Source organism: Phalacrocorax aristotelis, chromosome 24 (genome assembly GCF_949628215.1).
Source record: "Phalacrocorax aristotelis chromosome 24, bGulAri2.1, whole genome shotgun sequence".
Classification (NCBI taxonomy): Eukaryota; Metazoa; Chordata; class Aves; order Suliformes; family Phalacrocoracidae; genus Phalacrocorax; species Phalacrocorax aristotelis.
Genome location: NC_134299.1, coordinates 3,770,444 through 4,046,162, shown reverse-complemented (window position 1 = coordinate 4,046,162; position 275,719 = coordinate 3,770,444). Strand labels below are relative to the sequence as shown.

At 53.0% G+C, this 275,719-nt stretch overlaps 11 protein-coding genes and 2 long non-coding RNA genes across 44 annotated transcripts; 6 read left to right on the top strand and 7 right to left on the bottom strand.

The window, feature by feature from the left end:
- The first annotated feature begins 380 nt into the window (after positions 1-380).
- Positions 381-3,128, top strand: NKX2-6 (NK2 homeobox 6). The gene is made up of 2 exons (XM_075117412.1): positions 381-504; positions 1,936-3,128. The coding sequence occupies exons 1-2, from the start codon at positions 381-383 to the stop codon at positions 2,526-2,528; spliced, it is 717 nt and encodes a 238-aa protein (XP_074973513.1). The 3' UTR covers positions 2,529-3,128.
- A 3,984-nt stretch (positions 3,129-7,112) lies between these two features.
- NKX3-1 (NK3 homeobox 1) lies at positions 7,113-13,149 on the top strand. The gene is made up of 2 exons (XM_075117410.1): positions 7,113-7,520; positions 9,451-13,149. The coding sequence occupies exons 1-2, from the start codon at positions 7,193-7,195 to the stop codon at positions 9,858-9,860; spliced, it is 738 nt and encodes a 245-aa protein (XP_074973511.1). The 5' UTR covers positions 7,113-7,192; the 3' UTR covers positions 9,861-13,149.
- Positions 13,150-22,256: 9,107 nt separating this feature from the next.
- SLC25A37 (solute carrier family 25 member 37) lies at positions 22,257-36,440 on the bottom strand. Of its 2 annotated transcripts, none has more exons than XM_075117408.1 (4): positions 36,148-36,440; positions 28,529-28,757; positions 26,919-26,975; positions 22,257-25,770 (listed from the first exon to the last, which is right to left on the bottom strand). In XM_075117408.1, the coding sequence occupies exons 1-4, from the start codon at positions 36,355-36,357 to the stop codon at positions 25,250-25,252; spliced, it is 1,017 nt and encodes a 338-aa protein (XP_074973509.1). In that variant the 5' UTR covers positions 36,358-36,440; the 3' UTR covers positions 22,257-25,249. The 2 variants fall into 2 exon arrangements, with proteins under 2 accessions (XP_074973509.1, XP_074973510.1); XM_075117409.1 differs by lacking the exon at positions 36,148-36,440 and adding an exon at positions 34,226-34,526.
- Positions 36,441-37,586: 1,146 nt separating this feature from the next.
- Positions 37,587-40,102, bottom strand: LOC142048050 (uncharacterized). The gene is made up of 3 exons (XR_012657376.1): positions 39,142-40,102; positions 38,533-38,650; positions 37,587-38,455 (listed from the first exon to the last, which is right to left on the bottom strand). It is a non-coding gene; the product is annotated as an uncharacterized LOC142048050 (long non-coding RNA).
- A 5,427-nt stretch (positions 40,103-45,529) lies between these two features.
- Positions 45,530-56,161, top strand: ENTPD4 (ectonucleoside triphosphate diphosphohydrolase 4). Of its 14 annotated transcripts, none has more exons than XR_012657375.1 (14): positions 46,766-46,848; positions 48,160-48,265; positions 48,523-48,720; positions 49,166-49,371; positions 49,928-50,078; positions 50,164-50,267; positions 50,888-50,947; positions 51,178-51,308; positions 52,879-53,045; positions 53,277-53,601; positions 54,307-54,392; positions 54,620-54,781; positions 55,068-55,576; positions 55,671-56,161. XR_012657375.1 is itself a non-coding variant. In XM_075074569.1 (14 exons), the coding sequence occupies exons 2-14, from the start codon at positions 48,258-48,260 to the stop codon at positions 55,294-55,296; spliced, it is 1,896 nt and encodes a 631-aa protein (XP_074930670.1). In that variant the 5' UTR covers positions 46,766-46,848; positions 48,160-48,257; the 3' UTR covers positions 55,297-56,161. The 14 variants fall into 14 exon arrangements, 10 of the variants coding, with proteins under 10 accessions (XP_074930669.1, XP_074930675.1, XP_074930670.1 ...); XR_012657373.1 differs by having other exon boundaries at positions 51,178-51,332; XR_012657372.1 differs by having other exon boundaries at positions 51,178-51,482.
- Positions 56,162-67,016: 10,855 nt separating this feature from the next.
- LOXL2 (lysyl oxidase like 2) lies at positions 67,017-121,194 on the top strand. Of its 4 annotated transcripts, XR_012657371.1 has the most exons (15): positions 67,017-67,166; positions 77,269-77,708; positions 80,248-80,423; positions 94,823-95,034; positions 100,991-101,213; positions 103,165-103,348; positions 109,154-109,305; positions 110,043-110,210; positions 113,107-113,272; positions 113,503-113,746; positions 116,679-116,794; positions 117,316-117,452; positions 118,256-118,367; positions 119,998-120,194; positions 120,480-121,194. XR_012657371.1 is itself a non-coding variant. In XM_075074556.1 (14 exons), exons 2-14 carry the CDS (start codon positions 77,348-77,350, stop codon positions 120,075-120,077), a joined length of 2,331 nt encoding a protein of 776 aa, XP_074930657.1. In that variant the 5' UTR covers positions 67,017-67,166; positions 77,269-77,347; the 3' UTR covers positions 120,078-120,661. The 4 variants fall into 4 exon arrangements, 3 of the variants coding, with proteins under 3 accessions (XP_074930657.1, XP_074930658.1, XP_074930659.1); XM_075074556.1 differs by having other exon boundaries at positions 119,998-120,661; XM_075074557.1 differs by lacking the exons at positions 67,017-67,166; positions 77,269-77,708; positions 80,248-80,423 and adding an exon at positions 84,163-84,241 and having other exon boundaries at positions 119,998-120,661.
- A 978-nt stretch (positions 121,195-122,172) lies between these two features.
- Positions 122,173-135,839, bottom strand: R3HCC1 (R3H domain and coiled-coil containing 1). Of its 3 annotated transcripts, XM_075074559.1 has the most exons (10): positions 134,714-135,839; positions 133,814-133,926; positions 132,176-132,260; positions 129,700-129,829; positions 128,664-128,801; positions 127,152-128,385; positions 126,714-126,886; positions 125,350-125,420; positions 124,455-124,550; positions 122,173-122,392 (listed from the first exon to the last, which is right to left on the bottom strand). In XM_075074559.1, exons 4-10 carry the CDS (start codon positions 129,792-129,794, stop codon positions 122,238-122,240), a joined length of 1,962 nt encoding a protein of 653 aa, XP_074930660.1. In that variant the 5' UTR covers positions 129,795-129,829; positions 132,176-132,260; positions 133,814-133,926; positions 134,714-135,839; the 3' UTR covers positions 122,173-122,237. The 3 variants fall into 3 exon arrangements, with proteins under 3 accessions (XP_074930660.1, XP_074930661.1, XP_074930662.1); XM_075074560.1 differs by lacking the exons at positions 133,814-133,926; positions 134,714-135,839 and having other exon boundaries at positions 132,176-132,845; XM_075074561.1 differs by lacking the exons at positions 132,176-132,260; positions 133,814-133,926; positions 134,714-135,839 and adding an exon at positions 131,757-131,854.
- A 1,384-nt stretch (positions 135,840-137,223) lies between these two features.
- Positions 137,224-138,839, bottom strand: LOC142048047 (D(1) dopamine receptor-like). Its single transcript, XM_075074562.1, has one exon. It carries the CDS (start codon positions 138,703-138,705, stop codon positions 137,341-137,343), a length of 1,365 nt encoding a protein of 454 aa, XP_074930663.1. The 5' UTR covers positions 138,706-138,839; the 3' UTR covers positions 137,224-137,340.
- Positions 138,840-143,064: 4,225 nt separating this feature from the next.
- On the bottom strand, positions 143,065-153,385 carry CHMP7 (charged multivesicular body protein 7). Of its 2 annotated transcripts, none has more exons than XM_075074564.1 (10): positions 153,005-153,385; positions 151,151-151,325; positions 149,610-149,795; positions 148,765-148,898; positions 148,311-148,359; positions 147,869-147,988; positions 147,460-147,558; positions 146,447-146,507; positions 145,669-145,833; positions 143,065-144,821 (listed from the first exon to the last, which is right to left on the bottom strand). In XM_075074564.1, the coding sequence occupies exons 1-10, from the start codon at positions 153,292-153,294 to the stop codon at positions 144,757-144,759; spliced, it is 1,344 nt and encodes a 447-aa protein (XP_074930665.1). In that variant the 5' UTR covers positions 153,295-153,385; the 3' UTR covers positions 143,065-144,756. The 2 variants fall into 2 exon arrangements, with proteins under 2 accessions (XP_074930665.1, XP_074930666.1); XM_075074565.1 differs by having other exon boundaries at positions 145,669-145,830.
- Positions 153,386-158,988: 5,603 nt separating this feature from the next.
- On the bottom strand, positions 158,989-160,752 carry LOC142048139 (uncharacterized). Its single transcript, XR_012657417.1, has 2 exons — positions 160,614-160,752; positions 158,989-159,756 (listed from the first exon to the last, which is right to left on the bottom strand). It is a non-coding gene; the product is annotated as an uncharacterized LOC142048139 (long non-coding RNA).
- On the top strand, positions 160,694-169,464 carry LOC142048137 (tumor necrosis factor receptor superfamily member 10A-like). Its single transcript, XM_075074748.1, has 10 exons — positions 160,694-160,829; positions 164,833-164,965; positions 165,270-165,398; positions 165,885-165,999; positions 166,085-166,176; positions 166,287-166,376; positions 166,504-166,544; positions 166,992-167,132; positions 167,584-167,665; positions 167,810-169,464. Exons 1-10 carry the CDS (start codon positions 160,758-160,760, stop codon positions 168,100-168,102), a joined length of 1,188 nt encoding a protein of 395 aa, XP_074930849.1. The 5' UTR covers positions 160,694-160,757; the 3' UTR covers positions 168,103-169,464.
- A 1,403-nt stretch (positions 169,465-170,867) lies between these two features.
- On the bottom strand, positions 170,868-185,533 carry RHOBTB2 (Rho related BTB domain containing 2). 3 transcript variants are annotated; one of them, XM_075074746.1, is made up of 11 exons: positions 185,472-185,533; positions 182,014-182,091; positions 175,570-175,771; positions 175,264-175,367; positions 174,964-175,149; positions 173,845-174,869; positions 172,766-172,884; positions 172,531-172,681; positions 172,320-172,408; positions 171,989-172,094; positions 170,868-171,911 (listed from the first exon to the last, which is right to left on the bottom strand). In XM_075074746.1, exons 2-11 carry the CDS (start codon positions 182,070-182,072, stop codon positions 171,673-171,675), a joined length of 2,280 nt encoding a protein of 759 aa, XP_074930847.1. In that variant the 5' UTR covers positions 182,073-182,091; positions 185,472-185,533; the 3' UTR covers positions 170,868-171,672. The 3 variants fall into 3 exon arrangements, with proteins under 3 accessions (XP_074930847.1, XP_074930846.1, XP_074930845.1); XM_075074745.1 differs by lacking the exon at positions 185,472-185,533 and adding an exon at positions 182,513-182,703; XM_075074744.1 differs by lacking the exons at positions 182,014-182,091; positions 185,472-185,533 and adding an exon at positions 179,153-179,343.
- Positions 181,771-265,716, top strand: PEBP4 (phosphatidylethanolamine binding protein 4). 10 transcript variants are annotated; one of them, XM_075074756.1, is made up of 8 exons: positions 181,889-182,005; positions 194,732-194,807; positions 195,698-195,843; positions 197,372-197,504; positions 226,067-226,165; positions 257,008-257,053; positions 258,534-258,650; positions 265,261-265,716. In XM_075074756.1, exons 3-8 carry the CDS (start codon positions 195,704-195,706, stop codon positions 265,350-265,352), a joined length of 627 nt encoding a protein of 208 aa, XP_074930857.1. In that variant the 5' UTR covers positions 181,889-182,005; positions 194,732-194,807; positions 195,698-195,703; the 3' UTR covers positions 265,353-265,716. The 10 variants fall into 10 exon arrangements, 9 of the variants coding, with proteins under 9 accessions (XP_074930857.1, XP_074930853.1, XP_074930859.1 ...); XM_075074752.1 differs by lacking the exon at positions 181,889-182,005 and adding an exon at positions 185,728-185,888; XM_075074758.1 differs by lacking the exon at positions 181,889-182,005 and adding an exon at positions 185,728-185,976.
- Positions 265,717-275,719: the final 10,003 nt, after the last annotated feature.

Below are 275,719 nucleotides of genomic sequence, written 5' to 3'. Positions count from 1 at the left end.
TCGATTTGTTTTATTGCAGCTTAGCCCAAATTCCCCCCCCCCGCCCTTCTCGCTTCCCCTTGTTTTGGAAATACGGAGGCGAAGGGGTCCCGCTCCTTCCTTCCATGGGGAGCCGTGTCCGGCCCGGAGCATCCCGGGCAGCTGGGAAAGTGTCCCCCCCTCCTCCCGGTGACCGACCCGCCTAACCCTGCTCCCCCCAGCCCCCGGGGACCCCCCCGAGCGGCGGGGGCCGGGGGTGGTGCCTGGCCCGGCGGCGGCAGGAGGGTCAGAGGAGGGGTGCGGGTCCCGGAGCTCAGAGCCCCTCTGCGGGCACGGCTGCTCCGACAGCCCCCCCGGCAAAAAAAATATAACCCACCCACCCCCCTCCCCGGCCCTGGAAGATGCTGCCCACCCCCTTCTCGGTGAAGGACATCCTCAGGCTGGGCGCTCCCGGGGAGCCCCGCGCCCCCCCCGGCCCCCGGGACGCCGGCAGCCCCCGCGGGGAGGACCAGCCGCCGCCACCGCGTAAGTGACCCGGGGGGCTGCGGGACGGGGCGCTGCGGGGCGGGGGTGGCGGGGTGGGGAAAGGGGGGTCCCACGGAGCCGCTTTCTTTCCCCCGGGGTGGAAAACCGAGGGCAGCGGAGCCGCCCGGCGCATCCTCGCACCCTCCGACCGCAGCCGAAGTTCCCCGCCATGGCGGGTTCCCTCCTTCCCCCCCTCCCCGGGTATGATTTTTGGGGTTGTTTGGGGCATTTCCCGGCATTTTCCGCATCCTGCCCTCGGGGAAATGGAACAGCCCCGGGGAGCGGAGCTGGGTGGGGGGAGTGTTGTTGGATGTAGCTGGGTTTGGGGGATTATTTTTCCTGCCGAAAGGCACAAATCGCCCCCGTTTTCGATGGCACAACCCCCCATCCCCCAACCCCTGTAAATTGTCCCCGCTTGGGCACGGGAAGCACCGCGCCAAGGCACGGCCGGCCCCGGGGGCTCGGGGGGGGTGCGGGGATGCGGCGCCCGGGAGGGGTCGGTCGGACGGGGCCCCTCTTTTTCCCCCTGCTCAAATCCGACAAAGTGCCCTCTGCTCCTGTTTTCCCAATCCCCGGCGGCTGCAGAGCCGGGCAAACCAGTAGGACCAGAGCCTGAGCACTGGGTGGCACTGGGATACAGAGCGGGAGAGCCGGAGAGGGTGAGAGGAGACCGGGGAGGACTTTCTGCCGGCTCCACACCTGCAGCGGAGCCCTCCAGCACCCCATTTCCCCGCAGACCCCCCCTCAAATGCCCTGAGCCCTTGCTGTGGCTGTCAGGGTACCCGAGCCCATCCCACCATCGCGGTGCAAGACCCCCAGCTAACCCGCTGCAACACAAAACCCCAGCAAATTAAAAAAAAAGATAAACCAAAACCCAACTGCTTTGCAACTTCTCGCAGATGCAATGATTTTTTCCTCCTTCATTCCCAGCCCTTTCATTTTTCTGGTTTTGCTTAAATTCAGAGAGCTGCGGGATTCCTCTTCCCACGGCGCTGGAAGTAAATCCTGCCAGAGGTCTGACTGCCGTCGCTCCCACCCCTCCGCAGCGGGACAGTGGGCAGGGGGATTTGTGTTTTGGGGTATTTGAACCTTTGGCGTATCCCACTTTCCCTGTGCGCCTCCAGGCTGGTCCTGCCGCAATGGCAGCACCCACAACAGCACAGGCATCGTTAGGAGGGGCTGAAAGGAGGGATTATCCAAAATTCATATAACAGTCAGGCTTCTGATTCCACCCAAAAAAAAAAAGGAATTTTCTTGAATTCCCATTAAACATCACAGGAATGTTCATATTAAATTTATCAACTATCAACCCTACCTCATCTTACACCCAAAGGCCCTATTCCCAGTTCGATCCCTCCTTCAGAAGCACCCTCTCACTGGGAACAGAACCGGGCTTGGGTCTCACTTTGCTTCGGGTTTTTCTTGCTGCAGGAAAATGTTTGCTCGCCCACCCTTTCGATGCAGACGAGAAGAAAGCCGACGCCTGCCACCACCCCAAGCAGCGACAGCGGAGAAAACCCCGAGTTTTATTCTCCCAAGCTCAGGTGTTTGAACTGGAGCGGCGATTTAAGCAACAGAAATACCTCTCAGCTCCGGAAAGGGAGCACCTCGCCAGCATGCTTAAACTCACCTCTACGCAGGTGAAAATCTGGTTCCAAAACCGGAGGTACAAGTGCAAGAGGCAAAGGCAGGATAAATCCCTGGTGCTGGCTGCCCACCCGCTGCCCCCGCGGAGGGTGGCGGTGCCCGTGCTGGTCAGGGACGGCAAACCCTGCCTTGGGGGCTCCCAGCCTTACCCAGCCCCATACAGCATCACCGCCAGCCCTTACTCCTATAGCTCTTACTACAGTGCCTACAGCAGCGGCCCATACGGTGCTAGCTACGGGGGGAGCTATGCTGGGGTGCCCCCCAGTGCCACCCCCGGCAGCCCTGCCGTGAACGTGAGCTTGGGCATGGCCGGCGCGGCTCAGCACCAGCCGGCGTGCTTGCAAGCCACCGTGCAAGCGGGCATCAGGGCTTGGTAGGTGGCCACGGAGTTCAGGACCGCCGGAAAAACACCGAGGAAAGCCCCTCTGCTCCACAGCCCAGCCTTCGTCGGGATGGGAGCCAAACCCCCAGGGTTTCTGCCAGCCCGGACAGTGGGATGGCTCCGGAGCATCCGTCCCCTCCAGACAGCTCGTGTGGCCACGTCTCTGCAAAGGCAGGTCAGGAGAGAGGGGGGAACGCTGCCGCCCCAGCACTGCGCCTTTGGGGACCCGATGACTGAGGGCATTTATTTATTTAAACACAAATGTCTCGGGGTCTGGCCCTTCGCGAGCCCAGAGGGTTTGCTCCCCCAGGATGTCAGTGCAGGCCATCAGGAGGGTATGAACACAGCTTTTCTTTCTAAGGGCAACTGGAAAACAGGGTCTGTGCACATCACTTGTGCATTCACTTTTTTATGAATGCTATTTAATGCTTTGAGTTCCTCTAACCTTTTGAGATATATTTCTGGCTTATATTCTCTACATTAACACCAGAACAGGTGCTAATTTCTGACTTTATTATTATTATTTGCAAATAAAATACAAATTGGTAAAATTGCATGTTTTCCCTCGCTCGCCACTCCTCACTTAGTATTTTAACTTCTCCCATCCACAATTTGCATTTGAGCATCAAAATCGGATCCAACGGAAAAAGGAAAAAAAAGTAATCAATCCTAATGCTAATAATTAACCCAGAAAGATAACTGCCTTGTAGTCCAAGCCTGGGGAGCTCCCCTCCCTAACTCTTAGCACATGTTTTGAGCTCTCTGCTGCTATTCCCATACTGGTAAAAATGGGTTTGCAGGTACATCGTGGGGCAGGTGCAAGGGGCAGCCCCATAGTTACAGGACCACACGGTGGGTTGGTGTGACCTGAATTACACCTGAGTTGAGCTAAGAGGTGCAGGATCCCCAAATCAGAGTCCCTCAGCATCAAGTACCTTGCTGGATGGAAGGGCTGTATGTGTATTTATATATATATATATATTTATATATATCTTTTATGAAATGCAGGAGGCTGAATGCCATTGCGGTGTCCTGGGGCAGATCAAAGGGGAGCAGAGCCACCTCCCGAACAGGCAGCACAAATCCATGGCCTCACCTTTACAGAATAAACCCAGCGAGAACCTTGTTAAACCAACCCACTCTTTGGGCTGCCCGTGGCCGCCCCAGTGCAGCCTTTACTCGTATTGGGGGGTGAGGGGGAAGAAAACCACACAAAGGTCAATGTCTGACGCAAAATGTTGGTTTAACAGAGATCTTCCCACTACAATGCCAAGATATCCCAGCGACGGAGCCAGACAGCAACCTGCACACAACGCCCACAGCGCGGGGCAGGCAAAATCTCCCCCTCGCAACCTCCGTCCCCGCTCCGGGCTGCTGCTCCCTCCTCCCCGCTCCTTTCCCAAAAGCTTCTTATCCTCCCAGTGTTCAGTGAAGAGAGACTTGCAGGAGGCGATTAAGCTTTTATCTCTAATCCCAGTCAGCCCCATCACTCCAGCATTCGCTTGTTTCCCAAATGGGACATCCCTGACATCCAAATCAAACCAGAAGACCCCTCCCGGGGAGATAGCTTGCTCGCCGTCCTGCCGCTCCGAGGCTTTGCAGCCCCACCGAGACCCTGGAAATGACTGCGTAAGGCGACAGCCGTGCTGGGTGCTGCCCCTTCTCCTCCCCTTCACCCATCCACGCTTACTTGGCAATATCCCCCCAAATCGGCTGAGTCTCCGGTCTCCGTCCTGGCTTTGGAGCAGCCAGGGGACTCGACAGGGTCCTTGCATCGAGAAATGCTGCCGGCATCGGGGAAAGCCCCGGCAAACAGCAGCATCCCCAATGCACGGCCTCACCTGCAAGTCTTCACTCTGCTGCAGGTTCTTCCTTTGAGGTTCAGCAATCAAATGCGGCAGACACATGAAACTGCCCCCAAATAAACACGGAAATCAAAGGAGGAAGCTGCTACCCTCCTCAGCTCAGAAAAAAAGCCTGAAAATGGGAATCGTGGGTGCTGAACACATCCTTTATGTCCCTCCGTATGTTTTGGAGCCTCACTGCAGCACACACCAGGGCTGTTGCTTTAAATCTCCCCTGTTTCCAGCCCAAATCAGAAATTACCCGCTACACAAACCACTGTAAAAACGAGCTTTCCCAAACACGCCCACGTGCAGAAACCAGCCCACATTTCCCCAAAGCCTCCTCCTGGACAAAAATCCCCATCCTGGGCCAAATTACTCACCGCTTATCAGCCGCAAGTTATTTTCATCCAGTGAGCCACGGATGCGGACACTGGTAATGAAGGGAAAAGACACTTGACCACGAAAGAGCCTTGCAACGAGGCTGCCCAGGACAGACCTACAGACGGAGGCGTCAAGCACACGGACAGCACCAGGAGATTTCACTAATAGTTATGGTAAAGCTGTGGCAACCCAGCTCTATTTGCAGGAAAATGGTTAATTGAAATTAAATTATTCCCCTGGAAGGAAGGAGGCTGCCCAGCTTCTGGGGAGAGAAACCCTTCTGCTGGGTCCTGTGTTCACATCTTTGTGATAGAGCCCAAAACAGTTGTGGGTGCAGGACAGGCTGAGGCCCTGGGTGTGTGGTGGGGAGACAGGCACGTGCTGAGCTCCGACAACAGCAAGGGCAGCCTAAAATCAGCAGGGTAGGGGGTCTGCCGTGGGAAAATTGGCTCCCAAATTGGGCACAGAGTGTGCCCGGGGAGCGGCACGGCCTCCTGACCCGAGCGAGCATCCCTGCGCCGTGCTGACGTGCCTTTGGGCAAGCCCGGGGTCCTGCCAGGGGGACCCACCGGTGCCCCTTGGGGGTCCCCCTCTGTCCCAAGCCCCCCTGGGGAGCACGCTGGGATCCACATTAAGCGCTGGAGCGGGTGGGGAGCCGTGGGGCAGCCCAGCCACCCACCCACCATGGCCACAGCAGCACCCTCCGCCAGCTCCTGATCTGCTCTCCAGAAACCAGGCCAGGGGGGCTGAGGGCCAGGGGCTGGGGTACGGCTGCAGTAACACTCTTGGGCTCCAATTGCTTCACAAATCTTTCCAGAATCCCTTTCTTGGACTACAGGAGGTTAATGAGGCTGAATTATTGAAGCTACTGAAGCCTTCTGAGCATACAGTGAATTTAGGGGGACATTTTCTAAGTCAGGAGCATCAGCAGGTTAAAGATGCGAGAAAAAGGCAGGTTAAAAGCAGGGTTTGGGGCACATTTGCACAACCTGCTCTGCACTTTGGGCTGCTGTAACCAAAAACCCTCCTATAAAATCAACAGAGTCCTCGGGGGATTTCAGGGAAATCTATTGTTTCCCTTTTTAAGGTTAAAAAAACATGCCTCTGCTTTTCGGCTGAGGATGAGGGGCTGGGTTTAAGTGAAGGCTTTAGGAATAGAAGAGGTGATCGGTGTTACATTATTCCAACAGCAAAAGGAGCCTGCAGACAACAGGGCTATAGGGGGTCACCGTATATATACATACATAGCTCAGAGGGTGCCTGTAGTTCCCAGGGATGCTGCTGACCTGCACCCCTGGACCTGAATGTTGCTCCCACGGGGGCTTCCCCACCAGATTGCTTTGCCTCATGATGGGGCAAGGTGATTTTTTAATCATGTGCTGCCCGCAGCTGGGGGTGTTTCACGGCTGTTTGCGTGGCGACTGAGGAGATGTTTTCCAAACAGAAACTCTAGAAGAACAACTACAAATAAAGTGGATGCTCCAAAAAAAAAAAATTCTGTTACAACAGAAAGCCTGGCTCGTGTTTTTTTCTTGGAATTGGGAAGGTTTTGCTCCTTTTGGGTGCCTTTGAACACAGGGCCTTGCAGGATGGTGTATAAAGGCACTAAGGTTTCTTAAATAAATGCTGGCCCATTCTACAGCTGGTCAAGGAATTAGTCTGAGGTTTAGCCTTAATTTTCATGTGAACCCTCTGCCTCTTTCTATACAAGCATTTGCCTCTGGAGCCTCTCTCCCTGTCTGTTATATCTTAACTATCTTAACTTTCATTTTAAAGCCCTCATTAGAGCAGCTTTGCAAAGCTGATGAAAACATCTTTGACCTTTTCCCCTATTTTTCAACAAACTGAAAGTGGAAGGTTTTGAAGAAAGCCCTCAAAATAAAATTTTTTTAAAAACCTTTTTATTTTTTCACTCTTTTGCCCCTGAAAACAACATTTCCCCAAAAATCTCTAGAGATTACCCTGGGACGTAAATCATTTCTATAACCAGGAGCAAGCAGAGCACCAGCTCGCTGGGGCAGGGGATGCAGAAGCTGTCCCCTTGCAGAGCATCCCTCCAAGGCAGCGATGCTGCTCCCCCCTCCGCTCGCCAAAACCCCCGCCCTGGGACCATTTTGATCCCAAAACGGATGAACTCGCTTCTCTCATTGTAAAAGCTCGGGGGTGATTTGCCAGCAAAGGAGAAACAGGGGGGCAAAGGAGGAGGCTGAGGTTTGGCTGTGGACCCATGGATCAGTGGGGAAGGGTGTCCTGAGCAAGAGGGAGAAACAAGCAGCCAGGAAACCCGTGGGAGCCAAGACACAAGCGAAGGGCGTAGGCTCCTGCCAGGCATCTCCAATCAGGCCCGGGAGGCTTGGCTGCCTGCCGTATAAATGCAGAGCCGGGAGGGTGGGAAGCCAGTGCGCTCCTGGGCAGGGAGAGTTAGAGGAGGATGAGTGCCAGGGTGCTCCCCGCAGGGAGGCAGAGAGCACCCAGCAGCACCCCAGCAGGGATGATCCGGACCCCGACGGCAGCCCAGCACACTATGCCCCTCTCCTCCAGGCCCAGGACATCCTTCCTCATCCAAGACATCCTCTGGGATGGGGCAGAGCGGGGAGCACAGCCGGAGAGGGGCAAGAGCGGAGGGTTTGGCAGCCTGGAGGAGGAGAGCAAGGGCAGCTTGGCCCCAGGGGCTGCCCCAGGGCACCCCCCCGGGAGCCCTCATCCCCCAGGAGCATCCCCAGCCCAGGCCCGAGGGACACCCCATGAGGCTGATACAGGTAAGGGGGTGGAAGCTCCTGGCTGAGCCCGCTGGCTGGGGAACAGATCAGCAACCTCTACGCTTGGGTCAGCCAAGGGGCAGGATCCAGACCCGGCTGCCGCGAGCTCCCCAGAGCCAAATAAGCTGTGCTTTAAATACCAGGGAGTATCTGTGCTTGAGCAGTGGGAAAGTAAGGGAAATAGCGACGGCGTGCAAACCTTTTGCCAGGCACAACTCAAAGGACTGAATCTGCCTAAAACTCTGTTTATGTAAAGCCCAGTCAATGGATTTCTGTGATATCCTGGGAAATAATGTTCCCTTTTAATGCAGAAGCTCCCCAGCAAGGGCACCTCAGGGCTGCCAGCTCAGAGGGGCAGCTCGTGCCCATCCTTCACGCAGCTGTCAGCGCGGTGATGCCGCCGCCGCCAAGCTCCTCGGTGCCTCCGGTCCAGGGGTATTTTGAAAGCCCAGATGTGGAATTTGTGCCGTTTGCAGCAGGGCTCCGCTCTCCCGCGTGCTCGGCAGCCTGCTCCCTCCTGTGCCGCTGCACATCGCGGGGTTTGTTAATAACCACCCTGCTCCTCTCGGTACAACGCTACCTGCGCCGCTTTCTAGCAGGCAACCGCTAAATGCACCGCAGGCAATAACGCTTCACTGCAGAAGCAACATACCAAAAATCACACTCAGAAGCAAATTTTTTTTTGACCAGTGCCTCTTGCATTGCAGCACCCTGAGCCTGGCCGGGGCTGCAGGAGGGTACTCAGCCTTTCGTTGCCCAAGCAGTCCTGGGCTGGGCTGCAACAGCCAAAAAAGCAATTTTGAACTCTCCAGTGACCGGCTCTTGCTTGCAAAGACAGCCCTTGCCAGGGGAATTTTGGCTTTATGTTTCAATTCTATTAAAAGAAGCTTCTACATAAAAGCAAGTTCAGAAACAGCCACCGGGCTGATTATTACGAAAATCATTAAAAGCCATACCAAATCTCCCAGAAAGTGGCTAGTGTAAATCAGCACAGCTTGAGGGATTTCACTGGGACAACCATGATTTACACAAGCTGGGAATTAAGCCTGTTGTTTTTATCTTGAGTATTATGTTCACATCTTAAGAAAATATACTAAGAAATGACTAAGGGGGGGGGGGGGGGGGAATTGGCCTGTTTCTATCCCAAGCTGGGTAATACACAAAAAGGAACTAACTGCCTAAATAAACTGACTTAAGAAGTTTTAACAGTTACAGGTGATGCTTCCTGGGGAGCTCAGCACCAGCCTGGGTCACAGCTCAGGCGACCCACCAGTGCCATGAGAAATAAGTCGGAGGCCAGCATTGAGATGCTGCTTTGGAGCTGTGATCGAGGCCGGGTCTGCAGCTACATATGTAACCCCAGGCCTGAAGGTTTAAAAATCTGCCCCACAATTTCTTGGCATTGCCTTGGAGTGGTGAAAGAGAACAGGGAGGAATTTATTCTCAAGGCTTTCTAACTTCAGGCTGCTTTAAGCTGCACTGATTTCTGAGCTATCCTCTGTAGCTTGCGGATAAAAATTTGTTTTCTCTGGGGATCAGGATTTTCCCATAGGCACAGCAGAGAGGATGTTTCAAAGAAGTGCTAATAGTATGAATTCTGCAACAAAAACCTCAAGAGGTATCGATGCCATAATGTACATAACAACAGTACCTTGAGGTTTTAGGCAGACCTCCACCAGCACGGCAAAATATCCCTTTCTGTATTATTTTAGTCCCTCAAATGTATGTGCATATTGAATGCAGGCTTATATGAACTAAGAAATTGTGATTTAGGAAGAAAGAAAACACCTCGTGTGACTTTAAGGTGGTGCTCACTCTGTTAAATGAAAATATTTCCAAGATAATATGAATATTTTGCTCTCTAGAAGGGAAAAATCAAGTGATTTGGGCAATTTCCAAGAGGGTAATTCTTAGCTCTTTTCTCCCACAGATGCCATGGCAGAGACCTACCTGTCAGACTGTGACCCCCCCCTCCGACCCCTGCCCATCGCCCAGCGCCCCCCCAAGCAGGCGAAGCGCTCGCGGGCGGCGTTCTCCCACACCCAAGTCATCGAACTGGAGAGGAAATTCAGCCACCAAAAATACCTGTCGGCTCCCGAGCGAGCCCACCTGGCCAAAAACCTGCAGCTCACCGAGACCCAGGTGAAAATCTGGTTCCAAAACAGGAGGTATAAAACCAAGAGGAAACAGGTCGCCTCCGAAATCAGCAGACTGGACACGCGTCTGGCCGGGCAGAAAGCGGCCGAGCTGCCCGGAGCATCGCTGCTCACGCTGCGGGACGGCTGGCAGTACCTGCCTTGCCTCTACTACTTGAATGGCTGGAGTCCCTTGTGGTGGTAACCCCTTTTTTAAAGCAGAAAACATCTTTTTCTCTTAAAAAGCTTTTTTTTTTTTAATACTGCGTCGCTTTTTCTAGTGTTAATTAGGAGAGGGAGACCCTGTTCGCAGTCTTGATCAGCACCTTCTAGTTGCCACGCAAGCCTCTCTCGTTGCTAACAATAAACAAAAAACCCCAAACAAAAGAAAAAACAAAAAAAGCCCAAGATATTAAAAGTGTGTAATTCAGCACACTCAGCAGCGCTGCTCTGGGGTTGATCTACAGCTGTAAAATATTGCAGGCTCTTTCGGGGGCAGAAAGCAAGGGAGGGTCCAGCCCCAGAGGCAGCGATCGCCCCTCCCTGCCCCTCCTAAATAGCCTGCGCCCCCCTGAAGCCTTGCTGAGATCAAGCGGGCAAAAAGCAAACTGCTGATCCTGGGCTGGCACTGATACGGCCCCAGCTCAGCCACTTGGGCCATGAGCTGTCGTATGGTCTGAAAATTAGGCTTAAGGAAAAGAAAAGCAAAAAAGATTCTATTTCTGCCATTGAAACAGTAATTGCTAATGGTCCTTGAGGGGGCTTAGAGCTCCCCCAATATTTCTGTGTGCTCTCGGGCAGCACCGCAGCCTCCCCTTGGGGTAACGCGCTTTTGGGGAGAATTAAACCCCTTTCTGCCGTGAGCAACAACACCCTGAAGTGCCCGACGGCCACGGAGCTGCAGCCGGGGACCGGGTGTGCCAGGGCATGAGCGGAGGCGGCCGCCCTGGCCGGGAGGGAGCCGTGCCAGCTTACCCCCACCCAAACCCGTCCCTCTGCCCTTCGACGGCCAAGGTGCCAACTGCCGCTGCCGCTGCCTTGGGAAGCCAAACCAGAAAGTGTCAGGAACACAGACAATAGCATAATGACAGATGAGTTTTGCATATCCGGGTGTTGACACTGTTTGAACATTCCCATATAAGCTATTTAAAACAGCAACAGCTCAAAGAGTTCAACGCTCCCCGGCAGCTTTCAATGCAGCAAACTCCCTGTTGGCAAGTGAAATCACCCCAACTCCCAGCGCCAGGGCAGCAGGAGGATGGTATCTTTACCGGTGACTTTGTAGTTAGACGACAACTGTTAGCACCAGCAGAGTAGCAGAGGTTTATTTTTTGTATAACTAACCATACTTAAAACTTTAGATGCCATTAACTTTATGGGAGAAAGTGTAGAAAAAATGAGATTTCCAAGAGAGGAAACACCTCAACTGCTGCTTCTCAGCTAGCGTAAATCAGCAGAGCTCTGCTGGAACAATTTTAATCTTCTAAAACAAAAGCACGCGGAGGTTTCTTCCCTGTGAACCTCCAGAAATGTTTCTCTGGTGCCTGTTCTTTCTGAAAGAGACTTAAAAAAAATCAGAGTGGTCCAATACAGATGCAGTTAGATAACGTTAAGAACTGCTTAGATCCGTCCCTTTTAACAAGCCTATTTGGAAACTGATCTTTTGCCTTGCCATAGAGCCAGAGATTGCAAGCTCCCAGGCAAAGCTGCTGGGGGGGTGTGCATGAGGAAAACCTCAGGGGAAGGGAGGGCAGGGAGAAGAGAACACGCAAGCTGAAACTCTGTGGCAGATATTCTCTTAGCTCCTGCTATCAAAGCTGTTTGCCCAATTTGGAGGACAACCAGTTGCTTTCTAATTGTCTGAAAGTAACCCCTAATACCTTGAGATAACATTTTTCTCCTAGCTCCTGCTCTCAGATGCTGCGTATCCCCCAGCCCGTTCTCCCCCAGCCGGCGCCCGGGCGAGAAGGCCATCTCCCCTGCACTGTTGCAATGTGTTTCAAACGCAGCCCTGCTGCTTATCCACTTTGCACTTTGCTTATCTGCTGCTTGGAACAACAGCAACAAAAAAAGCCCTTACAGCCTCGAAGGCAAGCCCCTGCAGGGCACGCATCCCTACGGATGGCGTTTCCAGGGGGAGAAAGTCCCGTTGAAATCCTGTGGGCTCACCCACACCCAGACCCTTGGGATGCTGCTTAAATCAATGCAGAGACGCTATACTTGCACTAAATACACTAAATACCATCCCAGAGCTGCCCTGAACAGGGATCATGGTGTGTCCTTTGCACAGACAGAGGAAGAGCAGCAGGGACGGGCACGTTATGCTGGGAAGGACTGAATTGGGCTGGGAAAATTAGATATAAACTGAATTTCTTGGACGCTTCTTTGGGAAAATGTTTGTGTCATAGCTGCTTTTTCTTCCCCGCTCGTGGTTTACAACCAGTGAAATATCCTTGTTGCTTCAACACCCAACTGCTCATACTTAACTTTGCTGGTATAAAGCAAGTCCAGCACAAATACTCGCTATTTTTGTACATATTTTTTTGATACTATTTTATCTGATGTGCATTGTCCTTTGGAATAAAGAGCGCAGAGTCTTTATTAAAAACAAGCTGCCTTGTGGGGTTTTTTTGCCCTGGTTTTGGATTTCCTTTTAATCCCCGTTTCTGCCACGAAATGACCACGGCTGTCCCACCAGCACCGGTTTCTCACACAAACACCTGTTGCAGTCACAGCACTCGGGCGAGTTTTGTGCAAGGAGTTGTCACAAGCACGAGCTCACGAGGCTTTGCCGGTGGTAAATCACTGCTCGTCACTATTTCTAGCTGCTCAGCACCAAGTGCTGCTCCATCACTCATCCAGCCAGGTACAGAGTACCACTGAGCATCCGCTAATCCCATTTACCATCCCATGAGCATGAAACAGGGCTATTTCCCAAAAATAAGACCTTATATAGTCAAGTACTTTCTTCATCACCCCCAAATCCCTGTAATCCCACCATTTAAGCACAATCCTGGTAGCCTCCAGAGTTTTGCATACGAGCACTGGTCCCAGTCTTTATTTCTGCCCCTGCTTTCCAGTCCTGCAAACACGTTGGTGCAATCAGGGGCAGCGTTGGGCTCCGTAGGACCATAAGAGGAAGAATTCATCCTGGGAATTGTCAGCGTGAACGTTTCCCCCTCGTACGGAGGCGGAGGGGAACCGACCTTGGGTCCCAGCCTGCCCGCGCGCACACTCCCTCCTCTCTGGGGTTGGCAGCAGCAACTTTTCCTGAACGGAAAGCAAGCTGCAATAACTACCATTAGTCCCCGCTTAATTCTGTATTCTAGTAGCTTTAAAAGAAAAAAACAAAACCCAAAGCCAAAGCAGGTGTCAAGATGGCCAAATGAGATCTCAGGGGAGCTCCTATTGCCTTAGGAGGCTGGTGCTGGACCCTCACCAGCCAACTCCTCAGGCAGACACAGCTCGCCAGGCTCCGCCACCTTCACCCGGCGATTTCGTGGAAGGGAACAAGAGCTCCCGTATGCGGGTGACTATTTGTCACAGTGACAAGCAGCGCTCCCCTGCAGCCGGGGCTCCTCCCTCCGCACTAATCCTGCCGGCAGCACCCGCCTCGTTCGTAACGCAGACCCAGAAGTCGTTACACACCAAAGTTTGCTGCAACACAGGCGCAGGAAAGCGCAGGTTTTCTGCAGCGTGAGCATCTGCCGAAGCAGGTTCCGGGTCCGACGTCGGTGCCGGTTGGAGCCAGGGATGCAGGCGGCAGCTCTGGCTCCTTCGCAGCCTCTGCCGTGGAGAAACATCTCGGCTGACTCACCCCTGCCGCGAGCTCTGCCCTCCCTCCTCGCCTTCCCAACCCTCTTCTCTGCAACCCCTGAGTGGTTTCTTTACGGACACAAGATAGACTTTCAGTAGTTTTTGTTCTTTCTATATTTTTTTTTTCAAGCACAAAGCACGAGGACAAAAAAAAGGGCTGTACTGTTTGGATAACCAAATCATCCGAGTGTTAAAGCATTCATCACAACAAGGGGAATGACATGACAGGCTTTCCCCGGTGATAAATATCCCCTTGATTAATACAGAAAGGAAAAATCCCACCCTAACTATAGAGACGTGGAGTTTTAATCAGCCTTAACGAAGCAGAACTCCTGTTTGTATGCAACTAAAAACAGAAAGCATCATTTAATGTCTGTCAATTAGTGTCATGCTCCGCCGCTAACATATCCATCAAGATTAAATGGTGTCTAATGCTGACATAACATTTACACTTGTTTGTGCCAAATCATTTATTTAAAGCTAAAAAAAAAGAAAAAAGGCTGTCTTTGGATAATGTAACTGTTGACTAACATTTGCATGCAATAAACCACATACTTGGCAAGGACTCGCAGGACCAGAGCCAAGAAAAATCTTCAACTTGACCTACTCAACATTTGCAAACCAGAGCAGTGGGAACAAGTTCGCTACATGGAGCTAAATAGGGGATGGAAAATGCAAGGACACCCGAAGTGCCAGGCTGTATCGGAGCGGTGTTTCCCCCCCAGGTTTTGGTACCCAGTTATTACAAAGGTGCTTTGGAGGGAAGTGCAGAAAACCTTTCAGCAACGAGCACTGGGACGCATCTTTCGGGTTGTGTGGATGCTCCCCAAGGAGAGAGGCAAGCTAAGCCCCAGTAAGCACAGGGATTTAGAGCTCTTAAAAACCCTTGAGGATTTTCAGTATTTACTATTCCTATTCTGGATGCTCTTGTCATCCACAGAAACGCTTCATCTCTTCCTAACCCAGCTAGCGCCTCGGTGGCAAGGCCGTCCTGTGGCAGGGAGTCCCACACAGCCCGTTGCGAGGTGCTGGACCACCCGGTGCTCCCCCCCCGGAGCCATCCCAGCAGCAGCGATGCCGAAGCGGGTCAGGGAAGCACGGGAGAAGCTGAGTGGCAGAGTCAGATTTTTCACCACAATGGATAGCCGGTGGGGAAAAAAAAGGAAAGGGGGGAAAAGAAGGGGGAAAGAAAAAGAAAAAGTACTTTGGAAATGTGGCAAAATGCAGCTTTCCAGCCTGGCGTTCCCATGGGAAACTCCTTCGCTCCCTCTCACAGAAATCCAAGGCACATTCCTCCTCTTTCTTCTGTTATGGTCTGGGCACCATTTATTAAGAACAGCCAAAGTCAGAGAGAAATCCGCAGCGAATAGCCCTGGAAGTGCTTCCAAAGCTGTCTGCCTGTGGTAATTTATGGCAGCCCACTTGCAGAAGGGAAAGTCGAGAGATAAGACAAGTATTTTTACAGGAAAAGGAGTAGGAGCGAGGCATATATGGATGGGTTTTGTGCTGAAATGCTCCAATATCAGAAGAAAAAAAGGAAACAAGGCAAAGAAAAAGGCTTTTGGAGTCAGGTACCGGGTGTCCGAGCAGAGAGACTTTGGGGCTCGTTGCTTTAGCCCTCAGCCCAAAATGGGAAACGGTGAGGGGAAGAGAGGGACCACACCTGTCACCCCATGGTCACCTCGCCGCAGCCTCACCAGGGACCCCCTCCCCTCCCCCCAAAGCCCGTCCTGGGGGCAGGGATGGGGGAGGCACAGAAGGGAGCTGCAGAGCCTGGGCTTTGCCTCCGGCTGTGCTGCACGGGGGAGTCGAACTTTCCCTCTGCTCAGAAAGCTGGCACGGAGAGCAAGGACATAAGGGAGGCTCCGGCGCAGCGGGACATTCCCACCGGCTGGTGCCGGAGCTGGGAGGGGGGAAATCTCTGCAGAGTCAGCGGGGGAGGATGCTCATGGCACCGTAACTGTTGGGTTTGCCCAATTCTATTCCCACTTCGGGTTTTTTCCAGCCATGTATGCTCCCCCCAGCTCTTCTTTTCATCCAGACCCTGTTGGTGCAACCAGGTTTCCAGAAAAGCAGGGGTTTTTTTTCAGATTCAAGGTGGTATAACGTCAGAGTGAGACCAGTCTCCCCTCGGCCATGCACAGCCCCGTCAAGCTCTGGGTGTCCAGCCCGAGCCTCCCAGGGAGATATTCCCAGCTTTTAAGATTGAGTTCCCAATGTAATATTACTTTACATCCTCGGTGTCTAACAGTTTGCATCGCCTGAGCCAGGCAAGGCAGGATCAGGGCTCTCAGCAGCGACAGTGCAAAGAACGAGAGAGGAACCCCGTCCTGAAGGGCCCGTGTAACCAAGAGGAGGCAAAAGCAGGGATTATTGGCTCTTCGGCAAAGTCTGCCGTGGTACTTTTCCACCGGCCGGTGAATCGCCCATCCCAGGCAGCACAACGGGGTCCTGCTCGCGCCGTACCGGAAAGCAAAGGGATTAGCACAAGTCTCTCTGCAAACAGAGCTTGGGTGGGGGCACCCGGGGCTCCTCGCCACTCCCCTAAGAATGAATGGCTGGGTTAACCGGGAAAACGCACCAGCCGAGCTCTAGCAAAGCAATTATTCATTTGGAGCGACTTTCTCATGGGGGATGGCAGTGCCGGGCTTCTGGGGTGGAGATTTGCAGGATTTACACAAGCAGAGTAACTCTGGGGTACACCCAGAATAACTTCCTCTGCAGAAGGATGTCCAAATGCTTTACAAACATCGTCCCAACGGCTGTGCCGCTCGGTCGGGGCCAGGGCAAAGCTCCCTCCCCAGCCTGGGTGCAGGGCTGGGGCTGTCGGAGGACCGAGCAGCCCAGAGGCTGCAGCAAATGCCAGATGTGTGCAGATGTTTTCCCCCACAGCCAGGTCTGAAGCAAGTAGAACATGGGCTCCCTTCGTACCAGATAGATAATATTAATCCTTTTTCTAGACTCTGAGCATTGCGGTGGCCGGGAGCTCTGCCAGCACCTATCGGATTTGTTTGCTGCTAGGTATCATCACGTACGAGGTAGGGTGATGCAGATCGCTCAGCTCCCAGGCAAGTTTCCATGACAAAACAGAGTTTTTCCCAAATACCAGTGTTTTAGTCTGCATATCCATGCTGTTCCCCAGCAAGTAGCTACCTGCATCAACTTTTCGCCCTAGAACGGTACTACAGGTTTTTTCCTTCAGCCCTTTAAAAGAGGGAATGGAGATAAGCTACAAGTGGGCACCAATCCTGCACTGCTCCTGCAGCCGGTCCCCAGCTTCCATCTAAAACCACCGCAGGGCTCGGTTCCCTGCTCCCCATAAACGTGATGGGTTTGATGACATGAGCACAAAGAGGCACTGAATTCCAGGCTGATTCGGGTCTTTTCCCATCTCAGTTCAAGAGCCAGCCACCCAGCCTAATTAGGCAAGGAGACGGCCATGGACAGCTCTAAAGCCAGCAGCAAAACTTCCCAGACCCAGGACTGCACCCCAAAGCCACAGCCCTGTCTCCATCAGCACAGGCAATGCAATAACATCGGGGGTTTTCACGTCAACTAATAGGGGGGTGGAGAATTCTAGGGCAAAAATCCTGGAGCAGGACCTGGGGAAGCTTCAAGATGCTTTTGCAAGACCCGACTCAACACAAGGCAGCCCCACGCCTGGGCACCAGTTAGCAAGCGAAGTACCAGGGCATCGTCTAACCCCACGCCTGGAGCTCTCAGGCTTAAGAGGGACCAAGGAACTGATTTGATGTGTGACACTAAGACCTACTCAATTTTCACCCAGATTTTGCCATCGGCAAGAGACGGGGACAGTCTTTGCTCTCCGCAGCTTTCCCACAGGTCTCCCCATTCCCAGCCCAAACAACTCTGGGTGATATTTAACAAATGACCAATATTTCACCCCTCCCTGCCGAGTGGCTTTTTGCTGGGTGACAATGGCACATCAACCCTCCTCATCCTCTATTTGCGCTGGTGAAAGGAGGAATTACTGCAGTATTTATCTACCATGCTCTCTTTCACCAGAAGACTGTTCATGTCCCCTGCAAAGGAGCCCTGGGGGCACTGATCACTATGTTTCTCGTAGCACTTGCTAAAACATCACGGGGCAAAGCTTTAAAGCAAATAAAATAACAGAAAATTTTAAACGAAGGTGATGAATGTACTTGGAGGATCTGATTGATCAGTGGTTGTGTCTGGGCTGTTGCAGACCTGCATTTCTGAGCAGTTTTTGGAAGGTTCGGTTTCCTCCAGGCAACGACAAGCAGACTTTTTCTGTGCAAATCATAGCAGATGAAAAATGAAAACGGGGGGAAGCCTGGCTTTCCTCCTCCCACCAGAACTGCTGATATTGGGACCTCTGTGCTGGCAGCAAAACAGGTGGTAAGAGAAGGAAAGGTGAGGATGCTGCACTGGGGATGCATATTGCGTACGGGGCGTAGGGGACCTACTTAATTCCAGGACCAAAAGGTTCATGGCCCAAATCGGCAATATTTGGGGCTGGAATTACATTCACCTCCTCCACAGCCATCCGCGGCCAGGGCTTGGCCACACTGCAACGCTCCACGACAGATTTACACCTGCAGAGCCCGGCAGAAAACACTTACCTGTTCTACAAATGGATCCCTTGTCTTTTAAAAGGAATTAAATCTTGTGGATAAATACAAATGTTTTTATTCCCTTTGTGGACAATTGTGGCAGAATAAGATAGCAGGTTAAGGTGTGGCCGGAAAACCTTTCACTGTGTCGGCTGCATCTTGTCATCCAAGGTAAACATGCAGCTTAATAAAATTTCAAGAGGGAAGAGGTGAGATATTTGCCTTTATGTTCATTACCCTTTAAGGCAGAAACAATATTTGAAGAGAAACAAAGAATCGGACAAACTAGATAATGATCATACGCGGTGAACAAACACAGCCTAGATCCTGGATTAATCAAACGACTTAAAAATCCAGATGCCAGGTTTTTGGCGGCTCAGGGAGAGCACCTGCATCCCACGGGGCACGTAGCCCTTGCACCCACCGCCATCCCTAACGTCTCCGCCAGAAGCCTCCCCCGAATGGCAGCCCCAGACACTCTCCCGGTGATGTGGCCGTTGCCATCACCGCCGGCCACGTGTCCCAGGGAGCATCCGTCCCCCGGCATCCCGCCGTACTCACCGTTGATGCTCAGGATGCCCCGTCCACCCCCCGGCAAAGCCCTCGGTTGCTATTCCTCCTTTCACCCACGCAAGCGTCAACATACTACAGTTGCTGTTGAATCTTTCCTCCCTCTTCTGCTTCTTTTATAGACCCCTAGGAAAAACACCAGCTGGGAAGTTTATAAAACACAGCCTGCACAGCAGAAGGGGATTTATTTGTTGGTACCAACCCAAGACTTCAATATACAAACAAGTGCTCAACACAGCAAAGCGAACACCCGCCGCCCTGTAGACCTTCGCTGCAGGAAACCCTGCAAGTTTAAGGAGTTGCTACGGTCTAGCCGATAATAAGGTGCATTAAAAAATACCCTCAAAAGATATTTACACAACAACCTCTAGTGATTCCAAAGAAACCATTAGCGTCCATTAGAAGATCGGATGCGTTCCCAGGGCAAAACACCACCCAGCCTGGAGGGAGACGGGGACAGGGGCATGTCACAGCTCTTGGCAAGTGCCACATGCCCATGGGCGGCACCTCCAGCAGCTCGTTCCTCCTCCTGGGACCCATCCCGAAAGTTTGGAGGAGATGGAGGAGCCAGGGCGATGATGCCCTTGGGCTTTGCTTCCTCCACAGGTTCCCGCGTGCCCTCCCGCTCGGCTGCAGGAACTCCCCATTTCCACTTAACGGCCATCAGCAAGCCAGGCAGATGCCAGAGGTTTAAAGCACAAAGGAGGGAAAAAGAGATAACCATCCATGTGATGTTTTGCAGAGGTCCGCCAGCCCCTCCATCCAGGGAAGAATGATCCCCTTCTCCCGACCGCAGCTTTCTGCTGGGAAAACTGGGGCTCAGCCCCGGCGTTCCCGGCTCAGCAGCCACCCCACGCTTTTCTGACAAACAATATCTCATTATAACCAGCCCCATTTTCCATTATCAGTGCAGCACCAGTAGGACACAGCACAAAATAAGCATTTAATGAAGTCAGAGAACTTGTAGGCAAACCAAAACTGGAGAAAACAGAAAAAGTTTAAATTACTCACCAGGCAAACGGAGGGAGAGCAGCCTGAATTCCTCAGGGATGTCGGAGCCACATCTCCCTCTCAGGCAGGCAAGGAAAGCTTCTCCCAGGGCATCTTGCAAGGGCACGGAGCCTCTTTCCATGGCTTTTTTTTGTTTTTTTCTGGGTGTTTTTCCTTTATTTCAGGAGTCTTAATTCAGACCTTTGACAGCCTTGAGTAATTCAGTGGTAAAAATCCCCCAGTCCCCCTGGGTCTAATGGAAAGGACAGGGAGGGACAGGAATAGGTATTATCAGCAATTTAGCTGACAACAAGTTTAATCAACTTGTTGATTAACAAGATTAGCAAGTTTAATCACATAATTCTTGTCCCCTGTAACCACAGATCACCCAAGCACAAAAATTCCCTCCTGTGCAGACACACATTAGGGGCATTTCTCACTTCTCAGGGAATTACTGAGAATAAGATGGAGCTGAATGGTGACTCTGACAAAGAGAAATGTAGGCGGCCTCACTAGCCTTCACATAAAACCAGTTTTTAGTGTTTACGAGGTATGCATGTTACATACCTCACCTTTCTGGACTACGCACATTTACTACAGAGGGGAAAGGGGGGTTAAATATTTACTCTATAATGCAAACAGAAATATAAACCTGCCGAAAACATTTTGCTGAGCATAAATAGCGCTTTATCTTTTGATCTCCTCTCTTAAGCTCATCAGCCAGGCAAGGCAGCCTGCTCTCCACCCCAGCACATCAACAGTCCCTTCCACCTTCTTGATTTTTCACTGATGTTAAAAAAAGAACAAGGACAAGAGAAAGGGCAGAATAGGCAAGAAAAGGAAAGTCCTTTTTCCTTTGGGGTGGACCAAGGGCAGCTGCATCTTGCTGCTGCTTCCCTTTGCAGCCAGCCTTCACTCCCCAGGTAGGCATTTGCTACTAAAGCCTGTAATTATTAGCATTATTCCCAGCTGAGCTGCCCTTTGCCAGCCTGGGAAGGGCCAGAGCAGGACTGGTGGCTGCCTGCATCCCAGCTAAGTTCATCTGCAGGATTGTAGGTGCATCACTTAATGCCTGCAGTGGGAACACACCAAAATCTATTCCTCCTGTATCATTGGAAGGTGCATGCCCTGGGGCTCAGCATCTACTCCAAACCTGTCATTCTTTTTGAACAAAACTGAGAGGAAACAAATGGTGCTCCATCCCCTTGTCAAAATTACATGAGGCTGCTCTCAAACTAATCCTTCAGATCCAGCTCCAGGTTTTTAAGGCTGGACATCTAGAGCAAGAAGTTTCAAACTCTACTTTTTAAATCAGTAGATGTGTAGTGCTTGGTAAGCTGAAATGTTATTTTAAAACAACCTGGGTTTCATGCTAGATTCAGGACAAGGACAATGTGGTTCTGCCAGGTGTATTAGAGGTGAAAAGGAGGAAAAGGAACTGCAAGAACTCCAGACCCTCCTGACAATGTTGGAAAGATTCAAATTTAGAAATAAGGTATGGTAGACTTGGCATAGACAAAACTTTGCCCTCCCCTCCCCCCAAAAAAACCCAACCACCACCAAAAAAGAAAGAGATGAGGAATTCCTTCTGCTTATACACAAGTCCAAGCACTGGCGAAGCCCGTGGCACAACACGGGCTGCTCGGGCACCCTCTGCCCCGCAGCAGTTATCCCACCCCACAGGGATGCCGCTCTGCTTGCGGAGCCCAAAATCCCACAGCATCAGCTGAAACAGCAAATAACATCTGATTTATCACCCGAGCAAAACTACCTGCATCAGGCATGAAGCTGGAAGCTAAAATCCCCACGTGGAGCCACCTCCGGGCCAGAAACATTTTCTACCCAAACAGTTGCTCCACATCAGAGGTTTCATAATGAAACATTTTGGTTAAGACTCACTTTTTTCCTTCAGAGCCCACCTTGGCCAAGCTCCAGGGGTCTCACATGCCCTGGGGACAGCTTAGTTGCAGGCTCTGGGGCAGCTCAGTAGGTCTGATTAACCTGATGCTGCTCAGCCCAGCTTTAAAGGAAGGTTTAAGGGAAGCATTAAGTGCTGTGCAGGAACCATACCAATGCACATATTTTCCTTTTTATTGAAGGAGAAGGTAAGACCTAAAGCAGCTTAATACCTTGTGGGGTTTTCCCTTCAAATTATGGAGCAAATATTACCAAAACCTCAAAACAAACAGCTCCCCCAAGGCTTTCACCCCATGCACTTCCTTCCAGGGGGAAGAAATCCCGATTTGGGAATTTGCTTTCCTGCCGAACAAGCCACAGTCTGCGGGTTTGCTTTGCAAATCTCAGAAGCCAATTCATTGCCAAGAGGACTACGTTTTAAAACCCTTCAGCGGCTCCTAGAGGTGCGCAAGCCCATGACACCACTGTCAGCCTCTGCCAGGCTGCAAAACCCCTCCCAGAAGTATTTCCACCCTCCTGTGTGATGACGAAGGGCTTTATCCGACTCAGGTGGGGAGGTGCTGAGCCTGCCAAGTGCTCATGCAACACTAGAAGGCACCATTCCTCCAGCGAACAGCCTGCCCAGCTGCCACCAACACCCTCCTGCTGCTCAGCCCCGGCTGGAGCCCAGTGCCCAACTCCACAGCTAAGGAAAGCCACGAGCCTGAGCATAAAAGGACAAAAATCAAAATATTTTATTTCCTTGAGCTCCAGTGATACAACTGTAGCAGCATTTCACCAATGAACTCCTGCATTGTTAAATATACATAAGGAAACACATTAAATTCCAAGGCAGGCAAAAAAAGTACAAATTAAGAACTGCGGACAAAGTCACTCATCCTCCCCCTTAAATAATATGTGCGTTTGTTGCAGACAAAGCAGCAGTACATGTTTCACATACCAGGTTCAAATAAAACTTCAGACTCGCAGCAAAACTTTCAAATGCAAACCTAGAAGAGATGAGGAGCAACTGCTTTGGTGAAGGGGCTTTTGCCCAGGGATCCAGCATTACATACAGCAGGAAACATTTAAAACATAGAAAAGACCTCTGCAATCATTAGACCAGCTCGGCACATTCCCAGCTGCAGAATGGGCAGCGTGGTTTTATCAGATACCTGGAGTAATCTGCAAAGAGCTCTATAAAACATCCAAGTGCTCCTCACCACTCTCAGCTTGAGGCAGAGCAAGCGCCCAAGAAAACCTGGCTGATACTTGTGCTAAACACTCAGGAGGTTCCCAGGCACGCCCTGGCTAGCAACTGAAATGGGATGCTGCCTCCCCCTCCAAGGAGGAGGCTCAGCTGGCCAAAACCACAACCACCCTCCCATATTGCTCCATAGCCACAGGCTCTGTCCCTGGGCAAGTCCAGCCTTGGTGTCCCAGTTACTTACACGTTACTTCATACGGGAGATGAAGTTCTCCCAGAATAGCCGGAGTGAAGTCAGCTATATTAAAGCTAAGTAGCCAGAGGAAGAGGATGATGCACTGGGAACCACCTGCCGAGTACGACTCCTAGCTACTGAAGTCTCACTGAAAGCTGTCGCCTTCCACATTAAGATTAAAAGAGGCAAACTGTAGCATAAAGTGACCCAAAATTTTCATCTAAGTGTTTACGCCCATCTCTGATGGAAATATTTTGTGCAGTTCTGGTTCCTGTTAGTGACTCTCCAGTTTCTAAAGTCAATAGAAAAAGACATCCAAGGCTAATAGACAGCTCAAAGACCTCCAGCCTCGAGGATCTCCACGTGCAGAGAGAGCCGAGGGCTTGCTCCAGCTGCACCGCCGAGCCCAGCGGCCTCGAGCTTACAGCTTTTACACTTTAAGACACAGGGTGCATTTGACACAGTGATTCATTCAGTTTAAGTGACAAAAAGGCATCAAGAAGCTCATTTCACCATCATCATCAGCGGCACAAGGTTAACTTACACAAGGCACACGCACCACCACCCAGAGGTGCTCTTTGATTTACATTCTCCAAATAACAGAGCAAAAGGATTTGCTCTACTTAGTGTCGTCCTACGCAATGCGTCCGGCTGACGGGACACCCCCAGTGACACAAGCCAGCCCAAAAGCTGCCCATCGCATCGCGGCTCCCGGCACAGACCTCCCCAGCGCTGGTGGCGAGCTGAAGCCGCATCTCCACGGCGGAGCACAAACTGCCCCGTGCACAGCGGTAAGGAGATGGTGCCGGCTTGAGACATCAGCTGCTGCTGGCAGGGAAAGCTCCCGGGAGGATGGAGATTTGCCAGTTGGTGTCCTGTAACTAGTATTTACACATCCAGGGCCCCCCCAAATCCCTCATTAACTACTGATCACCCAAGTAACTGGCGAAAGGATGCATTTTGGTTTGGAAGAGCCATTCCCAAGAGGAGCAGGGCATGCAGCGAGGCTGTTGCCCTTCCCAAGCGAGCACAGCTTTGCTGGCCACTGCAAAGCTCAGCATCCCACAGCAGCAAAACCAAACCCACAGCAGAAGGAACCCCTCCAGGTTGGGGTTTCCCGCCCCCCCCCCCAACAGAGATGAGCAGCAGCTTATTGTCAAACCTGGGATGGGAGGTGGCTTTGGTTCTGCAGGGAAGACTTTCCCAAGGCATTCGCCACCCGCTGCTGGTTTGGTGCTGCCAGGATGAGACCCTTGCGACTCAGTAGCCAAACTGTAAACAGAAGCTCCCGTCCCCCCCCGGGGAGCCGAGCAGCTCCGTGCACCCCACTTTGATCCCACCAGCTATCAAGATATGCACGGTCGCTCCTGTAAGGGGGAATCAGGGCCTTAGTGAAAAGAGTATGAATAAATTAAGGGAGGATGAAGGCTGTTCAGCTATCACATACCATTAAAAAAATGTACCTTTAAAAAAGTGTTTGCAGAAAAATACTATTCTTTTAAAACCTACATTTTAAGATTCTCCTTGTAAAAAGTGGAATTGCTAGTTTCCCCCTCTCCCCCCCGCAAAGTGACCAGCTGTTTTGGGGTGCCCTTCCTCAACATCCTACAGTTTCCCGAAGTGGTGTCCCCATTCCTTCTCTTCCCATCCCAGCAAGTCTCAAGGGGCTACCAAGTACCTTGACACCCACACGAGAATCCAGGCCACTGTTGGGAGGCTAAATGCTGTACAATTAAAGCCAATCTGGCTATAAAAATAAATGCTTTTGTGTCTTCCTTACACAGGATGGAAGAATTTAGCCCTTTTTAAACAGCTCAGCATCTAGCTGTAATAGTATTTAAAAACAACCCAAATGCCTACATAGAAAAATAAAGGATAAACATTATCCATCTATTTTATATTTATATAAAAGTTCTGCGACTGGATATTTTGCTTCTTCAATATAGAAAAAACCCAGCCTAGGCTGTATAACCTAAGCCTTTAGTGAGGAGTAAACATCTTCAAACTTATCCAGAAAAAATATCAGTTAGCAATTTCACTTCTCCAAAATAAAGTTAAATATATATATTATAAGTCTTTATAAACTATTTCATTAAGCAAGGAGGGGAACGTGTGACTGAGGACCACTTTAATCCCCAGGGAGGGAGAAGTGGACATCAGCTGTGAATCCACCAGAAACCTGGCACGTTCCTTAGCAGAGACCCAGAGCTGGCTGGCTTGCAGACACACACAGACACACACAGAGGGGACACGGAGCCTTGCATTCATTCTCCCCAAGTCCTTCACAAGGATGTTCTTTTTTCCAGCTTGTGCTTTGTGAGAAAGTACTTGAAGAATTCATACACTGACCAGGAGATGGCTGTTGAAGGCATCTGGTAGATGACGCGCGCCTGCACCCCTCTGAAATACCCCGAAATGCCCCCCAGCCGATAGACTGTCTTGAAGGCATTCACCATGCCCGAGAGGTGTCCGCTGATGTTCACAGAGCTCAAGGCCATGTTCTCTTGGGTGTTGAGCAGGGTCTTACAGACGTCCAGAGGAGTGGTGGCGGCGGCGGCCACAGCCCCCGCGATGGCACCGGAGACGATGTGGGACCGAGGGTTATACTCCCGGCGCGGGTTGATCTGCTCCTGCATGAATTCGTAGGTGATGAAGTGAATGGCCTGGAAAGGGACGTTCATGGTGAGCTGGGTGGTGTAGCTGCGGTAGAAGGCACCGAATCCCTCCGTCTTCTGCACTGTCCTTATGCATGCCAGGACAGACTTGTATGGGGAGTTGAACATCTGCATCCGCTGCTTCACCACTGGTCCAGGTGACAGCACCAGGCAGGAGAGACACAGGGAGATAAAGACTTATTAGCTAAGGCACATTTCTTGGTCATCACAACACCCAGACTGAACCCTGCTCCAAGTCCCAACTGTCCAGATCCAACCTCCCCTTCCAAGCCCAAACTGCTAAGACATAAAACAGGCATTTCTGTAGCCATGAGCTCCTTATGTACAGGCTTTCACCAAAAGCCTGCATAACACCTCCGCTTCCCTGAACCTGCCCAGTGCCCCCAAAAAATTCAGTGCAGCAAGCAAGGGAAGCAGGTCAGAGCTCAACCCTGGTTCAACAGCTCTCCGCTTCCATGGGCTAATGCACTCAAGCTTAACTACGCAACCTGTGGTTCTACCTAGAAAGGCATTAGGACAGACTGATAAAGACCCTCAGATGTGTCTATAAAGATGCAGAGCTGTTGTGCTGAAACCCTGACATACCAGGAGGACAAGGGCAGAAAGGTAAATAACTGTACGTCAGCTGGGAAGCGCAACAGACCCCACCTACAGTCCCAAGTCCTGAAATGGAACAGCTTCCACTGACTTAAGCAAAAGGCCACTTAAAGTAATTCATTTATTCAGGATATGATTAAAAGGATTTGAACCAATATGATTAGAAGGATTTTAAACACTACAGACATTTTTTACTTCAGAAAAAACTGACTTTGGGCCAACTCAGAAGTACAATACATTAACAGTCAGTCCAGCTAATTGCCTTTTTAGCTGCATTTCACCATTAGCTCTCTGAACTCCAGACTCTACCTACCCAGGAAGGCTACGCAATGGTCCCACCGGCTGCTGCGCTTGTCTAGTAAGGCTGAGCTCAGCTTGCTTTGGGTGGTCCAAAGCGTCAGAAAAAACACCACTTCAGTAAAGATACACTAGCAGAGCAGTAGCAGCATTGTGTTAGTAAAGGTGACACCAGTTTTCCTGGAAAGCCATGATACGCCACGCAGATGCTGTGCAACCCCTCGGCAAGCAAGGTAAAACAGCCAGGCAGAATTTATCCCTTTACACAGGCCTGTCTGAGCTCATTAAAAGCTGGGCAGAGTCCCTAAAGCAAAGGGCTTAAGCTGCTGAGACGGCGCAGGGTGGCCTCGGTGCAGCACTTCCCATTAGCCCAGGGCATTACCTTCAGCGGGATTCATCACTGCGTCGTGGAGCAGCGTGGCCACGCTCCCAGCTATACCTGCAAACACAAGAGCATCCTTCAGATAAGAAGACTCAGAAGCCAGGGGCTTGCTCGGGCACTGCCACCTGAGAGGCAGCCGGTGCTGCAGGCGACCCCCACCGCACCAAGGACCCGGGTACCACTGCTCGGGGAGCTACAGCGCGGCCCCGCAGCAAGCCCAGGGAAGCACCCAGCAACACAACTCATTCCCAGGGGAGAAAAGCCCAACGCAAGCAGCTTGAGAGAAACCAGGATCTGCTCACAGGATCACAGCCATCACCTTTGCTATTCCCTCCGACTCGCAAGGCTTTGCCTGCGCAAGACACTGCCGGCTTCGCTCAGCCCGCGCTGGACTGAGATGAGCAATGTTTACAACTGGCTCAGCGCATCCATAATTAGGCATTTTCATCTGTTTACTCAGTCTCATTTTAAACACTAATTGCACAGATTCTGCAAACATCCAGGCAGCCATTAATGATTCTGCAGTTGGCTCTAGGATGGGCCTCTCGAGCCACACCTTCACCTTTGATGTAGGTTTCCAGCTCAAATTCTCTCTTGCCCAAAAGACTTTCGGTCATTTCTCATTAACGCAGCGCTTCAGTTTTCCTACCGGTACCGAAAGCCTGTAGCTACTTGAAAGGCAAACACAGGAAGCACATTACTAGCAAAAAAGCAGCAAGCCAGAAAGGTATTATATACCCTTCACCAAGTTGGTTGGGTCAAGTCAAGTGACCGCCATGGCAGAGTCCTACCATCACATCATGTCAAGCACCAGGCACAAATGCCTTCTGCACAAACCCTGTTGTAACACCCGTGGCTGCTCTGGCAGAGGGTTTCTGCTGTTCCAGCAGTACAGCTGGACCTACAAGCCTTCCTGGTAGAAGCAAAATCTTGACTAAAGCATGCGAGCGCACAGAGGGTGCAGTGCACTTTGTCACGCTGGAGCTCCATGGGAGACATCTGGAGCGACCTGTACTTCAGTCCTCAAGATGTTTAGACGATGCCTTCAATATAAAGCCAGAAACAGGCTGCGACTGCATCTCAACACCTCTTGTCCAACATATTCATTACTTGCACTAGAATTATTTGAGTTTAAAGAGAAGTGCAGAAATAGCTAGACTACGACTTTGGAGGTGCACAACAGTGCCATCAGGGCTTCCAGGCCAGGATGGGCTTTTCTGCTCTGCTGCTGCCAGCCCAGCCACCTCTACCCTCTGGAAGAGAGACCTACCAAGCCGTCAGCCATCCTAAGACAGGGCACAGGTTTCAGAGGAGCACGGTGACCAGCTGAAGCACTCGACTAGAGAGCAGGTGCCACCCTTGCCTACCTGGCTTCCCCCCGCCTCTCCAGCACTCCCAAAGCGGGTGCCGAGACCTGCAAGCCTGGGGTTATGTTTGCAAGGTCCATCCTCCCGCACGGGTATTTACGGCGTCAGTCTGAATGCAGGCTGCCTACAACAGATCTTCCAGGAGCAGAGCACAGTGAAGGATGCCAGGCTAAGTGTGTGAAGCAAGCAAAGGACCAGCTGTTAATTGCAAGCTTTTTTTTGGTGCGAAAACCCCCAAAATACCATTGGCCAAGTGGCTGTTTCCTCCATGCTGGATAGTATCACTTAGAGACTTTTTCATTTTTTCATAGCAGGCAAAGTACATTGCGTGGGCAGGGCCAGCCCCCAGCATGGTGACATTAATCCCACGTAAAGGCCTCCAGAAACCCTCTGTAAGGACAATCTTCTTCAGGGCTTCATACACGGTCCTGTACTGGGCTTTGGGGTCCGGCTGCAAGCTCTGCATCCTTGTCTGTAACAAAGCACACGAAGGGAGAGGCCTCAGTTACCTGTTTTTAATGCAACAAGCACAAGCCATAGAGTTAAAGAGCTACAAGACTTCAAAGGTCATTAGAGGGGTCAATAATTTATTCCCCAGTTGCACCCACACCGGGGCCATGGCATTATTTATCCGTGCTTTGCCTGCCAGCCCACTGAGATTAACTCCACGCTCCCATTGCAACACCAAAACGTTATGAGGCTGCTCAGACAAGTGCTCAGCGGAGTGAAGTGTAACCTCTGCTCTTGTTTATGCATGGAAAGTACAGGGAATTAAGCTAGCACAGTTGTTCAAAAGACGCAGTGAAGAAATACAGTTAGGTCTTTAATTGCCTCCCGGTTCTCTGCCCCAGCTTGTTTCTCCTACAGTTGCTCAGCTGCTTTTGACACTTGGCATGCAGAGTTAGCCTGCTCGATTGGGAAACAGCTTTCCTAGAAGGGCAAGCTGAGAAAACAGGGTACCTGACCCAGTAGAAGGAAAGACAGGTAGAGGCCACCCTGTTCTCCTGCCCAGCAACCCAAGGAGGACCCAGCAGGTGACTGTCCCCCAGCAGCCTGGGGAGCACAAAGCACGGAGCCACCCTCTGCCCCATCTTCCCTCCCTGCTCTTGGTGCCCTGCAGCCACCAACTGCCCGAGCCAGGAGGTTTCATCTGCATCTTTGTTCAACAGTCCTCAATGGGCTTTTCTTGCAGGCTTTTGAAGCCAGCTAAGCTTCTGGCATTCAAAGCATCTTATTAAACTCACTGCCATCACTTAATTATGCACCGTGGGAAAAATTACTTTTAGCTTTTTTCAGGCTTCTGCAGACTGATGCCATCACACACCAGCAATGCTCAAAGCCCTTGCAATGATGATGCCAACCTGCGATGGGCATTTGCAGGGCACAGACCCCAGCCACCTCCCACCAGTGAGGTAAGAGACACTGGCAGGGCTGAAACCTCTACAAGCACCCAGAAAGACCAAGCAAATCTAGAGCATCAAGATGCAAAGGGTTCTGCTACTCCTGCTGAGCAGCCCACAAGCCCTGCCGGTCTACAACACGGCTGATCACACCAAAACCGGTCTGGAGGGATACAGCCTTTGGAGGCAGCCTCACACCTCAAAAACACACACAGAAGGCTCCTGGGAAAGGGCATAGCCACAGGAGACAAGAGTTTAGCAACCTGCAACAAGCTCCATCAAATTAATGCTCTTAAGGAGAAGCTTGAAAAGCGCAATTAAGAGGTCATTCAGGTTTGTCAGGAAGGATGCTTTGCACCCCCTGAGCTGGGATGCCCCATCTTCAGAATAAAGTTTTCCCCAAATGATTTGGCAGCATGCAGACACCAGCGCTGCCCTTGTGGGTAAAGCAACACGAGCGGCTCCATCCCTGGCAGAGACTCAACAGCCCTTGGAAAAGCAAGCACTGCCCATGCCACCTCCCTGCTTCCTCACCCGATACGGCCCTTCAGGCTTACTGATTCACTTAATTAGCCAGGAGGCAATACTACAGCTAAGCTTCCAGGCAAGCTTAAGCCAATAAAAATGTTTCAGGTTTGGACCTTTGATACCCCAAATCACTCTAGTTACTGGAAACTGAAGAGCACTTTCACATATACTTCCTGAGATCAAGGAAGAGACCAGAGGTCAATTCAGGACTTTAACCCAGTACAGTAAAACCAAGCTATGAAAGCAGCAAAGCAATATGTGAGTCTAAGCTACATAATTACATCTGTAGTAAATACTCTAAAAATTGCGCAGGAATTACATTTGCAAAGTGACTTAGTTCAGCAGCTAGCTGAATTTCAGACTTAAGCATCAGCCAGTGGTCACGACAAGGCATCACCCTACAACAGGGAATTTGGCAGCCTCAAGCAAAGCTTCCTGTTTCAGAGCACTAAATGCATTGTAACCTATGACCAGGGCTGGAAATAAACCCAAAGGCTCAGAAAAATCCTCCTGTAAAGGCAGCAACAGCCCTGAATTATCCTGGAATTTAAGAACAGGTTTTAAATCCAGCTTTCAGCAGGCGTAAGGGTCTTGCAACCCCTCATGGGTCTCTGCACCTTCCCATCCCACTGATGCCCATCAGGAGGGGCGCGGCAGGGGCTGGATTTCACGACGCCCTGGAGAAACTCCCCGCAGCCGCTCCACCACCAGCGTGACTCAGCACAACCCACCGCTGCCGAGCTGGTTGCATCCAGATGGGGTTTGTATTTTCCCCCCCCCCCACCGCTAGTTTTAACTTGAAGGCATTGCTTCAGACTCCAGAACTGACCCCAGGAGATCTCGCTCTCACCCCAGTCTATTGCTGGGATACCTTCGAAGCAGCTGGTATAATTTAAGCACGCAGCAGTGTCATCTCACCAGAAAGGTAACCAGGGATAAGTGTTGCTGTAAAGGAACAAACATCAGCCTGGCATGTGCAAGACCAAAGCACGTGATGCTGTATTGTTGAGAACTAACCCTGAGTATCTCCACCCTTACTGAGGATCCAGTTTTTTTCACAGAAGAATGGCTAAATATCAATTTTTTTTTAACATTGATCATCCGAGCTCCTCTAAAGGGGTTCAGAAGCTCACACCGTACCCCAGAGCGGGCGGTAAGTGTACGTTGTACCCACCCAACCACACACCCTGCAGTTTGCATCACCACCAGCACAGCCAGGTCCGCAGGCTTGCACCTTTCATTAAGGCTGCGGACACAAACAGGGCAAGCAGCCCAAGGAGTAACCAAACCCAGGATCTCCTGTGCGGCTGCTGCAATGCAAGAGGCACAGAGCTGAAAACAGGTTCAGCTCTGTTTCACCCCGGATAAGTTTATCATGGTGTGAACAGTGACGATTTGCTATGAGCTATGCAGTCCTTACCCCCCCGCTCCCACCAGCTCCTGCCACCTATCTGAAGCCAGCAAGCTCCTCCAGGAGCCTCACCCCCCTGGTTAACCAGCCAAGAAACACTTCTCCACCTATTTAGATTAATCCTCATTGCATAAGGCAAGAGCACACAGACAACCGCAAGCGTCCTGGTAGTCCTGGTTTCAGCCTGGGCACGAGAAGCAACACCAAACGCCACAGCTTCAGGTTCATCAGGTTACCTGCTGCTTGTGGACCAGCGCTGTCTTTACGGATGCTGTTTGGGGGGAAGCGCCAAGCCTTCCTGCTGCCAGAAGGAATAGTCTAGGGTCCTTTTCTACCTAGAACTGTTTTGCTACCAAGAATCAGGTCCCTAGTTCTGCATATTCTTGCAAAGGGTCACTGATTTCACATGCCGCTGTACAAACACAAGCTCAGATATAATTTGCCTTTGTTTTTTTCTCTGAACATGGCATACTTTTCTCAGAGTTCAGCCTGCACGTTCATGTGACAGGCAGCCACCCTGGTCTCCCTGCAGCTAACAAAAGACACCAAGAACACAATATGCTTTTACCAGGAAACAAGTGGCATTTCTTCAGCAACCAGATCAGACCCTGCTGGCCAGAGAAGGTTTCACTATTGCACGACCCATGCCACGCTCAAGCTCTGAACTCCCTTTTCTGTTTTTGCTAGGCTGTTTTTCAGCTACAGCACCTTCCCGGACAAGCAACACACCTGGTGTGGCACCCACCCATGTCTGCAAAGGTCCGTGGGAAGGGAGCATAGGGTCAAGTCAAACAGCTCAGCCATGACTTTCCAGCACCCCAACACCATCAGCTGAAACAAGAGCAACTGCTCCTCCTGGATCTGCATTGAGATGGATGGGTGCACATCCTCCCACCACCAAACCCAAGCAAAACATCCCTAACCCCAAAGTCTATGTAAACCACAGTAAAACAGCTCACAGGAGCTCATCTGCCTGCCACCCTAATACTCATGTGCTTTCAAGACCTTAGTTACAAGCAGGAAGCTCCAAAGACTACTTGCACCAGGCAGGTCACCCACAGTTGACTGTCCTATAGCTGGAGCCACCAAAACATTCCCTCCATCCCTCCCAACAAGCCCCATCATACTTGTCCTCCTTTCCACTCCTCTCTGGCATAGCAGGTGTAGGCAGACATTTCTCCTACTCCTCACCCCAGGAGTTCCCTTTACAGTACAGGACCTTCCATACGCATTAGGAACCACACACAGCCACAGCCAAGTCGACTCACAGACACCTTATTGCACCAAATTGGTTCAGAGGGGGTCAGGTTTTCATGGAGAAGGGCTGCAACGTGGTTAGGGCTGGAGCAAGGACTTTGCCATTGGTGTGACTGCCATCCACTGCGTGGAAGGGAGGTTCTAGCCTAGCACATCACTTTCTCATTGAGCTGTCTCACATCAGCAATTAGTTCCCAGGTGACAACTGTTCTTCACATCCTCAAGGCTGCTACTTTACCTGCCTTGGGAAACCAGCTCCAGCAGCCTCATAGAAAAGCCACCAAATGGCTTAAGCAAGAAGAGGGAGGAGGCTCCAGGGGAGTCCTCCAGAAACTCCCTTCTGCAGCCATCACAAGAAGTCCTTGACATGCTGACCTCTAAAATTGGGAGGCTGATCAGGCTTGCCAGGACAGCTGTGTTTTCAGCAGCTACAAAACAAGCCTAAGCACTATGAGAAACACCATTGGCACAAGTCTAAAAGCCTCCAGTTCAAGCTAGTGTTTTACTACAACCTCAGCCTAAGTGGGTAAGACAGAGGCCAAGGTGTAGTTAAGGCTGAAGCTGCAAGCGGGTCTTTACCATGAGAAGGAAAATAATGGGAAGGAAGAGACATCAAGAAAGTCTCAATAACCACAAGCCTCCAGCTGCAGCTTTAGTTGGTAAAGCAAACCTGTAACACATTTCCCCACTAAACAAATAGCAACTTCACTGCAGCACCCGCTTAAGACTAGCAATGCTTTAGGTTACAGCAGGGGAAATCGCAGCCAGGTGCTGTAAGAGGCCGTACATGGGTATGTGCATCATGGATTTACACCCTCCCTCATGACACCCGAGCACGTACTGCCCCATGAGCACCAACACCACCTCTAGGCATTTTCTACGCTCTCACGCTTCAGAGGTTCACAGGGCACTATTTTAACTGCTTGCCTTAACTCACCTCAGCAGGACACCACCATCACAGCCCGCCCTACCCCAACCTCGGCATGCTCAGGAATTGTGCAAGCGTCTGGAGCAAACAATTCCCCAAATTAAATCATTTTCAGTTTCTCTTTGAGAGGAAATGACTTGCTAGAACCAAAACATTTCCTCTACAGCATGATCTACAGCCAGGGTCTGAAATGCCTCTTTCTGCAGCATCCACAACCTCTGACCTCCTCAGCCATGACCGATCCCAGTAATTATTATCCAGAAAGTCAGGCTAAGGAAGGAGCTTTGCTGCTCTTCTGTAGGAGGAGAGTGGCATGTTTCCCATAGTGAAGTAAAAGACAGCTGCTCTTACAAGCTTAACTAGTATTTGGTTACTCCCATTACAAAAAAAAAAGCTCTTTTGGGGTCAGTTCTCACCTTTTCCCATAGCAGACAGAACAGACACAAGCCAGCAGCGGGTGCCCATCGCAGTAACAGCACCCAAAGCCTGCAGCTCAGGATTTCACTCTGCCCCTGACACATGGGGTGGCCTTGGCCACGCTCCACCGGAGCTTTCCCCACAGCCAGCCAACAGCCAGACTATTTTATCTGCTTCCGAGCACTTCAAGGCAGTTTGCTGAGCAGGATTATTCCCAGTGTAAAGGCATTGGCCAGGCGCTCTCCTAACACAGGCGCTGCTGGCCATGAAGCAACCAGGGAATTCACTGGCCGATGAAATCAGCACTTTTACCTTCCGACAAAGCACCTCCCGCTCCGGTAAGCCAGGCACAACTTTCATTTTCTCCCTCTCCCTTTTCCCCGCAGAGGAAATGCCCTCTTAAACAAGACCATAAAGTCCGGACTGATGACACGCTGCTCGGACCGTGACTTGGCAGAAAACACCAGGCTGGTTTCCGAAAGCAGCTGGTACGCGGAGGCACTCGGGGTGGGCACGGACCCTGCCCCTCGGGGGGACCCACAACACGGGGCAGCCCAAACCTACGGGCCAGGCCCAGAGGGAAAGTGTAGGAAAAACCCCAGAGAATATTCCCTTTGAATGCTTATCGCAGCAGACTGGCAAGACCTCCAGTGCCTCAAAGCAAAGGCATTTCCTCTCCTCTTTCTACTTTCAGGGAGCCCTGCATTGAAAAGAGGAGAAATTAGAGCATCTGCTTGCAGCCTTTCCTGACCCAACCACGGAGGATCTGTGAGCCCCAGCAATACAACATCGAGGGTGCTTGGCTTTTCCCAACCTTAATTTCTCTTTCTGAGCTGCCGGAGCAGCACGCTGGCAGTGCAGAGGGAAGAAATACCCTTTTTAATGCTTCCTACCACGTCAGTGACACCACAGTGTCCCCTCACAGGTACTCAACAGCACCGACAGCACCCCCCCAAGCCTCGAGCAGCTCATCTGCATTAAAACCCAACCACCACTGGCATATCTGCAGCCGCACACGTCCATTTACAAGCCCTGACCCTGATAAAACCACCACTGCCGTGGGGCTGGGGCTGCACGTAAGGTTGGATTCACATCCCTTGCAGCTGTCGTGGCAGGCATGCAGACAGACGGACCACCCCATCCCACCAGCTTTTCCCTCCTGGGCTGGGATCCCAACACAACAGGAGGGAAAAGCTACCTGGAAGGGGGGTGTTCCTGCTCCAGGCCCACGCTGGAGAGCACCTGCAGCATCTCCCGCCCTGGGGAGCAGCACGAGGACTTTGCTTGCTGCGGCGGGAGGCGGCAAGGCCCGGTGCACACCTTTGCACCGTGGGTTGCGCAAAGCTCTCACCGGGGCTGAGGACACCGGGGCTGCCTGGGACAGCACCTGAGGGGCTGCAGGGATGGGTCCAGGGTGGGCTCGGAGCTCCAGGTGTCATCAGGGACCTTCCACACTCAGCACCCTGCTCCTCACCCACTCCCAGCACCTCTAGCACACTCCCCAACAGCCCGGTACAACTCTGCTCCCCCCAGGCAACATTCCCTACCCTGGGCACCCCAACACTCCTTGCACACTTCCCTCCCACTTGCACCCCATGTAGCCCGACGACCCTCGCATGCTTCCCCTCTCCCTGCACCACCGCACACCCCCAGCACCCCATGTGTGCTCCCCCGCTTGCACCAGCACAAACCGCCACACCTCGTGCATGCACCCCCCCCCGCACCCCCCCGGTACCCCACTGCACGCACCCCCCCGCGCGCACTCTCCCGCACACCCCCGGTACCCCACTGTACGTAACCCCCCCGGTGCACACCTTGACCGCACACCCCCCCTCCCCGGTGCAAACCCTCCCGCACCCGCCTCCCCAGAGCGGCTCCCGGAGGCCCCGTGTGCCGCCGCCCCCCACCCTCCACCACACACCTTGACCGAGTCCACCGGGTACATGACCGTGTGCTCCATGATGCCCGCCACCGCCCCGGCCATCATATGCGTGCCCAGCGAGGCGCCGCTCGGCAGGCTCTCGTACTCCTCGCCTTCCATAGGCGGTGGGGGGGCGGCGGCGGCGGGGGGGGGCGGCCCGGGCCCCGGGGGCGCCGCGGCGGTGCCCCCCACTCCGCAGCTCAGCTCCATCCGCCCGCGGGGACGGGGAGGGGGGGGCGCGGGGGGGTCCGCACCAGCCTCACCCGCCGCCCCGGCCCCGCTTTAAAGCCGCGCCCACGCCCCGCCCCGCCCCTCCCGCTCTCCGCCAATAGCGACACGCCGCCGCCTCTTCCCGCCTCCCCGTTGGGCTACGGCGGGGAATGAGTGAGGCGGGAGGCTGGAGGCGGGGGTTGCCGCGGCGGGACGTCACAAACGGCCGGGCGGCGGGGAGGGAGATTGGCGGGGGTGGCGGCGAATAGCGTGGAGAGGCGACGGGACGGAGGGGCGCGATTGGTTCTGGCGGAGGGGCGGGCCGGCTGGCGGGCGCGCGGCGCGGTGGGGAGGGGGTCGCAGCGGGGCTTGCACCCCGTGCGAGCACCAGCACGGGCAGGCGGGGGCTGGGGCCGGGGGCGCCCCGCAGCAGCCGGCCCGGCCCTCTGCACCGTGTCGGGGTGCAGAGCGCTCCCCGCGTGCACAACGCACGCCTGGCGCCTTGCGTGCTCCCGCGTGTGGCCCTGGGGGGGTGGGGGGGTGGGGGCTTCCGCGGTGAGCACCCCAGGTCGCAGCCAGCCTTGCACCTCCCGGGGCGCTTCTCGGGCCAGGCCGGGCGGGCGGGGAGGGAGGAAGGCGGAAATCGTGGGCATTACATGAGCAAAGGTGGTGTTTTTCTTGGAGGAGTGTGGTATCGCCGGGAGTGACGCAGCCCGCAGCGCGTTCCACGAGCCCAAACAGCCCCCACTGCTCCCCACATGCTCCCCCAATGCTCCCCCAGTGGTCCCCACATGTTCCCCCAATGCTCCCCACATGCTCCCCCAGTGCTCACCCCGTGCTCCCCAGTGCTCCCCACATGCTCCCCCAATGCTCCCCCAGTGGTCCCCACATGTTCTCCCAATGCTCCCCACATGCTCCCCCAGTGGTCCCCAAGTGCTCCCCCGGTGCTCCCCCAATGCTCCCCACATGCCCCCCCAGTGCTCACCCCGTGCTCCCCAGTGCTCCCCGCATGCTCCCCCAATGCTCCCCACTTGCTCCCCCAGTCGTCCCCACATGCTCCCCCAATGCTCCCCACTTGCTCCCCCAATGCTCCCCAGTCGTCCCCACATGCTCCCCAAGTGCTCCCCCAATGCTCCCCACGTGCTCCCCCCGTGCTCCCCAAAGCACAAGCAATGCCACGGGGCCAGCTCAGGTCTTGCGCTGCTGCCGCTTCGTCTCGGAGGAGTTTTGCCTACGATAGGATTTATTTATTTGCTTTCAGGTCAGGGTTTTCTGGGTGCCCCAGCTTGCGCAGAGCCTGCTGCCCACTCCTGTCACCCTGTCCGGCAGGGCTGGGACAGAAGGATCAGCTCCTCTGCACGGGCTTGAGCCTCAGCGTGGGGAAGAAAAGCTGGTGGAAGGGCTTAGAAGAGCTTTCTGCCCTTCCCTGCAAAGGCTTTTTGGGCAGATGGGATCCACAGCATCCACCGTCCCTCGCCACAGCTCCCGCTGCGCCGCGGAGCCATTAATCCCGGCCTGTCTGCAGGAGGAGCAAGCTCACCCTGTGCCCCTGCACCCCGGAACACTCCTCTTCCCCTGTGTTTTGTATGATCTTTTTGTTCCACCATGAAATCAGCCCAAACCAATTAAATTTGACGCTCTGAAGGAGATGGGGGCAAAGTCTTTGTGGCGCAGGGCTCCGGGAACACCATTAACTTTATTTCATTGCTCCTTGGAGGATTATTTGGAGTTCAACCTTGCTGGGAGGGTGGTGTTGTGCAGCGTGTGCTGAAACCAAGGTTAACCAGTTGCATCAAGCACCATGGTAATCCAAAGCAACGTATTGCTGCTTCAGCCCTGGGAAGCAAGAGATAAAACCATCCTCTGAAGGCCCAAAAGAGCAAAAAATAGAGTGCTTGGTTTTCCCGTTAACCATGAAATGCAGACACACGAGGCGAGAAATGCCTAGTCTGCTCTCATCCTCGCCTCCCGTCCGGGTCCCTGGAGAGGGGCTGCGGCGGAGCAGGATCGGGCCCAGCGCTGGCACGTGCTGTCCTCTTCCCTCCTGCCCCAGGGTTTGTGCTGGGAAGCCTCCGTCCTCCGTGGGAACGCGGCGGCACTGGAAAAAATAACAAGAGCGTCATGCGCGTGACTCACTCCTGATTGATTTTGGGTACCTGGCAGCAATTTCTGCACCTGGAGCAGAGCTTGTACGGGGGGTGGGAGAGCCGGCGGTGAGACCTGGCCACGGTCCTGGCGTGTCCCAGCCATCACATTGTCCCATGAGACCAGGCGTCATCAACCGTCCTAAAACCTGTCGAAAGCAGAGACTATAAAAGGTCCTTCAACAGCATGCAATTTAACACAGCGATTGCTAAACTTCTTCCTTCCCCCCCCATCTTGCCCCCTGGCAGAAGCTACTGGATTATCGTAGCTTTGTTTCCTCCAAAAGAGACTAAACCAAATAAATGTTGCTGACAGGTGGTTTGACACTGTTCTCCAGCTTAAACGACATTTCGGAGCTAGAGAACCACGTGCATACGTGTACTTCCAGCAGGCAGCACTCCCCGATGATCACCCGTGTCTGCAAGACGTAAATCAAACACGGGCTCGAGAAGTTCCTTTTTGTAAGGCAGCCTTATTCAAGGAAATGCCTGAATTAAAACTCGAGGAGGAACACTTTCCAGTATTGCTCCACATAGTTTCTCTAGGTTTACCACTCCATAAGCAAGTCAACAGCAGCTAACCTCCTTCCAATGCTCCTGGCAGGGCAGGGGAGGGTGGGGAGATTACAGCGTCACTTACCTTGATGACCCCTTTCCCCTACAGTCTTAGGTCTTGCTCACCGATAAGAAATAGTATGAATTAGTCTGAAATCCTACGTGCTGTTTCCAGGTAGGAACAGGTTATATTTTAACCCTGAGGAGCACTGGCATGAGGAATCCTTTCTGCTCCTGCTCCGTACCCCGCGCCAGGGGCCACCCCGGGGCGCAGGGAGCTGCTGCAGCCAGAGGTGCCAAAGCAGAGATGAACGGACTGAGGATTTTCCCCGTGTTCGTGAAGAAGGGACAAAATTATTCATCAAATGGGGCAGGGAGTCTGGTCTGGCTTGTGGTTTTGTCATGTCACACATCCCACCGGCAGGAAAAGAAACAGCCTGTGTCTCTTGGATGGTTTCCTGCCATCCCTGCCTCGCGTGGCAAATAAGAGTCATCCCTCGCAGGTCATCAACAAAGCGAACTCAACTCGATTCACAGAACCTTCCCTTGAAACCAGTCGGTCTTGTGCAATGATCCCCTCGCTGCCTCCCAGGACACCACCACTCCCAGTGGACCCCATCCGGAGCTCCCCTGGGCTTAGCACGTCCCCCAGGTGCTCCGCGAGCCCCAGGCTCCATCAGGGCAGAGAAGCAGCAAAGGGCAGAGCTTTTTGTGCCGTTAAAAGCGCAGTTTGGCTGCAGGCTGCGCAGAGCACGCTCGTTTATACACTGACAAGTCGATGCGAAATACACTGCCGCAATCCGCACGCACATTGCATCACTGCGAGCAGCTAAATAAAGTGATGAATCAGACCCGCTGATCTGAGTCCTCACTGTATGTAACCTTCTTTAAGGGGCTTCTGCACCCTAGGGCAGCTTTTAAACAGCAGAAATATAACACGCTGCCAGAAACAGAATGAGAAATGAGGAACCACCTGCGAAATGAAGTGAAATGCTCCTGGCTTTCATGAGTCTCTGCCCAAAGAAGGTGCCTACAGCCCCCAGGCCATCTGCCTGGCACTCTGCAGCTGATTAGGAGGGCCCGGTTTTGCTTATCGCGGCCTCTTGCCGGGCAGGAGGTGCAGGACACCACGGCTGCACCCATGCCGATAAGGCAGGAGTGTCATGCTGCGAGGCAGACACCTTCTGGGAACTGCAGAAATTATGGCTTATCTACAAGATCCAGTGAGATACATATATATATTTTCTTTTTTTTTTTTGCTTTCCAAATCTACATGTTCTCTAACAGCTGAGCGACACCTTGTTTTAGGGTGAGTTTTATCCTTTTCACAACCTGCTGCCACCGTCACGCGGCTGCCAGCCGCGGGTGCTGAATTGGGAGCGAGGAGGGGGAGCGCTACTTCACCTCCAGCAGCACGATGCCGTATAGCAGCAAATCGCAGGACATTTTTTATTTTTTTAATTTAGGTGTTCAGCAGCAGGTAATTGTATTTTTAATTGCAGAAGGGAAAAGGCAGCCGTTTATGGCGTGGTGTAAAGCATTCGCTTTAGAAGAGTCACCAGAGCAAGCGCATGTCGTTAAGGACATATGTTCGCAATCTTATTTGCAGTACAACCAGCCTGAACTTTATGTCCCCACAGCCTTTTTTTTGTTTTGTTTTTCACTAGCTTGTGTTGCCAGCTGCTTGCGCTGGAGGAAGGACGGTTTTCATGCAGGAATTATAGAATCACAGAATCCCAGCCTGGTGGGGGTTGGAAGGGACCTCTGGAGATCACCCTGTCCCACCCCTGCTCGAGCAGGCACCCCCAGAGCAGGGGCACAGGGCCGCGTCCAGGCGGGGGGTGAATGTCTCCAGGGAAGGGACCCCACAGCCTCTCTGGGCAGCCTGTGCCCCTGCTCTGGCACCCGCACAGGGAAGGGGTTTGTCCTCATGTTCAGGTGGAACCTCCCGTGTTCCCGCTTGTGCCCGTGGCCCCTTGGCCTGTCGTTGGGCACCGCTGAAAAGAGCCCGGCCCCATCCCCCTGACACCCGCCCTTCAGATATTTATAGGCACTGATGAGATCCCCCCTCAGCCTTCTCTTCTCCAGGCTGAACAAGCCCAGGTCTCTCAGCCTTTCCTCCCAAGGGAGATGCTCCAGCCCCTGATCCCCTTGGCAGCTCTGCGCTGGCCTTGCTCCAGCGGTCCATGATTCTGTGATTCTGGTGTCCCTTTTCAAACAAACCGACTGCGTTGCCACAGAAAACAAGGTGATACCTTACTGTTCCGGCTGGCTGGTAGTTAGGGGTTTTGCTCGGCGCGGGGGTGCGCACGCACCGGGGGCTGCTGTCAGAATTGCCAGCGCTCGGTGAGCAGCGCGCCCGGAACAGCGATCCCCCATCCCGTGAGGCGTGGATGCAGCCCGGCACACCGGTGCTTGGCCACCGCCAGCCCTGCCAGCCCCGTCCCTCCTTAGAAATGCTCAAAGCCCTCAAAATAAATTTTAAACAGTGAGTCTGGACCTCACTCCCCAGGACTGTCCTTAGGTCTAAGGCAGCCTCAGAAGATGCCCGGGATTTTCCTGCCCACATGGGCATGTTTTTTGATGCTCCCAGGTAGAGGCGGCCGCAGGGAAGTATCAGCTGCTAGGAAACCTGATGTGTTCCAGTTATTTTTTATCTTTATACTAGTGAATGCCATAAAAATAAGCAAACAGTATTGTTTTGTCTTTGGGGTGGACTGACCCACTTATTTGAACATCAGCATAAGGCATCCCCTGGTTTTAAGCCCTTGCTGAGCACACCGAGATGCCAGTAGGTGGATTAGTACTGGAAAATCAAGAACATTAATCCCTGCTCCGTTAGTAAAACTCAGTAACTCAGTAATTTAGTAACTCAGAGCATCTCTTTTTGCCTTGATTCACGTGGGCAGCACTCCAGATTACCAAGGTATTCGTTTCATAGCCAGCGTGTGCATAACAGGTTTACATGTAACAGATCAACCGCAGTGATGTCAGCGAGGGCCATGAAAATGAATGCAAAGAAAATAAGAGAGAATTGAGCCTTAATGATGCTGCGGGGTTATTCCTGTGCCAAAACAGCCGAAATCTGAAAACTCAGCACTGCAGCTCCACCAAAGCAATGCAGACAGATCCAGCACCCATTAACATTTATGCAACCTCAGAGGTAAAGGAGGTGTGGATGCGAGGAATTTCGCCTGTGGGTTTTATTTCAGCGCTCACATAATCTGACCTAATTTACCATTACCTAGCTCTATGGATTAATGGAACAGGGAGAGGCAATACCCAATGTGTATAATTAAGCCTGCCTTTTGCATTACTTCCTGGACTGAATTTTTTTCATCAACTTGCCTTTCTGGTTTGAAGCCCTGGGGAAACAATGGGAAAGGCGCAGCACATGCTGGTGGTGCTTTTGGGACTGACTGGTGGCACTGGGCAGAGGAGGCCGAAAGGATCCCATGGGGTTTGCTGGGTTTGGGTACAGCTCTTTTATTTTTTGCTTTGTTTCTAGCACTTATCAAAATTCAATCCAGAAAGGAGGGAGAAAATCCTGGCTTGTCGTTTAGGGGATGTGTTTAAAGCTGGGGAATGATCCTGCTCTGCCACCGGCTCCTCGCATGGCCTTGGTCAAGTTGTTTAATTTTGATGGGCTTCACCACCTCTTCCATGCTTCACCACCTCTTAAAAGAGCATAAGCAAAAAAGGATGTGATGAGGGCCCTGCAAATGGGGCCGTGGCTGGCAGGCAGTCCTAGCCTTCTGCTGCAGTGCAAGCAAATAAAAAATCAGCATTATTCACCCCAGAGCAAGCCCAGCCAGTGTGTGTCTGGGGAGGTCAGGCTGCGGGGACGACTCTCCGGCTTTGAAATGGGAAGAGGGGCGTTTTAACAAATAAAAACGCAAGAAGAAAAGTCCAGCTGGGAGACACGGCTCAGCCCTGCCTCCACGTCCCCCTTCACCCCCCCACCGGCCACAAAACCAGGGTGCTCCACCTTGATCAGCAACAGCAGCCGCAGCGCGCCCCGGCTCCTCCCGTATCTGCTCGCCCCGCTACATGCCGCAGGCTGATATTTGGGAGGGTGCGGCGGGGCGGGCGACATGCGCCCCTGAGATAGGGGCCGGGCACCCTGCACACACCTTGCTCGGGCTGTCGGGGTCGACCTGCACACGTCCTACAGGCCGTTTCTCCTTTGGAAGCGGGTGATGCCCAAATGCCCCGCTCACAGCGAGCTCTGCGGTGCTGCTCTGGGTCTCCACCAAGCTGCTTTCTCCAGGCACCAATTTAGAGTGAGTCCGATGCGTTTAGCAGCGTGGCTTTATCCCAGATTTCCTCCAAATTGCACAGGGGGAACAAAGCACGAGTTGGTGCTTGGAGGAAACCTTCCACCTGTGCAAAACGCTGGGGGGTCTCCTCGGCGGGGCACCCAAGCCGGAGTCCAGGCTTGCTTCACCAGCACAAGAAACAGCCAGCGGAGAAGTTTTTACTCCCACTGGTGATATTGTTAACGGTGGAATGAAATATATTCACAAACAACTAATATTTCCTCCGTCACTGCAAAGAGCATGCATCTGGAAATAATTAGCATGCACAAAACCAACTTGCACATTCCTCCTAGGCCTCCATTTTGTGCCGCCTGCAGACTCTAGCAACGACGGTTTTCTCGGCAGCTCTCAATTTCTACAGATTTTTCAGTATTTCTAACACAGGGCCAACCCCTGGCCGAAGCTTGCTGGTGACGCAGAAACCATGCTCAGCAAACCACCCCCTGGTGCAGCTTTTTCAGCTTTTTTGTGTGCATGGTTTGATGGCAGCTCTGGCTTTTTCCCTTTTTCTTTCTTTTTTTTTTTTTCTCCACAAAGCCCTCGCCGCCGCTGACATGCTCCTACTTGTGCCTTCGTCTCTGTAGATGACGGCAGCATCGGGAACCGGCTGCCCTGCAGCCATTCCCCCCAGAGTCACGAGTTGCAGCAACTGCTTTTGGGTTGAATTCGTCTTGGAAAGGGACCGAGGGGCTGCCTGGAGCAGCTGGGTTTTTAGCTGCGTGGCCGGTGGGAGCCTGTGCAATGCCAGGATGGGTCCCACCAGCCCCGTGGTTGAATGTCCACCGTGCCAAGCGAGGACAGGGAAGCCCTGAAGGGACACGTGCTCCTCACCCCGTGGGACAAGAGGCTCAGCACCTTCGCTGGGCTGAAGCCCGCTGGCAGAGGTTTCCTCCCTCTTCCAAGCCCTGGTGCTGACACCAGCTTCAGCAGCTGCCCCAGGGCTCTGTGTTTCTCTTGCAAAGCAAGAGCAGGTCGTGTCATTAGCTCGGCATAATTTGCCGTCCCAAAGCACCTACTCTCTTGCCCGAGGCCACATCCAGCCATGCTCGGGATGGGTTGCACACCCAGCGCAGTTTTCCCTGCAAGTTCAATACTGTCTGCTCTGCTTTGGTCCAAACTAATGAGGGAATTACACCCACGGACAAGAGTTGCAATGCTTAAATCCTAAAGAAGTCCAACCTCTTGGCTGCTTTGGAGAGTTGCACAACTGGAGCACGGCTGCAGTTCTCCCTCCAGCACCCAGCAAAGCCCTCTCCCCTGCCCTCGCTCCGCCGAGAGCATTGCATCGCTTTGGCTTAGTCACTATATTTCTGCATTGCTTCTGTGAGAAGGTCATTAAAGCACTGTAAAAAACACGCTGGAGACAAGCGACTTCGTTCTCAGCGCGTGGCAAAGTAGCTGCGGTGAGCCCAGGCGGGAAGCGCAGCCCTGACCCCACCCAGGTTATCCGGCATTAAAACCCAGAGCGCAAACCGAGGCGTGCAAATCCCAGCGTGCAAATCCCAGCGTGCAAAATCCAGCATGCAAATCCCAACGTGCAAATCCCAGCGTGTAAAACCCAGCGTGCAAATTCCGGAGGACAGATCCCGGCGTGCAAAACACAGCACTCAAAAGCTGGTGCGTGAAACCCAGCGTGCAAAATCGCATGTGTAAAACCCAGTGTGTAAACCCCAGTGTGCAAAAGCCGTCATGCAAAATCCAGCATGCAAAAACCCAGATGTGAAACCCAGCGCGTGGGCTCGGCGGGTCTCCCCAGGTACAGCTGGGTGCACTGCTGGCTCTCCGCCGAGTGGGGAAGCAAAAACTGAAGTGTTTTTGAGAAGCACCAACAGCGGCTTGAGAGGCAAAGATGAAAATTTCTTGTGTGAGCAGAAAAGAGGAAGAGGAAACCTGGCAGAAAATGAATTTATGTGAAAACCCACTGCCTTCCACATTCCCCTCCAGCTGGAGAAGTCCTGCAGAGGATCCTGCTCAGAGCGATGCAGTTCCTCGGTCACATCTGCTTTTCATAAGGCAGACAGACAATCCCAGCTCTGTTTCTTCACCCCAGGCCAGATTTGGTTTCTCTGTTCCCGATGTGACCGTGGCTTTCAAAAGCCAGAAGTAGCTCTGGATCCTCCCGTGAAATGCACAGCAGAGGCTCGACGGTCCTTCGCTTCAGGGCTTCGCGCCGTCCAAAGGCAAAGCCTCAGTGGGGTGTTTCAAGCTGGGACATCCAAAATACAGCACTGCATCTGAGCAACTAGAGAGGCGCGTGACAGACAGACAGGCGGACAAACAGCAGGTACTCAGTGTGCATTAAGGAAATGACAGCAGCCATCAGGCTGGGTGTGCAGTTTTGTCCCAATTCCCTCCTGCCGGGCTCCCAGGGATGAGGGCGAAGTCTGGAACAACAATTTGTGATGGCAGAAGGAACAAGAAGTGGGGAAGCCAGGGCAGCCCGGCAGGTCCAGCTCCTGGAAGGAGAAGAAGCTCCTGCAAAGGAATAGGGATCACAGGGGACCCATTTTTGACCTTACAAAGTCACCCAGGGTATCGCTTACCCCCTTTCCTCCTGAAAAGCAGCATTTAACCCACAAGAGCTTTATGCACCACCCTCCAAACCTGTGCCCGGACAGGCATTAATCGCCAAGCGTGTGGTTCTGCTCATGTGGCCACGCTCGATTTCACCGCAGCAGCTGGGATGAGGCTGAAGCTCACCCCGGGACCCGGGAACCGCTCCCAGTGGGGAGAGCTGAGGCCCCAGCAAAGCTCCCCAGCCTCTCCTTGAGGTTATTCCTGTTATTAATACATTATAGTTGCCAGGATAAAACTTTCTCATTCCAGTTCTCCAAAGGGATCTTGGAGCCGTGCGGGCACAAGCTGTGCTGCCGCTCAGTGGCAACACACAGGAGAGTTCCTTGCTTTGGCACCCGATTTTCAACCCCTTCAAGGCAGGGAGGGGCTTTTTTTTTTTTTTTGAACCAGATTAATGCATTTATTACTTATATCTTAAATATTGATATGTTTATTACAGGTGCTACAATACCATTGTATGTGTATAATATATAAACGTTTATATTTACAGATTTCTGTTTATAAATCTGTACTTATATGGCCATATACTGTTCGTATATTTATATTTGTCCGTGTATACCAGCGATAAATGCAGTCTATACCTTGCACAGCCCTGCAACCCTTGCCCCGAGCGCTGGGCGCTATAAATTAAGGTTAAACCATTAAACCACCTCCCTGGCCACGCCCCCAGATGTGATCACGCCCCCTCCACACATGACCACGCCTCTCCCCCGCCTAGCCACGCCTCCCACCGCTTGGTCTCGCCCCCGAGGGATTCCCCTTCCCAGCCCACCACCGCATGCCCCGGCGCCACGTGTGTGCGTGTATGCGTCACGTCCGGCGGCGGGTCCCGGAAGTGGCGCGGTGGCCGGTTGCTATGCGGCGGCCGGGCGGCGGGCCGGGCGGTGAGTGCGGCCGTGAGTGCGGCCGTGGCGGCTCTGGCTGACCGGCTGGTGGGAGGGGGGAACGGGCGGCGGGGAGGGTCCTTCCGGGATGGGTCTGGCTGGGGGTAGCGCTGTTGGGCTCCCGGGGCCGGCCCCGGCTGCCGGGGGTGCCGGTTTGTTCCTTGGGTGGGGGCTTAGAGCAGGCCGGGCCCTGCGGCCTGTCTGCTGCTGGGGCAGTGAGGAAGGGGCGGGGGTCCTCCGCAGCCCGCCGCGCTGCCCTGCCGCTTCTGTTCCCCTTCGCCGCCTTCCCCCTTCCCCCTGCCCCTTCTCCCTAGCCCCCCGGCCACCCCTTCCCCCTACCCCTTCTCCCTAGCCCCCCGGCCACCCCTTCCCCCTGCTCCTTCTTCCTCCTTCCGCCCCTGCCCGGTGGGGGTTTGCGGGTGCCAGGCGGAGCGGGAGTGGGTGGCTGTGGTTTGGCACCCGCACAGGAACTCTGTGAAACCCCGGGCAGGTGCTTTCGTAAGGATGGGTCGTGTGCGGAAGGGCTGTGAGACCAGCTGGGGTGCGTGGAAAGAGAGTGACAGTCCTGACCTGTGCTGAAGTCAGCATTTGCGTGTTTGAGTTTTCTTTTTCTTTAAGTGTTGCTGATGTTTCATTATGTCTGGAGTCTTTACATTTTGGGGACTGGCTTTGCAGGTGGTAGCAGAGCTGCAGATACTCTGTTTATAAGGACCTTGTGCAGCAGGGGTGCTGTTCTCTGTGCCTAGTTTGCTTTCCTCTCCCTGAGCAGAGCAGTGCACAGCTGTGCTTCAGGCAGGGGCAGCTGCTGCGGGTTGCCCGGGTCTGCGTCCAGTCAGGCTTTGAATGTCTCTGAGCATGGAGACTGCACAGCCTCTCCGAGCACCCTCTTCGTGTCCCACCACCCTCCCAGGTTTTTTTATGTTCAGATGGAATTTCCTGTATTTTGGTTTGTGCCTGTTGCCTCTTGTCCCATCTCTTGGCACCACTGAGAAAAGAGTCTGCTTCCTTCTTCTTTACGTTCTCCAGTCAGATATTTATATGCGTTCCCGAGAGCTGTCTCCTCTCTGCATAAAACAGGCCCAGCTTTCTCAGCCTCTCATTGTGTGAGAGGCACTTCAGTACCTTCACAGTCTCTGTGGCACTACGCTGAGCTTGCTCTATATATTTCTTGCCCTGGGGAGCCCCAGACTGTACCCAGCACTCCAGATTTGGCCTTAACAGTGCTGAGTAGAGGGGAAGGATCACCTCCCTCGACCTGCAGGCAATGCTCTTCATAATGCTGTCTAGAAGATCTTCTATGTTTTCTTTTTAATTCAGGTACAGAATGGCTTTGAGAACGGTTGATGTGGCTTGTCAGTCTGAAGTGACCGGCTGACGTTTGAACTCTGGCTGGCCTTTCTTTCTGCTGGCCATATCCCAAAATGGGGAGGTAAGAATCCCAGAGGGACTGTCAGATTAAATTGTGATTTCTTTTGAGGGAAGGACAGGGAACCTAGTCATGAATTCATGGCTAATCATGAATTCCAAGGTGGGAATCACTTCTTGACTACACTCAAGCCAGAGCATGAGCAAGGTGATGAAAAGTTTTATGAAGAATCTGTTTGTCCTTGCCTTGTTTTGAATGTGTTGTGCTTCTTTCTGGTAAGAAAGCCCATTTGTAAAGCAGATTATTCCTTTGAATTTTAGGATCAGCATCTCATGTTTGCTTCCTGCTTCTTGGCACTTCAGCATCTCTCCAGTGGGATGTCCGCGTATCCTCAACACCACTTTGCGGCAGATCGTTGTGATAGGAATACTCGCCGCTGCTGTCTCTTTGCTTTACTACTCTCTGGTGCTCATCCGCAATAAGTATGGGCGTGCGTACAGGGACAAAAGATTCCACAGGTGAGAGCTGAAGAGGCTTTTGTGGAAAGGAATGAAATGTGATTTTGGTGTGAAAGAGAAAACACTGACAGGCTTGTGTCTGTGAAATACATGAATGGGGGGGGGGAAAGTATGAGTAAAGCTTCCTGCTTTTTTATGAAGCTTTCCTTGCCTAAGTGGATTTTAATTTATCAATGATTCAACTTTCAATATTTTATGTAGCAGCTCAGCAAACTATAGGCATGATAATATTGCATAAAAAATTATTTTAAAAATTACTTTTGGTATTCTGGGAATTTTGATTCTTGTAGGTGGCACTTCACTTTGTTTTTTTTTTTTGTCTTCAGCAACAGTACAATAGTGAAAGTTGTGATTCCTGCGATGGGAACCTATTTTGAGTCTGACGCTGAGAAAAAGTTCCGTATGGAGCTTAATTGCCACGTAGTAATGCCTGGCTTTCTTCTAGATATCTTGCTCGAGTAACTGACACTGAGGCTACAGATACAAACAACCCCAACCTGAACTACGGAATCGTTGTGGACTGTGGCAGCAGCGGCTCGAGGATTTTTGTGTATTGTTGGCCAAGGCACAACGGTAACCCGCATGATCTGTTGGACATCAAACAGATGAGGGACAAAAACAGAAAACCAGTGGTTATGAAAATTAAACCAGGTACTGGAAAGAAATCTAGATGTGATTTTTCTAGATAGCTGCCTATCCTAACACTTGCTTTTTCAAACCCCATACCTAACGTGTTTGGGTAAAGGACGTTTGCAGGTTACCTAACGTGTTTGGGTAAAGGACGTTTGCAGGTTGCCAGCATGGTGCTCCTCTGGGTTTCTTTGGGTTTGGTATGCAGAGAGCTTTGTTCAGCTTTTGGACTTGAAACATGACGCTGACGGGCAGGAGGGAGAGGTTTCCCTGTAGGTTAAGGGAGTTGCCGGTTCAGTTGTCAGTTAACTTGGTTCTGTTTACTTAGTGAATAAATAATTGGCTTTCCATAAAGCTTTTTGAGCCATAAACAGGTAATACACCTAATATTGGGTTTCCTTTAATGTTTGGAGGATGATTAAGTGTTAATTTCATTCTTATTTTCTTATTTCTGTAGTTGACTTCCTGGGTTTGCCTTTGGGTTGTTCGTTTCTCCCCTGTATGTTGGGTATTTCCTGGAAAATCTTGATAACCAAAGCTTGAGTTGCTTCACTTTCATATTTATCTGTTTCACTAGGCATTTCGGAGTTTGCCAGCTCTCCTGAAAAGGTCAGTGATTATATTTCTCCACTTCTGAGCTTTGCTGCCAAACATGTGCCACGTGCAAAACACAAAGAGACTCCTCTTTATATTCTGTGTACTGCAGGAATGAGGATTCTGCCAGAAAGGTTATTGGCTGTCTTATTTTTAGCATTTAGAATAGCAATCCTGTGTGTCTGACTATTTTTAACTGTTCAAAATGCAACTTTGCAGCCAGCAGAAGGCAATACTTGAAGATCTGCTCACTGATATTCCCGTGCACTTTGACTTTCTGTTTTCGGACTCACATGCAGAGGTTATTTCAGGGAAACAGGAAGGTAGGCTAAGGTTGGAAAAACTATCTTTGCAATGTTTAGTACTTTCACGGTACAACTTGGATAATGTTTCTGTTGCTTTTTAAAATTCTGGTTCGGTCGAGAGACTTTTTTCCTCTGTCGCACCATACGGAGCGTGGAGGTGATCATCTGCTGTGATCTTCTAACTTGTCTAAATGTTTTCTCGTTAGCAGTGAGAGCAACTTACCTGTGTTTAGCAGGAATTTTAGTCCATTTTCTCTGGCTTTGGGGAGGGAGGGGTAAGGCGCAACATTCTTGATGGAAGAAACTTTGCAGGGAAAAATGATTTCTAAAGGAGCGATGTTTTGGTGCGATTAGCTCACTAGGGGCTTAAAATCATTTTAAAAGGTGACGTGCTTGCTGTTTTTCTGAAATGTACACATCAGACTGTCTTTAATACATTGAATTAGGATTTTTATCATAGCCTTGTCTCGGGAGAGGAAAGAATAGAATAACTTGCCAGGAATGTTACACTTTGAAGTATTTTATGTGATAAAATACAAGCAGTGATATATTTTAATAACTCACATGCAAAAAATCCCTCTTTGTTTTTAAGATGATATATACCAGATATTCCTGAATATGTTTTCTTATGCATGTAGGAGTATACGCATGGATTGGCATCAACTTTGTTCTTGGAAGATTTGAGCATACAGATGATGGTAAGTATCTGGAGCTCAGCACAGACTGCGAGTACATTCCTGTGACGGTGTGTTTTTTGCTAGAGATGTTAGTGAATAGCGCGTGTGCGGATGCTGGTGTTGGTTTCATTTGTATGTGAAACTTCAATGATCTGCATTGCTACAAAAGAGAAGTTAACAGGAAGTAGTGAGGCACCGCTTCAGGCCCATCCTAGTTGTACTTCTGACTGCCTTTTCATTGTTTTATCCAGAGGATGAAGCCATTGTGGAGGTGCATGTTCCAGGTGGTGAAAACAAAGAGGCCATCTTTCGTAAGAGGACAGTGGGTATTCTTGACATGGGCGGAGTGTCGACTCAGATAGCGTACGAAGTCCCTAAAACTGTAAGCTTTGCCTCTTCGCAGCAGGTTATTATCTGTGCAACTTTCTTCTTTTCCTTTTGGTTTATTTTAATGCATATTTGTTGTTTTTGTTTTCTTTGTTTTGAGTCCTATTCTTCATTACATCCCGTTCCAAAACCAAGGCACGAGAAGATGGCAAATACGAGTCCTTCATCAGCTAAGCAATGCATTTGTATTTTGTTCATTCGAATGTTTGTTTCAATCAGTATAATTTGCCACCAGTTTTTAAGTGGGCATGGGGACGTGCAGTCTTTGTGTGTGTGCGCGTGTATATGCAATTTTTAAATTTGTTATATCAAGAGACTGTATTCTGGAGTTTAGAAACCAAAAGTTGTGTGGTGATTCTCACACAAGAACTTATATAAGCTATGGCTTTTTCCTTTAAGTTGGGTTGGTAGAAACGGAATTAACAGGACGTGGGGGTAACAGTGCAGTTTGTTTAAATATCACCTACGTTCTCAATGCAGTTCATCTGTTGTAACAAAGAAATTTGCTTCCTGCAAGTCTGAAATGGAACATAAATTTCTCTAACTCCAATCTGCTGAGTTCTAGAGTAATTCCTGGATTTTTGAAGTTGAATAACTTGCCGTTAAGTTCATTCAGAAATTATCTAAAGAATAGCGTGAAAGCCCTATGTTTTGACTCAGTCCACTGTTCTAATGATGTATATATTTAATTTTTTTAATCTTCCTGTGAAATGATGGGGTTTCACTATTACAGGTTTTAATAACTACATTGCCTTTCAGACAGACGGTGTAACAAATAGGTTGGGCTGTTAAACAAAAGTGCCGGCGTTTAGATTCAGAGCCAATTGCCACAGTCCAATATGAATTGGAAACAGGAACAGTTGCAGACAATTGCTATGACGACTGTTGTATGGCTCTGTCTGAACATAAACCGCTATAAAATAGGTATTCTGGTCATGGAACCCGTCCAGGTCCCCAGGGAATGACAAGAGTCAAACAACCGACTGTGACACTTATAGGCCTACTGCTGTTTTTCATTTCCAACATCAGTTGGAAGCCATGCAATGTTACGCTGCGTTTCTGAGCACGTTCTATGTGAAGTGCTTGTGCTACACAGCTCTTAAATATCTGAAAAGCTACTGCAGGTGACTGATGTATGGTATGTGAGGAGGGCTGAGTGACTGACAGGTCTCCTGAAAAGCTCGAGAACTCGACTGGAAACTAAAGAACAGCATTGCTGGGCAGACCATAAATCTACCTCATCAGTAATGATGAAAATCAGTCGTATGGGGACTTGGTCAGAAACGGTGGTGTTGAGTTTAGTAGCCACAGCACGCACTTTTTCACAGGAAAAGATACTGGAGCATCCGTAGTAGCAGGTCCTGGCCTTTAGAGTTCCTTGAGCATCGGTAGCGATAATGCAGTTCTCCGCAGTCAATACGCTTTGCTTTCCCTATGAAGTAGAAGGTAACGTGGACCTGTGAAAAGCAAAGTAGATGAGTTAGGAGTGAATTTTAATGTTAAGGGCACCCCATTGTCCAAAGAACTCATGTTTATACCTAATCTTGGTGCTTGTGTTCTTACAGGAGGAAGTAGCCAAAAACTTACTTGCTGAATTCAACTTGGGCTGTGATGCTCATCAAACCGAGCACGTGTATAGAGTCTACGTTGCAACATTCCTTGGCTTTGGGGGAAATGCAGCACGCCAGAGATATGAAGACAGTCTATTTACCAGTACAGTGCTTAAAAACAGGTAGCTGGCTACAGTTGCTTGGGGATATGGGTTCTGTGCATCACTAGGCTCGGTAACTCTGTAACTTTAATATATTTAGTAAAGTATCCTGATGTCAAACTTAATTTCCACAGCGTGCTGCACGCCATGCTGAAGTTTCTTTAATGAGGATGCTTTGTTTTGATGCTGTTTTATCTTGGAGCTTGATGTTTCTGAATATGCAGTTGTTACTGTGCTTGCTCCTTCACACAGACTGCTGGGCAAACAGACTGGCATGACTTCTGATTCGCCCTACCTAGATCCTTGCCTGCCCCTGGATGCTCAGGATGAGATCCAGCAGAACGGACAGATAATGTATTTGCGGGGAACAGGAGACTTCAATCTGTGCCGTGAAGTTATTCAACCGTTCATGAATAAGACTAATGAAACGCAGACCTCTCTTAATGGTGTCTATCAGCCTGCTGTGCACTTTCAGAACAGTGAATTCTATGGTTTCTCAGAGTTCTACTACTGCACCGAGGACGTGTTACGCATGGGAGGAGACTACAATGCTGCTAAATTTACTAAAGCCGCAAAGGTAAAGCGTTCTTGAGATTAACTTTTTACAAATTCAAAACAACTACCCTCCAGAAGCATTTTGTTCTGAAAGTCTTGCAACAAAACTTTGCCTTTTCAAGGTCCAAAATCCTTTTACCCTGCCATGAACTACCACAGGGCATCTCTTCCTCATTGTTTTTTCTTTCAGAATACTTGTTTTAAGGCACAATAGTAAAATGGAATCATGGTAGTCAAGTTCCAGCAGAATTACTGGTAAAGGGGAAATGCGTGCTGCTTTTTTAGGAATATCCTTGTTGTTGGGAAAATATCCTTCTTTTTTTTTTTTCTTGCTTTATACATCTTGTACCAGTTTCTCAGGTATTGATCCTAACAGGGATCAGTTTGTTGGGGACAGTTTAAAGTAAGGCTACAGCATAAAGTGGAGGAATATGACCTGCTTTGTCAATGCCCTAAAAGCAGGTTGTCTATTTTTCATCTCCACACAACCAAAGCATGTAAGTGCTGCTGAAGACTAACTTAACCACAAATGCCAAGTACGGATGAAAACGTTACAGAAAAATACCATGAAATTTGTGGTTTGACTTATTAGCAGTGCAAGGGATGCCGGTGGTTTTTTGAGGTTTCTAGCTTTTGGTAGTTACAGAGTATCTTATCTAGTGGCATTTTTCTCTTCTCCAGGCAGAAGCAATGTTAAAGTCCTCTTTCTTTTTTTTTTTTCTCAAAGGATTATTGTGCCACTAAGTGGTCTGTCCTAAGGGAACGTTTTGACCGTGGTCTTTATGCATCGCACGCTGATCTCCACAGATTGAAGTAAGTATTTGTGTTTGTACAGCAAATTCATTCATGCAGAGTGGCCAGGGAGAGGTCATGTCCAAATGATCCATTTAATGAAGTCATTGGAAGCGTGAATATAACCTTAAATATTGCATCAGCCATAAAAAAAAAAAAGTACCGATAATTATGTGTCTAAATGTGCTTCCCAGTCCCCTGAGACTCTGTAACTGCTGGTCTGACTTCATGCTGCTCTTTCTCTATAGGTACCAGTGCTTTAAGTCAGCCTGGATGTATGAAGTATTTCACAGTGGCTTCTCTTTTCCTGTGAGTTACAGCAATTTGAAAACAGCTCTGCAGGTTTACGATAAAGAGGTGCAATGGACCTTGGGAGCCATTCTTTACCGAACACGGTTTTTACCTTTAAGGTACCAGTTGTTTTCTCAAATGTCTGGAAGGAGCGTTTGGGTGGAAGGTACGGAGGTTTTATGAAGGGAAGGAGTATGGTGATAGCAAAGCAGCTGACAGATAGGGGGAGACAAGATGTTGTTTCTAGTGCATTTATATATAACCCCGGTACGTGCTTCAGGGCAGCTCAAGTGATGCTTTATAGAGACTACTCTACTAAAGTGGACTCTCCTTCCTGTGGTAACACAGTTTGGAGGCAAAGTTTGATTTGCAACTTATGTCTGTTATCCCCTTGCTTCTTTTCAGAGACATCCAGCAAGAAAATTTCCGTGGAATTCACTCCCACTGGAGGAGCTTCTCCTTCGTTTACAATCACTATTTGTTTTTTGCCTGTTTTCTGATTGTGCTGCTCTCCATCCTGCTTTACCTGCTGAGGCTGAGACGGATCCACAGGCGAATGTTGCGTAACAGCTCGTCTCCTTCCCTATGGATCGAGGAAGGCCTCCCACCACAGAAGATCGCAGGACCCTTATGAGATGCTGTGGTGGAGAGCTTTTATTGGACTTCCTACTCGAAAAGCCATTTTTGCCTCAGGGTTCCTCCTTTTTGTCCCTTTAACCCACTGAAGAAGCAGATTGCCTAGAGCGTGTAATGCAGCTAGGCTTTTGAAACATAGGAAAATGGGGTCAACTTGGCTTAGTCTCATTAGACAATATCTGCCAAAAATTAATTTTTTTTAATGTTGCACTTTTGTGTGTGATGGGACGAGCAAAGACTTGTCAGTAAACGTGCAGGAGCAGCTTAAGCTATGTATGGTAAGAAAATGAGTGTGAATTCTCATCCTTTGGGTGAGGCTGTGAAATCCTGTTAGTGAGGATGAATGAGGACTGGTTTTATTTTCTTTTCCAGATTCCAGGATTGATATCACTTGAATTCTTAATTCTGAGTCTCCTCAAAGAAAAGGAAGCGCAGGTTTTTGAAAAGCAGTAAGAAAACAACCTTTTAGGACAGCTTAATCTGATTTTTATCTTCTGGGATAAGTACTGTGATGTAGAAGAGAAATCTATTGCACCCAATGCCGTGCTTCCACGAACTGCTTAAATCAGTTCTGTTTATTTGTGAGTTTCCCCTTTCATCTTGGGAGCTATATCCCCATAGCGGCAAAAGTCACGGCTTTGTAATCCTTTATTTCTGTTTCATAATCATTGAGAAATCTCCCTGAAATTCCAGTAAGGTGAAGAGAACTGGAACAGGCCTAGGCTTTTGGTTCTGCTAGAGTAGACATGGCACAGTGTCTCCTTGTTTTGAGTACTTTGATTTGTTAATTTATATTTTATTTAAAACTGTTAATTTTAATTGAAAGTAAACTTGTCCATGATTAAAAGTGGGATTTATATGAACTCTTGGTGTCTGAATATTTTATTGCACAGTGTCACTTCTGTTCTTACCGTTTGGATACAGAGCCAACTGGGAAAGCTTTCTTCTCTTCTAGTAGGTGTGAATATGCTGGAAAACTGGATGCTGTTTTCAGTAGTGGAGAACTAGATGTGCCGATACCGTTTTTGTCATACTTGAGGTGCAGTTTGTTCATCTAAAAATCTAGACGCTTTAAGTAGTTTTATTGTCTCCTTTCGATGTGCTTGCTCTTGCCTTTGACTGTGTAGGGAATTTAGGCTTGATCCGCTGAACTGCTGCTAAATTTAGGTGCTAAACTTCCTGCTCCATCCACCCAGCGTCTGGTAGAAGGTTGTGTTGCAGCCGTAAGAATTAACAGATCCGTGGTGGAACTTTGAAATGGCAACGGAATCTTTGACTGTTCAGAAATAACAAATAGCGTCTGCCTTTTGTAAAGGATTTTTTGGGACCTGACAAATCTGAGCACTTCGCCAGCCGAGAGCCTGGTTTGCATTTTGCTATTTTTTGAGCACCGCCTGAGCGAATGCTTCGATAACACACCTCTTGCTTCTGGTATCTGGAACTGTGGTACAAACTTGTCGCACTCATAGGCTGATAATTCTTATCAGAAAACCGACGCTGCCGAGTGTTACAGAGCCTGCACTTCCTTTCTGAAATGCCTAAAACCCAGTGCAGAGCCTCTCGTTGCATGCTTAGATAAAGCAGCTCCCTTTGGGCAAGGGCTGATGGTAGTGGTCAAGTGGAGGGAAGTGGCAGTGTGTGACTTGGCAAAATCCAGGCAGGGGCCGAGTATCTCTTAGCAGAAGAGATAGTGTCTTAAATGCAGCAAGAAAAAAAAAAAGCCAATAAAAAGTTTATTAAAATCATAAAAACGTGGAAGTCGAAGGAGGGCTGTTCCAGATCTAACATAGAATTTCCTTTTAGATGCTGCAGCATTTTCTTTTTAGCAACTTTCTTAACAATTAATGCAAAAAAAAAATAAAAATCTTCTTAATGTATAACTTTAAAATCGATTCTTTAATAGAATCAGAAGTTCATTTTTATTTAATAATGGGCAGTCATGGAAAAAAACCCTATTCTGGCCTTAACTAAGGCTGTACAAACATTTTTGAAAGGAAAAACAATTGTCTGAAGTTGTGTCACGGTTGAACCAAGGGCAGGATTTTGACGTTGCTTTCCTGTCTCGTAGGCTGGACAAACTCTGGCTGTGCACAATGACGTATGTGTTTTGTGGCCCCCAGAGCTTAAGAAGACTTTGGTAGAACAAGCGGCAGCTGCCGGGCTCTGACTACGGTAGGGACAGGTACAGCCGCGGCATGAGGGAGACGGACCGGCCTTGTGCTTACGCAAAGCGTCGCGTGCCTGCTTTAGCCTTTCCACGCTCCTTTTCGAAAGCACGGCACTGGCGAGTGAGGGTGTGAAGCAGGAGCGTCTGGAACGCGAAGAAAGATAAGATGATGAACGGTGGGGAGAGGGCGTGAATGGGCAGGAAGCTTCCCAGGTACCAGGGGCTGCTCTGAGGTGTGCAGGGTCTCTTTTTTACCTTTGACTTTTTTCTGTATCCTAGCACTTTTTCTAGTGATTTGGTTCAGGAAGGGCAGAATAAAGATGACCCAATGCACAATTGGCTCCTGTAATGGTAAAAAGATACTGCCAGCAGACATCGGTTGTGGGAGCAGCTACTGTTCATTAAAAATCTAAGCACAGCATGAAAGACCAGATTCAAACAAGTGTAAGGCCTAGAAACTTAAGCTTTTCTTCATTCATGCAAGACAGTGCACAGAGCCCTGGTTTGTATCTGTATTTTCCCCCTTGCTCAGGTATCGGGTGGTAAACTGCTTGATAAGGAGCAAGTGTTGAGGTGCTTCAGAGTGAGGTGGGAGTGAGCACTATCTTCAAAACCAGCTGGCTCTTATCAGCCTGGGCCTTGCTTTCCTCAATTGTTTAAGGCCTTTAAGGAATCTCATTAGATGCTCAGCTGCCCCTCCCTGTGCATGCAAAGGGTTCATCTGTCATGGTAACACCAGTCACTAAGCATCACTTTCACACCTTATGGTGTTTTTTTCCTTCCAATAAACTGTTTTCCCTGGTTGCTTCTTGGATTTGTATTTCTTTGTGCAGGTTTTCTGCTGTGTTATGTCTTTATCGTTGTAATGCGAAGTGAAAGGTTTGAGGGGGATGGGCTGAGTTACTTTAAATCCCAAATCTCAGCCATTCCATCCATGACCAATACGTCGCATGCCCTGGCAGGAGTACGGTGACCTTCAGGGGTTGAGGATGCTGTGCAAAAGCACCGCTGGGCCCCTATTTAATTCCAGGAAGCTGGGAGCTAAGCCCCTTCATCTCACAGAGGTGCAGGGGCCACAGTGAGAGGCAGCTCAATTAATCAAGTGTCCTAAAGGTGCACAGGAGAAAGCCATCATACTCATTAGAAGCAAGAGCCTATAAGAGCTGGGAGAACATAGGACTGATTGAGAACAGGTGGTGCTGTGCTCTGGCTTGCTGCTCTTTGGCTGCATGTCTGCTTATCTGAGGTGTTCTGCCTTCAGTGACGTTCCTTTGGCCCTGCTGGAGAAGGGGTTGTGTTTTCAGCGCTGTGGAACCATGCAAAGGTGCAGTAGAAGCGTGGTCGGATGCTGTGGAGGGGAGCAAAGGGTGCGGAGTGGTTTGTAGCAAGGAACTGAAGTGGAAAACCAAGGCTAAAACTGACTGGTGGCTTTGGATTGATTTAGCAGCAGTCCTGGGGTAGGTGCTGTTTGAAGAAAAGTGAGTGTGTTGAGAGGAATTTCAGCAGATTCTTAGGCTGTGGATCTACAAAGGTTGATTGTCCTTGGTCTGTACCTTTGGAAAGAGTAGAGCACCAATGACTTGGAGCAGAGCTCTGGCTTTTGCTTCTTTCAGGAGGTGGTTTTAATGCTGTAACTGCGATGTGCTTGGGGTTTGGGTATGGAAGAGAGCGGGGTTTTGTCCTGGGAAAGTTTATTTTGGAAGAAAGGGGATTAAAAACCAGCTTTGAGTAGGAGCCTGACCACCAGGGCAGCAGAGGGCAACAAAAATGGTGCTGAGCATGCCAGCCTGATTACATACGTACATACAGGTTTGCGGTGCACTCAGAGAGCGTGTCTGTGCGAGGGAGCACCTGGAGCACCCCGCAGATCACCCCGCTCCCATAGCCTCGCTGCCGGTGAGGCTGTGGGGTAGGACTGGGGCTGGAGAACCGCCAGCCCCTCGTGGGCACCTCCTCTGGGCTGCTCCGAGGGCCGCTGATCATCGGGTAAGGAGGCTTTGCCAGCGCAGCCTCCAGCGCAGGGGGGAGCCTGAGCCGTGCAGCGCGAGACCTCAGCACCCGGCTGCGCGAGGCCCTTCCCGCGAGGGCTTTGCGGGGGTTCGCAGCATGTCGGTGTTTGCTATATTGAGGCTGACAGATGCACGGGTGCCTTTAATTGCTTTAAGAGCTTAAAGCCCACAAGGCATGGGGAGGAGGCACGGTTTTTTCAAAAGCAATCAGTAAAGTGCCAAACCTAAACGCCTAGGATTTATGAGGCTGCTGTGCTTTTTAGTGCTTGAACTATGCTGTGGCAAGTGTTTGCAAATTCAGCTCAGCTTCTTTGGAAAGCTGGCTGTAATGTCCCAATAATTAGAATTACAGGGTGGGCGTGGTGGGTTTTCTGTTTGTTTTTTTTTTTTCCTTTGCCCCCCTCCCATAGGGGTTCGCAGGACGGGGCAGGGGCTCAGGAAGAAGCTTGTGACATCTCCCGAGGAAGAGACTATAACCATGTTATTCTTGCAGCTGCAGATGAAAGGGAGAAAATAAAAGGAAGCCTTTCCATCCTGCCCCTGGACGAACCTGCTCTAAAAAGATTCTGCTAAACAACCACACCAGGGGAAATAAGATTCCTTTAAGAGACTTAGTAAGACCTTTTTTTACTCAGTGCCTGTCACTGGGCGCAGATTCCCAAGTCACAATGGTAATGTTTATCTGTTTGTGTCTGTTTCTGCATTAACATGCTTTATTTTCTTTCTTCTGCTTCTCCTGTTCACCTTGTCCTTTCTCTAGGTCCATTAAGGACAGGTAAGGCACGCAGAAAAGCACGGAGGGGAGGCAAGGGCACTGTTCTTTGACCTATCCCAGTGACCTGGAATGGCCAGGCAAATGACACTGAAGCTTTTGGCTTCACGGCCTCTTAAATGTATCACTCTTCTTTCTGTTGTTTTGTTTTTGTGTGTGGAAAATGTCCAAAGCAAACAAGGCCAAACGTGGCCCCTAATGGAAGAAGTGGTTGGGAGGCAGAAGTATACCCATGAGAAAGGCAGGGTATGATGGAGAAGAGGGTGGGGAAGGGAGGAAGCACACGGCTCCTCCCGGAACAGCAGCCCTACGGAGGTAGCCCTGCGGCTTGTGGAAACAAAAGGGTTTTCTGTCTCTGCAGCGCTTAGCGAAGGCGACAGTCAATAGCAGTGACTCGATGGCACGCCTGATCGCGGGCACCTTGTTCTTGTCCCATTGTTTCTGCCATTGTTGCTACTAAATAACGCATGAAGCTCATTGAAAGCCAAAATGAGCCCGGTGAGGACTTGCTGTGTCCCTCTCCCTTGGCACCAGCCCCTGTGTGTGTAGCGTTCAGGGGACCTGGTCCTGACAGTGGTTTTTCAGGTCACCCTCCCTTTGTGTAAAGAATGGGAGGATGATGATGACTTTCTCACCTGCAGGTGTTGGAAGGTCTTTGGGTTGGTAGGAAGCGGTGCTGGGAAATTGCTGGGGACTGGGTTAGCGGTGTCTTCCTGGACGGTGAGTGGTTTGTGTGGCTGGAGATACTTTTGAGAGCCCTGATCTTCCAAAGGGAGTGCTCAGCGTGCTTTTACCAGGCAACATAAAAATGCACTGAAGACACAAATGTGAACGTCCAGGTTTTCCTGAACTCCAAATGCTTTCCAGGGTCCTGGAAGCTAGTAGCTCTACGTTTGCAGTGATAAATAATGCGCAGAGCAGGGCAGGATTGGAACCTAGAGATTGCAGATGTTTTCTGTTCCGAGGTCTCGTGTCTGGCACTGTACCAGCATTTCTCTGCTGCTGGTAACTCCAATGGTGACTTGCAAACAAGATTCCAACAGTGCCAGGCTTTTTCCCCAGTAGGTGGGCTCTCTAGGCTGCCGTGGCAGGCAGTAATAAATAGTGGAAGGCAGTAATCTCTGGTAACTCTTATCACCTGCCATGAAAGTGGAGAGTCCTCAGCCCCTAGCTGATCACAGAGATGCGAAGGGTGTTAATGAAACAGTGGGATCAGATGCATGGGTGTGTAATTCGTCTCCTACGTAGCCGTTCCCTTCTGCGTCCCAAGTCCTGGCCTTGCAGCGAGCCCTCTTCCAAATTCAGCAACTGGAATCTCTGTCCTTGAACTAATTGTTCAAGTTTGTGCATAAGAGCAGAACGGCTAGCCGAGACTGTCCTTGTTAGGGCATGTTCTTTGGCCCGTCACAGTGAATCAGCACAGAAGATGTTAAAACAGATGTTTCCCTAACGCCTTTTAAGGATGAGAAGGGATTTGCATTTGCCTGGGAGTGATGGAGACCAGTACGCTGTGTTCTTGAGCATCCTCATCCCTTTTACAACCAAACGGCCTTATTCTGTTTGGTTCCTCCCCCCTTTCCCCTTTCTCCTGGACGTAGCTTTCCAATCACCGCAAAATAAATCCTGACAGACTGGGTGAGAGGCCCGTTCTATCTGCTCAGTGCTCTTCAGGGCCAGAAAACCCTTTTCTGGCTCCTGACCCCTGGACACAAAGTCTTGTGCTTGCAGAGGCTTTGCTGTTAGGAGGGGGACTCTTGCCATCTAGTGGGAGGGGATGGTAAGCCTCCAGGACCTCTCCCATCCCTCAGGATGAGGCAGAATGCAACCCTCCTTCCCAGACTTTCAGTGCCTGAGTCATTTCGTCGCGCGTGTGGGATTAGCTCCCGCTGCTTTCCCACAGCGTTGCCGCTGCCTCGAACTGGGGAAGCTGGATTTCTCAAACTCTCTTCCTTTCTAGAAATCTCACTCTTCGCTTTTTTTTTTAGGGGCAAAACTTTGTTTACGCCCTCCTATACTCATCTCCTGGATGGCCGAGTTGCAAAGAGGGAATCCACCAGGAGCCTGTACGTGTGGGGAAGGACGCTGGTGTAGGCTGGTCAGATACTGTATGCCACCTGCGTTTTGTCAAGAGATGCTTGGGGGAAGTTGCCTTTCAACAGCTGGCTCCTTGAATTGGTGCTGAAAGACAGCTGGGATCTCTGAGTAATTGCTCTTACAGATAGAGGATGAAAAATACTTGCAAAGAGCCTTGCGCTTGAGTCTTTCTTGGCCTAGGAAAACCAGAAGCTCACATTCCAGTTGGGAGATTTCAGTATTAACTGGCCTCCTCCCACCCCTTTCTTGAAAGGTTAAGGACAGAAATATGCAGAGAAAGCCCGTACGTCTTGTATGTGCCGCTCTATTGTTCAGACTGCCTGGGTCTGAGAAAGAACAGCTGCTGTCATGTACAAGAACAGACATCATCTCTGAGCCCCTGTGTCTGCTACGGAAATGTATCTGCTGCAAGTATTTCCTGGGGCTTCAGGTTTTCACCCACCTCGGAGTATGAGTCTGTCTTTTGCTCAGAGATAGGTGTAGTTAGTGGATGTTGAAGGTGTCTCTCTCTGCATCACACTGAGAGCTGGAGGTCACGGGTCTATCGCAGATCTCGTAGGAGGCTGATCTGCGCTTTTGTTCGGACGGGCTGTTTGTTAGAGAGTCTGGGCTTCAGTAGAGAGCATGTTCCCGAGTGCTTTTGTAGGGCATTGAGGTCAGCTGTGCCTTAGTGAGCTAATACGGACGGCAAGACTGAGAAGTTTAGGTCTGCAGATTTGAGGGGTGAGTCTGCAAAGCATGGAAAATCAAGAGGTAACGGAAAGCAAGCATGATGTGGTCGTTGTCTGCATTGCATTGACCGTTAGACTAGAACACATGCAGAGGAGAAGAAAGGCAGATATCAAAGGATTTAAGCTGTTTCTTATAGAAGATTAATCTCATTTTTTCCAGCTTTGCTGGCTGCAAAAGAACTGTGTCATGCAAGGGTCCCTCCCTGAATTAGAAGCAACACAAGTTTACAGTCCTTTCAGTGCCAACTGGCAGTAACCACATGGCAGGGGGTGGGAGTCAAGGAGGTCAGTTCAGTCGCTACCGAACTGCTGATGTGGAAACTGTAGAAATTCCAGTAGGGATTAAACATATTATATAAATTGGTTTATGCCTTTTTTGAGGGATGCATAGTCCTACTTCTTCAGAATTGCTGCTGTTTGTCAGCCATCCTGTGAGCTCAAAAGCAGGGATACAGCTCTCCAATTACCCGTTGCAGGAGCTTTCCACTAGGGCCAATTGGTGTGAAAGTTGCCACGTGTCATTCACGCTCTCACAGAGCAGTCGGGTCCCCCAGTTCTTCAGGTATCGCCTGGATCATCTCTGTGCGGAGCAACCTTTACGGAGCTTAGTGTATCTGCTCTGTCAATTTGAAAGGTCGAGTCGACCTGCGGCTCCAGGGAGTCTACGGGGTGAAAACACAAGGTTTGGGGAGGCAATGAGCCTTCCCTTTTTAAAAGAACTGAAAATTGGAGAAGAGGGATTATAGAACCTAATAGCGCGTACCTAATTTTTGGGAGCATGGACCATGACTGTGACTGCTTGGTCAAAACCAGCCTTGACTTGTCCATACGGCAAGGTGTTTCCTTTGGGCAGATGCAGAAGGAAACATGTAGGCAGGGGCCGTGGACCTGAAATGATGGCTCTGTGTACGGCCAAGAGATGGATTCAGCTGTAGCTGGTACTTGTGCAAGTGTTTTGCATGAAAATATCCAGTACGTGTGGAGTCACTGAACGCAGAAAATCAGTGCCCGCTCTTAGCTCTGGTATCGCTGCTCACAGGGGTGCGTCTTTGCCCCTTCGTGGGAAAAGGCTGAGAGATTACTGCTGGGGAGAGGGTAAGATGACGGGGTGGTCGATCTGCGCTTCCCCCCAGGTAAAGGGCAGCAAACTCCGGCGAGCCCAAAGAGTAATGAGGGGACGGTTAAATAGGTAGAGAGGTGATAGGGTGGCTGGTGGGCCTGGCAAGTGGTTTCCCTGGCTGCCTGTTTTCATGGTCAGATGATGCAAATACAGTTTGAGCAGCATTTTTTTTTTCCCTGTAGATTATATGATTTTGAGAGGTTTTCTAATTTTTTTTTTTCTAGATTCTTTTCTTTTGGTCTTAACCAGCTGCAGTATGAAGGGGGCAGCAAATTCCCTGAATCCAGCATGTGTTACCTTGAAGAGCTTTGCTGAATTCCTGCTGAATGTTTCACTTTATGCAACCAGCAAGCCCTTCCACCAGCTGGAAGCCTGCATGGCATTTGCTGCTCGTATCCTTACCCGACCCGGGCATTCAGCAAACATTCCTCCGGCAGGCTGTCATGTTTCTCCATGCCCTGATCAGCAGACGCTCACACATTCCTTCCTCTGGCCAAACTGCCTTCAGCTTCCTGCCAGTCTGAAATAGTTCTGCTCTGTGGAGCTTCTGCTGTGACACGTTTTATCCCTGATGTCCCCGAGTCCGGCCAGGCTTGACCCACCAGGTGGTGCTCTGCTGATAGCCATGACTCTAATTGCAATTTGCAGCGTTTCACCTCTTTCCTGAGCATTCCCAGTACAGGAGAATTAGGGCACTGTGGACTAGCGTGCAAAACCTCCTGCCGCTTACCACTGGTGCTGGCTTCCCTGGGAGAAAGAGCCCAGCTCCATTTCAGTGGGTAAAAGGACTGGGTTTAAGTCCTGACATTTTGATATTCTCTATATCACACCAAGAAACAACTGTCATCTTTCTAATTTATGTATTTACTTCTGCTTTAACAGCCAAATGACCTTGGGGGACTGCCTGCAGGAGGCTTTGCCGCCCCACGGTCCCTACCGATGTTATCAGCTGGTGTAGTCCCCTCTGGGCGAGCATCATCTCAGGAGCCTGCTACACCAGTAAGTACCGGGGACCGTTCTTGTGCGGGGCTGGACCAGACTATGTGTACAGAGCCTGCGAAGCAGAGAGCAAGAGAGCCTTTGTGCCAAACGGTCTTCTCTAAGCGAGGCTGAGCTTCTCTGGTATTTTCAGTTCGTTCAGTGAAGAGCCATGACCTTGTTTAAATTATTCAGGGCCGCGTTACACTTCCAAACTAGCTTCCTTTCTGTTGCCAGCACGTTGCACTTTCCTCTAACGTCGGTGCCCAGCTCAGCGCAATATCCCTTTCCAATAAAAGGTGGCATCGGGGAGTTGGGAAGCTCTGCACGGCAGTGCCAGAGCAGCTGGGACTAAGAGCAAATGCCGCTTTTCCTGAGGTTGGGGTTGAGAAAAGGGAGCTGTGCTCTGAGCGGGAAGCGGGCATTGCTTGGTGTGGGCAAACTGTTTAGGAAGTGATGAAAAGCCTGGGAAAAGGGAGATGTCCGATGACGGACGTGTTCTCCTAGGGGTTGGTGTTACATTTCTGGAAACGTATCAAGAGATGCGGATTAAGCACTTTTTGAAAATAATTAGTTGAATTAATTTGAGAATTGATGTGAAACCAGGCAGGACGGACCTGGAAGAGTGTGCTATAGGCAGCAGTCCTGCGCTAGGGAAGGGCTTTGTAGAAAGTCCTTTACAAATATGAATACACTGAAATAAATGGGGTTATTCCTTCAAAAGTTAGCCTTTGGGAATACCTGCTGTTCTCTCTGTGCCTATCCGTTTCTGCGGAGTTGTTTGGAAAACACACTGAATATAGATTTAAATACTCAAGGTCAAAGCTGGTGAGAACATAAATTACCATTCTTTGGGAAATGCTGATGCTTCAGAATGTGTTGCTGTACAAAACTGGGTCAGAAGACACAATTTCAAGGTATTCTCTGTAACAGAGGTTAGAAAGCCACTGTTTTCTTGTTATTTCACGGTTACAGAAAATGGAAGTGAATAGAATTGTTATGATACATTTAAAGCCTCAAGGGGGGGGGGAAGAGTTTTAAAAACGTGACCCCCCCCTGTAACTGAAAAGATCGCCTCAGAATAATGTCTAATTGATTTAGCTACTTCTTGTTGATAGAAGAACTGTTTCAACTAGCTCAGACCAGCGTTACTGTCTCACTGCTAGCTGTTCACACCACACATGCTCTCAATTTTCTGACGCAGCAGAGGTTGGGATTTTTGCTTGGCCCATTGGTTCTTTATGAAGAATTGTTTTTAGTATCTGGGTAGTCCTCGGGACATCAGGGAGTATGGAGGAGCTCTTGCTGCAGATCTGGATGGGTTTTTAAGGATGTGCCTTGCTCTGAGCTGCTGTAGTTCCGAGCTTTAAGAATACAGAGCTGCTGGAAAAGCAGTTGCTGGATGCGGAAGGGTTAAGGTGGGTGATACCTGAATAGCTGGGGAGATGGCATGCTGCTAACTCTACAAACTATAAAAAGGGCTGTAAGTTTGAAGATGCTGTACTACAAGAGCATGCACCGCTCTGTATTTGTAGAGTGCTTAGCACCGAGGCTCTGAATCAAATTGGGGTGCTTAAAAACCGCTGTGATCCCACTGTTGTTTAACGCTGGTATTGATATGATTCTGGATGTTCTCTGGGAGCGTCCTGAGAAAGCATTCATGCTCCTAATCCACCTCCTTCCTTGCAACCCTGGCTAGAATTTTTTCCCCCCCTTTTCTGCTTGCAGTCCTTCTGCTCAGATTACAGGACAAGCCCATGATATCACCCGCTATGAGCTGAGGCTAAAGGGGCTGGGTCTTGGGAGGGGTTTGCTTGACTAACTCTAGTGAAATTTGCCAGGAAGCAGCAGCTTCTTGCAGCGTATTTCTCTGGCTGCAGGATATTTTCCAGCACAGAGGGGACCACTCAGACAGCGCGCTCAGCCCAGAAGAACAAACTTCATGAAGCACGACAAGCCAGAGGTGACCCCCAGCACAGCCTACCACTAACTCCAAGGTAAACGCAGTCCTGCAAGCCAGAACAGGGGCGTTATTGCTAGAGATGAAGGGGGTGATGAGTTAGTTTAAACATTTCTAACCCTTTCTTGCTTCAGGGCCGAAGGTCTGATTTCACATCTTCTCTTTTCTCTCTGAATGTATTTTCTTTCTCTCCATTCAGTTTGTTATAAAGTATGATGTTTGGATGTAGCAGGCTGGGAAGAAGATAGAAGTTTCTTCTAATTCCTGTCCCCTGAGACGTGATTTGGCAGGGGTGGGATGACACAGATATTCAGTGTCACTTTGCAAAGATGTTGTGACCACGGTAAAGATTTTTCTCCCCCTGCTTGCTGAGAGGCATGCACGGATGAAATAAAAAAAGACGTGTTGCAAACTGTATACAAGTTTAGGCAATGTGTATTCTATAATATTATTGAAATATACTTGATTTAGACCAGAAAGCTACAGTACATGCCATCAACATTGTGTAAATGTTACCAGCTAGACTTCAGAAGCAGTTTAAATTCTCCTCTCTGAATAACTGTGCCCTTTCAGAGGAAAAGGCTTCAGTGCAGATGTTTCCCATTGGCAGAGGGTGCAGAACAGTTATGTCCATAGCGAAGAAACTTCTCTGCTGTCATTGCTTGGGATGCACAGCCTCGTGCAGAGCAGCCCTCGGCCCACCCGCAGCTTTCTTCAGGCTGCTTTAGCATGCGGCAATCACAGTAGTTTTCAGGATGACTCCAGGATATGCAGTGGTATCCACCTGAAAAGTTGCAGGACAGAAACATGGGGTGTTTCTGTCTGGAATTAACATAGCCCAGGCTGAGTTCTGATGCTTCGGCATGGACACAAATAACTCTGCCTTTTTTAAAATTAATTTTGCTGTCTAAATTAAACAGATGTTACTGTGTGGGGGTAAAAAAAGATCTAAAGACCAAGATAGTTTAGAAGACTATAGAGAAAGATCCTAATTTAGCTATCTGGGAGCATAGTAGGAAAACTATTTAGCATCTCTATAATCAGCTCATTAAAATGACATTGCAGTGCTTTCAGATTTGTACTGAACAGGGGCTGAAAATAATTGCTTTAGGGTTCCTACTTCCCAGTTTCATTTTATCTGTACCGAACCACCCACAGACGTGGAATTTCCTTGGTTGGAAGCTAGAGAGCAGTTAGAAAACATAAAATGAAGTATTAGCATGAACTACTGTAATAGCAAAGCATACAGGGAGAACCCGCATCTTCAGGGCAGTGTGCTGGATGCTTGCTGCTGCAGGGATGAATTTGATGTGATCTTCATTATAAGTGTGGGATGATGTTGGAAAGCACCCCCAAACATGGGTAACGAATAAGAAGTTTAATACTATAAAGTCTAATACTTCAGTCAGGTGGTGATGAGGCTCCGCGCTCCCGTCAAACCCAGCGCAGTGCTTTGTGAGGGCTGGGGCAGGAGCGCAGAGGTGAGGTCTTCAGAAAAACCTTGAAGAAAGTTTTAGCAGCTTGGAAAAGACGCCGAGACTGAAGAGAGCCTTGACGGCGCAGTAGAGGACAATGCCTTTGTCTTCAGCAGGGTGATTTAACAGAGAAGCCGTGCGATTTGCTGACAGTGCTGTCCTTTTGCGAGTTAAGCAGAGACCCCAAAATGCATCCCTAGTAATGTTCTGTGCATCTCTTCAATAGTTTGACTCCCAGGTTCATTGTCTTTACTTCACTTTACCACTAACTTCCCCTTTGTTTCTTCTGTTTCTTGCTTTTATGTTCATTATAATCTTTTTTTTTTATTCTTTCTTCTCCTGAACTGTTTCATAACATTCTTGGTGCTGTTTAAAAACACGGTGATGGCCTTTCTTAGAGATCGCGGCTCTGGTGGATGGAATGTTTCAGCAGATCGCCCGGCCGGTCGGTTTGCAAAGGGCTTTCTGGGAAATCCTCTGGCGGCACGTGTGTGCGCCGATACACGCTTACTCTGAACGTCTCCAAATACGCACACTGAGGAGGAAAAGTCCGGCTCCTGATCTGTAGCAATGCTGAGGGAAGTTTGTTATTTCAAGGGATATTTCATGGGAAAAACAACATGCTGTTCTGAAGTCAACCTGTCCTGCATCTGCACTGCTGATGGGTTACGCTGTCTTAATTAAAGACGGCGTTACACAGAGGTATGAGGGGGACCTCCTTCTTGGAGGAGCTTTAATATTTGCTAATGCTCTTCAAACTTAGGCCATACACATGTGTTCTGGTTCTGTGAGTGTGTGTGTTAGCTGTGGATTTTAATGTTGTAGCCTGCTGTAAGGTCTTTATTCGTGAACTAATTTTGTATGTCGTGAACTAATTGTATAGGTTTCATGAAGAGGAGTTGACTCATACAGCTCTAGTTGCTGCTTTTGCCAAGTACAAATAGATTGCTGGTCCTCATAATCACATCCACTAGTTGCAGATTAAATAAGCTATAGTACTGGGTTCAGAAAAATCACTTTTTCTGTTTAATTGCCTGGGAAGTATATTTGGGAATGAGTTCTGTTTCCTATTAAGAGTAACAGCGCAAGGTCTGTGGAGCAGCCAGCTGGTGCTGGCCAGGAGCCTGCGAGTTGTCGTGATTCACGTCTCTGTTCATCTTCGTTCTCTGACACCAGGCAAAGGGGAGAGAGAGATAAGGAGAACAAAGAACTTGCAACCGTGACATGGAGAGAAGATGCTGCATGTGTCCATCTGATCCCCAGGCAAGTTTTCTTTGCCTTCTAAGATAAACGAATGCATCGAGGGGCTAAAACGAAAAGCAAATGTGAATTGCTTCAGTCGAAAAAGCAGGTCTGAGAAGAGACTGCAGCCTGCATTTGGAAGCTGTAAGACGCCTTCAGCTGAGCCCTTTCACGACATGCTGACTATGGATCTGGGTGTTTGGCCGTGCAGCTTTGGAGAGCAGCATGCTTCTGAACCCTGGGATCTCACAGGTCTGATCAGATAATGATGCACAGGGCTTCGGTTAGGCAACTTCCACCAACACTGATGTTTCTGTTGTTAGGCCTGAAGCTGTCTTTTTTTTGAAAAGAAAACACAAGCAAAGTGCCTTTTCTTTCCTCTCTCCTAACTAGCGTGTTTGTCCATCAGCGCTTCGCCTCTCTTGTCTGGCTTCGACAGCAAGTGATGGCGAGCAACATACCTTCCTGGGCTGTACACGTCTTTGTGCTCCTGTCGGAGTCTATCCTCACGGGCTGACAAACACTCCAAACTGTTTTCTGTTCCAGGGAGTACATAGTTCAGTAAGCTTTTGGGAGGCAAAAAGTCTGCGTGTTTGTAGGTACCTTTGAATGTGAAGTAGAGGCCAGGAGGTTCTTTAGTAACTATTAAGTAATAAAGTTTCTCTCTTGAGTGAGATCCTGAGGCCGGTAAAGTCGTGGCAAGTCTATAGCTTTGGGTTGCAAAAGCTTTACCTCTGCTGCAAGAGGGCAACTGGGGCTTTGCTCTGTCTTTCCCCGCAGCATCCCGACAGACTAGTAGAAACAAATCGCATTTGGTAGCTTTCCTGAGGTAAACAACTGTTGAATTTGCTGCTGGTTGCCCTTGGCCAGTTTGCAATAACATGACATTTGCTTTCTTAACATAGTTCTCGGCTCCCTGGTAGCAGGTTTCGGTTCCTGAGCAGCGACAGCTCTCCGAGGTGGCGTATGAAAGCCTTACGCTAACGGGAGAGCTCCAGGGAGCCTGAGTGAAAGGGATGAGCGAACGGCAGCAGCTCGGTGGCATTGGTTCTGTGAAGAGAAATCCAGAGGAAACGTGTCTCTCGGAGAGATCGCTAGCGGATTATGTTGCCATCCGTCCGTCTCGCAGAGTCTCTGGATTTGTAACATACCACAACGTTATCCTGAAATGATTTCTGCTGTCCTGCTTGTTCTGGGCTCTGCCTTGAATCCTCTTCAGCACTTTACTGAAAAAAAAAAAAAAAACAAACCCGTTTTAGTTTTTGGCTTAGATGTCCGTAGCAGTGTTTTGGCTCCCTTCAGTCATTCAACTTCCACCTTCAGCACGCTCTTTGCGTTGCCTTCGCTGCCTCTCCTAAAAGTGGCTGTGTAGTGACACCAGACGGCGCTTGCCTGACCCATCGGGTGTAGCATCTCGTCCCCGAGGAGGCCGCCCCAGTCACAGGACACCGTACGCAAGTTTTGTTATCAAGCCCATGCTGTTCCGCTCCGCTCCAAGGCAGGTACAGTTACGCTGAAGTCAATCTGAAGGATGTCTGGGGATTTCTAAGAGGAGGGTTAAGAGTGATGGTGATTTTTCTGGTCACCCCAGTCAATCTACCGTGATGGTTTCCTGCCGTGCGGTGGGGTGTGGGGTTTCGTGGGGAGCATGTGGTCTTCTCCCGAGCTCCTTACCCACTGAGGTAAGTTCTGGTCGGATGTTGTTCCTGTAGCTAATGGGTCTCTGCTGTAGATTTGGATTTACTGCTGTTGCTTGGTTTCCTGCCAGTGACCTGTATGGCTTAGTGTTTTAAGACTCTGAACGAGAGATCTCTCATTCGTGCCTTGCACCGGGGTTATAATCAACGGGGACTTAGGCTACAAAAGCATTAGCCCTAGTGCCCGTGGCAGGGCTGAGTCTCTTGGAACAAGGGGAGAATGCCTCTGAGCCCTTACCCAAGCGAGCGGTACCGTTTCGACTCACTTCAGTAGGACCCGAGAGGGGCCCACAGCAAATCGCCCTTGCCTTGGCCAGAAAACTGCTTCCGCGGTAGCGGGAAACGCGGTTCCTGTCCCGTGGCTGTGCCTGCTGCGGGACGTGCGAGGCTGCCTGAGGAAGGCGCTTCGGGCGATGGGGCGTGGAATTGGAAATGCAGGGCATATGGCTGGGGCTGTACCCTCTCAAGTGGCTCAATACCAACCGTTCGGTGCTCCTGGCTGAGACCCAGGTGTGCCAGCAGCGGTCAGAGGGCTAATTGCCTGTTCCTCCGGATGGATGCCAAGCCAAACGGCGCATTGCTGGATCTCCGGTCACAAAGGGCTCCAGTCAACCCCTCCAGACTTTCCTTTTGTTGTCTGGATAAGGGTGAGAGCAGGAAAGCTGGCGTTTCTGGTTTTGTCTGAGCTGATGTATTGTTTGGATGATTTGGTGAAATTAAAAAAGGGATCCTTGCTGGCAGGAGCAAGCTTTTGATTTGGGGAGATGAAGAGTCTATTGGTTTCACCTGGAGGAGTCTCTGAAAAAGTAAAAGCTCAGTATTATTTTGAAACAAAACTGTTGTTTCCTCATAAGCCTGTGTCTATCTGTTCCCTTCAAGACTTAAGACTGGGGTCCTGAAAAGGGCTGAGTCAGCAGCTAGCAGGAGCATGCCTTAAAGCCTTAAATTACATGTTAATGTGGTGTTGGAGAATCATCTTATGGCCTGAAATACAGGGTGGAGAGCCAGGAGACCTGTAGTATTTTCCTGGCTTCTCCACTGACTTTATTCGATAGGTTTTTAATGTTCTGTCTTGGATTCTTTTGAATGGGGAGACCAAAATATAGACTTTTAGGATTATGTCATTAATAAATCTGGAGGCTATTAAAGAGAGGGTGTGAGGGGAGGAATGAGCCTTGCAATGAAGGAAATAGCCAGCACAAACCAAGCATCCTGCAAACCTAAGCCTAGGTTTGTTCTTGGGGAGTGCAGCATGTGTGGCTTTCTTTGAGACGTGGGGGGAAAAAACATGTCCAAATCTTGGTCGCAGCAGCAGAGGAGTGGGTTCACTTAAGTATTTTCCTTATTAAATTTTATTATTGTGGCTTATAATGATGCCGCCATAAATGTGCGTGTGCAGCTGGCTCCTATCTGATACTGTCCATGTTTGCTGCTTTAAATGCTTGTGAGTGAGTCTCGCGGACTCATCGGTGCTCTAATCGAAGAGCAGCGATAGTTTTCTTGGATACTGGTGCAGTAAAAGTAACGCCTTGGAGCTAAGGAGAGAGGTTTCAGGAGGAGCCAGGAAAGAATAAATCCAGGAGTAAAAGGGGTGGTGTAAAATTTTCTGTGCTGCTTTATCAATCCTCTGGACTGGTCTCGTGCTACTCCTTGTCTTGCCTCCCAGTGAAAATGGATCCGGATGGTGTGGATGGGTGCCTCTGCCAGAAGATGCCCACGCCTCTCCGATGCCATGACTCCCTCTTGTCCCCCCCTGATCAATCTCGGTAGGAGACAGAAAGCTGAGCGCCCTTTCAGTGCTGCAGTGTTGGGTGGCTTCCCTGGACGCTGCTGGGCACACTGGGCTCCTGAAGTTTCCCCATTGTACCTGGGCTGCTGTTTCTTGTGGAAATACTAAAATATGCCTGTGCTCAAATTCCCCTGGATCCTGCTTTTCCAGACATTTTGACTTAGTCTGAATAGTTTCTCTTAAGCACCTCAATAAACAAGACCTCTGGGTATGGAAGGTTTTATTTCTGGGGCAAACACTGTGAAAGCTTTGTCTCGTAATGTTTGAATGTGTAACTATTTTGAAGCGGATGGAAATACGACCTGAAGGAAAAGCGGACTGTGGTTGCCAGTACACACTGCAGTGTTGTCTCCTGAAGCGTGTAGGATTGCTGCCGTTCCGATCTTATGGAGAATTCCTCTGGGATTCCCTTCCGCAGGTGGAATAGGGCTAGAAGGGAGATTTCTGAATGTTTTTTTCCAGTACCTTTCCCTGGGCCCTCGAGGAACCACTCCTGATCCTTGCAGGATCCTGGCAGTGCTGAGACACGATGCTCTATGACCCGAGCACAAAAGGTGTGTGCCTCAAGTCATTTTCCTGGGCAAAAGTGTGGGATTGTGTTCATACAGGCTTGTTAAAATTCCTTTTTGCTAGTCAGACTTGCCTCTGCGGAGTGGGGGGCTCTCAGGCAACCTTATTCTCCCTCACCAAGTTTTCTTCAGACTCCAAAAGTCTCTAAGCTTTTTGGGGAAAAAAAGGCAAACCAGCCTGTGGCTGCCTTTTGGAGGCTTGGGGCTTCTGGGGTGTCTGACTGAGAAAGACCTTGCCAAGAGTGAAAAAGACACCTACTATATTTACTATAATCTAAATTAGTACCTCCCTGGCTAACTTGGTATCAATTAAAGTAACCTGGAAGTCTGTTGTGACCCATGCCCCCTTCCCCTACAGCTGCTCACAGACCGTGAGGTCTCTTAGTGCTGTCGCTTTTTGAAAGGCTCTGGCATCTTGCAGTGGTCTGTCTGCTTTATTAATTAACACTTCAGGGAGTACCGCTCTGAGCTGGTAACTATTACATCCTGCCTCTGAACGGTTTCCCCAAATTGTTGTGTCTTTTGGCTGAAGTCCTTCGGTAAAATGACTCGCGAGCTTTGGTTTGAATAGAAAGCAGTCCTGGAAACTGGAGCTGCACAGCTTTTAGCTATTCCTTGGCCTCTGATCACGAAGGACCCCCGTTAGCCTGAGCGCAGAGCTGACCGCTGGTCATTGTTTGCCTTGGCACGAGAGGGACGAGAGAAACATGCTGACCTGCTGGTTATGCACTGTTGTCGATCCTTTTCTCCTGTAAAATATTGTTATTTAGCTTACTCTCGAGCTTTCTGGAGTATCATAAAACAAAACTGTAACCCAGAGGAGCATCTGGCATATTCTGTTGCTTACGCTGCCGTGCCGCCTTATCTCTCGAGAGCTACAGGTCCTTCAGGACTTGACTGTAAGCCTACTCACCGCACGTTATCTGCCTTTGGCTTCTCAAATACCCTTCGTGTGGCTGCCTGCTACACAGTGAGACCCTCCAGATGCTTCAGAAGATGCCAGCAATAAATAAACAGCACCGCGTTGTGCGTGTGGGACAGCCGTGGGAAAGCTGTAATGACGACTTCAGCAACCAGGCAGCTAAGTCAGGGCCCTACGACACCTCATCTTAGTTTTAGGGAGAGATTGTTTCAGTCCAACTTGGTTTTTAATTAGTATTTGCTGAGGCAAATTTTTGCGATTTGCATATTGCAATTTGTGCAGTAGCAAGAAACAACAGCCGCGTAAAACGAAGTAGGTTAAAACAGATGTTTAAAGAAGATTAGAACTGAGAACCAGATTTTTCTGAAGATCACTAGGCTTGTGGTTCTGCTGGGCTCAGGGTTAGACTCCCCCCCGCTTCAGTATTTTTCCTTATAACTAACATATGTTGTTATTCTCTGGTATGATCTGACTAAGGGGGTTACTTGAATTTTTTTTTTATACTGTTCACGGCAATTGCTCTGCCCGTGTGTTTATCCTCTGGGCTAAAACCCATCTTTTATCCATGAAAAACATTGTAAGAGGTTTGTTTTGAAACCAGTGCTAGAAGGTATTGAAGTCAGGCATGTCTGACTAGGGCTAATGTGCTTTGAGTCGGGAGCCTTTTATTTTTACAGAACACATGGATCCTGCCCTGTCGACTGCATTTGCTTTGGGAAATCCCCTTTGCTGCTGGAGGGGAGCAGCCTTGTGAAAGCGGTCGTACTTCCTTCCTCTCTCTCTGAAGTGGGGCAGGACTTTATTCCTCTCTCTCAGCCTCGCCTCCTGACCTGCAAAAAATAGAAAAAATACCTTGTTTCCATAGCAGTATTTCTCTGAACACCTGATGAAAATTTCTAAATCTCAATCTTGTGAAACTCAACGTGAAAGTACGCGGCTCCTTGAAACCAAATGTTTATTTTCCAAGAATTTTTTGCCACATATTCCCCCTGCCCTGATTTAGTTAGGCCTGTTGTAGTCTCCTCTTGCTTTTCCTGTGTCTTCCCCTGATGTCCAATGCTAGACTTTTAACCCACGTGCTTCTATTTCATTGTCTATTCCTTAGGCAAATGCCTTTTGCTCCCAGGTCTCAAAGCACTTCAGTAGGAAGCTCACGATTATCAGCCCTGTTTAATACAAGGGGATGTTGAGGCACAGCCCTGGAAGTGACCTGCCTGAGGTCACACAGCAGGTTAGTGTCAGAGCTGAGGTTTGAATTGATGTCCCCTGGATTTCAGGCTAGTTGCCTGGGATTTCTGATACATCTCCTCATTAAGCAGCTTGAAAGGCTGGTTGGTGTGTTTTGGTGTGTCTTCATATTCGTATGGGATCTTCTGGTTGTTTCTTAGGGGTAGCTAAGACCTAGCAAAAGTACCGGAGGATTTTAGCTTCTAGACATCTAGTTTTGGAGCCAAGTCTTTCCCCTTCTCCCTCCCCTTTGGTGGTTGCCAGGAAATAATGGAGCTTTAAAGGGCTGGGGATTTGTTTTCCCACTACGTTCTAGCATTGCTTCATTTGGAAACTATTCAATCATCAACCCCCACGTGTGCTGCTTGACCACTCCATGTGCTGGGTGCCTGAATGAAGGCTGGAGAGTATGTGAGTGGGAAGCGGGCAGAAAAGGACCAGGGTTTAAACTCTGCGTAGCATCTGGGTGAAATTCCTGTAATGAGTCAGAAAGTTGCTGGTTTGTACCTTAAATGACTGGTTTATATAGTGATGTAGCAGTTGTATGACAAGTCAGCCTCTATCCAGGCTTAGCAACCGAAAACTGGCGACCATTAGCCACTACTCCATCGGACAGACAAGGTTAGCCAAGACCACTGCAAAGCGTCTGCGTACAGTTACGTATATTGATTCTCTACAGGTGAAACCAGGAGCGCAGTGGCAGAAATAAGTCTTTTATCATCATATCGGGAAAACAGACTTCAATATAATGACCTCACTTCTGACCATATTACGCATTTCGTTACCCTTCTGGTTTTTCACTGTTTACGTGATGGGTTTGGCTTCTTTAAGGAGGTAGGGGAGAAAAATGGTTCAGTTCTGTCATGGGAGGATTTGAATCAAGGTTTGCTGTAGCTTGCTGGAACCGCTGAACTGCTGGATTTGCAGAGAAATGGGGAAATCAACTGGTAGCACTTGCGACCTGTAGAACTTTGCCCTGAGGAAAAAAAGTAGTTTCCAGCTGAAACTATTTGGCAAGTTGAGTTAAACTTACAAATTATTTTCACAGGTTTTTTTTTTTCAGTTTGTTCTTCCACTCTGCAAGAAATCATTTTCTCGACTTTGGTTTTTACAGGCGGCGTTGGACGTAGTCTCTTCCAAAGTTTATCCCCTGCTGAAGCAAGAGATATAAAGTGCATGTCGTCACCAAGCCTTACTCAAACTTTCCTTTCCTCCCAGGTCAGCCACACGGTACCTACCTGCACTGATCGGCAGCTGCTGGCGGAGGACTCGGCTCTGAGAACTGTAAGCACTGAAAATGGAAAGATTCCTGGGTTTTACCCATAACCACTGTATCGTCGTGCTGTTCTTCATCTCCCTGAGCCCGCAGGGCTTTGCTCAGTATGAACACTGGCCCTACCTCCCCGGTTACCCTGAGCCACCCCCACAAGTGTACCAGCCCCCCCAGAGACCAGCAGATGTTCCCAAGATCCAGCTGCGGCTTGCAGGGCAGAAGAGAAAACACAACGAAGGCAGGGTGGAGGTGTTTTACAGCGGCGAGTGGGGCACGGTGTGCGACGATGACTTCTCCATCTACGCTGCGCACGTGGTCTGCAGGGAGCTGGGCTACGTGGAGGCAGTGTCTTGGCTACCGAGCTCAAAGTATGGAAAAGGAGAAGGTGAGGTAACTCCAGAGCGCTGGTGGTGTACGAGCTGTCTCTCCAACCCCCAATAATTCTTGATCTCTCAGTCAAATTTAAGATGTCGTGATATTTCCTACAAATGTAACTGAAATAGCTTCCAGGTGAAGCAGTGCCTCTTTAAATCGGGGCCCCATTAGGTTAAACGGTTTAAATAGTAGGTGTGTGTCTGTTTTGACTGAAACAACTTAAGGAATGATGAGATAAAGAGCTGAAGGACCACATCCTTCAGTGTATGAACTTGGGGGATGCTTAGGAGCAGCTGGCAGTGGATAAGGGTACGAGGCTCTTCAGCAGCCAGGAGGGCTAGTTGAAAGGGAAGCTGCACCCGCAAGTATAACCTGGAGATGGTCCATTTCCCTATTCATGCTTCCATTGCCTTGCAGGGAGTCAAACAGGGCCTCTCAACGCTCCTTCCCCCTATTCTTTTTTTCCTCCAGACTGTTTAGGCTCAACAGGCTGCCTATATGATGCTACACAAGTCTTTTTTTGCCACATTATATTTGTACATAAATACTCTTCTGCTACTTTAGCCTCTCTAGAAACACATGCATCGTATTCTGCAGTGGGGACTAGCCTATAACCCCAAAGGAGTGTGCACGCTTCGTGTCCTCTATAGGACTATATTTATAATAATCTTCTTGGATGCTCTCAGGCTGATCCTGGTGGGGAAAATCTATTCACCCTCACCCCAAATTGTACAACCCTTCTCGCTCTTTGAAACTGTATGTGATGGATGTGTGGATAACTGCAGATTGCACCTCGCTCCCAAACACGGGCTGAGCAAAGACTTGGAAAGGTGAAGGTTTGCATGTTATAGCTTTGAATTCTTAAAATCGCAAAGCTTGAGAGAGAACAGCTCTGGCACTAGAATACGACTCAACAGATTTAATTGTCGCCTTTTGATATGCTGTTAGTTAAACGTTGACCTACAGAGAATTTTTCTGCAAACATTGAAGCCTGGCACGCTGATGGAACCCGCAGACAGAATATTTCCACTGCAGCGAGGATAAACGTGCTGTATGTCTCTTCCTTAGCACCGCTCGTTAGTGCTCACGCCTATAAACTTGCCCGTAAAAGAGCAAGCGGGCCGTGAGTGACTCGACTGAAACGCGAAACCTTGAATGTTGTCCCAAGCTGTGGATTTTGGCTCTTGGGGTAGAGTAGGAGATTTCCGAGTGAGAAAGAGGCCGTGACATTTGGAAAACAAACCAGAAACTGACGGCCGCGTGATTTAACGGGAGCGAGCGCTCTCCGCACACCAGAAGAGCGCTGGGTAAATCCTGATGCAGAGAGCCCGCACGGGGCGGGTCACGCCTTCCCCAAACCCCGGAGCAGGCTTGGCAGGAGCTCTTTCTGCTCTCCTGTTTGGGGAGGGCTGGCAGATCCATCGTCTGGTGATGAACCAACTGAACCTGTTGGGGCTGCGGGGACAAAGCTGGGACAGCCAAGGGAAATAGTGCAGAATCTCCTAGGGGCTCTGAAGGTCAGGCAGTCCTTTCTGTCCAAAGGACCTATTATTCCTCAGATAAGCAAAGTGTTTGGGTTCCTAAAATGTGGGAATTGCTTGTTGGCTCTTGCTCCCTGCAGTTTAGGGGGCAAATCACAGGGAGCACCGTGCGCCCAGCGTATTTCCAAAGGGAAAATGGGCGCTTTGTAAAGGTGAATCTCGGAGATGCTGCTGGGTCTTCTGCATTCAGCTGCTCCTGGGAAAGTGTGACCTAAAGTTTAGAGGTGACACCTATTGATTTTTTTTTTTCTCTGCTCATTTTAGAAGTGAGTTCTGAGGGACCTGATTTGTTAAAATATAATATATATATATGCATGTGCACGTGCACGCTCGTGTGCATATGCATATTTTGTCCAGTTTTTGCTGGAGGAAAAGTGGTAATTACAGTCTGAAAAGTGGTAATTACAGTCTGGAAACTGGATCTGGCAATTGGGTTTCAAAGAGCACCCAAATGACAGGAGGTTGCAATTGATAGTGGTTTGTTAAAGCTTTTGCAGCTTTTGTAAAAATCTGCTTTTAAAAAGTTAGGGCATTTAATCAAAAATTGGAGCTATCTTCTACAAGAGATGTAATGAGGGTTTGATAAATGAGAAATGATATAAAGAGAAGCCTTAAATAGAGAAGGGATGATGTGGTGAGTATGATTAGAGGGGCAGGGTCTAATCAGCCAAACCGAGGGGACCCGGCGACACTGCTTGCTCTGAAGTGGCTGTCATCAGAGGAGGTCATTTACCACCGTGAGCCGGACTGCAGCAGAGATCTGCCCCAGGCTGGTGGTATTTTTTTATTACCAAGCAGATAAGCGAAAGGGAAAGCTGTTTGCCGTTAGTAAGTGCTTGAGGTGGATCGTTGACGTTCCTTAGCTGTCGATTCAAGCTTATTTTAGCAGTAATCTCTTCCCCTGACACAGTAAGAGCACAGCGGCCTTACTTGCTTCCCTATCAGCTATCAGCGCAGTCTAGATTTATCCTCTCTGTGAGACTCAGTTCTATTTTCTTTCCCCTTCAGGGAAAATTTGGATGGACAATGTCCACTGTAATGGCAAGGAGACCACCCTGGCAGCATGCACTTCAAATGGCTGGGGAGTAACTGACTGCAAACACACCGAAGACGTGGGAGTGGTCTGCAGTGAAAAGAGAATCCCTGGCTTCAAGTTTGACAACTCCTTGCTTAACCAAATAGAGGTAAACATACTTAAAATTATAAGCTGCTGGTCAAGAGCCTTCTGCGGACATGGGTGCCTGCTGCTGCAGCTGGCTATCCCAGCTGGACGCTATGGTTAAAGCAAACTCTTGACAGTGCTTCTAGATGCTGGCTAAAGATGCAGCTTTCATATTTGAATTTTGGCTGTTCAAAGCATTATGTGTATAATAACAATTTGAAAGGGTGTTTATAGCATAAGTAAGGAGAAAATATATTCCTGCTGTTCCGCAGTTGCTTTTCAGAATTGAAAACTGGTTCCAAGAATGGATTTTTGAGAGCCGGGGTATGTGCTGTGCTCATACACCTTACACCTGGGTGACTTGGTTGGTTCATAGCACTAAATTACCGAGTTTTCTTTCCCACGATCCCTCCCTTTCGGCACTGGGAGCAATTTGGAGGTCTCTGGTATAACAGCGGGGATCAGCAGGTAGGCTTGGATTTGGAGGTGAACAGGGCTTATAGCCATGGCTTGAAAGGGGTGGATATTTAAGGAAAGAGGTAAAGAGATTTTTACACAGTTTGGCTAAGCAATGACGAAGTAACCATGATAACGGTATGGAAATGTTTGTGGGAATGGGGGCTTAGTACTGGAAGTGATGAAAGGAATTGAAGAGAGGAAAGCGTGGGCTGGTCACTGGGGGAAGGGTTCTGGCCAGTGACTGGGTTAGGCTGCTAGGCTGAGGCTTGGGGAAATGACAGAAGCAAAAAGCTTGAATCACCTTCCAGTGGACTTACTTGATTTCTGCAGAATAAAGAGCTGGGAAAATGCTGGGCTGGAAAGAAGTTGGGCTGAGCTCTTCAAAGAAAAAAAGAAAAACGTGGGGTTTGTTTGGGGTTTCTTTTTCCCCTTCAGCTTTTCAGGCTGGAAAGTATTTGTGGTGACTCGGCTAACATCTCCCGTGTTCGGATGCTCTGGTGTTTCAGTATGCAAATTTAGCGGTTGCTCTTGGTCACAACTTATGGAAAGAGCCTATCCAGTGACCACAGTCAAATCTTATTTTAAGCAGACAGGGAATCCAGGATGTATCGTATACCACCGTGTGGTTTCCATGGCTGAATCTTGGCTTTGTTCGTGATCTGAAACAATGCATACAACCTTCTTTATCACTTTAAAGCAAAATTATTCTAGCAGTTACTTCATAGCCACTGATTTAGAAAGGGTCTCCCAGCATTTTTCCTCTACCAGATTTTTTCCATTGGAGGTTAATGCGATGCAGCATACTTGACAAGAGAAGATAATATGCTCAGTCAAACCTTCCGTTGCCCTGCTGAGGCTCTAGGAGGAACGCCGTCTGCGTGAGCAGGCAGCGCTCAGCGCTTTCATGGAAGGTTCCCGTGCAAGGGTGCAGATATAGGGTATGAGAGCTGAAATTCTCTTTGTTGCCTTGACCTTGCTTCACTTGGCTAATGTGGGAAAGCAGGCTTTCCGGAGGGATCCCAAGGTGCCTCCATCAATGGCGCTCTTGTTGCTCAGGGAACGAGGCGAGATCATGGAACATCAGCGATGGCTTTGGCAGACGCGTGCTTCCCCAAAGCCACCGTGAATCCACAAAACAGAGGCCTGGAAGAAAAGATGCTTTAGTCTAGACGGAGGTCACTTCGCTCCGAGATGCTTCAGATATTAATCATAAAAGCTTTGGAGGGCTTTGCTTTTCCATTAGCTAAGCACTGGGGGTTGACTAATGAGTTGAACACATTGGGTAATTGAGGGCTAGCTTGTGTTGATGCTGTGTGGGTGCTTAATCTTCACATACGATAAGTAAAATGAATCATGAGATTGAAGGAGTTCATGTAGCAGAAGCCTGACTCACCAGCAGGATCACTCAGGAGAAATAGGTGCAGAGAGAAGTCATGTTCCCCATGTCCTGGCAGCTCTTGGGAGCTATGGATGGATGAAGGCATCTGCTGACGTGACAAGCAGCAGTATGCCCAGCAATTGCTAAGGGCCACTGGTGATTAAAGACGCTGAACTGATGGGGAAAAGAAGTAAAATAGAGTAGCTTTATTTTTAAGTACCTGCACTACACAGAGCTGTCAGCCTGGCTGCCCCTGTGACTTTGGCCTGGTGATAGAAAATAGTGTTGCATTTTCTGGGCAGCGGCTGCTGTCACTCCTAGCTCTACATGTCCGTGTCTGTGTGTGCGAGCTTCTCCCCTCTCTATCACTGCTTAGATTTTATGAACAACTTAGCACCACGCTGTTGCTTCTACTCCACGAAACCAGGCTGATTTTTCTTACGTCCCTATAAGATCACTGGCAGCTGAGGGGTTTTTTCTGCTGGTTTCATTGCAGCAGGATTAAGGCTAAAGGTGATGTGCTATAAATTTTTAAAATGCCATTGTGTAAGTACTTTTCAGTCACAGCTAGCTGTCAAATGTTTAAACTCTTTCCCCCTCGCTCAGCTTTCCTCCTCTTCTTAATCTTTGCTTTATCTCATTAGCAGCTGGCGTGACATAGTTTGAGTCAAAGATGATGAGCGGGGTTACTCATAGGGTCGTAAACTCCAAAACAGGGAGGTCAAAAGGCTTGTGTGAATGCAAGCTGAAAGTCTGTGCCCTCTCTAACATGCCTGGGAATTCTGCGTATCATACCTCACGTTCACCAGGGGAAACATCATCGTTTTGTAAGCTGCTGGGTTCTTTAGTCTGTAGCCCAAAGCTCGCCCGAGTGATGTTTTCTCTTTGGAATGAGATCGGGGGTTGAAAGGCCTGGAATTTTCTGCTGAGGCTGAGCAGCAGTGCTGTGGTCAGGTCTCTCTACCAGTCCCGCTGCCTTCAGCTATTGCACTGGCAGAGCTAAACCAGTATGAACTCCCTACTGAGATTCCCAGTGGAAGGTATTTCAGTTTGCCCTTAAGCTGCTTTTTTTAAAACCAGGCTTTACTCAAAATAGGTCTGGTTTAAGATGATGCACAGAGTTTATGTGTTCAATTGCACCTTCCAATGTTACTTTCCCACACTGGTTAGTAACAACTGTAATGATCCCCAAATGGACCTGACTGTTTGCAAACTGATGTGTTTACAGCCAGCAGATTAACAGGAGGAAGCGCTGACTTCAGTGTACGCCAGGGTGTAAGCTGTGGTGGGGTAGGGGCAGCAGTTTTGTTCTGCTTTCCTGTTGCAAGCATTCAGGGGACATACGTGCTTTGTGCAGCCTTGTTAGCCCATTGCCAAGCGTGTGCCATCGCACTTGCTTTCCCTTGCCTGTAACAGGGAGCTCTGGGTGCTCCCACTGCTGGGGAGAAATAGACCATCTTAAATCCATCGCTTGGAAGAGCGTCTTAAAGACCCAGTAGTGCTCAGTTCTGTGGGGTTGCCAAGTCCTGCTAAGATTTAATGTGGAAAGCCAGTAGGTATAAGGCGACATCTGACTTTGTTTTGATGGGGCTCCAGCTCAGAGGAGCTGTGCAAATTGACATTTGCTCAAATCTGGCCTTGCTTCCTAAAATCTGACAGGCAGAGAGTTCACACTCTTTTAAAAGCAACATGATAGCCCTCGAGCAGAGTTTATTTTTATTGGACAACCAACATACCTCCATTTCCCAGTTTGGAAATGCTGCAGATAAGTAGTATAGGATGAAATTTTCCATCACCATAAACCATTTGGCTTATATATATATATATGTATGCTCAGACAGATCTTTTCCCATCGCAGCTCATATTTTGGGGCTTACGTCATATCTCTTCCTCTCCCGGAGCCTTTCCGTTCCCTGCCCTGTTGGGAAGAGGCAATGCCTGACCCTTGCTTCTGTAAGACAAGTTCGCCGGTCACAGGCCGAAGTGAAACGTTTCAGTCTAGGGTGAGTGACGGAAGGTATGTGATAAGAGGACGGGAGACAGGCAGGAAGAGGTTAACAGGGCGGAGGTTGGAGCAGGTCTGAAATCCATCAGTTTGCTGCTAAAGGGCAGCGAAACTCCCATCATTTTTGCTTGCTATTTTCCGCAGCCACTGCAGCTTTTTAGCCTTGGGACTTGTTCAAAGGATTATTTCTTGGAGGGTGATGAATGTGCGTAGCAGGACAGCCCTTTCATGGGCTGCTGGCTGGTCAGAATTAGCCTGATACCCCTTTAGCTCAGTGGCTGCGTAAACACTGAAGATTGCTCGCCTTTTCAAAGCTAGGAGAGCAGCGTTTGATGCTGACGTGGGCGTGATGACATTGAATGCACTTTACACAGGGGCTTTTCCCCCTCCTCTTTTAAGTGTGTAAACTAAATATACAGACAGCGTCTCGGTAATGGAGAGAGCAGGGCTTGTGGTGTGACTTTGTCTGCTGTTACCTGTTTGCCTTTGGGAGCATTAGGAGGGGAAAGGCAGGCACCACTGGTATCGCCTTCTCTCCCCCCTCCTGCAGGTTCCAGCCCTGTGAGGGTAAGCTGCACACCCTGAAAGGGTTAAATTAAAAAAAGCAGTAGCTGTGCTTGGAAGCACTGCAAGTGTGTGGCTGAGCGTGGCTTAACCCAGTAATTGTATGTGAAGGTAAAGGCTGCCCGCAGCCTGCGTGGATGGTTGGGAACTGGAGGAGGTTGATGCTGAACCTGCTTGCTGTGAGCCTCCTCTGAGGCATCTGCACTTGCAGGACGAAGGGCCAAAGCTGTTAAAATAACACCATTGTTTAACTCCGAGTCTGATTTGCTTGCGTTCCTTCTTTTTTTAACCACAGCCTGGCGTGAAAGCTCTGTTTTGCACGCTGTAATTCGCATTAGTGGCTTGATGTACAACGTGGGTCTAACCATGATGGCAGAGCACGTTACCCGCTCGATTCATAATGGTAGCTCTTGTAGGCATTGTAGTGTGGCAGGCGCGTTGTGAGTGGTGGCTTGGCAGCTCAAAGGAAAAGAAAAGTTTAATCGTGTTGGTTTTAAGTGCTCAAAGCATATCTGAGAACACAGAAACTCCTTGCTGACTCTCTGATGGAGTTCGGGAGGGACAGACAGTCAGTGCTATAAATATATACGCTGAACTGTGATAATTCAAGCCTTGAAAATTATAACAAGTGGAATCTGCTGCTTTAGCTGAAGATCTCTGAGCACGTGGGGCCTTGTGCTGTCTGTTTGCCCCAAGTAAGCCCTGTATCTGTTCCGCAGGTGGAGCCAGCAAGGGGAAGGGCCAGGTTCTAGGAGCTAAGTGGAGGGGAAGAGCTGGGCGCAGAATCTGTGCACCTCGACTGCCCTGAGCTGCACTCCTCCTTCCACTAAGATGTCACGGCAAAAGGTGCACAGAGCAGGACAAAATGCATGCAGAAGTGCAGTGCAACTGCTGGTTTTGCCTCGTCTCGCAGTTCACAAGCATCTGAAAGTCATCGGGTGCGTAGCATGGGCCTGCTTTAAGGTTCCTTCATTCAGTGCCAAAACCTGCAGTTTAAGAGTGTGCAGAGTCTTAAATGTTTTCCTAAGCCTTTGCAGGATGCCAGAAGCTCTGAAATAAGAAAATGTGTAATGTGTGCTCACAAAATCATGAGCAGGGAATGCAGCCCTGCTTTTTCAAACAGCACGTGTCACTTAGTCTTGTCTAAACGCAGCACAGGCCCACCTGCGACTGCCTACTGGGTTGACCAGCAATTCTAAGACCACAGTAACTAACTCCTACCCTTAATATATTTCTTAAATAAATGCACGATAGGTATTTTTTTAACCTATCCCCCAAAACATCCTTAACAAAATATTTGCTGTCCACCGCCTTCCTCTGCGTGCACGCACAGAGGCTTCAAATAGGACTTCCTTTAAATATATCAACTTGCTGCAGCCACTACAAGTTCACAAATAGATCTGGTACCTGAGACTAGACTGTAGCTTTGGCCAGACGGTGGGCAGACAAGGTCTAGCTAAACATACCAGGCTGTGCTGCTATTTCTGTCCTCCTTTTCCCTTCTTGGGTGTATGCGAAGCATAAAAAAAATCTCACTTTAAAGCCCAGTGGCTCAAAGGCTCTGGTTATGCCAGGTTAAAAGTGGCTTGAACTATATTGTCCAGGGTTGTTAACCAGTGGGAAAGGGCATTGCTAAGTCCTGCTCAGGAGCTTTTGGGCTCTGTGGGTGAGGCCAAATGAAATGGTCCCGTGTGTTGAGCGGCTGCTGACTGGAAGGTGTAAGGAAGGGAGCAGGACAGGGACATTGTTTGTGGCTTGGCACACAGATAAATCTTCCCCTTATCTAGCTTCTCGCCACGCAGTGGAGACTCTCTCTGTCCCGTGGGGAGTTCCAGCTTAGATCACCACCATCTGAGACCTCAGCTCCGTCTCAGCCCTCCAGTTCTCAAGCATGTTTGACAATAAAAGGTTTATTTGCCTGCCTGTTATGACAACAGTGCTTTAACTTCTTTCCCCTTGGTGTAAATGTTTACTTCTCTAAACATAACCCCGTGTGTAACACAAATGCTGATGCTTTGCGTGCCTAGAAAGGTTCTCAGCGTCCCTTCTGGAGCTAACTCCAGACAAATATTAATTAAGCTGCTGTTTGGGGTAAGCCACCGTGTTTCTTTAGTGCTATAATTTCAAAGTGCGTGTGATAGTTTCTAGCTGCTTGCCTCAACGGTTTCTTTGCGATGGCTTGTGGCACGTCAGGGTGCTGGCTTTCTGGGCAGGGAGCTGGTGCTTGTCCAGCATGCCGGTGGGGTGAGAAAGCACCAAGGCTGGCGTTGGTGGGCCGCAGTTCCTTGGGGACCAGCGTTAACCTGTTTGTCTCCTTGCACCGACTGTATCCAGGGCCTGAGCAGCTGACGGCCGCCGTGCTGGATGCGATATCATTTCTCTGTTACGCGAGGCAATATTTAACTAAGCCTGAGAACAGAGTAGGATCTTGTTCTGTAATAAATCTGGCTAGCATGCAGTGTCTGACCCAGACTGTTTTTAAAACAGCTCAGTAGAAAGGAAATTGAGAATGTAAAAGCTTTGCTCATCATGAAACCCTCGGGCCATGATGCACACGGAACAGAGCAGCATCCTGTCCTAAGCTAAGCCTCCCACCCAAGCCAAAGTATCTCCAGGGTTCAGTGCTTCTGCCTTCTCTCGCTCGCTTCTGTCACCAGTGTTTCTTTTCTCTAGTGCTTTTCATTAGCCTGCTTTGCATGGGCAACCACGAGGCTGCCGCTGAAGCGTTTCATGGCTTAGCAAAAGGCCTCAGCTTTTGTCATTTATAATCTGCACTGTATTTGCTCCTGGACCCTAATCCTGAACTGCACTCCCATCCCTTACCCTTTTGTACTGCACAAACCCAAAACAAAAAGTGCTTGTGGTCCAGTAATATTCCCATGGGACTGCTGTCCCCCGTCGGCAACCCGTCTTTGTCTTGCAGCATCTATTTCACCATATTTATTTAACAGCTAGGACCTTGTTAGTGACTCAGAGGCACAGCTCCAGATGTTTAAATCAAAACAGATTCCACCCATTCCTATGTATGCAAAGAGATAGCTTTCTAAAAAGTAATCTTTAGGGGAAAAGACTTGGTAGCTGAGACTTCAGTGGAAGGAAGTGAAGGGTTTAAGTGCAGGAGAGAAGATGCCTCTGGGATGAACAAAGTCTGTGTGGAAAGATTCCGTGTTATGTTCTTGATCGGAAAAAAAAATCAGTTTGTTTCTTGTCCGAGTTGCAGCCTTAATGTCGTGGTGTTTGGGAAGCCAAGAAATCCTGGAGCTCCGCTGTAGATGAAAAATGATGATATGAATAGATTTCTGCACCTAAGGGGCGGTGGGGTAGGTCAGGCATAAGGACTGAAACAGCAGTTTGAGTGGATTATGGGGAATCTTAAAGCAGAAGAGCAATGGATATGGACTAGCCCGAGACAGAGGTAGCACACGGGCTCCTTGCACGTGTTAAATCAAGGATTTGTGGTAAGAAGTGCACTTTTGCCTAAGCTGCCTGCTTGTATGATCGCCTGGCCACCAGACAGCTGCCAGAGCCAGCGCTGAATACCTCCGCTCTCTTGCTCTGCAGTCCTTAGCATCACTCGTGGTGATGGTTGTTTTAAAAAAAAAAAAAAAACAATAAAGTGAAACGCACAGAAGCAAAATTTCATCCCAGTTCCCTTCCTGCCTGCATTTGAGGAGCTCCTCTGGCTGTAGGCAGGCACATACAGCCATAGCTGCTCAGTTCTCTGCGGCTCACTAGCTGGTTTCTTAGCGTCCTCGCTGAGTAGCATATGGCCGTGTGTTTAAAGTGAGTGTTGAGATGCTCTTCTGAGCAGCCCCTCTGAAATCCCAGCTGCTGTGGCTTGCTTTCAGCCAGGAGCCAGTGATTCAGAACCAGGGAAGCGTCCGCAGTCTGCGAAGTAGCAGTCGGGTTTCTAGGAACAGGGTCTCCTCCCTGTATGGATTACTGTGCATCCTCAGGGCTGTTGCAAGAAGAAAGGCTATCGATGGGCTTGGGCAGTGGAGGAGGACACAAGCATGCTGTCCTGGGCATAATTGTTCTGCCAACACAAAACAGCTGGCAAAAGGTAAAAGCAAATGTTATGAAAGTTGCGTCAGTTTTTGCAATCAGATCCGAAGCCATGGGGAAGCATTTGGTTCAGAGAGTGGAAACAAAAGCAGCCGAGGCTCATATAAAAACTTTCCAAGCCAGGAATCCTTTTGTGAAAGCTCAAAAACAAACCCCTTTCTTTTCGCTGTCTCCGGGCAGGCCCCGGCTTTCTGAAGCTGGGATTCATTGGTTTCATAACCAAGCGCAGCATGTTGGCTTGCGGTGGGCTTTTGTGTCCGGGCCTGAAGAGGAGCAGCAGAGCGGGTCTTGGACACGGCTCTTGGCGAGGAAAGGAGTGGGGCAGAGGGAATGTGGCCCAGCCCAGAATGGTTTGATGCTCCCCCCGCCCCCCATTTTTATCCTAATTTGTACTGTGGTGACGTTGGAAGCCCCAGCCGAAATCACATCTTTGCTTTGGGCAAATACGGATGGGAAGCCCTTGCTGCAGAGGCTTTGCAAGTCAGAGCAGGTGAGAGGAGCTTAGAGTTGTCTTCCCTTTCCAGGAGGGGTGAGGAAGTATGAGCAAGAGGCCAGAGGTAACAGCAAGGAGGTGGGGAAGGGAGTTTGGCTGAAATCACGCAGATGAGTGGCAGAGCTGAGCAGGATCTCTTCAGCCTCAGACCACGGAGTTATTTTACCTTCGGTCTGATTTTTATATCACTATACAGTCAAGTGGCTCCAGTGAAAAGCAGGTTGATGTGGAAGCCAGAGCATTGAATCTAGGAATAGATGTACTGCACCTCCTCCCCCTGCCCTCCGTACCCAGCGTTATCTTCCTTTCTGTTCTTTCACGCCTTTCAAGGCTAAGGAGGCTTAACTCAAGCAGCAGAAAAATGCCTTAGGATTTCTTATTGCTTGTGCAACAATGGAGCTCGTCTGCGCCAGCGCGGATATCTGAGGAAAGCGAAGGTTGATGAACGAGGCCGGTAGCGATGGAGCAGACCCGCAAACTCCATGCACAGGGTCAGCAACGCGAGGCACGCCGTCCTCTAAACCAGCAGCGCTCTGGAGAGCAGAAAGCAAAGGCAAGAGCTGATTCAACCTCAAGTACGTGGGTGGCATTGTTTCATAAGCAAAGGAGAGGTTGGAGATGCAGGTCTGAATTATACTAGTAGCTGAATTCTAAGACTTGGAGTTTAGGGGGAGAAAAAAAGGGAAAAGGACTGGCACATACATCTCCACAGCTGTTGGCCTAAATAGGTGGAAACTGCTAGGCTAGTTGAGAAGGGCTTGGTCTCTCCACTTGCTTTGTGGGTAGAGATCCTCAGCAGCATTTTTCCCTTGTATTGAGGAAGCTGAACAGTGGGTTTGTGCATGGTTTTCTTCCTCCCTGCTTTGTGTTCCTCAGCCTTAGACTGAACCAGCCACGTCCCACTGGCTTTGGGGCTTGGGCCTCTTATTTTCCTTCTTATAATGTGGGGTGCAGCCACCCCAGTTGTATTTCCTAGAGGTAGCATTGCTCTACGGTTACTGGCTTCTGAAATATTGTTGAAGGCTCTACTTTACGGTGGATATCTGAGGTGGGAGCTTGGCAGACGTGCATTTAGCTGCTGAGTTGGTTGCAGATACCTGCTTTGTGATCCTCAGATATCCTTCGGAGGATTTACTGGGTCTACCGTGTAGCTTCAGCGTATGGCTACAATGCGAGAATAAGTAAAGCTTCCAGAGATGAGGTTTCCTCGTTGATATGACAGCTTCTTGTAGGCATTCGTCTCCACGTGTACATAAAGTATGGAGAGGGTGATTTGAAAAAGTCTGCTCTAGCTATTAAGTATTGTTTGCTTCTGACTTTTATGTGCAGTCTGTTTTGACCATTAGCCCAGCTGCTCTACACGTTGGTGTTGGAAGATAAAATATAAGTCTGCCTGTATTTGCATTATTGAGCACTCCCAGTGTAACAGAAACTCTGTAATGAAAGGAAACCATTCAAATCCGTAAAAAGTTATCGGGAGAAAGCTTTTAGCACTCCTTACTGCTTGAGCAACATACGCTATAGTTATTTTGATCCTTTGCTCTCTAATCTTCCAAGATAAAGCTGGGGTCTACAGCGTGTTGAATTCTTTTCAGACGGTTTGCTGTTTGTTCAGGCTCGGTGCAAACCCTTGAGTCGCTATATCAATAACTCTCGGCTCTAAACCTACTCTCTGAGCAGAAAGGGGAATGGATAGGGATTGGTTTCGCGCTCACACAGATCATGAAAATGTCATTGCGTGCTGGTCTGCTATAGCTATCTGAAGATTGAAATACCCTCGAGGGAATGAAATGATGGCTTATTTCTTGCTGGTTTCCTCACTCCCCCCTCCTTGGCAAATACAGGCAAAACAACATGACAAAAGAGTTGGATTCACTAAAACAGAGTCCCGAGTCGGAGCAGGCTTTTGTGTGTGTGTGTGTCAGCATCTCTGAGGGATGAGACGTGTCGTGGGACCTTCGTACTGGAGCCTGCAGTGCCTGAGGTATCACGCTGGCCCTGACAGTGTGTTTATTTTCAAGTCCAAGAACAAGCCATTCAAGTTTGCACCTTATTTTTCCCTTCTGTGAAATGACCAGCAAGGACAACCCAGCCTAATCAGTAGAAAAGACAGGCCCAAAAGCTCAGCCTGGAAGTAGGAAACGCAGACGTCTCGGCTCCTGGACTGGGTCACGGGTACCGCACCAGGTCAGGGCACCCCGGGATCCTTTACGGGGACCCCAGCATCCCCACCCCTGCAGTGGTCAGAGCTCTGCTGGAAACAGCTGTAGCAACTTGTTTTTATTTGCTAAGCTGCCGAACTAATTGCAGAAGTACCAGGCCAATCATAGGGTACTAACGGCATTCCCAAGCTCTCCTTTTTTCAAGAGATTTTATCTTTTACAACTTGGTGACTTCTGTCTCCCCTTCCCTGGCTCCGTGGGCTGGTTCCTTCCTTTGCTTGTTGTTCTGATGATATAAACCCCAGGAAGGGATCCTCAAATCCATCCAGGGTTTTTGAACATTAGAATAGACCCTCTGCCTTGGGAAGTCCGTGAGATACGGATGCACGGAAGCTGCAGGAATACAGCAGAGAAGAATTGCTGCGTGTTACCCTGTTCAGGTGCTCTTTCCTCAGCATCTGTTACTGGCAGCTGTCGGAGACGGGCTGGATGTCTTTGTTTTCGTGCAACACAGCTCCTGCTAGGCTGGTGGGGTGGGAAGGAGGAAAAAACCAAACGTTCCTGATCAGAGTGCGAGTGCTTTAGCGCTAGAGGTTTAGCTGATGCTCCCGGCTGCAGGAGGCATCTTCACGTGGAGGTTAGAGTCGAGGCCTCGGGACACTTGGATGTGATTCCCTGCCCTTGTGGTCTTTGGAGCAGCAGTTTGCTCTCTCTGAGCGTCATTTCTCAATCTGCAAAAGGAGGCTGAGAATCGTTGCTTTCTCCCCTCCTTCGAATGCTCTGTTTGCCTTGGAGGCTTTTCAGATTTGTCACCGCCTTCCCTCCCTGTGAAGACCTCTGATGGTGCAGCAGTGAGGATAGTGATGGATCAACGGTAACTAATAGGTGCCACGTGGGAATAACGGCTCTGCTGCAGATGTTTAACATCTGGAAGGGCACTCTGCGGGATTCCAAATGGGGCTAGCAACTGCCGTGGTGCAGCTCGCTCACAAAGCACAGGCGGCGAAACCCCGCTCTGTTCCCGACGCTCCTCCTCTCAGCCGCGCCGAGGACGGGCTGCAGCCTCCCGCCTGCCTCAATTCAAGCAAAAATGGAAGCGGCTGTCGAGTGAAAACCACGGGTGGATTTCAGCACGTTGCTGATGTCGGGTCTAGTCAGGGAAAATGTTCCATTTCGGTTACTTTAATATGCAGAAGGGCTGATACTGACGTAACTACGTGCAGCAAACATACTTAGGGCTTTATATAGGGTGGATATATCCTGCAGTCACAGACGGAAAAACTCACTTAGGCTGTCTCACCCACTTTCTCAGCTGTCAATGCAAATTTCCTCCTTAGTTACTATCTTTTCATGTGCTTTTCCAGTGCAGTTTTAAGCTTTGGCTTTTTGTCCTTTTGGGTTAATCCTTTTAATAGGTTTTTATTAAAAACACTCTTAGATCTTCAGCAAAGTTATTTCCAAATGGATTTAAGGCTTTGATTAACTCCTGTTTCCTGGTGAAGAAATACTAAGGCAAGGTAGAGGGAGCAGAGGAACAAGGTGCTCTCTCAGGCAGCGCTGGCCTGGAGCTCCAGGTAAACACGCTTTCTCCATCAAGTGAAGAGCTGGAAACATTTCATAAACTGCGCCAGGGGAATCGGGAGTTGCAGGTCTGGAAACCAGCCTGGGGAGGCCTTCAATGCATAGAAGCTCTGCTACTTTCCTGAGAGCACGTAGTCAAAAGCTCTGCAATATTTCATGAGAATCTGCCAAACTCAGGAGAAACTCTTTGTATTGCAAATGGACTTCCCAGGCTACACAGGAGGCGTGCAAGTTTGGTCTTGCGTCAGACCCTTTGAGCACCTTAAAACGCCTCAGATGTCACACACTTGGATATTGTTGTGGGTTTTTTCCTTCCTGAGGGCTGCAAGAGCTTTCAAAACCTAAGCCCAAACTGAGAGCCCTGTATGGGTAGCCCTACCCTACTGAGTAAATCACAGGTCCTGTTTTCCAGGATCACCAGGGGTGTCTCAGGATGCTCCAGCCAAGTTGCTGAAGGTGAAAGGAGGCATCAGCGATCTCTTTTGCTGTAAAACTGGGTGGTAAATGTAGACAATAATAATAAAAAAAAAAAAAAAGATGGGGGGAAGAAGAAAAGGGCAGAGGGGAAGAAGCCTTAAGTGACTTGCCCAAGGTGCTACGGGCAGAGCAGCAGCAGAGCTGTGGATGAGGAGGAGGCGCCTGCCCCTTTCCCTGCCCCAGCAGGCTTTCTCCGCCCTTGTTTTCCATTTGCCCAGGGTCTGTTAGTTGCATCAGTGTCGGGGAAGCATCTGGGGAATGGATGCACCACGTGTAATTTGCAGGACTCTGCATGCCCTGCTGAGATCTCCCTGACTTCAGTACCTCTGCGTGCCGCTGACCGCTAAGCAGAGGCCCGTGTGTCTTTAAAGCTCTGGGCATTTTTCTTCTCCAAGTGATTGAATTTGAGCGAGGGGAGGGGAGGATTCCTCAGTTCTGATGTAACTGTTAGCAGAACCACGTGGTTTTATACATTTTTTTTTTTTTTTTGACAAGAAAAGCTCTCCTGGAAGCAAGTTATAAAATTTTCAGTAGCTCTTTTGTAATCGCTTGCCACAGCGGATATTTTCCAGTCAGCCTTTGCTTTTGGGCTTGGGTCCCTGCAAGGTTTGTTTGTGCCGTGTCCTCACGTAGGCTCCAAATGTGAAATCCATTCAACCTTCATGACTCATTTGCAGTCCCAAGTAACGCTTCAGCTGGAGGAGGAACCCGGCTTGGGGAAGCAGCGAAATGCCGGTGTCAGCACATCGGGAGCCCAGCTTTCGCAGCGCCTGCCCAGGCCAGGTGGGGAAGAAATGCCCAGCGGCTTGATGAGCGAGCCCCAACCTCCTTCCCTGCCGGGGCACCCGCTTCCCTGCACCCTGCCAGCATCAGGGTGGCCCTAGCAAAGCTGAGCTTGGTTCGCTTCCGCAGCAACTGAGACTAAATCAAGGTCACTGTGCTTCTGAAACAAGCACTTCAATGAATTCAAGTAACAAAGGGGATTTGTAACAAAACCATTTGTAAAATAATGCTGCTTTTTAATGAGAAAAAGCATCCTCTTTGACAGGATGGATCTACACGAGGTGGAAGGGTTTGCTTGCTTCCCTGTTGTGTCTTTTCCTAAACAGCTCTTCCTTTCTGCCTCCCTCTGTTCAGCCCTAGCCCTGAACAGAACTGGTTTTTGCTCCCCACCTCAAAGCCACACGAGCAGTTTCCTTGCAAGCCAGCGTCACTCGCGTTTCTTTTATGCTTACAGAACATGAACATCCAGGTGGAGGACATAAGGATCCGCGCCATCCTCGCCACCTACCGCAAGCGGGTGCCTGTCACAGAGGGTTACGTGGAGGTGAAGGACGAAGGGACCTGGAAGCAGATCTGCGACAAGCACTGGACCATGAAAAATTCCCGAGTTGTCTGCGGCATGTTTGGGTTTCCGAGTGAGAGGAAATACAACACCAACGTCTACAAGTAAGAGCAGAGCTTTGTATGAGACAAGCACGTCTCTTTGAACACTTGGGGCCTTGTTCAAAAATGCAAATTGTCAAATGACACTGGAGAGCTTGAGGTAGAAAAACCTCCAACTGCTTCATTCCTTCAGATCAGATTTTCCTTCTGTGTAAATATTTGAAATGTCAAGCATTTCCTTGTGCAGACAGGGGGGTTGTTTGGTCCTCACCGTTGTGGCTGAAGACCTAGTGCAGTATCGGTTGTAGTATTTGATAGGTTCTAGAATAGGAGATGTGGACAGTTGGCCCAATAAATCTTTTTTTCCACCCTCCCAGCTATAGGATAGCTGTTTCCTCCACCAGCGATGGGTGCAGTGTTGCGTGTAGGGGGTGGGATGGATGTGAACAAATGCATCACACTCTCCCAGTAAACCCATCAACTGCACGAAACCCTAAGTGCTTACCCCATCCCTCTGCAGAAAGGCAGCTGTAGGACCGGATCTGGTACGTGCTGAAAGCCCCAGGGGGTAACGTTGGAATAAAACGGGCCTTTGTTGTGCTGCTTTGCTCAGGTTCCTCCTTCCTGCTACTGCCTGGAATTCCTGCTCTCGCAGCTCTCATGACACATTCACCCAATGCTCTGGCTCCCACGGAGACTCACCGACCACGGTTCGGGGGTGTCCAGCTGCCACATCACCCACAGAGGAGCAGTCTGCCCAGGGGAATATTTCCCAGTAAATCTCCCGCTGTTGTTAACCCCAGTTCAGCTCCTTTGGCACTGGCACTTCCTCAGGGTCCCAGGCTGGAAGAGCTGCCAGCCATCTCCAGCTGTATGACTTGCTCTGTCCATTCAAGCCTGCTCTGAGCTCAGTGCTGAGCTGAAAGAGCCAGTGGTGCATCCACGCTGCTCCTCCCAACGTTGCTTCTGCCTGCGCACCTGAGATTCTGCTTGTAGAAGGATGCAGCTTGGGGCAGCTGCGATTTCGGTGCTGCTTTTTCTTCCTAGAATTGTAGATTGCTTTAAAATGAGGGAAGAAAATAGTGATCTGTAGGGAGAACGTTGTGTATTTCGGAGCTGCAGACTGACCATTTCAGGCTGTGTTACCTGTTTCTTGAAAGCCAGGAGCTCTCGTCCTTTTTATTGTCATTGCTTCAGCTTGCATTTTGCCACCAGCCTTCATCACAGACTTGCTTCTTCCTACGCTGTTCCCTAGAAATAACACCCTAAAGCAGATGAAAAATAGTTTAAGTGAAATTCTGTCTCATTTCTTTCCTGCACTATGACCTATGGAGTGGGAAAGTGTCGGCCGGTTAGGGGGAGAACTGAATTCTCCAGGCAGGAGTTGTGGTTTTCCTGCCTCCTCCTTTTGGCCCCTGCGATTGCTATTTCCGAAAGCTCCCTCTGGAACTGGCTGGCCATGCCTCATTTCTTTCATTAGCAAGATCGTGATCAATTGAAGAGGTCCTTGGGTTGGAATAGCGTAAAGCCACATAGCAGCACAAAGAATATAAAATAACCCAAGTGGAATTCTGTTCTCAAGCTTCCTGGGGAGATGAGCGGTGAATTAGGACTCGCTACCAGGCTGTCTCGTGTTTTGCCCTGGATACTGGTTAGAGGAGTGTTCGTTCCCATCAGTGCAGCATGTCACCCTCAAACTCAGCTCTGAGATTCCCATCCCCTGCATCAGAGCAGGAGGGCAGAGTAAATTACCTTTAGTAAGACAAAGTCGAATTTTTCCTGCTCCTCAGTTGTGGTGTTTCCAAGAAAAGCACTAACTTCAGCAGCTGAAGCCATCTGCCTTAAATAAAAGGGCGCTTGGTAATTGTCTTGTTTCTTACAATAGCACACGTAGAGATGGAAAAACTGAGGCACGGTTGTTCAGCATAATACTCAGCAACGCTGAAAACCCCATTCGCCGGAGCTGGAGTTATGAATACGCAGTGCTTACAAATAGGCTTGGAGATCTCTGCTACCGAGCCAGGTTGCTTAAGTAGCCTCGGTGCCTTAATACCTCCCGCACCTTTGCTCGTGGCCTGCTGGGCTCCTGCACCCCAGAAGGATGTTTGGAAAATATACTGAATATTATCCTGGGTTGAAAGAAAATGGGATGTCATTTTATTGGAGGGAAGGGTAAAACACTCAGCTACCTGGTTTTGTTTGGTTAGCGCAGTTTAAAAAGCTGTGTTCTTTCTCGGGGCGTTTGTGCTTTGTGTTACTGGCAGAGGCACCCCGTGCAGTCAGCACTGCTGGTAACCTTGCTGACGAGGGAAACCTCCCAGTTCTGGGCTGGGAACTTCACGCGTGATCTTTGCCTCACGATCAAGGTACCGGAACGAGGGCTGCTGTAATCCGCACGCCTGGGCCACGAGAGCACTGCTCTCTGCTTCGTCCCACGCGCTTCGCGGTCGCGTTCTGTCTTGGCGGGGGAAGAGTTCATTTCTGGCTGGTCACTTGAACTAAACCCTCTCTCCATGTGAGTGTGAAGCCTCAGAAACGTTCTTCTCATTTCTCGGGCTTTGCTCTCCGTAATTCGTAAATACCATTCCCCCAAGAGCAGATCCTTTCCCGCTCCGCAGCTGGGAGGGGGGCTGGAATTGGGTTTCTGCTGGCCGGGGCCGCGAGTGCCCCCGTCCCACATCCCCGCCAGCCCCGCTCCCCACAAGCTCTGCATGCCGAGCTAGCTGCTACTCTGCTCTGCTTCTGCACAATGGTGGGAGGTGAAATGATTTGCAGATGGATCTTGCCTGAAAGAAAACAACTTAGTTCATTGCTGTCCTGGTGCCAGGGTTTTACTCCTGAATGTAGCGTAGACTCTGCAGTTGACAGCACGATCTATGTTAGGAAACAAAACAAATTTCAATGTTGTTTCCGTGTTCTTGTTCATTCTTCAAAGTGATTTTATATAGGCACCACTTGGTAACTCCTCCTCCCACCTCCTGCTCTGGTTGAGAAAGCGGAGTAGAATTCAAAGCATTTTGCTGATGGGGAGGGTGGCAGTTTGTGACCGGAGGTGCCGAAGGCAGAGAGATGGACCCGATGCCTTCTCGAGGCCTCACAGCTTTGTGATTTGTCAAAGAATTGGATGCAGGAGCTCAGCAGTTCCGGGATACTTTGTTCAATGTCAGTCCAAACAGCATCTCCCAGTTTAACCAGTCTGCCCATAGCACGATACATCTGGTCAGACGCGTAGGGCGGTTAATCGCTTCCATGCTTGTAGCAGAAATCGTCATGGTTTGGGTTCTCCCGAGCAAAGCCAGGATCTTAAGGGCTTTGGCAGAAGGTGGCAGGTCTGGCTTATCCTCTGCCTTCCTGAGGCTGAAGACAACAAACTTTCTAACTTCAGTGAATGCTTGACAAATTTCTCAAGGGTAGAAACTTTATGCTCAGACCCCGAAAAGGAGTTCACCAGCTCCTATTCAGTGTGTTATCAGTGAATTTTCCCAGCATGTCTGTGTGTAATGATTTGTTTTCTGCTGTCCCCAAGTCCTCTCAGATGTTTTCTTACAGAGCAAGGCCACTTTAGCTAAACCCTGAGCCACCTCCCACAGCACTGGGCTTAACCTGTGTCTTTGCTTAAAGCTTAGAGTGGTGAAGGTCTGTCTCCCCTGAGCAGTGGAAATGGTTTGGGCTCCAACTTGACCTAGAATCGGCTAAAGTCTCACAGCATGACTGTTCACTCACTGCTCTGATCTGAGCAGCATTGCTTTTGGCTTATACCAAGGCCGTGAGAGGTGCGTTACGCCCTTTCTGTGTTAAAAAGTAAATAACAAGAATGCCCTGAGCTTCTGTCTGTAAAGATCATCTGTATTCTGCTTCATTTCTTTTTTCCCTATATATTCAGTCTGGGGAAATGAGGTGGGGCTTTCTCTGGCTCTTTCTCCCCAGCCTACTAAGGGCTGTTAATACCAACCAGATGTTAATGCCTCATGAAATTTCCAGGATGAGGTCATTGTTTGCTATTATAAGGCATCCCCATAATTACTTTTCTAAGACAGGCTGTGTTTCTTGTCTGCTTTGGAGTTCGTGGAGCTCTCTGCACATGTCTGTGGAGGGCCCTCAGTGAAAATACTCTTTTGGGTTCTCATTTCCACACTGAGCACGCAGACCGAAGGGCTGGTGGGGCAGAGCTGGCTCGTGCTACGGAGCACCATCACGGAAGGCAGGCGCCCCCGGATGCTTGCCGGTGCGTAACGTGTGCTGACCCTCGCTCTGCAGTCCCAGAGCGGTCGGCGGTCGAGTGGGACCTCGGTGCCGAGCTCCGGCAGGCCACGGGCAGAGGCTTTTGCGGCTTTTCGGTAGACGTGTAGTATCCTGGGTAGTTTAATTAAAAGGAAGAGAAATCTTCAAGGTTTGCTCCAAACTGAACCGGATATTCTAGCTGAGAAGTGGCTGGCACTTTCTGCCTGCATCCTCCCTGGTTTTACTTTTTTATTTGTTGTTTTTTTTATTATTATTATTTTTATTTTTTAAATTTTTTAATTTATTTCTTATTTATTTATTTATCCCCCTTTCCTATTTCCCATCCATTTTCTGTTGGTTCAGGGTCCCTGATAGCTCTGATTTGACAGACTTGGAGTTTGAAGCCACTGTTTTATGCACAAGACAGGCAGGTTGCCTGGTGCTGCTCCATCCTCCGTCCTTTCCAGCACAGCGTTTACTCCACCACGTGATGCAATTGCATCTCTATCTCCAGCTTGGCCGTATCTGGCCCGAACCTCAGTGCAGAGAAATTTGGTTCCAGAAAGGATTAGTCAGTGGCCGGGAGCCATTTGAGCCTAGACAACTGCTGAGCTTGTCAGCAAAGCTTAGCGAGTGGAAGGGGAGAAGTTATTTCTCTCAAACAGTCTGAAATGGTGCAAATTAGCCCACACGGGACCACCAAAAGGCATCAGCTGGGGAAACCTCAACCCCGTCCAGTTTAGTTTCACGCCAACAACCCATGAAAGGCTCTTTGTCCCTTCACCAGACCCCGCTCAGGCTCTCTGTCCTGCAGGGACGTGCTAGAGTTAATCAGAATTGGTGCCATCCACCTCGCTATGCCATTTATCACGGCAGTCCTTGGGTCGCCGGGGCTGCGCGGCACCCAGCCCTGGAATAAGGAGCATCACCGGGATCTCGCAAAGCCGTGTCAGGATCACAGCAGGGCGTTGGCTTCTCTGCGCCTTGATTTATTATTTTTTTTTTTAACTTCTAATATCTCCCTTTTGTTAATGATCTGGCTCGTGTTTCTGTTTCATTGACTCTTTTAGCTCCGATACGGTTGCCTGACAGCCTTGCGACGCAGTTAGGATGTAGCTGGATTACTTTCTTTTTTCATTTATCACACATGCCCCTTCCCCCTTAGAAGTCCCTGGAGCAGCTCCAGGCAAGTGCTACAGTTTGGGAGCAAGAAGTAGAAACTGCTGCCAATCTCCTCTGCTGTGAACATCGCATCAAGGGAATTGCTCTTGCTCTCGGAAATTGCTTTCAGGCTCGCAGTTGTTGACGCTGCAGCTTTGAGAGAAGCCGGAGAGCCGTGGCTTTTTCCCAGGCTGCCATCTTCTCGCAGCTGATAGGTGATGGCCAGCGAAGAGAACAGCTCCTTTATGGGGGAGGTCTTCTGGGGGCCTCTCTGGTCCAAACTCACCGGCGTTATTTGCACAGGCCCTGTTTGTACGCTGCCTTTTGAATGAACTGATCCCTGACCCCTGCTTAACGTAGGGATCTCTATTGCGTGTCTCTCCTTCGAGTGCATAATTGTTGCTCTGGCTGCGCTGTTGATACATACTCTGATCTTTAGCTTAAGGAGATGACCTGTTTATTCCCAGTGACCCTTAACAGAGAGTTATTGTGCGTATGAATGGATCAGCTTTCAAATAATGCCATTCAATCCTCATTTTATTTAAGGCATGGGTTTTTTCCCCCAAACGTAGCTCCAGCAGTGCAGTTTGTACGGATTCCTAACTTCTATTTTCCTGTTCTCCTTTATTCCTTTAAGGATGTTCGCCAGCAGAAGGAAGCAGCATTACTGGGCTTACTCAATGGACTGCAGTGGGAATGAGGCTCATATCTCCAGCTGCAAACTGGGCAATCACCTCAATGTGGATGCAGAGAAGAACGCGACCTGTGAGAACGGGATGCCCGCAGTTGTCAGCTGCGTCCCCGGCCGTGCCTTTGCCCCCAGCAGCCACAGTGGCTTCCGAAAAGCCTTCAGGCAGGAGGTGAGCAGGGAGCGAGCGCAGCCCATCAAGTAGGAGAAGCCTGGGGTGTAACTCTTCATCAGTTATCAGCTGCAGGGCCCGAACGTGTGGGTGCCCATCGCCACAAACCAGCCTGCTGGGCAAATGTCCCCTCTTTGCATGTCTTTCTCACTACGAGCCTGGCTACGTTTCTGTCCTCGCAAATCCGTAGTACCTTGCCTCCGTCTGCAGGCTCAGAAGGGTGGGAGACGGGCTCGCCGCTGCAGCTGGCAAGGCTGCGAGCAAGTAGTAAGAAAATACCATTTGTCACGTTTCTGTTTGAGCTGTTCTGTTGGCGCCAATTGAACACGTGCCCAGTTGCTGCCGGGCTTTGCTGTTTCGCAGTCACTTAAATACTACTGGGTTGTTTTCCCTGTAGTGGTACAAGGGAAATAAGCTGGTGTTTCCACTACCCCTGTATCTTCTGCAGAGAAATGCCCTGAGAGACTGGGAAAGCGTGGCCTGCAGGAAGGGTTGCAAGAGCTGTGTTTGTTTAGTCTAGCGAGGGGAGACCTGAGTGTAGTGTAAAATTCTAGGATATGCAAAAAGCTGTTTATAAAACGACCCTGGAGTCAGTTGTTCTCAGTGTCAGTGGAGCGGCTGAACGTGAAAGAATAGCTTAACTTGCAGCTAATGTGGTTTAGGTTGATGCTAATGGAAATTTTCCAGCTGTAAGGTATGGGCAGCCTGAGGGTACAGCGGTGATCTCGGGGTCTGGAAGCCCTTAATGCTGGGTTAGGATTTTTTTTGTGGGGTGCTTTAGATGTAGCCTATGGCCCTTGGCTGAAGCCTGCATCCCCCAGCCCTATACCTCTGTGACTTTAGGAGTGGGCTTTCTCTTGGCACCTGAGAAGACCCCAGACCACATCTCCAGATGCTGCTGTAGTGGGAATAGTGCAGTCCTGTCCGAGGTTTGCTTGCCTGGAGACCAGGCGCTTCTCTGCACGAGAGCTTGCAGGATCTAGGCCTCAAAGGTGAAAGGTCTTGTAAATCATTACTGATCTTCTAAGCTGTGCACACTGCCAAGTAATTCCTTAAGCCTTTGTGTAGGCTTTGGATGTCCTTTGTGTGACCCCAGCCTGGAGAACTGTGTATGCTTCCAGTTTTAAAAGTTAAGGGTTTTTGGTCTTGGACTCCGCACGAATCACGTGGCATTGCCGTACCTAAGGCTCGGCTCCCACCGCAACGACACATCTCTCGGGTGCAGCAGCTGGCGGGTGTCTCTGGAACTGGGGAAAGATGTAAGTGATGTGTAGTTGGTGACTAACAGAAATATGAAAAGAATAGAAATTAATGGAACTGGACCTGCCGCTCAGCTGTGTATTTCTGACTGTGATCTGCCAGGTTCCACTAGTCGTAACTGCAGGGGACAGATAGGCTTTATGTGGCTTGGGTTCCACGTTGGTCTCCTCAGTTAACCCAGGACCCCCGCCTGGAGATCTGTACAGCAAATAAATCCATCTAGTGGCTGAACCACGGGCAGCAAGTGGATGAGAGCAGCGTGCTGGCCAGCTCGGTGCGATTCCCAAGCCTCCTGTAAGGCTCCCAAGAGATAACGCTATGACGCCTGGGCGGTTGCGTGCCCAGCCCCTCCTGTGCGCGGCAGCGCTCTTCTGCAGAACTGCCTGTGTGAGAAAGGCTCCTAAATCTAAGCGCTAAAACTGCAGAGAACTAAGATATCTCTTTTTATTCCCTGCCCACTTGTAGGGATGTGAGAAACCTGTGTCTATGCGTGCCGTGTTAGCAGATAAAGATTTCCTTTCATCCAGCGCATTTAGCCCTTTGCGTTATGTGGTGGTGGTTTTAAGGTGCCTCAGGGTAATACTTTTTGGGCCGCAACTTACCCGCAGCCGCACGCTGTAAATAAAAGTCTTAAAGAAAGGATGCGTCGCTCCTCGGCAGCGGTAACACCACTTCTGTCTGTGTCTTCCAGCAACCGCTGGTGAGGCTGAAAGGGGGAGCCAACACCGGTGAAGGACGCGTTGAAGTGCTGAAAAACGGGGAGTGGGGAACGGTTTGCGACGATAACTGGAACCTGGTGTCCGCCAGCGTGGTGTGCCGAGAGCTGGGCTTCGGGAGCGCCAAGGAGGCGATAACGGGCGCGAGGCTCGGGCAAGGTAAGAGCAGCGAGAGCTCCCGGGACCGTTCGTGCCTTGTCCACCTCCGAGAACCCTTTCACGATTCAGGGCAGAGCGTATTTTTACTGGGACGTTTGTTCTGGGGACCAGGAATTTATTCTCTAACCTTAATAAGTCTCTTGAGTCCAGGAGCTTGTGGCCGAGCTGGAATATGTGACTTAGAAAAGTCTTGAGATTCCTTGAAAGAAGTCTAGTGGTGATGAGTTTAACCTTTCCCGCAGACAGCTGTTCCAGTAATTACTACTCTGTTATCACATCCGTTGCTCTCAAATTCTCTTTATGAGTTCTCTGGATACACATCTTGGTGTAATGCATTACTAGAAGGTTCCTGGCAAAAATGGGTCCGGGATCTAGACTTCAAACACTCTCCAATTTAAGACCAGGACATTAATTTAGCCCATTATAAATAGAAGGGCATTTGAACAGTTTGGTGCCAGGTTTGGGTTTGGATTTCCTGTATTTGGGAGTTGGTTTAAATCCCAAACTGCGGTAAGTGGTAACTCAAAGCCTAACGTACGCCCTCTCAAACCACCTTCTGATTCACACGCCTTGCTCCCATAGTGTAAACCCTAAAGAAAATGACACCAAACCAAACCCTTTATTGTGAGACTAAACGAATGGGTGAAATTTTTTCAGCCCAGTGTGGCTTGGAGAAGGGGAGGGGAAGTAACAACACGTGTAAAGCACAGTAGTGGTGTCCAGAATCTGGAAAGTTTTAAAACGTGACCTGTCCATTGGATTTGCCAAAAAAAATCTTGCGGTGGGATGCAGGGAGCTGCTGGTGTGTTTAGCTGCATCTAGGAAACGGCAAAATCATCGGGGGGGGGGGGAAGTGGATGCCACATGAGGGAGGAGAACACGCCGTTCCCTGCCATCTCCCGCAGCCGCAGTCTGGAAACTCTTAGCAGCGGCTGCTGATTCCCACACATTTTCCTTTCTTTTAATGTTAAACACTGGCAATCAATCAGTGTACCCTGTCAAAACTGTCCTCTGGGATGATAAGCGCTTGGTTAACTCCCTTCAGCAGCCAGATGGTCACACTGCGGTAAGAAAAGGAGCTCTCTTGGCCCAAACTCACCTCCACACGCCCGTTTCACAGGGGACTCTCACAGCTGTTAAACTCTGTGTCCATGTGCTTCGTTACAGCCGCATCTGGGTGAATTTGCTTGTTCAGAGGCTAATTTGAAGGTCCAGTCTTGTGGCTGTGTCAGAGATTGAATCCACAGGGTAAAACGCATAAAGGTGGGCTACGTGTTAAATCAGTGTGCAGTGTCTGGAAGTCCCGGTTGAACCAGTGACCTGTGGGAGATGAGTGCCTACTCAAAGAAGGATGGAGAAGGTGATTTATTCTCCGTTTTATAGATGGGCAGCTGAGACCCAGACTAAACAATTTACCCTTATTCACACCAGTTGTCTGAAAGGCAGATACCGAGCCCACATCTCCCACACGTGTCGTCCACTGCAACATCCTGGGAGGGAGAACATAGAATAAAACCTCAAGCAGTAGGTGTATGTATATGTTGGCTATACGGTCCTAGTGCTGTTCTTACGCCTTTAGGCGATGGCGCGGGAGGAAATACAATTTTTATCGTTATTTCACTCATGAGGCCCCACCTCGAATGCTGGGCTCAGGTTTGGGCCCCTCGGGACAAGAAGGCCCTGGAGGGGCTGGAGCGTGTCCAGAGAAGGGCAGCGGGGCTGGGGCAGGGTCTGGAGCACAAGTGTGCTGGGGGGCGGCTGAGGGGGCTGGGGGGGTTTAGCCTGGAGAAGGGGAGGCTGAGGGGAGCCCTTCTCGCTCTCTGCAGCTGCCTGAGAGGGGCTGGAGTGAGGGGGGGCTGGTCTCTGCTCCCAAGTCACCAGTGACAGGACGAGAGGGAACGGCCTCAAGCTGCGTCAGGGGAGGTTTAGGTTGGAGATGAGGGAAAATGTCTTCCCTGCCAGAGCAGTCAGGCCCTGGCACAGGCTGCCCAGAGAGGTGGGGGAGTCACCATCCCTGGGGGGGTTTAAAAGACGTGTAGATGTGGTACTTCCACATGGGCATGGCTTAGGAGACACGGTAGTGTTGGGTTGGGGGCTGGACTAGAGATCTTTTCCAACCTTAATGATTCTATGATTCTATTCAGCACATAAAGCAATGCAGTTTGGCCAGATTTCAGTGCCCAGGACAGCAGCACTTACTGCCTCCACATATCGTAAAAGAATTTCCCCAAGAAGAGCAAATGTGCCCGGGTTACGTGCACCAGCACCGTGGCTCTGCCCTCTTGCTTTGTCATTCTACTGGTATGACTTTGGGCTATTTCAGTGGAGAATGTTGGAGTGGATCCATCCTGCGTTCTTGGTGCATCACCCTCCAATTCTGGTCGGCCTCAATGCATTCCTCCCACTCGAACCGTTCGGCAGCTTGCAAAGTGATTAGGTCACTGCCACCATTTCCAGATGTAGACCACAAACAGGATTTTAATAAGAGAGAAGCAAAAAAGGCTAGCTACGTATTCCCCAGCGGCCACGTTGTACAGATGGTGTGTGATGGGTGGACGCAGGGCTGGCCGAAGCGCTGAGGTGCAGAAGGTGGCCAGAGCCAAATTAATTCTGTGGATGAGATGGAACCCGATACATTTACACCTCTGCCTTTGTTGTTCTTGCTGCTGTCATGAGAAGGAAGCTTCAGGGCTCATCCTGACTCATTCCACTACACAATCGTGGAAATATGATAGAGAACATTTTTTTTTTCTTTCTGTTTTCCCTGTGCCTCAGTAGAAGCCTGAGGAGGTGAGGGGGTCACCAGATGGGTCATTAAACAGTCACCCACGGTTAGGTCTGAGCCACAGGTGTGCTGGCTGCCACAGCGAGCTAGAAGGGCTCCAGATGGCAGTAGGAAGAGGCTTTTAAGCAAGAGGATCCCACCTACTGTAAATAAACCAATTACATTTTCCTGCCTTCCAGAGTCAGCCCTTTTCTTTGACCAAAAGGAGCAGGCTTGAAGCTGGGTAAAGTTTTCTTTCCGGAGAAGCGAGCCATTGCGTTCATGGTAGGAGTCTGAGGAGTGGCTGGGGAGAGACCCTCCTGTTGAGTCCCAAGGTTCAGGCAGGACCCCCTTGCTTTTTAAACTCCTCCTCCGAGAGGAGTCTAGGTGCAGCTAAGTCCAGTCTTAGTCTCAGGCTTGGTCAACGGTTTCTTTAATAAGGGTTGTAGAAGTAACCACTCATCAGGGTATTTGTTGTTAGTAACTAATCTGGCAGCTGCCCCGGCCGGTGGCGTTCAGTGAAAACGGTCACGGCTACATTAACAAATAGTGCAATTTATTAAAGCAACAGAGACACAGGTTCTTTGGGTTACCGGGGGTAAGAACACTGGTTACAAGACACACATAAATACCAAAGATACGAGTACACTGCCAGGCTACAAGTGTGCTAAACAGATATGAAGCGACTGTAATACGAAGCAAAGCAACTCTAATATGTTAGAGATTTAAAGTGACTCTGTACAGGTTTCCAGTCTTACCCAAAGGCATCCCAGTGGCGGGGAAGGAGGCTCAGCCCGTCGACTGGTCCCAGAAGTCAGAGTGGTACGCGATGGGATCTTCCCCAACGCCCTCTTTCTCTTCACACATTTCATAGTATTTTTTACCTTTCAGATGGAGCTTGAGTGACTCCGGTCACACACACCTTTTCTATGATTGGTGCAAAATTTCCTTGCTTTACTTTTAAAAGCATAGACTAGAAGAAATTCCAAGTGCGTGCCCAGTGAGGGGTGGTCGCACCTGAGAGGCGGGTAACCTTTGGGATGGAGGTGTGTTTTGGTATTATAATGATATTACAATGAGCAAAGTTCACCAAAAGGACAGCATTTTGTCAACAGTATGACAGACTGTTGGCCCAGGGTAGCAAATACGCAGCGCACCAGCTCCAGGGAACCTCGGGTTCCCATTTATCCCAGAGCCTGGCTGCGATGCCCCCGCACCGCTCCACCTCCGCACAGCTCCTCTTGGAGTCAGTGTGCCAAGGTCTCCTGGCATTGCCGACGTCTGTGGTTACTGGGGAACCTCTGTGGAATGGATTCCTCACGTATCGGCTGCGCTTCACCCCGACAGCTTCTCCAACGCTGTACCTTTCCTAAAAACATAAGTTTAATTTCTAAGCCACCTCCAGCGATTATCCCACACGAGCGAAAGAGGGCTCGTGGCGAGGCAGCGCGCGCCCGGGGGGCTGTCGGCCAGAGCACGGTTGGCAGTTCTGCCGCCGCCTGACTTCGGGGAAACTTGTGTTACCCCTGGGTGCGGACGAAGAAATGGAGCCAGCAGCAGGGTGTCGTTTCCGTGCTCTGTTCTCTGCTGATCTGAATGCTCTGAGGCAGGCAGAGCGCCCTGGCTCGGCAGAGCCCCCATCGCTCGTGCTGGGATGAGAATAGTGTCGGAGGAATGAAGAATCAACAGTCGCTGTCAGAAACGGTAAGAAACCAGTTGCTTTTCTACCTCCGTTACCCAGATGGGCCAGCCTGGCCTCCGGCAGCCCTCCCGGACCAGGGGAGCTCCAAACACCAGTTCCTATATCTGCTGTTGGTCAACATCTTCCAGCTGGTGGAAAGGGCTGGTGAAGGATATCAGCGGGTGGATGCTGCTTTCTTGGAAACGCCTTCTGTGGCTGTTGTCTTTCATCGCCACCATCACCGCGCTGCTCCTGGCTGCTGACCAGGAACGGGCGCACCGGCGGCTCGCAAGTGCCCGGCCAAGGGCTGCCGGGGAGCAAAGCGCCCGCGCGTCGGAGCACAGCGTCTGCCAGCGTTCCGATTGTGCCGAGTCCGGAGAGAGCACGTCGACAGCAAAGTTCAGAAGTGTGTTTATTGTCAGCCTCCCACCTCTGAAAGCTTCCTAGAAACTGCTGGAGAGCAGAGGTTCTACATCTGCTGCTTGCAGGGATCTCCTGTCAACACTACCCAGTGTGTTTCCATCAGCAGTTGCTCAAGGATGACATGGGCTCCAAGAGAGGCTCTGGTGGTTGTTCTGTGATGAAAATCATCATCTGGAACCCCCGATTTATCCCCCCCAAAACTTCTTTCTGACCAGTTTTGGGCTCAGTTTGGAAATAGGAGCCGAGAGCTTTACAGGCAGGATTATTCCCTTCTCGAACGTGCCTCTCTCCTCTTGCTGTGTCTCTTTGGTGGAAGTGACAATTGTCTGCTGCCACTTGCCCAGAGAGGAACCAGATTATTCGGCTTGGCTCCCGGCAGCTCGAGAGCCTTCTCTGCCGGACGAGGGGATGTTCGCGCTCTCGTTTCCGTCGGCGGTGCCGCAGTCTGTAACGCGCACCTGCCCCAGAGCTGTTTCGCTGGCTTCTCGCACGTCCCTGTGGTGTTAATGTTTTGTTGTCCCAGCAAACATGTCTCTGTCCCGTTTAAATGTCAAGGCTTGATTGGGAGCAGGTTCCAGCATACAGACCCAGCCAAAAGGGTCGGAATTTGCAAATTCCTCCAGCTGAAGTTTGTAAATTATGTAACAACGGAAACTTGGCTTTTTCTGTGGTTCTTGTGTTTGAGTCGCAGAGACTATTGGAAAGAATTTAATGGTACAATTATTAATAATACTCTTGCAGCTTTTTGTTTTATTTTTACAAGAAATCACTGGAATTTTTTCAGGATTACTGTGTTTTGAATGCTAGAGGCTAGTGTGATGTCTGCAACGTATTAATAAACCGTTATTGGGTATTTCTTGACCACACAGTAGCAGGGACAGAAGGTAAGAACCCTCTTCTTTTTTTTTTTTTTTCCTTCCTTCCTTTCTTCCCCAAGGCATGGGTCCAATTCATCTAAACGAAATTGACTGTACGGGCTTTGAAAAATCAGTCACGGACTGCAAATTCAACACAGAGTCGCAGGGCTGTAACCATGAAGAAGACGCTGCTGTGAGGTGCAACGTTCCAGCGATGGGTTTCCAGAATCAGGTGAGAAACCAAGTGATCCGGATGCGAGCCAGCGTGCAGCGAGGTGTTTTCATCCTGGAGCATCCTCCGCTCCCTTGCTGGGCAGGGCCTCTGGCTAGGAGTCGGTTTACCTAAGCCATGCCTATTCAATTTCAATTTTAACATCTGCATTGTGTTAGACAGGAGGACAAATAAGGATGATGCTCCCTTTTTGTACTGAGCTTTGAGCTCCTCCCAGTGTGATGGGGCTTATAAATGAGTGAAGTGCCTCTTCAGCTGCAACCTGTGCAGTCCAGTGGCCCTGTAAAGCTGGTGCACGTCCCTGTTGTGATGGGATTTGGCTGAGGCTCGTTTCAGTGGTACCCGGGTGGCTGCTGACATAGGAGCTGCTGGCATCCTTGCCACGTGGAGCTTAAAAGCTCTGCGAAGCAGGCACGGGTCCCTCTGAGCAAATGCTCCTGCCAAAGGTCCAAAGGGAGCAGAGGGGGGGAAGCTTTCACAGGGAGTGTTACGCTCTTGCAGCTGGTACGGGCCACTTTCAGATGCTGGGCTTGGCGCGGCTGCTCCCAGCCCGCGGTGGGAGATGAAGAACCAAACTGCATCAGCCGGCCCGCTAGCAGCTGAGCTGAGGTTTCTGGGCTCAGTGACTTTAACCACAAGCCTTGAGAAGACCCCGAGCGTTGCTTGCCCAGCTGTTGCCTCTTCCCTATAAAGTTTGCAATGACGTTTATTGACATATGACTTTTCACGCCCTGCAGCTGCGTCTGAGTGGCGGCCGCAACCCTTACGAGGGCCGGGTGGAGGTCCTGGCAGAGCGCAACGGCACTCTGAAGTGGGGCACCGTCTGCAGCGAGAACTGGAGCACCGTAGAGGCCATGGTGGTGTGTCGGCAGCTGGGGCTGGGCTTTGCCAGCCATGCCTTCCAGGTGAGACCCCGTGCCCTCCCATGCGTGCGTTTCGGATGTGGTGGCATGTGTGTGGTTGGGTATGGGCTACTGGAGGAGGAGGAAGGCTGCTTACAAAAAAAAAATAGACCCACAAACCACAGCATTCAGCTTCAGTGCGTTAGCTGGAGAGACCCTGAAGGTTAAACCTCATTGCACAACAGCTGTTGGGGGAAATTCAGAGCAGAAACAGCTCTTGCAGCTCTGGGCAAAGCTGCTGTTTTCATACTGCTGCGGGCTCAGATTTCCTGGGAAGCCTGATTCCCTTAGCCCTGCCTGGGCTGGTGGTTACACGCAGTTTCTTGGCCCTCCCTGAGTCAGTGGGGAGTTGAACTCCTCAGGCTGACTGAAGTGTGGAAGCCAAGTTTAACCTGGTGTCAAATCACTTAAAAACAGTTTGATTTTGCTCCTCCAGTTACTTCTCAGTGCGGCGCGTACACTAGCACGTGGCGGAGCTGAACGCGTTTCTTGCTCCTCTAATGACAAATGCCCCAAACCCTCCCTGCTCGCGCACGGCTAAGAATGGCACTTCAGAAAGGGATAAAAGCTACCAACTAACAAGCTTGGGATAACCACAATGGAATAAAGCGTTCTTTCCCGGCAAAGCTCTTTGGTGCAGTGAGCAGCAGCCTGCTGTGCTGGCCGGAGGAAAGCAAGCAGCAACCGTAAGAGCTGGAAGGAGGGAGGGCAACAGCTTCCCACCCAGCTTCCAGAGGGATAAATCGGCATCAGGTGTAAGTAGGTGTAGACCAGTAACCCTGGTGCAAGATCCTCTTCTGTGCTGATACATCCCTCAAGCATCACAAGGTGAAAGAGGAGCAGGCAGACCTAGGTGTAATGGTAGATTTTGAAAGGAAATATATAACATCTGGGCCTTTATTGAGGTACCCAGAAACCAGGAAAATGGGGATTTGGGCTCCTAAAATAAACTGGTTTCTCCCTAGGACAAAGTAATCCCCTGCCAGAGCCTGCTGTCTTGCTGTGCTCTGGAAATGCAGCCCCTTTGAGGCATTTCAACCGAGAATCAACAGTCGCCAGCAGCTTGGGCAAACTTAGGCTCAAACAGCCACTGAATAAATAAGCTTCATGTGTGTTTATATAGATGGAAACCCGCACACAGAAAACAGCCTTAGATCAGTTCTGGAAAGAAAACTATTTTACCCAAACAATTTCCGGAAATCAAAAACTCGGGCAAACAAGTAAAATGTGGTTCAGAGAGCGGAGGCTGCCCCCGTTCTCCCAGCCTGGTCGGCTCTGCTGTATTTTCGAGCCGTGTCTGGCCCGCTCAGCATTCGGAGGCAGCCAGCTCTGCTGGGCTGCAGCGATAAACCCAGTAAGAATTAACATCTCTGCTGACTACCTGCTGGTTTTGTGCAGGGAGGAACAATACGGCTCTGAAATGACTGATAGCGTCAGCATCCTCGGGGCTGGGGGTTCCCTACTGAGAAAGCGGGGGGGGACTGTAGGCAGAAACGGGTGCTTAATGCTCTGCCTGGAGAGCCCAGCCCTGCAATGAGTTTGTCTTTAAGGAGTGACCAAGCCAGGATCCAGGAGGACACGCTGGGCTCGTGGGCAGGCAGATTCCAACCAGCGTAACGGTTATCTGTGGCCAGAGGGGGGATCTGCAGGTCCCCGAGGGACGCACCGGGGTTGGACACCCAGGAGGTGAAGGCTGGAGCTGCCCGTGCCACTGGTGTAGCAACCCCCCGCGTTCAAGCCGGTCCCTCCAGCTGATTTGCTTGCGTAGCTGCCGAGCAGAGCACAAGAGCTGAGGATAGCCACGTACCTTGAACGCTGGCCTTTCCAAGTGCCTGGCTCTATTGACATAGCCCTGGGAGTCCAGCAAGAAACGACATTTTTTCCTTTAGCCGAGACTGCTGGTATTTAGAACAGAAAAGGCCCTTATGCATATCCCGGCTGCACCAGCTACACGAGCATAAAGCTACACTGTGTAGAACAGGGCAGCCCTCTGTGTGTGTGTGTGCAGAGAGTGTTGCTAACAGGGTTAACAAACAGCCTGTTGCAATGGAAGCAATGGTACAGATGGGTTTTCTTTTCCTGGAAACGTGCTCCCAGTTTTGACACTAACAGATCTGTTGGGTTTTTTTTTCCCTTCTTTCTTCCCTCCCCTTCTCCCAAGCTTTGTAGTTGCAGCTTCATCAGGGTTTAGCACGCTCAGTTCTGTGAGTGGTGTTATGCTGTGAGTTAATTTTCTGTCATTCCCACAAGTTTTGTAAAACTGGGTGATGAAGAGGAGTAGGGAGCAGGGTTTGAAGATCTGTGAATCCCCCCTCAGAACCAAGAGATGCTGACCCCGTTAGACCTGCTACTCCTCAAATACCTTGTTTCCACTGGCATTTCCAGCATGGATGTTAATTCTGCCTCCCCTCCTCATGCAAGCAGACCCTCTGGCATTACTCATGGCCCTCCCAAGTGCACCGGTGTCATGAGACAGATGTGGTTTAATTGCTGGGTGTCTCTCCCAAAGGCACAGCCTAGACGACTTATAACAGCCTGAGGATGAATTCATCAGCTGGATGGGCAGAACACGGTGGAAAAGTTATTTTACAGCTGGATTAAAAACAAGCAGAGATTTAAACCAGCTCAGAAACAAGGAGAGAGATTTGCTTAATGCTGGTCAGATGTTCAGGGCAGGGAACATGGTCAGCCTGGGTTTTAATTCCAGTCCCAGCCTTCTGCTTAAACAGGCTTGGGCTCATTCCCCGAGTTACTCTGCTCCAGCATCCTTTGGCAACATCTGTCTCCTTGACAGCGTTGGCTCTTGCATTGATCTTCCCTGGAGGGAGAACGCGAGTTACGGGGGGATGAATATTCCTCCAGCAGTCCTTGAAACGCCTTTTTCTGCCGTTCTGCCCAGGAAACCTGGTACTGGCACGGAGACATCAGCGCTGACAACGTCGTCATGAGCGGCGTCAAGTGTTCGGGGACAGAGATGTCCCTGGCCCACTGTCGTCACGATGGAGCCGATGTCTCCTGTCCCAGAGGAGGGGGTCGCTTTGGTGCTGGCGTGTCCTGCTCGGAGAGTGAGTAACTCGGGGTTTATTTCATTTTGGCATAAGCGTTTTCCCTGAGATACGCAGGAGGAGCAGGGTGGGCCGTGCTATGCCTTGGGTATGTCAAAACAGTGGCAAATTGCTGCTGATGGGGCTGAGAAATACAGTGCAAGGAAGGGGCTGGCCTCCACCTCTGGCAGATACTTGTGGGGTTTTCTTAGTAGCCCATCAGTTAATTTCAAACCTTCCTGCCTGCCCAGCTGCCCCTGACCTGGTGCTCAACGCCGAGCTGGTGGAGCAGACGGCCTACCTGGAGGACCGCCCGATGTTCATGCTGCAGTGCGCGCTCGAGGAGAACTGCCTGGCCAGCTCGGCCGTCAACACCTCCGTCACTTCTGGGTACCGGCGCCTGCTGCGCTTCTCCTCCCAGATCCACAACAACGGGCAGTCCGACTTCCGCCCCAAGAACGGCCGCCACGCCTGGGTCTGGCACGACTGCCACCGGTGAGCGCCGCGAAAATGGTTTTACACAACCGGTGCCGCCTCCTGTCGCCTTCCGCTGCCTGGGGGCGACCGTCTTGCCACGGGAATAGAGGGCCGAACCGCGGGAGCCAGGGCTGCAGAGCTGGGCTGTGTGTTAGGGCAGCAGAGAAACCCGCTTCTCACAGTAGGAGTTATAGCTAAGACCTGGTACGTGAACAAGACCGATGTGGAGCTCTCGCTGGGAGAGCTGCATATGCACGGGCAGTATATACATGGGAGTACGCGTATGTACGGAAGGAAGCGTGTGCCTGCGTGCCCACTGTGTGTAGAAGGATGCAGCCATCTGAGTTAATTCCCTCACCTGGGAAAGGACTCAAGAACATGCTGTAATTCCACTTTATTTTTGTTTTTTAAATGCATCTCGACTCCACTTAAACCATGCACAGCTGGGAGGTTGTTTTGTGCTTATTTTTGACAACCAGTAAATTCACCCCCATAAAGGCATTGTTTTTCCGGGGGAAGATGACAGTTTCAGCCAAAGTAAATCAAGGGGGAGGAAAGAGAGCTGGAACCAAGCCATCCCAGATGCTTCGCTCCTGAAACGATGGCTTGTTACAAGGTTGATTTTCTCTGATTTGGGGTAAAAGGGAGCTAAGTAACCCTCAGTGCACAGCTGCTGTCCTGCCACCGTTGAAAGACTTTTGCTTTGCGAAACCGTTAGAGCAGTAAATTCTCAAATCTATCAGTCCTTTATAGCGGTGGGCAGCAGCGTGAGCGAGGCGAGGCGCGTAGGTAGCACCACCTCAGCGCCGCTAGTCTGAAGCTTCAGGTCGTGGTGGAGGGGCACGTGTTGGCCGCTTCCCCTGCAGACAGGTCGGTTTGTAACGCTTGCAGTCGGAGGCGCGAGCGGAGCTGAAACCTCGGCAGCGCAGAACCCAAGGTCAATAGGCAGAGGTATGTTTAGGGGAGGAGGAAACCCGGACCAGTGCGCTGCGTCTGCCTTTCTGGCCTTGCAGGGAAGGGGCTGGGGGAATCCGTGGGTACCGCAAGGCTTCGAGCACGTCGCAGGCTGGTTAAAAAGGAAGGTGCTTGGAGCTCTTTGGGAGGGACTGTGTAAGTTGCAGTGACACTGGGAAAGGATCAGAGGCCGAGAGCCATCTGTGTGCTTTAAACTGGGCTCTGTTTATATGGAGGAAGATGAACTCGGATCCTCTTCAATCTTTCCAGTCTGTAAACACCAGAATGTAAACACCTCTCTGAATGATTCAGACGTGTTTCAGAAACTGAGTCAGACTTGAGAGCCTCAAACTTTTATCAGAGGCAGCCAAATTAGCCTCAAAGTCAACAGCTCGGGTGCTGCAGAATGCCTCTTCTCTCCTAGCTGCCTCGCTCCACCACTGGGAGCTTCTGTGGAAGCTTTTGATGTGGAAGTAGAACAAAAATGGGAAAGACCTGTAGCAGGGAGCGAAATGTGATTAACTTCTGGCAGGTGGCTATTTTTTTATTTGGTTAGGGGAAAGGCAGGAAGAAGAAAAGGGAAGAAGAAACCCACTCTCTAGAGGGAAAATTTCCCCCCCTTCCCTCCTTGCTCCTCCTTTATCTGTCGATATGTCTGCAGAGCGATGCTCCAGTAATGGTGGCTGGAAGTTTTTAAGTCATGATTAGTTTTACAGCTGGAAAGGAGAGGATTTCTGCACTTTTTTAACTCTTCAGCAATGGCTTTTGAATTCCATGCAGTTGCCTCGCTCCTCAGAGCTGAGCTACATGGACGGGCTCTGGTGTGGTCAGCGCAGCGTTCCCGTGGCCGGGGCAGACGTGCAGGGATTTAAGGACCCTCTCCTGTTCCCCACAATGCGCTTGCGCTGTGGGTTTGCTCCCCGTTCCAAAGCTGGGATCAAATTCAACGTGTTGCATCAGCATGACCCCATTTACGCGCCCAGCCCTGACCACGTGGAGCACGCGCTGTGTTTTAATCGGGTACTTCCATCTGCTTCCTGCTCCGCAAGTCCCACGGACTTCAGCTGGACCAAAGCACAGGCTCAATTTTTTGCTGAACCGACAGTGCGGCATAGAAAAAGGCAACGTTCCCGAGTTCACCATCACCCAAACCCTGCCGTGGTTTAACTTTGCTAGTTAAGGGGTTACCGCCCAGACTGCGTGCTCCCCCTTAACTGTTGCTGTGCCCGGCCGTGCCGGAGCGCTCCTGATAGCCCAGCTCAGGAAACTAACGCTTCCCCATTTAATATTATGAAACGTATCGTCTGTGAACCCAGCTGCCAGGTTGTTGAGATCCGAGTGGAGCAAGTGCTGAGAGATGCTGGTTCCATCTGTTGTTAGTTTTCTGCCAATAAGTTTATATTCTCCGTCTTAAAAATAAGTAGCCAGGTTGCCGGCCTGGGTTCATCCAGCTCCGTTTGCAGCCTGTTGTGAAGGAGCAGGTGAAATATTTCTTGGGCTGGTAAATGACAGGACCACTACAGGCGATGACCTGGCTGATGATGCCTTTGATTCCCCGCCCCACCCTTGCCACTGTGGGATCACCCTGTGTTTTATAAAGGCTGGGGCAAGGCTCTCCCCTGGAACAGCTTTAGCACTTGATACAGAAACAAATATCCGGGCCAGGAGCCAGCGGGTGGGCGGCATGGGTGATGGTGCCATGTAGATTATGCCCAGGGGAATATTCCCTGGCTGTGATTTCTCTCATTCTTCCCCTTGTAGCGCCGCTTGGCCCAGAGCACTTTGTGTGTTGTCGTGTATTGACCCCATGGGGAGGGGGCTGGGAGGTGAAATGCTTGGCCGGAGGCATGCAACGGCCCGAAGAGTCGAGTCTGGGCTACTCGCACCCAAGTCGTCGTGCCCTGGCTGCTGGGGCCGCTGTGCAGCCCTTTAGACCTGGCAATTAAAGGGGTGTCTGGTTTCCCTCCAGCTAATTCTCCCTGTCTGTGCCCTGCAGGCATTACCACAGCATGGAGGTTTTTACCCACTATGATCTACTGAACCTCAACGGAACGAAGGTGGCTGAAGGACACAAAGCCAGCTTCTGTCTGGAAGACACGGAATGCGAAGCAGGTATATTTGCCAGAGCCCTTTGTGCTGGGAATTTATTGCTGTCCCCACACAGGTGACTGGCCTGAGCAGGGCTAGAACGTGCCTGAAGGAGCCAGAAACCAGTCCTGAGGGTATGTGTGTATGGAGTGGTCTCTGCGGGTATGGGAGAATCCCCGAAGGCCCCACGTGCTGAGGTTTTCGGAGCTCAGCTCCTTACATCCTTACTCTGAGCTGCTCTGAAAACCTAAGTGTGCATTTTCCAATTCCTGTAAAGTGTGAAATTCCAAAACGTGCCTCTGGGCGATGAGGTGTGGAAGGTGGCAGCTCCCTCTCCAGTTGAGCAGTACGCGTATTTCAATACAAGGCCTTGAGCAAGACGCTGCTGTATTAAATCTCATCCCAAATATTGTGCCTGTGGCTTATTGCTGTCTGTGGGAGCTGGCGAACAACTCGCCCTTCCTCTGACGTGTCTGAGGGTGGGCAGTTCCCAGCCCGACTCGCTGTGAATCTAACGCTATGTGCCTTTAACTGTTCTCATTTAGATGTGCAAAAACAGTACGAATGCGCCAATTTTGGCGAACAGGGCATCACAGTTGGATGCTGGGATGTGTACCGTCACGACATCGACTGCCAGTGGATCGATATTACCGATGTCCCACCAGGCGATTACCTCTTCCAGGTAGGGGAGAAAAAGAGGGTGTGAGACCCTGCCCTTGCTTTTATCTCCTCCGTTAGGGATGTCAAGAACGTAACTAGCTTATTTGTACATCTTCGAGAGCGCCATAAACTACTGATTACAAAGAGGTTATATTCCTAAGATACCTAAAAGAATTACCTACCAGGATGACAAAGTGTTACCAGATACTTTGCCAAGTGAAAATCAGTGTCAATAACCACAGCTTAGAGATGAGGGTCTTAAGGAATCCGCGTCCAGCTACTAAGCGATAGTCCTACACAACGCAGGGGCAGCCAACGCCGTAAATGCACGGCGCTACGTGTCGCGTTGCATACACGCACAGCATCCCGCCGGCGTCCTGTACCCCGCTTCTGAGCCGTTTGTAAGCAACGCTCGCTTCACTGAGGGATTAAATGGTGCTGTCCTTGCGGTGTTTGCATGAGGAGTTAAGACCGCGCCTACAGCCTGTTTTGTGCAAGCGGGTGGAGTGGGGGGGAATTCTTTGGTTCTAAAACCAGCCACTTGAACTGGAGAGAAGTGAAGAGGAATTATTTTTGTCTGCACTGCTATCCTGTGCAATGTAGAGGTGTCTGAGGGTATATCTTCGTGCATGGGGGAAGGTGTGATCTTAAGCTGGCTTTAATCAAGTAGTTTCTGTCTCCTTGCAAAACAAGCTAGGTTCTTTTCTGTTAAAAATGTATTATGGTGTAATGAAAAAGCTGATTCTGTCTCTGTCTGACTGATAAGTGTCACAGCCAGTTCCCCCTTTAAATAACTGTATGCTGTGTCTCTCCATCGCTCCCTAGGTTGTCATCAACCCAAACTACGAAGTCGCTGAATCCGATTATTCAAACAACGTGATGAAATGCAGGAGCCGATACGATGGGCAGCGCATCTGGATGTACAACTGCCACATAGGTGAGTGACTCCTGCCGGGGAGAGCTCTTTAACGGCTGTTGTGCGTAGATCGGACTGCATTATTGGCTCTTCGCTAGGAATTCCCTGTGCTTCTCCTGCGACCTGCTTACGTGCTGTTTATCGCTATGTACGTGCGCGGGAAGGTGAGATCCTGAGCCCAGGCTAGAGTGGTGCTGTTTGCTGTAGGCCGTTCAAAGGCAGGCACCAACGCGTCTCGGTTACGGGGTCAAGCTGCTACAGGCTGCAAAGAGTAAGATGGGGGGACGGTTCCTTACTCAGCGCTGCGTTGTACGTGACACCGGAGCGGCGAGCACAACTCCAGTAAAGCAGCTCTCCGTGCGAGACCCGACAGAAATCCCTCAGGCTTGGTAGAACAGGGATAACAGATGCTCCAGCTGCATCCCTTCTACAAGGAAATGAGCGTTTTTCCCCTCCCAAGACTGTCAGATGTCAGGAAAGCTCTCGTGCAATTGCAGAACTTGTTTAGAGTGCCTGAGTGGGTCCAGGCAAACAACTACTTCGTCCCAGACTTGAATTATTACCAACCTAGAACTGACCTCTTAGGACCCCAGAGCTTCTCTCTCCTTGAAAAGCAAACAAGAGGAGTGATGCGCAAAGCAGCGCAGTGGGGAAGAGCCCTCTGCTCAAGCCAGATATGAAAACGCTCTGCTTTTTCCTGAATGTGAGCGAAAACTTGTGCATTTTCTTGAATACATGTAAAACGTCGTCATTTGGCATTTTTTTTGGTCTTGGAATTATCAAAGCCAAACTAATTTAAATTTGCATTAACAGTCAAGTGTCAAGACCATTTTAAAACGGGATTAAGTTGGGGGCTTTGTCTGATAACCTGTTTTTAACACAGAGAATAAGTTAACAGTATCTGCCTGCCACCCTCCAAATAAAACCAGTGGCAAAGACAATTTCCAAAGCTGGCTGAAGTTCTTCAAGGATTGTTTTTCCTGAAAAAAAATCCACGTAGCCACTGATTTTTCTCATTAACTTGTCATTTTTGAGTTTGTTTTTTTTTTTAAGAAAATACTTGTCTTGTGTGTCACGCTTCAGACTGTGACCTAGTTCAGAAAAGCCAAACCCGCTTTGTTTGGATGAAGGCAGGCACTTAAGCGTTGGACGGGCTCTCCAGCTGAGCTTGGAAAATACTTCTATTTAAAAATAAATGCACTTAGCTTTCATTGTCTCTTAACTAGCACAAAGCAAGGGCGTGGGCCTACTTAAGAAGAGTAAACAGAACCCACTTACCATCAGCCTCAAGGAGGAGACCTTTCACAGGTCCTGCTAGTCAGCACCTAATCTTTTTAAGCACCACCAGTCACCAGTGAAGTCGAGGGTAGTTCGTAGCCTGGTCTTCCAAATACATAAAAGACTAGATCCAGTACTGCCGAGGGCTCTTGGCCATTCTAGTTATGTTAAGATTTAATTAACGCTTAAATTAATTAGCTTAGGAAAACATTTGCTCCTCTAGTGCTTGCTTTGAGCCCTTCGTTTTCACAGCATCTTTTGCAGATTACACACACACACCCCCCCCACCCCCCCGGTGCGTTCTCTGCCTTGTGTCACAAGCTGCCATCGCTACCGCCCGCTCACCCCTGCGTTCTGTCTGTGAACCCCCCAGGTGGCTCTTTCAGCGAGGAAACGGAACAGAAGTTTGATCACTTCAGCGGACTCACAAATAACAAGGTGGCCACCCGATAGAACGGCATCGCCTCCCACCCCACTATTTAAAGCAGCGAGGTTTCCTGCTTCGGTGATTTCCCTAACCACTGCACAAAAAAGAGAATCAAGCAAACAATCAAACTCTAAATTAGCAAGGTAAATTATTTTCTAAAGGTGCCTTCTTTCCCAGTCTAGGTGCTCAGACCACCACGTGTCTCTTGTAACTCCAGTCCCCACCACTGAGAGGTAGTTAGGAGCAGGCTTCTAAGCTCTACTTGGCTCCGCATCTTCACCATTCCAACCTTCTCCCCAACGATTTCTCCCTCCACTTTGCAGCGCCACCTCTATTCGCAGACCTAGGTCCAGGCTGCAGCAAGCACAATTTGCCTTTGTTTGGGTACCAGCAACCTAAATGTGTCTTTACCATTCATTTTCTTCAAGGCATTAATCTCGGTATCTTTAAGCTCTCTGACTCAAGCTTGAACGCACCATTGATGCAAACGCCTCCACCTGTGACGCTGCTTCTCGAACACAGCTAACCCTCAGTACCGCCATGTCATTACTCCATTTTAGCAAAGAAATACAGGAAAGGAAAGAAAAATGGAGCCGCTTTTTTGGAGCAGAACGGTGAAAAGCATAATTTAATACTGCGGTGAAACTCTTGTATTCAACAATCGCCTCCCAACACAATCTCTTAAGCGGAGCAGCTAATGCAGAACTGTTTTCTACCAATGCATCAGGGCTCCGTGAAGCTACACCTCCCTTGTAACATCTAGAAGACATTGCAGTTCTCCTGATGATGAGTCCACTGGACTGTGAATTTCCATTACACAGTAAGCTATTCACCCAACAGAGTCTACATACATCTAAATATTACCTTCTAAGCTGGATATTCGCTCTGTCTCTTCTTTAAAGGATGAATTTAGTTAAGGCATTGTTGTATCATCGCTGTACCTTACAGAGGTAACTTCGTAGCTTTCATCGTCAGGGAGCTGGGCCTGTGCTGTCACAGCCCCGCCTGTGTAAGTTGTCTTTAAAAGGATTTTTACGCTTGGTAAATTCATAATGGTGCTAAGCGTGTCCCTCTGTTTGTTTGAGGCCACGCGTTGCTACGGATTTTCAGACACAACTACTTAAATAAAAATGTTTTACCCGGAAAAATGTTTTATATGCCATTTGTGTATTTCTACTCCATTGAAAGTTTAGGGCCTTGTTCACCATTCCTGGTACTGAAGTTTGTTCTCCCTCTGTGTTTGTACAGAAGACTTCCACAAGCAGCTAAAGTTAACTGCATACTTATAGCTGAGCATTTCGATCCACGGGGGGATTGAAACTGGCTGCATCTAGCTCGTGCTCTCCATAACCTACCTCACAGGGATGTTGTGAGGCTGAAAGAATGCAGAAGTCTCTTGCTAATGCCTGTCAGAGTATTTGTCATTTATCCAGCGGCCCAGATGGTGGCATCGAGCAAAGGTTTTTAGCCTACTGTAAGCTGGAAAACTCCATTTTGTTCTCAAGGTGCCAGAGGGCATAGCAAAAGCAGAGTCTGAGAGGTGTTGGATGCTGTATTGCTGCTGCCACACCAAGGTGTCTTTGCAGCATCTCTTAACGCCAGGCTCTGGGCAAATCAGAACCGGCAAGTTCTGGTTTTCTTTTCCTAATCCCTGTATGACAGCTTTCCTTGCTAACAGCGCAACAAAGCGAGTCAGGCTCTTTGTAAATAAGGAAAAAAAAACCCTGAAACTCACTTGCATCCAATGCTTGTCAGTTTTGTGGGATATTTTAACAATAACATTACAACAAAGTAAACATTAAACAGCTCTTTTGACTCCTTCAGATGCTCTGCTCTTGCTTACAGCTGAATTTTGGCCAACAAGATACAATTCCCTTACTCTAATGTTGGGTTTTTTTAATTATAGAGCAGGCTTTTCTGTAAGCAGCCTTACTTTCTGCAAGTGCCCCAGAGAGGAACAGATGCTTTGAAACAGAGTAGGGCAAGATGCTCTCCACAATGAAGAGCTACCAGCAACCCTCTTGAGGCCAAGATCGCATTAATAGTAACCTTCTTCCCTTCCCAACTTCAGAAAGAAAAGACGGTGCTAATCCATATGAGAACATCCCTGTGGCAACTCACTGTTCTGCATGCAGTTTAATATCACAGCCGTGCTCATCTATACATATTTTTTCAGCTGAGATGGTTTATTCTTCCTGCTCCTGGTCCAAGCTTTCCGGCAGGAGCACTTCAGTGCCCAAGACGTCCTGCTGCTTGTGCTTCAAACCCAAAGCCCGGGTCACCAGCCTCTTCGCCACTGCAGTGTCAGTCTGGGGTCTTTCTTTCACAAGGTGAAGGAGCTCTAGGTAAAAAAATGGGTGAAAAATCATTAACTTAGTGCTTGTTCAGGAACAGTCTTGTGGCTAAATCACAGGACTGGCAGGCCACAAGGGCTGCTTTCGATTTTCTTAGTTCCTTGACACAATTACCCCAGGAGCATGAGCAAATCATTCTATCCCCCTGCAGTAAATCACTTTTTTCTTTTAGGAAGATGTGCCTCCAGATTTGTACTGAAGATTTTTCAATGACAGTTCAAAAGCTATTTGGCTATAATTAAGCTCCAGGCCTCCTCTGCAGCCGTAGAGTGAGCTATTCCCCCTTTGCTTTCCGGAACAGCTCCCTTAACCGTTCCTGGCAGAATTCAGCAAGTCACATCTCTTGAGAACAAAATGAAGGCACACAGTCCAACCAATTTATCCACGCACAAGAAAGTTTGGTCTCAATTGAGATTAATCAAAACAAGCAGCAAGGAAAAAAAATATGCATTTTAAAAAAAAAAAAAAGCTAAATATATCAGATGCTTTGGAAAAGCCCTTTGGCCAGTAATCTCCATTTTGTGGCAGACACGTGGCTTGCTGCAGTTTCATCTTACAAGAAACAAATACACCAAGACTTTACCAAGTCCGCAGTAGTCTGGATTTGGCAATTACCTACTCATTTATCAGCAACTGTTTGCAGATTTATTATCTAGTTAGCAATGGGGGCTTTGCTTGCTTTTTCACAAGTTTTTATTAACAAGGCGGCCCATCAGCAGCTTGAAGAAAAAGGGGCAGATTCAAGGCAGCCGCAGATTGGAAACCAGACCTGCCGCTCTTTCTTGCCAAAGCTCAAAAAAAAAAAAAAAGACAAAAAAGAAAAGAGACACTGTCAGCTAATTAAGATCTAAATTTGTATTTGGGGAAAAAAAATTGCTACTTAAACTGAATACAGAGTTTATCTATAAAGTTCCCCAGGAGGGGTTTATAACCTGATTCAGAAGCGAGCCAACAGGCTACAGCAGTGAGAATCAGGGAGCGTGAATGAACACAGACGAAGGGGAGAGTAAAAAAAAAAATAAAATAAAATAAATCCAATTCTTTGATGTTTCATTGAAATCCATCAGTCTTAAAAACTCAGGAACTTCTAACTGTGACAGTGTCCCTTTAAAGCGTTAATACCGAAATTCATTTCAACTGCAATGTACCGTAGAGCTAACAGTGTAGTTGTACATTCAGCGAAGTCTCTACTGCTACAAGATTCATGGCGTTTCTTTACCATGGCAAGTATAACTGATTACAATATGATTTTAAAAGGCAATAAAATAAATAAAACAATGTTAATGGCTAAGCTTAACAGTTTTTTTTCCTTCACCTGATACTGAATAAAATTATGCCAGCCACAGAGCATAACTGCCAGCAGGTTTTTGCCTCATCTCTATCTTTAACTGCACAGAGAAACTCACTGGGCAGGCTTATGGCACCTGCCGTGCTTCGTCTTCCTGCGGCCACCGCTGCAGCTAGAGCTGCCTGCTGAGCAGCGCGACTGCTCCCTTACAACATCACACAAGCAAAGCAAATAACATGAGAAAGACTAAGCCTGAATTGCAGCAAACCACTTAGCTGGTGAGTAAACAAAACGCAACAGGATTTGATGGGGTTTTTTATTCACTCCTCACATAGAAGGGAGAAAGAGTGACTGAGCTGTAGTTGTCTTTCCTGTAAGCAGCTCATAATGCAGTCTCGTTCTGCAAATTTGTTCTTGTCATCATTCACCTGCGCCAACCACACGTGCCTGCTGCAAACAGGCAGAAACCAGCGTCACTGATGCAGTAAGTTTTAACGTAACCATGATACAGGTTGGTTGAAAATACTTTGGGGGGGGGGGGGGGGGGGGGGAATGCATCTGCAGGCTTTTACTGAATCCTCTACCTACCAGCTTGCTGTCCTGCAATGCCAATAAAGCTATTAAAAAAACAAAAATGAAGAAATACTAGTCCTTAATATATGTTTCCCCATTTAACTTGTCATTGTAACCACTCAGGATAGAGAAGACTGGTAAACCAAGCAATAAAACCAATACAAATTTAACAGAAAAGCTTGTCTTACTCGGCCGTTGAAGCGCCTTGATCTTAGACTGCTTTGTTGCATGGATCAACGGTCGGATCTTTAACGAAGGATAACGTCGCCCCAGGGCTTGAGATGCTTCAAAGAACAAAGATTGCTGGAATTAGCAGACAGCATTTTGGTGGCTTTAATAGTAAAAAAATCACTACACGGTACAACAACACAGAATAACTGGAGCTTCGGCAGCTGCTGTGTTATCTCAAGACTTGTATTAAAACAGCCAAGCTCATTCTGGTCACCTCAGGCTCCATCACACGTTCCTTGCACAGGAAGAGTCCCAGCAAAATATAAACATTTTTTTCTAAAGACAACTCTGGCCGTACTAGACTAAATCCCAAGATGAAAGCATAAGCTTTTGGATGACGTACGCTGCTGGATGGAAAAGTCTCTTGGGACGTTTGTCCCCGAGGAGGTCAGTTTGCCAGGAGGCCGGGTGTCTGACCTGCGTGCCAGCAGACTCGCAAGGCCCCGGCGGTTATTGTACGCTTGCAAGAATTTTTTTCTAGTTACAAGAGGAAGAAAAAAAAACTGAAGTAGCAAAACAGATGAGTTTCCAGAAATGCAGCGCAAGTCGCTCCCGTATACAAAAGGTGCCCTGGTTATTATCCACGCCAATTAAAAACCTGCTGTTCTTGCAAAGCAGCGCTTCCACACAACACACTAATTCCAGCTTCGCAAGCCTCAAAAGCCTTTCAAGTTTGAAGCGCGCAGGAAGAAAGACTTGATGAACCATAACTACCTTTGGGAACGGCTTAGCCTGGGTGCAAGACTCAACATCGGAACCCACCGCGTCAGTGCAGGGTCACTGCGCAAGAGCAGAGAAACCCCAGCAGCTCCACAGGTCCCTCAAGCACAGCCACGAATCGAGTTACGCTACCTGTAGATGGGCTGGAGAAGATTCCCAGGGCGTGCGTATCGTCGACCCACTGGATTTTTAAACCACTCTCACTGAAATGAAAAGACAATAGAGTAATATTTATTAATAAGGAAGCAAAAACACTCCCCCACACACAAAAATCCATCAGCCACCGAGGGTTATCAAGTGTATTCAGTATTGTTATGTAGACGGTTGGTGCTTTTCAAAGCATTATACCCCTTTTGCACGAGGGGGAAGAGAAGGATGAGAAGGAGCAGAAGGACACTAGATGTGCTCCTTTCAGGGCCGCAATGTACAATTACCCCATCAGCTGCCCCCAAGAACTCTCCTTTTCCTCTGAAGAAACCCTTGGCCAAACTCAACCTCAATTTCAGGGTCTGTTTTGTATCACAAAAACATTGTTGTTTACATAGGCCTTTACAAACACTGCCCGATTGCTCAGACAACTACAATAAAAACAGGTGATTTATAGAAATGGTTTACAAAGCTCAGGGTGAAGAGACCGATGTGAAAATCTAGTAAACTGTCAGTGGCAAATGCGAGTTTGGGAGCAGGGAGCGCAAAGCTTTTCCTGCAGCACAAGAAATACAAATACCATCGACTGCTCAGATTAGATCCGTCAATTTTCAGCTCAGCTTCACTCTTGCAGCCAGTGGAAAAAAATATACGTTAGAGGGAACACGCGCAATAGACAGTAGCTTATTAAAAATGTAAATCATGCTTTTTAATTTAAGGGATCTGTAGAGGCAAAGTGTTTGCATCTAATCCGCCAGGTATACCGAGAGAGGAGGAGGAGGAGGACGGTGGGAGGAAAACAGGGAGAGGTGCCCACAGACACTGGTCTGAGCGCTCCGGCGACAGCAAGAGTCACTCACAGCTGCACCGAGCACCTTTATCACTAATGCGGGGCTGAACTTTGCTCTGGTCCTGCTACTAATCCAGCGTCGCTCCCTTCGGCGCAAGGCTCCCTTCGCCATATTTACATAATAAATCTCTCCAACAGCAGAACTGAGCCCTTTTTCTTGCAAAGACTTACATAAGCACGTTATTTCACTCAGCCACTGGGACACAATAACAAAGAAGCTCCTAGAAAGCACCTCAAAGCTCTGACCTAAGGCAGAGCAGTAGGAATAAGCCTGCGTGTAGATAACTGTGTGCACGAGAGCGCCCCAAAGAACCGGTCGTGTTTTAGATCACGTATAAACTGCAGGAAGGCGTCCTTCAAGGCACTGAAAGGGTGTAAGACGTAAGGGCACAAAGGTGAAACTAAAATTCAAAATTCATCCGATTCTGTTGTGCATTCAGGTCTGAATACTGCTCCCTTCGTGCCCCCGACGCACTCGGGCTCTGGGAGAGGTACTCACTGGAAGTCTGAGAACACTTCTAACAGGTGCTCCGTCTTCAGCGCCGGGGAGAAGTCATAGATTTCAGTTACGTGGCCAAAATCCCCCTCGCTGAGCTGGGCGTCTCCATAGCTGGAATAATCAAAGCTGATCTTCTCAATGCTTATGTCCTTCACGGTTAAATAACCCACAATCTGAGAATATTAAAAAATAATAATTTAAAAAAAAAAAAACAGACAAGGTTTCACTTCAGAAGAGCGATCCCCAGGGCCCCACCTCGGTCCCTGCAAACCACTTCTGTGGCCACGCTCCTGCCAACAGGTTCAGCAGCCGCCTGGGGCAGCCCCGGCACAGGGACTCTCCTCCCACGGACCGACACCTGCCCCGCAGGCTGGCTCCTGAGCCACCCTCTCTTCCCCAAAGTCGCTCCCCGTGGCAATACCCATGGCAAAATGCTACCTCTGCAAAGAGCTCTGCGGTACAGTCGTCCTCGAGGCTGCTCTGCCCGTGGATGGCCGCGCTCTCCTCTTTATCGCCTGCGGACAAACGCAGCTCATGCCACAGCACGTCGGCCAAGCCCGAACGCTCCTTGTCCTCCTCTCCTGCCGTGGGCACCTTCCCGCTGCGGTCCTGCACAGCAGCATCCACCCAGCGCTCGTTCTGGTCCTCAGGAGCTGATGGGTCGGCACCATGGACCGGCTCAGGTGTGGCCAGAGGCTCGTTTTGGGCTTCTGAGGGGTTCTGGTGTCGCTCCACCTGGGCAACGCTGGGGCACTCTTGATCTTGGCTTTCCAGTTCGGAGAAACTCTTGCCTCCCTCCACCGCACCGGCATTCACAAAGTCCTTGCCCTGTTCTTCAGGTGGCGGCACATTTCCGCTGCTCTCCAGGCTCTTGGCAGCAGCACAGCTCTTATCTTGGTTTTCCAGCACCAGTGACGTTGCACTCAGCTCCGCTGCAGCCGCCTCTGTGCAGCAGTTACTGCTGTGACTTTCTGATGTGGAGTGCAGCAAAAACTCCTCCCTTACACCGGCATCCCGGCTGCTTTGGTCTTCAGCTTGCAGCTGGCACGGGATTTTGCTACCTTCTGGTATAATAACGTCATCACAGCTCTGATCTTGCTCTTTTGCTTCAATTGGGTTTTTACTGTGTACAGAAGAAAGGGAATCTGAACAGTCTTTATTCTGACTTTCCTGCTCAGAAAAATCGTTACTGTTCTCTAATGACAGGACATCCGGACAGCATGGAGGACACTCATCCTTTGTGTCGTTACTTTTTCCTGAAACACACTCTTCGCCAGGCTCCTGTCGCTTGCCAAGGGCCAAGGAGGCACCACCTGAGCTGCCTTCAGACTTACCCAGCTCCTCCTGGGCGTCCACGACTGAAGTTTTAGGGCAGATTTCTTCTTGTGCCATATCCCCACCTGACTCAGTGCCAGCTGCCACTGGGCTCTCCTGCTCCCCCCATTCCGCCTTCTTGCGCATCGCCTTGGGGATGTACAGGGCTTTATCTGGTTTCTTCCTGGGTGGCCTTTTTATCCTGCCAGACCCCACACAGGCTCGGGAGTTGTCACCGTGTACCTCCCCGCCGTGCCGCAGCCTGCCGCCTCGGCCCCCCCGGCCCCACGGCTGCGGAGGTCGCTGCGGTCTGGGTGGGTTGTTGCTGGGTTTTTGGTCACTGGTCTCACTGGGCAGCCTGGGAACAAAACAACGGCAGAACGTGAGCGGGGAGCAGAGGAACCCAAGTAATGCAACATTTGCAAAAGAGAGGAGGAAAAGCATCAGATCTGCACAGAAGTCAGTGGGTAGGAAAGAAAAAAGAGCCTCTGCTTCCTTAACAACTGGGATACATATTGATAATAGTCACCCTCCTTTGTGCGGGGAAGCACCACGCAAACTTCGTGATTGCAAGCTCGAGCAAAAACTCCACAGCCATAGAAAAAGAGAAGCACTGTTACATCTACTGCACTGTACCTTACGGCTGAGTGACAGATGACCGTCCTCCTCCTCCATCCTTCTCCCACAGAAAAGCTGCTCAACAAATCCACGTTGTCCACGGTCCGGTGGATCAGGTACCTGAGGCGACTGGACAGAGGGGGGAACAGGAGCACTCTGAAAAGAGAGAGGGGTCAGGGGCATCAGCAACTTGCAGGAAGGAAAACGGACAGGAACGAGGCAAGAATTCATTAACCTCTCTTCCCCAAGTCATTCCCAGCAGGACTTTCTGGTATTAACCAGCAACAAAAAGAATATGAACGGATGAATAAACACCACATTTGATTTCACCACATGTAGACACATTTTTACAATTCTGCTTTCGTTCCTGAGCATTTTACAATTGCATGGGTACTTTCTCTGCCAAACTTTTTTTTTTTTTTTTTTTAAAATCAAACAAAAATTTAAGGCCATTACAAGCTGGCAGGAAGCTGAACTAAGCAATCCCACCCTGCTCCTGTCTGACATCCTCTTTTTGGCCATCTCAAGGGCTTCAAAGGTCACTGGATCAGGGACTAGGTCCAGTTAAATCCAAGCTGGCCAAAGGAAAATGGTGCAGCAGTCCAAGGTGAGGGAGTTCGCTGCCATGGAGGAGGACCCGGTGCACAGGAAGCCCTCAGCAGAGAGGGGAAATGAAACAGTTTGATTATGAAACTATAACTCGTCAGGCTGACCAGTGAGCTATGCCAGACTGGGGCTGGGGCAAAAGCCACCAGCGTCCAAAACAACTCTGCTTGAAGGAGCGCGAGTGAAGAAGGGTGCGTGGCAGAAACCCCACGCCAATCCTTGCCCGCAGGGAAGCTCCAAGCCAGACTGGAGCTCTGCGGCCAGCCAGACCTCGCAGCCAGGCTCCAAGCGCTGCCACTCAAACCCAGACAGCGTTTCCATCCCAGAGAACCGATGCAAAACAGAGACAAGCGTCACAACGTGCCTTTGCTCCTTGAGTAGCACGTGCCATTGCCCAGGGGCTGCACACACCAGCGAGGGCTGCTCGCTGCCATGGCAGGGCACCTACCTGTGGTGCTGCCCCTGCAGCATGAAGTGCTCCAGCTCCTCCGTGATCCTGCCCACGAACTCATCCTCGTTGGGCGAGAGGAAAACGCCATCCATGCAGCGCAGCGCCAGGGTGGCAGCGGACAGGAGGCCTGCGGAGGGACAGGGACGCATGGAGAGCCAGCTGCAAGCTCCCCTGCAAACCTGACCCACCGCCTGCACAGCTCCACAGACCCAGAGGCGCCCTGACCCCCACCCTGTGCATCCTCAGAGCACCCCTGAGCTGCTCTGTGCACCCTGCTTGCTCCCCATCCCTTTCCCTGTGCTCCCCCAGCACCCTAAGCTGCTCTGTGCCCCCTGCTGCTCCCCATCCCTTTCCCTGTGCTCCCCCAGCACCCAGCTGCTCTGTGCACCCTGCTGCTCCCCATCCCTTTCCCTGTGCTCCCCCAGCACCCTAAGCTGCTCTGTGCACCCTGCTGCTCCCCATCCCTTTCCCTGTGCTCCCCCAGCTGCTCTGTGCACCCTGCTTGCTCCCCATCCCTTTCCCTGTGCTCCCCCAGCACCCACCTGCTCTGTGCACCCTGCTGCTCCCCATCCCTTTCCTTGTGCTCCCCCAGCACCCTAAGCTGCTCTGTGCACCCTGCTGCTCCCCATCCCTTTCCCTGTGCTCCACCAGCACCCTAAGCTGCTCTGTGCACCCTGCTGCTCCCCATCCCTTTCCCTGTGCTCCCCCAGCACCCTAAGCTGCTCTGTGCACCCTGCTGCTCCCCATCCCTTTCCCTGTGCTCCCCCAACACCCTAAGCTGCTCCCCATCCCTTTCCCTGTGCTCCCCCAGCACCCAGCTGCTCTGTGCACCCTGCTGCTCCCCATCCCTTTCCCTGTGCTCCCCCAGCACCCAGCTGCTCTGTGCACCCTGCTGCTCCCCATCCCTTTCCCTGTGCTCCCCCAGCACCCTAAGCTGCTCCCCATCCTTTCCTTGTGCTCCCCCAGCACCCTAAGCTGCTCTGTGCACCCTGCTGCTCCCCATCCCTTTCCCTGTGCTCCCCCCGCACCCTAAGCTGCTCCCCATCCCTTTCCCTGTGCTCCCCCAACACCCAGCTGCTCTGTGCGCCCTGCTGCTCCCCATCCCTTTCCCTGTGCTCCCCCAGCACCCAGCTGCTCTGTGCACCCTGATGCTCCCCATCCCTTTCCCTGTGCTCCCCCAGCACCAAGCTGCTCTGTGCACCCTGCTGCTCCCCATCCCTTTCCCTGTGCTCCCCCAACACCCTAAGCTGCTCCCCATCCTTTCCTTGTGCTCCCCCAGCACCCTAAGCTGCTCTGTGCACCCTGCTGCTCCCCATCCCTTTCCCTGTGCTCCCCCCGCACCCTAAGCTGCTCCCCATCCCTTTCCCTGTGCTCCCCCAGCACCCAGCTGCTCTGTGCACCCTGCTGCTCCCCATCCCTTTCCCTGTGCTCCCCCAGCACCCAGCTGCTCTGTGCACCCTGCTGCTCCCCATCCCTTTCCCTGTGCTCCCCCAGCACCCTAAGCTGCTCTGTGCACCCTGTGCTCCCCCAGAACCCCATCCCTATCTTTGTGCACCCCATTATCCCCCTTTCCCGTGCACCTCCAGCACCCCGTATTGCTTTTCACAGCGTTACCCCCTTCCCTGCGCACCCCTAGCGCCCTATACTGCTCTGTGCGCAGCTACCTTTCCCCGTGCACCCCCAGCACCCCGTACTGCTTTTTGCACCCTGTTGCCCCCTTTCTTGTGCACCTCCAGCCCTCCGCGCTGCTTCGTGCACCCCGCTGCACCGCACTCCCTTCCCCGTGCACCCCCAGCACCCCGTGGGGCTCCGTGCACCCCTCGAAACCCCTGTACACCCTCACCCCCTTCCCTGTGCACCCTCAGCACCACGTGCAGCTGTGGGCCCTGCTGCAACCCCCCCTTTTCCCTCTGTACCCCCAGCACCACGTGCTGCTCTTTGCACCCTATTCCCCACCACCACCCCTTCCCGTGCACCCCCAGCACCCCGCACGGCCCCACGCACACTCCCCACCACCACCCGTGTCCCCCGGCCCCGGGCCGGGCCCCCCTCACCGCCAGGCCCAGCCGAACGGCAGCTCCCGGTGCGGCGCCTGCGCCCGGTCCCGGCTCCTCCCGCCGGGCAGCGCCGCCCCGCACCGCCCCCCGCGGGGCGCGCGCGGACACGCGCGGGGAGCCGCCCCCGCGCCCGGGGAATGGGGGGGTGGGGGGGTGGGTCCCCACGCAGAGGCGGGGAGGGGGGGAGCGGGTGGCCCCCGCGGGTGCACCCAACGCGTGCTCAGGGAAGCGGTGGGAGATGGCGATGGGGAAGGGGGGGGACACGCTCCCGCCGGGACCCCTCGCAGGCCGGGCAGGGGTGGCGGGAGGGCTTCGCTGGTGGGACTCGCCGAGTCTGGTCCCTGGGGCCACCACCCACACACGGCCCCGAGACACCAAATCCTGCAAAAACCCCGTTTCGTTGATTCTAGACTCACCCCAGTCTGTGGAGGCAGTGGGTACCAGCTAGAAGAGCTTTGAAGTTGGGACATCTACTTGCTCGTTTTCCTTAGCGCAGTTCTTCTGTAATTCAAATCCTTCTTTTGTTTTTTTAATAACAGCTAGAAATAAATACTACTGCTTTTCTGTAATCGCACCAATTCCTCCAGCCAAAAGTCCCAGAGGTTTTACTCCTTTCTTAGGGAAGCACAACACAGTCCAAGCAGTCAGAAGTAGCCTCCAGTGCCAAGAGCCTGAGTTTTGGGATGACAAACCAGAGATTTGGGCCTGTTTCAGGAGCACCAGGTGAAGCCAATGAGACTTACAGGTGCTCAACAATTCTACAAATGCTCCTAGTTTCACGTCCTTCCTTAATGAGTTAATGCATAAATCCTGGGGGGCCAACTTGCCCCCAGGTGACAGTTTCTGGAAGAGTAAGGGTCTCAAGAATTGAAAACATTGCACAGAACAGAACCAAGGGCAGTGTTGCATTGACTGACTGCTTTCCCGGGGTGCAACCTGTCCCCCAGCTCAGCGCAAGCGTCCCCGGTGTTCCCCAGCACGAGCAGAGATGGTCACTACGTGGCCCTGAGCTGTTCCCAGCTGAGAAATCACTGCTGTTCAGCATGGGAGCGAGGTAGATGAAAACAAACCGCACAGTTCGTTAGTGATATGCTCAAAGGTAACTAATGACCCTCGTTCTTTCTCTTGTAGGAGCAGAAAAGAACTATGTCTGGGCTCCTTTACACCAGAGCCATCCCCACGCCGGTGCGGGGAGAGATTCTAGCCTTGCCCTCACAAAATCCTCCTCGGCAAGGTTAATCTCTCCTGCCTCTCCCTCCTTAGCTGACTGATTGCTCGCAATTACCATATAGATTGAGAAAGCCAGGCCTGTGATTTCAGGAGAGCTTCTGCTACCATCCTCCAAGCACCCAGAGACCCTCATCCAGTCTTCACCCCTCTCTGGAGCTGCTCGCCTTGGAGAGCAACCCAGTCCTCTGCCTGATGAGAAAAGCAGCTGATGGTTTCAATTTGGAAGCAAAGTCAGGCAAGACAGCGACCTACCCCAGCCACATCCCATTTCCCTCGCCTATCTCCCCTTTCGCTGCTAAATCCATTCCCCCAAACCTGAAAAAAGATCACTTTGGGGGCAACAGCCATCCCCTGCCCCACGCTGTCCACCCAGATGCGCTCCTCCTGCAACCCATGGGCACGACGCCTGCATCCATCTGCTGCAGCAGCTGCACCAACCCCCCGCACACGGTTAGTTCCCAGAGCCTTCCTGTCTGCCCCAGGCTGACGTAATAAAATGTGCACTGATTTTGTGACTGCAGAGTAAGATAGTGCCCTTTTCCCAGCCTCACAGCATCCCTTCTAACCTACACATTACAAGCAGGGCGACACAATTTCCCGCCTAAGTTTGAGACACAAAAGCCCTGCTCCCTTTTTCCTCTCAAGCCAGGCTGAGATGACTAGCCCTGGACACAGGACCAGCAGCACAGGCTTCCAAAACAGGAGTTACCTCCACTCCATACCAGAGTTAGGGCACGTGGTGCCACCATCCTGTGTCTGCAGACCACAGCAGCGCTGGCAGCGGGTACCCACACAGCCCCCCTTACACCGTTGCTGGCATTTACCTGCGAGCAGAGATGAACCACAGGCCATGCTCTCCACGGCAGACTCCCCAGCAGCAATTTTGGGCAATCTCCTGTGTCTCCAGGGTGCTTGCTGTTCATCATTGCAGCGGGAACTACACGGAGATAAAAAAAAGAAGGAAAACCCTGCAGACTCGAAGGAGCCCACAGCCAGAGCCCCCATGCAAGGGCAGCCACGCCTGTCCCCAGCCGGGCACCGTTCGGGTCCTTCCTCCCCAGACACACACCTCCTCAGGTTGGGAGCAGAGTCCCGGCCGTCCCGGCCGCACATCAGCCCTGCCCGAGCTCTCAGGACAGCTGCCAGCTGCTGCCCCTTCTCTCTCAGGAACAGCCTCCAATTTCCATTTAAATTGAGACTTTAATGCTCCTTTTTTCCCCTAGGACCTGTGTATCCAGGCTTAGTGAGCAGCTTCGGACACTTGAGTTGTGCCTGATGAGTCCTGGATACCCCTGCCTAGTTAATGATCTTTCTCTTCATGTAACCAGGCACCTAATGAGATAATGTTGGGATCCCCATACCTCTGCAGCAGCAGAGGGACACTCAGAGCATTAGAGATGCCAGTTTGTTACCTTACTCTGCAATTCAGCTTGCACTGAATTTGAGCACCTATTTACTCATTTTCTTCTTATCTAGACTGCTGAGCACTGACAGTTGTGCTCACCCTGACAGCCTGGAAAACCACCCATCTTCACGAGCTGTCTGCAGGGTGAGCCAGCGCTGCTGCCCCCAATTCACCCACGGCAAAAGCAGAGCTCTGGAAAGTGAACTGGCTTAACCAGGAGTTACAGGGCAGGGCAGCAGAGCTAGCAACAGCACGCACGAGCCCTGACTCACAGTCCCCATCCCAGGATTGGCCCTGGGTGGGAATTCATTGCACTCACCTCTGAAATACAGGCAGGGATGCAGCAGTATGCTGCCTGACTTTAGGATGGTCGGAGGAGGATGCTTCCTGGTGGAACTGCGGAGGAAACCTGTGCAGGAAATCCACAGCAGGACAAAAAGAGCATTCTGAAGCAAAATAAACTAGTGTTTTTGCCCAAGCAAGCCTGAGTGACACTGTTTTGGAGCTGTTGTCCATTTCCCAGACTGACCACAGAAATGTCTGCAATGTGCAGAGGCCCGTTCCATAACCTGGAAGTTTTTTGGGTTAGCTCATTGTCACCTCCTCGTCTCTCCTGATGCAGATGGCAGGACGGTATCGGCCATCCATATGACCAGCCAGGCCAGGAGTCCCGGTAAGAGGTCCAGCCGGAGGGAGCTGGTACGCTGCACCGTTGGTAGAGGACAGCCCCAGTGCTTTGGAGCTGGGGACTGTTGCAGCGTTCCCCAACGCCAGGTAAATGCAGACACAATAACTGGACAAAGAAAAGGGTCGTGTCACCCTCTCCATTGTCTTTTGCAGGTTCACCCTGCAACTCGTCATTGACAATAGCAATACATTGAACTACTTGCTTTTCTCCGATCTCTTTAAACAGTCATGGATTAAGCCCCAGAACCTCACCACAAGATGAGTATCAGTAAATTCTCCAAGAACATGGAGGCCAGGCTAGCACTGCTTTGAAAAAAGCTGGGTATTCTGACTCCTCCTCGCCACCAAGCCAGGAGTCCCAAAGTAAAGCACAACCATAAAACATGTGCTACAACACCTGCTTTTAGTGTGGGAAATCATTATATATACTGCAGCAACCTTCAAATGAGATCAGTCCCGTTGGGCCTCCTAGAAACGTGCCAGATGATCGTCCCCATCTCAGAACAACTCCTTCTCTAAGTTAGGCTCCACCGTCCTCCCAGAGCTAAAAAGCCCCAAGACTGGTCTGTTTTGACAACTAGCCCCCACTGCCACATGGGGACATGGTTACAGATGAAGCTGAGACTTATCAGTGCTTCCCCAGAAAAATCCAAGTGTCGACCTCGGAGGTACAGTGAGCTCTGCTCCTCTCCCACGCTGATTATGCTGTAACTTGACTGTAATTGGGCTCTATTTAATAATTACCGTTACTCTGTAATTATCGCTTTCTGATTTTTCTCTTTGTTAACGTTTGCTGGGGAGGGGGAGAGGCTTTTCTGCTGTGCCAGAGAGCTAAAGATGTCTCAGATTCAAGACCACATGGATGTGCTGCTCGCTGCGGCAGTGTTTAACCAGGCACCGATCAAAACACGTTTCTAAAGTCACTCGTGTCACCGCCGGCAGTGAAATGCTGGGGGCTGTTCACTGGCTGTTTCTACCCCCAGCTAACCAGACACAAGCTCCCATACCCACAGGAGAGGCTAATTAAAGAGTACAGGTGAGGAAGGAGTGCTTCTTAAGAAGCCATTATTATTGAAATGAGACAGCAAGGGAGGCAGTGTGGAAGGATCCTTAATGAAATGGGGGAGGAAGGGAATTAGAGGGAGAACAAAGTAAAAGGGGGAAGAAACAGTCTAGGAAGGGGGGGGACCTGACTGATGGAAGATGTGGTGGAGGCGCAGAAACCAAAACAGCAACGTTCTTGCTTTAACATCTGATTTTCTCCTCTACCCTCAGAGTCTGAAGGGCTCAGGCACCCTCATTCCCAAAGGCTCCAAGCAAACGGTCCAGCGTCCTGGGGCTAAAACACAATTTATGTTCATCCTAGACCGCCCTCAGCTGTGCACATCCCAGCCTAGAGAGGCTGGCTCTTGCTCCAGGGGCCAGAGCGGACCTTTAGCATGCCAAATCCCTCCCTAATGAGCGAGAGCAAGTGCCTGGCAACACGCTCCTGACAAGCTGCTACCAAGCACAGCCTCAGGGCTCCAGGAAAGGTGGCTGCACACTAGTCCAGACTTGCAGGATAATTTGCCCGAGCAACAGAGAGACAGTCAGAGGTAAGCTTAAGAGAGTTATCCCAGCAAGGCCATTACCTCCTTCCTGCACAGCCCACCAAAAACGTGGGTTTCCCTAGCTCAAGGCTGCTACGCAGCACAGCACCGTCCCATTGAGCACAAGGCAGCATTATCTAGTTCTGCCAGTGGCAGTTATCACCAAATAAGCTGTCGCATTTGGCGTGTGCCCATTTAGCAGCCTTGGGCTGATGGCCTTTTGGACACGGGCAGTGGGAAAACCAGCCTCTCTCCCCACAAGCACAGCTGTGTTTTCACTTCATGGACTAGGGAGGAGAGGCTCAGGAGACCACACAAGTCTCTGCTTTCTCAGCTGAAGCCACATGGAAAGTGGAATTCGAGCCCTTGCATTTTGTCTTTTGCAGAAGGCATTCTTCTGTGGGTCAACTAGACGGAGCAGCAACGCAGATTCTTCTGCCCACCTGGGCTGGATCTGAAACTGTGAGTTACAAAAACACATATCTGAACCCCTTGAGCCGTCTGGAAAATCACTCTGGCTGTTCCACGCTTATTAATGCAAACCCCTGCCCAGACAGAGAGTATAATATCCACATTATCCTCAAACTCCTCAGAAAACAGGCAACTGCAGTAGTGTCCCTGCTTCCATCTCTCCCCGAAACCATCCCATCACCCTGTTCCCAACCCCATCTCAATGGAACGCGTTGCTGGTGGAAGGCATAATCTTTTCCAGAGAGACGGCCATTTCGCACTCCACGTGCGTCACCGCAGGCAAGGCATCCGCAGGGCAGGTGTCGTGAGAGGTCTCGGAGACCTGAGAAACTTTGTCAAAGGACACCTCGTTGCTTTCCATCTGCAGAGCAGTGTGGGGGAGAAGCTGGGGGTAGCTGAGGGTCACTACTTCCTTCTGATACGTGGTGTCATGGTGGTAGGAGACCAGCTCGTTGCTGAAGTTCACCGTCTCCACTGCATTGCTGGGGCAAAGGCAGCCACAGCCCAAGATGGTTGCAAAAGCTCTCCGGAATTCTGCATTGAAGGCATAGATGATAGGGTTGAGGGAAGAGTTGGCCCACCCAAACCAGACGAAGATGTTGAAGACAGTCTCGCTGACACAAGGTAGCTCTCCTGGCTCACGTAGTTCAAGATTACAGAAGGGCACCATGCAGTTGAGGACGAAGAAGGGCAGCCAGCAGAAGACAAAGACACCCATGATGATGGAGAGGGTCTTGAGGACCTTGGTCTCCTTCTTGAAGGAGCTCTTCAGGGAGACCTCGTGAGAGCAGTCGCTGCTGTGGCAGTTTTGGGCATGTTCCACCGCCCTCTCCAGGGAGGAGATCCTGCGGATCTGCCGCTGGGCAGTGCGGAAGATGCGGGTGTACGTCACAATCATGATGGCAACGGGGATGTAGAAGCTAATGAGAGAAGACGAGATGGCGTAAGTCCTGTTGAGGCTGGTATCACAGTTCCCCTCCCTGCCGGTGACATTAAAACCTGGCTCCCGTTGGCTAAGGAGCTCACGATCCTTGTGCCACTTCAGCTGCACAGGGATGAAGGAAATCAAGAGGAACAGTAGCCAAGCCACTCCAATCATGACGAAAGCCACACGTGGCGTCATCTTCCTCTCATAGTGGAAGGGGTTGGAAATAGCCCAGTAACGGTCCACGCTGATGATGCACAAATTGAGGATAGAGGCTGTGGAGCACATGATATCAAAAGCTACCCAAACATCACAGAAAGCCCCAAAGGGCCAGAACCCCACCACCTCGGTGGCAGCCTTCCAGGGCATCACCAGCACAGCCACAAAAAGGTCAGACACTGCCAAGGAGATAACAAAGAAATTGGTGACCTTAGAGCGCAGATATCTGAACTTGACCACAGCCACACACACCAGGGTGTTGCCCAGGAGCGTGAGGAGGATGAGAAGGAGAAGTAAAGCAGCTGCCACCACACGGAAGGACAACTTGGAATTGCCTTCCTCTGGCCAGCTCTTCCTACTGCTGGTGTCATTGATCACATCCTGCCCACCTCCTTCTGCGGAAGAGTAAAAACCATCCATGGGTTCCGCAGTGTTCCAGTCCCTTGAGAGGTTTCACAGCTGTTCAAGTCCACATCAGCATCCAAAACCCCTTTTTACTGCTCCGCTGACATCTCAGAAGAACCAACTGCAATCCTCCCAGCTCTCACATCCAGCCAGACGACCCGGCACAAGGAAAAGTGCTTGAAGCTGTCACTCCTTTCCAAATCTCCTGCTGACAGCGTGGCGTTTGGGTTTCCCCCCCCCGCCCGACTCTTGCCTCCCACCCCACTTTTCTTTCTTTGCAGCCTGCCGCTCACAAAGAGCCAGCACTCACCTCCGGCACTTGAGTGAGCTGGGAGGATTTTGCTGCAAGCCTTCCTCCCTCTCAGAAGCTCTTCATCTGTTCCCAGTCAATCCCTTCTGCACTGACCAGGCTGGGACTTGCTGCCAGACACACGAGGGAATCGGGCTCTCTCTGCTCTTGCAGACAGACCTTCTCTGCTCATAAAACAGGCTGCTCTGCTGTCTGCTCTTCCCTCTCTTGCCAGTTGCCTCTGGATTTCACACAGGTGAGATCCTTCTCTGCCCGCACACCGGGTCCCCTGCGAGCTATGAACAGCATGGCATTGGGAGCCCGCAGCTGCCAGGGTAAGTTGCTGGGGAATTAGGTGATGGAATTGAAGGGGTAAAATAACATACATTCAAGTGGGATTTGAGGGTCTTCAATGCAAATCAGGATGGAAATTCAGTGTGCTCCATCACTGAATAAGAGACACCTAAATTCACGGCACAGACACTGAGTCACGGCTCAGATATACGACCCCCAGTCAGTCGCTCCCCCCGTCCCAAGCTGCCCAGCTGCAAGTGGTGCAAACCTGGTATTTACTTTCCACTACAAAATTCCTTCAGGTCCACAGGAAAAAAAGGAAAAACAGACCAAAAAGGCCCACCTTGTACAAATCTGGAAGTTTTTTTTCTTTCTGGAAGTATCAGAAAAAGCAGTTTTCGGTGTTTCATTCAGTGGAGGTTATGTGTGCAATGAAAGAAGATGCTGGACATCACTTTGATAGGCTTTTTTCCCCCTTGAATAAACACAGCTATTTTCAGTAAAGTGATATAAGGTAGCTTCTCTTTCAAGTTCATAAGTCTTTCTTTAAATTTAATTCCTAAGTAGTTCCACATTAGCTATGACCTCAGAAATCAACCGACAGCTAAAAACATTAACCAGCAAAATCAAGAGCACAGCAAAATCTTTCCAGCACAGTACCCAGCCCTGCCAGCAAAGAACAGTCACCCCCAGGAGGTCTCCTCACTACCCTTACCAACCATTCCTCCGAAAGCACAGGAACAACTCTTCCTTCTCGCTCCTCTGCTCTCGTACAAGGGCTGAGCAGAGCTGGACAGCCCCAGCCCGCTGCCTCGCCTGGCATGCCAAAGCTGGGGGCACAGCCTGGTAGGTGCTGGGGCTGAAAGGCAGCCATCGCATGCATCGTGGTACTGCAGAACTGGGGGCAGCTCTAGAGGAATGAGCAGGGATAATCCCTCCTAAATTATTCCTCTTCTGAATCCATAGAGCTCTCACTCCAGACTGACAAGAAAATGACTCCGCAAGACTCTCCCCTATTGTGATGAAGGGAGGAACGCTGTGGTATTAGGAACCAGGTCTGACCTACTAAGGCACAGTTTAGCCTTGGAAGCAAGAAGATCCCATCCATCACTTTGTAACTAAAGCCACGCTGTAAGCAAAAGGGCTCCTTTGGTCAAAGAAATGTCAGAAAAATCCTTCAGGAGGCAAGTTTCCTTGAGAGCCAGCTCAGCAACAGCTGCTTAAATGGGGACCTGCTTTTGAGAAAAGCCTTGCTGGTAAACTGGCCGAGGTGGGAAAGAGCAGCAAAAGGTTTCCAAATCAAACTGAGAAAACCACCAGGCAGTTCAGCATTAATCACTTACTACATTGATAGTTGCTGTAGCGTATCACGATGACCTCTGCCTTTGCCTGTCACATACACCACTTCTGAAGGAAGCAGCAGCCAGTCTATACAGAGTCAGCTCAGCTGCACTGAGATTTAATTAACTTCACCCTGCGACCCAGGCTTTGCATAAGCCCAGATAGAGCAGGAACTGCCCAAGAACAACTTTCAAACAAGTGCACGATTATTGTCTCTAAGATACAGCACCAACAAGCTTACTCATAAAGTAAACTTGTTGCCAGCATGTCACAGCATTTACTTCTGAAGGCTTTGTTTAATTAAGCCTCATTAGTTCCACCGTCTGCAGCCTGCTCCTGCCAAGCGCCTATGCCAGGTAGAGCAGCTAGATGGCACCAACAGCCGGCCCATGCTCAGCGCTGTCACTGGGGTCTTTTGTGCCAGGCCAGCTCCCTTCCTCCTTACCAGAATTCCACCGGAGGAAAAGGAGGGCCATCCCAGGCACCCCAGGGCCCTGGCAGCGCACTAACCCCTGCAAGGATGCATGCAGGTGCACTGTCCTCTGCGCCCCAAAGACCAAATTCTCATTTCCCTATACCAGGCACAAAGATGTTTGAGATCTAAGTTGCAAGGCGCAAACAACAGGATGCTTTCGCTGATCTTGAAGAGAACAGCAATGGCAGGTGATCTCTCATGCAGCATTAAATCACGGCAGAGGTTCTGAGTGGGAGCTCACGGTACACTTAAGGCACACATGCTGAGCCAGAAGGCATTCCAGGATATCATTCCCTGGGATACAAGGAAGCCTTCCTCCTCCTTGGGAGCTTAAGAACATCAGAGAAAGGATCCCGCCCTTGCACGGTGCTTATACTGAAGCAGATATTCAAAGCTGGGTTAGCAGGGGGATGGAAAGGGATCCAATACATCACCCGATTTCTGTGCATCTCAGAATACACCTAACGAAGACAGGACCGTTAACTCTGCTGTCACAGGCAAACAAAACACAGCTCCTCAAACAAAATACAGGCAGTTACTCATGTTCACAGATGAACTGCTCCTGCTTGCTAGATGCAAAGCTTCTCTACTGAGAAAACTGTTCTGCTGCATTATATTACTAAACAGTTGCTACATTTCCTCACATAAGCAGCTGCTATTTTTTCTGAGAATCAAGTTAAGTACTATTTTAAACAGCACTCAAATATGGTAAAATTCTAGTTTAGTGGCAATTCAGCTCTAGGTTTTTATATTTAATTTCCTCACCCAGCAAGAAGCTGCCCTCTATTTCCCCTCCCTGCTGTCTCACCAAAATATACTTAAAATTCTCTATTCAGCCATCTTGATTACATTCCCCACTTTGCATCAAAGGAAGAAAATTACAAGCCACTTCAAATAAAGCGGCAGCTGCTTGGGTTTAACTCTTAAATGCCTCTTCCAGAATGGCTGCCTCAGTCAGATGCATTACAGAATTACAGGAGTGTTTATTCCTATAGGAACCGCTTTGCACTTCACTTCCAGAGAAGATAAAAGTTCTAATAGCAGGGGAGAAACGAGGCGTAATCAGATCCTTCAAGAAAAAATCCAGTGACACTGGCTGCAGGCAAGGCCTAGGCCTTCCTATAGTTGCACTGTAGACAGTGTAAGATAAGCACAGGGACAAGAAACTTCCTCCTCCCTGCCTGCCCCTGCAAAAAACCACAGTAGCTCTCCAGGGATCACCGTGCCAGCACACATCAAGCCTCTTGCCAGAGGAAACAAGCCTGACTGCCTGCAAATTCAAAGCTTACTTCAGGCATCTTAGTATGAGAGGGAAGCAAGTATAATTTGTTTTGAGTAGTTCACGCACCAAGTTACTCCATTTACATTCTTTGCGTTTAGACAGAAGGAAAAAAAAAATTCAGTGTGTTTTCTGGGCTGCGGTGCTTAAATACAACCAAAGAGCTGGACAAAAACTGTCACAGAATAAGGCTTAGGTATTGTTCAGTACATAACCAAGGGCTGAATTAGGAGAACCGACTTCCCGGCGTAGCAGTTTCCTCCGTGGCCACAGCAGGGTGGCTTAGGCAAAGGACTGTTCTGTACGAGGCCTGAAATTGCACTAGTTTGCGAGATGCACAACAATGAAAAAGAAAGACAAGACAAGCTGAAACAAAGAAAAAGAAGCAAGCCTTTCCAAAACGATACTCATAAAATTAAGGCCGGACAACCCAAAAGCCAGACACAGGCTACTTGGTAAAAAACAGACAACTTTTTAAAGTTAAAGTAACTGGCTTTTTTGATTTCCCCGAGCCTTCTCTCTGTGTTTGAAGTCTGGTACAGCAGTTATTCGGTTTGGTTTTTGACAGAGCAGCCCAGGAATCTGCCCGTTTATTTTCAGCAGACAAGTTTTATAGATGCAGAAGCACAGCTGGGACACCACTAAAACAGCAGTGATCTGTGGCACAGAGCAAGAAAAGGAGACACCACAAAAGACTCTGGTTCTTCCCCTCCCCTTTATTAGACATAGGCAGAAAACACAGTGGGTTTTCCCCCGTTTACTTACAAAGGAAAGGAATACAGAGCTTCAAGTCATTTCACATAATTCCATGTGCAGCCTGGGTAAAGTGCTAGCTGGCTACAGCACACCTCCTCTGGCAGGAGTCTGCACTCCTGGGCAAAGTGACAAAGAAGCCAGAGCCCACACAGCACCCTAGCGACACCTGTAATTTCTTCCCCCGTCCTCTGGGACTAATGGTGGGTTGCCAATAATTAACTGGACATGGGAACTCCAGCCCTAGTTTAGCCAAGGCTCACCCAAGCTGCCATCCACACAGCTCGAGCAACGGAGCTCGGTACAGGAGGCAGCGTAGGAACGGTGACAGGAATACATTCCGAGTCAGGGAGGAGCGCAGGGAGAGGAGGACTGGTTACACGTCATCACGTAGCTAGTCGCTCCCCTGCCATGCACAGGCTCTGTGTGCAGAAAGCCCAGTTAATAGCACATTCCCCTCCTGAAAGAATTCATTTATTCAGGCTACGTATCAGGCTTTCTGCTCTTCCGTGTGCATACGCATAATAAAAAAGTGACCTGCAAAAGATGACAATTTCAGTTCTGATGGGTAAAAGCCTCTAAAAACCACCTTCGGTTGCTGTGCTTGGTTTCTGTTTTGTTTTGGTTTTCGCTAGAAACATTTACAGGGTTTTGTTTTGGGGCTTTCTGGTAAACCATAACCTTGCTGAACTGCAACATTAAGAGTGAAGGCAAAGTCAAGGCTGTTGTACAAAACTGTCCCTCAGAAAGGGAATTGTGTCCCTTCCCCTCCTACCCGAAATCACTCGATATGAGAGCTCAGGGCAGATCACCCTGCAGCTCCCAAGAAGGTTTGCAAACAGGGAAGGTACAAAAATAGCAAACAGCTCAGATTTCAAGTAAAAGCAAGCAGAAAATTGTATCATACTGACTGCAAGCCTTTATCACAACAGACAGCGTAAGGAACTCCTTAATTTACTATCTTTTGCAGGTCTCCCTTTTAAGGCCTTAGCATCATTACAGAAAGAGGAATTGTTTTCGTCTTGTGCTTGCAGTTGCTGCCCCCTAGAACAGCAACAAAATCTCCTACAACTTAACAGTTACAGTGTCTAGTTGTCCACGACCGTGCAAAATACAGACAGGGAGGGTAGAACTATCAACAGGTGTTTAAGCTTGTTGCAGATAACTCATGTCAAAGACAGTACTTATGTGCCAAGTGTTCTAAACAACCACACGAACAGCCAAATGTTGAGCAACTGCAATACTGCTGCAACTCAGATTCTCAACATCAGCCACAGCAAAGGAAAAGAAAGAAAAAAAAAACAAACAAAACTGAGCACTGTTATGGACATAGAAGAGTTTGTCTTCGCTGGGCAGAAGAGTGAATTGCATTCCCAGAAGGGAAGACTGGATGTTGCAGAGTGTCTTGGGATAACAAATCAAGTAGAGACCAGTGCAGATGTTGGCACAGAGATGACAAACACCAGCTGGGGCCAGTTCCAGAGTGGATTGTCATGGCAGGAGATCCTGTTGCTGAGCAAAGTGATATCCATGAAGAACAGGGGAGCGTTACTCTTCTCCCCAGAAGTTCTAGTCATTAGTTAAGGAACCTTAAGACAATTTCTCAAACTGCAGCAACAGGATACTGTTGGGTCTTTAGAGATTCAGTCCCAGAGCTGTTTTGGGTTCAGAGGAAGCAGAGGGAGTCTTTTGTGCCAAATCTATAAAGAAAATTGCAACGGAAAGACATCAGTTCTCATCAGTAAGAGGGACTAGATCAACCACGTCCGTAACAAATACAATTTCGGAGCGCCTCAGTGCTTCAATATTCAGCTGCACTCTCTTGGAAACATGGAAAAATCATGTTTGATAGGGGATGCTGAGCGTTCTTCTGCTCTGAAACCTGAGAATATCAGCTGCCCAAATAGGGAGAAAACTATATGGACAGTCCTATGCAATTGTTCTTCAACAGATTCCCAAACGGAAAACTGAAGTTTATTTACCCCTGTCCAAAACAGGTCTAGGGAAAACTCAGCACGCAGTTCAAGGCCATAAGCTCTGGTCACTCACTATAGACTAGTACTATAGTACTAGTTTAAGCAGACATCATACCTATAACATAGACATAGTGAGCATTCTAGGACGAAGAAGATGCCGTGTGCTTGGCAGCGACAGGCATGAAAATGCTGGCCTACTTTATCACTGTTAACAGAATATACAAAACACACTGCCTGGCTTTGCACAGGCTTTGTTAAACGACAACAAAAAAAACAATTAGTCCAAGCACTAGTTTGCTCATAGGGCCTTCAACTTTCCCTATACCCCATGGCAAAAAGTCCAGGCAGACTTTCTAGCAAAGAGGGCAGTTCTCTCAAGGCTGAGTCCAGCAGTGGAAGACAATGCCACTGAGCACCTGGCACAGCCTCCAGCAGAGCTTGATTTCACCTGCTTAACTGGAAATGGGAAAGATTCCAGCTCAGGCTTTAGTTCTGTTAGACATCTTTCATTTTGCAAGGCTGTCATAGATCCTAATAGCAGCTAGCTGACATGACTCACCGACATCCATACCTCCATCAGAAACAGAGAGCTTTTCCAATTCAGCTTCGAGCTCAGCATCAGAAATAGGTGGATTCAGCACCTTCTGGGGAACAGGAGGCAGATCTACAGGCTCCTTAGTCGAGTCCTGGAGGAGACTGTCCAGCTCCTTCTCAAGTTCCTCAGTGTCCATCTCTGCTGATTAGAAAAACACTCATTCAGTTCCAAGCAGAATTAAGTAGCATCTTTGAAGCACAGACTGAAGTCCAAGTTTAACAGAGGCATTATTACTCCCATCCATCATTACTCATAATAACAATGAACTCCCTGCGCTGCTTCTAAAGGTGAAAATTCAGTCCTGAACTCAGGGAGAAGCTATTCCTTTAGAAGCCTTTGCGCCGAGGCATCTAAGGGCACGAAAACATTTCAGCAGAGACAAGCTGCAGTAACACACAGGCCAGAGGAAAAAGATCATCACTCAAAAAACAAAGTGGCAGCCACTCTAAAAATAGATTTAAATTAACATTACACAACTCTGAACTGAAATCCACCAGCACTTAAGAGACTGCAAGGATTTGGAGATGCACAAATGCTGATTCCGCTGCAACCCACTGTCAGAGGACAGAACTCCTTGCCAGTCTCATTCCCTCTGAAGGCACCAGTAGCAACACCCCTGGTATTTCAGTAAGTGCTTATCCTGCCAGGAAGGAGGACTAGACGTACATGGGGAGGGAGCAGGGAAGGGATGGCAGCACAAAGGGCCAGCAGTGGCAAGAGAAAATGAGCAAAGGATGAAAACCCCAAAACATACCTAGACCGTTGATTCCCACTCCAGCCAGAGTCTGAGCTACTTCATCTTGAGTATCACAAAGCTGATGAAAAAAATACACAGCGTTTGGTATTGAATATAAACTAATCTTATGTCTTACTGCAGCCACTTACGTCAAAAGTCCAAATAACAAAAAGAATTTCAAAATTGGACTTAAAGACGGCAGATACTAGTGCAGAAGAGACTTCCAACATGACTGGTTTTTTTCACTAGCAAAAGCAGTTAACATGGAAGGTTACTAAATAAAGTGCTACAAGACCAAGCAGCACGTTTGAAGATCAAACCTGAAACACCGTTTTAAAGAAAAAAAAATCCCCCTAATTTTAGCTTTTTCACGTAAGTCAAGCTTACATCGCGGCTTAGGCTAACAAAATAAGGAAGCTAAAGACCAATACATCTCAGCTATGAAGTTTTACAGATAGCCCCTCAGCTCACTAGTTTAAGTCGCTATTTAAGTACATGGAGCTGAAGTTGCTAAAAAAGGAATCCCTTTCTGGTTTTTACACCAGCTTATGCAGACAGATTGATCTCTTCATTTCAATTCATTCAGAATGAACCCCTGTCCTTTCCCTTACTGAATATTGCAGAAGATCATGGGTTAGGCAGTTTTCAAACCCTGTTTTTATGAATGTAGTTGCACTCCAGCTTCCAAAGGTATGAATTTGATTTCTTTTTAATACATCTCACTAAACATTTCCTAGGAAAGTTGTGTGCTTGCACAATATTGTTAACCAAAAGAACACACGAACCACAGAAATTAAGTGTAAATTGTGATTACTAGCCAGCAATAAATGCAAATACCCAAACACAGACAGTTATTTGAAGACCTCTGCTTGCTGATCTGAAAAGATCAGGATTAAGTCAGTTTGCTCTGGTGACATATGGAATAGAAACCAAGCAGCACCAGAAGCCTCAGCATTAATATCTGGGCAATCTTGCCATGTATATCTACACACCACTTGCTTCGTTATTTAGATGTGCTCTTATTTCAGTACCTCTTGGATCTGATCCACCAGGTTCTCTGCCTTCTCCACAGGAACATCCTTCATAGACAGTTTCAGAGCTCCCACACCAGCCTGATAGGCATTAAATACCTTTAAAATAAAATATAAACATAAACAAAAAGAGAAAGATGCACAATGCTAACTACGAACAAACAACAGGCAGTGTAAGCTACTCTCAAGACCTGTTATCCCAGCAGGACCCTCAGAGAAACACCAGCACACAAGAAAATGAAGCCACAAGCAGGTTTTCTCAGAGCAACACCCCAACATCAGAGCAGAGAATAAAATCTCACCAGCCAGCTTACACCCCTCAGACACGAGCTCCCAAAAGCAGGTAAAGCAGCACAAATGAGAAGAGCAGGGCTCAAGTGAGAAGCACAAGACAAAATTAACACGCTACCATCTGGTCGGTCTGGGAGGCGTATATACGATCCAAGATCCCCTGCACTGCATCCAGCTTGGAATGAAGCTCTTCAATGCGCCTTTCTGTCCTTCGTTTGGACTTCAAACATCTCAGTGCCTGGAGACATTAGATACACAGACTTGGATCACAAACCAGGCAGCAGCCAAAGGAAATGTAAAACGGCAGCAATCCCCGTGCAGCAAGGCACACACAAAACAGCTGGTTTTAAGGGCTAGGTATTTCCATTTCTCTTCACTGCATCACTCTGGACAAATATATTGTTATCTTCACCTTAAGCAGATCTTCAGCCTCAGAAACACCACTTCACTACATCTAAATTCAAGTATACAATGCCTAACCCTGGTCATTATCTGCAGTTACGGACCACCTCCAAGACACTTAACTTGTCCAAGACACTCCCAACTACAACGGTACTTACCAATTGCTTTTTCCCAGCTCTACAAGCACTCCGGGCATCCTCTTTACACCTGTACAGATGCAACAAGGAAAAGCAGCTTATTCCTTTGCAAGCAGCAGTTATTTTACAACAATCAACAACAATCCTCACTACCTTGCTCTAATCCAGAGGTGACCAAGTAACAACGCATTTTGGATACAACCACACTTAAGCCATTGTTGCTTCTCAGAAGCCTGTGCCTTGCATGTGTTCCAGGTCTTTGCAAGAACTTCTGATATCCATTCACTGCATGTTGTTTTTGTGGGGACAGGGAACAAAGACAGAAAACCTGCCCTACCACATGACTGTGGTTATGTTTACTGAACCGGAAAGAATGACTCGCACTTTCAGAAAGCAGCTTTGTTCTAACTATGTCACAGGAGTACAAAGTTCTACAGCACATGGATGTTCTTCCCACCACCCTTCCCCAAATTACTTCTCTGCTTCCTGGGAAAGGGACTCCACCTTCTGTGACAGCAGCTGTTCGCTTTGCATCAACTGATATACTCCAATGTCCACATCATTCACTGGGGAGACTTTGGCATGAAGACCTCGGGCAAACTTCACTATCTAAAGAAAGAGAATCACACGCTTGAGTCACTTGTCTCCAGAATCTGTGCCTGCACTAGAAATATTTCCACTCTGATGGAAGGAAAAGATGCTTTTACACCCCCAGTTTAAGCCTTGTAATAGAGCGACAAGGTCATACCAGTCACCATATAACCCAATACTGAACTAGACAGGATCATGCGACACCAGTGTGGAAACACAAAGCCTTAATGGAACACCCTGAAGATTTAAGGCTGCCCTGGTGCTCTGAACAGTGTATGGCAACGTCACACTTCTAAGCGTGACAACTGTACGGCGCAGAACGCTACAGGCAAACACGCCTTCCTAGAGATGGGAGCGCCTGCATCTCTGTAGTTACTGACAGACAGGAAAACCTTTTCACAGAAAGTGGAACACGGATTCTAGTGGCATGGAACGATTTCAATTTGGGTAGCTGGGAACCTGCAAGTAGACTACTAGAGTATCTGCCTATTTTCCAGCTGTTAAATTACATAGGTAATATTACAAACATTTGACGGAGGAAAATAAGAACCTGTCATGCAAGAATGAGGATTTAATCTCGTCTATAACCAGGTTATGATGTTGGAGAACACAAAATTGACTTCTCCAATCAAAGAACATCCCTATTTAGCCAACAAAGTATTCTTTCCAGCCAGATGAAATGCAAGACAGGGATTATACCACCCGAAAGCAGTCACCTTTACCCTGTACCTTCTCTCCGCTCTGTTCCAGGATTGTGACTCTCTTTTCCTTTTGCAGCTGGAGCAGCAACAAGTAGAACGTCCTTTCATCTGGACAAACACTGGCGCAGAGGGAACGCAGCTCTGAGAGGGCAACAACAGGATGAGAAGAAAGCGCGGAGTTCTGATATAGGCGATAAACTTCCTCTGCCTTCTCCTGAAAGGAAGCAACGGAGCTGTCGATTAGTTTACACAGAACTCTTACTTCTCTCACAACACCTGCCAAGTCCACCCGCTTCCTCCCACACACCGAGGGTAAAAAGTGAGCCGCATAACATTTTGAGTGAGACAACCTTTCAGAACAAGTTCTACATAACATTCAAAACACAATTACAATGCTCTAAAAATAGCACCATCAACAGAGTGAAGAACAGGAAAATTTTACAGGAGAACCAAAACATTCCCTGGGTAAACGCTACAGTACAACATAAGAACCACACAGGCAGCAAGTTGGCCTCCTCTGCACTTCCTGAAGTCCGTCCCCCTCCCCGAGTTTAAACCAAATCAAACCTTTTCTTTAATCCACGCTGTAATTGTACTCATAATTTGTATGCACACAGAGGAAGTTTTCCCCATTTCAAGCAACAGTTACAGTCCATGTAGGACTATAGAAACAGCTCTGTCCACCTGCCCCCTGATTCCATATCAAGGCTTGTGGTTTGCCAGGCACCTTTTTAAAAGGTACCTCTTCCCTCCCATGCACACCCCCTCTGAAAGGATTGTGGAATAGCCACCACAGAGGAAAGACACCGTCTGCTATCGGAGTAACTACAAATAAAGGAACACACCTAAAGAGCTCTTGCATTTCTGCTAGTCCCAGTCATTTTGATGCCACCTGCATGCAATAGCAGCAAGTCTTGGTGCTAATTTTAACAGTCACCAAGTAACACAGACAGGGACCCACGGTCTCGACTGTCAGCACTGCATCCCCCAAGTTAGGCTGATCAACGACGAGTTACGCAAATTCACAACACAGCCCACAGGGCTACCACTAACAATGCGCCAAAGAAAAGGGTCTTTGACAGGATCCAAGGGCAGCTCTAATCACGTCTGAAGAGGCAAGCTGAAAGCACATGCTCTGAAGTGAAAGCAGCCTTTGATAATGCACACGCGAGTTCAGCTCGATGATACGCTAGACTGACAGCAGTGACTTCTACATCACCCGTTTCTCCCTGCAACGGATGGCACTCGGTCTGCGAGTTTCTCTCACATACTACACTTGCACTAACTCAAACTCGAGATTTACAGTGGTCTCATAGCATACTGCTGGCCCTCCTAGGCAAGCCAGTCCCTCCCATTTCTTGGAAGTCAGTGAAAACACATTATGTTAATTTCAAGGAACATCTGTAGATATAGAACTAATTCTTATTCCTGAGTTATTCCATCCACCTCTCTACACCTAAGGAGCACAAATGAAGGTCTATTCAACCCTGACCCTTCCTTGTAAACACATAAAATGACTCAGTTTTTCTGGAGACACACAGTCTTGAGAAAGCTCTCAGCAACACTCACCTGAAGCAGCTCCACATAAATCAGAACTTCTTCTTCCTCAGGTATTTTACTGTCACCCAGCACACTGGAGAGTGTCCACTTCAGGGGCTTCAGAATGAAGACTCCCACACCCCAGGAGATCCAGCTGCTGTCTACACTGGCCATGAAGTCCGACTCCCTCTGCAGCTTGCCCCGTCTAGAGAAAAGACATTCATGCAGAACTGAATGCGGTCAGCCCTAAACCCTAAACACTGGCAGCGAGCAAGAGTGCCAGCATGAGATTAATTAACTAAAACAACGCTCTACGCTTCGGACATCCACAGTCCTAGTGGTGTTTTCTAACACCAGTTTCTAGGTAGTTTCACATGTTACCACTGCCTCTGGAAGCACACAGTGGTCTCCACTCCTCTCCGGCTTCCTCTAGACACAAGGGTCTTTTGTTTACTGTTTTTTTCAGTTTCACAAGTTCCTCCCAGTTTTCTGACTTGAAACTGAGGATCCATCGAACAAGGAAGTCGACAGGGAGGGCCAGTTTTTAGAAGAGGCAGCGGCTCATTTCAGGATGCTTCATTTGTGTGTCTAATTGCAAACATAGGTCTTCTCAGATCTAGAGATTTTATTTTTTATGTTACAGACACAGACTCAGCTAGCTCCTGCTGTTCTCAAATCCTTTCAGCATATCAGTCCCAAGCTCCAATTTCACAATACAAAACACTTGGTGGCAAATACCAGTGCACCACATCCCTACATGCCCATACACCACCACATACCATCCACACCTGGGTCATCACAACCACCATTTCAGAGAAATATAACCCAATTTAACACCAAGCTCCTCCTACACATATAAGCTCTCCCAGCACAGTATTCACTTGGGATCCCCTGCACTCCCCATGGCACACTGCTCTCCCATGCCTCCTGTGACACCAGGGCAAGCTCTTCTGACTCCCGCTCATGCTTTACCTCGCACAGGGCTCCCAAATTCCCCCCTTCCCTGCACAACACAACCCTGTATTCCCTTGGGCCTCTCTCTTCTCCTTTGCAAGCCCTGGCACAGGGCAGGGATGGTGCCTCTGTGCTCGGCACTGGTTAGGCCGCACCTCGATTCTTGGATTCAGTTTTGGGCCCCTCAGGACAAGGACGCGAAGGTGCTGGAGCGTGTCCAGAGAAGGGCAACAGAGCTGGGGAAGGGTCTGGAGCACAAGTGTGCTGAGGGGAGGCTGAGGGAGCTGGGGGGGTTTAGCCTGGAGAAGAGGGGGCTGAGGGGAGCCCTTCTCGCTCTCTGCAGCTGCCTGAGAGGGGCTGGAGTGATGGGGGGGGGCTGGTCTCTGCTCCCAAGTCACCAGTGACAGGACGAGAGGAAACAGCCTCAAGCTGCATCAGGGGAGGTTTAGGTTGGATATGAGGGAAAATATCTTCACTGCAAGAGTGGTCAGGCATTGGCACAGGCTGCCCAGAGAGGTGGGGGAGTCACCATCCCTGGGGGTGTTCAAAAAACATGTAGATGTGGCACTTCATGGCATGGTTTAGGAGGTGTTGGGTTGACAGTTGGATGTGATGATCCCAGAAGTCTTTTCCAACCTTAATGACTCTGTGATTCTACAGAAACCCACTCACGCTCTCCCACACCCCCAGGGCTTAGCTCAGGCAGGCACAACCACCCCTCCAAGAGCAGCACCGAGCCTCCCCCCCGTCCCTCTCCAACGCCCTCCCTGTCGTGCACACATCCAGGCTGGCACCGCAGGGAGCCCACCCTGCAGGGTGCAAAGCTCCCTTACACCCCCTCCCCCTCCAGCCGCCCCCCCTCAGAGACCCCCCTGCGGCCTTCCCCGCCATCCAGCCCCCGCAGCCGGAGGCCTGCGGGCCCGGCGGTACCTGAGGAGCTCCCGGAGGACGGTGCCAAGGCCGAGCGGGACGCTGCCGCGCCGTTCGAAGCCGTGCTGCAGGTCTCTCAGGCAGGTACGCACGGCTCCCCGGCGGCGGCCGCGGGCCAGCACCAGCCCGACCCAGAAGGCCATCTTGCTGTCCCACTCGGTGCTATTCACCTCACGGCTCTGCTTAAAGGCCGAGAAGAGAAAAGCCATACGCTCGTCGTCCGTCTCCCACTCGGGCGGCAGGTCCCCCGCCGGGGCCGGCCCAGGCGGCGCCCTCCCCGGGCTGCACATCTACGCGAGCCCCCGGCTCCGCCGCGGCCTCCGCCCGGCCGGGACCCGCCTGCCTGCCGGGGAGACGCACTGCGCATGCGTACCGCCCCCCCCCGCCCCGGGCTTTGTGTGGGCCGGCCCGCAGCGCGCCCCCCGCACCGCCCGCCGTGGTACGGCCCTGCGCCGCCGCCTTCCCGCCATGCACCGCCGGCCCATCCCAGGCCTGGCCTAAGCCCGGCCTGGGTTTCGTTCTGCCCCCACCCCCGCCCCTTCACCGCTCCCCAAAACACACACCCCCCCGCCCCGGCGTGACATCACCTGGTGATGTCATTAGGGATGATGTCACCCTCCAGAATAGGGGCTGGTGTTTGCCAGCTCTTGATGAAATCGGGGCTGGAGGCTGAGCCGTGGGAGCCACCATCTTGGGCCCCAATCTGTGGCTTGGCAGCCTTGGCCCCTGAGTCCCCCAAACCCAAGCAAACCCAAAGACGAGCGGGCACCCAGCGAAAACACCAAGGGGAGTGACTTTTTGGCCCCTGGCCCTCAAAGGTTTAACACAGCGAAGGGCTGCTTTGCCTCCAGGGTGTTACCTCTGCTTCAAATGTAGATGGACCAAGTTAAAGCTAAGCCAGCACCATGCCCTTGTGGCCAAGAATGCCAAGGGTGTCCTGGGGTGCTTTAAAAGGAGTGTAGCCAGCAGGGTAGGAAGGTTATCCTCCCCCTCTGCTCCACCCTAGCGAGGCCACTTCTGAAGTGCTGCGTCCAGTTCTGGGCCCCCCAGTTCAGGAAGGGTAGGGAACCGCTGGAGCAAGGCCAGCGCAGAGCTGCCAAGGGGATCAGGGGCTGGAGCATCTCCCTTGGGAGGAAAGGCTGAGAGACCTGGGCTTGTTCAGCCTGGAGAAGAGAAGGCTGAGGGGGGATCTCATCAGTGCCTATAAATGTCTGAAGGGCGGGTGTCAGGGGGATGGGGTTGGACTCTTTTCAGCGGTGCCCAACGCCAGGCCAAGGGGCAACGGGCACAAGCTGGAACACGGGAGGTTCCACCTGAACATGAGGACAAACCCCTTCGCTGTGTGGGTGCCAGAGCAGGGGCACAGGCTGCCCAGAGAGGCTGTGGGGTCCCTTCCCTGGAGACATTCACACCCCGCCTGGACGCGGTCCTGTGCCCTTGCTCTGGGGGTGCCTGCTCCAGCAGGGGTGGGACGGGGTGATCTCCAGAGGTCCCTTTAACCCCTACCATTCTGTGATTCTGTGAGCTGTTGTCATTTTATTTGTGTTCCGTCCCTTTACCTGTGTTGCTGCTGCGGCCCAGCGAGGCGCAGAGCCCACACGGGCTGTTGGGCATGCAGCACGCAGGTGCTGCCAGGCACACAGACAAGCGATGGTTCAGGTGACACAGCCATGGCTGCAAACCTCCGAGACTGGAGATCCCCTGTCCTCCCCTGGGGACCTGCAGCACGGCACCACACCCTCCTAGCAAAAAATCACCCTGGTAACAGCACACAGCTGTTTGCACGGTTGTGGAATTGATGGCAAAGAGCATGCTGTGCACACGCGAACCCCGCAGACAGCACGGGGCTGAGCCAGCAGCACCGCAGCAGCAGCGAGCAGGATCTTCCCAGCACCCAGTTCCTCCAACCACTGCAGGCCAATGGTGCTTGCTACGTTGGAGGAGATCTGAAGAGGCAGAAACCACGTAGCTAAAGCTAAAGCCTGACGTCCCATGAGCGCTAAACTGAGACTGGCCTCAGCACACGCTGAGGCTGCCCCGGCCTGGCCTTGCCGGGTCGGCTGAAGGCTGTGGGGGCAGCACTGCTTCGCAGGGACTTGACTCTGAGCTAACATCCACAGATGTTGGCTTTCCTGTCCTTTCGCAGCTGCCTTTTGTTTTTTTTTCCTTCATGTAGTAGCATGATTCCTGTTCTCCCCGGTTCCCCAAAGGCAACAACCTTGCACCACATGAATGTCAGGATGCAGGAGAGGAGCAAGAGATGGGAGTTTCTTCATGTGAAGTCTGATGTTTTCAGAGCAAAGCTCAATGCTGCTAAGAAAAAAGGGAGGCAAATGCTGCTGCTTAAGCAGAGCTGCCAAGTTCTGGGTATTTCTGTATCGCTGCATTCTGCATGTGTAATATTTCTTGTTTCTTGCAGAGCAGGGGGGAATCAGACTGTGCCTGGGACCTCGGCGCTGGGGTGCCCTGTCCCTCGTGGGCACACTCGGGTTAATCAGCCCTTGCATGATGAGGACAGAACCATTAACACCTCCAACATGCATGCCTGGACTTCCCGGGTTTCTCGGGTGTGTTTGGCTTCCCTGAGAAGCACAGAGGGAAGGATTGCTTTGGTGGGTCTGTGAGCGCTGCGATTCCTCTGGCAGGCTGTGTGCAGTCATGAGCTTAACCCTGTCCTTGCTGGCATGCAAGAACCACCCTATGCCTGCAGAGTTTCTCCAGAAATCAGGGAGAAGTCAGCAGCCCCCAGAGACACAGGACATGGAGCTTATTTTACCCAGCATGTTTATTACGAGGGCTTCCCGAGTCCCCTGAGCTGTGCTGGAGCCCATTCGGGCTGTGGTGCGCTCATGCAAAGCTGCTTGCGACCACAGGTGGCTGCTGGTTTTGTTTTCATTGAGGTTATTTCACATTCATTGTCAGAGTCGGGTCCTCAACACAGCCCTGCTGACTTGCAGCGCCTTGGTGAGCAAGGGTCTTTCACATCGGTAAATAAAAGCCAGTGATGCCCATTCAGAGAGTTCGGTAACACCACCTTGGCTCTCTTCCCCTGGCCAGACCTAAATGCCCTGGGGAAGGCAGCAGGTCTCAGAGCAGCCTTTAAACACACCCTGATTCATGTTTTAAATCAGGAGATGACTCAGCAGAGGCAAGAGCCTATTTTTATCTTCTTCCAAGTTTTCTGTGTCAAGCTGAAATTTTACATTAATCCTTTCAGTGCTAGCCCCAAAATTACATCGCCTTCTAACTGCAAAGCTGTTCATACCCGAGGACCTGCGATCTCTGGGAACCCTTCTGCCAAAAAGCAGCCCGGATCTTCCCTGCTAAGGAGGGCATGTTTTGGCCGCACTCAGCAAAGTGAACGCTGCACCCAGGAAGCTGAACAGTGGCATCTGACTGTGAGTCTTGTTCAAAGGAACCGCACGGGGCTGTGTTTATACACCTGAGAAAATTGGCCTTGAACCTGCAGCGCCAGAGGTTGTTAGACCCGGGCATCACATGTTACGTGATAAAAAGAGCCAAGGGATGGTCTAATCCTTCTCCTGTGCCAGGCGAGAAATTCCCTCTTGGAAATTCAGCTGTGGGAAAAAACTGTGATACAAGATATAAATTAAAATATATATTGGCTGACGAACGTATCCATGTGCTTTGAGAAATCTGGGGAAAAGATTCAAGGCAACCTCAGTGTATAACCCCAAAGCCGATTTTTAATTTACTTTTGTAGCTGTGGAAGGAGGTACAACAACAGCAGCTCAGTCCCTTTGCGGAGTCTCAGGGCTTATGCGTGGCAGGGGATGAGACCGGTCCTGCTGGGCAGCGGTTCTGCAGGAGACGGCTCTGCTCTGCCGAGCCAGCCGGTCTTGCTGCTGCCGGAGCAGCTGGGCTGCAAGCGCAGGCATTTGCAGTGCGGCCGCAGGCTTTTCTAGGAGTTTGTAACATCCTAGCTCGGCCCCATGGAGATTTAAGCTGGGACGGGACTCTCCAGGGTTGAGCAGAAAGCTGGATTTTAGGCAATATCGATCATTTCAATCCTCGGACCTGCTGAGTCAGAGGTTTCTGCTCTGGTTTCTGCTCCAGTTTGGAAGCAGGCAGGTGCCTTAGTTTGGATACAAAGCCTGGGCTGCAGCTGACAGCCTGGAACACCCTCACCCCTCTCCTTCACCCAGAGCTCCTTTTAAGTCCTGGTTCAAGAGTAGGAAAGGGAAGGGGAGGGCAGGGAAAGGAGTACATCTTAGTTCATACTCTAGATTTGCTGTTTAAAGTTTCCGTTTGCTTTTAGGAGCCCTCTGGGTTGGCAGGGGAAGAGGAAGTGTTTAACCCTTTCCCCTGTCCAGCATCTGCCTGCTTGGAGGCAGGGAAGCTGCATCAGGAAAGGTGAAGGGAGAAAGGATTAGGAAATCCACCCACTTGCCCTGAGCATCTCCTGAACCCCAAAGATAAGTCAGGCAAAGGGAGTGAAGACAGAAGTCTGATCATCCCTCTGCTGCAGAGGGGAAACTGAGGCACCGAGGGACGGTGTGGCTTGCCCAGGCTTGCCCAGGGAGCGTGCGGTGGGGAATGGAGCTCTGTTCTCATGAAGTTCACAGGCTGGACTGTCCGCAAGACCTTTTCCTTTCTCTTTTAAAGAGGAACCGGGCATTTATGAGACAAATCATTTGTTTATCCGGAGGGAGGAAGGTCAAAATTATCAGGCGGCTTCAAATCCCTCCCAGGCACAAAAACAAAACAGAGGCAGCAAAAAGCTGAAGGTAGAACTGAATGCCAATGTTCAGAAATAATATATATATAGGCACGTACCCCATCACCTCCCCGGGGTGTGCTGGGGGTCACGGTTAAAAGAAAGATGCTCTGGAAGGGGAGATTAGAGCCACCTTCAGCCCCCTGCTCTCTCTTAAAGATGGACGATGAGCAAACAGACGCTGCATTAGACAGGACACAAATATTTCAAGGGTCTGAACCGTCGAGTGCTGCAGGGGCAGCCAGCTCGTGCGAGGTTAACCACTAACCGTGGCCGATAAGACCAGGTTTCCCCAGACCGTTTATTACGGCTGTCCTCTGTGGGCAGTTTGGGCTCAAATCTCGCTTCTCCTGGCAGTGAGGGAGCGGGAGGCAAGCCACGGTCCTGCTCAAACCCTTGCACTCATTTTATTTTCCACTTGCAACAGAGCTGAGGAAGCAGGGGGGGAATTTGATATCCCAAAACCACAGCGGGTCCCCTCTTCTTTTTGATGTGCTTAATTTACCCCCAATACTTCTGTTGCGGTGCAGCCTCGCCCGGTCCTGGTGGGCTCCTGGTTCCGAGGGAGCCGTGGGGATGAGCAGGCTGCCGGCGATAAGGACTGGGTGCCTGCCGGGAGGTCTGTTCCTGGGTGATAAACACACATCCCTCTCTCGCCCGCCCATGACCAGAGCCTGCCCTGCAAATCAGCCTTAAATGGAAACGGTCGGCACACCAGCACCGCCGGGGTGGAAATTCTTGGTTGGCGGGTGAATGACAAATCTGCCCGGGCGTCCCACCCCTCGGTACAGCTGGGGAGTGGGAGAGGGCGGGCATCCCTCTGTAGCTTAAATACCCACAGGCCGGTCACAAAGCCGTCTTTGTTTGGAGCTGTGCAAAAACATTATCTCTGTGGTTTGTCACCACAGATAACTAACTCTGTTAGTCCGGTTTTTTAAATGGGGAGATTGAGATGGACAGAGGAGGCACCGCAGCTTCATAACAAGCGTATGGCAGGAGGAGGTTGAGGTCTCGGGGTCTGGATGCTAAGGGTTGGCCTCCCGCTGCTGACACGTATCTGAGGGTCCAGTAAAAACTATGGGGTAAACTGGGAAGCTCCACTTCTGTGTCCCCCTTGCGCTACATCCAGCCTCTTCCCGTCTGAGTTTATACGCGGCAGTTCCCTAAAGGGTGTCAGGTAGCTTTTTCGGAGAGTGGATGGTCCGGGTCCTTCCCCGTCCCACTGAATATGCACATAATATGTAAATACAGTGAGGCTGAGGACTAGCATTTATTCTGACCTAACTGAAAAATGAATTGTTCTCTAAGGACCCAAATGACTTAAGCTGAAGTCAGTGGTATCTAGAGCACAGAACACATGGTTTTGGTTAAACAAAAGGCCCTGCATACTTTTGGGGCTTGTAATGGAAGTACCCACCCAGGAAACAACCAGGAATTCTTCTTCTCCTTCAAATCGCACATCAACTTAATTATTTTCGGCATGGACAGGCCCTAACTTCTGCAAGGAGAAAACCAGGTTTCCGTCGCTCGGCGTGGCAGGGCGCGCAAGCGCTTGCTCTGCCGTGAGCATGGTCACCAAAGGCAAGATGCTTCCCAAATATCCACATCTTGAGTGGGTTATCTGTGGCTCTGCTGATCCCGTTGGACCCAAGGAGCCTCGCTGCCTTCCTCCAAGTCCTGGGGCTGATGGTGACACCGGCGAGCTGGTCAGCAGCCCTGTTTGCCCCCAGATTTTCAATGCACCGAGCCTTTTCCACTGGCGAGCAGCTTTTTTGCCTGGCAAAGCAGCTTTTTTTCCCTGCAGCTCCACCTGAGCCCTGCCACACGCTTTCAGGCTCTCACCTGCGGTTGCCTTTGCCGTGGGCAGTGCTGGAGCAGTCACTCCGGAGGTATTCATCCTCTGCAGCCTCCGGTGAGTCATGGCATTTCCAAGGAAGGCAGGGAGGGAGGCTGCTTGAAGCCTTGGGCTGTTGAATCCCGCTAACACACACCAGGATTAACTTGGAGTTCAGGGCTAGGGAAAGATTAACAAGTCACCATGTCTCTGCCTCCGTTTTGTTTTGTTGGAGTAATTTTTCTTACACACTATCCAGATAAACTGACCGCAGAAGAGCTGATTGTGTAACGGCAGAAAGTCCAAAGGTTTAACTTTTTAATTTTTTTTCCCTATCAGCTCAAGTTCCCCCTCCCCCCCAAAAAAAAAAGACAAACCCGAGGTGGAATTTCCCCACCTTCCAGCTCAGAAGCAAAAAAAAGAAAAAAAGACTGTTTTGCAAGACAGGCGAGCGTTTCAGCAGAGCCGTGCGGTGCCTTTGCACCTTGTGCCGCCGCAGCCCCACTGGCAGCGGCCGGGATTTCTCACCAGGGCATATTTGTGTAACCCCTTTTTCCCTGGAAAACAAAACCCCATGGTTTTGCTCGCGTGAGGTGGCTGCTGAGTGATGGGGGCGGAAAAAAAAAACCCGCAAGCTGGGGAACCAAGAAGACCCTGGGAAAAGCATTCCTGATGGCTTCTGATTTGGGAGCTTCGAAAACAATTTTGGCAGAGGAAAAGGGGAAAGTAAAGCGTGGGGGGAGAGGGGAAAGACGCGCTAAAAAAGAAAAGTGCTGTGAGAGGCGAGCTCAGCTTCCCCGGGCTGTCACCAAACCCCACGCTGAAACCTTGCTGTGGTTTTCTGGTGGTGGCAGGAGCACGAGGACGTTTGGCAAAGAAGCCCGTCCTGGGCCAGCCCTCCTTGTCGTCGTGAAATCGTAGCCGACAGTCGTAGACCGTCATAGCTCTACTCCTCCTCCTCCTCCTCTTCCTCCTCCGCCTCCCGCCCCCCCTCCCCCCCCCGCCCATATAAGCGGGTGGGCCCCGCTGGTTCATACATTGCCACGGAGCCGCTCGTCCCGTCGTGGCAAAGCTGTCCCCGGGGTCGTACCGAGCCGTGCCCGGTGCCGTGCTCGTCCCCGAGCCGTGCCCGGTGCCGCGGGCCGTCCCGCTCCGCTGCGCTCCGCTCCCACCCGCGCAAGATGCGCTCGGCGCTGCGCGGCGCGCCCCGACGGCGCTGCCTCCTCCTCCTCCTCCTCCTCCTGCCGGTCACGGTGCGTGGGGTCGGGGAACCGGTGGTGGGGGAGCGCGGGTGGGTGTCGGGGATGGGGTTGGGGGGGGTCCGGGGATCCCCGTCGGTGCTGCCGCGACATGCCCGGGCTTGCCGCGCTTTCGAGGGACACGGTCCGCCGGGCGGGGAAAGGGTCCTGCGGGGGGGCTACGATGGGGAGGGGGCGGTAGGGGTGTTTGGGGGCTGCCCTGGGCTGAGGGGTACGTGTTCAGCAAGGGGGGGGGGGCTGTGTGAATGGGGGGCGCCCCTGGGTGTAGGGGGACTGGGGGTTTACCTGGGGGAGAGCAGGGGATGGGGGGGGTCGCCTTTACCAACGATTATGGGGGGGGAGGGATCGGGGGGTGGGGGCTCATATGGGTCAGAGGTTGTGGGGGGGGATGCTGGGGCTATAGTGGGGCTCACCTGGTGGGGCCACGGGGGGAGCAGGGGTTATGGGGGCTCACCTGATCTGGGGGCTACGGGGAGAGCAGGGGCTATGGGGAGAGCAGGGGCTATGGGGGCTCACCTGGTCCAGAGGACTGGGGGGGGCTGAGGCTATAGGGTGTTACACATGGCACAGGGGCTCTGGGGAGAGCTGAGGCTATGGGGAGGCTCACCTGGGCAGGTGTGGGGTGGGGGTTCACCTGGGCAGGGTCCACGGGAGGGGAGCAGGGCTGTGGGCGCTCACCTGGGCAGGTTTGCAGGGCACGAGGGGGGGTGGGGTTGTGTGGGGTGTGGGGCTGAGGCAGTGGGGCAGGGTGGAAGCAGCAGCGTGGAGGTGGGACGGGAAGGGTGACCTCAGCCCTCCTGCGTGTGGGGCAGCGGGCAAATGCTTGGCTGGGTGGCTGCGTGCGGGGTGTAAGGATCGTGGGGCTCAGAGGTGACGTGGGGCTGGAGGCTTGCCCTATGGCGCTGCCTGCGCCGGAGGGGATTTCCACTGCCTTCGCTTCCAAGCCTTGTTTGCCATTCGGTGTCGGGATCTCATGGCATTGCCAAGACTGCACGGGATGTTTAAAAGCATCAGGGTCGGATGCGGGCAGCTCCGGGCTGCCTGGTGCAGGAATGCTGCCTCTCCAGCCTGCCCAAAGGATGTCCAAACCCTTAGCGCCGCTGGCTTTTAGGAAAGAAAGTCCCACCTGCGCATGTCATATTTCCCCATGGACTGGGGTGTTGCTATAGAGCTGGGAAGTACCTAAAGTCTCATCTCACCTGATGTGTCAGTCAGAGGGATCCTGCCCTGAGTTTTATTGCAGGGATCCTACCCTGAGTTTTATCCCGGGGCTGGCCTGCAACTGCTGCCGCCACGAGGGAGCCCGGCAGGGCTGTGGCCCCGGGACACGTGGCTGCTGTTCCTGCGCTGGAATTGCTGTTGCTGAAACCAGCGCTGCCCGTAACAGGTTTTAAAAGAGTCAACTTCTCATCCAGTTCGTTCACTATATTGTTTATGAGCATTTATTTAGACTTGCCTGATAAAATCAAGCCTTGCTAAACCCATCACCCAAAGGCACTCTTTTAACAGCCTCTTTTTTTATATATATATATATTTTTTTTTCCTTTTTAATAAAAGAAAAGGGGAGGGGGAGCTGATCAGAACTGATGATGTCCCCACGTGATAATCATACGATATTGTGGCTGCAGTTCCTTCCTCTGCTCACCAATACTTGTTGTTGCATCATGCCTGGACCTGGGCCACGGGCTCCTGAGGAGGAATGCCACTGGACCTCTGTGTTTGCAGGAACTCAACTTCCATCCGCGGAAAGTCTTGTGGGAGGAAAACCCCACATTTATCAGAGCTGTGCCCTTGGAGCAAAGGCACATCGGGTGTCTCCCTGGCATCTCTTCTATCCCTGGTCTTTAACAGTCTTGGCTAAGAGCCCCTCTTGCTACAGTCAAGGGTTGCGTACTAATGCTGCACGGATGTTCCTTGGTGGTCAGGAGTTTGGCGAGGGGTCTGCCTTCTGCTGTAGGATCCATCTCCTTCCTTGGGATCACTTTGGGAGAAAAACAAATGGGGGATGAAAGAAGGGAAAGTTCAAAGCTTGATGCTTCCCAGAGCTTTTTTGCCAGACCTGATCATCTAGAAGGAAGAGGCTTTTAGCTGATGAGGGATTTGAGGATTCCTGTGCCTGGTAATTCCTCTACCTCGAGGCAGTGTTGCTTTCCTGGGATGTTTACTATGGGTGAAAACTACTCTTGAATACCATTGCGTCTCGCCCACGGCTCCCAGCCTGGTTTCTCCCCATGCTTTGCAAGACTGTCAGGTTAGTCAGGGATCGCAGCCCTCGCCTGCCAAGGGCTCTGCGGTGGGCTGGTGTACTTGAACTGCACTTGCTAAGGGAGGTGGTGGGGGCTGATAACCTTATCGTGCACTTGTGCAAGCTCTGCAGAGTTGCTGTTTCATGAAAAGTAAAGAAATCCTGTGCCTAAGGGGCCTTTCCAAACAGCAGGTAACGCTGTGTTGTTGCTCTGATCACCTTCGCAGCCTGGCAGAGTTTGAATGGGGTAGAAAGACCTTTTTTTTATTCCCCTGTGGGGACAGCGAGGCAGTGGGACAGGTTGCCCAGTCTTAGTCCCTGAAGACTTTCAAGACCAGAGTGGGTAAAACCCTGAGAGCTGCTTGTGCCTGGGAGGTAAAAGCAAGACTTATCTCCTGAGCTGGATAGAAAAGCACTCTATAAACTTGCAAACCCTCCCAGCTGGAGAAAGCAGAAGTGGGAGGTGTGGAGCCAGAAGCTGTTGGAGGGATGTGGCTTTGATTCCTCCAAGTCAGGGTCTGGCGATGGCCCCATTCCCAGGCTGGCTGGGGCTCAGGGGGGGTCTGTGCTGAGGTGGTGCTGGGAGATCACCCTCTCCATGGCCTGGCTGATCTCTGCGGTGTTGTTTGTGGGTCTGCGTCACCCTCTGCAGCCCCGTGACTGTTGGACCTGCTGCGGCCCATTTCAGCGCTCACACCCTTCCTTGTACAAGCGCGGGAAGTGTCTGGGGAGGACGGGCGGGGGGGTGGTGGTGGGATCAGCTCTCTAGATGGCCTGGCTTGCTCAGGGGATGGCTGGCGTCTCTATTGTTTCAGCCTTTAAAGGCGGCTTCTGACTCACAGAAGAAATATTTGCTTTAAGAGGCAGGTTTCATGCCCTGTGTATGGGAGGGAAAGCGCCTGTGCCAGACTGTCGCTGCCGTGCAGCATGGCCGCGCATCGTCCCTCCCTATAACCCAGGGTAGATGGAGCAGGGGTGGGAGGTAGGGGCAGGTTTATGTCCGTGTATATCCGTGGAGCAGCTGTGCCCTGTGCTGGTTGAGATGCCAAGGGCAACATGGGGTGCCCAAAAGGCTCCCCAAACCCTGATGGGGTGAGTGGTCGTTCCTGGTGAGCATCATCCCCCTGCCGCTGGAGTGACCCCGCCGCTACAGAAAGAGCTGAGCCAGCAGAAAGGTGCACGGTGAGCTGGCGGAAACGGGGTTGTCAGCTTCCCGATCCGCAGCAAGATAACAGGGATAATGCGGAAACGCTGGAGGCCGTGATGTCCCCTGGGAGCCCGGAGCACTCCGGGTGTTTCTTGTGGGCACAGGAGCCACATACCAGCCTTGACATGGGGCTGGTTTCCTCCCCACAAACACCCTCCCTGTTCCTCTTCCCTAACCTTCCATTTTCTTTGGTGCTATTGGTTCATGCACTCAGAAATTGGGGAAGGAAAGGGGGCTTGCTGTTATCCTAAGGAAGCGTTAGCGTGCCTTTGCCTTGCTGATAACCTGGCACATGGGAATCCCTCTGCAAACCTCCTCCTTATGCTTTGCCAAGGAAATAACCACCCTGGTACGGGGGAAGTCCCCTTCACCTGCATTGGGGGAGGTTTGGCCGCTGGGTCCAGCGGCTCTGAGCTGGCCCAGCCCGCCTCTCCTGCTTTGCGTGAGCACACTGGGCAGAGCAGCTCTTGCCCTTCTCTTTCTTCCCTTGTTCCATGGACCTGGGGTGGTTTTTAACGCAAGTTTTTCTGTGGTTTTTTTGACAGGAGTTTGCGCTGGGAGCTGCTGCGGCAGCACTGGATAGGCGGGACAGGTTGGATCCCTTGGACCCAAGAAGTGGAGGGGAAGATTTTTACCAAGTCCAAGACACTGATCGCTATTGCAAGAAGTGCCCCGCGGGTAAGATGGTCTCAAACACTGATCATATCATGTGCAGCCTCGTCGTGTTTCTGCCTGCAGAGCCCCTGTGTCCTTGCTCCTCATGAGGAGGCAGCGGGTCCTCTGGCTCTCCCCTGCTCTGCTGTCGTGAGATCTAAGGATTCATTAGGGGAACATTTTCCTTTTGATGGTTCCTAATTTGCCTCTTAGCTGCACTGACAGCAGAATCAACTCCCTCTTTGCAAAGACATCTCTGTCCTGTGCTTTATGTTCACAGATACACCCTTTCTTTCTCCCCGTGTTCCCCAACCACCCCCTCTTGCAGGCACCTACGTTGCAGAGCACTGTAAAGAACAAAATGTCTCCAGCACGTGTTTGCCGTGTAAAGCTGATGAATACATCGAATACCCAAATGACTTTTCCAAGTGCCTTGGCTGCCGGACGTGTCGGGAAGGTATGAGCTGGTGTGTAAGAGGGCGATGCTGGCTGATAGCGTGGGCCGGGTTCAGCTGGCCAGAGATCTCTCTATTTAAGAGCACGGTCACCTGCAGCACCTCCGAAGAGTGGCTCTGGGTGCGGGGAGCAGGCTGGGTCTGGAATTGGTATAGGGGCTTGCACCAGACCTACGTCTCCGTTCAATGCAGCATCCCTTGTGCAAAGCTTGGACATGAGACGTCCATCCAGCAAGGACCAGGAGGACTGTGCTCATGGCAGTATTGTAGGCTGCTGGTGGATCTTTGATGTGAGCACTGCTTTTCTCTTGGGCATGGTGAGGTGTGGGGCAGGAAAGGGTAAGGCTGAAACCCCACAGCAGAGAGTGACTTGGTCTTCCCCAGGCTTGGGGGTCAGCTTGGGTCGTTAGCCGTGTTAACGAAGGAAGCGAGTGGAGGAGCGTGGTGCAGAGGGGCTGGGGCAGAGCCGCCTCTACTCTCACCCGCAGATCAGGTGGAGCTGCGTCCCTGCCGAGCCATCAGTGACACGCAGTGCGTCTGCAAGAACGGCACCTTCTGCTCCCCGGACCACCCCTGCGAGATGTGCCAGAAGTGCCGGCCCCGGTGAGCTGGGTGATGCGGCGGGTCGCGCCGGCACCTGTGCTGGGAGCCCCGGCCGCTGAGCCTGCCCCGTATCCCCCTTTCCCAGGTGTTCCAAGGACGAAGTGGAGCTGGCTCCCTGCACACCGCACAGCGACCGCCAGTGTGGTCCTCCCACCAGCACCTCCTCCGGCTCCTCTAGTGAGTGGGGGGCTGCTGGAGGAGGGGAGGCGGGCTGAGGGATGGAGGTGTGAGCTGCTGCTGAGGAGACCCAGAGCAGCTCCTCACACCCCATGTTTTATCTGCTTTAGACAGCTGGATTGTGACCAGCGTGGTGGTACCTCTGGTCCTGCTTGTGCTCTTCATCCTCATCTGCAAGTGCCACTGCTGCCGTTCCCCAGGTGAGCATCAGGTGGGGGGACCCCTGGAGCACCTGCCCCGTCTGGGGGCTCTGTGTGGGTGTGGGCTGGGTGGGAAGAGGTACCTGCCTGGGGGAAGAGGGATCACAGCACTGTTTTCATCTTCCAGGAGATGGGAGAGACCTGAGCGGGAAGTCCTGCAGCGTGGTGGTGAGTCGCCGGCATGGCGGGGCGGGGGTCGCTCTGTTTGTGGGGCTGAGGTGAGGTCCCCCCTCTGCTCCCTGCTTTGCCTGCAGCTCCTGGGAAGGCTGGAGGAGTAGGAAGGATGAGTCTTTCCTCTGCAGAGATGTGGTAGAGCTGGGCCAAGCACAGGAGGGTCTCTGGTGGTGCCCTGCTCTGTGTGGGACACATGCAGCCCCCTCTCCAGTGCCGTTATCGCTTCCCTGGCAGAGACACCGGCACATCCAGGGTCCCTGGTAGGGGGGGCTGTGCTGTACCAGACCCCTTGCAAGCTCAAGATGAGCAAGTGAGCCATGCCCTTGAAGCCATGGCAGGGCAGATGCCGCTGCCGTTGATGGCATCCCTGAGGGGCCAGTGTGAGCCCTGCCTTACTGGGACTGCCCGACTCGACTGGTTCCTGCTTCTCTCCTGCCACAGGACTACCTGGTGCGGCAGCTGACGAGGTACCGTAGTGGTGGCCTGGGGACACAGGACAACATCCGAAATGAGCGGTTCTCCCAGAATCAGCTGCTCCCCAGGGCTTCGGGTTCGGTGACTCCCAGTGCTCCAGGGCCAGAGGTACATGAGCGTGACCCTCTGCTCTGTCATGCTTGGCCGAGGTCTGATGCTTTCCTCTGCCTTCACCAAGCTGATCAGCTTGCGGGGGCTTCCAGGGCTGGACCACAGTTTCTACATGGAGACGGCAAGAGGTCTCTTGTCCTTGTTCTGGGCTCAGGACTGCAAAATCTGTTTGCACTTGGCTGCCAGAGTCCTCTGCAGATTTAATGCTGATGCTGAGCAGACAGATCTTCTCTTCTTGGCCAGGACCCATTGGGCAGCTCTCCCCTGCTCGTCTCCTGCTATCATGCCAAAGCCAGGAAACAATGGGTGTCCTGGGGGGGGTGGTGGTGATCTCCTGCCCCAACAGCCCCCAGAGAGAGGGAGAGGGTCTCTAACCCCCCATTAGTGGGGCTTGGGGATAGCATTTGTGCTGGGGCTTGCTGGGTGGTACAACATGCTCTCTTTCTAGATGATGGTGCTGAGTACCTCATATCCCAGCATGAAACCCAGGAGGAATCTGGTTCCAGTGGAAGGACAAGACCCCGTTATCCGTAAGTGTTGGGGCCCAGGGGATGGTGGGGGAGGGGAGCAGGGACAGGGTGAGCCTGCGGGATGAGCTTTCTGGGCAAAATCCTTTCTGACCCAGCTGTTTGTGCTTTACCCTGTTCTCTGAACTTTTCCTTTCCACCCCCTAGTTCTGCGGTGCTCTGTCGACATCTTTGCCCGATATGTGCCCTGCAAGGACTGGAAGAGATATGGCCGAGCCCTTGGGCTGCTGGAGAATGACATTGCCCTCGCGGAGATGAACGACAAGTATTCGCTGGAGCCCTTCTTCCAGATGCTCAACACATGGCAGAACAGACAAGGGATGAACGCCTCTGTGAACACACTGCTGGAGACCCTGCACCAGATCAACCTCGGGGGGATTGCAGGGGACATCTCCTCCAAGCTGGTCCAGCAGGGATTTTTCCAATACGAAGTGAGCTGAGGAGCAGGGCAGGCCCTGCATCGCTCCACTTCAAGCTAAAGAAAATACCTCTAAGAACACTTGAATTTTATCTTTTTATAGCTCCTGTGGCTTTTTTTCTTCTTGAAGTCATTGTACAGTTCAGCTGAGCCCAGAGGAACTGATCCCCTCATGAAGTACAAGCCTCACGGTCTCCTCTGTCAAGCTACAGGCTCAATTTCGGTGCTTCCTTATGAAATCCAAGCTGGTGCCTTGATTTCACCAGGTCAATGCAAAGAGCCTGAAACTACTGTGAGCGTCCCTTGGGACCGTGTCTCTTGGAAGCACTGGTACTATACGGATGCCTTCAGGATCAGTGCAGAGAAGGGCCCCTGCAGGATGTAGGCATCCCTGTGGTTTTTAACTGGATCATCTTTTGCGGGGTTCCTGACTTCTGCTTGTAGAACATCTCTAAGCCGGCCAGCAAGCTTCTCATACCGTATGCTCGGTGGGCAAGCACTAACGGGGTTCTTGGGTTACCTTAGCAAAGCTGTTTACTTAATTGCATTTTAGCTAATAGTGGTTCTGCTTGCTGTAAGGAATCAGTTTGAAACTGGACTTTGAGGGGAGGGTGGGAATGATTTACCTGATCCGTGATCACCAGGGTTGCCTGAGAAAAGGGTCAGTGCAGGGAGTGAGCGAGCTCCTCCTCGGAGCAAGGTGGGGAATGTAGGCAGCAAACTATCAGTGGGCCAGAAACCTCCTTCTCCATGACCTCAACCAAATCAGTTAATTCCCGTTCCCTTGGCCGTGGGGTGGCTTTGCTGTCCTTATCTGTCTCCAGCCAGCATGGAAAGGTGAATGCACTGAGGCCCAACCGTGACTGTGGGTACCCACCATCCATCCTCCAGCTGGACGGGTCGCTCCTCAAACACTTAGCCCCATGCTCTGGCTCTCACACATAGCTCAGGGACATCTTGGCTGGAAAAAAAACCTACTTCATTACTTGAGCTGGCTACATGTGCTGCCACCCCGGTATGGCCCAGCCCACCAGGAATTTCTATAGCGCAGTGGGAGAGTGCAAGGGGCTGCACCAGCCCCTCTCTGGGGCCAGGGCTGCCCTGTGCTGCAAAGCACCCGTCCATCCCTCCCGCTGCTGCCCCTTCCCCCAGCTCCTCAAAAACACTTAAAATCCTTTCTACAAAACAAGCAGAAATTCTGTATTTATGTATTTATTTAGTAATTGTAAATGTGTACATATTAACTTAAAAGCTAATATAAAAATAGCATTGGTTTTTTACTATGCATGACTGTGTGTTTTTATACAGAGCTCTGGCCCAGCCAGTTAGCTATTTTGAGTTTTTACGTGAATGTATGAAGGATGAATAAACTTTTTAAAAAATCCTCCTGATTTCTCATCTTTTTTTGTTTGGTTGGTTTTTTTTACCCCCTTGGTCTGCCATAACACTGGCAACGGTCTGTTCTAGGTTTCAGTGGGCCCCCAAGGAGCTGGACCAGATGCTCAGCAGTTGCTCCGTGTGGCACTGAGGACCCAGCCCACGGTGCTAGTGCTCTGCCACGCTGGCATCCTGCTGGGAATGGTCCCCACCAGCACTGCTTCTGCCAGGGAAAGTCCTGAGCAGCCAACCTGGGCTCTGCCCTTACGCCTATGCCATGAGTCCCGTGCTCTTTAGTCACCTGCAAAAGTAGGAGGCTGAAATGTCAGTCCCTTGAGCGTGCAGGGGCTGGGACCCTGGGGCCAAGCGATGCTGCTGACCCCCCGTGATGGGGCTGTGGTGCTCCCCATTCTGGTTACAACCCAGCCAGGGCTCTGTGTGCTGCAATAGCTGCTGTGTTGCAAATCCATGCAGTGCTTAGTGAGAAAAGGACTCTGCTTGCCCCAGAAAGCCCCCTTGAGCTGCCCACCAGCCTTTGCACCGCTGTTGGGTTGGTTGATAATGCAGGTCTGGGGCAAGTGCTAAAAGCAGGAGCTTTTGGTGACCTGCCAGGCTTCATGCCAGAGGTCCTGTCCCAGGCAGCCCCAGCATGCCTCCCAAGCATGCAAACCTGGGCAGGGAGCTCCTGCAGAGCCAGGCACATGCAGGATTTAATGCTGGGCCACGCGGGCTCGGGTCCTGGCCTGGGGAAGGCAAACAGGACTCAGAAGCAGTGGTGAGCTCCCACATTCGAAAGGGAAAGAAATTGGACGTCCTACCTGCTCGCTGGTGCTGCAAAGTGTGAAAACACCAAGTGTAAGCTTGCTAGAGCCACAACCTTGCTCCTGCATCCGTGGCTGAGGACGAGCATGCGAAATGAGTGACTCCAAGGTGCTCCACCGAGGCCAGCCAGGAAGAGGAGCAAAGCGGAGCGGGAAGGGACGCCAGCGGGAGCATCCCTGCCAGGAGCATCCCTATGTGCTCGCTCCAGCAGCAGACCTTGCCGGGGATGGGCTCCGAGGAGCTTTCCCCTTCCCGGCTGGGAAGGGTGAGCAGTTTTGCGTCCCTCCCTGCCTGCCAGTCCTGCAAACCTCCTGGGGCGGGCATCCGGCACTGTGCTGCCTTCTCCTGCCACGTACCTGCTGTGGTTGTACACCTACAAGGACACAAGTGGGACATGCAACATTAGTCCGACGGTAAAGCCACCTCTCAGGGCATAGGGTTTATTTGATGGCTGGATCCTGCAACGCTTCTCCGCTGTCCCTGTCCGTCCCGGGAGTGCTGGTGGGGGGGTGCTGGTGTCACCTCAAGCAGGGCACAAGGGTGCCCTGTGTCCAGCCGCTTCCTCCCAAACACACAGGGACCACGCTGGGCTTTTAAAATACCATTTATTACAATGGAGTCTTCCAGGCTAAAATCCCAAGCCAAGGGCCTGGGGTTGGTTTCTGGGGTGGCAGGTTGGGGTGGCGGTTGGGAGCATTTTTTTTTTTGCTTGAAGTTTTCTTTTTAAACAAAAATGAAAAGTTAAGAGGCAGGGAGGAGAGGGCTCCTGTTCCCTCCTGCTCCTCAAATTAGGACAGACCCCACCTGTGAGTAAAAGGAGGGATGCTGCAGTGTTTGCAGGCATTTGGGGACCGGGGTCCCCTGCACTGTGCCTGACCCTGTTGCAGGTCGAAGGGGTGGCAGGACCCCCCACAGTGGCTCCGGCTGCCCACGGTGGCGAGATGCTGTCAGACAAACAAACCGTATCCTGCAGCTTCTGGTTACAAATTAAAGTGGAAGTGGGATGAGTTTCTTCTTCTTTCTCATGCTGCTGACGTTGGAAAAAAAAAAAAAAAAAACCAAAAACAAAACCCCAAACCACTCAAAATGAAACCACAACACAGCCCTCGTGCTCCTGTAAACATGAGTTTCTCCTGCTGCTCGGTCTCTGCCAGTCCTGCAGCGTGCTGGCAGCCGCGGCGCGGGGAGAGCAGGGCTCCAGGAGCGCCGGGGGCTGGCGCCCGGCCCCCAGCCTCTCCGCAGGGACGGGCCCCTGCTACCACCATCTCCTCTGGGGCTTCGGCCGGTGGTGTCCTCTCCACACCTGGTGCTGGGGCAGGTCATCCCACCCTTCCTCATCCTCCTCCTCCCCGTCTCCTCCCAGGGATGCTGGAGCCAGGGCAAGGACAGGCTATCAAACCACAGCTGAGGAGGAGGAGGAGGAGGAGGAAGAGGAGGCTGTGGCTGCCGACGATGAAGGAGGGGAGGAAGGGGAGGAGGAGGCATTCCAGAAGAGCCATCGCCTCTTGGGCTGCCGTTTGAGGTGGAGGTAGTCTTCCTTCTCCCGCTCCTTCTTCGCCCGCTGGTAGTGATCCTCCTCCTTCAGGTACCACACCGGCGGCCAGCGGTGCTTCTCAAAGTACTCCTGGTTCTCTGCAGCAAGAGGGAGGGGGTGAGGGGAGCACCGGGACCACCAGGACCCCCGTCATCCCGTCCTGGCCCCCGCTCACCTCCCGACATGGCCTTCATGTCCCGGGGGAACTTGCGGCAGACGTTGTTGTAGTTGGTGCAGATGTGATGGAGGCACCAGTCGGCGAGCTGGTAGGCGCAGTGGAACTGGAAGAGATGGAGCCTGTGTCAGAGCCACCACGGCACGGATCACCGGGAAAGCGGGAGGAATTCATCCTATTCCTCCACCGACATCCAAGACCAGACCTGGCTGTCCTCTCTGCCAGGACAGCATCACCCCCAAAGCTGCCAGACCCCCCTGCGTGGCAGCACCCAGCACCTCGCCCCATCCTCAGCCCTGCTGGCTCGGGGTCCTGTCCCACCGCGTCCTACCTGAGCCAGCTCCAGGAACACGAGCACGTCCCCATCGATGTCCACCATCATCTGCGCTGCCTCCATCAGGCCGGTGACGGTGTACTGCTCTGTGGGGGGACACATGGGGTTACGGGGCGGCTGGGACAGGGTGACAGCAGGAGCATGGAGCTGCCACCAAGCTTGGGGACGGTGGGGGGGACACTGTCCCACTGCAGCCACCCTGACTCACCGGTGAGAGCCACCAGATGCGGCAGGCAGAGGCGGTTGGCGAGGATGATGAGCTTCATGTCGTCGAGGTCAGGGCTGGAGCTGAACTGCCCGGTGTAGAGGTACTCCAGCACCGCCCGCATGCAGCTCTTGCTGGTGTAAGGAAGTGCCACCTGCGAGAGACACACTGGCTGTCACCCCACGGCTGTCCCCAGCTGTCCCACCCTCCCAGGACAAATCCCAGGGCTCCTCCTCACCTCGTTGGTGGAGCTCTCCACGAAGGGGCCGCCGAACATTGCGGCCATCCAGTCGCAGCTGGAAATGAGCAGGGGCTTGTGGGCACTGATAGCACCGTCATCCAGCACGAAGGTGACATCTGGGGACAAGCAGAGGGACGCTACTGGGACTGTCCCCAACACCCAGGGCTCAGCCGCCCCCTGCCACAAAATGTCTTGCACCAGGGTCAGCAGAGGGAAGGGGATCGAGCCTGGCATATCCTATAATTTGTCCTAAAGATCTGTATATTTTTTCCCCAGCATCCTCCGCTGGCTCAGAGGAGCTCAGGGAATGACCGTGCCGGTGCTCCAGCTCTTCTGAGGGATTTTCCCAGGGCACACCATGACACATTTGAAAGCAAAGGGGAAAACCCAAGAAGCAAACATCTTGCCCACATATCTTGAGTCCTTGGGAGAGCTGGAAAGGACAACGGGGACCTGCTGCTCGCCCCCATCCCTGCTCTCCACCCGGACCAGGGCTTCTCCCTGAGGTGCACCAGGGGCCAGCACACATCTGTCCCCCGACAGTGACAGCGTGACCACATCAAGGTCCATCCTCATGAAAAGAAAAAAAACGCAGCTGGAGGGAGGCTGGGACTTTCACACCCCTCCCCGGACATCACCCTGCAGCATCGCGGCACGTGATGCTCAGCAGAAAGCTGGGGCCAGGGAAGTCCTACCAAGGGCGCATTGCTCCTTGTAAATCAGATGACCCTGTGAAAATCTGGGCCCAGGCAGGAAGGAAGTTGCCTTTGCTGCTGTCCTGTAAATAAACAGAGCTGTCAGACAGGCTGGGGAGCAGGAAACCCTGATGAAGGGCCATGACACTCACACTTTCCCAGAAAAAAAAGAAAAAAATGCTATAAAAATCCCAGAAATACAAAGCGTGACCAAAAACCCCAGGGGAGGTCAGTGAGCATCTCCTGACCCACGGCACGGCCGACCCGCTCACGCAAGGGGCAAAGCCAGGAGCTCCGAGCCCCGCATCCATCCGGCAGACCCCCCCCACAATGGGAGAGGGGGTGCTGCGGATGGTCCTCCCCCTCAGCCTGGAGCCGTACCCGAGAAAGTCCCCTTGGCCAGGCATTCCTTCACCCGGTTGGTCCTCCGGACGTGGAAGGCTTTGGTGATCTCCTGGTTCATGAACGCCTCGTTGTTGAGGATGTTGGCCACCATCATCCGGAGGTCGAACACCTCCAGCAGCTCAGCGATGTGAGCAATGTGCATGAGGTCCCGCTCGTTCTCATCCAGCTCCCCTGTGTACAGGTACTTCAGCACGGCCCGGAAAGGACCTGGCTGGATGGAAGCATCCATCTTCACCACCACCATGAGCTTGGACTTGTAGGTCAGCGGGTCTTCTGCCATCTCCTCCTGGATGCTGGTGAAAGCCCGGCTCCAAGAGGAAAGGTCCCTTCCCCGCCGCAGCCCACGCTCCCCATTCTCATAGCGGTTGCCCCGCAGGATCCCATCACTGGTGGAGGCTCTAAGGCACGGTTTTCGCTGGCCGGATCCGGCCTCCTCGGTGCTCTCGCAGATATCAAAGCTAGCGGCTCGGAGGAGGAAATCCCGCCCATGGTGCCTCTCCTCTTGGTGCAGCATCCGCTCGGCGGCCGCGGTGACGGCCACCCCAAAGCCATGCCCCGCGGCGCTCTGCTGGTCCTCCTCGCTCAGGTCCATGAGGAACAGGTCGTAAAATTTGGAGGAGGAGGTGGAGAGGTAGATCTTGTGTGCGTAGATTTTGATCTTCTCTTGCAGCACCAGGATGACGTCCGCGCACAGGGGGTCCTCCAAGAGGTGAGCTGGGCGCTCCTCGTTGTTGGAAGGAGGGTCCGGGACGATGATGATGGGTGGAGGGGGCTTGGGGGGCAGGAAGGGGGCTTGGAGCAGGGGTCGCTGCACATTGCGGAGGTGGGACTTCCAGAACTGCAAGTGACGGCGGGAGATGAGGGCGGCACGGATGGCATTGTCGAAGACGTCCTTGATGCCAAACTGGGCCACCACGCTCGTCTCGTAATAGGGGATCCCCAGCTCCTTGGCTACCTCCCTCCCCTTCTCCGGGGGAAGGATCTCATTAGGTTTGATTGGCCTGAAAAGAAGGGAGATAATGAAGAGACCTCTTCAGATGCAGGGTAAGGAGAAAGCATTGGTCAGGCATGGACATTGGGGCACAAGAGTCCCACCTGGCCAAGGGGCGCCGTGCCCGATTGACGGCCTCCAGGTCGGCGTAGCGCAGGTCGAGCTGGCAGCCCACCAGGATAACAGGCGCGCGGGGACAGAAGTGCTTGATCTCTGGGTACCACATGGTCTTCACATGGTGCAGGGAGTTGGGGTTAGCGATGGAGAAGCACAGAACCACAACATCGGACCTGCAAGAAGAGGAGGATCAAGGTCTGGCTTGATGATGGAGCCAACCCCGCTGTGCCTTGGCATTGCCCTCCCTCCCTGCCCAGGGCAGCGGCGAGGCTCTGCCTCTCCCCTACCTGCCATAGGCAAAGCGCCTGTCTTTGTGGTGGTCACCAAAGGTGTCCCAGAGCCGCAAGGACACGCTAACATCGTCTACCACATCCCGGGAGCGCTCCAGCACCTGCAGGAACAGAAACATCGTCCAGCTCCTGAGTCCTTCAGCCCTGCGAGCGCCGGGCTGTCCCCACCGCGTGCAGGGCATGGAGGAGTAATTCACTATTCCCCCAAGGGGAGGATGCAGTTCCATCCCCTCAGGGTCCCCACGGGGTATCCGTGAGCTGAGCCGCCCCAGCACCCCTGCCCCGCTCCCCGGCAGCCCTCACCTCCTGGCAGACGCGATACTGGTCGATGGCCCACACCGTGGGCACGTGGGTGGCGAGGAGCTGGTACTGGGTCAGCGTGGCGTTGCAGGCGCGGGCACAGATGAGCCGGGTCTTGCCCACCGCGTTGTCCCCGACCACGACGCACTTGATAGTTTCTACGTTTGGCCTCTCATAATCCATGTCAGAATCCATTAATTGGGACCTGCAGGGGGAGCGAGGGGTCAGCAAACACAGCTGGGATGAGCCGGGAAGGGGGGCTGTGTCCAGATGGGATGGGATAAGATGCTGAGGCGGTCAAAGCAACAAGGTGATGCTGATACTCGTGCTCAGAGCCACCAGACCCTCGTAGCACGGGGAAAGCTCTGCAGCAGCCGGCAGCCCTGGTGAAGGCAGCGAGTGAAGGCAGCTGCCCACCCCTCCCCAGCTCGCTTCCCCGCCAGTCCCCTTTAAAATTTAATGTTCTCGTGGCCGCGTGCGTTGCTCTGCCGCGCGTCAGACACATGCCCTGCGTTAGATTCGACCCTCCTCCCTCCCCGTCTCTCCGGCCCTGGCTCATGCTTGTTCATGTGAGGCTTTTTTTTTTTTTTTTCCTTTTTTTCCCCTCCTCCTTTCCCCTTTCTCCCTCTCCAGTGTTTGCAAGCGAAGCTTCCAGATCCGCCCGACCGAGCGTACACCGGGCACTGCCACTGCCAGCCTCTCTGGCTGCCTGTCTCGGGGGAGCACCAGGTCTGATACCCCCCTTTTCCCACCCTGTTCCCGGAGGGGATGTTTGCTCCCAGCAGCAAAGGAGAAGAAACTTGTTATGTTCCCAGGAGGCTCAGCAGCCGTCAGGTTTGGGAAGGCTCCCAATATCACTGGCTTCCCAGGACCAGGCACGACCCGAACCCTCCTGAGAGGGAGGTCGGTGCTGTGGGTGCCACGAAGCCAAAGCAAAGTGCCTGTATCCTGCAAGCAGGCGTGCCCAGGTGTACCACCCTTTGCTCGTTCAGAGCCCCAGAGTCTAAATCAGCCAGAATTAACTCATCGCAGCATTAACCCAGGGATTTACATGACTTTCAATAGGAAGAGCAGGGAGGAGATTGAGGGAAGGGGAGAAGGAAGAAAAAACCTCCACATCCAATCGCTCTGAACGCCCCAAAGCTGCAGATCTCTTCCCCCTTGTCACTCGCTCCTGGCACCGGCCTCCTGAGCTGCTATAATAAACCACCGGCGCAAAGGCTCAGTGAGCTAAAATACCCAGTAACGATGGCAACCGCGCCCTGCACGCGGGGACCACGGACGCAGCTCCCTAAACTAGCAGCCTGGCAAGGACTTTCCAATGTTAGCACCTCCCTCCCGTGCACAAGCTCTCTGAGCACACCTGGCTACACCAGCCTGGAGGAGGTGGCACGTGAGAGGGCTCAGCACTGCACAGGATTGAGCCACAAGCCTTGCGGGCAAGTGTAGGCAAAGGCGGGTGGCACAAATCCAGGTCGCTTTAGGTGCCAGCACTTAGATATCGGCTGGTCCCAAAGCAAAACTTCTCTGAGTAGTTGTCACCACACACCATGTCCCCTCCATCCTTTGGGATGCGGGAATGCTGTCTGCCAAGGGCTTTGCAAACCAGGAATAGCAACCTCCTTTGGCTCTGCACGGCGAAAAGGAGTGGGGCAGGTTGTCTCCTTCCTTCTTAGCCCCTGGAAATTAGTTTCCATCTCACACATCCCACTCCGCCACCATCCCCAGACCCCTGCTCCTCCTGGGGACCAGCTTTGCTTGGGGAGCTTCGCTGCGGTTATTTTTAGGGCCAGCCGTGCTCCCAAGTCGGCTGAGCTCATTCAGCCGGTGAAGGGGGGGAAGGTACATGGAGATGACAACTGCGGTTGTCAGTTTGGATGCTCGCCCCGTGCGGCGAGCTCGGCCCTCACCCAGCCGAGCTTGGGAGCCTGCTCGGAAAGTCCGTGCCCCGAGGGAATTAAGGGATAAATGCTAACGGGATCAGTGCCTGTGACAAGGAAAGAGGGGGACAGCAGCGGGCATGAAATGCAGGCTCTGAATAAAGCAGAAGCACATTGGGGAACTCCGGCGGCTCCGCGGGGGTGGCTCGCAGCCCCCCAACCCATGAGACACTGCCCTGGGACGGGACTGAGCCTCTTCGCAGGGACAATTTCAGCAGCACCATGCCACCATGTCCGCAGCCCCCTTCCCCGCCTCCCTGCCTTCCCCACCACCACCTCTCTCCTGGGGATGGCTCCAAAACCCACCAGAGAGCAAGAAGTATCCCAAGATGTGGAGACATCAGAGCTCTCCCCTCCCAGCAAAAGCCCTTCCGTGGGGAACAGGGCTGCTCCACCCAGCTGCCCCCCCAGCCCCGCTCTCCCCACCTGCTGCAGCCCCCTCCCCCCAAACCACAGACACCCAATTCACCCCCCCTCCCAAGGAGAACCCCAAAATTGCTCTTTCCAGGCTGCCCAGCCTGCTGTTGCCAAGGCAACTGCACCATCACCCCGGGAGCCGTCGCCTAGCAACTCCCAGGCTAAAAATCCTCCATACCGCACCTCAGGAGGGGAGGGGAGCCCCCAAACCGGGGGGAAATCACCCCAAAACGGCAGCAATGCACAAAAATAACACGGCACCTCTCGTGACCCTCCTGGCTGCTTTGAGCTGGGGGTGAGATGGGGGGGCCCGGGAGGCCGCGCGGAGGCAGCCGGGGCTGTGCAGGCCGCAGCGGGGAGGGGGTGCGGGAGCGGGGACCCCGGTGGGGTTGCAGCGGGGTCGGGGGGCATGGCGGGCAGGGGGCACCGGCAGCGGGTGGGGGGGGTGCTCGGAGCACCCGGAGAGGGGGCGCGGGGCATTGCCAGGGGCTCGGGGTGCTCGGAGCACCCGGAGAGGGGGCGCGGGGCATTGCCAGGGGCTCGGGGTGCTCGGAGCACCCGGAGAGGGGGCGCGGGGCATTGCCAGGGGCTCGGGGTGCTCGGAGCACCCGGAGCGGGGGCGCGGGGCATTGCCAGGGGCTCGGGGTGCTCGGAGCACCCGGAGAGGGGGCGCGGGGCATTGCCAGGGGCTCGGGGTGCTCGGAGCACCCGGAGCGGGGGCGCGGGGCATTGCCAGGGGCTCGGGGTGCTCGGAGCACCCGGAGCGGGGGCGCGGGGCATTGCCAGGGGCTCGGGGTGCTCGGAGCACCCGGAGCGGGGGCGCGGGGCATTGCAAGGGGGCTGAGGAGCCCCGGGAGCAGGTGCGGGGTTTTGCAAAAGGGCCGGGGTGCTCGGAACACCCAGATCGGGGGTGCGGGACATCGCAAGGGGGCTGGGGAGCGCCTAGGCCGGGGGTGCGGGGCATTGCAATGGGCTCCGGGTGCGGTCTGCACCGGGGCCGGGTGCAGGGCATTGCGAGGGGGCGAGGGGGTGCCCGGAGCAGCCAGGCCGGGGGGTGCAGTGCATTGCAAGGCGGCGCTGGGTGCACCGGGAAGGGGCCGGGCCCTCGCTGTTTCCCGGTGCCGAGAGCCGGGCCGGGCCGGGCGGCGGGGCAGGATGCGCGGAGGCGGAGCGGGGCGCGGCGGAGAAAGGGTTGGGGGGCGGACGGGGGATGGGAGCCCGGTACTTACACCAACACAGATGAAGCGGCGGCTCCCAGGGGCCGGGGCCGAGCTCGCCCCTCCGGACATGGCCACGGCGCAAGTTGCGCGGCTCGGTTCTGCGCTCCTCGGCGCCGCGCTGCGCGGCTCAGGGCCTGGGGCGCGGGGGCCCATGCCGGTACCTCGGCAGCTCCGCTCTCCGCATCCGCGGCCCGTTGCCGTTGCGTTGCGCGGAGCCCTGCGCGCTGCCCGGCGCTGCGCGGAAACCTGCGCGCAACCCTGCGCGGAACGGCGCGCCGCAGTCGGGCCCGCCCCGCCTTTCATTCACAAAACACAAGCGGCCCCGCCGAGGCCCCGCCCACGCCCCCCCGCCGCCCCCCATTGGCTGAGAGAGATTTGGGGGGGTATCTGGGGGGGGTGGTGCTACAGGCGGGCAGCGGGTTTGGGGTTCCTCGGTGGGGCACCCCATCCTGCCGCGCACGGGACCCCCATCCCGCCCCTAGCCCTCCCCCGCAGGGGTCTCCATCCTGCCCCCCCAATCCTGCCCTGCATGGGGGATTCCCGTTCTGCACCCCACTCCTGCCCCCAGCCCCTCCCTGCATGGAACCCCCACCCTGCCCTTCATCATCTGCTGCATCCAACTGTCATCCTCCCCCTGCATCCCACCTCCATCCTCCTTCTGCATCCGAACCCCCCCAGCTCACTCCTGCCCCCCCGGGAAGGGGTGCACCCTCTGCCAGCCCCCTCCTCTGAGCACCTTCCTCCCTTGCCTTGTTGTAGGGGTGCTGCTGCCCCCCAGGATCCCAGCCGGGCCACGTGCGGTGCTGAGGGTGCTGCCAGGCCAACAGCCTGGCTGAGGATGGGGCTGTGCTGGAGGTGACCCCCCCGTGTGACTGCTCACAAGCCCCAGCCCACCCCCCTAGAGCACCCCAAGCCCTTTGCAGTAGGTGAGGTGGGGGCAGAGCTGACCCACCCATCTGTGCTCTCCGAGCACAGGCCACACGAAGCAGTACTGCCTTTGAACACCAGCCCGCAGCGCCCCTCGCAGCCCCTTCCTCACCCCCCAGCCCCCCCCAGGGCTGCCCCCCAGCCCTGCCACCCCAGGGCATAAAAAAACTCGGAGTCATCTTTGCAGCGTGGCTGCCGGGAAGGCGTTCGGCACGCTGGCCCCGCTGCTCTGACCCCGTATATCCGCATCATGTGATGCCTCGCCATCCTTTCCCAAGGCTTTCGGCTGCCTTTCCCCCCCCCCATCTCCTCTGCCGAGCCACGCTAAGCTCGGCCCCCGTGCTCCCTTTCCTCCCTTTCCGCTCGGATCAGGCCGGCCAGCAGCCCGCGGCGCGGCCAGCACTGATGCAACGCTGCGTCAGCCGGCGTCAAAAACCTCAGCGCTCGTCTCACCTCGCACCTTTGCGTTGCAGCCCCGGCAGCCGCTCGGCACAACCCCGCATCCCGGCCCCCCGGCATCGCCCCCCACCTCACCTAACTCGCAGGACCGGGATCTCTCTCTCCATAGCAGAAGGAGATGGAGTCGCTTATTTGGGGAGGGGGGAGCCCTTTGGCTTTCAAGCCGGGCATAGGCAGCTCCCGGCGCTGCCTCCGTGCCCACACCGGGACCGCGAGCCGGCGGCAAAGCTATCGGCTTCACGGCAAAGCTATTTATTCCCCTGCAACGGGATCTGCGAGCAGCCGAGCTGCAGCTTTGAGCTTTCTTCTTGGAGTGGGTCACGGGGAAGGAACACGTAAAGCTTGTTTGCCAGCCGCATGATTTGGCTTATTTGCTCTCTTGTAGCAGGTGCTTAATTGTGGCATAAAGAGTTCCTGGCAGCTTTCTGGGCAGCCGAATTCCCGCCTGCCCCCCTGCCTGCTAGGCAAAACAAAAGCACAATTGTCACTTGCGGTCGAAACACCCGGGCTGCAGCGGATGCACGGGCCCCTTTCCCGGCAGGAGGCTTTGCCGGGAGGAGAGACCCCGCAGCGGGAGGCACTGGGGAGGGCCGGGGAAGGGTCTCAGGAGCATCTTACAGAGCGTGTGGCTGCTACCTGCAGCCCCTGTGCTCCGTGGGAGGAGAAACACAAATCTCAGCCGACTCGCTGCATCCCACTGCTCCCCAGCGAGCCCACGCTGTGGCATGGCATGGCTGCCCACGGCATGGCACGGCTGCAAGGCGATCACTCCCCTCCCTCAGCACCACTGCCTCCAGCAGGGCTGTAATTAAAAGGCCGTTTGCTCCCTACTCCCATGTCTCCCTCCGATTTAAGCCTCTTGACCTTGTCCTGGAGGGCTCCCATCTGCCCAGCTCCGTAATCACCCTCACTCCCAGGCAAAGAGCCCCAAACCCCACGGCTGAGCACTGGGGAGCTCACGCCGCTGGGAACAAGCACCCATTTTCACCCCATACCATCCTCCTCCCTCCATCTCCCTCTCCCCAGCAAGGAATGAAACAGCTCTCTGGATATCAGAGACATGAGCAGACATTGCTCCAGCTGTGCCCTCCCCTGTAAACTTTACTACTCCCTAGGGTTTAACGCCAGGGATGTTTCCATCCCTCCCAACGGCTCCCTGAAAGGCTGCAACAGACCAAGGCAATGCATCCCTCGCCAGCAGCACCGCGGCAAAAGCAGATTTGCAGCGGGGAGACACCCCAACACCCTCCGGCAGCCCCAGACCACGCGCTCCTGCGGCCCCCGCTGCCAGGGACCTGCCTTTGCCTTGCTCTGCCCTAAGCCCTGCTGTGAGTTTTCTACCTTATCTGTGGGGGAACGGAGATGTCGCGGTGGCACGTGTCAGAGGGGAGCAAAGAGCAAAGTCTCCTGCAGAAAGTGGCCAGAGGAAAAGTGCCTGAACGGGGAGGCTGGAGGAACCGGCGCCGCGGCGGGCAGGTACTTACAGGCTGTGAGCCATTGCAGTCATCTTCCCGGCAGGGCTGCCTTTCCCGCGGGTTTCCATCTCTTTCTCTTGGCAGACTCTGAAAGGAAAGAGCAGAAGGGCTCTGTGAAAACACGCCAAACGTGGCCTCCCCTCCCCGTCCTGCACGGTGTCACCCTGCTACCTTGGGGACAGAAAGCCTTTGGGAGGGCAAGTCCTGCACAGCCACCCGGGCTGGCCGAGAAGTGTCCTTGCGCGGGGAGAGGGGCTGGCTACCGAGCGGCTCTGCCCACCGCCCCTACATCTCGCTGCCAGGTCTGCTCTCCCCATGCCACCACCTTCACCGTACAAAGCAGCCGAGGGGCAGATACACAGATATTTGCAACAGGCGTGCCCAGACCCGGCCCTTGCACTGAAGCCCTGTGCTGGGTTTCACAGTGCCAGCCTCTCCTCGGCCCCACGGGCTGGCCAGGCGGGTCAAGGGGTCCCCCAACACCACTCCCCTTCTCCAAGCGCTTTACCCGTGGGCTAAGAGCCTTCCCTGTGGGCACGTGTTCCCCGAGCAGTGTCTGGCTCCTGGGGTGGCCAGCAGACCGCTGAGCCCACCGGCATGTTTGCTTTGGGCAAAGTTCCCCTCCTGCGAGCTGCGGAGTGAGGCAGGGCAGCAGGGCTCTCTCCTCTCCTTCTCCTGTCACCGGATCAATGGTGCCTGCTCACGTCAGGCTGGAGCAAAGTCCAGCCTGGGCTTCGCTCCTGGCAAAGCCAGCAGACACCTGGCTCCTGCCAGAGAGCATGTTTCAGAGACCCACCGTGGTGCTGGTTCCTTCCCTGGAACCACCCAGGAAGAGCAGTGAGGGTCACCCCTCCATTTTGCTGCTCTGAAAACCCCAAATCCTGCAGCTTTTCTTCCTGGGTGATGCTACAAGGGATCTTCTTGCTCAGGGCAGCTGCCCCAGGCACCCACATGAGCTCCCCAGCCCCATCAGCAGGACTGGGATTGCTCAGCCTTCCCTCGCCGGGCAGCCACGGAGGGAAAAGACAGCTCAGACAAATGGTTTTTACGGACTTAAAAACCATTTGGACCCAGCAGACAGGAGAAGTCGCCAACCAGCGCTTTGTAAAAATGGCAAAACCAAACCCCACCGTGAGGGGGGAACATCGGGGACGAAGGGACCCTGTGCCGCTGGAGACGGCACGATGGGATGTGCCACTGTGCCGGTGGGGAGCGGGCTGGGAGGGAAAGTCCAGGAATCCTCCCAATACCAGAGGGGAAGGTCTAAAGCAAGCAAAAAGAACATTTCTGCACCTTTCATCCCCTGTCCTGAGAGAAACAGGGTCTATCTCTGAGCCAGGAGATTGGGGTGCTCTGGAAATTCACTGCGTACGCACATTATGACCCAGCTACACGCTTGGATCCCGTCTCCCAGCCCTGAAATACAGCCACCTGATACGCCATGGGTGATAACTCATCCTGCCATCGATACCGCTGCAGAATTTCAGGGATTCATCACTCAGTTTATAAATATTTAAAGCCAGAAGGAGCCATGTACTCCTGTAAAAGGCAACGTATTATATAAGCAAAGCATCCCTCCCTTTACCCCAGCACAGAGCTGGGGTTCTCCAGACAGATCTTTTGCAGCTATAAACGGGGTCAGAGCAAAATTCAAGGTCTCGGCAGGAATTCTGCACCCTCCACCTGGGATACATTGGATTTACCACCCTGACTGGTGCAAAAAGTGCTGCTGGTACGAAATGGCAGCTAAGGCTGCTCCTCCAGCTGCTTGCCCCCGCCACCCCAGCCAGGCTTTGGGCATGCACGGCCGGCCCCGTGCTCGTAGGAGGGCTGCAGCTGCAGCCTGAAACATTCACAGGCTCCCCGCCGACCAGCTGCTTCATGCAGTATTCACAGCTTCATACAGTATTAAGAGCTGCTGACGCCTCGTGAAAAAACTGTGAAAAGCTTCTATTTGGGGAAAGTTCCTCTTATAACGGTGCATCCTGTGGCTTCTCTGTTTCCCTTTTCTCCTGGTTCTCTTGCTAGGGGGAGCAGGGCAAAAATAGGCTGATAGCGTTGCCAACGATCCTGGGCTTTTCATCAGAAGAAGAAAATAACCCCCCTGAGCAAACAACCCCAAGGAATTAATTCTCACTTCACACCCAGGGAGCTGCTATGGGTGCGGGACGGGTGCCTGCCCAGCTTGCTGCAGCTTGGGGACCGATGCTCAGCGAGAAGGAGGAAAGTGGGACTTCCTGGGTCTTGTCTCTGGGTCTGGCTGCAGCCAGGACCCGGCACCGAGCACGGTGTGGGGTCTGGGGGGGCTCGGCGGGGGAGCCTGCATATCTCCACATTAAAAAAAATTAATTAAAAAGTCAAAGAACAAGGAGTCTGTTTCTAAGCAACTGTCTCCAGGAGGGATGGAGAGCAGAGGAAGAAGCAATGCTGGGTACGGAGAAAACTTTCGGGGTCCCAGAGCCCCCAGCAGGACCCAGGGGGGTGAGGGAGGGAGCAGAGGAGCTGCCTGGGTCTCTCTCATTAGCGATGGCTGTTTGAAAGTTGGGAAAGGAGGGGACGTGGGGGGTGTGAGACCACCAGCAGCCAGCACCGGGGCTGGCCAGGACCCCCTGGGGCCTTCACAGGTGGGTGAGTGGGAGCATCACCCCCTTTCCCCACCGCAGAGCCTGGCTGCAAGCGGTGACCTGCGGGAGAGGGGCCGTGCCTCGTGCTTTTGCTTGTGAAAGAGCACCCCAGCCCCCAAAACCACTTCCTACCCTAACGGCTCCCAGGCAAAACGAAGCAGCAGCAGCGCTGCCTCTTGCCCTGCCAGGCCACCTTGCAGGCAGCAGGGGACTGCGAGCGAGGCAGGCAGGCAGGCGGGCAGGGAGGTCATGGGAGCATTTGGTGGCTGCAAGGACTTCCCGACTACCTGCCAAGAGACATCAACACCCCTTACTGAAGCAGCAAATAGCAGCCACGGAGAGTCACCGGTTTTATCCTCCCTGTTCCCGTGGGACAGCGGGGTGGCATCCGTCCCACGCGGGAAGACTCTTCACCCCCACAACTTGGCATCTTCTCGCACGTGGCCCGAGCGCCAGCACCGGCCATGGGCTACTCGTTAAACCCGGGCTGTGGCCCGACAGCCCAATTCTCAACAGCTTGAAGGGGAGCGAAGGGGGAATGAGGGAACAAGGAGCATCACCCGCTCCGGAGGGTCTGCATCAGCTCACAGCCCACTGGAAACGGCCTGCGGTGGCACTTAAAGCTACTCCTATTCCAGTAAAGTACTCCATTCCAGTGCAGCCCACCGACCCATTTCCAAACCCTCAACCCTTACACCCCTTTGCATCCCGCCGCAGCTCCCTGGCACGGGGGAAAAGCCCTCAGCCTCACTGTACCCCGTCACCACTACTGGGGTTAGCTCTGACAAAACCCTGGGGCAAAAAATGGGGGATAAATTTGCTCCGGGCAGACGGCACGGTTACCTGCATGCACTGGCTCTACACCGTCCCGTGGGTCTCCCCTCTGGTCCAGCAGCCGCCTTCGCTTTTTCCCAAGGTGCTAACTGGCCGGGACAGGTAGGACCCATTTTTATATGCTCGCCCATGTGATCCAAACAAATGCCCTAGGGATGAGTTTTTGCACTGACATAAATAAAGGGGCTGGGACTAAAACCTGTTGAACCACAATCCGAGCTCAACGGACAGGAATTTTCCACTCGGAGCCGTTCAGCCTGGCTCCGGGCGCGCAGGCGGCGCTGCACGCGCAGGGGGCCCACGCCTCCCCGCTCCCAAAAATCCTGTTTCCCTACGCTTCCGAAGTCTTTCCTAAGTGCTTCCCATATCGCAGCTGGAGAAAATGAACCGGGATGGAGGGATGGATGGGAAATGTGAAGGAATACGGTAGAGCCATTGATTACACCTAAATTGTGCGAATCGCTGTTTCTCCCACGGTCCGTGGAATAAAACAGAGCAGAAGGTGCCAGCCAGGGTGAGAAATGGGGGGAATCCTTTGCCCCCCAAAAAGCAAACGCTCACTGCAGCCTTGGAGCTTGGCAACGGCACTTCTGCACAGGTTTGAGGGTGCTTTGGGGAGCCACGAGCTGCGGGTCCCTCACTGGGATGCTGCTTGCAGCTCATCAAGGATGCTGCTGGCATGGTGCTGGTGAGGAGGAAGGCAGACACTGGGGCAGGGGGGACTCAGGGTGACCAGAAGTGACCAGCGTGGGAATGGAAAGGGGAGGGCGAGCTTCGGATGAGCAGCCGTGAGTCAATGGGAACCAAGGGACCGGGGACATGGCCACGGGCCACGGAAAGGAGAGGTGGTTTGAAGGGGTGACTAAGTGGGACCAGCTGGTGAGTCAATGGGAAAGGAGGAAGTTAATGGGCTGATGGGCAGCAGGTGTCTCTTGGGCTTAAAAAGAGGCAGGAGGAGCCCCTAGGACTGAACTAGTTCTACTCAGGCTGTTCTTCTTGGAGGGTTTGGAGCGTGCTGTCTGTAGGTACTGATTTAGCTGATAACAGGCAGGAACGTGCTGCTCAGCATGTGAGTGGTATTTTTTTTTTTTTGCTGGTGCAGATCTTGCCTCACCTTCTAATTGAGATGCTCTTGTGCCTTGGGTGCCTCTGCTGCTGTGTGTGGCTGGCACCCAGGGCTTACTCACACGTGCAGTATGTTCTCATGAGAGACAGAGCCATTTGCTCTGGCCCAAGCTGAGCTAAGCTAGAAAGGGAAGCTGGGGGGGTTTTATGCTTAATTTTGTGGCAGGTACTAAAAAAAGCCCGTTTTACTTGGTCACAGAGCAAGGAAGTTGTTCCCTGCCCAGAGCAATGCCTGGTTTGCAGCTGCTTGCTTTGTGCAACTCTGAGCATCCTGCAAATGGCCCTGAGCTCTGCAAACTGCAGTGTTAGCTTGTGTCCCTGCTGTGAGGGTCGCCCTGTGGGGGGGGGCTGCCAGCCCTTGCCTTGCAAGCTGCCCCCTGCTCAGCCCCCGAGCCAGCTCCAGGGCTCAGCCCTGCCAAGGAGCTGCTGGTGGGGCTGGGACTCTGCCAGACCTGGCTGGGCACAGGCTCCCCTCCGCTGCTGGTTCCTCTGCTGCTGTGGGACTGGGGATACTGGTGGTGTAAAGAGGGGTAGGTGGAAAAGGTGTGGGGGCTGCTGGCATGCTGTGTGTGGGGTGGGTGTCAGGTTGTTTCCCTCCTGTTTTGCAGCAGTTGATTTGCTGGGGTATAAGGGCAGGGGCTCTGTTAGCCCTGCCAGCGTGGGGGGAGCAGTAAATAGGGGTCACCTTGGGGTTCCCTTCACAACCAGGGTGCCAAGGGTCTGGGAGTGAATGCTGTGGGGTTTCCCCCAACCGTGGGGACCCATGGGAAGTACCCTTGCCTCCTTCCAGCCCCCAAACCAGCTTGGGAGGGGGGCTGGGGCCACCCTCTGCATGGAGCCATGCTGGGGGCTCAGGCTTCCTGGGAAAGTACCGTAGCTGAGCTCATTAAACCTGTACAAGCCCCCTGTGGCAAACCAGTTAAACCCATTTAAGGAAGAGTTAAGCCAGTTTAATGTAAATTGGTAGTCTATTGATGCAAAGGTTAGTCTGGTAAAAGTGCAGTGACATTGGGAATTTAGATGAATTTAACTAGTCTGTCTCCTTGTTTTGTCTGTGTGACTTATCAAAGGGTCCAGCCTGTGCTCCCCTTCATCTCGGGCTGCAGAGAGCCACTGAAAGAGAGAAAATAAAACCAGGGACTGAAGGGAAGAGCCACATGCAGGTTGAATCTGAAATGGTGCTATTTATAGACATCCCGGCTCAGTCGGCCTAAATTCCACGCAGGTCCCTGTGCCTGGCTGGCTGGGGAGGGCAGCAGGGTGGGCAGCGGGTGGGTGAAGCAGCCAGGTCCTGGCCAGCCCACTGTACCTCGATGGGGTAACTCGTGGGTCCCGGCTTAGCCTGACCTGAGTCAGAGCAGAGGATGCTTCTTCCTCATCCCCAGCTCCTCATTAACCTGCTGCCCCAGGGCTTTCTCAGGAGCATCACCGAGCTCTGCTGGTGAGATGTCAAGGGCCAGGAATGGGTGTTTATTTTTTTACTGTCATCCCTAAAGGGCTGTAATCACAATTAGGGCATCCACGAGGCACGGGGCTGAGACGCACCTTCTTGCCAGGGTGCAATCCCCAGGAGAAGGGGGTGGGGGGAAGAGGCGAGAAAGGTGAAAGTGCCTGGGTGACCCCTCCATAACCCAGCCCCTGTGCCATACCCTGCCCACGCAGCATCCTTGGGGAGCACGGGTGGTAGGCTGAGCAGAGGCCACACCTGAGGGTTTCTCAATGCTTTGTGCTGCTGTTGAGTGTCACTGTTTGCAGCAATGCTTAGTGGCTTCCCCCGTCTCCAGGAGCGGGGCGGGGGGTCCTAAATGCTGGAGCTTAAGCCTGAGATTTAGAGAGGAGCTGAGCAGCTCCCCGGTGGGTTGCAGCAGCCTCTCGGTGAGTGTGTGAATGGAGGGGTGCAAATGGGAGCTAATTGCATGAGGCAGTGCTCTGGTGAGCAACAGGCTCGGCTGCATGTGTGCCAGCACCTCTGGGATCTGAGGTCTGCCAAGCTGCAGAGTTGCTGGCGCTGGAGGAAAGGAGGCTCCTGCACAGCTCTGCGCCTGCCTTGTGACTGCGAAATGTATGCGCTTAATATAGGCCAAATGAAAACATTCTTCCCAAAATAGAAGACCTTCCCCGGAAAGAGCTGCAGCTCCGGCAGGAGCAGTCACAAGGCGCCTGCCGTGGCAGGGTGGGCTCTGGCAGGTGTGGTTGTGCAACGCTGCGCATCCAGCCTGCGAGCGTGCAACCAGCTGGCTCCCAGCGATGCCTGCTGCCAAGGTCACCTCCCCCAGGCTCTGCTCCCGAAGCTGCTGTGCATACCGCAGCTGCCCGGTGACCCTCCCCAAAACATGCCAGCTGGCTCCTGGGTGCCAGGCGCTGCTCCAGGAGAGGAGTTAATGGATGGGGTGAGCACCCACATGGTTTGGATGGGGTGCGGAGGTGTGTGGCCCCATCCCTGAGCCACGCAACATCATGATGCTGCAGTGTGTTGTGCACTGTGCAGGCGTGCCGAGGCGGGTGCTTGGGCTCAGGGTGGTGGTAGGAGCTGCAGGGGCTGGAATGTGTTCCTGCTTGTGGTGCTGCTGGGGCTGACGTTTGGGAAGGGACTGGGCTGGCAGGAGAAGGGGTGATCCCCATGTGCTGCAGTGCAGGGGTGGCTCAGGGGGCTGCTGCCAGCCTCAGGGGACTGCACCTAGCTATATGCTTATGCCCAGCAAATATTCAATATTTATCCTCTTCTGAGTGCTCCTGCAATGCTCAGCTAAGGGAGAGGGAGAAGGGCTGGTGCTTGGGGTCCTCTTGGCTGCCAGGGAAGACTTTGGGGGCTCACAACAGCCCTGGGTTTGCTCTGGTGCTCTGCTTGTGCTGCACTGCATCTTCTCCTGTTGGGATGTAAGTGCAGGAGCCTGCAAGGTGCTAGCAACTTCAAAGGGCAAAAAGCATCGTGCATCCCCTCCCTGATCCCATGGAGATTCCTGCTCAGTGGGTGCAGGAGGAGGAGGTGGATGCTGCAGGTCCAAACCCCTTTTAGGGCTCTGACCCTTCCCCCTCGGTCACTCAGGACTTTCTCTACTGCTGGTGTTGACAGGGGCAGTGCTTAATCCAGCTTGACTGGACACAGCTGCCTGCTAGGAAATGGGGCAGGCAGGGGTGAGAGTTCAGGCCTGGAGCTTTGGCAGGTAAAAAGAGAAAAGCTAAAAATCCTTCTCTGTTAATCTCTCAGGCTACACCACAGATCTGCACCCGGTGCTTTGCGAAACGCCAAGCTCTGCTGTTTCAGTCTGCAGGCTCATAGCGGTCTGCTTGGGGGGCTTTGAGGGGTGAACACAACCATGTTGCTCTGGGTTTTGCCCCAGCAACTTAATGCTGTGGAGACCCAGAAATACAGGCTTGACTATTGAACTCCTGCACTCGTATGAGCTAGCTAGTGATATAATCCTGGTCCCTTCAACAGCTCGGATTCACCTTATTCCAGTAACACATGCGAGGGCTGGGGCTGCTGCTGGGCAGTTAGCGGAGGGAGCCTTTGTCTTCTGCACTAACAGCCTGGGTCTTTAACTCCTGATCCTTGTTTGGCACTAGACAGACCCAGGAGACCACCTGAGCTGAATAAAGCTGCCATGTCCCCTAAATCCACTTAACTCTTCCCACAACCTTAATATTCTCCCAGAGGAGAGCTGGCCCCACACATCAGTGCAGATGCAAATTAATGGTGTGTTATGGGACGAGTGGCTTTTTTTAATTCAGAAAGCTCTTACCCTGCGGGTTGGCTGGGGCAAGGTGAGGATGACCTTGTGGTCATTCATTTGAAGCCAGGAATGAAACTCTTAGCTGTGCAAAGAGGCCTATGAAGAGGTGAGATAAGAGGCACAGTGTGGCCAGGGCATGGCTGGAGGTGCACCATGTTATGAATGGGGAGAGAGGATGTGGTTTTCTGTTTTCTTTGCTGATTGCTATGGAAAAAAAATAAATCTGAAAAATGGGCTTCCTGCAAGACAAAGATTGAGGGAATTTCCCTGGCTGCCGAGGCTCTGCCAAGTCCTTTGCTTCCTACAGTCTCGCTGGTGGGTATCGACAGCAGAAATACTTTTTTTCAGCTGTTGTTCAGACTGCAGGATTTGGTTTCTGTGGGAGTTTCTCAGGTGCTTTGCTGGCAGGACCCTCTGTGACACCCCTCCCATGGGGAAACTGAGGCAGGGAGGAGCCCAAATCAGCAGAAAATGCTGGACCTTGAAGGAAGAGCTGAGCTTTTTCTGCAGCCGCTGGGGCTGCATTAATGCTGGGGTCTCGGGTGGGAGTGCCAGGAGCAGATTTATGGCCCAGAAATGCCTTTGCTCGTGTGATGTAAAATAAATCCTTGTTTTCATTAGGATTAAAACAAAACAACTGTCTTGGCTACGTGGCAAGAAAGGGATAAAATTTCTAATGGACTTCAATGGTGAACTATGACTTTGCTGCAGCCTAAAACAAACTGGGAGGGGAAAAAATAAAACCCACAATCCCAGGTTTCCTGTGTCATGGGGCTGGGGAAACTCAAGCCCAGCAATGCCTCCCTGCTCTGCCCCCCAGGCAATTAAAGTCTGGGGAGAGCTGAGGTTGATTAATGAAATGTTCTGGAGGTAAACTTAGATTCCATGACATAAAGTAGTTTTTTATGGTGTGAGGAGTTAGTGCTGGGTGAAGTCAGAAGAAATGCTCAAGTGGATTATAAATGGCACTGGTTAATCTTAAAGTCACATCGACAGGAAGCCAGCTGCTCGGGTGGGAAATTCCAAAGCTTGCAAATGATGTTTTTGGCCCATGTCAGAATAAAATGTCTCTTATGAACATTTATGGGGAAATTCAGACCTGGACACACTTGTTTTGCATTAAAGCCCAGCATTAAGTAAACAAACTGTGCCAGAGCTGGAGGTTTTGCCTGCATGTGGAAGTGTTGAGAACCTGTGAGAGTCAGCTGATGTCCAGGGGGTTCCTTGAATTACTGTGATTTTTTGGTTGAGCTGTGTCCTGATGCTCTCATGGCAAATACTTCGGGACCTCGGTAGCAGCTTATGGGGCTATGGGAGAGTGTCAAGAAGTGGGCTGTGAAGGTGTGATGTGCTGGAGGCTCAGCAGCACCCAAGATGGGCTGCTGCCTCCTCTGCAACCAGCCACCCTCTCCTTTCCACCGCAAGCACCTGTTTTGTGGCCCCATGGATCTGCTGATGTGTGTAACTTGGCTCCCAACACAGGTGCTTTGGTTTTCACATGTGCTTTGTTGCTGCTGTTAAAGCAAGCCGCAGGCTTCTCCCTTCCTTCCCCCCCTTAAGGTAGTTTCCTTTTCTATTAAGACACTTTTAATCTCTAATAGTAATAGAGAACAAGGATTTCCTTAGCTGTGTCTTAGCTTTGCCAACTGTGAAAGGCTTTTTAGTAGCTTTTGGACCTGGCTTGGTTTGCTGGAAATATATATTGCATTTGTATCTCCTCCCAATGGACCGAAGTGATAGTGGGACTGCAGCATGTGTAGGCAGCACTTTGCTTCCTTGGGCTTCACATCATTGATTCTCTCATCTGATTAACCAAAGGAATCTCTCCAAAAGCCACCGGTTGGACTTGGTACCTTTGAAAGCTTTTATTTTTCTTCCCAAATACTGGTTCTTGCTGGAAGTCAGGAACCTCCTGGTCCTGTGACCCAGGGCTGTGTGAGGATAGGGCATGGGGAAAGGTGGCAAGTGCAGCTTGCATGGCTCTGTGCCAGGGCTGTTCCAAGCCATCCTTCAATTTAACAGTGGCTTAAAAGTAATTCTTCCCTCTCCTTCTGCTGGGATTTGGAGGAAAGGGAGAGAGAGAGGGGCCAGGGCAAGCTGAGGGATTACATGTGCAGAAATGCTGTACATGGTCTCAGCGTGGTTAAACCCCTTGGGTCATGCTTGCTGCCTAGAAAGGCAGACCTGTGCTGGTCTGCACAGAAAAGATAAAACTGATAAGCAGGAGGGGTTTTACTGTCATGTTTTCAATAATGGCTCTGCAAAACAAAAATGTGGGAAGCATCTGCTTGTAAGTGGAGGGCAGTATCTTATTCTTGAGTGTGCGGGAAATCCTGGATGAAAACATCTTCCCCAGCTCTGATCTGCATAGCCGCAGCACCACACCAGTGGCTTCCCAGCAGCGGGAAGGACAAGATTCTTCCAGTCCTGCACTGCTTTGTCAGGAGAGACAACATGCAAACACACCTGGGTTGCTGGGAGAGGAGGCTGGCCTGTGCTCAGCACCTGGCCTGACGCTGCTAGATGTGTTTTTCCCATGGGAGGATCCTTCTCTGGAGGGGAGGCTGCTCTGTGTGGCCTCTCAGGCATGTGGTTTATCAGTTCTCAGCAGCTGTGAGAGCTCCAGGTGCAGGCAGGCTGGAGGAGATGCTGGTAGAACTCACCCATCCCCAGTGTGGGTTTCCAGGCCTGGAGTATTTGTGCAGGCAGGGTTGTGTCAGGGTAGGTGTGCCACGGCCTGGCGGCAAAGCCAGCACTGCTGCTGGCTCTTGAGTCACCCTGTCCTGTGCATGGCTCTAAAAAGCAAGTCATCTGGTGGCTTTGTGCCCCTCAAGAGCCTGTTTGGCCTTGCAGGAGCATAGCGCAGGAGCTGCTGTCTGGTTCTGGCAGCATGGCTTTCCTATGTTTTACACCCTGGTGATGTGGGTTTGCTGCACAGGCTTCCTGCTTCCTTTGCAACTCTGTCTCCTGAGCAGGAAAAAAAGGATCTTTAATACTTCTGCAGGTAGCTTTTAGAGAGAAAGCCATAGTTTGTCTTATACTGGATGCTGCAAGAGAGACTGTTGCTCCCATGGGATTTTCTTCCAGAGCATCGCTGGGGGATCCCTCTGCACATTGTCTGTTGGTAAACCCTTTTGTGCTGATCCCATTTTGAGACAAATCTCTTGGGAGGTCTCCAGATGGAAGTGGCTGATATTGCCTCTGTGTGAAGGGCTTCTCTCTGCCTCTAGGCTTAGAATAAAGTAAGATCCCCCTGTTTGGCATGTTCAGACTTAATCCTGTCTCTGGCTTTTGCTGTTATTTGGGTAACCTCTGCAAAGTTACTGCAGGAACCAACTGGAGCTGGTTGCTGCAAAGTACTGATGCTCCTCTGCTACCCTGGGACAGACCTGGGCATCTGCCCTGCCAGGGCCACAGCAGTGTGAGCCTTGTGCCAGCTTTGCTGTTTTCATGCTTAAATAAACAGCAAAAATGGATGGGTTTACCATGGTGAAAGTCACTTTGGCAGGAAGAGTCACTTGTCCATGTCTACAGCTCTCCTGGTGTCTGTGTGTCTGTCCTGGTCAAAGCTGCTGCCTCTTTGCCTGTCACCCTCTTGCCAAGCTGTCAGCTGAGCTCAGCTTTCCAAGGGAAGTCCTGCTTTCCTAAGAAATCCACCTTCCCATGGCAGAGGTTCTCTGGGCAGCTGTAATGATGAACAGTCCTTGGGCATGCCTTGCCTAGGTCTGCGATGCCCCTGCGTGGCTCCCCTGGGACCCTGGGTTATCAACCACCCTGGGCTCGTGATAGCGTGCGAGGATGTAAGCCCCATTTTGGTGATCCTGACTCATGCAAACCAGTGCTCCTGACTCCGATGGGAAAAGCGTTACTCACGTGAGCCTGTTTGCAGGATCAGGGCTCTAATTATGGGGTTTGCCCATCTTGTAGCGTGGGAACCGGAGACATTACCCCCTAAACCTCCAGATCATTCCCAATACATTAATGTTTCTAATTAGTTAAGCCTGATGCCTTTTTCTCTCTGTAATGACAGTGGCGCTAGTACTTACTCGTGTTCACTCTGCGTGCCGGTACTTCATTATATAATGATACAGTATGTGTTGTAATACCTATTCCCAACTGACAGTGGGTTTTTTTTTTTGCATATGCCTCATCCAGAACGGATTAGGCAACGGAGAAGACAGGCTAGTGCAAATAAATGTTTGGGTCGCATCCTTTCTAATTATCTGGGAAGCTGTCAGTGCAGTGGGGGGGTTGGAGCCAGGTGAGGACCCAAAGCTGATGGGTCAGTTGAAAAAGGTTGCTGTGGGATGGATGGGATGAAAACCCATTGCCTGTTTTTGTGCCCCTTTAGGGGATGGGCTGCCCCTTCCCTGGGCTGTGTTTCATTCCCAGTCCCTTCTTCCCTTCCAGGGAAACCATCTCCGTGGCAACCTCAAACATCCAGGCTCTCCCTCGGAGCTGCTCACCCATTCCCAGGACGTGGTGGGTAAGTGCCTTGGCAGGGCCAGCCGTGGTGGCCCTGGCCCCTGGGTCCATCAGGCACCTCGGCGCTGCTTGGGGAGGCAAGGGCTGGCATTGGGCTTGGCAGGGGTGTTGGGTATATAAACCTCATACCCCGGCTCCCCTCATCCTTGAGGCTTGGCTTGTGCTCTGTACAGACTTAAAAACGGGTGGCCGTGGCTGTCCTTGTGTGGGAAAAGCTCTGCCCGGGCTCTGGAGGGGGGTGCCTGGGTTCGAGGCGAACCCTTGTTGCTGTTCCCCTGCAGATGCTGTGCCTGGGGTCAGGGATGTGTTGGTCAGTGTGTCACAGCTGGTTGTGCATCCATTGGTGATGGTCTTGGTTAGACCATGACCAAGCTTGATACCAATTTTTCATCTTTTCCATCGTGTTAGAGTCCTGGGGAGAGCAGCAGGGCCAGCACCCAGAGGCAGGGACTCTGTCCCCTCCGGTGCTGCCTGGGCTTGGAGCGCGGTGTCGCGGTGGTCGCCGCGGAGGTGATCGTAGCTGTGCCGATCTGCCCAGCTTGTGAGGCCATACGTGCACATCTCTGGTGCTGTGCGGGAGGGTGGCAATGTGCCTGCCTTGTGGGTGGGCAGAAATGGGTCCTCTAAGACGTGGGGCCTTGCTGCAAGCCTGCTGGGCGCTCGGTGTCTCCTGGCACGGGGCAGCAGCAGGAAACACAGTTAATTTCTGGCATAATTGGGATTAACAATGTGGAAGTGGGGGGGGGAAAGATGTGTAAGGATGGGTGTGCTTTCCCTGGAGCTGACTTCTGGTGGGGCTGAGCCAGAGCACGGTGGGTGGGGATGCTGTGGCAGTGCTGGGTCACAGCTCTGCCTGTGGGACTGACCCTCTCTGGCTCTCGCTCCCCACAGGGCAGGATGAAGCTGCTGGGTGCTGTGTTGCTGGCTGCCAGCCTGCTTGGCACTGCGTCCTCGGGGGAGCAGCACCCCTGGCCGGATGAGCCTTCGCAGACCTGCTTCTTCCAGATGCTCAGCAGCGTGGACAGCGAGTTCTGCAGGTGAGTGACTCCCTGGTGTCTCGAAACTGCACCAGCCCTGGGCATCCAGTCGTGTGCCGCCCTTGCGTGTCACCTCCTGGGACAGTTAATTCCAGTATCCCCTTTGCCAGGGCTATAAATATTGGTTGCTTTCTTCCTTTTGCCAGGAATCTGGGCCAGAGCGAAGCAGAGCAGTGCCAGCTGCACTGTGCAGCTCTTGTTTTTATGCAAGCTGAGATCTTAGTGTCTCTGGTCACCTCGAGTTGTTCCTTGGTCTGTTTTCTAGAGGCTTTTAAAGCAACTTACAGCATCAGAGATGACAAAGTTTTTTTTCTGCGGAAAGCTTCAGAGGGAGGAGGCTACTTCTGGGGAAGGAATGTGCTAGAACAGGTCATCCCCCAGACCTCAAAGCCTGTCCTGTAGAGATGTTAATGCATGAGGTGTGGGCATGGGGAAGAGGAGGAAGCCTGGGGAGCATCTTCTGGAGCTGCAGACAGGCAGTTAGCTGAAAAGCAACTGAATGCACCCCTTTATCGAGAGTTTTGGTATCAAATGTCCTCGGCTTAAATTCTTGTTGCCTGTGGGTTGCTGTAGATAGGGGGCAGGGCTGGGCAAGCAGTGGCACACATGCGCCCCTTGCCTTTGGGGGCTTCTTAATATCCCACATTACTGGGAGCTCCTGCATCAGAAACATCCTTTCTGCCACTTTTCAGTTAACCCAAATGCTCTCTAAATACGAGCAACTTAAGCTTCTAGATTAAGGCAAGCAGAGACTTCACTCAGGCCCAGCTTCCTCCCACAAACCTTGAGTAAAAGCACTTTGCTTTGAACTCTCAGCCTCCTTTGTGCCAGCCCCGTGCCGTTGTGGTGTTTGCTCAGCAGCCTCTCGGGCTGCAGGATTTAAGGGCCTCCCCTCGCAAGGGTCATGTTGGTACCGGCTAATCTTCAGGGTGGCCTTGAGACTCGCTATCTGCGTGCTGCGGTGACCTGACAGCTTGCTCCAGCGGCCCCTTTTGGTTAGATACCGCAGAAGGGGAAAGCACTTCGTGCAGAAGTTGGAGATGTCTGGCCTGTTATTGCATTATCAGTACCTAAAATACAGAGGAGGCTTGTCCCTGCTTTTGTATTGCAAGCAGGAGAAGGGAGCTCAGAGTTCAAATGGCTTGTCTGAGGCCAAGGGGGAGCGAGGGTAGCTTTGCTGTCCTGCTCTCCATCTTCAAGCCTTAGATTAACCCATATGGGCTATGATTTTAAAGGCTGTTCCCAGTAGTTTCCATAATCTAAGGTGTGCTGAGCCATAATGAATGTTTAAAGTCTTGCTGTTGCGTGGGAGAGGGAGCAGACCCCATGGTTATGTTATGGCATGGCAGGGTGCTTATCCCGGTGCACAAGGTGCCCAGCACCTTTGGTGACAGCAGGTTGGATCCTGCATCTCCCACCCACCGTTGCAACCGTAGCTCAAGGCTGGCTGGGAAATGTCACTAATTCCCATCCCCTGCATGGGTGGGGTCTTGCCCTACATGTTCTTCTCTCCTTCTTTTCTCCCCAGAGGAGACTTAGAAATTATCTACCCAGAGCTGGGCGACGTGGGCTGCACGTACATCCCCAAGTGCCACCGGTACCGACAGCGGATCAGCAGGGAGTGGGGCAGCCCCCGTGTTCGCTACCCCTGGGCTGAGAAGGTAAGTCCCGAGTCGCTCGCAGGCAGCTGCCCTTGCTCCGTGCTCCTCCGTGTTAATTATAAGGTGTAGCCAGATCACAGGGGAGGCATTTGCTGGGAAAGGATTGCTTAAACACATGCACGTTCGTACTTTGAGCTTGGCCGTGGCACCCTGGAGCTGGGTGAGGTGGGGACACCCAGTGCCTGTGCTTTGGGTGCTGGGGATGGCCCGGGCACGGTTCACCTTGTGCCTCTGCACCACCGTCCTGTGGCCAAAGTGCCGTCGGCCGCTTGGGTTGTGCCTGTTAAACTTGTGCCTGAAATCAGGGTGACTTTTAAAGCTTTGTCCTGTGTTTTCCCCATTGCTTCAGGGTTTTGGTTTGAGGCTGAGCTGTGGGTAAACTTAAGTTTTTGCTGTAATGTAGCAAAACTTGCATGCATAGATATTTTTTTTTTTTTGCAATTGCTTGCAAACTTTTGAAAGCAAACATGTGCTTTGGCTGGGTATTTACCTCCCTCGCTGGTGCCCGGAAAAACCAGGTTAATTAATTTTCTCCGCCCCCGGGGCTGTAGGATTTGTAATGCGGGGTTGGGGTGTGCTGGTGGGTACCGGGGGCGGGACACGGGGACCCCCGTCCCTGCTCAGAGCTCCCCCCTCCGGGGCTGCTGTTCCCTCCCGCCGCCGCCAGGTGGCAGCATTGAACTTCCCGAGCCTGGGAAGCCCAACTGGGAGCACTGGGAGCCGCTGGGTCCCTCCTGGGTGCTGCACCCCTGCTGCGGGGGGGATGCCCTGGGCAGGGGAGGAGGAGGGGGGGCAGTGAGCCGTTGTGTGGGTCTCTGCTGGGTGTTGAGGTGGCACCCTGCCCCCCCCCCCCCCCCAGTGTCCCCCGGTAACCTGCCCAGCTTGGGGACCCCACAGCCGGTCAGAGGGTGCGCTGGCATCGGTTTGCAGAGGAGACCTCATCCCCCAAACCCCCGGTGCACCCCGCTAGCTGCCATGTGCGGGTTCCCCGTCATTAGCTCCAACTCTGGCAGCTGCGGACGCTTCAGCCGTAGCTAATAAGGGAGAAACTTGGCTCTTGTGCGTCTTGGCTTTACCTTGAAGTGTTAAGAATCAGTTTTTCTGGCTGCTTCATCGCAGTCTGGAAAGTCTCTTCCCCCTGTTGATCACATGGTTTGAAGTATAACTTTCCCTTAAAGATGTCTGATTCTTCCAAAAAAAAATATTCCTCCCTGGCAGAGGATGCTGTATGTAAACCCATCCATCACTCGTGCATCGCTTTCCAGCAGTTTGAAGTTTCCCAAGGATGTAGGCAGTTGCTTTTCTTCTTTATTTTTGTCCTGGAAAGCAAACTACGGCAGGGAGACGGGAAGGGACTTGGCTGTGGCGATGCAGGTGGATGCTGCTCCAGTAAATGATGCTGCTGGCTGTGGGGAGGATTTGGGGGATAAGCAGAGCCAGACCCTTGCCTGGCTGTGCCGGGGGATGCAGGCTTTATGTCTGTGAACCTGAAAACAAGAGTTAGGTGAGTGAACCTGCTCGGGCTGGGCTTCGGAGCTGGCTGCATGTGTCACTCGTGCACATTTATGTTGGGATGGGGTGTCAGCTGTGGCACTGGGGGTGGGCAGGTCCCCCGAGAGCCCGCCGCAGAGGGCTGGTGGCTCCCGCTGGCATCGGGACTGGCTGATGGCTCGTCTCTGCTGGCAGATTTGGCACCGCTTCCTTCCAAGACAACTCGGCACATCTTGCGCTGAGGCGGCATCTGAGGACACGGGCCCTGCTGCTTCCCTTGGTTTGCGTTTATTCTCTCCTCTGGCCTTAGCCAGAAACACATCCCCAGCTCCGCACGGCCGGGAGCCTTCCAGCGCTTGCAGGGTGCAAATGGGGGTTTAATTTTGGGCAAGGGGCTGGATGGCCTTAAACTGGTTGCAGAGAACTGACTCTGAATTGCTTCAAGTTTTCTCTACAGGAGTATATATTTTTTCTTATACCTGAACCTGTAAGGATGCTTTGGCATAACCTTTTTTCCCCCAAAATATAATTGCCCTAAAATGAGTGGGACAAGAATTGCCTCATCCTGTGCCAGGGCCAAAGTGTGCACAGGCAGCGGGGTTGCTTTTTATGGCTCATGATGGGATTTCTAAGGTTGGGGAACTTGTGGGTTTTCTATTCCCGAGTGAGAATGGGAAACCTCACTTTGCTAAAGTTATCTCCATCTATACGAGATACTTCTCGGCGTGGCGGGGTGCTACAGCCCTGCCGAGGCTCGGTGATCTCGTGGCTGGAGTGGTGAGAAATGGGCCGGGTAAAGGACTGGCTACGCTTTTTTCCGTCAAAATCAGCGGCAGAAAAACTCAGGGTTGGAGTATGAAAACTTGTGTAGGAAGTGTCTGCTTTCTGTGGAACACTTTGTCTCTTCAAGAAAAACAACCTCCAAAAAAGCCAAATGCGGAGTGTTTGTTTTTATCTCTGGAAATATTTATCGGCCTTCCGAGGGGGGGGTACGGGACACTTCCCATCCTTGTTCCAGATCGGGGTAACAGCTCTGGTGGGGGCCACGTGTCACCCTGCCTGAGCCGAAGGTCTCTGCTCACAGCCTTGATGTGCCTTGATGCTCCTCGGTGAAGGCGATGTCAATGTGTGTGTGGGTAAAGGACCTCAAAAAGGGGTGGCATCTTGCAAAGCTGAGCTCTGATAGGCATCGGCCGCTGCTTGGATGGGGGGATTTAAACACATCATCTTATGTGTGTTTACAGGGTTTACATATGCTGGTGCATATCCAGTTCAGACACCGGGGCATTGCAGCCTGGCAGCCAGCCTTATCAAACATTACTTTTACATCCCAAAAGACCCATTTTTGATAACTTTGGTGTGACTAAGGCAGCTGTTACATCAGGCTGCCGTCTCTGCGAGCAGCACGCTCAGGCGAAGGAATAAGATGCATTGCCAGATGCAGGAGGCCGGTTCTGATGGTTCAGGTACCCTGGAAACCCTTTAACTGCTGGGCACAGATATAGTGTTCGTGGCTGGGGCACGTGGGAAGCACCTGTCCCGCAGCCCTGTGCTGGAGCAGAGCAGCCAGTGGGTCCGTCCTGGTGTTGCAGAGGGTCTGGGTGGGTGTGAGATGCAGCCCTGTGATGCTGGGGATGCTCGGTCCTTGCTGGGAGACCCCTCGGAGCGTCGGGTAACTTGCTCCGCAGGCATCCCGTGCAGCCTTTGGGTACTGATGCACAGATGTGAAATGGAGCAAATGCTAAACGCAGCCACTAAAGCGTGTGTCAGCATCCTCCTGAAAACCCCTAGCAGAGGAGCTGCTGCCAGGCCCTTTCGCAGGCCAAGGAGGGAGCAGGAGCAGAGCGGAGACCATCTGGATAGATGGGAAATGCTCCCTCCTTGTCCTGCCTCAATATTGCTTTGCTCAACCAAAAATAAATTGGAAAAGAAAATTGGACATTACATCAATTTGGGGCAAGTTTATAAATTCTGCAGCTAAGCAATCCCAATAGAAAATGATAGATCGCCGGCGAGCATGCGGCCCCTGCCGTGATGTATAGTCGCATTAGCCGAAACGCCATGTTACATGATTCCGTTTTATTACCACTGTTGGTGGCAGACAGAAAAACAGATTACACTTGAGATCAAATCGATAGGAACTTTATTTACTGGCCTCTTAAAAACATATTTCTGCACTTTATAAAAACATACGGTAGATGCTATTGATAGAACTTGTCTGCTTGTTAAAAAGCAATTTACCCGCCGTGATGTTCTCAAGCTGCAGTTTACGGCACTACCTTTTACCTGCTCTTCCAGATTTGTTTTCGTCGCAGGGTTTGACGACTTCCTTAGAAGTTTCTTTGGGCTGTGCTGTTGTTCCTTTAAGGTGTGGGGAAGGGGTAGGACTTGCTTTCTGGCCGAGGAGCCAGATGTCTCGGAAATGAAGTGCTTTCCTACAGGGTTCCTACCCCAAACTGAACTTTTTTTTAAGCTTAAATTGTCTTTGCAAGAACCTTCTTCTGTCCAAACCAGCCTCAGAAGGCAACTTGGGCATCCATGAGCTAGAACTTCTTTCTGTAGATGTACAGATCACCACCTTTCTGCTCTTTCAAGAATTGTACATTTTTGTAGTACCACTTCCATGGCAGAATGAGCTGGAACTGAAAAGGCAGCTGGAAAAGCCCCCCGAGCCGGGCACACCGTGGGATGATGCCCTCACGGGTTGCATCAGCAGTGGCTCCGTGTGCTCTCTGTGCCTAAACCTGTACCAGCACGCTGGGGTGCTGCTCTGGGGCTGGAGAGCTGTGGTGATGCCCTGCCGTGGCACCGGGGATCACAGCATGCCCGGGGTGAAGGGCAGGAGAATGAGCCTCTCCCCACAGCTTGGGTCGTGCCTGGAGTCCGTGGCTAAGCCCACTTGCTCCTTATGTCTCAGCCTTGGCCCTGACTGTCCTCCTTTTGTGAACACTTGGTGGCTGGGTTGGGAAGGGCCCTGAGTTATAAAGGTTTCTGTGCTCTGGGGTCTGGGGCCCATTATTTGGAAAATTACTTGTATGGGGAAATTCATTAGTTTTTAACAAAAGGCAGAGAAGGTCTGCTTAATCTCCTAATTGGGATGTGCTCTAGTTGTGTCAGGCAGTGATTTGCAGCTGGCAAAGAGGGGGCTTTTGAGTGGTGCTCAGGTTAAATTTAAGTCTCATTAAAGAAGATGGTTTTAAGCAGAAGATTCCTGACAGTTTGTGTATCCTCGTTGGCTCGTGGAACTGTCTGGGGTTAAGGAGCCACCAGTGTGTTTTTTCTCTCAATCCTGTCTGTGCTGCTTAAAAAAAAAAAAAACAATGGCCCAACATTCCTTCCTGATGCTGTCAGCCAGATTTTATGGGGATTAGCCCAAGCCCCTGGTGATGAACCCCTCCCTTTTGCCCTGCTGGAGCTGATGCTGGTTTGGGTTCCCATGCCCTGGGACCATGCCGTGGCATACCAGCATCCCCAGCTTCAGAGGGCTGCCAGCCCTGCGGCTCCCCGGCGCCTGGGACCATCCCGGCTTTGCAGAGCTTTTGAGCGGAGGGGTTGGTGAGAGGCCTGCGAGCTACCAAAGTGCCTCTTTGTGGGCTTAAGTGTGGGGCGTTGAAGCAAAAAAAAAAAAACAACAAAATCTGTGCGCCGCAGGCCCTTCTGTGCCACATCAGCCCTTGTCCTCTGCTGACCCACTCCCAGGCAGGACCACGCAGGGTCTGGCACGCTGCAAGCGCCTCTGCTTCGGTGGAGGTTTGCATGGCAGAGCTGGTTCGGCTCGCGACCCGCCTCGTGCACCTCTGAGCAAAGCACTGCTTTACTTTCCGTGCCTCCTGGGGAGCAGGAGCGCTTCCCGGGAGAGCATCCTTGGTGGAAAACACCGGAGAAGTGCGGGGTGTTATTCCAGGACAGGCCCTTGCCCCACCGGAGGGGACCGATGGGGCAGCGGGTGCCACACGCAATGACGGCTTCTTTCCATGAGCAATCTTGGCAGAATTGTCACTTCCCATCTGTCTCATTACCTACACGTTTGCTGGACATTTAACCACCCTGGACAAACAATGTTCCCCTTTGGGCAGAAGGATGGGCTTCGGAGATGGCAAGAACCTACAGGTCATCAAGTCTGCTCTCCTCATCGCTTCGGTGTCGGCACCCACGCGTGCGCGGGACAGGCACTTGTGCCTATTTCAACAGCAAAATGTTTGAAGCAGCTGCTGATTTTACTTTGATCCCTGTAAACACTATACAGTAATCAAAGTTTAAGCTGCTTTGGATGAAATAATTGCTTAACAATCATATAAGACAAAGTGATTCAACAAATGACAATTAGGACTTGTGATATACAGAACAGATGCATTCAGTGTACCATATTATAATGTGCTAATACAAGATTGACAGCACAATAATAGGAGAGAACAGCCACTCAGCCTATAATTCGAAACCCAATGTGAGGCTGTCCACAGAGCTCAAATCCTAACAGGCTGTAAAATTAGAGGTAAGAAGGCACAAGGTTCACAAAGACTCATTAGCAGGTTGGCTGCGAATTTCCAAGGATGGGGGGGAAATTTCCTGCTGGAGAATTACTTGTAGGCTGCAATGCAAGGAGGCAGGGGCAAACCTCGACCTCCTCGCGTCTACATGTTGGGAAGTGAATAACCTATATCTCCCTGGTCTCAAATGGGCTGTAGCTGCTGCTGTTCCCTGTTAACAGCCAGGTTTTCGGACAGGGGCTTGCTCCTGGGCCGTGGCAGCATCCGTGTCCTGGTGCCAGGCGGTTGGATGCATCAGATAGCGTTACTGTACAGCACGGATACATGAACCAGACAATGGTGTTAAGGACCAAATGAAATTAAGACTGATATGAGCACGGAGGTCTAATGGGCGTTCCCCGTAGGAGTTGGGCACTTCCCAAGCCCTAAATGATACTGATGGGTGACAGGGGCACCCTTTAGCCCTGTCCATGGCAATTAAGGCAGCTGGCTTGTGCTTGCTCTTCTCTTTGGGTACATCAAGAGATGGGGACGTGCGCAGGAGTGGAGGCTGTCAATCTCTCACGCCCTGCGTGAGCGGGGAGCACGCCAGCACGTGCAGAGGCAGGAGCTGGGGTCCGCGCTCTCCAAACCACCCCGCGGGCTGGATGCACCGTGCGATGTGCTGCGTGTGCCGCGCTCTCCTTCTAGAGCTGCTTTGGAGCCAAAGAGATCAAAGGAGCTAATATTTTCAGCTCTGGTGACAAAACAGACTTCAGCTCATCTTGTACTTTACACACACCATGCACTTATTCCACTAACGTATAATTTTATCATATTTTATTATTAAATAAACATGCCAGAAAATATACTTTTTTGTGTGTGGGGGAGGATGAAAAGGTTTGGTAATTAAAACTTCTATCCATCAATGCTTAACTCCAAGAGATAATTGTGTTGCTTCTGCAGATGTATACTTTGTGTTGAATCACCCAGTTTTGTGTTAAAATTGGAGCCGGCACTTGTGTGTGTGCGCGGAGCCGGGACGTGCCCTGGGCTGTACGGGGTTCCCGAGGGCATGTCCTGGGCAGCGGGTGATCGTGCAATGGCCAAGGAGTCCGGAATTCAGCTTTTCATCTCTTGCGATGCTGGTTTATTGCACGGGCAAGTCCCTGCCATCACAGGGCACCTTTGTAACCGCTTGGATTTTCATCTGAAAGCAGTGATGCACCTGTCAGGTGGCTCCGTCATAAAGAAATAGAGGGTTTTTTCTTATCATTTTTTTATTTTAAAGCCAAACTGCACTATAGAAGCGGATGAATCTATTGAAAATAACCTAATTTTTTTTTTCTCGCCCTACGTTTGGGATTTTCCCGGGGTGCTCTGGGTGCCGGCCGCAGCCTGCGCTGTCCTGCGATGTGTGCCGGCGTGGGTGTTGGGCACTTGGGGTTTAAGAGCCTTTGTTGGGGTGACGCTAGAGAAAAGGCCACAAAGCTCAGCCCTCCCCTCATTTAAAACTCCCTACCCATTTTATTTTCGAGGAGACCCTTAGGAAGTGCTGCCCCCACAAAATGTGGAGCTGGATGCTAAAGCCTGTCTGGGGTTTCAAAGTCAGATTCAACACCGCGGTCGATGGCAGATCAATGAGCCCCGAGGCGAGGTGTCACACTTACTGCATCTCCTGCCGGCCCCAGGACCTGCCTTGACTTTTTCAAAAGAAATTAGCTGCATTTTGGGTGGGCAGGAGGGTTTATAGCAGGAGGCAGGTTCCTCCAGATGCTCCTGGCACTTGTGCCTTGTAAATTGGATTTGTGGGGTCTGAAATAATTTTTAATTAGGGGAGTGGGCAGGGTATGGCTACCCTGCACCCTTGCCAGTTCCCCTGCACCCTCCCCAGCTCCTCTGCGTGCTGCTGGCACTGACTCCATGGTGGGTTGGTACCCAAAGGGGAAAACATCCCTCCTGCTGCTGCACCTCGCCAGCTGTAACAAGGAGCAAACCCAGCTGGACGGGAGCACTGTGCAAAGCCAGGCACGCTCCTGCCCCTGCTCTGCAGCTCCGGCCTTGGACCTTGTTGGGGCTGGGAAAGGCTCTGGGACCAGACCTGGCAGCGGGTCGGGGGTACTGGGGAGGGGTCTCTGCTCCATCGCCCTGCCTGCTGCAGGCGGGTGTTGCCCTCCCTGCTCTTTGCAGAGGGGTCTGGGTGTAGCCGGTCTCTCGTGGGTCTCACTGGGATGTGGTGAGTTGCTGAGCTCATGGATGGAAAAGCCTTGAAGTGCTGCGTGCTGGTGGCTTTGATCCAGGAGGAGGGGGAGAGCCAGGAGGGAAGTGCTGTACAGGAGAGGTTTTCACCCATAAAACACACCCTGACCCTGCTGCGCTGCCAGAGCCCTCCCACGGGACTTCCCGAGCATCTCCCGTCCCCACTCCAGCATCTGGGGCGGCTCAAGCCTGCTCTGGGCTCAGTTTTGGCACCTGAGGGTATTGATGCCTTTCAGCAGATCAAGGAGCAGCCCTTGCGAGGTCCCTTTTCCGCGGGGAAACCCGCTCTGTCCTGCTTTCCCGCTCCGGCCGTGTTTCCCAAGCATCGCCTCCCACTCGGGGCGGCACCCCGGGGAGCGCAGCCTCGCCGCCGGGCTCTGAGCTGGAGCATCTGGAGAAGCCAACTCCGTGAGCCTTCCTCCCCTGCAGCATCTTCCCCGGTGCCTCCCCGTCAGCACAGGAGCCTTTTCCACAGATGAGTAATTCTTCCCAATTTGGGGGCTCCTTCCTGCGCTGTAACAACCCCGAGCTCGCCTGCCTTTTTCCAGCTGCCAATCTACGGCAGAAATTTCCCCCCTTTTCCTGGCGGAGGGGAGGGGACGGGGGATCTCGGTTATACAAGCTGGAGTTGGGGCGACTATTTTGGATCCCTCCTTCCTGCCTCCAAATTGCAGCTTCGAATGTGACAAGTTACAAAACACTTGAGTCATTTCTCTCTCTCGCGCGCTGCCTTTTCCCCCACACGGAGAAGCTTGTTCGGGTTTGGGTTGTTTTATAGGGGGAAAAAAAAAAAAGAAAATAAATGGGGGGGAGGGAAGGCGGCTCCCTGCCTTCCCCCCACCCAGGGCGGCTGCGTGCAGCCCACACGTAGGGTAACTCTGAGCGCTGTTTATGTAAGCTGCTCATGTTCTGCTGAGCTGCAGCGAGAGCTGTTGTCAATTCAGAGGAAAGCCCACGTCTGCCCACGTAGGATCTCCCGAGCAGGGTTGTGTAACGGGGAACCAGGCAGCCGCGCTGCGCCGGGGGGCTGCCGAGCGATGCCGGGGCCGGGGGGGGGGCTTGGGAGGTCCCGCTCGGGGGGTATCTTGGATGTTTGGGGGTAAAAGGTGCAGGAAAAAGGGGTGTGAAAAAGTCCATCTGCTCTGATGTGCTGCTGGGAGAGGAGGCAGCTCGGTGCCCGCTGCTGCCTCTCCCGAGGGGTTCGGGGATGCTCGGGAGGTCCTGCCCGGGGCTGGCACCGCGGGTCGGCACGTGTGCGAGCGTCCGAGCGCGCACGGCCTGTTTTAAACTGATCGAGTCACCGGGTGACTTCCAGCACCTCTGTTTCTCGGGGTCCTGGAAGCAAAGGGACTTTTCTGGCAGACGAGATTGGATGCCAGACTCGAGCGAAATATTTGCCGCGTCTCCAGAGCCTCTCGATGGAGGGGGTGGCCCGATCCTGAGCGCACCCGGAGCTCGCGGGACTGGCACGCTGCCCTCTCGGGGAGGTGACCCAAGTAGCAATAGCCACTGTCACCAGTGGGTTTGCACCGACGGCCTTAATATCTGGGGGGGGTTCGCATCCACCACTACAAAAAGGCTCCGCATACCCCTGTACGAGGAGGGGGCCGTGCATTATCATTTCAATGGTTCTTTACATAAATACCAAAGAATAAGAAAAGCTGGTGGCTTGTGTTGCTCCCAGCCTCTGAGAAACACTATCTTGGTTATCGGATTTGAGTTCTTTGCAGCGTTACATTTTTATACGTATTTATTCATGCAGAACAGAGGCGCGGAGCGAGTCGCCCTGCCACGGGGCTGCTGGGTGCGCTGCTATACATAAGAATGCACCTTCATTTACATCCGCGCTACTTCCCCACAATGGAACTATGTGGGTTATTTTTGTTCCTCATGTGTTTTGGCTTTTTTTTTTTTTCCTTAAATGTGGGGGAAGGGGAGGAGGGAAAAAAAAAAAAAAAGCCAAACCTCTAAATTCACCTTTTTTACTTCTATTAACATTCCCCCTCCTGAATTTTTATAAGCCATAGCAATAAGGCACATGAGTGTGCTCCTCTGGAGGGGAGAGACGAGGCCCGGGGATGAGGGGGAGGAATGTGTTTTGGGGCAAAGAGTAAGTTTATAACTATTTTTCTCTTAACTGGAGCAGTTAGCTGCACTGCAAGCCATTCATCTTCTGATTTAGTAACTCATTCTTCCTGCACGGAGATGGGCTATTATATTCCTGGATATTGCTTTTCTTGGTATCAGGTATCAGAGACGAATCCACATTTTCTAATAAAATAAATTTTCATTGTAATTGAAATAATCATTTTCTGCTCCTTGCCTTTCCCCTTTATTTTGGGTTCCGGAGCTCTCCTTCCCCCAGGTCTCTCCTGCTGGCCTGGCATTTATTTATTTCCCTTCCCAAGGGACGGTTTCGGTGCTGGCAATACAAACTCTCTCGTTTTCCCCTGTCCTGGGGGTGCTCGTGTGATGGGAGATATGCTGCCGTTTCCCTTTGGTCTCCCTCTAATCAAATAATAAATCGGATTTATATTATATATAGCATATTTTGCATCCGGGGAGTCTCCCCTGGTGCAGAGGCTGATGCACAGTCGGGGTACCGCGGGGTACCAACCAGCTCAGGGGCTTTTTGTGACCGTTTCACCCTCAGCTGACACTTTATTAGCAGCAGCTCATCCCCTGGAGCAAGCGTTTCCCTGTGCAGCGGCTTGTGCCCAAGGTCCCTTCTCCCTCTGGGGTGTGATGAGTTTGCAGGGCCTCGAGGAAGGGGCAGGGCAGGCAGGTCCCGGTGCGGCGGGTGCATTTGTGGTCATGGAGGGTTTTCTGGGAGCAGAGGGAGCTCTTGGCTCGCGGCTCTGCCGCTTCCCGCGCCGCCTCGCCGGGGTTAATATCCTTAAACAAAACTTCTCCCTTTCATGTTTTCCTCGCCTGACTGTCTCTTAACTAATCATTTGATCTCAGCATCTCCGCGAGAAGGTTCAGAGCCTGATCAGAAATTAATGGGAAGGAGGAATTAAGCAGCGGATCAAAGTGGCTGCGTCGCGGGCTGCGGTTCGGAGCTGAAAGCAGGGGTGGCCGGCAGGGCGATGGGTGTCGTGATGGCGGGGGGGGGGCCGGACACGGGGGACACTCGGGGACAGTGACTCTTGGTGCTCTCGGTGTGGCAGAGCCCCGGTGCTGCAGCAGAGAAGCAGCAAGCTGCGACCCCCATGCTAAGGGTCTCTGCACCGCTGCAAGCAGCCATCACCCTCGCGCCAGGCCTGCTGTCGGTGCGCCGGGGGGCTCGTAGCCGTCTCCAGAGGTTTCCCCACGTTTGAGGATGCTGCAGGCAGCCGCGCTCCCCGCAGCGCCAGAGCCCACGTACGTGCGACAGGAATTCCCTCATTAAACAAATATTTGGCGAGTGGGAGGAGGAGGGGAGGCGGCAGCGCTGCCGAGCCCCCCGCAATGCTGCAGCCCCCCGTGATGCTGCCCAGCTCTTACCCAGGCAAAGGGCAGCTGGGAGGGTGATACCAGAGCGAAATGAACCTGGGGCTGGGGGCACAGCATTGTACCCGCCAGGTTTGCAAAAGCAGAGCTTTTCTCCTCTAAAACTCTTGTAATTCTCACTACACTGCGTGGACCCGACTGCTTTTTTTTGGGGCGAGGTGGGAGCGGGGGGCACACGCCGGCCCCGTGGGTGGGGATTCGGTTGCTGCTCGGGGCTTTGCCCCCAGCTTGTTCTGCAGCTGCTGGGCTCCATCCCTCCCTCCGGGAACCGCTGCTCCCGGGAGATCTCCCTCTGCGTGGGGAGGCAGGTCGCGCACAGGCAATGGATTTGACAGATTTCTTCCAGCTGGAGTGAAAAGCCTGGGAATTTGAGTGGAAATCTGGCTGCGAGGGAGGAGCAGGGCTCTTGGCATTTGGGGAGCAGATCAATTTGGCTGGTGTCACTGGCTGCTCCTGGTCACCTCTGGGCTTGCTGGACTGATGCTCTGAGTTCAGCCTCTCCTGGACCATCCGTGAGATGAGCCAGTCCGGGCTCAGCTGCCAGCAGAGGGGGAGACTGGAGCTGACCCGAGCACCAGGAGCTGGAGCCCTGCCAGCCTGGCACCTTTCCCCATTGAAAAGGGAATGAAAGCTTGGAAAATAGTAACTTTTTCCACCTTTTGCTCTTTTCTTGCTGGAGCATCACCGCAGGTGCCACTCGCTGCTGTTTGGTGGCAGGGACCTGCCGGGGCCGAAGGGGAGACGCTCCCAGGAAGGTGTTCCTGGAGCACATCATGTGCAAAGCCACTCTGGCCCCTGCAATGACCACAGCCTGCACACACTTGATTTTTCCAGCAAAGATGAAGTAATCAGGAGAAGGATACATGCAGGTGGAGAGGTGCGGGGGATTCCTGCAGGACCCCTGCCCAGGCGGTGTGACCCACGTCCCCACCGGGGAACCAGCAGCAGCTGTGCTTGGGGTTTGAGCCCCGACAGACGCCACCTTTCCAGGAAAATGCTTTATCAAATCTCAGCCTTGAGTCCTTTAATTATCTGCATCCAGGGTATAAATTGCACAAGCACTTAAGGGCTGTTCTTAGCAAGGCCCTGAGGCCACCGGGCAGGGCTGTGGCCGGGGTGCTGGGCGAACGGCTCCTGCTTTCGTGGTGCCCCTCTCCTTTGCACACCCAGCTGTGTTTTAGCACACGCACACGCTGGTATGTAAAAAAAAAATCTCCTCCAGGAGGGAAACGTGCAATTAAAATACCACCACCACCACCACACACACACACACACAAAAAAACAACCCGTGGCAGTCTCCAAACAGTGAATTAAATAAGGATGAAAGGCAAATGCTAGCTCTGGCAAAACCCTAGGAAAGGAGCCATCAGCTATCCGCATCGTCCTGGGATTTCAAACCACGCCAATGAAATTTGGCCGCTTCATTTCATTCACTGTCAATCAGCGTCGCTGCTACTGATGCTTCCTCCTCTTTTTATATCCCCCGTTTCTTTTGGCGATGCCCAGAGCTCAGTTGTATCCCAGCCAGGCAGCCCTCATCACCAAGCGATTAAATCATCGTTAAAAAAAAAAAAAAAAGAAAAGGAGAGACGTCGTTTCTCAGACATAATAGTAAAAAGGGGGCGGCGGTGGGGGGGGGACGACGGCTTCGGGTCTATTTCTGCTCTGATATGTCCTGGCGCCGATAGCGTGCGTTCCCCAGCCGCCACGCGATGCCGAGCCGAGCCAGCAGTTCACCTGCTGCAGATGGCAAAACGCGATGTGCAGAGAGGCCTCTCGCGCCCTACTGGGTTTTCTGTGAGATCCCAAAGCCCCCAGCCCCAGGGACTGGTCCTGCTGCAGTGCCGGACCCTGCCCTGCCACGGCCTCGCCGGGCCCCCCGTGGGCTTCGTCTCTGCATGGAGCAATTGGGATGCCGGGGAACGTGGCCTGTCGTGCCCAGTCCCTGAGCATCCCGGCCTCTGAGCATCCCTGCCCCGTGCCTTTCACGAAGGCAGCTGCCTCCCAGCCTCTAAAATCTAGTGCTTTAATAACGGAGCTCTTGGGCTATAAAGGGACTGTGGAGAGAGGGGGGAAATAATTGTGCGATTGGGGGTTATCAGTTCGCAGAGTGTTTCCTGCCCTGGATTTGGCCATTCCCAGAATAAAACTGAGTGATTAAGGTAGGGCTGCCTTAATAAAAATGTGCCTAAAAGCCTGTCCCTGGAGACTACGCACCGGTGGGCTGTGACCGTGCCAGCCCTGCTGTGGCCGAAAGTCCCCGAACCCCTTTTTTCATGCAGGTGTTTGCAGCAACATCGTGGCCCTGGTTTTGCAGCGAGCCTGAGCACATGCCGTGCTGCTGCGTGCACCGCGCTCTGGCGGAGGTTTCGTCTGAGTCCTGGGCTGTTGGAAACACCCAACAGGTTGCTTTTATTTATTTTAAGGGTTTTCTGTTTGAACGCGATGCTCTAGGAAATCCTGCCCGGCTCGTGACATCCCTGGGGCTGCTCCTGCTGCCTCGGCGCAGGCGGACACAACACCTGGCTCTGCCCCTGGGAGCAGCCCGGGTGGCAAAGTTGGGCTCGGATCCCAGCTTTTCCCACACGGGAAAAAGAAACAAAACAAAACCTCAGGGTGTGAATGCAAAACCTGACGTCCCAGGGAACCATCCCTGGGATGCACAGCCAGGGTGGGGGGTGATGGATCGGGGCGGGGGGGGGTTGTTTGTCTGGGAAATAGCATTAAAAATAAGTTGTGTAGCGCTGGCACGGCCGCCGAGCGGGGCAGCAAAGGGCTGGGCCAGCGACTGCTTTTTAATTTCAGAAATGTCACTGAGTCACGAATGACTCATAATTATAATGGGAGACATTTCCAACCCGGTGCATGACTCGGAGACGTCTTCCAGGGATATTAGAGCTGTTTGTAAAAGCCAGGCCTTGCCCTGGCGCTCTCCCCCGCTCCCCGGCTGGTTTGTGTGTGTGTCCCCCCCTCCTTGCCAAGGTGACAGCCCATCTCGCGGTGACAGCGCGGATGCGGTCGCCCCACCGGGCTGAGGATGCTCGTCCGTGTCCGGCGGGAGCAGGGGGACGCATTAATGCTCCCCATCAGGTGGCAGGTGTCTATTAAAGTGACTCCCATCACCGCTGCATCTGGCCTGCCCTTGACTCGGGGCCACCCCGGCAGCCGGCTCCGTGTCGGCGGCGTAACCTCAGCGCCGGGGCTGCCGGGGTATCGGGAGGCAGCGGCGTGGCCCTCCCTGGGGCTGCGCTTGCTCCTGCTGCTCTGCCTCTTGGGGAGAGGCGGTTCATCCCCTTTCCCATCATTTTGGGTGCAAAAGGTGGCTTTGCGGGTTTTTGACGGTTGCAGCTCTGTGCCGTGCAGAGCGGCGGCGGGCAGCACCGGGGGGAGGATTTCTGTATCTGAGCATCGTCTGGGTTATCCCTTTCTCTGCCGCCGTTTCCCCCTCTTCCCAAGCAGGGAAATTGTCTCTCCCGTTCCTGGTGTGCTGGGAGGGGGATAGCTCTGGGGTCGGGTCCCCGGGCAGCACGTCCTCGAGCGTGGGTGGGTGGGTGCTGGGGTGGGCACCCAGGGGGGACGCCTCCCCCTCGGAGCTGCTCAGCACCTGGCTTTTCCCACGGCTCACCTTAGCAGACAGCCCAGCGCTATGCCTCCAGACCCAATTAATTAAGCAGGATTGGTATGAACTAAATAAGGGAAGCGATTGATCCAGTCAGACCAGTTCCGAGCTCCCAGGGTGACTGGTGTGGGTCTGTGCCAGCATCGTCCCCAGTGCAATGCCCGGGAGCCGGGCTCGAGGAGCTGTGCGGTTCCCTCCTTGCTGGAAATACTTTCTCACTAAATAGCATTAAATATTCCTGAGCTGTGAACGTCTTGGACTGATTTTATTTTCCATAAATAAACTTGTTGGGAGATATTTGGAGATGGGCCTAAGCTGCAGAGCTTGGACTGGATCCCAAATCTCGCTGCTGTTTGGGCTCGAGGGGTTGGTTCAGGATTGTTTCGAGCTTTATTTCGGTTTTAAGGGTTTGAGATTAAATAGCTGCCCTCAAATGGGACTCTCTCGGTGCTTCTCCAAGCTCCCCGGTCCCCCGAAGAGCTGCTGATGGGCAGAGAGGGGCTGACAGGCAACCCCTCACCGCCGGGCACGGGCTATAGGGTTGTATCTATACAGGCTGCTGTAGGGGCTGGGGTTTTCACACACGGCTGCCACGGCTGGGTGTTTCCAGCACGGCCAGCTGGACGCTGTACCTTTCTTTAAGAGGTACTAAACCCCCGTTGCTTGGGCTGGGACCGCAGATGCTCGATGTTTTAGGCAGCTGCCTGCACCGGCACCGCGTGTTTGTGGGGTGCAAACCCCTCCTCGTTGCGCTTGCGAGGTACCCCTCGCCCCACCGCTCCTAGCTGGCGACGTCTCCGGCCTGTCACAGCTTCTTGCTGGAAGTTTTCCAGATTGGGCAAAGGAAGGGGAGAAAAAGAAAAAAAAAAAAGAAAGAACGCTGTTTGTTTATTTTTAAATGGGGAAATTAAGTAGGAGGGGTGTAAGGATGTGTTTGCAAACCCACTCCCTGCGTGGCGCGTCCCGGGGAGGCTGGATCCATGGGGCAAGAAGGTGAGGGTTTAATTCCCTTCCCTTACCGGCGGGGCCGAGCGCTTTCTGCTTGTCTAACGTGTGCCTGATTAATTATGACAAGTACAGGATTGCTCTTTTGGTGAGCGCACATGCTCCCCGAACCCCACGCGGCCCCTCACCCTCAGCTTCCCTTCTTTTCACTCAATTTTCAGGTTTACGCCGAGCGCAGCCATGGGAAGAGGAGTCTAATCTGACCCGTAAACTCTGTCACATCCTCATTAATTTGGCCGTGTCTCCCCTGCTAGCCTAAGGGAACCGTCACATTTTTAACGAGGCTCCGAGGCGGCCGTCACGGCGACAGCTTCATTTTGACAGCTGCGATGGGAAAGGTGCAACGTCAGGTTTTGCGGCGGCTGCCGGGGCTCCCGGTGCCGTTGCCGGCAGGTCCACGCGCAGGATTTGGCCCTCGCCGTGCAAGCTCAAGCAGCTCCGTGCGGGGCATGTCATTTCGGCTTTGTTTCACCGGGGATGCGACCGCTGCTCCCAGTTTTGCTGGTGATTTAAAGCTGAGCCGGGCACAGACCCGGGAGCGGAGGGATGCTGCTGGCCTTCCATCGACGCTGCGGGGTCGGCGCCGGCATCCCGGCGTGGGGCGCGTCCGAGCCCTTGGGAGAGCCCTGGGGTTTGGCACCGTGGCTCAACACGAGCTGCCCTGGGCAATTCTACTTTCCCTCCCCCATTATTCCTGAATTTAAACAATTTATAACAAAATCCCATGGCGGGGTCCCCTTCCCCAGGACTGTTCCCTGCTGGGGGGTCAGAGGCTGCGTCCGCCAGCGGTTCTGTGTTCAGGGCGACGATCGGTTGCGGTTTTGTGCAAGGGCAGCGGCTGATCCAGAGGGATCTTGCTCCATCCTGGGAGCTCTTCTAGCCTATTTTAATGCAAATGCGCATTAGTTGATAATCTGAATGTTGAGTGCATTATTTCACCCCCAGATGAGCTGCTGTACGGCAAATTTTTTTTCGCTCTCAGTATATTGAACCGAAAAAAAATCCCCACCCCTACCACAAAGAAACCCACCTTGGAATTACGTTTTATCGCCAGAAATCAGTGCAGGAAGCACACTTCTCTCTTTCCCTCGCACACCCTGAAATAAATGAAGAAATACGACCTAATGACACCCTCTAACAGCTTTATCGCATGTGCACGATAATTGCATCAGCAAACGTTTGTATTGCAATTAAAGCGAGAAGGCAATAAACCATGAGAAATCAATTAAAGGAGGATCCCGGCTGCGGGAGCAGCATCCCATCCTCCCGCCTGTCCTGCTAAGGCGCAGTAAGGCCCAACCATCCTGCTTCATCCTTCCCCCCCTTAAAAAACACAGCAGGGCTCGACCCCCTCAAGGTGGGGCTGAACACGGTGTTGCTTTTCCTCTCTCCAAATTTCCCAAGCGCTGGAGCGTCGCTGCCAGCTCCGCGCCGCCACGCTGGGGCATCGCTGCCCGGTGTTGAAGCCGGTAGTTTTGGGGAGCGGAGGGTTTGCCCCGGGCGCTGCCAGGACGGGGAGCAGAGGCAGCACCCCTGCTCCCGCACGACGGTGGGATCTGGGATCGGTTTTAGGGCTCGGACCTGCGGCAGGTTGGGTGGGTTGCTGAAAGCTGTCGGCTCCTGCCAGGGCACGAATGGAAACATGCAGGAAATGTGCATTATTTAAAGCAGGATTCAGGCTTTTGGCTATAAGCAAGCAAGGGAGCTCCTGCTGCGGGAATCCAGCCCCGTGCAAACGCTGCTACCAGCAGCTGAGGCTTTGCTTAGTGCTGCTGCTGCCGCTGCAGGCTCCTCCGGCCCCTCAGCATCTCCCCTTGTACCTTCCCAAGACCCTCTCTCGCTCCTGGACCAGCTTTTTGCTCAGTCCGTCACCCCAAATAAGAGGGGCTTGGCTGCAAGATGCCAGCCCACCCCCCCCAAGTCCCACTTGAGCCGGCATGCAAAGGGCGCTTTGCCCACCGAGATGCATTTCCCCCCGTGTGCTGCGCTCTTTGAAAAAAAGAAAAAAGGTGATAAACCCACCAAAACAAACCCTTCCCCTGCACGTGCGGCTCCTTCCCCCGGGAGAGACTGAAAGAGAGACTGAACCACACGTGACAGATGTTAATCGCATCATTTAATGCACTCCTGGAAGGTGCTTGGATACAAGGGCTGGGTAGGAACCCGTACGGAGGAGAATAGACTATTGTCTCTTGTATCCGCCAGCACCCATGGAAGAACTGATAACCCTGGGTTTTACATGAAGATGCAAACCGCAGCTCCTAAATTGGGGAGTTTTCTAATGTACACGTGGTTAATACGCCCATTTCAACACAAATAAATTTCAAAAAAGCATAAAACCCATGTTTGTCTTGTCCGCAGCTCCCCAAAGGGCTGTTTGGTCTTGGGGGAGATACAGGAGAGGGGAAAATAGCGATGGAGGGATCACACCGGATTCACACCCGAGCGTCGCTGTGCCAAACACCTTCTGCGCGGCCTGGGAAATAATGAAAAACCATCAAATATTGGTCGTCGGTTGGAGAAGGGCTATTTGCCACGCGGGGCTGGCGGCAGCAGGGAATTGCGCTTCCGAGGCAGAAGCAGCATCCCGCGGGCCGGCTCCCTGATTGAATTCCCCCTCGGTGACCCGGGAAGGTAATTGCAGCGAAGCGGAGCCGGGGCAGATCGCACCCGCCGTGGAAATCAGCATCTCCATCCATCACCCGACCTGGGAAGAAATTGAGGCAAGATGACTAAAGGTCCATAAAAGTAGCAAACTTATTGACTAATAGATTTCTTAGTCATGAAGTCCCCGTGCTCCATATGTACCGAAATCAAAGCAATTATGGATTTAAATGAAGCTGGAATCCGTGGTGCAGAAAATGCTTGGTTTAGCTAAGATTGGCCAGAGGTGAATGACCTGTAAAACCCCTGGTAATGAAAGCTCTTCACAGCTTGCAGTGTTTCACTGGATGGTAATTGCTGCAGTCTGTGATATGGATCTGGCTGTGTTAATGATGCACTGTTCCTTTTCATAGGACTCATTTAAGCTTCCCATTTTTCAGGGATTTCAAAGCAACAAGGCATCGTGGAAATTAACACATTAACGTGGACGTTTTCTCACTTGGAGTATTTAAAATATTATTTAAAGCTTTCCACCGGTATCAATTAACAAAGTGATGGGGGCTGGGAGCCTTGGGAGAGGGTGGCTGGTGCCTCCGTGTGCTGGAGACAAATGGAGTGCGACACGGGCGTTCATCGCTCCCGGTTGGGCTATGTCGATACGATTTGTATTTTATTTAGCATGACAAGATGGATATATTAGAACAAAACATACATTAGGAAAGAGGGAAAAAAAAAAAGGGGTTTTGGATGGGAATAAAAATCCTATTAACTTCCAAATGAAAACCACATCCAAGGGAGACAGTTGGCTTCTCTTCTTAGTTTATTATTAAATATTTTACTAGGGAGGGAAGTTCTGAGCTGAGCATCTTTTCCCTCCTGTTCCTGGCAAGAGCGGTTTGCGTAGCGGGGAGGGTTATTTCTTGGTCGTTTTGCCAAAGCAGTTTCTGGGTTTAGATCAACAGGTGGTGATGGTGCATCAGGGGTGGGGGAAAGGCCCCGTCTCCACTTTTGGATACTTGGGAGCAGCAAATTCAAAATGCTAGGGGTGAATCGCAGAGGGTAAATGGATGCAGTGGGTGGGCTGGTGTTTCACCCCCGGGGATGGAGACGGGCAGAGCAGCTCCCGCCACTCCTGAAATGCTTTTATTTTTCCCCAAATGGGGAGGAGAGCTCATCTTCCCTCCCAGCCCTTGCAATCTCCGTGGCCGAGGCACCAGCCCGGCTCCCAAGGGGCTCCGGGTTTAATTTCTTTCGGTGACCCTGGGGGCCGCTGCAGCCTGACCCCGATGCCGGAGGGGAGGCGAGGTCGGAGTGAAGGAGCAGAGGGGACCGGCAGCAAATGATAAGAAGCTTGGGGCACTTAAGAGTTTGAACAATACGGAAATGGCATTTCCAGTTAACTTAATCACCGCACCAGCTCCTGCTGAATATAAGCGCCGAGATTCAATTACCGTCCCCGCGAGCGAGGTCCCTGGGGAGCAGCGTGTCACCGGCCCCCCCCCGCAGCCGCTGGCTGCCGCTGCCGCCGCCCCCGGAACCCCCGTCCTCCCGCACGGCCTCGGGGGCGGCCGTGGGTCCCTGCGGGCACGCCTGCGGCCGGCGAGCAGGGTCGTGGCTGGCGGCGAGGGGTCGAGGCGTATTCAGGAATGATAAATAAGGAGGCTTCTGGGCGCTTGCAGGAATATGAACTTATTCTGCTGTTATTCCTGTAAGGTGCCAGGCTGGTGATTTCCCTTCTGGAGCCAGGGAAACGGAGGCAGCGGCGTGATGTGGTGACCGTGGAGGGTGTGTTGTACCTGCTCAGCATCATCCTGCGCCTCCCCCTTTGCACAGGGGTGAGCATCGGCCCAAACAAGGGCATGGGACAGAGTGGGGCAGCTCCCGTACCCGGCGCTGAGCCGCTTTACCGGCTGCCAACACCCTGCACAGCCCCGTCTGTTTCCCAGAGGTTTCTAAGGCTGGTCCCGGCAGAGGAGGGGATGGGAGAGGTGGTGGCGAGGAGCCGGGGAGGCACCACCCGTCCCCGTGTGCCACGGGGTGCGACGAGCCCCGACGCATCCTTGCAAAGACCGTGGGGACGTCCGCTGTGGCAATGGCCACGTTGCTAAACGGGGGGTAATTACCAGCCTTTCCTACAGCCAGGCTCTGTCCTCGTCCCCAGATCCTCCTGCCTCTTCTCCCTCTCTCCGTGGCTGGGTTGGTGGTGGGACACGTGTGCCGGGTGTTTGGCATCATCCGCAGCCTTGAGCCCTGGCAGGGAGGCGCGATTGTAATAGTGGGATAATCCACTTTTGCTGAAGCTGCCTGTGAAATGGTTCTTTATTTTAATAGCGAGAAATCTAATCCAGAAAATAAGAAAACACTCATTATTTAATTTTCCCCGGTATTTTTGTGTGCTCGTGGGATTTTAATAATATTAATTATTATTCAATTTGCACTTTGGCAATTCATTTGTGCTGAGCTATTATTTTATCAGAAAGACAGCAACGCTCAGTCCGTTTTTGCATGAGCATCCATCCCGCTGGCCTCCAGCCCTTCCCCCCGGGTACCCATCCATCTCCCCATCCCACCCAGGCTTCCTCCCGGGGACCCATCCATCTCCCCGTCCCAAGCAGCCTGACATCTCCGTGTTGTCTTCCTCCTCCTTTATTTTCTTTTCTTTTCAATCTCTGACTGCTAGCCCCTAAAGGTCAATCCGTTGCACGTGTCGCCGGGTGCTGTTTGCCTGTACTGGTGGGAAGAGCCGAGCAAAGGGCTGCCGGGATGGTCAGCTCGGAGTCACAAAGCGGAGAGGCTGCTCCCTCCCGGGTGCCCCTGGCGCAGGAGCATCCCTGCACCCCATCTCCATCCGAGCATCCCTCCATCCCCCTCCATCCCTGCCAGCCGCAGCCCCACTTCCCCAGATAATGAGAGCGAGTTTAAAAAACTTAAAGCCTCTTCCTGCACGCTGGTGACTGACACAAATGGAGTTCATATTTAATCATCTGTTAACTCGTTGTCTATTATAGCTCTTTAATAGCACCATAGATATTCTTAATGAAGCATGATTTAAGGTATTTACAGCTCTAGGACCGACAGACATCACTCACAGTGTGCAGGTAATGAGGCGTAAAACAGCTCTGGAAACCGTAAAAATGGGAGAGAGAGAGCGAGGCGGGAGAGAAAGCAGGCGAGGAGTTAGGAGCTGAATTGTTCCAGGGTTTGTTTTAAAATGTTTAGGCATTTAAAGTCATTTCAGCTTTCCCGAGGTGTCTGGTAGCACAGAGTTCAGCAGTTCCCGCTGCTGGTAACCCCTGCCTTGCCACGGAGGGGTCTGGCCCCACGATGCTCCCAGGCCGGGGCAGCTGCACGGATGGGTGGGAGGGGGGAAAAAGCCCTCTGAGGGTCCCCATGGAGCGTGCGGGTGCATCAGCAGGGGCCCGGCGACGGCCCAGAGCAGAGCCTGCATTTTTTTTTGGTGCATTTGCCCCCATGGGTGCTGTCTGCTTTGCCCACCCAGTGGCACGGCCACCGTGACCCCTTTGCTTATGGTGGGGAGACGATGGCCCTCTCCTTTGCTCGTTTGCAAATGTCACCCTGTGCAATCTTTTTTTGGTGTTTTTTTTTTCCCCCTGGAAAAAAAAAACCTGAAAAAAACCCACCCAAACCCAAGCCAAGATTCGGAAAATAATTTGTGACGGAGATGCCATTTTGCATCAAAATATTTTGTAGAAAATGTCAAATGTCACCAATCCATGTGTCCCTCCGCGTGATAGTAATTGGCCTGGAAGGCTGCGCTCTGCCACCGTGGCCACTCGCCGCCTCCTCCTCCTCCTCCTCCTCGCACACCGCTCGGGAAATGTGTCGCTTCCCCCGAGTTCATCCCCGGCTCCCCTGCCTTCGGCGCGGGCAGCGCTGCCGGCCTCGGCGTCCCCGGCCCAGGGACGAGCACGCAGCCCTCATTAGCTCGCCCCGAAGCCGTGCCGCCCAAACGGCAATAAACAGCTGCTGGGATGGAGCAACAGCTCGGCAGGCGGCTTGGGGGGTTCTTGGGGGTTGAATTCCCTTTTTGCTGGTGTTTTTTTGGGTTTCTCTTCTGGCTGGGAGAGGGGCAGCGGCGGGGCTGAAACGTGCCACCCCATTCCCCTGACGTTCGGCGTCTGGCAGCCAGCTTAGAGGTGGTGATGATGATGGTGATGTAGCTAAACCTCAATTTTTGGGAAACCCAGCGAGGTGCCTGCACCGGCGTCTCTGAGCGAGGAAGCACAGCCGGTTGCTCTCCTCCCTCCCCAAAAATGATCCAGAGGCGCAGCCCCCGCCACAGCCGCCTCTTGAAAACTTGTATTTACAGCATCATGGACCCCCTGGAAGATTTATCCCACTTTCTGCTTGATTATGTTAGGCGTGTAACACACCCATTGCAGTTTCAGTGCAAGGAGCCAGTTTATTCTGCTACGGGGGCAAAACAAACTCTTCTCCTTTCATGGCAAATAACCCGTTCCTTAAAGCATCCCAAGACCTTAATCTGGGAACAAACCTTTAACGCTCTTGCTTTAACGATCCTGGATTAATCAATTCTTATTAGAACATCAGGCTGCATAAATATTTGGCTGGCTTAGCTGCGGCGAGCCCCGGGGGAGAGCGACGGGAAGGGGGGAGTTGCAGAGTGTTAGAAAGTCAATGAAGTTCCCTTTGGCAGCGCAGGGCTCGGGGGGAGCCCAGACCCGCGGCCGGGGGAGTTGGGCCAAGCGTTCGGTGCCGCTTGTCCCCTTGGGCAAGTCCTGCAGAGTAGGGTTAATATCCCTGACCTATTTTTGCGAGGGGAAAAGAGCAGGGAAGTGGAGAGGTGCTGGTTTAAAATAAGAAGGCAAAATCCTGCTGCGCTCTGCGGCTCTTTCCCAAAGCCACAATAACGCACTCGGTTGCAAACAATTTTTTGCCTGCCTCACCCCCCCGTGCTGTTAGCCACCGAAGAAGGAGCTAGAATTTCTCTTTGGCGAAGCATCAGCAGCAGAATTGCTAACTATGTGCCCGTTATAGAAACTTTTTAGTACTGGGGACAAGCCAAGAAAAAAACCCAGATTGACTCTCAGCTCTCAGCTGGTGCTCGCAGCGCTTCCACCTCGCAGGAGGAGCGGCACCGCTTTGACTCTTGCACCGGTGGGACGCAGGCTGGAGCCCTCAAGCCATGGCCCGGGAGAGCCAGGATGATGTTTCCCAGGACGCTGGGCACCCTTGCCCACCTCCCTGCCCATCCAGGAGCCCCCGCCCTGCTCTGGCAGGTCGCTTCGGGTATATTTAGGTTTCCTGGTTTGCAGTTGCATAAACCGAGCTCTCCCCTGGCCGTCGCACCGGGGAGCAAGCTCCCCCCCGGGTGCTGCGTGCTCGGGACGCGTTGCCACATCCCACCTCTGCACCGGAGGGACCGGCCGGCCTCGGGCTGCATCGTCTCGTGCCATCAGCCACCCTGAAATCCTCTGCAGAGACATAATATGGGCTATTGCAATGCCGGGCTTCAGCTCTCAGGGGGGCGGAGGGCCTTTTGGCTCAGATACCATCTTAATCTATCGGTGCCCTGGTTTGCTTCTGCAGCAGCTCCCTACCTTGGTAAATGCGTTAGCGGCTGTGAAGGACGTGGGTGGCAATAGGTCAGCTGGAAATCTCACCTACCCCCCTCGCATGGCGAGGGGCGGGATGCTACCAGCAGCTTTTGCTGTGAACAGCGTAACAACCCTTGCTCCGGGCAGGTGCGAACAAGAAGCAGCTTCAAGGGGTGGAATGAGCTGGGGAGGATCCAGATGGACTTTTCAAAATCAACCAAACCCGCTTCGACCCTGCGCCAGGAAGCAGGAGCTGGGCTAAGGCTCTGGCTGGAGCTTTGCGCATCACCTGCGCTTTGTTCCTTAGTTTTGGGATTGAATTCCTAAGACGAGAGGGGCCGGCAAAGGTGGGCACCGTCCGGCTTCCCTTCACAGTCAGGAGAAAGTGCGTTTCATGCCACTTTTCTCCGTGGCCTGCAGCAGGTATGTCGGCAGGACAGGACTTTGCTCCGGCTCCATCCCCAGCCAAGCGCAGGCATCCCCGGCAGGACAGAGCCCTGCGGCCGCCCTGGCGCTGCCGAAAATGCCGGGGCACTGCATGTGTGCTGATTCCATGTGCGCTGGTTTCCAAGGAAACCGCTCGCTCTACATGTGTGTCACTTAACTCCCTATTTGCTTTCATTTGGATAAGTCTTTAATTCCTGTGCAGCCCTGGCTCCGCGGGATCTATTGAGCTGTGTGTGTATCCTCAGCGCACAAATCCCTCTCCTGCCTGCCTGCCTCCCTCTTCAAAAGTCGCTGCCTGCTCGGAGCAAGTTTCCAAACCTGTGGCTAATCGGAGTAGCTGATGCTTTCTGCAGTAATAACTGGATATATCACTGCTGCTTCCCACTAGAAACAATTAGCAGGGAAAACATGACACGCGGCGCTGCTGTCATCCGCCACCAGCTCTGCTGCTCTGGCTCTGTTTCGGGTGTCGAAGCAGGGCAGGGCACCTGTGCCTGGGGACACAGGGTGCAAAGCCTGCGGGGTAAAGCACCGGCTCCGGCTGCATCGCTGACCCCTTGGGGAAGGCGGCTCGTTGCAATGGTTAAATGCTAATTGCAAAGCGCCCCGGCGAGAGAAATGGCTGGGGATGGGGGACTCTTGGAAGGGTGACCCTTGCATGAGCCCAGTGGTGTCCCCGTTGGCGCGACGCTGGTGGGATGCACTGGGTTCCCACCGGGTCCCCCGCACGAGCAGCTCCTCCGTGCCCCGGGCTGAGCAGAAAAGAGTGGCAAGGTGTTGGGAGTGCTTTGTTACCCCAAATTTTCAGCTGCGCTAACCCAAAATGGCTTTTTCTTCCCTCTCCCCCTTCCTTCCTTCCTTCTGTCTGCAAAGTAAGACGCTGCCGGTTCTTCTGCACTGGAGGACTGAGGAATTTTCTGATCTAAACCCACTTTCCTCCTCTCCAAAAATCCCCAGGGCTGGTTCATGCTCATGAGGCTGAGCAGCTCCCATGTCACTCCGGGCTGGCTCCCGTCTGGAGCCCTGACAGCAGCTAATGCTGTTAGCCTGTGTCGAGGAGGGATTTCAGCATTAAAAAAAACCACCCTAAAATCACCAGCACTCGGGCTGCTCTGTTCCCTGCAAGCAGAGCCAGCGAAAAACCACCCACCCCGTGTCTGGGGCTACACCGCACCGCTCGGGGTGAAACCAGAGGGTTTTCCCGGCTTTGGGGGTGATTTTGTGGGGCCGGTGCAGCCCCGGGAGCAGCGCCCGGCTGCTGGCACGGGATGGGACGGCACCTAAGCACCGGGAGATTAACTCGGGTCTTGGAGGGCTTTGCTATCTTTAGGTGGAAGGTGAGGGATTGTGCCTCTTAGGGTGGCCTGCAGGTAATGAGAGAGAAAAATCCCTCGGTCCCAGCCCGGCTCGGGGTCGCTGACCCCGGCTCCCGTCCCCGCGGGGGTCTGGCCTCGCCGGCCCCCGGCCGCGTGCGCCACCACCTTTCTAGGCCACAATCTGTACCGAATTGCGAGCCTGCTGTTAACTTCGCTTGCACTCTATTCTCGTGTTTGCTGTTATTTTTTAACACTTTTTTTTCCCCCTTCTTTTTTTTCTTCTTTGCATAAAAGCACTATCCTCTCCCCAGAGCCTGCCTGTAGCGAAGGCATGGTCTGTACAACTGCAATTATTTCGAAGAACAGATGGAGTGAGGAGCAGAAAGTCTGTTAATAGTAATAGAAATGCTACATGTTAACCTGGACAGCACACGATGACAGTCCCATGACTACACGTTCTGTTCCCACCAGCTGGGCTCTCGAGCAGAGACGAGAGAGTCAGAAACACCGTGCTCAGCTCCGCACCCTCCCCAAAGTTAGAGCTCAAATTCCTTCACACTTCCAGCGTAGGGTTTTTGGGTTGTTGGGCTTCTTCTCCCCCCCTCCCCTCCTTCCCATTAAATGCTGATTTCAGTGCCGACAAGGAATATTACTGATTTTTTTCTGGGATGCTCACAGTGATGCAGCCGGCTGCAGCTGCGAGTACCGCGGGGAGGGAGGTGGCAGCCCTGATCCAAGGTCCTGAGCTTCGGCCTCACGCGGTGGCACCCTCACGGCCCCTTTTCCATGCACACATCTGCATGCTTGGCATAAACCCCCTGCGATGCAGAAGCCTTGAGCCGGGCTGGGATTAATGCACCAGGGCAGCAACGCCTTGCTGGCCGCGCTCCCAGGCAGGGCGGTTGCATGAGTTTGGGATTTTCTTTGCAACTGTTGCAAGCTGTTTGCTAAATGGGTTGAAATCCGTGTTTTCTGGTTAAACGGGTTCTTGTTGTGGAGGTGTTGTCTGCAAGGGGGGCTGAGGGATGCACAGCTCCAGTGGGCTGCAAGGGGAAGGGGCTGTGGGGAATCTCTGGGTATGGCAATACCCTGAGGCTTGTTTGCCCCAACCAGAGGTTGGGAAATAGAGTAAAAAGGTTGTCTCTGCCCCAGCAATCTCGCTGTGAAAATCCCTGCCTGCTTGCACAAGCGACTAGGGAATTCAGCCACAGAGCTCCAGCTAATTTGGGTGGGAATTGCATGGCTAAATCCCCCAGCCGTTTATGAAACCTCAGCCCTCGGGCACGCTGGAGCGGTGCGTGGCACCGCTGGCAAGCTGACAGATGCACCTGGAGGTTTTATTAGGATATAGATCCCTTAATCTGGGTGCTTGCAGGATAATCTGGTGCCTGAGGTCCTGCCAAATCCCCTGAGATCAGCAGGTTTTCTGTGCACAGCCTCCAGAGGTCACTTCAAACCCAGCTCCATCCTCGGCGGACCGAAACACCCACCTTGTCTCACAGCGCTGGAGGCACCCTTGGGTGCTGGCCACCCTTGGCGGGGACCTGGGGCGGGCTGTGGGGGCTGCCGGGGAGATGAGCCAGCATCATCCCTGAGTCCTTGCTCTCTTTGCCTGGTTGCCATCACCCAGGAGCGGTTGCCCGAACCCCGGGGTACGCGGCGAGGCAGGGCCTTTGCCTTCTTGCAGCATCCCTGGTGCACGTTGGCGAGCGGCAGCGCGATGCCCCGAGTGCCCTCGCAGCCCTCGAGGGTTAGTCGTCCGGTTAGTTTGGGGTTGCTTAGGTAGAGCTTAGCTCCTCTCGGCCCTCCCTGGCAGAGGCTGGTGTGTCCAGCCTGTCTGATTTGAATCCCCAAAATATCCCGTCCCTCTCTGCAAGGGTTCGCAACCCTTCGCAGTAAGTCCCCTGTGCATCGCGCCCCTGTAAGATGTGCTTCGAGGACGGCTGGCAGGGGAGGAAATTCTCTTTGATGCTTTTTATTTGGAGGTAGCAGAAAACCCCTGCCCTCTCCTTTCTTTGAAGAGATGGAGATCGTGAGGAGCAAATTGTCCCGAGCGGGTTTGTGGCCCTCGCGTTCCCCCGGTGCACATTCATCGCTCGCTTTCTCTGTGCATTTTGCATGAATAAAATAGCCAACGTGTGCATGCGTGGGAAAGCATGAACAAAAAAATGCGTTTTGGGGGCCGGTAAAGCTCCTGGAGGGCTGCTCGTTGCTCACGCGCCGCCGGTGCAAGCCCCCGCTCCCGCACACCGTGCCCGTAGCGCTCTCCTCTCCTCTTTTGCAGAGCAAGAAGTACGTGCTGTTGCTGGTGGACCCCGATGCTCCCAGCAGAGCCAACCCCAGGAACCGTTTCTGGAGGCACTGGCTGGTCACCGACGTCCCAGTGAGTGTTCCCCTCCCGGGGGTCCCTGCCCCCGAGGGTTTAATTCTCAGCACGGCAGCATCTCGCTGAAATCCCAAAGGATGAACGTTTGCGAGGGAAATGTAAATGGTGCTCGGTGTGTAGGTAGGGGAGCGCTTCCGCCGGCTATATAGAGCGAAGCTGGTCCAAAAATATTGCTGGGTTGGGGATTTTTTTTCCCCTTCTTCTAAGGAAATGCTGAAAAAAACCCGCTCTGAAAACTCCCCATCACCAGTTTTCTCTGCAGAGACGACGAGTCATTTCAAACATCTCTTGCTGCCATTTATTTATCTTTTTTTTTTTTTTTTGGTTAAAAAAGCCGTTTTGGTGAAAATCTCGCCAGTGCCAAACTTCCCCTTTCTTTTTGTCCTTTTTTTTTTTTTTTTGTGAGAAAAGTGTTTCCAGCCCGGGGAAGCAAACAGGGGGAAAATGGGAAGCAAACAGGCTGAATTCCTGCTGCTTCCCAGCTCCGTGGGACAGACAGATGGGACAGACGGACGAGCCCATACCCTTGCAGCGGGGCTTCGCTCCCGAACTGTCCCGGCGTATCCCTGGTTTGCTTCCAGTAAGGTTTTGGAAAATCAGTTTGTTCCTCTCCTGCTTACTTTTATCTTTTAAAAGATTAGGTGTTTCAGCCCTGAATCAATCTAACTAATAATCTTAGTACTAAAGTCTAATTAAGATATCAATTAATTTGCAGCATGCATTTAACAAGAAATATCTTGTCATTCTCCTCTATTATTCTCTGAAATTACTGCTAAGGGCTTTTTGTACAGATACCTTAATTAGACTTTTTATTGTTAATGGGAATATTGAGCAAATTAAAATAGGATATTAATACTTTCCATGAATTTCATAATTGGCTGAAAAATATAAAGCATTCAGAATAATTGCAGAGATTTGTGTACAGGGCTTTTTTTTTTTTTTTTAAATCCTTCACAGAAACCCTTCTGCATTTCTAACAACAGGGTCCTGAAAGTCTCTCATTAATTTTAATATTTACTAAACGCAAAGAAGCCCAAGCTCTTGTTTTCCCTTCTGTACACAGATCCTTTTGAGGCATTCGCTTTTGCTAATTATTGTGTTTTTCTTTTCTTTTTTTTTTTTGAGTATAAGACCATTTAAGCAAAGAAGGGAAATGTGGGATTAAAACCCGTTCTCCGGTGCAAATGAAAGGTGGTTTTTTCCCCCTGGCATTTGGGCGATTGAGTTTGCAGTATATAAGGTCGGAAAGCTCCTTGCCGCGCCACGAAGGAGGGGGAAAAAGGAGATTTTTGGGACGGTGAAGGGCTTTCCCATCTCCAGGTGCCGCGTCTCTGCCAGGGATGGGGCTGACCCCAAGCCCAACTATTCCTTAAGCTTAAGATGAATTAAGATAAATATATATATGTATATGGGCAGGGAGTTGGACTTGATGGTCCTTATGGTTCCCTTCCACTTGAGGTATTCCATGATTCTATGATATATTATATATATAAAATATATAGAGACATGATATGTTATATAAAAATATATATAATGATATATATACCCCATCTATATCTCGTGCACGTGTATATATCTCTCTCTCACATGTATGCACACACATATATGGGTATAAATCACCCATGCACTATCAGACACCACCAAACCCAGCGTCATCCTCGCAGGGCACCGGGACAAAACCACCTTGCCCCGGCCCCGAGGTGGGTCCCCATCGCCGGGGGTGCAGGTGTGGGGGGGTCCCAGCGTCCCCCCCGCCCCGGGGGCCGCAGCCGGAGCGTTCCCAAAGCACCAGCCCCAAATCGCTTCTGCGAAGCCGGCGGCTCCCCGGGCTCAGACACATGGTGTCTCGTTGAAATGCAGATCGTTGGGGGGTATATGGAAGTCTTGGCTCCGAGGAGCTTCAGCTGACAGGCTTATTTGCACACTGGCTCTAAAATAACCGTGTAGGCTTTACATGACACCTTCTGTTGCTTTGGTGCAGAGAGGGGGCTTTCAAATGCCTTTCTCCGGGAGGGACGGGGTGGCCGGCGCGATGGCTGCGGGGCTGTGAGAGCCCCCGTGCCCCGGCGTCACCCCGGCGTCACTCCAGCATCGCCCCGGCATCGCTTCGCCGTCGCCGGGTTTGGAGGGAAGCGGCTCTGGCAGCGCTAAATGCCGTTGTAGGTGCTGCAGTACCTTGGCACACCACCAAGTTTGGGATTCGGCTCTGAACTTGCTTTCCCAGGTGGGTTTCGGGACGGAGCATCCCATCCCCGGCGGTGCCGCTCGCCGTTCCTTATCAGCCGCCGCTCCGCCGCTCCTCCGATTGTCAAACACGAGAGATGCTTTCACTCCCATTCAAAATAATTTAAATAAAAATGTTGCTACAAAGTGGAATAATATCTTTTGATGAATGTTTTTAAAGCCCTTTAGGTTTTCATGGTAATTTGCAGTGTAAAATTATTTAGAGATAAGAGCCAAATTAGCTCTTATAGGCGGAGGTCGATATGTCCCGTTATCCATGCAAGCAGTGTTTAAATATAATCAGCCTTTACTCTAATGCAGCATAATTGTTCATTTGAAATAGCTTTTTTTTTTTTTTTTTTACTCCATTCAATGAGTCATTAAAATATTCAAAGGATAATGCAGTGAATTGGAAATGAATGTATCACATTATCCTGTATATACTGTAGAGCATCAGGTAACTAGGCAGAGTCGGAACCAGTTTACAGAGAAATCCAGTAAACAAGGCTTTCCATTTTGTATTCAGCGGGGGAAAGAAAAAGAAGGGAGAAAATACTGCCCTTCAAATGGAAAGCTTTCCGTCTTTATTCCCCCTCCTTGGGGAGGAGGAAGGGGGAGGGCGAGAGCAGCAAATTTGTACTCCACTAAAGCCTCGCTGCTTTAACTTTATTTTTATCAAAATATGTTTGTAACAGAAAGTCGTTATGGAAACCAGTTCTGCCAGCCGGGAGAAATCCTGCGCCAGGCTGGAGCGGAGCGGGACCCACGGGGCGCTGCTGCCGCCCGGCGCGGCTCGGCTCGCTCCGCCGGCCCCTTCCCCGGGCAGGGGGTTGGGGAAACTGAGGCACGGAGCTGGTCGGAGACCAGTCCGGGGTCAGATGGGGGAAATGTGTCAAACGCCTTTGAAGGAGAGCTGTTCCCACCCCATCGCCCATCACGCTAAATGGCTTCGCTCGCCACGGTGGGTGCAGCGGGGTGCAGCCCCCCCGGGGCTGCGGTCGCTCCCGTGACTTTGCAGAGCGCGATGGGGAACCTTTGGGTGCGGGACCGGCGGGTTTGGGTGCCGGGGGACCGCGGCGTCCCTGCCTGGTCCCAGAGGTCCCGGCACCGCCGTCGGGTCCTCGCCCGCGGCGCCTGCTCCGGCGGTTGCATTTGTCAGAGCCTTTCTCCTTGCCGGCTGATAAACAGGCTCTGGGTTGCAAGTGTCACCATAGAAACAGGTGCTATCTTAAGCAAACAAGGGCTTTATTAACCTTAAAAGTTACGCGATTTTTGCACGAGTAGAGGCTGGGAAGGGAGCCGCGGGGGGCCGGGTGCTCGCCCACGTGCACCGTCCTGCACCCTGCCCCGGCGAACGTCCCCATCGCGAAGGGACACCGATGCACGCGCCGCGAAGCAAACTTTTCCCCTGCAGCGTGTTTATACAGCGCATGGGATGGGGGTCGAGCTTATCCAAAACGTTTGGATTTATTAAAAATAATAGAGAGCCGCTGTTAATCGCCGGCTGCTGTTACTCCTGCCGTCGGCGGCTGGGCGAAGCACCGTACGGGGGTGCTTTTGCAGAGCATTTGCGATCCAGGCGCCCGTGGGATCCCCTGCCTCGCCACGGGGGGATGGGGCAGATGTAATAGTCGGTGCCGTGGAATTGTTCCTCCTCGCTGGGGTCCTTTTGACTCTGCTTTTTTAGTGGTTGAACCGAGGGGTTTGAAAGGGAAAGAACAGAGAGAAATGTTGTTTTAATTGATGACTTGGCTCCATGGAGTAGTCGGTTCCCTGGCGTGAGTTTCTGTCGCTGCTTGTTAATGAAGCCTTTATTAATAAAAGAAAAAGAAAAACTAAGGAAAACCAAAATAAGCGTAAGAGGCTGCTGCTCGGGTGTAGTTTTCTTAGCGCTTCAAGCTTCTTTGGTCCCCCACAGGCACGTGGCAAGGCCAAGTCCCTCTGAAACGCCCGTGCCCGGCGGCGGGAGCCTCGGCACCGCCGCGTTTGCCGGGATCCAGTACCAGCCCGCGGGGCACGTGTTTCCCTGACGAGGTTTGTGTTGAACAGGTTTCCCGTGAGCCGTATCCCGAGTTGAGTGTCAACCGCTATTATTCACGCTCTGCAAACAGATGGGGTATAATTGCTGTTACTGTCAGGCTCCCTGCAAATATCGTACGAAAAGGGCTTTTCGGCTAATTGTTTTAAAATAAAAGTTCAGAAACGATGTATAGAAATTATAGATGCGATGTATTTTGAGAGCAAACTGTTTATATTACCTTTAAACATAGTCTTTAGTCAACAGCATTAGGATCAGCGAGCGAGTGTGCGACACAATGCCGCCCTAGGGCCCGCGGCGCCGGAACAATATGAGAGCAGTAACTGCTGCAGGAAAACCATCGGCAAAGCGCGACTGGCCCGAGCTGCGGGAGGATAGAGCTGCTCAGCTGGGGAATTTCTCGGGCAGCATCAGGGCGAAGTGCTGCCTTCCCCGGGCTGCAGCCAGGGGAAAAAGAGAAGGGAGCTGGGGGAAGGCCACAGCCCCCGGGACGAGCGGGAGGTGAGGAAAGGTCCCTTTGCACAAGCGTATCTGGTTGCACAAGCACGTGCGTTTGCACAAGCGTGTCTCTTTGCACAAGGACCCGTTTGCACCGCTGCGTATCTTTGCGTGAGCACGTGTGTTCGCACAAGTATGTGCCTCGGCACAAGAGCGCGTGTTTGCGCAAGGCCATCGCAGGCGTGAACCGTGTCCCCAGGGTGGCCGCGGTGCCGCACCTCCTTGCAGCCTGTCCTAACCCGTTGCAGCTGCTCGTGCTGCGGGGAGAACCCCCCTCCTTGCTTTTCTTTTTCCAGTCTTGGTGCAACGGCACGACTCCGGCAAACCTCGGTGCCTGCTTTGCCGCCCGGCTTCGGGCTGGGACCAGCCCATCCTTGCGCTGCCCTTTGTCACCATGGTCCGTCAGTCCTGGCGTGCTCCGTCCCTTCCCGTGCTATGCCTGGGGGAAATTCGGTCTGCAAACCCCCGGTGCCTAAGAGGGTTAAACCCCCCGCCATCTCCCTGCGAACCCCAGCTTCCCCGCCCCGCGCGAGCTGCTGCCGGGCTGTCATGGAGCTGCGGCTTCGGCTTCTTCTTGCTTGCCTTGTAATTAATGCTCCCAGGTAATTACACTCCCAAACCTCCTGAAAAGCTGCCACTAAGCAGTTCCCCCTGGGACGCAGCCGGCACTGGAAGCACATGGCGGGACATGCAATGGCTCCGCTGTGTCTTGGGGAAGGCTGGTGCAGTGGGGACGGGGCTCCGGCGCAGGCACCGAGCGCGCCTTTGCTTGCTGCAGCCCATTTTGGGGCCGGGAGGGAGGGGGAAAAGCACTGAAGTACCCCAACACATCCCGCTCCCAGCCAGCTGCGCTCGCCACCGTGGCGGGGCTGCAGCCCCCCGTGCCCGGCTCAGCCCCCGGCAATGCAGCACCTTCCTCTCCTGCACTCGGGGCTGTGCTCAGGCTGACAGGCTCTGCACAGACGTGCATTATATGATTATTATCATTATATTGCCAACGATCCATGATGAGCGAGATGATTACGACGGCTACAAAGAGGCTCTTGTAAGTAGGGGCTGCCAGCAGCGAGCTGCTTGCAGATTTTTCCGCTCAGCCCTGCGCAGCCCAGCCCCATCCCGGGAATGCTCTTGGCTTTGCTCAGGCCCCGCCATCGCGTGGGAATGAATTTAGGGGGAAAGTTGCGGTGCTAAAGCATTCAGCATCCAGGAACCCCTCTGGTTTTGGGGTTGTTTGGGATGTTTTCATGGACAAGACAAGCGGTTTGTTGCACTCGCCGGGAGCTGCCCGGTGAATCGGTCCCTCTGCCTTCGTCCCCGCAGCCGGTATCGTCGTTATGCAGATGGGAATTAAGGTTTTTTTCCTCGATGCTTCTATTTCATTTAACATGCAAAGGCTAATAATTTGTCACAATTCAATAAAGCGGAGGTTACAAACACTCTCGCTGCTGTTTATTTAAACGATGGTTTCTTAATTAGCTCCTCTTAATGAGGAGAGAATAAATCAGATAAAACCTACCAAAACGGTATGGAGATACTTGAAGATTAATTCTATTTTCCAACCGAGATGTTGCTGGCAGCCGGGCGCTCACCGGCTCCCGGCTCCGTCCCGAGCCGCGGCGCAGGTATCGGCGTGCGGAGGCGCATCGTGGCACCGCTCAGCCCTGGCTGATGCTCTGCCTCGTCGCATCTTGCTCACCACGGGCCCAAAAATGACTTTTTTTGCCTCTTTTCTCTTGCTGGGCTCTGTCCCTCCAGCCTGGCCAAGGCGGCGGCTGACCCTGCAGCACACCGGGTTTTCCTCCGCTTCCACTCGCTCCTTGTTTAGTCTAAGGCGGTTGAAGCAGAGGGGGAATAAAAATTAGGTCAAGAATAAAGTTTGTGCCGATGTAATTGGGAGTTTGGGGCACATTTACCCATCGCCGCCAGCCAGAGCCGAGCTCTGATTTCATTGCCAGCCCCGCGGAGAGGACTTGGCTCCCGTCGGCGTTGTGTCCCCGCCACCCCGGTGATGTTTCATACACAGTCTACGAAATGTGTCCGGCGACGGGATTTCTTGCAAACTCTTGTCCGCGTCCCCCCGGGAGCGTCCGGGGACCCCCGCGGCGATGGCCGGAGGAGAGCGGCGGGGCCGTGTGCTCGCCGGGTCTACCTTGCGGAAGAGACTCTAATCAATGATTAATCGGGCATGTGTGGCTGTGTGGGAGCGATTTGTGTTGGAGGAAGGAACTCCTACAGCACCCCGGTCATGAATCATTTGAAAGGCAAATTTGTGCAGTTACCAAGGGAACGGAAGAAAGGAAGGGACTTCCCTTGCCGAAATGACTCGCGCTCTGATGCGGCTGAGAAAATCGCTCCAAAAAAAAAAAAAAAGGGGGAAAAAAAAAAAAGAAAGAGTCGAAGCTGTGACTAAGCAGCAGAAGTTATGTAAAGTGCTCACTGGGAAGTGCAGGGGAGGGACAGCACATCCTGCCGCTGCCCACGGCGGTGGCGGGGGGCGGCCGCCGGCCCCCTTCTTGCCTCCCCGGGGAGCGGGGGCGAAGCTGTGCTGGCTGGCCTGCTCCTCGCCTCTTGCCCTTGCTCATGCAGATGCTTAAAAAGGCTGGGTACCCTGCCTTGGTGCCCTCGCTGGAGTGGGGGGCATCGTCCCAGGGCTGGGACCAGGCGCCTGCATCCCCTGCCTCTGCATCGCCCTCGGCCACGGTCCCCCAGGGGGTTGGTGCCACAGCCAGCATGGCACCAGGAAAATATCCCTGCTGCGGGCACGGGGGCAGTTTTGGGGTGCTCTGGGGGATGCTGTGCCCCGCGGTGCCCTGCAGCATCACCGTCAGCCGGATGGGCGTGAGGAGCTGGGCTGTTGCCATAGGGAATGGGAGGATGAGGGACATGATGCTGCGAACTTCGCAGTGGGGCTCATGGTGATGCTCTCAGTGGCGGCCGGTTTGGCACGTCTCGGCCAGGGCCAGGGCTGGGCTCGTGGCTGAGGGTGGGATCCTCTGCTCGGCTCCCCGTGGGAGCTCAGGCAGGGGATGGTTACTCGGTTTGGGGCTTGGCATCCAAATTTAATGGTGCTCGCCCAAGTTTAGGGGTGCTCATCCAAAGGGCGTAAAAGCACGTGCACGGTGGAGGCACCAACCGCTCCTCCGTGGCAAGGGGATGCGCGAGGCACAAACGTGCACCTTAAAAACTCAGAAATCTGGTTTCCCTCTGAAAACACGACCCTGGGGCTGTGCAAGGGGGATCAGCAAAGACCTGGTGCCGTGGCAGGCAGATCCACAGCAGCATCTCGACGGAGCCCCAGCCACGTTGGGAAGATGCTTGGGATCTTTCCAGCTTCCGCCTGGGAGCCCCTGAGCCCGGCAGGGAGCCGCAATATCTCCCGAAAAGGGAATGCAGAGGCAGCTGCACGGTGGAGGAAAACCCTCTCCCTGCCCTCCCCTGGTGCCACAGACAACCGGTGTCTGAGCGATTAGTCACCGCGATAGCGCCGAGGCTTCCCTCCTCCACAGCAGAGCCTGTCCCCCCACACAGGCAAGCCAGCTGAATGCTTAATTGGAGTTCCTCACACCTACCGGGGTGTAGCCTTAAACGAAGTGACAGCGCGATCAAAGCGCTGGAGTCAGACCCTGGGAGCCGCGGGTTGCTATGGAGTTTCTGGCTTCTGATTTTAAAAGAAAGGGAAGGAAAAAAAAAATAAAATATATATATATGTGGCAATCCCAACGTGTTGGTGCTGCCGGCGGAGCAGCGCGGTCGGGGCAGGGAGGCTGCGGGGTTGGTCTTTGGTGGGGTCTGCGGCTCGGTGGGGATGCTTGGCCCCAAAAAGGTGCTTTCTGCCCCGTAAAGCTGACAGCAGAGCCGAAGGACGTTTGGTAGTGGTTAAGAAACCCAGTTTCTTAAGTAAGGCCCCTGCATCCCGTGTATGGGCAGGGGGTAGGAAAGCTCAGCGTGGCACAGAGCGTCCCGTGGGGTCCGGCTGAGGCTTTTGCTCCCTGGTTACTTTTGGAACAGTCTCAGATGCATCAGGAAAGCCACCCATGAAGGCGTCCCCAGGGAGGGAGGGCTGTCCCCACGGCAGCCCCCGTGGCTGGGTTAGCTCGCCCGGAGGTGGCAGGGCTGGAGTTTGACCAAAGGATTAATTTTTCTGTCTGAAATTTACAGTGAGGATTTTAAGGCGATTAAAGCCAGTTTCTCATCCCGGTGAGGCCACGCGCCGTGATCTGGTTTGATCAGCCAGGGAATGGGGCGGCATCAGGACCCCCATCGATGGGGACGCCCGTATCCCCCCACTCAGTTACACCCCATCATTCATCACCTACAGCTTCATATTCCTCCGAAACATGCTTGGGCTCAACTTTCAGAGGCCTTTAATTACAGTGAGTGGGTACCGGGACCTGAGCGCCCGATGCTGCCCGTCGCCTGGGGGAGCCGGGAGGTTGGCTTTTGCTCAGGAGAGGGAAATTACGGCTTCATTCCCGTCAGGAACAACTTCTCTTCCCCAAAACAGAGGCGCCATGCAGGAGGGAAACAGGATACCGTTTGTGGTTTCATGAAAAAGTCATCTTTTTTTTTTTTTTTTTCATTCTCGTTGCTTTGAGTTCTATTTAAAATGTGGGTATTCTGAGAAGGAAAGTTATTTCAAAAGGGCAAAAACGCATCAAGTTCCAGAAAATGGCAAAATCAGCTCAGTGTCAGCTTCTTTTTTTCTTTCTGAAACACAGTTGTCCCCCAAATCCCCCCCGGGTCGGTGCTGTGGCTGGCACAGAGTCCATCCCCATCCCTCTCCATCCTGCCCTTGCTCCGGTGCTGTGAAGGAGCATCCCTATTACCAAAATGCCATTTTTTCACCCCAATCTCTCCGCCAGCTGGTGGCATGGGTGCACTCTGGCGGGGCTGGGGTTTGCAACCCACCGCCGTGCCGGGGCTTCTCCGCTGCCTCGAGCCCGACCCCAAATACCCGCGCGTGGGCAGGGACGATCGTTGAAGCCCCATCGATCCCGTCTGTCACCGCCCAGCGCTGCCCCAGCAAAAGGGCCCTCCATCGATAAAGCATCAACTCTGGCAGGGCGCTACCGGCAGGCTTAAAAAGATCATCTTGAAGCGAGGGCTTTTGGTTCTTGCCAATTAATTAGTGCGTTGTAAATGACTCGGAAAGGAGGTGGCCGGTAAATGCGAGAGCAATTAAATCTGCAGCGCCCGCGCCCCTCCGACCCCTCGCCCGATGCATCGATCTCACTCAGCAGCCTCTCGGGATGCGGTGGGGTGGGTTGAGCTGGGATCGCATCCCCCTGGCATTGGGAAAAAAGGTTTTTCCCTCACTGGGATCCGCTTCTGCCTCTTCGGGCCAGTACAGCCGGCCGGCTCGCCTCTTCCCTGCAAAATGCAATGGGTTTATTCCCTGCTGTTTCTGAACGAGGGCCGGAACAAGGTAGGAGAGCGAGGAAAACCCTCCGCTGGCTTCCCTTGATGAACTGAGCTAATTTCTCTCTTAATGGTTAGCTACTGAGCTGAATGTGAGGCTTTCCTCCTGCACAGCAAACCCTCTCCCACACACAGACAAATAGGCTGAATATTTAATTGGAATTCCTCACACCTACAGGGTAAAGCCTTGTCAGTAGAAATATAGCCCATCGCCAGCTGGCATCCCCGCACGCCACCCACCTTATCTCTTAAAAAGAAATCCCTCCCCGTCCTCCCCCCTTTGCCGCACACCCACGGGCCCCCCCGGCTGTGGGAGGATGCTGCCCTTCCGATGCTGCCCCCCGCTCCTCGGGGTGCCCTCTTGGCGACGGGGGTGCCGTGGGAGGGTGCCCTGGCACAGCCTGTCCCGACGGCCGTTGTGCCAGGGGAGATGCCCATCGCCCATCATCTGCTGCACCACGGAGGCACAACCATCGCTGCACCAGCCTGGTTGGAGGTGCCGGATTGAGGCCCCCGCCCCAGGGGCGGTGGGGACCCCGCTGCGGTCCCAGCCTGGTGGCAGGGGACCCAGAGCAGCAGAGGGCACTGCCGGTCTGTCCGCCCGCACCTTGCCCTGCCGGTGCCCGAGTGATGAAACGCTGGGCGAAGCGTTGCCCAACGCTCCGGGAGGGCAGGCGGCGTGCCGGGGTGGTGGCTGGCAGCGGGGTGTGCAAGCCCCCCGTTGGCAAGCCCTGCAGCCTCCCAGATGGGAAGACCACCATGTCCACTCCCAAAAATGACCCTCCCTCCCTTCCCCATGCTGTCCTGGCCGGTGTGGGATGTAGCCCCGCGGTGTTGGGTGCTGCCGCAGAGCTGCTGGGGATGCCGGAGCTGAAGCGGTGCCTGCAAGGTGCCCCATCCTGGTGGGCAGCCGATGGGCTGGGGCTCTGGGCTCTCCCTCATGGCTGCAGGTGCCGATAACCCGGCCCGAAGGAGTCCCCTGGTTCAGATCTTCTAGGAATGGCTGAAGCCAGCAGCTGATGCAGGACGAGGAGGGAGGGACCCCATGTCCTCCCCATGCACCAGCCGAAGCCCTGTGCAAAGGCAGAGCACTGGCCCTGCAGTGGTACGACACGGCTGAAACCCTAAAACCAGCCAGACCCTCGCCTTTTTTCCTGGAAAGATAAAGGATGGGGCTGTGCGTTCGCAGCTGGAGCACACACATGTGCACACACACACACACAGAGGGTAATCAAGGGGTTTGGGAGGCTGATGTTGGCCAGGCATGATAGCAGGGCAGGGAGAGGTGCTGGGATGCTCAGCATCCTTGCGAGGGGATGCGAGGGGATGCGAGGGGATGCGAGGGGAAGCGAGGGGATGCGAGGGGAAGCTCAGTCCCATTTTGCGATGCGCCTTCCTGACCATCCCAACTCCAGACCACCGCAGGGATCACTGGGTCGGTGCTTCGGGACGATGGCAGCCGTCGTTAATGCTTCTGCCCCTGCTGCTGCAGCGCCTGCCCTGCCCCTGCCCCGTCCCACCTCTGCAGCAGGTCCTGGGGCACAAACAGAGCCGGCTCCCGGGCGTCCCTGGCAGTGGGGAGGGGGCAGCTGGGCTCGGCCCCCCAGCAAAAGGGCTCTTCCCTGGGGGCGCGGAGCCTCCCGTGCCCACAGAGGAGGAGGAGGGCAGCGGGTCATGACCACTGGGAGCAGGGGGAGGTGGCAGCACCATGCGCTGCCGTTGGTGCTGCTGGGCTTTGCCAGCGAGGGCAGTGTTCGGATCTCCCCTTGTCCCTCAGTATCTCCTTTGGTTTCTGACAGAATTGCTCTTTTCTCATCCCCCGTCTTTCCCTTTTTGCTCTTTCTCCCTCGCTCCTTCTCCTCATACCTCTCTCATCCCAGGTTTCAAAGACCCCCCCTCCATCCCCTGCAGGGACCTGCCGCCATCTGTGGTTTTCTTCCCCTCTCTTGTATTTTTTTGTAAAGTTTCCCCATGTCTTTGTCTTAATGAGCCAGGTTAAATATTCTGTAATCAGTGTAATAATACACCTGGACTCGTTCGCGAGATATCTGCCTTTTGTACTGCGACAGGACATTAATAGTAATTATTCTGCTTTGTAATTGGAGCTTTAAATACTAATTCAAACAGCCAGAGGAAAACCAATTAGTGCTAATTTATCTCTATGTGTTTTGGAGAGCCTGTGTCTGTCATACTGTGAAGAAATAGGTTGGTAATTAGTACAGTTGGGTGGTAGATAGAAGTAATTATCAGATTCTTTCATGTTCTTTAAAGGAAAAAAAAAATCTAAAGGCTGCATGACTCTTCCTTTCCGAGGAAGTTTGCACCTTGAAGGAAGGCAGTGCATGGTCCCAGCCAGCTCCGGGCTCTCCTGCTCGGCACGAGGCTCCCGGCCAGACCTTGTGGGCACCTTGTGCCGTAAGAAGCGATGACTGATCCCGGGGACAGGGTGCTCTGGGCACGGCCAGAGCACCCGAGGCCTCGCGCGCTGGGATTAGCTCGGGCAGGGGCGGTGGGGTGTCCTCGGGGGCAGCGAGCGGGACCGACACTGCAGGGGAACAGCGGTGACAAAGGCGACAATCAGCAGGAGGAGCTGCACCTTTGAGTATGGCGAAGGAGGCGCTGAGGAACGCTCCCCACATCCCGGGCATGGCCCTGGGTAATTGAGCCCTGCGCGGCGCGTGTGAGCCGTGCCCTGCTTGTCTGAGCTGCACCGTGTGTGTTTGAGCCGTAGCCTTTGCGGTTGAGCCGAAAGCTATGCGTTCAAACCCTACCCTGTGCCTTTGAGCCGTACGCTGTGCGGATGCATCCCGTGTATTGGTGCCATACCCTACGCTTCTGAGCCATACCCTAGGCTTTTGAGCCATACGCTGTGCATTTCAGCCATACCCTGTACTTTTGAGCCCTACCCTATGCATTTGAGCCAAACCCTATGCGTTTGGGTCATACCTCGTGTGTTTGAGCCGTACATTCTGTGTTGGACCCAGACCCTATGCATTTGAGCCAAACCCCATGTGTATGAGCCATACCTTGTGCATTTTAGCCAGACCCTATGCATTTGAGCCGTACCCTATGTGTTTGAGCCAAAACCTACGCATTGGAATTCTCTCCTATGCGTATGAATCCTACCCTGTGCATTTGAGATGTACCCTCAAGCCATACATTCTGTGTTTGAGCCTTGCCCTATGCGTTTGAGCCATATTTTATGTCTGAGCTATACCCCATGTGTTTGAACCAAACTCTATGCATTTGAATCCTACCCTATACATATGAATCCTACCCTATACATATGAATCTTCCCTATGCATTTGAGCCATACCCCATGTTTATGGAACCTACCCCTTGCATCTGAGCCATACCCTACGCGTTTGAGCCAGACCTTGTGCGTTTGAGCCAGACCCTGTGTGTACGAGCCAGACCTTGTGCATTTTAGCTATGCCCTATGCATTTAAGGGGACATTGGCGGTGGCCAAACAGCCGCTGTCCCCATCATCCCTGTCCCCATCGTCTCTTGGCACTCTCGCTTTGCTGCCCAGGAGGAAGCAGCGCATTCCTCGAGGACGCTGGGCCCTGCCACATGCTGCTGTGATTTTTTTTTCTTCTTATTGGATAAGAGGATCTCGAGGTTTTCTGTGCAGGGAGGATTTGGTTTGTGGTTACTTCGATCTCCCTCCCCACGTTGTGCTATTAAAAAAAATAAATAATGCATGGAGGGGTTGTTCACCCCATCAGGATGTCAGGCCGAGCCAGACCAGGAGTGCAGCAGGATCTGCAGGAATTCATTAATGGCCCATTCTGTATTTCCTTTCCTCTTTAAAAACCCAGTGGAGTTACCTTGGTAATAATAAAGTGCACGATTCTGGGAGGGAGGGAACAGATTCTTATTTTGATTAAACGGATTTCTCCTCCTCCCCTCCTTGCCCCTTTTATTCCTGCCAATTTAAAATTTTTGTTTAGGGGAAAAAAAAAATTATAAGCAAATGCTAACGATGGAAAAAACCACATTTTTTCAAGGGAGGGGAGAAAATGCCATTGGAAGTCTTCTATGCAAAGAGATGCCGGGGGGCACAATATATCAAAGAAAATATAATACACCCAGGTTAAAACTAATGATTGCCATATAATTAGATGTGAACCATTGTGCTATAAATGTGTATTCTTCAGCGTGCTGTGATTTTACTGTAAAAGAGAGAGAGCGGGTGAGCGCGAGAGAGAGCGCGCAAGAGAAAGAAAGACAGAAAAACACAGAACCCAGCAACATACTATAAAAAGCACTCTGTTGACTTTTCTGCTGTTTAGTATTCCTTGCCCGTACTCCCCCGGGAGTATGTAATTAGTGCTTTATGAAGAGTGCATTTAAAGCAGTTTAATATTCACCTCATTCAGTCTGAAACAATGTGATCACTGCTTAGACAAATCACTGCTCCTTACTGACATCCTCTGTCAGTACATTACCTCTGAAAAGACCTTTCAAGAGGCTTGGATGTTAATTAGTTGTCTATCATGTATAAACAGAGCAGTGAGCAGAAGGGCTGCACCAGGCCAAAGACACAGAGGGAAATACTGGAAATACTTTTTTCCTTTTTTTTTTTTCCCTCCCCCTTTAATGAAAATTCCTGGCTTTCTCGTCCCCCGCTCCCCAGTTTGCTGGCACTTCGCAGAGCTTTGCGTGGCCTGGCGTGGAGCCTGGGTTTCCCTGCCGCTGGGTGCCCTCCCAGGGATGCTGAGCCAGCCTGGCCCCGTGGCTCTCCACCACGCCGACTCTGCAGGCAAGGTGGTGCCGGACCCCGGCTGGCCTGTGGAGCATCCTCTGCTCTGGCCAGGCACCTGCTGAGCTGCCCTGCTGCCCCCTGAAGTGTGAGCATCCCAGCCAACATCCCGGCCCGCATCCCGATGCTACACACCAGCCCTGCACCCCATCTCTTCTTCCCAATGCTAAATTGCAACCCTGCATCCCCAACTTTCATCCCAGTGCTACATTCTGGCCCTGCATCCCAGCCCTGCATCCCAGCCCTGCATCCCAATGCTACATCCCAACCCTGCCTCCCAACCCTGCATCCCAGCACTGTATCCCAGCCCTGCATCCCAGTGCTACATCCCAACCCTGCATCCCGACCCTACATCCCAGTGCTACATCCCAGCCCTGCATCCCAGTGCTACATCCCAGCCCTGCATCCCGACCCTACATCCCAGTGCTACATCCCAGCCCTGCATCCTGACCCTGCATCGCAGTGCTACATCCCAGCCCTGCATCCCAACCCTGCGTGCCATCCCGCATCCCACAGATGCCCTCCCAAGCAGACGGGGATGCGCAGCTGAATTCCCCTCAGCTGCCGAACCCCGTGTTGCCGCTCCCTTTGGAAGCACAAAGCTGCCGTACTTTGTTGAACGTGAAAGCACCCCAGCCTAAAGAGCTGGACAGTGTGTGGGACCCCTAATCTCTCACAGCATCACCTCGCCACAGTTAGAGAGATTCCCATCGGGACATGGGCTCAGCGATGCCGTGGGGCTGCAGGATCCTGGCCCCTCGGCTGGGGACGGGACCAGGTATCTGCCAGCACGGGAAGTTGCTTTAAGCCCAGCACTGACACCGGTTTAGTGACTGAACTAGACTGAACTAGTGGCTGAACTAGCGCTTCTGCACCTATAAAATGTGGTTACTGACACCCACCCTATTTTCTAACGTGCTTGGAAATGAATGGGTGGAAAATACTATAGGAAAAGGAAGTATTGCTACTTAAAACAGCATTTAGCTTAGCACAGTGGCTTTACCCAGTGTAAAGCCCCATTGGTTTGCTGCGGTGCTCGCTTTATTGATGCTGATAAGCAGCTCTCGCTGGATGGGATGTGCCAGCCGTCGCAGGCCTCCTCTGTGGCACGAGGGGGGCCGAGGGATGTGTGGAGCAGGTGCGGGACCCGGCTTAGACACCCTTATCGCACCCCGAAGTGGCTCTTTAGCCATTCATAGAGACTCTTTTCCATTTTCCGTCAGTGCGTCCTGCCGTCCCTGGTTAAACGCCTGGCAGATGATGGCAGCCGCCTCACCCTGCCTGCCCCCAGCTTTATCTTCTCAGGGAAATCCAGCAGACCGGCCCCCGCGGTGCATGGCTCGCCCCCCATCCAGCCGCACGCCTGCAGGATGCTCCCCACGCCACCCGCGGGCTGCCAGCCCCGAGCCCTCCTCCCCCGGAGCAGCTTGTCATCGGAGCAACCCGGCATCACCCCTCCATGTCCCCCTGCATGTCCCCCCATGTCCCCCCCATGCTCCCTCGCTGGGTGCAGCGGGTGCAAGGTGGATGCAAGGCACCGTCCTGGGAGCTGGTCCTGGCTCTGCTCGTGGCTCCTTAAGCCCGGCCTCCACAGCAGGGATGGAGGACTGGGAGCTATGGGAATCCTATTACTGGCCTCCATCTGGCAGCCCCCCTTTGCTCGCCTGGGCGCTTGCGAGCCAAATCCAGCAAATCCAACACTTCCCGGAGCCGGGGCAACCCCTGCGGAGGTGTTTAAGGGGCAGGCAAGGTCCGACACTGTCCTTTCCCTTTGACTGTTCCTCATTTTGCTGCTGGGAGCAACAGTCAAGCTTGAAACCATGGGCGTTTTGGGGTGAGAGCCCCCCACACCCCGTGGCTGGGCTCCCCATGCATGCATCCCCATGCACGGCCCAATGTCATGGTGGGAACACACCGAGCATCCCCGTGGGACACCCCCCTGAGCCTCCCCACCTGCCTCCCCACCGAGCGGCAGCTCCACACCCTCCGGCTTGGGGTTTTTCCCCCTTTCTCTCCCTTTTCCACCAGTTTGTTTCCCCGGCTCTCTTAGTCACGAAGGTGAGGCACTGACAGAGACACAGACTTCAAAAACAAGAGGTGATGAAACGCCGGGAATAATTAAGTTGCACTAAATCACTGGGCCCCGGTGGCACCCTGCCAAAGCGCTGAGGAAACTGGAGCACGAAGGAGCTGAGTTATTATTAATAATCACCAGCGCCCTCGTGAACAACAACCTATTTTGCACCTCTCTGTACCAAAGGAGTGGGAAGGGAGCAGCCGGCCGTAGGGACCGGCATGGGGAGAGGACCGTCAGCGTGGGGGGCACAGCAGGGGACAAGCCCCAGGTCTCCGTCGCGCTGGCTCTGTAGGTGCACGGCGCTGCACGTCCCACCGTGTGCTGGCATACGCGGGACTGGATCTGTCCCGGGGCCATCGGCACCGGCCAGGCTGGGCTGGTCGTGCTGCAGGGAGCCCAGGGCCAGAGCAAGTCTGCTCCCGCCGCACATCCTCCACGCAACCCCGAGCCTTACGTAAGGGCAGCCTTATCCGCCTGCCATCAGGGCTCATCCTCGCACCAGGCTGCAAGCGAGAGCTCCCGTTCCCAGTGTGTGGGTGAGGCTGCTAGCCCCAGGCTGGGCATTGCACACCTCCTGCACCTCTGCCTGGCCTTGCTTGCAGGCTGTTTGCACGATGCATGCAACAGGCTGCGATTGCCTGCCGTGCAATACCCGATCGGCAGCTGATAGTGGGCCACCGTGCAGCTGGCGTAGCCCCGGCTTTGCAGGGTGTTTGGGATGAGTTTCCCCTGTGTCCTGCTGGGCTTTTACCCTTCAAAGCTCTCAGGAAGGTGTTGCTGGGTGTACAGGGCTTGCTGCCTTTGCTGCTCCACAGCCCCCTCCAGGTCTCACCTTGATTACATGCTTTAAGGACGAAAGGAAGCCCCCCAGCACCCATCGCTGGTGGAATGGATGCTCCAGCTCCCACACGCCTTCCTGGGTACCGCCATGCCTTTTGGGGAGAGAAGAGAGACCTTCGTGCAAAGACTTCTTCTAGAATGACCGCTCGGTCAGTGGCTTTGTGTTACATGGCAGGGTAAGGCTCGTTTTAGGGTTGGACCATGCTCCGCTCGTCTCTGCAAGAGTCCGGGCAGGCTCTTTGCAGGGTTTGGGGTTCATTTCAGATGCCACGTAGCCATGGTGAGGGCAAAGCTTGGGCCCCAGCTCCCACTGCCATTCCCACTGGCATGCGTTTCATCAGGAGAACCATCCTGACCTGGACAAAATCCTCCCCTGGCAGGCTAAACCCACCGGTGTTGAAATTTTGGAGAGCTGTAAATCTAATGTGTTTGTAAAACCTTTAAGCCTTCATCTGCAATGCGTGGGTAAACCTTTAATTCCTGACAATACAGAGCTAACTCCCAGCTAAATCCTTAATTCCTGCACACCGTAGCCCCGTGAATTTAGCTCTCTGCAGCCCAGGTCTTGTCTTCAGGGAGCAGCATCGCTGGCCGCTGCAGCATCCGCGCTCTTTGGATGCGGTCTGTGTGCTTCCAGTGCAAAAGTCCCCTAAAATAGGGTGACTGTGCCCCAGGTTCTGCTACTTTTCCTCAGTTGATCAAAATCTTTGAAATGCCTTTTACATCTCCTTAAAATAGGAATAACGACAGTTCGTGCATCCCTGCAGAGCCCTGCGATCGCCCGGAGCTTGCAGCGTGCAGGGGGATGGGGAGGCAGGGAAGGAGCCACCCAAACCTGGTGTCCCAGCTCCGGGTCAGCCCTCCCTTCCTCTAAAACGGCTGAAATGCTTCCAGCTGATGTGACACGCTGGAATGAGCCCGTTGCTGAGGTGCTGCGAGGCTCATGAAGCATCACCAGCATCCGCTGAAAGACTTTCCCCCCCGGAGCCTGCCGGAGCTGATCCCCGTGCGATAGCGAGAGGGTGCAGCTGTGGAGAGACCCAGCCATCACGGAGCGGGCGGCGGGGACGCCGAGGGAGCCCAACGGGTTTGGGAGCTCATCAGCATAATGATGACAGCGCCGGGGATTGCTCCACGCGTTGTACAACGCGGGTCCCAGCCGCTGGGAGAACGTTTCCCAACCTGGTGAAACCTGTACGAACGACCACCCTTTCTTAAGCAATTTTCCTGACTCAAGATCCCACCCCAAGTCAGCGGGAGATGGCTCTCTTACAAAACATCTCCATCCAAACAGGTTTCCCCATTAATCCCTTTTCCAGAGATCTTTTTTTTCCCTCTTTTTTTTTTTTTTTTTTTTTGGGGGGGGGTGGTGTTGACCATAGGTGCTGTTGGCTCTTCAGGAGCGTGTTTGGTCTTGCATCGGGCCATGGTTCTGCATTGCCATGGCTTGGCTTTCCTCTGCTGGGGGGCTGAGGCCACCCACAGCATCCAGCACAGCTTAACCAAATCATGCTCTTTATAGAAAAGACTTTCCAAGGGTGGGAGGGAAGGGAACATCTCCTCTGGGAACCGGGCAAATCCAGGTGAGACACAGGGAGGGACTGTCCGGCCGTGCCGGGGGATGCTCGGCCCTTCTTTATATTAGTGGCCCAAGTATTGACCTGGAGCAAATCCAGAGGATGACACCGTGTTCACCTCCCCTGGGTTTACAGTAAACTTCGAAGGAGTGGATACTTTTATAGATGAATGAAAAGTTGCTAGTTTATTTCAGTGCTCGGCAAATGGCCCTGGTGGGCTAAAACCCGTCCGTAACATACCCTGACCGCGGGGATGGAAACATCTGCAGTCACTTCTAGCCTGTTCAAGATGCTTATAAATGCATTTTTCCCTCATGGGAATGACCCGCCGCCACCTCGTGCGTGTCTCACGGGGCTCTGGGACCGGGTGCTGGCAGGCGAAGGGTTACGCAGCCCCATCTGCTCTGCTCCCCATTTCACAAGGGCGGGTTTGGAGTTTTACTACACGTTTCAGACAACGAAGGTGTGTCTGTGCTCGGTGCCTGGTTTGCCCGTTGGGTAGGCGTCGGGTTCAGCGCCGTCTTGTCAACACTTGAATATGTTGAGCATCACTCACAGGGCATTCTGTAAGAAACCTATTAAGTTAATTACCGAGGTTCTGTGTGTGTGTGTGTGTGTGTGTGTGAGCGAGCGTGTGCGCCTCTCCTGTAAAAATTTGGCTTTCTTCGTTGCAAGACACTTCTGATGCAAGCCCCGGCCTCTTGGTGTGATGACATCTTGTCTGCTGCTGTAACTGATACGGGCCTTGCATCGTGCTGCCTGCAAGCCAGAGAGGCTGTGAGCTGGTTGTGGGGTCAGGGGAGGACCCCCACCCAGCCTGCCTCAGGGACACCCACCCAAACATAGGGACCTGCTTCGGCTCCCTGCGGTGGCCCCGGTGATGGGCTGGGGAGGAGTTAGGATGTAGATCGGTCCTAAATCTGTGGGGTTTGAACTCAAACCAGGCTGCGCTGCCTGACTGGGGCCGGTTCGAGCATTCCTGTAGGGAACAGCAGCTCTTGCAGTCAGCTTATATCATCACTTCTGCTCCATCTGAGAGCCTGGGAAAGTGCAATTTTGACCCCTTGGTTTGGGAAGAGGGCTGGGAAGGGCCCTTTTGGTCTTTATATTTGCACCACCACTTGCAAGTGGCCCAAAATAATTGGGGCTAGAGGCAGGGAGCTGCTGTTGAGTCTGGGGGGGGCTGTCCCGGCCCCGGGTGACAGGAAAGCATGGTTAGTGCAAGGAGACGGTGGAGAAATAGCCTCCGGCAGCACCAGTGGGCATCCCTGGGGGGACACCCCCTCTGCTTCTCCTCTGCCCCCTTCCTGCAAGCCTCTCCGCCGCCTTTGCATCCCCCTGGACAAGGTGCCACAGGTCTGAGCCCCAGCCTGGGCAAGAGCAGGGTTGTTTGAGCGATGATGAAACACCACGAGCAGCAGCACGTGTCTGCGCTGCCCAGCCCCTGCCTCGCCATCGCCTCCCGGCTTTCCCCACATCCTCGCCCAGTCGGGCTGAAACGGGGCCTCCGCATGCCTCGCCGCCCCCGAAATGCATTAAAAAAAAATGAGTTTTCCCTTGCTGGAGCTGGAGCCAGGGTAGGGAGCAGGGCAAGTGCTGGCTCCTGGCTCCCAAGGTGGTTTTTTTGGGAGGTGCATGGGGCATTGCACAAACAGCCCCCGGCACTTGCACGTGCCCCAGGTAGGGCGGCTCGGCCCTCTCCTTCCCGCGCTGAGAGCATCCCATGGGAGCCCGGATCCGGTGGACTTTTATGGAAGAAAGGGAAGTCCATGGCACCGCTGGAGCAGCCTTGGCAGCCTCAGCGCTGAGCACCCGCCAGCCGTGCAGCAACAGCAGCGCCGCTGCCGTTAACCCCTCATCCTCGGGACGGGCAATGCCAGACCGCTGCCTGCACGGCTTCTGCCCGCAGGCAGCTGCTGCCTGCTGGGCTGCAGGGCTGCGGAGTGGGTCTGCCTTGAGCTAGAGGCCGTAGGATGCTCAGCAGCAAAAAGTGCCGGCGAGAAGGCGCGCCTGGCTCTTTCTCATCATCTAAATCAATGCACAGGGCTCGTGAGCGTCCCAAAGCTCTCATCCTTCAAGAACCCCCCCCTCCCCGAAAAAAATAACAAGCAGGAGGGAAGCCGGGGGAGAGCTTGCGCTGTTCCAGCGAAGGATGTTTCCTGTTGGAGTTTCTCCCGTCCCAGGGGCAGCTTTGGACTCTCCCTCCGAGTGCTGCCAAGTCCCGCCATCAGGAAGCGGCTTGAGGGGGGGACGGCAAGGCCGAGCCCACGGCAGCCCGGATGCGCTGGCGGGGGCCAGACACCACATTCCCCTCCCGGTGGGTCCCGGCCAGGGCTGTCGTCATCAGATGCAAAGGGGAGACTTTTTGGCCAACGGAAGGAGAGGGAAAAAAAGAAAAAGAAAAAAAAAAAATCACCCCCCAACCCCACGCTCCTTCCCCAGCGCTCCCATCAGATTAGTGAAGCCGAAATAGCCAAGTTGGCCCAGAGCGGTAGCAGGGCTGGCACGCGCGGGCTTTGATCCACCCCCGTGCCCGGGAAGGTGGCTGGGCCGCGGATCAGACACCCCAGGGAGGAGGAATTTGCAGGGGAGGTTTGCGGCGTGCGCATGCACCCACGGCCACCCTCCGGCCCCGAGGTGCCCCCCCACCCCACGCCAGGGCTTGGCTGCCAGGGTGGGATGCAGCATCCCTGGAGCAACTGGGGGAGCGACGGGCGCAGCGTCCCACCTCCTAACTCACCAGGCTCCCTTGGTTCCTTCACCGGGTATCACCCCGCAAAATCTGGCCTCGTGCCCCAGTTTCATGCCCTGGGCTTTCAACCCCGGTTGTCGCTGGTGCATCAGCACAGGCCCGGCCTTTGCATCACATCAGCAGTGCAAACACCCGTTCTGAAACGCAGGACCACCCCGGAGAGGTGGGAGGGGATGCTTCTTTTGGGAAGGTGGCTGGAAAACATCAGGTTTTTCTGTCCTCCCAAGGCTTTGCAGCTTGATAGGAGGTGGTGGGGCTGCATTTACACCCGTAAGAGCCTCCCGTCGTGTCTGAGAGTAGCCATGGTATGTCCTGTGCAGCGAGCGCCGCTGCCTCCAGCACCCACCAGGCTCCTGCCCTCCTCACCATCCATTCCCCTTGGACCAGAGCAAAGCTTAGAGCTTCTCTGCCAGCCTCGTTATCCCTTGAGGAGGGATGTGCGGGACACGGGTGAGATGTTCAGGCCCACGTGCCCTACAGACATATTTATTACTGTTTACTACTGTTTGGACAGCGGGAGCACTGGGAATGTGCTGGCACTTTGCAACCACCGAAGCGAATATATTCCTGTCCCCGAATTCCCCTCCCCCGGCGAAGCAGCCGGCAGAGACTCCCCCGTGGGTGCATCCTCATGGCCGTCCTGCGCCTGGCCCCAGGGGAGGGTTTCAGTGCAGGCTCTGCTCTCGTCCGCACAGAATCAGGCTACAGACTTTTAAATAACTGAATTAGGCAAAATTTGGTGGTTCTCCAAGAATTCTCCGGAAATCTGCTGCTGGAAAAGCAAGCTCATCTTAAAGCTATACGCACACGGAGCAAACAAGTTTTCCACTCTCAAGAACTGTAGAGTCTCGGGATGGAAAAGGCCTTTTTCGTTTTACCCAGCCCTTTTTCTGGCCAGTTCAAGCTTTTTCCCCACGTTGGAATCTCAGGGGCTTTGCTGGTGGCTTTGAAACCTCCCGTAGTGCACCTTTCTCTGGAATTGTTGCAGTGTTTTGCAGACGCCTCACCAGAACTGGGGGTGATGGGGGGGCCCCCAGCGAGTGCTGGGGACATCGAGGGGCACCTGCAGCCCCAGCTCCATGGGGTGAATGTGGGGAGATCCTGGTGGACCTCCTGGAGAAGGAATGGGCTTGTGCCAAAGCCCAGCGCAGCAAAGCAGCTGTGTGGAGCGATGCAGGTGTGGTCCGGTGGCTGCTGGGAAAATCGGTGTTGCAAGCGGCGCGTTTGAGCAGTGCCACCCTGCCACAGCGAGCAAAAACTCGGCGAGGTGCAAAAACTGTCCTTCCCCTTCTGTTCCCCGCACCTGAGCCATCCTCAGGCCTTACTCCTCCAAACCCAGCACCACGGTGGTTATCCCACCGGCGCCAAGGAGGCAGGGGATGCTTGCGGGAGGTCCCGGCTGGATCGCGTGCGGGATGAAGCCCACCCAAACCCTCCCCTCGGCGGGGCAGCACCAGGCCAGTGGGTCACAGTGACTCATCTGGCAGACAGCTCCGCTGTGAGCTCGCCCGCAATTGCAACACCACGGGGATGTTAAACCCAGCCAGCCACCGAGCCCGGCATCCACGCAGCTTCCTAACACACCCCTGGGGTTGCTATCAACATCCCTGTTGTTCTTAGCAATCGCATCCATCATTTATCATCCCGGTTTACAACAGAGGCCCAGGGGCTGGGAGACGGGGTGTAACCACGCAGGACGCGATTGCAACGCTCTCCAAAAGGGTCTTTTGGGTGCGCCGGGTTGCAGCCACCCCACTGTGTGCTGCTGCCTGCTGCCTGCCCGCTGCTGCCTGCCCGCTGCTGCCTGCCTGCTGCTGCTCCGGCTTCCAGCCACTGGGAACGAAAGCAAGGCAGAGCCGGTGTAGACGGCAATCAGAGCATGTACAGCCCTTTCCATGAGCCGATTTAAATCATCTGTTTATTCAACCAGTGCAGTTTTCTCACTTAAACGATCCCTGACACTTCTCTGCCAGGGACCGGGGGAGAAGGGGGAGCAGGAAAACTCTTTCCTGCAGTTTCTTGGCAAGCCGGCCAACCTCGACTCCCAAATCCATCACTTATACCCACGCCGTGAGCGTCCTGGCAAAGGCACGTCTCGCGTGCCCTCCTGCAGCAGCTTGGCTGCACATCTGGGGCTGGAGCTCAGCATCCTGCATCCCATTCCCCCCCCCCCGTCCCAGCGCTCCCCTTTGCCTCTATAATATCACAGGTGTTTAAAAAAAAAAAAAAAAAAACACAAAACAAAAACAAAAACCCTCCTTTTTCAACGGAATTGTTTTGGTTGAAGTTTCAAAACCATCCAAGTGTCATCACGGCCTCCGCCCCGCTGGCTTGGACCCCTCACCTAGATCATTAAGGAAAGGTGCAGATAGGCAGAGCGTGTGTGCCAGCAACGCCTAAGCCGGGCAGGTATCTGTTGCTCGCTGGAAATCCGCCCAGCAGAGCCTCTCTCCTTTGAAATGGGATGTTCTGGCATTGGAAACGCTGTCCTTGGGCTTCTCGGAGGGAGGCAGGAGCCCGGCGAAGGTCTCTGCAGCACGCAGATCCTGAATGGTTCGGGTTATTAAGTGCAGCATTTTGTCTCTGCTGCTTTCATGCTCCTAGATTAAAAAACCTTGCAAAAAGCCAAACACCGAGGTGATTTATGGTTATTTTGCTTACTTAATAACACTATAGCATGTCCTTCCCTGGGGCATTAGGGTGTATCAGACAAGCATTAATTTAAATTACAACCGTGCCTGATATTTATTTTTTAATATATTTTTATGGTAGCCTTCCCCATTTATAGCGATCTAGAAAAAAAGCCAGGCCACGCCAAGAAGCTGTAATCGCTACCTAATAATCCTAAAAGCAATCAGGGTAAATTGTCGGTGATGCTGACCCCGGAAAGCCGGAGGAGAGGCTCTTTAGAGCCATGTCGGAGCGGTGACATCCCAGCGTGGCCGCTCGATCCTGCTTCACCCTGGGCAGAGCAGTGCTTCCCTCGGGGACCCGGGGGTGGCAACGGGACCCCTCAAGCTGCTTCTGCTCCTTGGGGACCCTCGGGGACTCGCAGTGAGCTTTCCCAGGGGCTCCAATGAGCCTTGGTTCATTTTTTTTTGGCTGAGGCTGTGTAGTGCATCGTTGCGGATTCAGGCCGCACCATCTCTCTGGCGGTCTCTGCCTGCTAAGAAATGATGTCCTGGCATGATGCCGGTATTAAACCCACCTGTTTTTGGTGCTTGTAGCAGCATCGGTCCACAGACAGGCAGATCCACCGGCCGTGGGGTTCCTATCTGCCTGGGTTTAGCTTTTCCTCACCACTTACTGAGGTTCTGGATCTGCCCTAAAGAGAAGTTTCCTGCAGAAACAAAAGCACCTTTTCCGCTCTTTCTGTGCCTGTACGTGGCTCGGATGTAGTTTATCAAACTTCCATGCACAGACTGACAGGGAACAAGCCAAATATCGCCTGGAATGGTGAAACTCCATGAGAGTTAAGAGAAATTAAAATAATGGGGGTGTGGGTGATGGGGGGATCTTTGGCTGGGGCGATTGCATGTATCCAGCCCCGTGTAGCTCGGCAGGTCCCAGGGACACGGTGCTGGACCGTGCATGGCCGGAGCCTGCGGGGAGCAGCAGGAGGCTCCTGAGCAGCAAATTAATCTCCTGTCTTTTGCACGCATGAAAAGCAAAGCGGCTGGACAACTAAGAGCCAGGCGGAAAGTTAGGCTGGAGGCGTGGGGAACCCGTGTCTCGGTGGCGGTGAGATGCTGGGGATTTCTTCCTCGGGTCCGGGGTCCCTGTGCCACATCTCCAGGGGAGATTTCCAGGGGAGCGAAACTGGCTGTGAGGAAAAGCCAAGGGCCCTGAGTCATCCCAAGGATCCAGGAACTGGGGCTATGGGGAAGCACCACAGAGCAGGAGGCTGAGGATAACATCTGGGGTTGGGAAAGCTGGTCTGGTTCTAGCGGGAATGGGAGGTTTCTCTGGATTTGGGGTGTGATGGGATCCGGCACCAGCTCCGGGTGCTCTGCTGGGCTTTGGTGCAGGTTTATCTGTGGCCTTGAGGACGCAACCCTCGGTCTCCTCTCTGCAGCAAGGTACCCTGGGTCTGCCAGCTCGGGGCTGAGCACGTGGAGACGAAGCAGGAGAGGGCTCAGGCACCCCTGGGTTGTGCTGGGGAGCAGCAGGAAGGGTGCAGGGAGCTGTGTCCCCGGGGCTGGGCAGCCAAAATTGCGTGTGGTGTTGCAGAATGATCGTAATGCTCGATTTCCCGGCTTCCCTCCTGATTTACCGGCTCAGCAGCCAGCAGGCGCGGTGGATGGGCCGGGCAGCGTGGTACCAGCCGGGGTGTGCACGCACCCAGCTGGGTCTGCTGCAATGCCGAAAATTGCAGCCTTGTTAAAGCCAAACTGCTGCATTTCTAATGCAGAAAGTCAGGGAAGGGGCTCTGGTTTCCCCCGAAGCGTGCGGCTGCAGGGGTGGATTTGGGTGTTCAGGGCCATCCCAGACTGGGGATGCCAGGGAGCATCCTCGCTCCCTGTGCGCACGAGCTCCCCACAAACCTCCGTTGCCACCAGCACCCGGGGGTCTCTTCCCACCGTCGCCTGCGCTAAGTCATTCCCTGCCCTGGGAATCTGCTGCTAAAACACCTTTCTGCGTAATACAGTAGCTGGAAGAGACCCTTGCCCACCATGCCCTTCCCCTCCTGGCAGCACAGGGACCTCCCCAGCCAGAGGTGACATCCCCACCTTGGTGGGCTTTTCTTCCATGAACTCCTTCCATGTCTTTCTCTGTATTTTTCTATTTCAACTAATTCCTTTCCCGATGGAGAGAACATGACGTGGACACGCCAAGCTTTAATTCAGCGGCATAACAACGTTGGCATAACGGGATGTGGCATTTATAATAAAAAAAACCTGATTCACATGGTAGGGGCTGACAGTCTCCTTTGGGCACGAAACCCCAGCTTGACGGTGATCGGAAAAGCAAGGGTGGTCTGGAGCAGCTCCTGTGCTGGCAGCCGTGCTGGTGGGGAGAGGGTCAGCACGGCGTGGGCGAGCCGGAGCGGTTTGGTACCATCCCATGCCCCATCGCCGGGATCCGAGTGGAATCGAGCTAAAATGCAAACGGGCAGCTGCCCTGGGAAACTCCAGAGTTTGGGAGTGCTGGGAAGGCCCTGCCCTGCTCTCTCATGGCCTCCCTCCGTGCAGAAATAATTGGAGGGAGAGTTTCTCTTGGACCAGGTTTTTTTTCTCACATGGTTTTTTTTGGAAAGCAGGATGAGCCCAAACGTTCCCGGGAGCCAGGGTAGGAGCGATCCTCCCTGCCGGTGCTGGCTCTGGTGGAGGGGAGGAAAACCCAATGTGTGCACCTTCCCCCACAAAGACACGGCCGAACAGATCTGTATCCAGCTGCAATTAGCATCTTATTCCTTTATTCCGCGTTCGAGCCTCCGCTGTGCTCGCAGGAGGCTGGATTGCCATCCCGGCGGCTCTGCCCTTCCCGGGATGTCCCCTGCACTCCAGAGAGCCAATTCGTAAATCCTGACCTTATTATAAAGATCACAGAGAGAATAAAAAATGTGGGCGCCTGGCTGTGCCGGCTTTGAAGCTGCCTTCCCCCCGTCAAGCTAGCGTGCCGTAAGCGAGCAGCGCAGGAGGAGCCCTGTTTGTTTGGGGATTAACTTCCCCACTTGGCTAATTGTTGGTTAATCGTATCAGCACGCTGCCGGGCCGGCACCTCGGCTGCCACCCCGCGGGACGCGACCCCCAGCACCCGGGTGAGTCCCACGGGGTGCCCGGGGTCCGGACTGGGGTGCGCTCCCGGCGAGGCGGCGGCAACCCAGCCCCGCTCTGCTGCACAGCCCTGGGTCCCATCCGTCATCTGTTTGTCCTGGTCCCCTGCCAGCGATTGTGCCGATTCCCACACCCACTTTCCATAACCCTCCGTCCTCGCCCGGGCGAATCGCTGGCGCGCTCGCCACCCATCCCTTTCCCCTCCTCTCCGATGGGATCAGACACGTTCTGGAGAGGGGGAAGAAAGGAAAGGAAGAAAAAAAAAAAAAAGATCAAGAGGAAAACAAAATGTGACTCACAGCCTTCTTAATTTATTTGTATTTATTTATTCCCCCCCACCCTACGCTGCGATGTGCAGCAGGCAACGCCGAGGGCTGGCTGCGATCTACCGGAGAGCCTCGACGCGGCCGGTGTACAGCTTGGCAAAGGGGTGTCGGGAACAGGGGGGAATAATTTTTTCCACTCTTTTAGCCAAGGAAAAGAGCACGGAGAGGAGCTCCTGGAGCAGAAATTGTGTGGTATGGATTTTTGAGGCTGTCCAGGTCCCCGCACGAGCATCCCACCAGCATCCCGTGCCCCACCAGCCCTCAGCACTGCACAGCACGGACCAGAGGGTGGAAGTATCTAATTCCACCTCCTACACTGTGTCCTCGGTAGGGGAAAGAGAGAAAGAGCAGATAAAAGGCTGGGAAGCTCAAATGGTGTCATTAGGAACTATTAATGCTCTCATAAAAAGGCATTAATAAACACGGCAGCTCATCAGCGTCCATTAGCTCCACTCGTGGCAGGGATCTTTGGGGGCCGCTGGTGTGCGATGCTCCCCTCACCCTCACTGGCATTTCAGCAAAGGGGGAACAGGTTGAGGGGGGTGGTTTATTCTACCCTGCAAACCATTCCCCTCACACTAGCAAAAACCCCCACTTCCCAGCCTCATGTCCCCCTCGCTCCGGGGAGGCAGCGGGACCCCGGGAAGGAAAGCTCACAGGAGCAAGCAGGGCTTTGCACCCCGACCCCGCCAGCCTCTCCTGCAGCCCATTGTGAGCCGGGTTTGCTCCCTCACTTTCAGAATAGCTGTTTACTAATAATAAAAAAAAAAAGGTAGGGTTTACAGTGCTCATCCCTACTTTCTCCCTCCCACCCTCTTCCTGTTCTCGCCTCTTAAAAGGAGCTTTATCCTTTGACTCTCCCATCCCCGGGGCTAGCCAGAACCCACTGCAACTCAGGGTGAGCAGGCAACCCACATCAGCAAGCAGGAAAACAGGGAGGAGGCCCGGCCTCTCCCGATAAGCCCATGGCAAAGCCAGGAATAGCAGCGAGGTCCCCGCACGGGAGCAGCCCTACCCAGAACAGAAAGAAAAAAAAAAAACCCTCAGTCCCTGCCTTTGAAGAGCTGGGGCTGGCAGCTGGCCCGGCCGTGCGGAGAGCTCGGGGTTTGCTGCGAGCTTCCTCCGCCGGCCCAGCCCCGCAGCTGAGACCGGCACATCTGGGGGAGCGGGCGCAGCTGGAGGGGCTGGGCACGAACGGCTGCGTAGAGCAGACGTGCACATCTGGATGCAGCGGGCACGCGCACCTAGGCGGCGCGGGCACGCACATCTGGGCAGGTTGTGCTCGCACATCTGGGCGGACGAGGCAGGGAGAGAGCAGCCAACCTCGGCACAGCCTCGGGGTGCTTCTCCCCCCGCAGTCTGCGCGCCATCTTCCCCTCCCTGCTGTGAACCAAGGTATCCAAACCTGCCAGTCGCTGCCCAAAACCTTACTCATCACCTCTCTGTCATCAGGATATTTTTGGCTCCAGCTGCCGAGGTGGTGAGCCAGGGGTTGGGAGCCGATAGCCTGGGACCTGAGCGGGCACTTGGCTTCCCGGTGACCTCTGCTCTGCCACAGGCAGCTGGCAGGAGGCTGTCGCCAGCCGTGACTCAGAGCAAAGCAGGTTTCTTTTTGGAGAAAGCAAAGCTTTGATCCCAAAGAGTCGGGGAACCGACCATGTTCCCCGCGTGCACTTTTGCTTGCAGTTATCTGATGCATCTTTTTTTTTCGGGGTAATAACTCCCAGGGCAGGTTAGGACGGAGAAGTCCTGGCAGCAGCGTGTGTGTGGGCAGGACTGGAATAACGGGTGCCATAGGAGAGGATTTACGAGTGCTGGCGGCATCGGTGGGAGGTGGGGTCTGGCCGGGAATAGCACAGCAGGTCAGGGGTGAGGTGGCTTGTATGGGGCCAAGCTCCCGCTGCTGCCCCTCGCCCTTAATCCGGTCCCCAAGGGATGCTCTGTGGTCTCGGCAAAGCCTCCTTCCTCCAGGGAAGCGTCCCAGGCTAGGGATGGAGAGCCAAGCCTGCCGGGCGGTGGGGCTTGCTCGCCAGGCAGGAGTTTCGGTTGAGAGCAAAACCACCACGATGGGGCAAAGCTTTGCCTCGGGAAAACCAGTGCAAAGCGCTGCAGTCCTCCGCTGCCGGCCCCTTCCCACCCGGCATGGTTCAACCCTCCCAAAGCCCTGCATGCCGAGTGGCACCGAGCCTTTTAACGGGCTATTGTGGCTTTTGGGGTGTGCCACAGCCTGGATCACCGACCCGGCTCACCGGATCGCTGACGGCCCCCACATGCGTGTGACAGCGTGGTGACGGCACCGCCTGCGTGCCAGGGCACCGTGCATCGAGCCTCTAAATCCCAAATAGCTAAAGAAAGCCCCCAGCACGGTCCTTTCCCCCCATCCCAGCTCCCTAATGACCTTTGCAAGGAAAACACTTGAAATGTTGGTAAATTAATCCCTGGGGAGAAGCGGGTGCAGCTGGGGGGAGGCAGGAGGGGTCCGTCCCCTCCACATCTTTCTCCTGGGGGTCTCGGTGGCACCTCACCCCCCTCTTCTTATCTTTTCAGGGTGCAGATCTGAGGAACGGGGACGTCAAAGGGCACGTGCTGACAGGTGAGTGCAGACCCAAACGGGGGGCATGGCGTCTCCTGCAGCCCAGGCTGGGCGTTGTGACAAGGCGGTGGCAGAGCTGGCTGTGCCCGGTGGGGACGAGCATGCCAGGACGCGAGGGAGGGACACGAGGGGTTCCCGCAGGGCGCAGCTGAGCCGTGGTTAGCTGGGCGCTGTCTGAAATAAAAGCCACTTTTTCTCTTATTTTTCTAGAGGCAAAAGTGGTTTAAAAACTCCCCAGCGGTTGGAAGAGCTCCAAACCAGTGCAAAAAGGGGCGGGGGGGAAATACAATCAAAAATAAAAACACAAGATAAAAGCGGGTGAATCCCGACAACTTCTGTGATGTTGCACGAACAAAGACTTTCAGTTCAAAACAGGCTCACGGAGTTTGCACCCCGAGGGAGCGGGGCAGAGGGGCTGGGGGCTCGCCCAGCTGCGGGTGACTGAGTCCCTTGGCATCACGTCCTTCTGTCCCCGACGGAGGGTGAGGGGTGTCTGCCGGCATCGGCAGCACTGTGCATCAGGGGCCTTTCCCCGGCGATGTCCCTCTCCTGGGGATGACCAGCCCTCTCTGTCCTCGCCAGCTGGTGACGATGCAGCTACGCCCCGAGCCAGCTGCAGGCCCCCACATCTGGGCAGCCGTGCACCGCTCGCTCCCTCTTTGGCTGGGTTAAGGGCACGCACACGGTTCAGTGTGCACCCGGGGACGTGCCCGCCTGCGCGCTGAACGTCTGCAGCAAGGCGAGGAAACAGCCCCAGACTTCCAGCACCTGAGAACCCACTGCTTCAACCGCAAGAGCATCCTCCCCCACCACAGCTGGGTGCGGGAGGACTTCAAAAGCCCAGCAGCTGGAGCCCAGCCGGTGCTGTGCCAGGCACCCCAGACCCCCACAGGGCAACCGGGAGGGCGAGGGGTGCTGGACACACACTGGCGGGGTGCTGAGGGTCTCAGGCTTGTCCCCCCACAGCAGGTCTCCACATGGTCCTAGCCGGGGGGGTGGGGGGGGCGGCACCCAGCACAGGGTGGGATGGGGAGGGGGCATGGTGGGGATGGTGCAGGGATGGGAAGGGTGATGGAAGAGAGGTCGAGGCGCTCGGCACGGAGGCGAGGAGCACCCTGGGGCTCTGAAGTTGAAAGAGGAGGAGGAGGAGAGGGCGGTGGCTGACGCAGCGGGAGGTTGGGGCCAGGTTATTTCAGGAGAGGGAAAACAGGAGCTGGCCCCCCAGGCGGATGGGGGGGATCCGGGTGGCGATAAGGGAGGGGGTGAGTTTGGGGTGGGCACAGTGGCTGCTCATGCCTGGGGAACACCTGAGCTGCTGAGGGCTTTCTCCCTCCAGCCCCACACGTGGTGAGGGGCCTCGATGCACAGCACAGGGCGGGAGAGCAGATTCCAGCCTGGAATCTGGTGGTGGGTGCGTGGTTACGGTGGGAAGCGGGTACCGCTTGGCGGGATGCTCAACCGTTATCTTTTGCATCCCCAGAGTACGTCCGGCCCACGCCCCCGCCCCGCAGCGGGTACCACCGCTACCAGCTCCGCCTGTACGAGCAGCCGGCTCACGCGGACATCGCCCTGAGCCCCGAGGAGCGGGTCTCACTGGGTAAGGAGCAGCCGTGCCCTCGCTCCTTGCCCCGCGCCGTGCCCCGAGGGGCTTTCCCGGGGGTGTGGATGCATTTGCAGCACTAACGCCGTGTGTTCAGGCACGCCAGAAATGATGGGCTGGGGATGCTCGTTTGGTGCAAAGACACTTCAAATCCTTACACAGGACGTGGCTGGGGTGGGAAGTCCTTGCAAGGCAGCAGAAACCCTCAGCAAAACGGCTGGTAACTGCCTGGCTAGCGGGATCAGAAACAGGGAGAGGTCTTGTCGGCTGTGAAATCAGGCTGAGTCCTCGCTGGCACGTCCCCCCCAAGCCTCGGGTGTTGCATCACTGCCACCTCGGAGCATGCAGATAAGGATCAGACATGGAGATGGTTTAGCAAGGGATTGCTCAAACTGGGCTGACACAACGCCCGCCAACTCCCAGCTGCCCTCCGCCCCGCGCGCTGCAGGGACAGGGCTGCCGCCTCCCAAAATGCGGCACGGCAGGGATGGAGGCAAGCAGCTGAGACCCCCGAGACACGATGGGACCCTCCCCACTGCTTCATCCCAGATGGATGCACCCTGGGGCATGGGGTCACCTGCGGGACCCCCAGCACGGGCAAGGACCCATCCTGCAAAATGCAAAGCGTGGGTTCCTTCCCCGGATGATGCCGGTGCAGCCCGGGCTGGAGCACGGGGCACTGCAGCTCATGTGGCCTCAGCAAGGGAAATTTCAAAACTTTCCCAGCTGGGACCACATGAGCACAGCTCAATAGGCAGGTCAGGTCGGTGCGTGTCGTCTGCGCCGGCCTGACTCACCCCTGCGCAGTGTTAACCCGCGCTGCACATCCTGGGGAAGGTGGGCAGCAGCTGGGAAGCTCTGTGGGAGCTCACTGTCCCCAGACCCCTGTGCTGGGAGAGACCCTGAAACCCACCCGCCACAGGGCCATGATGCTTATCCCTCAGCTGAAGCGGGCTGCTGCGAGTCTCTCTGCGGGTTATTTCTGCTCTTCACTTTGCTTTCTGGCTCATTAGCTCTGCTTCTTAATGACATGCATTGAAGCTACCCCCCCTGCCAGGGGAGTGGGGCACTGCCCTGGCCCCTCGTCCCCAGCACGGTCAGAGGAGGGGGCTCCACTCCTGTCACGCAGGGCCACGCACCCACGTCCCCATCCCAGCACCCTGGGGCTGGGAAGGGAGGCCAGGACACCCACCAAAGACCTTTTTCCAGATAAATCCTCTTATTAGCAGGCTGTGCAGCTACAGCCCCCAAATTTCATACCCAGAGGGGTTCAGCCACCAGACCCATGTGTCTCAGCAGAGGCTGTTACTTAAGTGGTTGCTTGAAGGTTGTTTTTAACTATTTCACCACTGCATCACAGGCTTGGCCTGTCCAGTGAGTGCTGCTGGATTGAACCACCACTCGCCAGCAGCCCATCTCTCTAATTCCTGGGGCAGCCGGCGAGCAGGGCATGAGCCCTAAATGCAGCTAAGAAAGGACCAGATTTTGGTGTCTCAAGGGTTTTAAATAAATCCATCCCCAGGGACCACAGTGGGACGAACACGAGCCGAACTGCCGGCGCATCCAGCCCCGCGTGGCTGAGCGCTGGGGTCTGGCCCCGCCGTGCAAAGGCAGTGCACGGGGCAGAGGAGCAAACACCTTCAGCGGCACGTTGAAACGAGGAGGGCCTGACCTTGACCCCAACGGATCAAGGGCAAGAAACTCAGCCAGGCTCTCCGCGGCTCTGGCTGGGTCCTCTCCTGTGGTACAGGAGATGCGGGTTCGCCTGGCGACGCTGCGGGCACAGCCTTGCTCGGGGTTTCCCACCTTGCTTAGCCTTAAACCAGCACCTTCTTGTTGCTTTAATTTTGTCCTACATCTGGTGACACTGACACCCCCATCGCCCCAAAGATGGTGGCACGCGTTGTCACCAGGTGCTAACCCTGGAGAGGGAGAGGTGTCCTGACCAGAGCACCCGGCAGGGAGCGGCGCTGGCCCTTCCCAGCCTCCGGACACGTCCAGAATCCAGCATCGCACCCCTGTGCCACGCATCCCCAGCACTGTGCCACGCATCCGTCCCTCTGGCAGCTTGTCCCGTGGTACAGCCCAGTCAGGGAGAGCACGGAACCCCACGGGAGTGTTTGTCTCACCGCTCACCTCGGGGAGAAGTCCCCTCTTTCACCCTCCACCCAAGCACAGGCATGGGCTGCGCGTCGGAGGCTGAACTGGGAAAGGCCCTGGAGCAAGCGGGGCCGAACTGGGGAAGGTGGTGTGTGCCAGGAGGGATGGCAGGAGCTCAGCGGTGGAGCCGAGGGGCCAGAGCCTCCAGAAGAGGGCACTAAACCAGGACCTACCCGTGCGCCGTGTCCCTGCTCCTCGGAAAGAGCCATTCCTCGTGCAGATCCGTGGGAGATTGAAAAATGAGGGGAAATGGCGGAAAATAAATCTGTGCTACGTCTCCCCCCCACCCGGCTTTGCAATGCCAGCAGCTCGAAGGGAGCGAGGCCGGCTCCGCAGTGGCCCCGGTGCCCACCCTGCCGCGGGGATGTCCTGGCTGGCATGGCACGGGTGGGCAGTGGGTCGGGTGCCATGCCCACGGGCGCGCTGGCCGGCAGTGGCGGAGCAGGAGGAGGGCTGCAGCACCTTGCTCACATCCTTCCACGCCGCTCCCCACAGTGAGCCTGACACTGGTGGCAATGGTGAAATCGGCTGTTTATGGCAGAGGTGTTTCTCCAGGGTGGCTCTGGAGCAGAAAGACTTGTTTCATCAGGGGAAAAAAAAAAATCCCTGATCCTTCTCTGTGAGCGTTTCTGATCAATCCCTGCACCAGCCAGCTCTCTTGCTGTGCAACCTCAGGCAAATAATCCTCTTGGAGCCTCAGTTTCTCCACTGGAGTCTGGTTAATTCCAATTTTCGGCTGTGCCACAGCTTTGCAACTAAGTTATCACTGGGCACCAGTTCTGTCCCCGCTTGGGACCGAAGATGGAGACCCTTGGGGTGTTCCCGAGGCCATATGGGCACCGTCAAGCGGTGCAAAACCCTTCCTCCCCGCTCGCCCCGCTTCCCTCCCAAGCCAGGAGTGTTACAAGCCGTGTTTGTTTTTTGGCGAGATGCAAGATAATAGTTTGTGGTCTGCAAAATGTCAAAGCCACCCGTCGCATCCCGAGGCGTTGGCACCCGCTGCGAGCTCTCAGTGTGGCAGTCGGGCTCTGCTGCCCGCTGCAGCGAGCCGCGGGAAACTCCCTCAGCTGGGGGAGTTTGGGCGTCTGGCAGACCCCAGCCACGGCACGGCGGCACCAGGGGCCTTTTCGCCCATCTGCAGCCCATGGGAGGCTGGAGACTGTTCATTTTCCACCTCCTTCCTTTTCCTGGTGGGGGAGTTTTAATTAACAGATCCTGAGGCTTAATTGCACCTGCCGGGCAGTGCCATACCTCCTCCTGCTTCCACTCTGCCGTGCTGCGGTGCCCGATGCCCACCAGCGCCGGTGACCATTGGGAGATGCTCCCCAGCATCTCCCAAACTGCCTCCTGCCCCAGAAAGGCATTTTACAACTGGGAATGGACTTTTGCCTCCCAAAAACATTGCCTCTGGGAAGCGGTGAGTCCTCTGGCGTCCCGGGGCTGGGGATGAGCCCAGCTGGCTGCTCTCCCCATGGCTTCATCCCTCTTCGGCTCCAGCTTCGCATCGGGGCCGCAGCATTGACTCATGAGCCGACCTCATACACCTCCAATCTGCCCAGCTGGAAAATCGGGTCGGACCGGGCCCCAGCGGGGCGGGAAAGGTTGTGGCTGGGATGGGAGGCAGCGAAGGGCTGCGGGGAGCACACGGTCCTGGCCAAGATCCCCGGGTGTCAGTTAATGGTGACCAAAGCAACCAGAAGTCTCCCGCCTACCTCTGCTGGGACATCATTAATCTTGGCAGAAAAGCATCAGGGCTCCTATCAGGGAGAACAGTCCAGCTGATGAGGCTGATAAATTACAGCCGGCAACATGCCCCCAGCGCTGCGGGGCCAGGGGGAGGCAGGGAGTGGTTGTTTCATGGGGGCAGAGTGTGATCACAGGGCTGTGAAACAGCCCTGTGCACCCATTGCCTGCGGGGGCCAGGGGGTCCCTGAGGTCCCCGAGCTCAGCGGCTGCCTCGTGCCTCAGTTTCCCCACCCAGCACACAGGGATCAGGCGACCGCCACACGTGTGGGTGTCCGTGGGCGCTTCTCTTCTTCCGGCGGGTGCTCAGATAAGGGTCAAGCGCGATGATATAATCCTTCAGGAAATGAGCTTGAAAATGAACCAAGCCACGGATGAAATGTCATATTGTTCTGGCGGAGAGAGGGGATGGTGCACCACGACCTCAGCCCTGGCACCCAGCTCCCCTCCCGGCTCCGTGGTCCCATTGACTCATGGCCCGCACCGGTGCTGAGGCATGATTTGGGAGGGTTTGCAGAGGGACATCACCCTGGGGTGCAGGTGATTATGCCAGGATGGGGCACCCGGTTTGGAGAGGCACCCAAGGGGTTGGATTCAGGGTGCGGGGTACAGACCCCCCCAGACCTGGTAGCTGCCCGGTGCATCACCCCCTTTGCCGCACCGGTGGCTACACCTAGGGCTTTCCCTGAAGTTGGTCCCAGCTCCCCCCCGAGGGACAGGCACAACCGGTGCGATGGCAGGTAGGAAAGTAGGTCAGGAAAAACCCTCGCCCCACACGCAGCAGTGAGTGCCGGGGCCTGCGTCTGCAGCCCTGCAGTGGCTCTGCCTCTTCCCGGCTCCTTTCATCCACGCCTCTCCGGAGGCTTCGTGCACATCAATGACAGCTCCCAGCACCCCTGGGAGTCGGGGGGCCGCCACGTCTCGCTCTCACCCCGGTCCCGTGGGGGATCGGCCGCTCTCCCCCCGGCGCTTTCGGAGCGCTTTGAAACCCTTCGGATGAAAGGCACCCTCCAAAGGGCTGCGGGCACAGCGGGAGAAGCATCGCCCCCTCGAGACCCCTTCCCTTGGCGCCACGCTCGCCGGGACCCCCGGAGCTCGAAGCGGGGATGGATTGAGACCCCAAAGCAAGCAGCTGCCCCTCCTCGCCAGGGCTGTTATCTGGGGAAGGACGTGTTTGCAGCACACACCGGGGCTCGATGCCCACGCAGAGGCACGCCGGGGCTCACAGCCATTGCCTGGCTGGGCAGCGGTGCCAGCAAACTTGAAGCCCCTCTGGGCTCCTGCATGGGGGCATCTCCCCCCCTTGAGCTGAGGCGATGGAAATGTGGCTGCACGCCCCGGCTGGCGGTGACCCCAGTGCGGCACAGCGGGACTGTCCTTGCCCTCGGTTCGGTTTGGGTCCTCAGCGGGTGGTGGTGATGATGTGGGGATATCCAGGACACCCCCTTCCAGCCACACGCAGCCTGATGCATTTCAACTTCTCCTCCCAGCTGGCATCCCAGAGCATCCCGGAACCTCCTTCCCAGCCACTGGAGCATCTCCCTGGCTCCGGGAGGTCACAGGATGCAGTGCCAGCACCGGGAGCATCTGCAGAGCCCTTTGGGGGCTGTGGGGTGACTCATGGCAGGGCCTGACTCAGTGCCCGAGGTGGGGGGCAGGCAGGGGGAGCTGAGCTCCACCGGCACCCCGAGCCACTGCCACCACCCCACGTGGGTGATGCAGCAGCTCGGGTTTTTGCTCAGCACTTTTGCAAGAGCAAAAGGAATGGTTTGCTCCAGTTGGGGCTGAGATGTGCGGGCAGATAAGGGCTGTCAGTCTGCAGCGTGACATTAAAGAGCAGCGCCAGGAAGGGGAGAGGAGGGGAGGACTGGTTTCAGATAAACAACGGGCCCCTTTCCCCACCCTGCAACGCCTCGGCTGTGTCCCATCCAGTGTCCCACCAGGCAGGGACAGCGGTGGCAGCGTGAGCTGCTTGAGTCCTGTCATCCCTGGGGAAAACCCCTCTGGCCCGGGAGGAGGATGCTCCACCAGCCACGAGTCAGACCCAGGCTCGACACTGAACCCTGGCCGGGCACCAGGGGATTTCTGGCCTGCAGGGGCACAAGGGAATCCCTCCTGCCCAACAGCCCAGGGAGGGTTTCCCTGCCGCCTCCAGCATAGGAAAAACTGAGGCCAGCTCCAGCCACGAGCTGTCCCTGGCCCTCCAGCATCCTTGGATCAGGGTAGGCAGCAGAGGAGTGGGGTCAGGAATGAAGAACCCCACCCCCCAGATCCAACAATTTGTGGAGCAGCAGCTCAGTACATGCGAGCAAGGGGGCTGGGGCATCTCCTGCTGTCTCCCCCATGTGCTGCCAGGGGATTTCCAGGCACCCCAGGGTGGTCTTGTAGGAAGCCATGGGAAGGTCGACTCTAAAGGTTGGCAGGGGTGGAGGGGGCACAAGAGGAGCCAACGCCATTTATGCCCCAGCCCTGGGGACGCTCAAGGCTGGGTTCCCCGTGACTCCCTGCCCTCTGGCCCCACGGAGCAGAGCCCGGTGCCTCCCCGCCTGCCACTGTTTGCAGGATGTGGTCTGCAGCTCCTCAGGCAGAGCAGCAGCCGGCGCATGGCATGCAGCGTGCAGCCCCAGCCTGGGTCCGGCCCCGGAGCAGCCCCCTGCCCCAGCTGCCTCGCAGCCCTGCTCACCCCCTCTCCCTCTCTCCCCAGGTGCCTGGGCGATGGAGAGCTTCGTGGAGCAGTTTCGGCTGGGTTCCCCAGTGGCCTCGACTCAGTTCCTCACCAAATACTACGAGGATTAGCGCCGGCCATCGCCCCCTTCCCCTGCGCAGCTGCACCCCCTTCCCCGCACCGCAGAGCCCCCTCTGCCCACGCCAGGAGGGGACCCCGGAACCTGCCAAGGATACACCCACCCTCCCACCAGCCCAGATCCACAGCAGAAACCCCAGCCCCTCCACTTCCAGCACCTCAGGGGGGGTTCTCTTTCCCTCCGAAGGTATGCCAAGTGGTGTCCTGGCTCGCCCCGGGTGTCCTGGGAAAGATGGCATCACCCTCTTCTCCTCCCCTCACCCCATTTCTGGCCTGTCCCCCAGCATTTCCTACCTGCACCTCAGGGGTCTTGAGCTTTAATGCCTGCAGCTTTCAGAATAAAACACGGATGGAGCACACGGGAGTGCATGGGCTCCTTGCCGGCAGCGAGCACGGGGCGATACTGGGCCAGCACCAGGCGAACCTGGTTGCTTTGGGGTCCAAGCCAGTGGCATGGGACGGAGCAGACCCCCTGCAGCTGGGGGGGAGGGGGGAGGGGAATGTTGCCAGCAAGACCCTCGTGCAGGCGATGCCCAGTATCACCCAGGGGCTCCGGACCGTGGTGCCCGGCCAGGGGGGACCCCCGGCAGCACCCCACGCAGGGTGGCAGCGTGGGAACTGGGCGCTGCCCTGGCCTGACTCCGGCCCTGCCCTGCCTTTGCCCTCGCTCGCTGTCTCAGCCCGCTTCTCTTGGAAAGCAAAACCGAAATTGAAGCCATAAATCAGAGGAGTTCTGCCTACTGGCCACTTAGCTGGACCTCCCCTTTAATTAGCTCTTTAATTAGGCTTTCATCTAAGACTGGGTTTTCTCTGAGGCTTGGATTCACCCGCCTGCAACTCCTCCTCGGAGCATGTCCTTGGTGGCTCCACTGCGACAAAGCTGATTTTGTCCTGCCGATGGCCAGGGCTGCATCCAAGGAGCACTTTGAACAAACCGTGGGGAGGAAGACCCTGGGAGGCATTTTGCAGGCAGGGGGAACTGAGGCACGAGGGAATGACTTGCTCACGGCCGTGCAGCATGGCAGCAGAGCCGGAGCAGGCATCCCCCAGGGAGGTCTGGCATCATTCGGTGGGGACGGCGATGCTGCCGTTGCTGCGTCTCACCCCTGCATCGGTCCCTGGGCCTTTCCCAGAGCAACCTGCTCCCAATGCAAGAGAGAAAACAGGTCTGTGCCATCACCTTCCCGCTCCCTGCGCTCAGCTGTCTGCCCTCCCCAGCTCCCCGGCAGTGAGAGCAGCTTTCACTCCATGCGGGGGGTGGGGGGGTTAAACGTGGCCGGGACTTTCCCTCCAGCAGGAAACGGCTGTTTACCTCGCAGGGGCTGAATCACGCCAGCCGCACGCACGCAGGCGTGTCGCATGGGTCCTGCAAAACCCTGCCAGCCTCGCGTCCCCGCCGGGAAGGGTCGGGGTGACGGGCTGCAAGGTGCAAAGGAGGATGCAGGAGCCAAGGGTCCTGGCTCACCCCAGGCACACATCGCTGGGTGAAGCTGCAGGACGTGGCGGGAAGGAGAACAACAAAAAAAGGAAGCTGGGTAACATACCACAACCCAGGGAAAAAAATACAAAACACACTGCCCGGCTTGCCATCAGCACTAAAATTAGAAGTAGGGGAAATGACACTTAGAGATGTCATGGAAGTCAGCTAAAGTTGGATTTCTCCTTCTCTTTTTCTATACTTACTCTCTGTTGAGGGTGTAATTGGCCCGTTAGGTTAATGCGGAGGGACCAGTGTAAATGAAAGGTCATGCTTTGTTGACATCCTGCAGTCAAACTATAGTCATCCTTTCCTCCCTGCCTTTAATTCCTTGTGGCTGGTGTGTTTATTTTTGGTAGAACGGGAGAGAAAAGGCAATCGGATGTTTATCCTTCTAGGAAATTATCACCATCATTCTTGGTTTTAATTTGAGCTGGAGATGAGAGGAGTTACACACACGCCGCGTCTCCCTGGTCCGAGGCAGGCCAGCCGCCGCAGGGTACCGTGAGCCCAGACTGATCCTTCTCCACTGTGTGTCGCTGATGGGGACGGGGATGGAGAACAGGGATGGGGATGGAGAACAGGGATGGGGATGAGGATGGGGATGGAGAACAGGGATGGGGATGGAGAACAGGGATGGGGATGGAGAACAGGGATGGGGATGGAGAACAGGGATGGAGAACAGGGATGGGGATGGAGAACAGGGATGGGGATGGAGAACAGGGATGGGGATGAGGATGGGGATGAAGAACAGGGATGGGGATGTGGATGGAGAACAGGGATGGGGATGAGGATGGGGATGGAGAACAGGGATGGGGATGAGGATGGGGATGAAGAACAGGGATGGGGATGAGGATGTGGATGAAGAACAGGGATGGGGATGAGGATGGGGATGGGGATGAGGATGGGGATGAAGAACAGGGACAGGCATTAGGATGGACAACAGGGACTGGGATGAGGATGAGGATGGGGTTAGGAATGGAGATGGGGAGAGGGATGGTCCAGAGCAGGAATCTGCCCAGGTGGCTGCAGCAGGCACTGTGGTGGGACGATCCCCTGCCAGGATGCAGGACGAGGCACTGCTGGCCTTGCACCAGGCACCCAGGCACACGCAGGGCTGCAAAAGCACGGCGCGGCGGGAGCACCGGCCAGGCCGGAGCCACAAACTCTCACTTGGAGGCACGCAAGGCCTTCACGGCATGGAAAATATTAATTGTGGTTTTTTCGTTCACTTTTTGATAATTTAGAAGGAAAGAAGAAAAAAAAACAAAGGAGGAAGCCACGTGCAGTCACTTTGCGTTAGTCCCACCCCCTTTATCTCTCCTTCCATTCGCTCACCATCATTGCAAGAGAGAAAAGAGAAGCTGAGTCTCTCACTGCCTAAATGTAGAAAGTTTTGCTTCTAAATCAGTTTGTGATGGAAAGGAAACACGTCACGTCCCTGGGGAAGTGGCTGGTTTTCAGCAGCCACAACCCCAGAGCCGAGTGCTGCAATGGAACAGCCCAGCACTGAAATAGCTCCGCGCTCTGTTATTGTCACCGATATAACTTTTTTTTCTCTGTCTACATGTGTCATTTTTAGCATCCAGAGGAAGTTTTATTTGTATTTGTTAGCTCGACTTTCCACTGTCGTGGCTTTTTTATTTTTTTCATCTGAAGGTCCAGGAAGGGGGCGGGAGAAAATAGAGCAGGGTGAGCTCAGGTGCGATGGGCTCGATGGGGTGTAACGTGGTACCCACGGCACCGCTGGCTTCTCTGCCTGCATCTGCTGGGCATCCCGGCGTGGGTACACCAGCCTTGCGGAGCCCGAGGGAGTTGAAATGCCACAGACCCATGGGAACACACGCTCCCAGGGATTTTGGGGAGCTGCAGCAGGGAGCCGAGCCCTGGGCATGGCTGCGGCATGGAGCCAGCTCCTCTTTGCTCACCCCAGGACAGGGTTGTGAGGCGGGTTTGAACACTTCCAGCCCCTTCCCAGAGCAAACCCACCCACTCAACAGGACGGCCAAGGAAGAGGAAGACTTGGGGTTTAAAACAATAATAGTTTGTTAAAATCAAAAGTTCCTAGTGAGCAACGGCAGCTCCCAGCAGCTCATGGGGGGTGTTTCTTTCCAAAACTAGGCCAGAGGCCAGAGGATGCCTGCACTAAATGCAATCCCTAAGTCAACAGGGTAACGATTACCTATTATTAATGATTATTGAAATAATTAATGAGAAAAAGTCTCAGCCCCTGGCTCAAGGGCAGGCAGCCCTGGGTCCCGTCCCCTAATGGAGAGCAGAAGGCATCTCCCCTCCGGTGGGACCACCTGGGAAGATGCAGATTTAGGGGCATGGGATATTAAGGAGCAGGGACTGGGGGCCACCCGTTGTACCCCCTCGGCCTCAGGGGCACGTGGGGATGACACCGGGACAACCCAGCTCGCCAGGAGCAAGGCGATGCCAGCCAGCAGCTCCCCCTCGCACAGGTACTTGCACAAGAAGGGATTAGCAGGATCAGCTGATGATGATCTAAGCACATAACTATATCAACCTGTGAATTAATTAATGATATCTCACACTTCATAATGACTCTATCTGCAGATCTTATGCACTCCTCAAGCATTCAGTGAATTAAGCCTTGCTGCACCCCCCGGGAAATAGGTCAAGACTGTTAATCCCCATGTGCTGGTGGGGACGCAGAGCATGACACGGGGATAAACAACGCTGCCCATTTTGGGTGCCGACGAGGGAGGTTTTCCAGGCAAGCTGAGCACCAGCATCCCCACGGTACCACGAACCTTGCCACGGTTCCACGGCCTTGCCAGATCAGCCGTGGGGTGGGTGATGGACATGCTGGTGGGATGCTCCCATGCCCACTGCTGAGCTCCCAGCCCTCAGCTTTGTACTGGGGAGACACAAAGCCCCCAGCCCGCGGGTCCCCCCCATGCCTTAGTGCATGCACGGGGCTGTTTTGGGTGGTGGGTGCATGCACCGGGAGCCTGTTGCTTGGCTTTGCCAGCAGCCACGAGGTGCCAGATGCAGTGGGCACCCCCCGCCACTCCGTGAGCGGTGACCCAGCGGCTGGGCGGGCCCTGGGAGAGGCAGCCTGGGCTGCGGCAGGAATTTAGGGCTCCTGAAGTAATAGGGGAAGGCAGGTAAGGCTGTGTCCCCACCTCTGCATGCCGTGCCAGCACCCAGAGGGGTCCAGCAGGCAGCAAGGGGCATGCAGGCCGCTCCTGGAACAGTGGTTTCATTAATTAGCAATAATAATTCATTCTTATTGGGCTTCCAAAATGCTGCATATCATCGGAGGAGTTTTGTGGGGCTGCCTGGAGGAGCCCAGTCCCCCTCGCTGCCCTGTTAGGGCTTGCTTGGCTTGGGGGTCCCAGCCCCCCCATCCCACTCACTGGGGTTGGTGACCATTCGGCCAGGCTTTTGCAGCACCCTGGGATGAAAACACCGGCTATGAGTGAGGGCAAGTGGCTGCATCTGCCTGTCTCTGCCCAGAGACACTGCCAGATATCCCAGGATACCACATTCAAGGGATGCTCAACAGAGAGAAACTGTGTTGGGGTTTTGTTTCCCCTTTCAGCTCATTCTCCAAGTCGGTTTGGGCTGGGTTTGTCCATGTGGAGCCGCAGCAGTGGGAAACTCAGCCTCACCCGCTCCGCCGGGAACGCGAGCACCTTCAGATGTGGTTTGCCTCCAATGCTTCTCAGTAGAAAAAATTAAAAAAGGGTTGTTGATATGGTGGTCGTGGCCCACCAGCTCTGCTCCTGCCCAGAAGCAGCCATCATCCTCGGTTTGTGCCTGGGTGCCCGGTGCTGCCCTGTTTACACCCAGCTGTCTGTGGGGTGAGGCAGATGCCTCTCGGGGGTTTGCATCCAGAGGTGTGGTGGAAGGTGCTGGATGGCTGCGCGGCTCTGCCAGCCTCCCTTGCCTGCACCACGGGCAGAGGATGGTCTCACCCCGCAACCCCTGGCTGGCTTGTCCTCACTTGTCGGTAGTGACTCGCTTCCCATTCCCTCCTCGCAGCCCTGCAGGTCCTCAGCTAACCCCATATTTCCTCATTGCTAGGAAATGGCTAATTCCCCCCGGGCTGGTTTCAATGGCTGTGCAGATCCCTCGCCTTTGGCCTCTCACCAGTTTCTCCTTCAGTGGTTAAAGCAAAGCCCTGCAGCCCTCGGTAGCAGCGCTTTCCCAGGCTGGACAGCCTTTGGCTTCGGCTGGCCGGGAGGGCATCCACCCCTCGCACGGCATCCCGAGACGGACAGCCCAGCCCAGCCCTGCCGGGCACTGGATTCACCCCCTGCTCCGGTTCTTCAGCCTCTGTGCCACATTTGCACAAGGTCGAGCCCCTTCTCCAGCACCGCCATCGGATGTGGTGGATTCAGAGAGCCTCTGCCATGCTTTGGTGCTGGCTCTGCCACGAGCTCTTCTCCCATTAGGGAACCGCTCACGTTTCCAGAGTTGTGTGTCATGGCACAGTTCTCAGAGCTGAAACGCAAGCATCCATTTCCTCTTTTGTTTCTTGGTTTCAGGTTAAAAAAAGCCTTTGTGGTATCTCTCTGCAAACCCCTCGCTGGGGCCGTAGCACTGCCCAGTCACTCCAGGGTTCCTGGCTGGGGCCATGATGACAAGGTTCATGGTCGTCCAGTAACATCAGCCCTGGTTTTGCAGCCCAGGCTCTCATCTCTGCTAGTGGTCCTCTGGCTGGAAACCCGGTCATTCCCAGCGGTGCTGCTCCCTCAGGACCGCTTTTTGCTCTGGACCTACTATTTAGTTTTCCTGCTAATCACACTGTCTCCTTATCTCTGGGTCACACTGCACCGGCTGCCACCGCTATTGTTCCCCTGCTGCGGGCTGCATAATAACAGGAAAGACCTCCGGGCTTGCAAACTGAAACCTGCCTCGGACTTAGATGACCCAGAGGTTCCCAGCTCACCAGTGCAGCCAGCGGTGTGCCCCTCGCTGCTGCAAGCCCGAGTCACCCACCGACCCCAGGGCCTGCGAGTGGTGGAAAATTGTGGGATGCTCTTCAGGGTGGCACAGCGCAGGCCGGAGCATCCTTGCTGCTGCAGCACCAGGGTGATGCAGGGAAGGGCACAGCGGTGATGAGGGGACGGGGGAAGGGTGGGGGGTGCAGGCAGAGCCTCCCCCAGCAGCACCCTCTGCACCCCAATGCTGCTGCTGCGGGTGCTTTCCTGGCCTCCAGCCGGTTCCCAGTGCTGCCACCTTCAGGGACCGGCCCTGGGCACCCAGCACCCATTTTCCAGCACAAGGTGCCCCACGCTGCCCCAGGTTGAGCAGGGTGGGTTTGCAGCTCCTGTCTGCTCCAAAGGGCTTCCCCCACAGCCATCACCCCAAGCTTTTCATGCTGCCGCTGTGCAGGGCAAGGCAGGGCTGTTGTCTCTCTTGCCACAGGGGAAACTGAGGCAGGAAAGGGCCTCCCGCAGCCACCCACGGTGCTCCCGCAGTACCCCACTGCCTGGCTCCCCCCCACCATCCACCTTGGGGTTCGGCACATGGGGACCTGCCTTTTGGGTCTGACCCAGCAAAGCAGGCAGCAACGCCCCAGGGCAGCAAGTTCTGCCCAAGGGTCCCTTCGTCCCCGAAAGAGGAGGGAGGAGGGAGACGGCTCTTTCCTTTGCCATGCATATTCCAGTGCAAGTGTTTCTGAATATTTCCGGAGGAGGAGGGTGTGTAGTTTTCACAGGCAAATCAGGAAAACCTAGGTGAGGCGGGAGACAGCGTTGTGGAAGGACGCAGGCCGTGCCGGGAGGGTGTTGGTCCGGGATCAGGAAGGCCGCCCAGCAGTTTCTCCTGGCTAGAGTACTCCCAGCCAGAGTTTGGGCTGAAATGAGGATTTCCCACGCCCAACAGCAGCAGAGAAAGTCTCTCCTCCTCCAGAAATTACAGATTACCCTGAATCCCATTTCTGCCGGTGCTGAGCATCTCTCACGTCCAGGCCCTGGGTTGCCCAGAGAATAAATTGCTGCCAATGCAACATCTGCCACATCTGGGCAGCTGGTGTTTGCCAGAGGGAGCTGACACCCCCGAAGCACCGCATCCCACCCGTGCAGCCTCACCGCTTGCAAACAAAACACTCACAGCCCAGTGAAACTCCAGTGGCTTCATCAGATACCTCCACGACACCCACCTCGCGGTTTGGGTGGCTGAAAGAATCAGGGTTTATTTGTTCCCCTTCTCCAAGCTGCTCGAGAAGAGCTTGTGTTGTCGACCATCCAAGCAGCTGCCTACACATATGGCCCCAGTACAGTCATGCCCAGGGGTAGGAGGTAGGTGACCTTTCAGGTCCCCACCAGCCACACTCTGTTTACAACTCTGTGACCTTACCAGCTCCAGATCTACATCTACAGCAAATCCACGGGGCTGGGGAGGAAAGCCTCCATGTTCTGGTAGTGTAAGTGCCTCAAGCTTCGTGCCTGAGCATCCTCATAATTCAGGACTGGAGGCACCACCATGGCGGGTCCCCAGAGCCTGAAACCCGCAGCCAAGCACCGTGCAGAGTCTCACAGAGCTCCCAAGACGCCGAACTGCACGGCAGGATGGTGACAAGCACCTTGTCGTGTCCCTCAGCCTCTGAGTCTCAGCTCTGTCTAAGCCCAGCTCTCGGCTCAAGACCACCAGCTGGGCTTAGGCATGATTTCAACAGGATTGAGCATCCCATTTGCCTCGCCACGAGGCACAAAAGCCAGGCTCGTGCTCTCCTTACTATAAGTACATTTATGCTGTCATTAATTAGGTGAAAAAAACCTGAATAGTTCCCCTTTTAAAAGCCCCGGAGGTCGCCGGAGAGCCGGCGCGCAGCACAGCCTCTCGCCCCAGCCACAGCACAGCCCGGTGCACCTGCGAGGCTCACGGCACATGAATCACCCGGCGGGCGGCAGGGCCCGGTCACAAGACTGAGAGAAGCGGGGAGAAATCACCCGTCAGCTGACAGCACCCAGAGGGACACGGCCCCGACCCCTGCAGCGTGCCGGCGGGGTTTCGGCACTCCGCACGTGGGGATGGGTGCGCATCTCCCGCTCTCAACGTCGCACGGCCCCGAAGGGAGGACGAGGGGCTGGGGGCTCTCGGCGCTCGCATGGGTGGCTGTGTTTGCTTCCTTGCTAAGGGGAAGCTGCTTGATCTTGACTGAACCGGCTGGGATGCTCTTAAATAATATCAGGGCTTGTCCCAACCTCTGCAGAGGCAGGCGAGGAGAGCAGAGGCGGAGGGGGACAGAGACGGGTGCAGAGGAGGTTGGGCTCATTACGGCGCTATTCTTCCCGTTATCTCTGGGGTTAACGAGGCAGCCAGTTCAGGTCAGCCAACTCTGCCTTCCTTGCTTTATTAACATGATGAGCTTTTGAAATGCAGGAGCAGTGGTGGTTGTGGGACACTCTGCAATGGCTTTGAGGAAGGGACCACAGCATTTCATGCACACAGATCTGTGCTATGAAATCACTGATGCCAGCGACGATTACTCACGTTACTGAGACACCCCGCTCAGGATGGGGTTCGCATGGCCTAAGACCGGCGTGTGGGATGACTGAGATAAGTGAAAGCTCTCAGCTGCAGACTCCATCCAGCCCAAACTCTAGTTTAAAACCATTCAGAGCATCCCAGGTGAGATTTTTTTTTCTCCCTTTGGGTAAACTGCTCTGCTCAGGACCCATTAAGCTGAGCTGTAACTAAGCCAGTCCAACCCCCACGTGGCCGTTTTCATGCCAGTCTAAGGCTGCCTGGGTTTATTTTGGCTTAAGGCCATTCCCCATCAATTGGCATCAAACCACTATTAGTAACTGAGACAGTGTCCACACAGGATTAGGCCGTTCTCACAGGCTGGGTTTAGCTGCGCGCCTCCCTCCTAGCCCAGCTCCTTGTCTAAACCAGGCCCTTATGACTCAGGAGCTTTGAGCCAGGCTTAAACCCCACCATGAGGAGTTGGGGTGTTATGGCTGCACCCGCAGCTCCAGCTGGCCGGATTCGGCAGGGCACGGCTGCGTTCCCGGCACGGAGCAGGTGCCGCTCGGCAGGGGGGATACGGGTGCACGGTCACGCACCTGCGGCACCCTCACCCCTCCACCCACGGCGTGGGGGGCTGATACCCACCCACGTCGGTACGAGCCAAACACACAGCTGGCACCCAGCTGGGATATCTGGCTGCTCCGTCGCAGGACGAGGAGCCGAGCCAGTGCCTGCTCACTCCGGCGCAGCATTCCCAATGCTAGCCTCACCAGTGCATACCAGTAAGGCCCAGCAAACCCTCACCCCCTCCAGGATAAAGCCTAGAAGAACTGGAAAGGTGTGGTGGTGGTGTTGCCAGATGCGCTTGGCGGTTGAGGAGGGGTGCCTCGATTTTGGGTGGGGGGAGGACCCTGTTCTGCTCTGCGTGGGGTTCCCGCGGGGACACGGAGCATCCCCAGCACCGTGGGAACGAGCCGATGGGGATTCGGGGGGGCGTGTTCCCGGTGGGACCCCCCACTCCCCCGGGGTCGGGGCGGTGCTGCCCGGGGGGTGCGGGCGGTGGGTCCCCCTCCGCCCCCCTCCGCACCCTTCCGCGCCGCGCTGCCCGCCCGCCCCGCACCTCCCCAGCACCGGGGGCGCCGGAACCGGCGGCCAAAGAAGGCAGCGGAGGCGGAGCCGGATCCAGACCTTGTATGGCGCTTCCCCTCGGCCGCCCGCCCGCCGCCGCCCCGTTCCCCCCCCAACCCCCTCCCGCCGCCGCCGCCGCGGTCCCCCGGGCCGCGCCGGGCCACGGGCGGGGCGGGCGGGGAGGAGGGGGGCGATGGGGGGGTGTAAATAGAAGCGGGGTGCAAAAGAAAAGGAGTGCCCTGCAAAGGATAGGGGGGAGGGGGTAAGGGTGCAATGGATGGAGGGAGGCTGGAAGGGAGGGGA

Excerpts from the sequence above, each read along its gene's own strand:
- NKX2-6 (XM_075117412.1), top strand. The coding sequence starts at position 381 with ATGCTGCCCACCCCCTTCTCGGTGAAGGACATCCTCAGGCTGGGCGCT. Across the intron at positions 505-1,935 it reads GGACCAGCCGCCGCCACCGC|GAAAATGTTTGCTCGCCCAC; the intron begins GTAAGTGACCCG and ends TTCTTGCTGCAG.
- NKX3-1 (XM_075117410.1), top strand. The coding sequence starts at position 7,193 with ATGAGTGCCAGGGTGCTCCCCGCAGGGAGGCAGAGAGCACCCAGCAGC. Across the intron at positions 7,521-9,450 it reads ACCCCATGAGGCTGATACAG|ATGCCATGGCAGAGACCTAC; the intron begins GTAAGGGGGTGG and ends TTTCTCCCACAG.
- SLC25A37 (XM_075117408.1), bottom strand. The coding sequence starts at position 36,357 with ATGGAGCTGAGCTGCGGAGTGGGGGGCACCGCCGCGGCGCCCCCGGGG. Across the intron at positions 28,758-36,147 it reads ACCCGGTGGACTCGGTCAAG|ACAAGGATGCAGAGCTTGCA; the intron begins GTGTGTGGTGGA and ends GCTTTGTTACAG. Across the intron at positions 25,771-26,918 it reads AGTGATGAATCCCGCTGAAG|TGGTGAAGCAGCGGATGCAG; the intron begins GTAATGCCCTGG and ends CACCTGGACCAG.
- ENTPD4 (XM_075074568.1), top strand. Across the intron at positions 48,721-49,165 it reads AGGGACAAAAGATTCCACAG|ATATCTTGCTCGAGTAACTG; the intron begins GTGAGAGCTGAA and ends GCTTTCTTCTAG. Across the intron at positions 50,268-50,887 it reads TATTTCAGGGAAACAGGAAG|GAGTATACGCATGGATTGGC; the intron begins GTAGGCTAAGGT and ends TTATGCATGTAG.
- LOXL2 (XM_075074556.1), top strand. The coding sequence starts at position 77,348 with ATGGAAAGATTCCTGGGTTTTACCCATAACCACTGTATCGTCGTGCTG. Across the intron at positions 113,747-116,678 it reads GTCTGGCACGACTGCCACCG|GCATTACCACAGCATGGAGG; the intron begins GTGAGCGCCGCG and ends TGTGCCCTGCAG. Across the intron at positions 116,795-117,315 it reads AGACACGGAATGCGAAGCAG|ATGTGCAAAAACAGTACGAA; the intron begins GTATATTTGCCA and ends GTTCTCATTTAG.
- R3HCC1 (XM_075074559.1), bottom strand. The coding sequence starts at position 129,794 with ATGGATGGCGTTTTCCTCTCGCCCAACGAGGATGAGTTCGTGGGCAGG. Across the intron at positions 124,551-125,349 it reads CTTCTCCAGCCCATCTACAG|CATCTCAAGCCCTGGGGCGA; the intron begins GTAGCGTAACTC and ends TGTTCTTTGAAG. Across the intron at positions 122,393-124,454 it reads CAAGGCGCTTCAACGGCCGA|AGCTCCTTCACCTTGTGAAA; the intron begins GTAAGACAAGCT and ends TTTTTTACCTAG.
- LOC142048047 (XM_075074562.1), bottom strand. The coding sequence starts at position 138,705 with ATGGATGGTTTTTACTCTTCCGCAGAAGGAGGTGGGCAGGATGTGATC.
- CHMP7 (XM_075074564.1), bottom strand. The coding sequence starts at position 153,294 with ATGTGCAGCCCGGGGAGGGCGCCGCCTGGGCCGGCCCCGGCGGGGGAC. Across the intron at positions 147,559-147,868 it reads CCTCCCAGACCGACCAGATG|GTATTTAATGCCTATCAGGC; the intron begins GTAGCGTGTTAA and ends TTTATTTTAAAG. Across the intron at positions 146,508-147,459 it reads TGGTGGATCAGATCCAAGAG|CTTTGTGATACTCAAGATGA; the intron begins GTACTGAAATAA and ends TTTTTTCATCAG.
- LOC142048137 (XM_075074748.1), top strand. The coding sequence starts at position 160,758 with ATGCGCTCGGCGCTGCGCGGCGCGCCCCGACGGCGCTGCCTCCTCCTC. Across the intron at positions 164,966-165,269 it reads TTGCAAGAAGTGCCCCGCGG|GCACCTACGTTGCAGAGCAC; the intron begins GTAAGATGGTCT and ends CCCCTCTTGCAG. Across the intron at positions 166,000-166,084 it reads TGCCAGAAGTGCCGGCCCCG|GTGTTCCAAGGACGAAGTGG; the intron begins GTGAGCTGGGTG and ends CCCCTTTCCCAG.
- RHOBTB2 (XM_075074746.1), bottom strand. The coding sequence starts at position 182,072 with ATGGAAACCCGCGGGAAAGGCAGCCCTGCCGGGAAGATGACTGCAATG. Across the intron at positions 175,150-175,263 it reads AGGCGCTTTGCCTATGGCAG|GTCCGATGTTGTGGTTCTGT; the intron begins GTAGGGGAGAGG and ends CTCTTCTTGCAG. Across the intron at positions 172,885-173,844 it reads GGCCAAGGGGACTTTCTCGG|ATGTCACCTTCGTGCTGGAT; the intron begins GTACGGCTCCAG and ends GCTTGTCCCCAG.
- PEBP4 (XM_075074749.1), top strand. The coding sequence starts at position 190,458 with ATGGCTGGAGGTGCACCATGTTATGAATGGGGAGAGAGGATGTGGTTT. Across the intron at positions 190,637-194,731 it reads TGCTTCCTACAGTCTCGCTG|GGAAACCATCTCCGTGGCAA; the intron begins GTGGGTATCGAC and ends CTTCCCTTCCAG. Across the intron at positions 226,166-257,007 it reads GGCTGGTCACCGACGTCCCA|GGTGCAGATCTGAGGAACGG; the intron begins GTGAGTGTTCCC and ends TTATCTTTTCAG.